The 235,962-nt window shown below is 41.5% G+C and overlaps 4 protein-coding genes and 1 long non-coding RNA gene across 19 annotated transcripts in view; 3 read left to right on the forward strand and 2 right to left on the reverse strand.

Moving 5' to 3' along the window:
* Positions 1-939, forward strand: part of OGFOD2 (2-oxoglutarate and iron dependent oxygenase domain containing 2) — an 18,582-nt gene extending 17,643 nt beyond the window's left edge. Inside the window, exon 7 of the mRNA XM_072144126.1 lies at positions 1-939. This exon is cut by the window's left edge and continues 288 nt beyond it. The gene's annotated coding sequence lies outside the window, so the exon portion shown is untranslated.
* Positions 940-2,573: 1,634 nt separating this feature from the next.
* On the forward strand, positions 2,574-7,272 carry ARL6IP4 (ARF like GTPase 6 interacting protein 4). 2 transcript variants are annotated; one of them, XM_072144133.1, is made up of 6 exons: positions 2,574-2,721; positions 4,113-4,292; positions 4,440-4,808; positions 4,918-5,035; positions 6,072-6,141; positions 7,047-7,272. In XM_072144133.1, the coding sequence occupies exons 2-6, from the start codon at positions 4,121-4,123 to the stop codon at positions 7,098-7,100; spliced, it is 783 nt and encodes a 260-aa protein (XP_072000234.1). In that variant the 5' UTR covers positions 2,574-2,721; positions 4,113-4,120; the 3' UTR covers positions 7,101-7,272. The 2 variants fall into 2 exon arrangements, with proteins under 2 accessions (XP_072000234.1, XP_072000239.1); XM_072144138.1 differs by lacking the exon at positions 2,574-2,721 and adding an exon at positions 3,083-3,220.
* A 6,968-nt stretch (positions 7,273-14,240) lies between these two features.
* Positions 14,241-217,042, reverse strand: PITPNM2 (phosphatidylinositol transfer protein membrane associated 2). 13 transcript variants are annotated; one of them, XM_072144167.1, is made up of 28 exons: positions 216,682-217,042; positions 184,150-184,223; positions 125,930-126,111; positions 100,847-101,061; positions 100,202-100,323; positions 86,105-86,338; positions 83,661-83,990; positions 80,842-80,937; positions 78,033-78,134; positions 73,422-73,489; positions 71,535-71,627; positions 66,935-67,179; positions 63,162-63,351; positions 62,542-62,661; positions 54,939-55,147; positions 53,676-53,851; positions 50,953-51,123; positions 48,691-48,840; positions 43,934-44,098; positions 41,904-42,107; positions 37,054-37,202; positions 35,135-35,251; positions 34,920-35,036; positions 32,478-32,626; positions 19,770-19,919; positions 19,502-19,685; positions 19,125-19,253; positions 14,241-15,862 (listed from the first exon to the last, which is right to left on the reverse strand). In XM_072144167.1, the coding sequence occupies exons 3-28, from the start codon at positions 126,005-126,007 to the stop codon at positions 15,524-15,526; spliced, it is 4,302 nt and encodes a 1,433-aa protein (XP_072000268.1). In that variant the 5' UTR covers positions 126,008-126,111; positions 184,150-184,223; positions 216,682-217,042; the 3' UTR covers positions 14,241-15,523. The 13 variants fall into 13 exon arrangements, with proteins under 13 accessions (XP_072000268.1, XP_072000275.1, XP_072000246.1 ...); XM_072144174.1 differs by having other exon boundaries at positions 48,715-48,840; positions 78,033-78,137; XM_072144145.1 differs by having other exon boundaries at positions 78,033-78,137.
* On the forward strand, positions 20,410-31,972 carry LOC140075458 (uncharacterized). Its single transcript, XR_011849427.1, has 3 exons — positions 20,410-20,644; positions 22,209-22,354; positions 31,720-31,972. It is a non-coding gene; the product is annotated as an uncharacterized lncRNA (long non-coding RNA).
* On the reverse strand, positions 117,074-119,846 carry LOC140122987 (uncharacterized). 2 transcript variants are annotated; one of them, XM_072144246.1, is made up of 3 exons: positions 117,607-119,846; positions 117,225-117,320; positions 117,074-117,146 (listed from the first exon to the last, which is right to left on the reverse strand). In XM_072144246.1, the coding sequence occupies exons 1-2, from the start codon at positions 119,718-119,720 to the stop codon at positions 117,227-117,229; spliced, it is 2,208 nt and encodes a 735-aa protein (XP_072000347.1). In that variant the 5' UTR covers positions 119,721-119,846; the 3' UTR covers positions 117,074-117,146; positions 117,225-117,226. The 2 variants fall into 2 exon arrangements, with proteins under 2 accessions (XP_072000347.1, XP_072000340.1); XM_072144239.1 differs by having other exon boundaries at positions 117,087-117,320.
* Positions 217,043-235,962: the final 18,920 nt, after the last annotated feature.

The following is a 235,962-nucleotide window of genomic DNA, read 5'->3' on the forward strand; positions in this document are numbered from 1 at the left end:
CGAAAAATAAAGCCCATCGCTTAGTCCAATTTATAGCTATAGCGACTAGAATTCACATAGCAACAAAATGGAAATCTCCGGACCTATCATTGACTGCCTCCTCACTGTTTGAAGGGTTCAGGAACCCTTGGATCGCTTCTCAAGGCTCCACCACCCTCAAGAGAGCTCTATCCCGGTCACACATTCAGATTTTCAGATGCAGTTTTCAAAGTCCAAACGAGAGTGGAGTGAAAAAAGAGGAGGAGCTTCCCTCAATGATACGTCCTCACCCATTCTGATCCACACCTGCTTCTGGCTTCGAAAACTGCATCTGAAAAACTGAACGTGTGAATGCACCCTAACCGTCCATTATGCATCAACATAGTCTTGGTCTATCCATATTCTACACTATACAGATCTTGTGATCTTGTTACCTGTATGCTTTTCTCCTTCCCCCTGTGTCCCCTATGTTTTCTTGTTTTGAATGATACAGAAGCTGGTTATGTATCAAGAAAATTTTGTTTTTATTACCGTTCCCCCTGTGTGTGGTAGACCTTGCACCATGACCTGTAGCTTGTAGATTTGCGATCCTCACGCTGCCGACAGGAAGTGTATGTGTGAGTGTGAGCTTGTCTTGGAATGCAGGGGGGAGGAGCTATGGCAAGTAGACTGGAGATTTTCATGAGAAGAATCTGTCCTGCCCGACCTTAGACAGAAGAAGATTTACGGTTGGATCCAAGGGCAAACAAAATTGCGTACACCAGGGCTGATAAGGACAGGTTGGACTTATATCTGTGAAATGCTGTCTTTTTGTTAATAATCGTGAATTAGAGAATGTGTTATTTTGCTATCCTGAGTATATTTAAGAATCTTGTCTTAGTGGGAATACCCCTTTAAAAACTTGCTGCCAAAATGGATTTTAAACATTTATATGTCTATTAATTAAAAAAAAAATGTAAATGCACTATTTTAAAATAAAATAATAGAAAATACACCTCTAAGTTTTTTTTTTGTTTGCTCGTATGTGTCTTAGTAAATGTTCACACTTCAGTATGTCAAATAATTGGGTTAGTTGATTAGATACTGCACACTAAAGTGCCATTGTGGCAATAGAAATATATGTGTGACATTCATTGATTACAAAGATTTGGTACATTTACTTTTTCTATACTTTCTTTAATAAATCTATTTTGAGCCCATAAAATATATTTCACTCTATATTGGGCAGATTAAGACAAGTCATACTTCTGGGAAGAAAACTGCACCACCACAGTTTTATTGCTGTTTTAGCTTCTATCACTCAGTAATAGTCAGTGAAAAAGCAGACACTTCATGATCTCTCTAGTGCTGTGTTCTGACAATGTGGTCATTTTGTTTCATTTCGCTTTTGAACATTTACTAGTACCTGACACACAGAAAGAGAGATGAAATGGATGAGAGATCATGAGATGCATATTACACATGACATTCTCCCCTCTGCTATTACAGCCATTACATACTGTCAGATCTGCTATATATTTATAAGTGTTCTGCATTTTTCACACAATTTTTATGCCATATTCAATGCCTCAAAATGCATGTGAAAAAGGTTTATGATTATGGTCAATTTTTTCCATGGCAATGGATCAGTTAAAAAAAAATACATCGCACTTGCATGTGTCTCATAGTGCAGTGCGTTTTTGATGCGTCTCCATAGACTTGTATGGTGCATTTTTCACATGTGTGAAAAGCAAAGCATGCCGAGATCTTCACACGCATGCGTGTGTGCATGAACAAAAATGAAAGTCTGACAAAACCCCTTAAATGGGACAGAGTGCAATGCGAGTTCTGCAAATCAAAAACACACGCAAAACTCACAGATGAAAAACGCAAGTGTGAAAGGGGCCTCCCGACCTCAGCGTTGAGGCCGGGCCTATAACCCTCAGGTTTTTTGTGGATGCTGAAACAAAATGGAAAGGACACTCCACACACCAGTGTGAATCTGCCCTTAGAGGTAATAATGCTTGGTGTATCTACTGGGAGTGAAATGAAGAAAAAAAAATTATTATATTTGTTGCATTTACTAAACTTCAATAGGTGATCTCAAGAAGAGTCCGAGCGTTGAGTTGGGAAACACAAAGCAAACACCACGTGTGAATGTGGCCTGGAGGTTTATATAGAAGCTGTGAATAAAAAAGTAGGATATTTTTTAATTACAACTATTTGGAACATTATTAAACCAATCCAAGACCAGGACATTTCCCCCACTTCATGGCCACTGACTATTTCAGGTTTTTAGTATTAAATAGCTTTTCCATTCTGTCACTAGCTTTTCTAATGACAGAAATGTATTGCTGTGGTTCAGGTCATTACCTTTCCTTTTGTTATACCTCTATGTTACTCATTATTGTGTTTCTTCCATAATGTGCATGTTTTTGTTTGCTCTTTTGATGGTATATAATACAAATGGTGTGGGAGCACCGCACTACTTCTGGTAATACGTTCAGCGCTTGATTTACATTGTCTGTTGAAATATTGAGTTTCTATTTTATTTGTGCGTTTCTGCCACAGTCCTTCTTCATCTCATCCCTCTCCCCTTGCCCCCTCTTCCTCCGGGTTTGCCCCTCATTATCCTCTGTCACTCGCGGCCTGCCCCGCGCAGTCACAGCTGCTGTGTAACTCCTCCCACACAAAAGCCAGGTCACGTTATCATGACGTCATCGGAGGTCCTGTAGCTCTGTAGGATATTGCAACTACCGTCAGGTAAATAGAGATACAACAAACCTCTGGTCCTCCCGCCATTATTATAATTATTAGCTGTTGTCCTCGGGCGAGGTGTTCGCATTTCTATATTCCCCTGCGTGGTAGAACAGTGCGGGTGTTTATACTGTTTGTGAATGTGTTAGTGCGCATGCGCGCTGTCCCTTCCTTCCTTCCTGTTGTGTTTGTTCCTACCTCTGTCCTATTCATGTTATGAGGAGGCCGCTGAGGCCAGGCGTGTGAAGCATCACTACTATATACTTGTCATCTCATCTAGTGGCTCCTTAGGGTGTTGTCACACGGTGTCTTCTTGGACCGTTTTTAAACGCACTGTAACAACATGAGTTTAAAACCGGTCATAGAACTCTCCAAGAAGCTACCGTGTGACTGCATCCTAATAAGCCTTCACAAGGTCTCTGATCTGTGTGACTGCTGGTTTACAGGCTGCCCAGTGTAATAAACTGTATTATGCTGCAAAAATGAATAAGAAGCTGCATATTTGGTGAATGGAATAGTCCAGAATTCTCAGGGCGTCCTTTACCACCTCCATTAATGGTTAGGGGTCATACCTAGAACGTTCCCAGGTGTAGGGAATAACAATCTGGTTGTTGGGGTCCGACTAATGGGACGGAACCTTCAGCGATCTAGAGAACAGGGGTCACATTCTCACTAATGGTCCTACTGCTCCATTCAAAAACATAGGGAGTCGCAGATTGCCAAGCTCAGCAGTATTGGGTGCACCCCTAGTAGTGAATGGAGCCAAGCTGTCAGACCCTCACCCCACCGCAGGAAGCATACTTAACTAGATTCATCAATGTTGAATCGTATCTCTATGGATAGGGCATAACTTAAATACTAGGAACAACACCTTTAAGTTATTTTTGAAGTCCCATAAATAAATGTGGGGATTTATAGTCCTTTTTCAGGCATTTTTCTTTATGGTCTAGAGGAGTATGGAAACTCCTACAAAAAGGATTTTCATAGGAAAGAGATTTATGGCATGTCCTCAGGATGTTAGAAATGTTTTATAGATTTGTGTGAAATGAGCCACCCTCAGACCACATTTCCCAGATCACCACACCTCTATGAAGGGAACCAAGCGTTCCCATACAGTACCCTCCATTTAAGTGAGTAGGAGCTATGGGATTGACATAGAATAGCGGACTGTGCTGTTTCTGCAAGTGGGAGTCATACTTAGACATTAAATAAGGATTGACTGTGCATTCCCAACACAGAAATCTTCATTGACTACAGAAAACAAAGTTTTGTTGCCAACTATGCCATAACCTAATAGAGTATACCTTGTATATAATGGGGGACAGATATTATTAACAGATTTATTATTGCTGTTGTTAACAATTTGCTTTTCAATAACTATATTTGGTTTACAATAGAAGCCATCATGGACAAAAGCCATACAAAAAGAAAACACCGTAGTAGAAGTCATTCAGAGTCTCATCACAAATCTGTGAAAAAGAAATCTACTTCTCGCCATAGGGACAGCAGTAGCAGTTCTTCACCTCAACGGAGGAGCTCCTCTCATTCTAAATATCATGCTGATATCTCTAGGAAAGGTTGGTGATGCTACCATTAACTTGGGTTCTACTTGGGTGACTATAGTGGCTGATTTGTGACTACAGGAACATTTTTATGTACATTTTTCTACAACTATTTAAAAAAAACAACATTTTTTTTCCACAAAATTACTTTTGCATTTTCAGAGAAAGGAAAGAGGAGAAAGAGGAAAGTTAGCACGTCATCCTCATCTTCATCATCCCCGCCATCAGAGAAGAAGAAAAGAAGAAAGCGGAAGGCTAGTACATCATCATCTTCCTCCAGCTGCTCCTTCTCTTCCTCAAGTTCTTCAGATGATTCAAGTGACAGCTCAGAGCACAAGAGTAAGAAGAGAAATAAAAGAGATAAACAAGCAAAAAAGAAGAAGAAAAAGGTGAAAAATGAAAGCAAAAAACAAAACAAGAAAGATGAAGTCAAACTGAAAAGCCAGGATCCCCCAAACAAGACTGAAGACTTCCATCCTGGACCCTCTCTAGATCTGTGGCAGAAGGAGTCTGTAGAAAACAGTGGCCCAGGTAAAGATGTTGTGTTGTACCTCTGCTTGACTTCATAGTAAATGTAAATCATAGGATGTTTATCTATTCATATGGTTACCAAATAAGCAATATTGTTTGTGTCCAAAAGTTTTGACTGATGAACAAAAAACACGTATACAAGCAATGAAACCAATGACCAAGGAGGAGTGGGATGCTCGGCAGAGTGTTATCCGCAGAGTGACGGATCCTGAAACGGGTAGAACGAGGTGAGTGCACTGCTTCATTTTTTCAAAGTAATGTTATTAATATTATTAAACCTTATACTTGTTTGAAACTACCGGTAGGAAAAATTTTGCTCCTCTGTCACCAGGATGTGAATGCTTAAAGGGTTTTCCCATGAAGAAAAGACACTTAATTGTACTTAGAATAACAAAATAACATATTCTCCAATTCACTATTATTAACAAAAATGCAGCATTTTACAGGGTGTCTCTATCAGTCCTCATGTACACAATTATGGTTGCCCCTGGACCCGACCCGGGATCTTCTGAGTTTAGGGTTTGCAGACATATTGTTCTCCTGTCTGACGCTGTGCTGAACTCCTCCTCCCCTCTACATTCCAGGATGAGCTCTCACACACAGACACAATGACTTCCTGCTGGCAAACAGCACAGCGTGAGGGGACTAAAGCTACAGGCAAATAAGATCTTTATCCAGGGCTAAGGGAGGGAGGTATTTAGCAGATCTTACAATATGTAATGGCTGTGATTGCAGAGGGGAGTACGTCATGTGTAATATGCATCTCATGATCTCTTGCATCTCTCTTTCTATGTGTAAGGTACTATAAATATTCAGAAGCTAAATGAAAGTGTATATAAACATTGTACCCTGATAATCTAACCACATTGTCATCTCACAGAACGAAAGGAAACATGAAGTGTCTGGTTAGAGAGTCCTCGCCCACACTCTGGAATCTTACACCAACCATCACTGAGTGTTAGGAGCTAAAACAGCAATTTAAAAAAAAACTGAGTAAAATTGTAAAGTAAGGGGTTAAAATTATCTTGATTGTGTAAACATCACTAGGGGATTGAAATTTGAAAATTTTCTTTCATGGACAAACTTTCTCCCTGGATGAATGACTTGTCTTCATGTGTTCAAAATAGATTTATTATAGAAAGTACAGAAGAAGTAAATGTACTGAATCTTTGTAATCAATGAACGTCACACACACAAAATATTTATTATTAAAACACATTTTGTTGTCCCATATATACAAAATAATATGAATTTCTTGTTCAGACTTATTAAAGGAGATGGTGAAGTACTTGAAGAAATTGTAAGCAAAGATCGGCACAAAGAAATCAATAAGGTATGTATGTGTGAACATTGTGGAGGCAGCTTATAGATAATCTGGTTGAAGGGAGTCTAGAAGCAAAGCTATATCAGTGTTAGGTAGCAGTTCTGGAGATCTGTACGTGCACGCTGGTACTAGCAGGAGGACTTTGCATTTATATTCCAGCATTGCAGCTTGATTTGTAGAACTGCTGTGTTCTTTGATATGTGCTGTAATATCCAACCAGAATCTGGTTACTGTTATGACTGGGGAGGGTCTGTGCTGCAAGATTTTACACAGGCGTGCAACCAGTCCAGCTGCAATCCTGGAAAATAAATGCATTTTTCACAGCCTGCTACTACACAGGACCCATTAAAGTATGGTTACACAGATGCTACCTTACATTGCCTAAAGTTTTCTGTAGAGAAAAAAAAAATAGTTGTAGACTTCCTTTAAGGCTATATTCACACTGCCGTTGCCCGCCCGTACCGTACCGTAGCGGGCAACGGCAGTGTACGGGGAGAGGAGGAGGAGGTGAGCGCAGCTCACCCCCGCCCCTCTCCATAGCAACCTATGGCGCACGGCGCCGTATTACGGGAAAAGATAGGACAGGTCCTATCTTTTTCCTGGGTACGGTGCCGCACGTATGCTGCACCGTACCGCTCCCGTAGGGTGCCGTGCGCCCATAGAAGTGTATGGGGGACGTATATCGGCCGTATATACGTCCCCCATACGTTAGTGTGAATGTAGCCTAAGTGTTTTGGAAAACCTCATAGTAGGCCAAAGCAGTCTAAACTCTGCCACACTTTGTAAAGTACTGTGCACATGAGTTTAGCCCTTACAGGAGGAAACATAAGGTGCGTTTTAATGTATTTATCAAAGAGAGAGAGATCTGCTGTTCTTTGCTTATGCTGTTCTTTGCTTTCCATTGTGTTTTGCAGCACGCTACAGCAAATGACGGCTTTACTTTTCAGAAGAGATCCGGGATGATGTAAGGGCCCCGTCCACCCACCTGCCACCTATGGTCATTCTACATCCTGGCAACACTTTTAAGGAACCTTTCCAGATATTAGACTGTTAGCCATAGTCCTTATTGATTTATTGATACCCTTGTCTGATAAGCCCTTTCTTTCTTATATGCTACAGAAAATAAAACTTGCATTCTCACTTTTTTTTTCTCCTTTACTAAAAGCTCTGTAGACTTTCTACCCCCTATCCTGTTATATATAAGCCTAGTAATATCTTATCTCCTTGCTGATCCGCTGCCATAGTAATCTAGACACAATAAATAAGACATTGGGGATCGCTTAGTGAAATGTCTTACACATAACATTTTGGTAAGTTTTGCGCATAGTTCCTGACTTTTGTACCCTGATTCTGTCCGTTTTCTTTTTTGTTGATCAATATTCTGACACATTTATTACTTATTTACTTTATAAAAATAGCACAATTTTTTTTATTATTGCACAAAAAAAACACTCAATTTTAAATAAGTATTATAATGTATTAAAGGGCTCTGCACCTTTTGGAAAATTCATAAAATCTGAAAATATCACTAGGCATGGGCATTTTTGATAACATAAGACATAGCAGCAGATGTCACATAATATTAAAATATAACTTACTAAATAACAATGACTGACACAGCATAAATACAAACCACCTGTTAGGCATGAATATCTATTCTACAGTTGAATTAGCTGGGTAGAGGGTGGTGACAGCAGGTGCCTTATCAGGGCATACTAATATCCTTTCTAAGACTCATTGCTTCTTGCCCTTACAAGGGCAATCTCATACAGACCCTAGTAACTAGTCAATGAGTCCTACTGGATTAATACACCACGCAATAGGCACCATGCATACTACAATTTCATGAAAACAGTAATTGTAATAGAAAAGCTGTATAGCAAAATGCTCTTTTTGTTGAGATAATTTGTTTAGACTATATTTTCCAGGGTGACTGAATATACAGACAATTAGCTATGACTTCACCAACATATACAGCTTAAAGGAAACCTGTTATCAGGATTTCACATCTTTGTCTAATGACATGGCCATTTTAATACTAGTTTCCAATTTGCTTTTGTAATAAACATTACTGGTTTCACGCTCTTTTAAAGGGAACCTGTCATCAGAGGGCTCTTTTAAAGGGAACCTGTCATCAGAGGGCTCTTTTTCACTGGTGATAGGTTTCAACAAAGACTGAAAAGTATATCCAAACATGCTATTATCTTTTCTGTTCAGTAGTTAGTTTTAGAATTATGCTACTTTGAACGTTACTGGCCTCCCTGGCAGCTCATGCTCACAAGTCCTAGGGCAGTGGTGGTGAACCTATAGCACGGGTGCCAGAGGTGGCACTCGGAGCGCTTTCTGTGGGCACCCAGGCCATCACCACAGAGGACTCCATGTATTTTCCTGCAGTCCCAGACAGCCCAGGATGTGCTATGCACAGAGCTATTTTAACGTGGCAGCGCTATCTGGGACTACTGGAGGGGGGCAGATCTGGATTATCATTGTAGCTCCTGCCCTGACAATGCCTAGCGTTTATGGGACCCTGGAGGAAAGCTACAATGATCATCCAAATGTCTTCTATTTTCGGCTTTATTGGTGTCCGCAGGGTGTTGATATGAATGAAAGCTGTGACAGAGCAGGGAGTATAATGAACAATTTAAATTTCTGTGTTGGCACTTTGCAATAAATAAGTGGGTCATGGTTGTAGTTTAGGCACTCGGCCACTAAAAGGTTCGCCATCACTGTGCTAGGGGGTTGCACTTTCAAAATGGTAACGGGTACCAGCTTGTTTGAATCCATGAGAGGCACGTGCCCCCCGCTCATTGCTATTCAGCCCAAACCCCTTCCACAGCACTAATGCCGTAGGCTCCCACTCACAACATAGACTTTGTAATCCTGACATGCGCAGAGAGCAGCTCGCTGTTCACTACACATGCGTCCCTTCACTACACTATCTTACAAAGCAGTGCGGAGGTACGCAAATTGTGTAATGGGTTTGTGTACCTCCGCACTGCCTAGTAAGACAGTGTAGTGAAGGCGCACGTGTGCAGTGAGCAGCGAGCTGCCGACTTACCCCTGACAGGTTCCCTTTAAAAGTTAATAACAAAAATACCTGTTTCCATGCTAGTGAGTCGTCATCATCATTATCTGCACACTACTCTCCTTCCTGCTCCCCTTACCCTCAAGCCAACATGAGCTGACCCTGTGCTGCAGATCTCAGTCAGCTCATATCTGCATGAGGGAAAGGAAGAAGGCAGCAGGAAGTAGAGTTGTAACAGCAGTGTGCAGATAATGATGACTTGCTTGCAGGGAGCCGTCTATACTTTTATCAACATTTAAAAGTGAGGGGAACCACTTACATTAATTAAAACAGTAAAATTGTGAAATCCTGATAACAGTTTCACTTTAAATTTTAAATGATTTTGCAACAAGACCCACTTGCACAACAAATAGCATCATCTTGTATTTTCAGTGTAGTTTTGTAAAGTCACTAGCTTGTCTGGATAGCTTGTTAAAGCAGATGAAAACATTAAAAAGAAACCTAAAAAAGCCTCCATACATCTTTTGTTTTTGCAATCCTGCTCTAGCAAAGATGAGGTGTAAAACTTTAAATATCCAGCAATTTATAACTTTGATGAAAATTTATTTTTGGAGAAGAGGCACCAGGTCTGTACAGACTGGGAACATTGTAATTGAAACAAGATGTCCACTCGCTTCCAGCGACACTGATGTTTGGATGATGTGTCCTCTGTCATAAACAATCAGCATGACACTTCAGCCAGCCGCTTGTCAGCTGGAAGAGCCTTTACACTCATATCTTGGCAGAATGGAGCGGTGTCTGTCAGCAACTCATTATGTGTGACACTGCCTGAAGAACTGCTGACTGTTTAGAAAGAGGGCAAGAAGATATTTGTCTACAGCACATTGCCTTCTCACAGCAGTTTATTAACGGTCACCTTGGCCGTCTTGTTTATCTCCTCGAATCTCCAGACACAAGTGATGACAGTAATATTTTAATAACTTGATGGTAAATAATTTGCTTAAAAATGCAATGAAAACTTTGAGAAATGCAAGAATAGATGCCATATTCTGGAGAACATAGGGGAATTTAGAGGAATAACCAACTTAAATTCAGAGAAACAAGAGGCCCTGCATCAAATTTAGATTTATGGCACGGGCACACATTTGTCTGTAACTCTCCGTTTAGCAGGGGCAAATACCAAACATGAAATAAATGCATAGAAATGTATAATGTGCTATGTACTATACTACTTGATTCTTTTCAGCAGTACAGAATGTTTGCCGCACCTAGGGGCTTGCAGCCACGTGGTCTGTCTTTATTGGAAGTACCTGCTCCTGATTATTACCGTAGATGAAATGATCAGTGCTTGTGGACCCACGGTGTCACCATCTCAACCTTATACAGGGATTTGGCCACTGCCTCCTCTAATGGTGCCAGTGTGGATAGCAGCTTGTTTTGGGCAGGTCAATTGTCAGCAGACAGCCACTTACTCAATTCAGTGTTTTGTTTTTTTTAAGCCTGTAGTGGAGTCTTTTTCTTACCTCATGTCTGTGTAAAATAACTGGGCAGTGATACTCTACAGGATTTTGTCACTAATAGAAATGCAATTTAACATAATAGATGCAATATAACAGCAGAATATAGTGCGGAACACAGGAGGACATTAAGCAGGGTCCCCCATCCTAAATGGGCCCCCCTGCCAGTGGACTCACAATTTGAGAAGCTGCTGCCGGGGACTTGCATCCGAATAAGATACAGCAGTTCCAAGGGGCTTCTCTTCTTTGGCTTCAACTAAACCTCCACTATCCCCTTGCTGTCTCTTCTTCCTGTACTATGTCCTCCTATGCTGCAGGGGGCAAGGTCATAGTGTGGATTCTTCCAGCTGCCATCTCCTTCCCTACATGTGATGATTTTGTGAGGTTTGCCAAAGGGTCCTTAAAACCTTTGGCTGATGTTTCCCATGGTGATTGGCTGTCGATGATGTTCAGGGTGTTTTCTTGGTGAGATCTCTGTCCTTATATGCACAGTGACATAATTGGGGAACCCCCCAATCATACACTCCAAGACCGGGGAATACTTCTGTATACTGACCCCATTGATTTTGCTGGCATCCGCTGAGTGAAGAGGGGGGAGGGTGTGAGGAAAACGTTAATGTTCTGGTTCATGGGGCCCTTTTTAAAAAAAATTCCATGAAACCCAGCCTTTTCTAGGTACCCTCTGGCGTCTATATCAGGACAGCTCTGTTAGGACAAGTCTGTCAGGACCGTAGGAAAGCCAAGGAAAAGAGACCAACCCAGTGATTGAAATTAAAAGTTGGGGTTCATATATAAATAATAAGTATAAAAAAACTTTGTAATAAGTATTATCAGAGGAAAGTGCATCTCTCACCTTTTATCGGTCCTCTCCTGCCTGTTTTGTCGCTTAGACCCGTCAGGTGCAGAACAGTTAGAAGCATACAGATAAAGACCTGAAGGTCTTAGAGCAAATAACAGTGATATATCTGCCACACCACGATAATAACCAGAGATTCTGTTTCCTATATTTTCCTGAACTATTAATTAGCAAAAAAAAAATAAAAAAATAGAGCTGTGTTTAAGCATAATGTTAACAAGACTTGAAGCTCACAATACCTTAATGTATTTCATATATTAATACATGATAATAGTAACAGGTGAGTAATGTTACTGATAAAATAAATGATACCTCTTCGTCATCATCTTAGTGGTCTTTACGGGAGAAAGGTAAACCTGAATACTTACTTGTGTAATGGAAATACTATGTACTGTTACACTGCTTTTCTTTACCCAGGGTTGATGTCTGACTGTGTGTGTGTGTGTGTGTATATATATATATAAGTGTGTAAGTATGTATGTATATATGTCTGCGTGTGTGCCAGTGGAAACTGACGAGACAAGATTGTCTTGCTGTAGAGTTCAACCTTTACATTTGTGCAGATATATTGAAGAAGTTACCACATATGTTCTGAACTGATATCTCGTTGTAGTATACATATTATACATTTTATTAAATCGACGCTGCAGAAAAGTAATACAATCCAAAAGCCTTCCCAAATCTTTAATCTGTGTAACGTACAATGGGTACTGCACAGAAAGCACAGAGGCCTAAAACAACACACTTACACACGTACAAGCAAAATAGTATTTGTACACACACCAAAGTAATACAAAAAATGAAAACCAGGGAGCAGCAGACAGACATTTGGAAGAGTTCATGTGCAAGTCTCTCTCGTATGTCTGCACACCAATTGTCACTGTTATCCCTAACAAATAACTCTTTATAAATAAAATATTATTACATAGAAAACCAACAGTTTATATGATTATAGTCCTGGAGATAATACGAGAAATGTAAGGCTACTGGAACTTCTAGGAAATGCAGCAAAGGTACAAAAACCTTTCTGTCCGGGCTTGAAAAAGTGCAGGATCCTATACATGGGAGGCAAATTGCTAGCAATCCATCAATGCTAGTGGTGTCTAGAACAGCCAGCTACCGGTGAAAGGGTTGCAATCTGGACGGTAAGATAAGCTCTGGTTTTCATTTATTGTATTTTCTAACATTTGTAAACTTATTTTTTATTTCTTTTTGGTTATTTGAGACTAAGATGTTGAATCAATGGATACAACTTTTTGTAGGAGAAACAGATGCAGGTTGTGGTTAGGCCATCTGAAGCAACAGAGACAAAAACGAGCAGTTTCAAACTGATAAAGAATTGGCATTATCACCAAGATACACACAAAGCTATTTCAGAGTCAGCAGGCCCGAACCCTATTTAAAAGCGGATTTTGACTATTGCTTTGGAAAATGAGTACAGACTAACATGGTTATCACATATAATCCAATGGATAATGATGAGCTGGACTTCTCTTGCCAAATTCTTTGCGGTGGAATCTCGTAAAACAAATCAACACCTTCTGATATTATTGCGGTCATAAATATATATATTTATATTCAGTTATATTATTTCCACGTGGCAAAGATCCAAAAAACAGATAGTCAGGAAAGGCAGAATGTTATGAGAAAGCTTCACAAAGAGCGAATGTATGAAGATATACAGAATATGATTGTCAATTCTACATGGGAGATATGGAGCAATGAGGATAAATCTAGAATATTGCACTTATGCAAATAACAATTACATTATACTTGGTCCTTTAATTTAATTGCTTTGTACATAATGCCTGAAAAACAAAAAAAAGCTACTTTTTTATTTTTTTTTATATTCATTAAAAACCCAGAGCCTTTTCCCCACCCTAGACATTTTCTACATAAATAAATAACTTTCACTTTTATATAACCACTTTTCTGAACATTTACATTTGTATGTTGTACAATATCTACACACAATAGTTTATCATCCCTTGCACATAACAATAAATTTACATACATGTTTCCCTTTGTGCATTTTTCTGGTTGCCCACATTGACTACTTTAAAAGGCCATATCTAATTCTTTATACCCATTGTATTGTCCCACTTTAGGGTGAATGTTCTAATCTATGGCAGCGACCTTCTGTAAGATGTATTCAGCCACAGCTTACAATACACAATGTTCATTGTGCTTATATTGTAAGTAATAAATTATCAAAATCTTGCTTCAAACTACTGCGGCAGCTCATTTGTAATCTTTAGCCGTTATCCAAAAATGGATTATTCAATTTCTTACCAATTTTAACAGTTATAGAAATATAAAGCTAAAGATTTGTAAAAATAAACCTTTTTTTGTGAGGGGTGGGTGGGATAATAGGTAAATAAATGTCTACTATTTAATGCGCTTCATATCTAATCTTTTTAACACTATACATGTATAGGTGAAATAAGCTTTCCTAAAGGGATTTGCATTATATGTTTGGAAAGGTGAAACACGTTGCTGTTGATACTTGCAAGCAAAAGGTACAACCCACTTTCTAGAGATAAACCCATCTCAAATTGTTATTTTGTTATAAAGGGGCATAAGCAACGCACGTAACAGTGTAAGCAGCGAAAGAATCCTTACAGTCATTGCACACACACGCATTCTTGGACTTTATATCATTAAGTTGAAAGCTTTTTCTTTTTTTTTTTGGCTTTTGTTCACCTTTGCAGGTGACAACCAGGAGAATTCACAGTGCTCAAGTATGTACAGTAACTAACTGTACTCTTCACTTCCAAATGACTGGTTAAAAAGTGGACGGTCAGACCAAATAAGTTGCAGGGATACAAATTTGCTATTTGGAGCAGTCAGCTTTCAGCTGAGATTACGAGGTTCAATAGACTGTCAATGCCTTTGCACATTGTAACCGCCAGGTTAAAGAGTAGAGCTGGGGAAATTGAGATATGGCCTTTTTGTTTCTACCTTCCATTATTTTTGGCACGCCTGCTTTTATCCTGCATACCGGGGTGAAACAACGGCACACAAAAAAAATAAAAGAATAAAATAATAATATCTATCCCCTGGTTTAGCAATATTTAAATTACCATGCACTACAGACAAGGATGTGTAGCTACATGAGATGGTAACAGATCTCCAATCTAAAAATTATCAGTGCAAAGAAAAAAAAATGAGGTTGTACAGTTGAGCAACTACACGCAAAAGCAGCAAACTGGACGAATACAGAATCTTAAGAACTTTAGATACAAAAGGATTTCGGTTACTGGATAGAGCTTATCCTCTGATGACCAATGTTACAGCAAAGGATACCTGCGCAGTGCATTGACACTTAGAAAGGTGTTCTTAACACAGGTCCAGAACATATTGAAATGAGCAAGGCAGACTTGTCAGAAGATCCTGGAATATTGTCATTGCATGAAAAGTATCTTCTTTTCCAGAAAAAGAAAAAAAAAAAGAAGAAAAATGATTCAGTTTATTATGTGTTGTGCCTTGACCGAAGTCAAAAAGGGCTTGACTAAAGTCTAATGATCTCTCCAGTTTCCAGCTTGTTGGAGGCTGCCTATCCTGAGTTTTCAGCAAACTCAAACTTGTAGGCGAATGTGACCAGTGTACTATCCCCTTTCACTACTTAATAAGACATGTGCTGTGTATTTTAGAGTAACATTTCAGAGATGGCTAAGGTATAGGAGGCACGTATTTACATCAAGACGTCACCGGACCGGCATAAAAATAAATAAAATAAAAACATTGGGCTACTTATGAATTTACTTTGCTCCCCCCCCCCTCTGTGGTTTCGGATAATTATCTCCTGGGCACGACTACCCTTTTAAGGCCTGCAGTTCATCCCTTATGATCACCAGCTCTGCTATTGTTGTTATATAGTAGCACCATTTTGTCAACCACCGTCTCCAACAAAGTTGTGCCTCTGTCACTCTTTGTCCCCACCCCCACCTTTACACTGCCAAGAGCATGAGAAAATGTCCAGACATTTGAGGCTCACTTCTGACTTAAAACGCCAGATTCCAGCTTGGTATTGCCCGCACTCCTGCCCCAGCATCCCGCTGCAATACTCATACTTCTTTGGCTGCGTTCCTTTTCACGATCCCGGTCACTCTCAGACTGACTTTGTGTTCTTTCCGGTTTGTGGTTGCTGCTACTAGTGGGTTGTGACGAGATAGTACGAAGCAAGTGATTCCTTTTTCTCAGAAAATCTGATTGACCAGGGAGGCAGAAGCTTCCCTTTCGCAATGCTATCCTGTTTGTGTTCTTGGCAGGCCGTGATCGGTGGCTGTATTCCAGTTGGGCAAGGTGAGAAGCATAACCCTCAGTGATAAACTGCAAAAATAACACAGGTTACAAATGACGACTTTAATTATTTGTTAATTATTTTTTTATGAGCAGTTCAGAATGTAAATGTTACCTAAATTTCTGATTAGAGGACGTCTACAATTTGCTTTTATGCATTATGAACCAAACATACCTTGAGAATGCTGTAGCTACTCTGAAGCAGAAACATATCTTGTTTAATCCCTGAATTTTGCTGAAAAAACAATTACAAAATTATGATAATAAGGCTCTGTCACTCTTGTGGCTGCTCCGGTGCTTCTCTTCTTACCCCAATTATGCACTGCGTCAGAGAATGCTGTACTCACTGTGTTGTCCCTGACAGACAGAAATAATCAATGGCTGCACCATCCCCCAGCTGCTATGTATAAGTCATCCAGCTCAGGTTGATTAGTCCTGTGTGTGGAATTTGGGAAGCTCTGTGTAATGTATTTATGTAGCCTGCATGCATGCAATCCAGCTTTTCCAAGGTCCTGAATTGCAAAACCACTCGGCTCAGGGATTAAATAACTACCGTATATACTCGAGTATAAGCCGACCCGAGTATAAGCCGAGACCCCTAATTTTACCATCAAAAACTGGGAAAACCTATTGACTCGAGTATAAGCCGAGGGTGGGAAATGCATTAGTCACGGACCCCCCCCAATATGTATACAGCCTGCCCCCAGTAGTATACAGCACTGCCCCCAGTAGTATACAGCACTGCCCCCAGTAGTATACAGCACTGCCCCCAGTAGTATACAGCCAGCCCAGCATTAAAAGAAAATAATAAACTTATATACTCACCCTCCGGTGGCCCCGACCTGCAGCGCTGCTCTCCCGATGTCCGCGCGGGTCCTCCTCTGGCTTCGGCGCCCGTCTTCTGTCTTCACTAACCCCGTGCCGGGCGCCTGAGGAAAAACATGGCGGCGCCGGCACGAAGTTAGTGAAGACAGAAGACGGGCGCCGAAGCCAGAAGAGGACCCGCGCGGACATCGGGGGAGCAGCGCTGCAGGTCGGGGCCACCGGAGGGCGAGTATATAAGTTTATTATTTTTTAAAGATTTTTTTATGACTGTATGACTCATGTATAAGCCGAGGGGGCGTTTTTCAACACATTTTTTGTGCTGAAAAACTCGGCTTATACACAAGTATATACGGTATATATTTCTTCATCAGTGTAGCTACAGCATTCTTAAGGTATGTTTGGTTCACAATGCATAAAAACAAATGGTAGTCCTTTAAAAAGAGATTCAGCATTGTTAGTTAAACTGTTAAAAGTTTTGGCTCCACTTTCAAAGTAATTTTTAATGCATATAAAAAACGCAAAGATACATTTTTATGGAAAGCTGACACGTGCGTGCAGGATAGATTGAAAATTCTCAGTTGTCTCCGAGCTGAGCTGAGTCTCCATTATTTATCTACACCCCTCTTCATAGAACTCTACAAGCACAGGAAGTCTGATACTTTTTCAGTCACTCTGTGGCTGATTTAACACTGATTTCAGAGTGAATGTACATATCTGTTTTTACTATTGATTAAGCAGGTATATGCATTTTTGTCCAGTTCCTCTTTAAGGGCAATAATTTATAAAATATCTATTATGGTCAGCAGGGAGGCCCAGTTATGGAGTATCTTGTTAGTTTACATGTTATCGTCTGTTTAAAGAAAAGTTATACAATTTTCCAATATACTCCCTGCATCAATTCCTCACTGATTTCTAGATCTCTGCTTGCTGTCATTCTATGGGAAGCTTCTATGTTGCCAGTGGATAGAAATCTGTCCATGGTCAAGTGATGTCACACAGGTACACTATTTGTTAGTATCATAGAGAATAGTCGTAACTGTGTGATATAACGAGCCATGCACCTGTGTGACCATGGTCAGACTTCTGTCCACAGGAAGTAATCATAGCAGCTCTCTATAGAATGACAGCAAGCAGAGATCTAGAAAAGTGCAAGGAATTGATACAGAAAGTATATTGGAAAATTGTATAACTTTTTATCATGAAAAAAATAACAATTTGCCAAAACGGGAATACCTCTTTAACCCCTTACCAACATGTGACATATCTATATTCACATCAGCTGCGGGTATATGGATTGGGCTCACAGGCTGAGCCCTCTCCAAATAAGGTGGACGACGATCTGTTGCCATGACAGCCAAGGCTGTCTGGTTTTACACCATGGTGTGTAAAATCCCCATATACTGCCTACTGTAGCATAGCAGTATATGGTAAGATCAATCAGACAACCTAGGGTTAAGTACCCTAGAGAGTCTGAAAAATAGTAAAAAATAAATAAATAAATGAAAAAACCCTAAAAATTGAAAAATCATAAACATGTTAGGTATTGCCGCATCCCAAAATATCCGATCAAAATATAATTTCTTCAAATATAATAACTTTTTTTCCCAGCGTTTAACCCTGTAACAGAAAATAGCACACAAGTTTGAAAATACCACTCTTTTGCCATTTTCAAAAATGTAAAAAAATTATTTAAAACGTGATCAAAAGACCGTACCGTCCTCAAAATGGTAGCATTGAAAATCTCATCAAAAGTTGCAAAAATTACACCACACACAGCTCAGTACACTGAAGTATGAAAACGTTATTAGCGCCAAAAGATGGAAAAATGAAGAATATTTTTTTGTACTGTGAAAGCTGTAAAATCCAAGCCCACAAGAAAATAGCACAAATTCATTACACTGCATTTGGAATTTTTTTCCTGTTTCCCACTACACTACGAAGTGCTGTCACTATAAAGTGCAATTTGTTATGCAGAAAACAAACCCTCACACAGCTCTTTACATGGAAAAATAAAAAAAATAATTTTTTTTTTTGAAGGTGGGGAGTGAAAAATGGAATTTCAAAAACAAAAAAGGGCCTGGTTGTTAAGGGGTTAATGCCCCTTTAGGACCAAATGTTCATTAATATATCTGATACATCCTTGCTCTACTGTCCACTACATACTTTTTGAGATATGATGGACCACTGCATTGAATGTTCCATGCACAGGATTAAGGATCATTAGTTTTCAGATGTTACAATTGCAATGCAAGTCTAGTAATGCAGTTTTACTGTAGGCAAAACTAATGCAGTTATGTTATTACTTTTGCAGGGCATGACAGAAAACCAAGAGAGAGAATCCCATGCACCAGTCCTGCAAGACCTACAAAAGTCATATGGTAGTTGTACTATATTTCAAGAAATTTTGATTTCACAGTCTGAGGTCTGCCACAATGTTATTACAGTTCAGTAATAAAACGCTTATTACCTGACACTGGTGTTGTAACTTCTTTGTGGGTCGGCCTACAATAAAAATCTGCATCGGTGACAACCCTATAGAGCTGTATACAGAAATGTCTTTTGTGGAGCCATAAGCTGCATGGATTTTCATGTGTACCTGTTAAAAAAAAAAACAAAAAAACAAAACAAATACATACAATTAAAACTATGTAGGTGAAATACATACACTTCTACACTCCATTCAATTTAAATCGAGTGATGGTGATAATGAATAACTTGCACAGTTATCTCTGCCAGTTCTATGTGTACTGAATGGAGCAGCAGCAGCATCACTGCTCTGCATAACAGGAAAATGCAGTATAAGTCCCCATTAGTAATGACCATTTTCTTCCTCTTGGATCTTACATCTTGTATCAGGCTCTTCAGAAAATTTGCTTTGTGCCGCAGAGGATCATGAACCAATCCATCACAAAAAGACACTACACCATGGGGGAAGTTGTGCTGTGCGAGCCATGCTACCACTCTTTGCTTCTGCATGTCAGGTCTGCCAGTCACATAAATAATGAGGTAGCCAAGATCCTGCCAGTGCCTAGAAGAACATGAAGAAGGTGTTAAAGATTCTGGCTATTCTTAATAGATAGACATGAATTCGACTTAAAGAACTGAGGCTGACCTTACTACATCTACTGCTCCTGCTCTGACTTTGGGGTCACTACCCATAATAGAAACGCTGGCAGCAAAAGATCCATCAATGCTGAACACTACAAATTCAGTTGTTCTTGGTAAAACATGGAGGTAGCTGTCAGCAAATGTATGGTCTCCCCTAAAATAAGAAAAAAAAATACATTTCAATTTAAGCCATAAGGTATCCATAAATGCTAGAATATGTTATAGCCATTTCATACATTGTAAAAGGGAGTCTATGAGCACCCAAATCACCTGACAAGTTAAACAGGCAAAATGTAGGGCACGTTATAAACTTCTAAGACATATCTATCTTACATTATTTTAGAGAAAATAATAATTTATATATTTTTATATATATTTACACAGTTTTTTGTGTAATCTGGTGTATGGACATGGTTGTGCCTAAATTTAGAGGTCTACGCATAAACTCACTCCAGGGCAGTCAATGATTATGATTAGCAGAGCCGGATCTCCATTGGCGCTCCTGGAGCACTTGCGCCGGGCCCCGGGTTCAGCCCTCTCTCTATGGGGCCCCGGCATCTGGCGCTGTAGATCCGGCCCTGTACACAAGAACATGCTACAGGGGCCCCCGCAAGTATCAGCTGCTAAGTATGGGGCTGCTAAACGCTATTAGCAGCCCCATACTGACACGCACACACTATATGGTACTGTGCCTTTAAGGCACAGATACCATAGAGTGGCAGAAGTGCAGGCAGAGCGACCTCTGCCTGCACTTTCAGTCCTCCACAGACGGCCGATCTATGACTCATAGATCGCGCCGTCTGTGTCTCCACACTGCAGGGAGATGAAGAGCCTGGGTGCAGATCATCCTGTCAGCGCTGCGAGGGATCGTCTGGAAAGGTGAGTGAACTTTTATTATTTTATTGTTTTACAGGGGCCCAGAAAGGAAGATAGAAGATAATTTATATATATTAAGGGGCAAATGTATAGTGGAGTGGGGTATTTATATATGGAAGAGGCACTGTATAGGAGACAGATGGGGGAAGCCACTGTATAGGAGACAGAGGGGGGTGTAATTTATATATAGAAGAATCACTGTATATGGGGGGTGTATTTTATATATGTTGAGGAGCAAATGTATAGTGGAGGGGGGTTATTTATATAGAGGAGCCACTGTATGGGGAGTGGGGGGTGTAATTTATATATAGAGGAGCCACTGTATAGGGGACGGGAGGAGGTGTCATTTATATATAGAGGAGACACTGTATAGGGGACCGGAGGAGGTGTCATTTATATATAGAGGAGCCACTGTATAGGGGACCGGAGGAGGGTGTCATTTATATATAGAGGAGCCACTGTATAGGGGACCGGAGGAGGGTGTCATTTATATATAGAGGAGCCACTGTATAGGGGAGGGGGATGTCATTTATATATAGAGGAGCCACTGTATAGGGGACGGGAGGAGGTGTCATTTATATATAGAAGAGCCACTGTATAGGGGACGGGAGGAGGTGTCATTTATATATAGAGGAGCCACTGTATAGGGGACCGGAGGAGGGTGTCATTTATATATAGAGGAGCCACTGTATAGGGGACCGGAGGAGGGTGTCATTTATATATAGAGGAGCCACTGTATAGGGGAGGGGGATGTCATTTATATATAGAGGAGCCACTGTATAGGGGACGGGAGGAGGTGTCATTTATATATAGAGGAGCCACTGTATAGGGCACGGGAGGAGGTGTCATTTATATATAGAGGAGCCACTGTATAGGGCACGGGAGGAGGTGTCATTTATATATAGAGGAGCCACTGTATAGGGGACGGGAGGAGGTGTCATTTATATATAGAGGAGCCACTGTATAGGGGACGGGAGGAGGTGTCATTTATATATAGAGGAGCCACTGTATAGGGGACCGGAGGAGGGTGTCATTTATATATAGAGGAGCCACTGTATAGGGGACCGGAGGAGGGTGTCATTTATATATAGAGGAGCCACTGTATAGGGGAGGGGGATGTCATTTATATATAGAGGAGCCACTGTATAGGGGACGGGAGGAGGTGTCATTTATATATAGAGGAGCCACTGTATAGGGGACGGGAGGAGGTGTCATTTATATATAGAGGAGCCACTGTATAGGGCACGGGAGGAGGTGTCATTTATATATAGAGGAGCCACTGTATAGGGGACGGGAGGAGGTGTCATTTATATATAGAGGAGCCACTGTATAGGGGACGGGAGGAGGTGTCATTTATATGTTTGGGTTTAGTTGTTAAGTGGCGGTTGCTGTATAGCAGGGGCAGCTTTATATAAATGAATGTAAATGGCAGTGTACAGTGAGTGGCCTATAGCAGGGGTACTGTTCATTCATAAATGGGGGTGCCATATATAGCTTTAGTAAGCAGGTGTTGTCTATATATATATCCAGGTGCCATGATATTGTCAGTAATTGAGGTATCTTTAAGGGCACAGATGTGCTGCCAAGAGCTGAAGACATCTAGGGGCGAATTCATCACAGCTGGAGGAGTTACACCGGATGAAGAAGAGATCCCAGTCTACAGGGGGCGCTATAGAGGCTGTAATGAGGTTGTAATGAAGAAGACCGTAAACAGTGAGTAATCAGATTATTTATAAAATTATAAATTATATTAAAATATTTTTGTTTATCTGCAGAGCATTTAAATTTTAAATTTGAATACATTTTTTGGTACTGGTTTTTTATTGAGTATGTGTTAGGTGGTATTATTTTGCAGTGGTAATGGTAGCGGTCTGGTGGTATTATTCAGTCATACCGCAGCGGTAATGGTAGTGGTGTGGTGGTATTATTCAGTCATGATGCAGTGGTAATGGTAGTGGTGTGGTGGTATTATTCAGTCATGATGCAGTGGTAATGGTAGTGGTGTGGTGGTATTATTCAGTCATGATGCAGTGGTAATGGTAGTGGTGTGATGGTATTATTCAGACATGATGCAGTGGTAATGGTAGTGGTGTGGTGGTATTATTCAGTCATGATGCAGTGGTAATGGTAGTGGTGTGGTGGTATTATTCAGTCATGATGCAGTGGTAATGGTAGTGGTGTGGTGGTATTATTCAGACATGATGCAGTGGTAATGGTAGTGGTGTGATGGTATTATTCAGACATGATGCAGTGGTAATGGTAGTGGTGTGGTAGTATTATTCAGACATGATGCAGTGGTAATGGTAGTGGTGTGGTAGTATTATTCAGACATGATGCAGTGGTAATGGTAGTGGTGTGGTAGTATTATTCAGACATGATGCAGTGGTAATGGTAATGGTGTGGTGGTATTATTCAGACATGATGCAGTGGTAATGGTAGTGGTGTGGTGGTATTATTCAGACATGATGCAGTGGTAATGGTAGTGGTGTGGTGGTATTATTCAGACATGATGCAGTGGTAATGGTAGTGGTGTGGTGGTATTATTCAGACATGATGCAGTGGTAATGGTAGTGGTGTGGTGGTATTATTCAGACATGATGCAGTGGTAATGGTAGTGGTGTGGTAGTATTATTCAGACATGATGCAGTGGTAATGGTAGTGGTGTGGTGGTATTATTCAGACATGATGCAGTGGTAATGGTAGTGGTGTGATGGTATTATTCAGTCATGATGCAGTGGTAATGGTAGTGGTGTGGTGGTATTATTCAGTCATGATGCAGTGGTAATGGTAGTGGTGTGGTGGTATTATTCAGTCATGATGCAGTGGTAATGGTAGTGGTGTGGTGGTATTATTCAGACATGATGCAGGGGTAATGGTAGTGGTGTGGTGGTATTATTCAGACATGATGCAGTGGTAATGGTAGTGGTGCGGTGGTATTATTCAGTCATGATGCAGTGGTAATGGTAGTGGTGTGGTGGTATTATTCAGACATGATGCAGGGGTAATGTTAGTGGTGCGGTAGTATTATTCAGACATGATGCAGTGGTAATGGTAGTGGTGTGGTGGTATTATTCAGACATGATGCAGTGGTAATGGTAGTGGTGTGGTGGTATTATTCAGACATGATGCAGTGGTAATGGTAGTGGTGTGGTGGTATTATTCAGACATGATGCAGTGGTGGGGGGGCGTGGCCTGATGCCGGACTGAGAGGACGTGCGCCGCGGAGCTCCCGGGACCCGACACCCCATCTCCCTCCTAAGGCAGCCATCCCTCACCTGTGCCCGTTCCCCTCCGCCCCGGGGTGCCCCACACACCTGCCGCTGTCCTCCGGTGCCGTTTTGGAGGCGGCTACGGACTCCGCGCCGCTCCTCCGTGCTTCCCCGCGGCCGACCACGTGACCCGCGCGGCGGCCCGCTCCTAGCCGCCCGGTGCAGCGGTAAACCGATCGCCGGGGAGATTCTCCTGCCTCTTGCTGCCTGGACATCGCTCCCACCGCCGAGGGCACTGTGGCAGCGCTCCAGCCAGCCCTTCATCCTGCTGGAGGCGCCATCCTGTGGACTCCCCTGCGCTGCCTGAGGCCTAGGCGCGCAGGGTTAACCCTGACACTGCTGGACTGATCCAGGACCAGGTAGGAAAGTAATTCCCCTGCTGCTGCCCACCTCTGCCCTGGGGACCCCAAGCTATACAGCCCAGCACTGAGTCCTCCATATTCCCAGAGATCCCCTGTTCCTGGGTTCTGTTTTATATTAACCCTTGCACTCCTGCTGCAATACTCCACGTGGGTTTGTACTGTATCTCTGCTAACTACTGGACGCTAGGCTTCCTGATTGTTTATCACTGGCCCCCCCTGCCCAGACGCCATGGGTAATCGGAGGAAGACGGCTAAAATGCTCAAAGCAGCGTCCGGGGTGTCTGCGCCTCCTTCGGATGATGAATCCGTCCATGAAGATCCTCCATTCCAGTCCCTGGAACCCCTGGATGCGCAGGAATGCTCCACATCCCAAGCGGTTCTGGAGCAGATACAGTCAAACGCTGCCAAAAAGTTAGGGAGATTCTCCCGCACACAGCCTTGCTCTCCTCAGGGGTCCCCAAACTCCTCTCCCTCCCTCTTTGAAGGCTCCCAGAGCCCGCCACAGCTTGTAAGCTATGAAGAGGGTGCCGATCCGTCTGACGCGGCCACGGAGTTGGATCGGAAATTTGCAGAGGTGCTGGCGGCCATTAACGGATGCCAATCCAAACTGGTCACCAAGGTGGATGAGCTGCGACAGGACTTTGTTCTATTACGACATGATGTCCACAAAGCTAAAGAGCGAATTACTGAAACTGAACGCAGAATATCTGAGGTGGAGGACGTCCAGAGGCCTATGCCGACACAGATCAGAGAGCTTCAGCGCCAAATGTCTGCATCCATCGACAGAGCGGACGACCTCGAAAACCGCCTGCGACGGAACAACGTCAGAGTGGTCGGCCTCCCTGAAAAAGTGGAAGGGTCTGACCCTGTATCCTTTTTTGAAAATTGGCTCAAAAATATGCTGCCTGCAGATACCTTCTCCCCGTTCTTCACAGTGGAAAGGGCCCATCGTGTGCCATCCCGCCCTGGCCCTCCAGGGGGCAATCCAAGACCCTTCCTGGCCCGGCTGCTGCACTTTAGGGACAGGGACTCTATCCTCAGGGCGGTCCGTACCAAGGGAGAAATTCTCTATGCCAACAGCAGAGTGTCCTTCTACCCTGATTTCTCTGCATCCGTCAGGAAACAGCGAGCACAATTCACCGAGGTCCGTGCCCGTCTCCGTGACAAGGGGTATAAATACTCCATGATGTACCCTTCCAAGCTCCGAATTGTGGACGGCCAGAAGACTCGTTTCTTCACCTGCCCAACCGAAGCACTTCACTGGGCTGATGCAGCCCCTCGGGCTCCTGCTGGAAGGCCCGCACCTCCTGAGTGACTGGACTCACATATCCTTTTATCTGATGTGCTATGACAATGCTGGACTTAGTCCTGAATAGTTATCTAGGGGTCCCAAATCACTGTTACAGTTTTCTAATATTTGTTTACACATTACGTGCCTCACAAATGTACCCTGTGATTGATTTGTGTTCTCTGTTTGGTCATATCGACCAGTGCGCCACATATGGCACTTCATTCTTTCCCTATTCCCCCCCTCCTCCTCTCCCCTCCCCCTCTCCCCTCCCCCTCTCCCCTCTCCCCTCCCCCTCTCCCTCTCCCCCTCCCCTCCCCCTGTTACCATTACCTCCCTGCGTCCCCCTCCTTTCCCCCCCCCATCCCCTATCTCCTCTTTGGTTCTCTCTAAATATGGCTGCCTAATAACCTCCTGATCACATATACATTAAGGGTTGAAGGTCCCGGGACAAATGGTGTAGGTTTGTCTTGAGTTAGGGACCACTGTTCTACTATTTGACTGTTAGTGGGTCTAGGTCTACACTACTGCTGTTAGGGTGTTAGACAGGGGGTTTGTATTCTTGGGATTGTTAGTACAGTTCTGTTATATTTGTTATGCTCACTGTTGTCTGTCTGTCTATGTCTCTGTGGTATGAAAGGATGAATGCTTGGTTGCTCACGTCTCCTTCCCCATACCCCTTTCCCTTCCGCTAAGATGTCTTCACTTAAGGTAATGAGCTGGAATGTGAGGGGACTTAATTCTAAATTCAAGAGAGCCCTGATGTTAGATGTCATTAAGCGTCAAGCCCCTCACATTGTATGTATCCAAGAGACACACCTTACGGGTCAGAAGGTCCTCTCTCTGAAGCGGGCCTGGGTGGCTAGAGGGTATCATTCCTCCTACTCTGTCTACGCTAGGGGAGTATCCATACTCATATCCAAAGCGCTTCCCATAGAGGTCATACAGGTAGCGCCGGATCACTTTGGCCGTTATGTGATCGTGCATTGCGCCTTGTGGGGATTTACCTTTACTATAGCGTCTATTTATGTCCCCCCTCCCTTTGATCCAGCTGTATTGCACTTAATCTCCAGTAAACTGGCTGCTATGCCTCCAAGCCCATTACTCTGCATTGGTGACTTCAATGCAGTCCCTAATCCCTCCTTAGATCGCACAAGCGGCCTAGACACAGGCTCGGTCCGTCTGAACGAGTGGCTCACTTCTCTAGACCTCGCCGATGTTTGGCGTAGTAAACACCCTCAAGAGAGAGAATATTCATTCTATTCCTCTGTGCACAAGAGCTTCTCTCGGATTGATCTGGCCTTTGTCTCCCCTGATATGTTGCCGCACGTTGACCAGGTATCCTATTGCCCACGCAGTGCATCAGACCACTCCGCATTGCTCATTAGTCTCCTTATAGGCCCCCCCAGCGACTCCCGCTTATGGCGCCTGCACCCGGCCTGGCTCCAATCCCCTGCGGTCCTGAGTACTGTTAGGGCTGCGCACAGCGAGTTCTGGGATGTACACTCAACCCATCCTGATCCTCTTCTAGTCTGGGACTCGTACAAGTCCTCGGTGCGGGGAGCATTCATGTCGGGGGTAGCTGGCCATAGAAAGTCTCTAAACGCGCAGGAGGAGAGGCTAACCGCTGCACTGGTAAATGCAGAAAAGGAGTATCTAGAGAAACCTACTCCGGGGAATAAAAAGACTTGGGCTCAGGCGCAGAGGAACCATCTAGCTGTAGTGAAGGAGCGCACCAGTAAGCGCCTGCTAGCCAGGGAAGCGTCCATCTTTGAATTCGGAGATAAAAATGGGAAGCTGCTTGCGTATTTATCGCGGGCTGAACGTCCTTGTGCTTCCGTTCCCTCTATCCTTAACAGTAGTGGAACCCTGATCACAGAACCCCGGGCCATAAACATGGTATTTCATGAATTCTATTCCTCTCTTTACAGCTCCAGATTGTCCGCCTCTTCCGTCGAGATTTCCAGATTCCTTGACAGTCTTCCACTTTGGAGGCTCACACAGGCGCAGTCATCGGAGCTTGATGCTCCACTCTCAGCGGAGGAGGTGGAACTGGCTATCCAATCGTTGCCCCTTGGTAAGACACCTGGACTTGATGGGCTGGGAGGTGAGTGGTATAGGGATAACTGTGAGACCCTGGTCCCTCATCTACTTAGCCTGTACTCCGATGCGCTCGACAGTGGTTCCCTCCCTGACTCCATGCGAGAGGCCCTTATTGTAGTTCTTCCTAAGCCTGGCAAGGATCCCCTGCTTCCCGACTCGTACCGCCCAATTTCCCTCCTAAACTCAGATGTTAAAATCCTAGCAAAAATTCTGGCAACAAGGCTTAATAAAGTAATATTATCCTTGGTTCACCCGGACCAGACAGGCTTTATGCCTGGGAGGGGAACTGACATAAATATACAAAGACTACACCTGAATATAGCAGAGGCAGAGCGGTCTCCAGACCCTGGGTTTATCTTATCCTTAGACAATTGTAAGGCGTTTGACTCTGTGGAATGGACATATCTGTGGACCCTTTTGCCTAGAATGGGTTTTGGCCCTCGATTTTCAGCATTAAACTACTGTATAATGATCCCAAGGCTAGGGTACGGACCAATCTTAATATCTCACCTACTCTCTCTATGGCCAGGGGCACTAGGCAGGGCTGCCCGCTATCTCCCCTCCTCTTCGCACTTGCCATTGAGCCCCTTGCTGTGGCGATCCGTCACTCTGATAGCATTAAGGGTATTACTAGAGGTCCTATCATTGAAAAGGTATCTCTCTATGCTGATGATACACTTGTATATCTTGGGGATGTGGGCCCCTCTCTAGAATCCCTCCTGTCCCTGATAGAACGCTACGGGGGGTTCTCAGGTCTCCGGGTTAACTGGGACAAATCGGTCCTTTTCCCCTTATCTGATGTAGGGGTACACTCCCTCCCCGTCCCAGTCCAGGTGGTGTCCACCTTTAAATATCTGGGAGTTCAGGTGTCACGCAGGGTCCAGGCATATACGGAGTTAAACATTACACCCTTGATAACTGCAACGGAATCGTGCCTAAAAGCCTGGTCCACTCTCCCCCTGTCTTTGTACGGGCGTATTAACATATTTAAAATGATTTTTCTCCCAAAATTTCTATACCTTTTCCATGCATGTCCTATACTACTCCCTAAGAGCCTGTTTAAACGCTTAGACGGCATTCTCAGGTCCTTCTACTGGCAGAGTAGTGCCCCGCGCTTCAGTTTAGCGCTGCTTCAGGCTCCCAAGTCTAGGGGTGGACTGGCTGCCCCGGATCTGTATCTTTATTACCTGGCTTCCCAGCTAGTATATGCCCAGTGGTGGATAGATATAGACATGGGTAATGCAGCTACTGCACTGGCTGGTGCCCTGGTAGGTTCCTACGAGGCCCTTACAAACCTGCTGTACAGGTATAAGTCCCCATCTGATACCCCACTTCCCCTACGTACGGTAGCGGTGTGCTGGCGTAGGGCACAATCCCTGGTAGAACCGAGCAGCTCTCCCCCTCTCTCGCCCAGGACTCCATTGTGGCTCAATCCGTGGCTCTCTCACTTCCTCTCCCTCCCAGGCTGGACAATGTGGGGGGCAGCGGGGGTGAAATTTGTAGGCCAGCTCTTATCCCCGGAAGCAGAATTACTCAGCTTTAACGAGATAAGGGAGAGACATACTGTACCCAATACGGCCAGCTTCCATTACACGCAACTGCGACACGCATTCAAAGCCCAATTCGGCTCCTTCAGCCTGACAGTGAAATTCTCCAAACTAGAGACTCTGATGAGTACCCCGGACCTCCCTAAGCCACTCACTCAGTGCTATGCTCTCCTACAAGAGCAAAAGTCCAGACCGTTTGATAGAGCCTGTGAACGCTGGAGACAGGATATCCCTGACCTGTCAGATGATGACTGGAGGGAGGTCGAACTGTCCTACTTCACATCTGTAGTGAGTGCGAGGGACTTCCTGATCCAATCTAAACTCCTCCATCGAGTATATTTCACCCCTGCTAGACTATTCCGCATGGGAGCAATGCCTAATGATCTTTGCTTTCGCTGTCAGGCTGAAGTCGGATCCTTCCTGCACTGTGTCTGGTCCTGCCCCAGGGTTCATGTCTTCTGGTCCGAAGTGCTGGAATTCCTAAATCTACACTTTGATTTCCCACGGTTACTGTCTCCCTCTGTGTGTCTCCTCGGCATCATAAACGAAGTTGTCAATGGCCACTATGACAAAATTTTCTTTAGGTTTGTATTATACTACGCCCGAAAAGTGGTGGTGATGACCTGGAAGGACCAGGAGCCCCCTCCATTAAAAAGATGGATACTACTTATTAACAGCGTCATTCCCCACTACCGGTCCCTGTACGCCAACAGGAAGTGTCCCCAGAAGTTTGATCGCATCTGGTCCAGATGGTGCGCGACTCCCCATACAGCCTTATAATCACGTGTGATATATACTCCTCTCCATAATGAAGGAGACTGAGCGTGCTGGTATGTGTGTGTGTGTGCGACTCCCCATACTGCCTTATAATCAGGTGTGATATACACTCCTTTCCATGATGAAGGAGACTGAGCGTGCTGGTATGTGTGGGTGTGTGTGTGACTGATTGTCTCTGTGTCAATAGTTATTTGTGTTGTATCGAGATGTCTGGCTGCAGTATCCTGCTGTTATCTACTGTGTAATATCCCTCAGGTAGTTTTGTAACACAGCAAGAACCTGACTGTTACCATGGCTGTTGTATAATAATCCTGTAATGGGGGGAAGGAAATATGTGACAGACAATCTTGTTTTCTGGTTTTGTTTATTGTAATTGTATAAAATTTCAAAAATTGCAAAAATAAATACTTTTAAAAAAAAAGACATGATGCAGTGGTAATGGTAATGGTGTGGTAGTATTATTCAGACATGATGCAGTGGTAATGGTAGTGGTGTGGTGGTATTATTCAGACATGATGCAGTGGTAATGGTAGTGGTGTGGAGGTATTATTCAGACATGATGCAGTGGTAATGGTAGTGGTGTGGTAGTATTATTCAGACATGATGCAGTGGTAATGGTAGTGGTGTGGGGGCACAGTGTGGTCATTTATGGTGTGAGGGGTATATATGATATATGTGGGGTACATTGTGGTCAGTTGTAGTGTGAGGGGTATATATGATATATGGGGGGCTCAGTGTGGTCATTTATGGTGTGAGGGGTATATATGAAATATGTGGGGGCACAGTGTGGTCAGTTGTAGTGTGAGGGGTGTGCATGATATATATGTGGGGGCACAGTGTGGTCAGTTGTAGTGTGAGGGGTATATATGATATATATGTGGGGGCACAGTGTGGTCAGTTGTAGTGTGAGGGGTATATATGATATATATGTGGGGGCACAGTGTGGTCAGTTGTAGTGCGAGGGGTATATATGATATATATGTGGGGGCACAGTGTGGTCAGTTGTAGTGTGAGGGGTATCTATGATATATATGTGGGGGTATAGTGTGGTCAGTTGTAGTGTGAGGGGTATATATGATATATATGTGGGGGTATAGTGTGGTCAGTTGTAGTGTGAGGGGTATATATGATATATATGTGGGGGTATAGTGTGGTCAGTTGTAGTGTGAGGGGTATATATGATATATATGTGGGGGTATAGTGTGGTCAGTTGTAGTGTGAGGGGTATATATGAAATATGTGGGGGCACAGTGTGGTCAGTTGTAGTGTGAGGGGTATCTATGATATATGGGGGGGCTCAGTGTGGTCATTTATGGTGTGAGGGGTTTATATGAAATATGTGGGGGCACAGTGTGGTCAGTTGTGGTGTGAGTGTTATATATGATATATGTGGGGGCACAGTGTGGTTAGTTGTAGTGTGAGGGGTATATATGATATATGTGGGGGCACAGTGTGGTCAGTTGTAGTGTGAGGGGTATATATGATATATGTGGGGGCACAGTGTGGTCAGTTGTAGTGTGAGGGGTTTATATGAAATATGTGGGGGCACAGTGTGGTCAGTTGTAGTGTGAGGGGTATATATGATATATGTGGGGGCACAGTGTGGTCAGTTGTAGTGTGAGGGGTATATATGATATATGTGGGGGTATAGTGTGGTCAGTTGTGTTGTAAGGGGTATTTAAATATATGTATATAGGATGATGCCAACCAGGTCTGTTTTATAAACCTGCAGAGATGAGTCTTGGCTGCAAGAAGTCTCCTTGAAGATTAGACAGGAGGGAAGAGACAACATCAGGGGCGTCACCTGAGGACTGGGATCTACTACTATATAATTACTATATGCTGGTACATACTGGTCTGTCTGTGTAGGTTATCATATAGTATTGCAGTATTATCCAGTCATTATGTAGTGGTGATAATCAGGATGTAATGTTATTATTTGGGCCTGAGGTGTCATTAGTGATATTGCCCTTTGCTCGTGGTGTTCATCAAGTTCATCAGTAAATGGAGTTTATATGTGGTAAATGATTGGTAATACTGGTCTGTGTACAGAGTCTTGTGTTCAGTATCAGGATGTTGGTATTTTCTTTATGTTGTGGTGATGCTGTGGGTTGCAGTTTCGAGGCATCTTTTGGAATAGTTTGGAATATTGGTTTTATGATAGTTTTAATTGGTAACAGTATTGTGGTATCATTATCTGGTAGTAGTATGGCGCTGATATTTGTAATAGGATAACTATGTGGTATCTTTTTTTCACATATATTGTTGTGGAAGGGGGCCCCGCGTTGGCTGCCGAGCTGGGGGGCCCCATCTTAAATGAGGTGCTCCGTACCGCTGGGACCCTTAATCTGGCCCTGATGATTAGTATAATATATTGCAGGTATTACAGTCATACAATATGAACTGTAAAAGCCATATTATCTATGTAATGTTTTCTCAAACATAATAAAGTATAAGTGATAATAATGTAATAGAATAATTTCACAATACCTGACAACCATTTTTAGAGGATATACCCCAACTCCAAGTTTTTTATGTTCTGGGATTACATATGAAATCCTACCACTGCTGTTAGTTATTTCAGTATCAAAGTAAACCCATTCTCCAGATGGTGGCTGAGTCATAATATGAATATCAACCTAGAGAGAAAAAAAGATCAGAAAGAATATTAGAATATTTGATCACAAGTGGGTTCCGTGTAACATACCAGTGGACCGTATCAGATTTTTACGGTGATCATTAAGGGTACTTCTTCATATATGACCCCTTTCTATGGTGCCACATCAGAAGATGACCTAGTAGATGCTAGTATCAAAATTAAGTATCTGTAAAGTGCATCCGATCCTTCAAAAAATAAACCCTACAGTACCAAAAAAAAAAAAAATCGCGATTCCATCCCTCAGAGAACCTAGCGACTGCTCTGCTAAATGGCAAAATAACTACCGTAATACTTCAAAGGCCTGTGGCAAATGGATACAATGGGCCATATTTACTTAGGACAGTGTAAACTGTCTGCAGTTTGGCTCCGTGTAGTGCTGAGGGTGCCAGATTCAGGATTTCTGGTGCCCCCGGCACAGCTCCGACAAAGCTTTTTTTATGGTGCACCTTTAACATGGGCTGTGCGACACGATTTCTGTTGAACTTTGCATGTTAAATCTGGCGCAAGGTTCGACTGAGCACTGGAATGCCCCCTTCATTTCAGAAATTTGTGTCGCATGAATAGGGCAGTTGTGACACAAAGGGGATGCGTACGACAGATATGTGGCGCGGACCCTTCTTAAATACCTGTGCAAGCAGTTTGCACTAGAAAGAAGTGCAAAGTCCAACAGAAAACTGGTGCAAAGTCCTAATATGTACTGTTGGCAGCCAAAATTGCTATAACTAGGGCATGGAAGTCACCCACAATTCAGTTTTCATATGTCACCACTAAACTTGCATGGATAATGCGTAACGACCATTTAAGCAGTCTGTTGATACCCTAGACAAATTTGATACAATTTGGAATCCTTGGATAGCTGAGAAGGATACCTAACCTGACTTGTTTTTTTACCCTTTTCCTTTTTGCCGGTGTTTTGTGTTTATTTGTTGTCCTGTCCTGTTCTATTGGTTACTTTCTTTGCCTGAGTATCACAATACTGTGCGAGTCTTACAATGTATGTCTATTGTAACTAATGCCTATGTTTGGCCTTCTGCAATCTACAGCTCCTCGATTAAACTTTTATAATATATGCCATGGGCTGAAACCAGATTGAAGTTGTATTTTATTCATACTATATACTGCTAATTGTCATGATATTCTCCTTGTCTTCAAGTGATTATAGCATGGTTTTGCAGACGCTTAATAAAAATTTTGTGGAAAAAAAAAATTCTTATAGCCTGTACAATTCTGCCCTCCATCCATTCTATGCCCTGCCATGTGCCCACATAACAGGTTACCACCAAATGCATGAGGTGCTTTTTGGCATTTTATTCTTTGTGAATGTATAATTTGAAAAAATCTAATTAATTCATTTAGCCCAAAAAGTGACATTTTCAAATTAACACCTCCATTTTGTTTTAACTCATGTGAAAGACTTCAAAGGTCAACACATTTTTTAAAAAGTAGTTTTATGTACATTTCTTTAATGGGGTAATTTACAGGATTTTACTATTATATAGGCTTGAATAGGTCCCTCAAAACGAGAGTCTTGGGCGGTGTGGCTTGGTCATGAGCATAAAGACTCAACTTCTCTGAGCTCTGGATTCATAGGCACCATTACGTCTCTCCTGCCCGTCATCTTCCTTCCTGGGTATGCCCAACAGATGGGGGGAGAAAACACTGCAAGGTCCATTATCACCCCTGGCCATGCTGGAAGCTCTGGTGCCGATCAGGAGTGCTTTCTCTACTCGTATGCTCCCCCCGTGGCTTCCTGATCCATTATGACGGGCATTTCCTCCTCACAAGCATTTACCGGTTCTTCCGCAAGAAGTAGTAAGTAGCGCTCCCCCAGCCTGCTCTGCAGGGCATAATCCTGGGATTGTCCCTCATGCCTTATGTCCTCCAGCTGACATGACCTGGATAAATTAGCTAGTCGCCAGAATCTATCACACAAACATGCAGAGTATCAGAGGCTAACTAGGGGACCTCACAGCACACACTGCGACAAATGAGGACACCAGTGTTACAGCCCTAGAGAGAGATGTCTCATTCCTTAACTTTCCTACAAAATTTAGCCCTTCTGACAATCATGAAAATCGAAGACAGAAAAATAATGTTTGAATGCACCCGCAGAAACGGATATAGTTATTGACAGACTACATAGGATCAATATGCTTTTCTTAGATGATCTTTTTTCCCTGTAATTATTTAGCATTGCTTATGATGTATGAAGTTATTTTGTTTGTACATTTATTGAGCATGAAACGGATGTGAAATAAGTCCATATAACCAACCTTTTCCCCAGTGAGTGTGACCATGTCAAGAGGGCCATACATAAATCTTCCAGTAAGAGTCTGAGGTCCATCTTCATTGGCTACAGCATCATTGATTCTGTGGTTAGCAGCAACATTCTGGAAGGTAAAAAAAATGGTAAAAATGCAAGTATATGGAATATATAAAAATAATCAAAGAGTACAAAGTATTATATGATAAAAAGATTTCTAGTTACCCTTAGTTTCACGTGTGTTCGCTTTCTTAGCCACTTCTCCCTTGGTTTTGAGGGGCTAAACACAGAAACTTCTTTTCCAACCAATTCCAAGACACTTGCAGTTTCATGTCTCATAACCTAAAAAGGACATACACATGACCATGTAAGCTGGCAATCTTCTATTTTCAGTCTGTTATATTTCCAATTTGTTACTATCCCCATCAAATCATCACTATTCAAATTTGTATCTTCAAAATATCTCCAAATATCTCGATCTCTTGTTTTCAACATTTCCCAAGTTGTAATGTATTACTGCATAAGTGCTTTTATATTAAGTCTATAATTATATATAGATATAGATATAATAAGCGTGTTAAATCACAAAATCAGCGACGTGGCTTTCATTTTTATTTTTACTATTAACTTTGAGAAGGTGTTATTTTCTACTTGCTGATTGGTTCTCCCACGTTAAGGCCTCATACAGATGAAAGTGTGCTTTGCCTGTGAGCCATCTCCACAAACAGAAGCTAACTAACAATGCTTTCTCTCGGGCAGCTTCACAGCACGGGGGATGCATTGTGATGTATTGTGCATCACCATGCAGGGAAATGCCAACTGCCCACAGTGCAAATGATAAGGCTGGTCCTATTCCTGCCCATCATTAATTTTATATGGGCATCATTGGTATGAGAGGTGCTCAGACACGCATGTGTGAAGGGCTGTAAGCAATTTCACACAGGCCATTGCTTACGCCTCTGGGCTTTTCAGAATTCATTGCTATACAAAAAGGTATTACCAAAACCTAAATCATGATTTTCAAGATAAAAAGATAACTTTACAGACATACCAGGTCATTGGCTATTAAGCCTTTCACTGCTGAAGACATACAAAATAACATCATGTCTAACACAGCAGTTAGACTATAAGAACACATTAAAACCCAGAATGAAACATTAAAACCCGGCCAACACCGTTTTCTGTGCCTAGTGACCAGATCGATAGGTCTAAGAAAAGACGAGTCACTGCTTGTTTCCTGAATATTGAATCACAGGCCAATCTCTACCTCAATAGAATTTAGTTTAACCCTTCACCACCAGTCAGGAGGTTAATCTTTAGACAAGTGCCGTGTTCCAACTTTTCATGTTTCTGCTGATGACTGAAGATAATGGTGCATGAAACACGTAGGGAATACTAACACATCTTTTAGAGATGGGCATAACAGCATCTAAAGGAACAGTTTTGGGACTGCCCTTGTAAGAGCTGGGAGCAACTAACCACAGGGGCAGGAGTAAGAGCATTAATAGGGATAAACAGGCACTCCGCCACTTGCAACCCCGGAACCAAGAGACTCTCGTTTGAAGATTGGGGAGATCTAACCTTTTTTCTATATGTCTCATCCATTATTAGTCTTACATAATGTATGTTTGACATGTAATTATGCCTATTGCACTAGGTAAAGTTTGACAAACTTGTGAAATATTTGTATTTTAAAGCTTTTTTAGATTGACATTTTATCAGATAACTATTAAAGGTTAAGTTTTATTTGAGGCAGCATCTTACTAATTGCTACTTTTTGTAACTTTTTGATGCTTCATATGTATGTGACCACACAGGGTGGTTATAAGTGACTAGCTCAATTGCTCTTTTGATAAAGTATTTTTTTTCTTGCTAAATTAGAAGATTAGCAATTGCTACGCTCACCTATTTAATACTAACTTGCTAAAGTCTGTATTGCAGGTATTGAATTATAGTGAATATTTATACATTACAGTATGCAAGATTACACAAGTCTCCTATGTCTTTTTGGTAACGAACACTCTAGCTGGGTCACACCTTGGTTGTTTGTACATAAAATTGCAAGTTACATGATGGCAGCAGCAAGTATAGATGTGAAAAACAATGTGCAGCAAAATAGAAATGTTTAATATACAAAGACTTACTTGTCTCAATAGAAATGAAACAACATCGGTGGATTCCCAATAACTGGCATGGAAAAGGTGGGGAAGAGCAACTGTTGGGAAAGCAGTGAGGGCATCCGGACAATAGAGGGCATAGTCAATCCTTTTTGTGCCCCACCACTTTGCTGCAACTAATGGAGAAGAAAACATCAACTCTTCATGCTATCAGGAATAAAACGTATACAATCATGGCAGTCATTTTAAGGGAGGTGCATTGCATTTTAAAACAATTGCCACCATTGTATAACTTAAGAGACACATTTATACATTAAAAAAAAAAAAAAAAAAAAAAAGTTCTGCCTTCAAGAAAAGCAGCAAATCCAGTTTCCGAACGTGCTTCACATGCATGCACATTTCCCACTACACTTCTACAAAGAGCATTTTTCCTATACATGCAAGATAAAGTTCTTAGTTATGTTAGTGAATATGATTAATTGTTTTTCCATGCAAACTTCTGACAAACCACTGATGCTAAAGTCTAATTTCAATAAAAACATTACACAAGAAAAATAATTATTTACACATCTGACAAGTCCATGCCCACAACTTTTACAAACACAGTTTGCTATGAACCCATTCAATTGATATACCACTGGATGGTGCACTAGTAGTAATAGAAAATATCATCAAAAAGTGTGTCTACACACAACACCCAAGTTATATTAATCACACAATATGCACAGTATGGTGTAAGCTGGATAGCAGATCATTGCTTGAGCTATCAGCTTCAGTTGGTTTTTTCAAAAGAAAGAATGCAAATCTAGAACAAACATGGACATTTTGGTAGAACAGACATGTGACTGGTGACCAAAGGAATGTTCTTCACCCAAAGAATATCTTCTGCTTATGTATGTGCATTGTAGATCCTGTAAACTCCTGCAATGCTTATGAATTACATTAGTTTATAACCAGACCTACATTCTGGTGAACAGGAGAAGTCCATCAAAACTGAAACTCAGTAAATGTCATTTTAATGATAACTACCCCACCTCCCATCGGCCATTGTAATCCTGTTTGAAGGTGCAAGTCCTGCGCTTGTGCATTCTGCTGGTCTCTTAAAGAGGATCTGTCAGAGCAATTTTGGACCAGTGGTTTACTGTTCTAAATTGACATTTTCCAAGTCCCTCCTTGGCGCAGGTGCACGGAGCAACGGACTGAGGCAAGTATAAAATTATTTTATTTTACAAGCAGCCACGGAGGGACTATCTGAAGAGCGATTTTGGACACTAAACACCGGTCCATAAGGACCTGTGGTTGATTTAGTGCCCTAAATCGCCATGATAGGTCTTCTTAAGTCACAATAAGCAGTAGAGCGGAGACACAGGCAGAGTGAACAAGCGTAGGACTTGTGCTATCAAACAAGATGACATCAGAAGAAAGGTGGGCGCGGGAGGGAGCTGCTGGAGACAGGGTCACTCAATGACTTGGCTGAAGACAGAAGACACCCACATCATCCAGGTGAGAATTCTGGCAGGGTGCCAGATATTAGTTAAAAGTTTATTTTTGGGGAAAATAATCCATAAATAAAAATAAAAACACAGCATGGGATTTGTCATTAAGTTTAAAAGTGAAAACCTGATGACAAGTTAACTAGGTTAACTCTCTACTGCACATAGAGACCAAACCCCAAAGAAAAGAAAATATTATTGTCCTTTGGCTAGTATATGTTAATTCTTTTTGTCCAGAAACAGAACACCTTTGCTGCTTTCTTCCAGGACCAGCACCACACCAGGTCATTGGTTGTGTGTTGTTTCACAGCATTCTTAATCATTTCAGTACTTTATACATGTCCTGCCAACAGTATGTGGTGAGTCCCTGGGGACAGGCAGTTGTAGCCTGTGTGCGCCTCTATCTTCTTCAAAACTTCTCAATTTTCTATATTCTTCTAAACTCCTCAATTTTCCAAACTTCGACTGCAGCTCCATCAAAATGGTCACCTACTTCGACTCAACAGTTCTGTTTTCCTGGTCACTCTAGCAGTGGTTGAGATAAATGCAGGCATTACTTTCCAGTGCCTTAATCCTCTAATCTATAGCAAAAGAGCTTCACTCCTAAGCATGCACATGCAGTGCAACCCCATTCATCTAAACTAAAAAGGGGCATCAGGTTTGCACAACTGATTATAACTGATGTAACATAACTGATGGAAGCGTTCATAGGTGCAGGAGGCCAGGTGGCTTGAGTGCAGCTGTGAACTTCGCTTTGCTCCAGGGTCCTGACTCCTGACACTGGTTGTATGCATTGAGGTCAGGACCCAGAGCAGAGCGGCCCCCATGAGCAGAAGAAGACCCGGGAGTGGAAAGCACTTCTCAACTGTACTGCTCCCAAGTCCTCTCCTGCTCTGGGTCCTGACAACGCCACATACAACCAGGACGGGGCACGGATCAGCGCATGGAGGAAAAAAGAAGCTGCAGTGTGGTGCAGGGGGAGGAGGAGAGCCAGGTAAGTAGAGGATTTTTATTTTTGTGCTCTGGGGAGTCTCCAGTATTTTAAGCCTGCTATGTGATCTCCAGTACTATTATTGTCTGCTTTGAATACTAGGGCAGCACGGTGGCTCCGTGGCTAGCACTACAACCATCCAGGTCTCAGTTTGTATGTTCTCTCTGTGTTTGCGTGGGTTTCCTCTGGGTCTTCCGGATTCCTCCCACACTCCAAAACTGGTAGGTTGATTTGGGGATATGGACTTTATTCCTGTACAGTGGTTGTTGGTAAATATAGGGTCCTGATCACTGATTGTTCCCTTAACATTGCACAGTATGATATTATGTCCCTTGGACCAATAAATGTTGCTCATTCTTGGCCTAAATCCTTAGATCAGGAATAAAAAAGACATTTAAAAGAAATAACAGTGTGGGAGGCAGCTTTGCCAAAAGATCTCACTCAGGAACAATGGCCTACTGCTTTCACATTGACTCATAAGTTGTCAATTTCGAAATACTCAGTTGCATTGCACTCTGCTACGACTACATCAGATGTATCATCGGGTTCCTACTGGAGATGAGGTGGTGAGGAGGGCACGATGATGCACATCCAGTGGAGCTGCCTGTTAATTTTGCCCTTGTGGCAAGACATTGCTAAGTTCTATCATTTCCTCACTCGCTCTTCTGTTACCCTACTACAAGAACAGGTCTTGCTCTCAATTCTTCCTAGTCCCATCTCCTAAATCAAAGAGTTTCTTGCAACATGGCCACTTGTCAGGCTAAACAAAGAAGAAGCGCTCTACTGAAATACCCTCTAGGGCGGACTGGGTTGTTGCCTCTCAGAATGGAAGAACTAAAAGCAATAGATGAATAAACGGTTGCCGCCTTTTTCACCCTTTGGAACCCATGGTTGTCCTTTGGGGACTCTGCCTTGTGTGCACACTGGGTGTCCATTGCTATTCTCCTGTGATGCTGTATGTGCTACCTGTCCTGCAGGGCAGCCCTTGGATATTGATGCTTGTACCTGTAGCCTGCGACCCTCTCCACCTGAGTGTAACATGGATGAACAAAGATTCTTCCTCATCTCTCTCCTACCTCGCTTCCCTTTTTGTTTCTGCCCTGTGTCTTACCCAGTCTTGTATTTTTCTATATGTCTTCTATGACTTATATGTCTCTCTATGAATCTGACTCTTTTTATGTAAAGTTTCTGTCAGACCTTGTCCCGGAGGCTAATTTCTTTTATTGCTTACTGTACTCATTTACAAGATGGAATTTATGTACATTCACAATAAGTCTGTTCTGAGTTCTTTTGTTTGAATCTCCCTATGTGAGTTATAGCTTAGTGACCCATAAAAAAAAAAAAAAAAATATATATATATATATATATATATATATTATTTTTTTATAGTTTAATAGGTGTTTGTGGAGTCAGAGTCTGTCCATTTAATCACGACCTGGTGAGGGAAGCTGCATGAGTGTGCAGGAGATGAGACTGGCACAGGTACGAACAGGCTGCAGCTGCCCCCCCCCCTCCACACGCTACAGGCAGGGAGCCATGTAATGTGAAATAAAAGTTTATAAAATATTGAAATTATTTAGAATGCTGACAGGCATTTTTACAATAATCATAAGCACAAGTTATTGGAACCTGTCACCAGCTAAAAATTACATTCCTGGTGACAGGTGTGCTTTAAAGTACTTTATATAAGTTTCATTCACACTACCTGGCTCCCTGCCAACAGCATGTAGTGAGTCCCCAAAGGTGAGGGGGCAGCTGCAGCCTGTGTGTGCCTGTGACAGTATCCTTTCCTCCACACTCATGCAGCTCCCTCACCCCTCCCAACGTCTTGTCATGTGCAGTGAGCAGGCAAAGGACACAGGCTACAGCTGCCCCTCCCCTGGTAATGGAGGGCCAGGTAATGGAAATAAATATAATATAAACTACTTAAATTATTCGAAATGCTTACAAAGGCATTTTTAAAATCAGCGTAGCATAAGTGATAAGTGAACCTGTCACCAGCTACAACTGACATTCCTTGGGACAGGGATTTAAGTCTGTATCTTTTCAATGGAGGTGTGCTGCGATAATAGAAATAAAATCTGGAAGACCAGTCTGTTTTGTTGTTTTGTGGTCGGGTGAAAAGAACAAAATGAGAGAGACACACATGTTAACAACCTATAATACATGTTTAAAGGAGGGCGACATAATAAAAAAAGAAATAAACATAACATACAAGAAAATGGTATGAAAATGTAAGTAGCATGTTAATCTTGTAAGATTTCAGGTGTGTAGCACCAATAGCCCTAGCAATATAGAAGGCCTCAGACTGAATGTGCCTGTAAGAGGGGTTACATCCTAGAAACTGGCCATTGGATGGGTTAATAGTACGACAGCCTCTCTATCTGGAATACCTTTGGAGATGTCCGAGCCATGGATGCCTGGGCTGATGCTGTGCTTCCAATCCCCCACCTCTAGCATTCTTCCTATGTGACTCTTTTCAGTATGGTATTGATTAAGTTTTGTGGGGGAACTTGTTTTTGTGTTAGGTTTATAAGGGAGGGCAAGCTGTGACAGAAGACTTAGCTTTTTGGAATGGTTAAGATGAGTTTTTGTTTCTAAAGGAACAAAGCAAACACACCAATTAACACCACAAAACATGCAAAATCACGTCACAATTATGCCTTCCAGCAAAAAGTGTATTTCTAATCAGTGAATGTGATCTGCTGTTATACTGGATGTATGAAATGTCAGTATCACTTGCTGGAAGACATGGGAACCAAATTACAGTCTGTATCATATTTTCATTTCACATATTAAAAGGTGCCAAAAGTGCATGTGTTCCTTATAAGTCCACAAGTGTTCTTTAAACAGAATTAAACTCAGCTGTCATTTTTGGTGAGACCAGCAGTGCCGAAATATGTGGGAGCATTTGAACAGAAAGAGGATCCCATAGCCTTATATAGCCAGAACAAAATTTGGAATTGCAAAATAAAACTTTCATACTTGGGAGTCATACAATAATCTTTTCTATCTATTATTTCAAAGCAAGCGAACTAGGACACTGCTGGAATTAGGAATGATTTGTGATAAGCGGCTTTTCTCTCATAATAAAGATTTGAGATTTATTGAGCATTAAATATGACCACAATAAGTCGAAGATTTTAGGGCAACTTCTTCTTGCTTCAAATCTACCACATATTCTATAAAGTATATAACAATGTTGCAGACTCCATTTATTTCTATGTAATATAACATTCTATATATAACCATGACTGTTTCATTAAATACATCGCTTATTGAAAGAACCATTATATTGGTGGATTTTGTTGGCAAATCAGATTTCTAGCATCGACCCATTTTCTATGTAGATACTTGGCATTGCTGGTCTCAGAAAATGATTTACAGCAGGGTCTAAGATTTGTGTTAAAGGTAATGAGCACCACTAGGACCGGCTGCTACTTTCAGGTCAGTGTATGAAGCATGCATGAAAAGATGTATGGCGTGAAAGGCAGAGAAGCAAATGCTTGATTTCTGCAGGTGGCTCTTCTACATCTTACATCATGCATTGTGATGATCTTTGAGAGCAGATGCATGCGGGGAGACAGGTTTAAAAACATGGTAGTCTATAGTAAAGCTATTTCAGTGTGGTCTCCAGCATATAATATGACTGGATGTGAGGATAGGTTCATGCAGGAGGAAAGGACCTCATTACAAGATGTAAAGTAATGTGCATTGGAGAATATCCCATAATTATATTATAATTATTAGAGACTCTTCAGGAAGCTAAGCATTTAGACACTTTACTACACACACACAATTTACTGTACATCGGTCTACATACAGGAGCATGGCCACAACTATATGGATGAGCATATGTCCCCAACAGAACATCTGCTGGGGAAAGAACTAGATGTTGATGAACTCTTTGGGCTTTGAGGCAAACACAAAGCTGCCTTTTCAACTGAACGGTATGGAAAGGATGCTGGTGTAAATGTAATATGAAGGCATTGCATGTTAAAGCAGAAGCATTAAAGAGCCAAGCAGTGAATAGAATGGTTCACCTGTAATTGTAAAACAATACATCGACCCAATGTGTTCAGCTTATTTGCAGCTTCATAAGCATTAAGTCAATGGAAACATGAAAATAGTAGCTGCAATGCTCTGACACGTCAAGCAATCAAATAATTACATTTTATAGGAGCGAATGGGTGGATTATTCCTAAATATAGTCCATAACTGTTTATAGTTCGCGTGTCACCGTGCTGAATATATTTCAGCTGTCTTATAATTATAGATGAACTAAAACTCTAAAATGGACAAGGCTGGTCTTGTAGTCTTATCACCACTACTGAAACAATAAGTAAAGTTATGGTTTATACTCTACAGGGCTACAAGTGCTACGGAAGCTTAGATCACACTTGCTAGGCAACAAGGCACTTACTGTTGGCTATGTTTGAAGCCGTGTAACTGTCAGCCATTCCAGAAACCTGACTTGCAATGCTGATTTCACTTGCTCTTCTGTACCCCCTGAAGTGGGGAGCTGTTATGGGGGAGGAAGGGGAGGCATTTTCCACGAAGACTGCACCATGAAACTGAACAACATCCGCTATGAAACCGAAAAAAAAAACAAAACAGGAGAACAGGGAGAAAAAAAACAAACAAAACAAAAAAACAAAAAGTAAAATTAAAAATTCAGACCCAAACAGGACAAGAAAACAAGAAGGCATTAGAGGTGGGGGGATGAAGATGCAACATCTCAGATGTAAACGTTGTAAAACATTTGGAAACATAAAAAGAGATGCATTCATTGTCAAACCTATACAAAGACAAGCAAATGAAATATCAACCTGGAGTTTATTTCATTCCATAATTTTGGGAGTATGGGGGATATGCAAATGTATATAGAAAAAAAAATAACATTTGCACCAGGCTAGCCTGAAAACTAAAACTAAATAAAAGAAAAATAATCTGATGCAATGCAAAACCCTTAAGCAAAATACATATATTTATATACATATATATGTACATTATATATATACATATATATGGACAAACACACATACATACTTGTCTATGTAGACATATATACATATATAAACATATGCATTTAGAAGGAACATGGGATCAGGTCACTAGCAGGACAGGAAAAAAAAAAACAAAGAAAAAGGGAAATTTGGTGGCAACTTACGGTACTTCCAACTGAAAAACAGGGAATTATATCGGTTTCACATGGGTTTCACATGGTCCATGATAAACATAAACTTAAAGGAAATCTACCATCACGGATTTACCTATTAAGGTAGATCTGGTGGCACGTTCATTTAATGCATACAATCCAAGGCTTTTTTTAGGGCTAAATCCTTCAGTCCCCCGTAACTTTGAAGCCGAGACTGCGCAGTCGCCAGCTCTGCATAGATAGTCTGCTAGTGATAGTAGAGTCAGCTTTGGCTACTCCACTCCCCAGTAGCCTCTTAAGTAAATTTGCATATTAGGGTCATAAAAGATTAAAAAAGTTATAGAGAACTGAACAATTAGCCCCAAAACGGGCTTAGATGCTATGCATTAGATGAACCTGCCACCAAATCTACCTTAATTGGTATGTGATAGTAGGTTTCCTAAAGGGGTTTTCCCACAAAGCAAGTGATGGGACCCCCACAGATCACAAGAACAGGGGTCTGATGTACCCGTCGCACCCCTTGTCAGCTCCCCGAGATGACCAGAGCTGACGAAGTTGATGCAGTGTTGAAAAAGAACTAGTACTGTGAAATGTCTTCTGCCTAGTTTGGGATAAAAATGTATATCCTAAGGCTAGAACGGCATATTATATGTACCCTATAAGCACAGAACATTTCTTCTATACCTTGATTAACCCCATTGAAATAACAGAATGCTCTAATTGTAGCCCACACACTGACAAGTGTTTCAATGGCAAAAATAGTAAAACTCTGTATGTCCTAGGACACATGTCCTAGAAGGGGTGGCCTTATTTATTCACTGCATAATACACTTACAATTTTAGGCTAGGCCATCTAAAGTGCTCCCTACGCCACTCATCCTCAGTGGAGTACATCACCTACAAGAGCTCACTTGATAAAAGGGTAATAGGACATTTTGATCTTAATCAGCTGAACTGAAGCCCCTGTATATGTTTGACATATTCAACAAGAGCTTTCCCAGTGCAATATCAAAAACACAATGTAATAATGCCCCTAACAATACACATATTCAATTAGTCTAATGAGAGTGGTGTCATGTATTATTCCTGCTTATTCCCATTAAAAAATGTATTTAATTTCACATCGAACTGTTATGCCACCCTTACCATAGTGACAGGAAAGTAGTACATAGTAAAAAGAAAAAAAAAACAAACTCATAACATTTCTGTTGATTAAAAAATAAAATTTGTATGCACAGTAAAATCCTTTGGAAAACCGCTAGCCAGTTATGGACTATGCAGTATCTCAGATACAGAATAATTTTTAAAATATTGTCATATAAAGACACACAGACAGGATGAGAACATACATAAGCAATGAGTGTCTACTTATTAAAAACACCGAGTACTGAATTACACGTAAAGTATTTGTGGTGGATTTTAAAGTCTAAACATGAAGTGGGTCATAAGATGACGAAAAATATACTTAATATCTCTTCTCTTGAATATCTACTCCTCTGTGTGACTTAAAACATTTATTAAAGAGTAAATGTCATTTCACAATTATTGGATAATGTGTAGAAGATGCATTGTAAACATGTTTCCTATAAACTTTCTTAAACAATTTTATATATTTTTTTTCTGTTCAATTACTTTTGTGGGCAGTTGTTTAGGTACAGCTCTCTTCAAGGGGTTGTACTAAGCTAGACTGTTATCCCCTATCCCTGTTCAACTGCAGGGAACCCCGAGATCTTGAGGATCTGCTCTCATTAATTAACGGAATAGCAAGTTAGGCATACAATACTATGGGAGTGTTGGAAATCGCAGAGAACAAAGCTTGGCAATCTCAACAAGCTCATGGACAAAGCATGGGAGTGCTGTAGATAGCCAAGCACTGTGCTCAGCAATTTCTGACGATCTCATAGTATTGAATGGTGCAGCTACACAAAAAACTGATCTGCTGTTTTGTGAATTAGGGAGAACGGACCGCAGTTGTCATTATTGGTGGGGGTTCCACCAAACATGTCTGAATTATCACTCCTCAACCACAATTGGTATAAGGCGTTTGTGTTTATATACATGGTTTGGTTTTCAACAAAAATTTAGATAGATGGTGCATTATGGTTAAATATCATCAGTTTGTGGTCATCTAGCAAAAACACACCCTTAGGAAAGACATGTCACCAGGGGAATCGCTATGAAAACCCAATAAGTACCTTGTATGGCCGGTTGCATGTGTGCTGGACATGTCTTTATAAATTGAGGCCGTTGCCTGCAACTGGTAAAATTAACTTATATTCATAGCCCGCTTCCAGTCAGGGGGGTGTGGTTCTGGGCACAGCAGTCGAGGAGGTACCGGCCCTCGTACCGCATCTTTACACAACCGCACCTCCCTATCTCCCTGTGATCTCTGTCACGTCTCAATTCTCACACATGCATTGGTCATCTCTGCTCTGACCCTCCATGTATGCAGAGGGAGAAGGGCACACTGCGTATGCGCAAGAATTGAGAGAAGATCGTAGCAGGCCAAGGAGAGGACAAGAAGCCAGGAGATAGGGCCTGCTGAAGGTATGAAGAGATAAGGAGACGCGATTATTTAGAGATGCGGCCGTGAGGGCCAGTGCCTCCTTAACTGCTGTGCCTGACCAAACCGCCCCCCCCCCCCCACTTGAAGTGGAGAATGAATAAAAGTAAATTTTTCTGTCTTGAGGTCCAGCAAACATGCAAACGGCCATAAAAGGTACTGTAGTTTTATATTGATTTGCCTGGTGACAGGTTCTCTTTAAGATGGAACTTTGTATTTTGAAATGTTTTTTTGAGGATGGGGAATACAAACACAATTTCCTTTACTTCGGCTTCCTGTCGTCAGGCCACTTTGTTGACAATCTTGACCAATCAGAGGCCTCAGTGATCATTGAACCAAGGTTCACATTGATACCAGTGTTCTTGATTCCACCAATTCAGTGGTCACATTACTGCCAAGGTTTTCCAATAAGAGAAATTCCTTTAGGCAAGGGCATTTCACTGGCAGCACCTTCATGTTATAAAAACAGTAAGGATATACTAAATGTCTCACTTTTGGATTTTTGTTAATTGAACAATGAAACGGTGGACTTTTTCACTTGGATCATCACAGGTTGTATTTAACTAATTTTATGATCTACAAACTGGATGATTTTTAACCTTGTCCTGATACATAAAACTTGTAAGGCGAGGAGAGGCTTAGAGTTTCCAATGAAAAGGACATATTTTTCTAAAATGAAGAATATTATAAATATCTCTACCATATAGTGCTCTACAGGCTTACGAATAAATGGTGAAATGACAGTTGCTCTTAATAGACCGGCACAAAAACAGTATGAATGATTTCCGACAAATAATAGTAGCATTCATTAAAGAGAAAATGGAAAGCTTGCAGGTGGAGAGCAGTGTAGATGAGACACAATGGGGCAAATTTATCAAGCTGTCTTAAAGTCAGAATATTTCTAGTTGCCCATGGCAACCAATCACAGCTCCCCTTTAAAATATCCATGAGCACTGGTAAAATGAAAGCCGAGCTGTGATTAGTTGCCATGGGCAACTAGAAATATTCTGACTTTCAGACAGCTTGATCTGCCCCAATGGCTTAAATGATTGCAATTTGTTATGCAATTTTTACTTATTAGATGCAACATAAAAAAACTGTATACATAAGTAAAAGAGCCAGTCATTTTAATGTAAACATCTACACGTGCCCCTTTGGCTTTATCTGAAAGCTTTTCTTACGTGTTATTTAATTCACTTCATAAACTGTATATATAGCAATCAGATTTACCTTTTTTTGTACCAAATCTTAAAATGTTCAGCACATTAATATAAATTTCAAGAATATGACCTAGTTACTAGATTTAGACTTTCCTAAAGTATTACTTACATAAATGAAAGCCTTTTTTTTAGGCACTTATGGTAGTAACAGGTAGTACAGAAAAGCTTTCAGCTTACACAGCACACAGTAGAGAATCATGGTGCAGAGGAGAAAAACAATAGGAAGGGAGGATACACACACTCAGCACAAGTGGCAGATTTACTGGAAGTGTCTTGGCAGCTTAGGACAGGAACAGGGATACTGGTTTCCATGATGCCATCTTGACGCTGGAGAGCAACCGCTGGGCTGCCTTCCATGAGAAGGATGGGATTGTTCTGTACAGCCTCGACTAGATGGAGATGAGAGGGAAACATAAAAAAACAAGACAAAACTCTACAAACGTGTAACCAGACAATGTGACAAAAACCATACATTCAGTCAACACACGTCCTATAAAAATATACACATACATTTTCTCATTAAAGAACAGAGAACTTGTCATTGGACCATGAACTAAACAACTTATTTACTTCTAGAGGCACCAACCATCAAAACCAAGCATGATAAACCAGGGACACTTACTTCGTTACCAGAACACCTCCATGCTGTAGATTAACAGGCTGTATTACCATGATAAGAAACAACACCCATGTGTATACTGATCTTTAAATATTAATTTTATACTTCTTGGGAACCTACTGAACTTAAAGAGAGTTGCAAAAAGGAGGATGATTTGTCTGTAAGGTGGGATTAGGTAGGGTCTCCTTTGTTTAACTTTTTAGACTGCAAAAATAATGCAAGACAGTGTACATAGCCTTTAACCCTCTTGACACTGCAACCCTTTTCAGTTTTTATGACTCCATTTTTTACTCCTCTTCTTACAGATGTCAATCCATTTTTACTTTTCCCTTTACAGAGACATACAAGGGCTCGTTTTTACGGAAGAAATTTAAATTTCTTAAATAAAAATGTTTTCACCAACTTTTCATTCTAACTACCATCATTGTTTTATACTTTTGCTTATGGAGTTCTGTAATGTGCTATTTCTTTTTTATTTTTTGCAGGTTCAGCTAATATTTTATTAAACCCTTAATGCGTGTTCTCCATAAATATACTGGTTTGGCTATAATTTTGCATCATGGAAAACATGATGTCATCAGGGACAGCAATCCATTGCTATAATAGCCTAACATCTCTCTAAGAGACCCAGCATTGTCATAAATCCTGCTGCAGGGTCTAATCAGATCCACTTCATTTACAATAAACTGCATTACAGTAGTAAAAAAAAGTTTGGTTTTGCAGCATTCAAAAATGCCTGATCAAAACATAAAAATGATAATTTTTTTTGCAATGAACCATGCAACAGAAAAAAAAAATGTTTTGCCATATTCACCGGAATTATATCCAAGTCTGTATCTATAACGAGTGGTAACCTTAGCTGCTTTTTCATTTTATGCCATAAAGGCACAGAGTTCTCTATTACTACAGCTTCTGTATATAGAGTCTACAAGAAGTCTAAAACACAGCCTTTATCTCAGCATTGGTTCAAGCTGTGACTCATCCATCTCCTTAAGTCTGTCACAGGCATTTAGTAAGATTTTCAATGACTCAGTAATAAAAGCAAGTAAGAAGCCCCTACAGCCCCCCCCCCCCCCCCGGTCCTTTTGATTTAGACCAAGTGAGTCAAGTTTGGCAGCGGCCTCCCATTGTGCAGTGGTAGGATTCTCCAGATTCTCATTGGATAACGGAGCACTTTAATAGTCCGGCACCGTGCTTGTAAAAAAAAAAAAAAAAACTTATTTCAATCCATTAAAAAGTAAATGCTCCTGGTGGAAAAACTGATTTTAATCCGACGCATTTCGATGCATCCACGCAGCCAGAGAAACTGCTTTATGGATCCCTAAATGGTACATACAACTGTCCCAACTGGAGAAAAAAAAAGTCTCAAATAGTAGGGCAAGAAACGGGAGGATGTAGTGATAAAACCCCTCTTTATTATTTTATGCTAAAAGGGGTTTTCCCACAAAACAAGTTAGGCCCTATCTACAGGATAGGGCCTAACTTGCTGATCAATGGATCACGAGAACGAGGGGTTTGATGGGGTTGCGCTCTGCAGTTTCCATCAGCTCCATAGAGATGAATGGAGCTGAATGGTCATGCGCAGCAGTATGCTCCATTACCTGGGACCCCATCAGAGCCTTAGGTTCTAGACAAGTGGTTCAAAAATGTATCTTGGTGTTTAACATGAGTAAGAATACCTTTCTAATCCACAGACCACACAAATCTACTAGAAAGCTCAAAACCCCAGGAGTACAGAGCTTTGCAAATGTATATAATAGGATTGTCATACATACCATGTGCTAGAGTTTGGCATAATGAAAATCCTGACTCTAGATCACACTCTAAACTTTGTGTACAAGAAGAAGTTCTAGTAAGTAAGAAATGTGCAGTGATCACTTACCCAGGAGGGCAGAGTTACCATCCCCTAATGGAAACCTCTGATATCGAGGGACATTGAAAGGAGGCAGCAGATGAAACTTCTTCTCCAGGAGTGGTTCAATGCGAGATGCAGACGGATCAGCTGGATGGAACAGGTTGTAAACTTGTTGGCAGCCAGGTCTAAGCTGGAAAACTATAAAAAACAGAAAAAAAATTAGTAACTGTAATAACAATAAAATTATACGGAGATGGTCAAGGTTAATGAGGTTCCACACTATCTAGGGTCTGTTCTTGGATTCTGGGGGTATTGATTCCACTGTTGGGATCTTCAAATGCTTACTAATTATATATTTGTTTGTATATATTACATACCAGTTTTTAAACTTTCTAATTTTGTTTTACCAGAAAATGTATTCAAATGTATCTAGAACATCAAGAGGTCAATTTATCATGCCTTACAAGGCATACAAAAAGTTGCAATTTTAGTTTTTTTGCACAGTAGCACAGAATGCTAATACTTTTTTTTTAGCTGAATGGCAACTTATACAATTGTTCTCCATTGGGATCATTAGGCGCATTTGAGGCCAACTAAAGAAAATAAAAAGCTGTATACACAATCCTTATTTATGAGTGACAGCATCTACAGATTGAATGACACTATACCTAAAATCTATCAGTAGCACATTACAACATTGTATGATCAAAGATACTCTGTAATCTATGCCAAGAAAAATAAATATTTCTTTATATATGAAGATTTTACAGTTCCCTATTTGCAAGCAGCATGTTATGTAGTAGGAGCAGTAGAAAAGATTTTTTATATAAATCAGAAGATTTATAACTTGTCATTTATATATCTGCTTTTTCTATGCTTAGTGATCAACAACAACTATCTTTGTATACAAAGTCATAAACAGAGGCTATCACAGGTTATGGATAGGACCAACCCCTAGACTAGATGACTGCTTTGAAAAAGAAAAATGTAGATAAAAACATTACAGGTTATACTGCATAATTTAAAAGTTTGTCACTTTGCTTAGTTCCTCCTGCTCTAAAATATGTTGCCTGTAGATTATATTATTTATTTTAGATCATTATTCTGCATTTTCATGTGACAGATTCAAGTGAAAAAAACCCTAAAAAAAATCTTCCATCAAAATCAGGCATGATAAACCAAGGGAACTCACTTGTGGCTACACGTACTGTGTAATTCTTCTTAGAGATTTGTTATTCTTGGATTCCTTCTGAAATCAACTTTTTAAATTATGCTAATGTGTTACATAGCCCTCTGTGCTCTGGCTTAAAAGCCTGACTTAAAAGATAAATTTTCCCTACCCAATGCTTCCCAGTTGAGATATCTACATATTAAAGTCTTACATACTTGCCCTTTATAATACCTCTTTACTTTCAACCTACTACCTCTGAAAGACTATGCAAGGAAGGTTTGGGACAGCAGATCTCACCTCGGCCATATCCGCATTGCTGATCAAGCCTACGGGTCCCAAACCTGGGCATGACTACATGTTTAAATGGGAAATTTTTCTAGCCAATGTGAACAGTATAAAGAAAAACTATATAAATTGCTAATGTGTTGGAACCTTACCCCGACTTTACCCTGCGGAGAGAGTTGCTTACTGAAGGTGTGGCTCTTGAGGGGCAATTGTACCTCATATGTTTTGGTCCTATCCACGTATCAATATTTATTGGAAGATAGTGGAGAAAGTGATAGAGGTAGTGTTAGACCAGCCAGTTCCTTTAGAACCTAGTATTTATTTTTTGAATGTCCTTTCAGGTAATATTGGTAAAACCCTTCAAGACTACTCCAACATCTCCTTACACCTGCCAAATGTCTAATATCAGCTAAATGGAAGCAAATGGCCCTACCTTCTCACACAGACTTGTGCTCTAGAATAGAATAGAAGTCTGCATTTGACAAATGACAGCTCTCTTACTTAACTCTGCTGAGCAGTCCAATCTTATTTGGGCACCCAAGGATGACTTTTATAAGCGTAAAAAATGAATTGAGGCAGTGTAATAAAAAAAAGCTCTGTAATTAGTTTTTTACATCCACCTGAGTGGCTGGTACCCCCCACTTTTCCTTTTAGTGTCTTTCCCTTGTATCTGGTCTGTTAGATATATAGACTTATTTGTTGATTCCCAAGATAACTGGGGTTTCTCAATATGAATGTTTTACTTATATTGTACTTCTTGTTTATTAATTATAATTCGAGTTTACCTTGTGATATTAATCGATCTTGCTCATTTTGAAAAAAAATCTATAATAATACAGGTATATAGGGTAAAAATATATCATTCTTCAAGTATATATAATGAGGCTGAAATATTTTTCTACTATCTCACTGTAGTATACCTAAATTTATTAGTTCCCAGAAACATAGACATGAGACTTGAATTCATAACTTAAAAGGGAGTCTACCATCTCTACCAATTTGTTGGCAGCATGTTATAGAGAAGTACACTGTGCTTTCCAACATCCCATTATTATTATTTCTGTCCATTATGCCATTTCCAATATATTCCCATTTGTATCTCAATGCTAATGAGATAGTTGGTTATGTCCTCTGCACCCAGTGCACTGTTATTCCCACCTAAATCCCTTACCTTTAATTCCAGTGTCAACCCAAGACAAATATTCTGCTTATCTGATGCAGAGGGGAGTGATCAAGGAAGGTTTAGCAGTGATCTGAGTGCTAAGAGCATATATATGAAAAGTCTAATGCTTACTGTCAAGCGAAGGAATCACAGTCTTTCTTAACGCCAGTACCAGTCCAAGAGGAGACCCAAACAAGAAGAAATCTGAGATCTCAAATTCAAACTTCCCGATGTTGCCTCCATCCAGCATTGTTGAGCTGCTCGATCTTCGTGACCCAGGATCATTTCTCAGGACACTTGAGTGTAAACTGTTAAGGCAATGTGTGTTTATTTAACAAACATTCTCGAAACCAGTTCAAAAAATGATGGGGCACTAAACTAAAACAGGAAATGTTGTAGTCATCACTGTTCTTCAGATTGTTAGACAAATGTCATATTCGCTCATTTCTATATACTGCTGTATATTGAGCAGCACCTGTAGAGATCTCATCTACTTTACTTTCAGTTTATCATCACATTTCATTACTTCACTGATTAGCTGCATACAGGTGCAGATATGTGGGGGATGTAAGGTGTAGATATGTGATATATGGTAAGCAATGCAGTCTCTGTTTAAAGTGGACAATATACATGGCAATGGTAAGGAAGAACAGAATGTCCATCACTTTTATGTGACACGGTGTCTAACATTACACATAAATACCTTGCACTTTTAGGGCCTGTTCACATAATCATAATAAGCAATATATCTTTTTTGGACACATTCAGCGTAAACTCTCGTAAAGCTCCCAGTGTATACAGTGAACGCATCCATAGACTTATACTCCCTGAGGGAGGCATGCTTTTTTCCTCAGTCTGCCCTATAAACATTGCATTTGGAAGGAAACACTGCATAAAAAAGTGCATCTTGGAGAGCACCGTATATGCTCAGAGGAAGCCATTAGAGGTTATGGGGGATGGATGCAGGGCTTATACTGTGGCCATTTCCTCAGTGATGTAACAATGGAGGAATAAAATGAGATATGAATGTAGCCTAATAGAACACTTCTGGTTGTAGCAGAAGTTAAAATTCAACATGCTTTGCCACTTTATCAGGCCAATTGGAAGCTTTTTCCCATATCCCCAGTGAAAAATTGTGGTTATGTTAATGATAGGTCAGCTGACAGCCATAGCTATAGCAAGTGCATTGCCAGCTGTAGGCGAAGATGTGTCTTCGGGATAAAGCATAAGCACAATCAATAAAAGAGAAATAAATAAATAAATAAAAAAAATATATATACACCCCAGAACTATATATACCCCAGTAGTACGCAAAGTAATTTTTGTTTTGTGTGTTGTAGGTGAAATATATATGAAGTGACACATCAATGCTTTAAGCTATTTATATTTACATACCTAGAAAGAAAAGCTTGGTGCTGTTTGATGGTGTCCAGCTCATATGTGGAGGAATCACTTCTCTTACGTGGAAGCTGTCTCTTTGGATCTTCACCATTGCTCCGAGGTATGTCAATGTTACTTCGGCTTAAGTGCCTACTAGTTTCTAGGTTTGAACTACTGCAGTAGCTGCTGTTGACGCTGATGCCTGGAGACAGGAGGTCTGTGTCCTGGAATAAATAGCGAACGTCAAAGCATCTACAAAGAAATGTTTGTATTAGCTGTGCATAAACTTGTTGGATAATAAGAGGGAAGTTAAGCCAAACAATGTCTTTCAAAAACAACGAGGAGGTCTGTCTATGGTAACAGTCAGCACTACAGACATGGAAAATTGCAGGTACCCATACTTTAGAAACATTTTTTTTTTCACAATGGTCACAACATAACATAAAGTTGACAAATGTAATGAAAAAAAACTAAATGTAAATCAACAACTGGCCTGGATATCAATGATGATAAGTCTAGAAAAGATATTAACCAAAGGCACATGTTATGCTGAGGTGTGTCCCATAAATAGCAGCATGGGGGTCTTCACACTTCATCAGCAAGTCTAGCAACTTACAGAGTGAGAAGTAGTCACTGTGCTGTGGAATATCATGGTGTGTACCCCAATGAACATGGACCAAAGAAAGCCAAGAGGAGACTTATCTCAGGAGATTACAAACCGCTTGATATTCCTGTACAAATATTATCCAGAAGTGCAACATCTGTTGCCTGCCTCCCTGGATGTGGTTGCACAATGAAAATGAGTGATACATTGAAGAGACAGATAACATAGACCAGTGATGGCGAACCTTGTTGAGACCGAGTGCCCAAACTACTTCAAAGACGCACTTATTTATCACAAAGTGCCAACACAGAAATGTAATGTGTGATTTATACTCCCTTCTCTGTCACAGCTTTCATTGATACCAGCCCCCGAGGACACCAATAAAGCAGAAAATAGTCCCAGGTACAGCTGTCACTTTAAAATAGCTCTGTGCACAGCAAGTCCTGGGCTGTCTGGGACTGCAAGAAGATACCTGGAGTCATCTCTGGTGATGGCCTGAGTGCCCACAGAAAGAGCTCCGAGTGCCACCTCCGGCACCCGTGCTATAGGTTCGCCATCACTGACATAGACCATGTCTATTTAACATAGACTATAACAGATCAATAATTACTGATGCAAGTTCTCTCAGTTTGTGAAATAGTGTTGTGTTATTACTCATTTATTTCAGCCATGAGCCGTCATCCTTCGGGTGCCGAGAGCCGTGACGTCACCAAGCTCTCGGCACCTATCGCTGTCCGGCTGTGTGAGAGTTAGTATCTGCGCATGCGCGATAGGTGGCGAGAGCTTGGTGACGTCACGGCTCTCGGCACCCGAAGGAGGACGGCTACAATGAAGGAGGCGGGAATAATTAAAGATCGGAAGGCATCTCCCTTCCAAAGATGACGTAGGGGTAGCACCGGAGGGATATTTTCATATGTAAGTAAAACATTTTTTTATCTAAACTAACGATCGCCGTGCCTAACTAAAGTATGTGCCGGCATTAGTATTAAATAGCCTAACAGATGGTCTGCTCGCATTATTTTATCATGTGAGCAGTGGTAGGTTTCCTTTAAACTCTGCCCAAGAGGAGGAAACTGCCCTGGTGGAGTGTGCCTTCAACCATTCTGGTACAGGTAGCATTGCTGCCTCGTAAGCTGAACTAATGGCAAGCTTAATCCATCTAGAAATAGTTTTAGCTAAGGCCTTCTTCCCCTTGTTCCTTCCTCCAAAAAGAACAAATAGGCTATCTGCTTTCCTCCATTCTTCAGCCCTGGCTAAGTAAATCTCGATAGCTCTTCTGACATCTAATTTACTAAACTCTCTTTCCTTATCCGTAGAGGGATTATTACAAAAGGAAGGAAGCCTGATTTCTTGTCACCTGTGAAATCTTGAAGCTACCTTAGGCAAAAAGGCCGGGTCTGTTGTAAGAACAACCCTATCCTCCAAAAACCTTGTAAAAGGAGCTCTACAGGATAGTGCAGAAATTTCTCCTACCCTACGGGCTGAAGTAATTACCACTAGGTAAACTACCTTCAATGTTAACCATTTCGGTGGGCAGGATTCGAATGGCTCAAAAGGTTCCTTAAGCAAATAATTCAGGACCAAAGTGAGGTCCCAAGGAGGAACTGTAGTATGCTTAAAGAGAATCATCCGAGATGCAGCTTTTATAAATCTGGCTATCCAAGGATGAAAAGCTAAGGAAGAGCCAAACAGGGCGCTAAGGGCTGACACCTGGACTTTAACCCCTTCCCGACGCGCATGGGCGCCGCCATCTTGCCGCGGATCGCCGCTCCCCCATGACGTCACGGGGAGCGGTGATCCGTTGCCATGACAGCTTCGGGTCTCATGAAGGCCCGAAGCTGTCTCGTTTTAACCCATTCATTACAATGTGCTATCAGCACATTGTAATGAATGAGGAGTAAAATCCCCATATACTGCCATATTGCAGTATGGCAGTATATGGTAGGATCGATCAGACAGACAATCTAGGGTTAAAGTACCCTAGGGAGTCTGAAAAATAGTAAAAGTAAAAAAAAGTAAAAAAAAAAAAAAGATTATAATAAAAAAAACTAAAAATTCAAATCACCCCCCATTCCCTAGAACTGATATTAATATTAATAAACAGTAAAAATCATGAACACATTTGGTATCGCCGCGTCCGAAAATGTCCGATCTATCAAAATATAATAACGGTTTTTCACTGTGTTTAACCCCGTAACGGAAAATAGCGTCCGGAAAATATAAAAAAATGAATAAAAAGTGATCAAAAGGTCGCACAGTCCTAAAAATGATAGCAATGAAAACGCCATCAAAAGTCGCAAAAAATGACACCACCCAAAGCTCCGTACACCAAAGTATGAAAAAGTTATTGCCGCCAGAAGATGGCAAAATTAAAAAAATAATAATTTGTACAGGTTTTAATTTTTTTAAATGTATGAAAACATTATAAAACCTATACAAATTTGGTATCCCCTTAATCGTACCGACCCAAAGAATAAAGTAGACATGTCATTTGGGGCGCACAGTGAAAGCTGTTAAATCCAAGCCCACAAGAAAACGTTGCAAATGTGTTTTTTCACCATTTTCACTGCATTTGGAATTTTTTTCCCGCTTCCCAGTACGCGCCATGGAATATTGAGTCACTACGAAGTGCAATTTGTTACGCAGAAAATAAGCCATAACAGAGCTCTTTATGTGGAAAAATAAAAAAGTTATAGATTTTTAAAGGTGGGAAGTGAAAAATGGAAGTGAAAAAACTAAAAAAGGCCAAGTCGTTAAGGGGTTAAGGGTAGCTGGCTTCAACCCCTTGTCTAACCCAGCCTGTAAAAAATCTAGAATTCTGGCTATGTTCGGGCGATCTAAATTTATCTCATTCGGACTACAGAAATCCAAAAAGACCCTCTAAATCTTAAAATAAATCCTAAAGGTAACTACTTTCCTGCTTCCCTGTAGGGTTGTAATTACCTTATCAGATAGGCCTTTTTTCCTCAGGATGCACCTTTCAAATTCCAGGCCGTCAGATGGAGGTTTGCCATCTGTGGGTGGAATACTGGACCCTGGGAGAGAAGATCCTGCCTCTCCAGGAGGATCCAAGGATCTGACACTGAGAGTTCCCTCAGTATTGAGAACCATGCTCTCCTGGGCCAGAAGGGTGCTATCAGGATAACCCTGGCCTGATCTTCCCTTATCTTCTTCAGGACTTTCGGAAGAATAGCGAGGGGAGGAAAGGCATAAGAGAGGTTGAAATTCCATGTTGTTGGAAAGGCGTCCAGGGTCACTGGATAATCTTTCGGGTTTAGAGAACAGAAACGATTGACCCGCTTGTTCTTCCTGGTGGCAAATAGGTCTATCTGTGGCCGCCCCCACAGTCTCGATATCATGTGGAAGACATCCTGGTGGAGGGACCATTCTCCTTGTCTCAGGGGATGACGGCTCAGAAAATCTGCTTCTAGATTTTCTTTCCCCTTTATGTGTACTGCCCAGAGTGATCTTAAGTTGATCTCTGCTAAGCTGAAGATCTGGCTCGCCACATCTATCAGAAATTTGCTTCTGGTTCCTCCCTGGCGATTTAAAAAAGCTACTGCTGTCATGTTGTCTGACATGATCTTCAAGTCCTTCCCCTGAATCTCCGGCAAGGATTGCTTCATCGCCTCTAGGACAGCTCTCAACTATCTGTAGTTTGAGGACATTCCCTGAGCCTCTTTTGCCAAGGTTCCCTGGAACAGGAGGTCTTTACTTGGGCACCCCATCCCCAGGTACTTGCGTCCGTTATCAAGGACAGTGGTCTTTCCTACTTCCAAGATCTTCCTCTCTGGAAGGTTTCCCCCTTTGTCCACCACTCCAAGGAATTCAATACCTCCTGTGAAAGAGGAATTTTCTGGTCTAAGGTGGCCTGATCCCCATCCCAGGCATTCAGCATGTATAGCTGCAGAGGTCTTGCATGAAACATTGCCCAAGGCACCGCCGGTATGGCTGCTGTGAGGAGACCCAGAACCTTCATTACTTCCCTTACTGAAGGAGAACTGTTCCTGCATAAGCTCTCTACTGAAGCTGTTAATTTCTGAATCCTTTCGGGGGGAAGAAAAGATCTTTGGATCATGGAATCTAACCGAATCCCCAGGAATATTTTTACTCTGGAAGGTGTAAGGGAAGATTTCTTCCATTTCACCAACCATCCCAGACGGTGAAGGGTCTCCAGAACCATCTTTATCTGATCTTCTAGATCCTCTGATGATCTTCCTACCAGTAGGAAATCGTCGAGATATGGTACAAAAATCCTGTTTCCTGATGTACGCTGCCACCTATGATATCAACTTTGTGAATACCCTTGGAGCTATAGCTATTCCAAAGGGCATGGCCGTGAACTGGAGGTGAGAGAGGATGCCATCCAGTACCACTGCCACTCTCAGATATTTTTCGTAATGCGGATGAATGGGGACGTGGAAATTTTTACGAAGGATAGGGTTGAGTAGAACCCTTCCCCTCGTTCCTGAAGTGGAACTCTACTGAGTACTTTCTTCTGTAGTAAGGACTTTACTTCTGATACTAAAGCTTGTTGGGTCTTCAGACCCGCCACTGATGTTATCCTGAAGTGCTGTGAGGGAAAAGACAGAAAAGGTCATTTTAGGCCGTCCTGGATGATTCCCAGGATCCAGCGACTCCCTGAGATCTTCTCTCATTCCTCCCTGACTTTTTGATGACAAGTCTCATGACCAGTTCTTGAGCCACAGGCTGAATTAGACAATGCTGCTGACCTTGCTGATAATCTAAGAGCATCTACCGATGCATCCGTTAGGAAGGCTGAGGCCTTTTGTGCCGTAGTGACCTCCGTAACTAGCTGTGATCTTGGAACACCCGACTTGATCTTCTCTTCTAGCTGGGTAAGCCACATAAACAGTGATCTAGACACACAAGTAGCCACGATGTTTGGCTTGAATGTTCCTACTGACGCTTCCCCGGAACGTCTCAGAAAAGTTTCAGCTTTCTTATCCATAGGGTCTTTTAAAACCCCGGAATCCTCCACTGGAAGAGCCACTTTCCTAGAGACTTTGGATATAGCCACATCCACCTTGGGCACTCTGTCCCATGTCTCCGTATAGCTGTCCTTATTGGACGATTTCTTGTGGTGTGGAATACACACAGGACTCCTGTGTGGGACCAGAATTTCAAATCTCCCGCCTGGTGATGTCATCAGGTGCGCACTATCATTCTCCTTGCCCCACTTCCTGTCTCCACAGGAAGTGGGGCGGACGCCATCTTGTTTTTTTCGGCCTGCACCAAACGAAGCGCGCGATCCCCCGGCCTCGATCCCGGATGTTCCCTCCACACCTGCAGACTGTCGCTGCGACCCGCAGCTTCCATCGCACCACCCCGCCGAGTCTTCTACACCCTCCGGTAAGCGCTTGGCCGGGGACAGGCAAGGCCACCGTGGGGTACCTGGGACTCCCATTCCCCCTCTCGCCACGCAACGGAGCCTCACTGAGGCTCCCTGGATCCCCGTCAGGGACAGGAAAACCACTGAATGAGGAAGGACGGGCCGCGCTTAAAAAGATTTGGTTTTCCTGTCCCTGGGGGCGGATCCCTCTCTCTGGTTGGGTGCTGTCGTGGTGAGAGGGGGAAATAAGGATATAAAAAAAGATTTTGCATGAAAAATACCCCCTGATTGCCCGTGCAAAGTGGGAGGGAGACTCCTAACGGGCGAAGAATGGTCCACAGCTCTATCTATAGTTCCCTCTTTGTCCCTTTGTGAAGCGGTTATCTCTACTGTACTTCTTACACAGTGTATATCACATCCCTTGCTGGTTACATAAGGTTGGTCTAAGGGAAGGGATTTGTGCCCAAGATGCGGCATGGCTGGTGCTCATCTGATGCACATGCTGTGGAAATGTAGGAATTTAGGGAGATTTTGTAAAAATCATAAATTTGATAATTAGAGTTTTTGGAGTAACTGTTCTGGGTACACCGGTGGTCTGCCTCCTGGATTTGCTAGGCCAGAATAACTGGGAGGATGTGGTGACACTTGGGGTGAGCAGAATTCTTTAGCAGGCCAGGAAGCTCACTGTACTAGCTCCTCCCTCTGCACCGGGACTGGAGACATATGCAAATAAAATGAGTAATATCATAAGGCTGGAAAAAACGTGTTTATCGCAAACAAAAAGCAAACATGAAATTTTGAACAAATATGGGGTCCCTGGCTGGACTCTGAGACTTTTGGCATTGGTGCATTTGCGGCGTAACCCCTTCTCCGCCTAAATGTAAATGTTTGTGATTGATTGTTAAAGTCTTATTTGCTGTGAATAACAGTACAAAAACTCATTAACTGTACACCCATGTACCATTAAGATCCCCATGTAAATAAAATATTGTAATAAGCTTCTTCATCTGGATTGTTAAGTGGATTGTCTGTGGAAAAGGGTGGTTGGGGAGGGATTGGGAGTATTTGTGTATATATAAAAATTGTTGAAAGATCAATTTAAAAAATTTGAAAAAAAAAAATAATATTTAGAAAAACCTAAAAAGCATGATAATGAACAAGACTTTAGAACAATGCCAGACAGGATGTCCTACTTCTTGTAACTTAGTGTGCATGTCTTTCTACATGCTGCAGATTTTCCTAACGTCATCTGATCCCAAGTAGTTTGGCAAAAAGATATTAAGGAGCTGATGTTTATTTTCCAAAGTGCTATAATGGTGTAATTTAATCATCTTAACCTTATGTAACACTCTGGAGAGTAGGAAAGTATAAGAGAAGTCTAAAGATTTTAGCCTCTACATATAACAAGCAAAAGGATTTATGTCTTATGTATTAAGTAAAGCTAAAAATCAGTATAAAGTGCTGGAAATATTGATGCAATAGCATTTGTACAGAGATGTACAAAATTTGAGGAACAAAAAAAAAAAAGAAAAATCAGCCCATAAAAGTCAACCAAATCCATCAATCTTGATGGTAGGTTAAGCATTGGTTTGTCACATAAAGGTATCTGCCAAAGACAAATAAATAGACAGAAAAGGGAAACATGATTCAATGTGTTTTACCTGGACACTGACAACGCTTCCTCTGCGGCTGCTGTTCTGGCTTTCTGACACCGTTTGATTGCTGTAACATAAGGCATCAAATCCCAAAATCCCACCAACACAGTCACCAACTAAGCAAACCTTTGAGGAAAAAAAAAATGACAATTGAAATTGAATAAGGAATTTAAGACATTTGAGACAAGATGAGCAGCTTCTATTAGTTTCCAGATTTTAGGTGTCCATTTTTTTGTGGAAATTTAAAGTTATCCCAATTTAAATTAAAAATTAAAATTGGGATATATAAATGACACAATAGACATTTTACCTTTGTAAAATGTCCTTCTGTATCAATCTCAGCTTCTCTGCCTACTCATGACTCTAAGCAGACTCCATTCTCCGAATGAACGTGAACAATTTCTGGCAATGACTTTCGCCAGCTAAAACAATTGCTGTTAAACTTCCCTGCTCATATTCACTACACTCATCGTTCATTTTCGACAACTTTAATGTCATGTTTAGAGGCATCTTTTCTACCTTATAGATGGCCAGCATAAATACATGCATTCCTATCACGAAATTATGTCATAGAAGGTGATTGGCTTTTGAACTTGGCCCCGTGAAAATGCTCTGCTTTATCTCACCTGCCCAGAAAAGGACATGCCCTCTTGCGATTTAGTGAAATCCAAATAAACCTGGTTGGCCCGATGAATGACCATTGCAACAGCTTCCAAGTACTGCGGAGAGGATGTGGCCAGGAGTGGAAGGGCTGCAAGGGGGATGTGGTCCTGACTGTTTGATAAACATCCTTCATCATAGCTGTATGGACTCAAGCTGCAAACACACAAGAAGGGAATCTGCATTAATACCATTTTCAATATGTAACTTGTGAAATCATAGCTTTTATAAAATATACCGTATATACTCGAGTATAAGCCGACCCGAGTATAAGCCGAGACCCCTAATTTTACCACAAAAAAAAAAAATGGGAAAACCTATTGACTCGAGTATAAGCCGAGGGTGTAGTATACAGCCTGTCCCAAGTAGTATACAATCAGCCTGCCCCCATGAAGTATACAGCCTGCCCCCATGAAGTATATAGCCTGCCCCCATGAAGTATACAGCCTGCCCCCATGAAGTATACAGCCTGCCCCCATGAAGTATACAGCCTGCCCCCATGAAGTATACAGCCTGCCCCAATGAAGTATACAGCCTGCCCCAATGAAGTATACAGCCTGCCCCCATGAAGTATACAGCCTGCCCCCATGAAGTATACAGCCTGCCCCCATGAAGTATACAGCCTGCCCCCATGAAGTATACAGCCTGCCCCCATGAAGTATACAGCCTGCCCCCAAAAAGTATACAGCCTGCCCCCAAAAAGTATACAGCCTGCCCCCAAAAAGTATACAGCCTGCCCCCAAAAAGTATACAGCCTGCCCTCAGTATAATAAAAAAAAATAAACTTAATACTCACCCTCCGACGATACTCACCTTTGATTTGAAGCGGCGGCTCCCGGTCCTCGGCGGCGGCTCCCGGTCCTCGGCGGCGGCTCCCGGTCCATTGTGGTGGCTTCTCTCTTCGATCTTCACGCGTCCATGCGACTTGCCGGCGGGCGCACAGTGCGATGCGGCGGTGTCGCCGCTGATGACGTCGTCAGCGGCGACACCGCTACATCATATTATGCGCCCGCCGGCAAGTCGCATAGACGCGACTGCCGGCACGTGAAGATCGAAGGGAGAAGCCGCCGCAGAGGATCGGGAACTGCCGCCGAGGACCAGGAGCCGCCGCCGAGGACTGGGAGCCGGAGGGTGAGAATTAATTTTTTTTTTTTTTTATTAACTCATGTTTTTTTTTTTATTAACTCGTGTATAAGCCGAGATTAGGTTTTTCAGCACATTTTTTGTGCTGAAAAACTCGGCTTATACACGAGTATATACGGTAATGGTTTGGTTGATGGTTATGTTATATAGAATTTTTTTCCCATAAATCTCTTCCTCATCCAATCCCTTCTTTTCCTTGGTGGACATGTGTCTTTTTGCAACCGTATAAACTATGATACCATTATAATTGTGAGAACTTTATAAATAAACCTATTTTAACAAGTGACCATCCATCTGGTCTCTGTAATGCTAAGGGATTTTAACCATTTACAGTCTACAACTGCACGGGGGTACTCCTCTTCTGCTGCAAGTTTTTGTACAAATCCCATCCACTATGATGCTAATGTTCTTTACTGCAGGTAAGCAGCAGAAGATTCTGCTGCAGCCAATGCCCAGCAATTCTATGCCCTTGTATGCCCTTTAGTTATCTTTAATGACAATCTTTTTTGTTAGATTTGCATTGCATTTCAATGTCTTGCATCATGTAATCTGCATTACTGCTCTACCTGTGTAGACACCAAACAAACCATTCACGGAGATACTTTAGCATTTTCATTTTAACCGGCTAAAAACAGATCACTCAAAATTAATTTGTGAACTGAACTCTTGAAATCAGTGTGAACCCAAAATTGAAATTAATTTTACCCCAGAAAAAAAAAGACAAAGGAACATTTAGTGTGTATCTATGCAATGATACTATGATCACACATTATAGAGTAACACCTCCTATAATGTGCTATCACAAGGTGTCACATTATGATCTGCTACAGATGTCAGTGACTGGAAAGAGAGCAGCCCTGTACAGCGAGAAGAGCAGCTTAAAGCACATACAGCAGGAGAGTGATAAGTACTTGTCCAGGTTTAAGCAGTGTTTGCTTTTCCCTGCACATTTTTTGTGTTGAAAAACTCGGGTTATACTCGAGTATATATGATAAGTTGGCTGAATGACTAAAAAGCAATGATTTTACAAAGATTTTAAAAATTCTGCATTTTCTACACTCAATTTGATACAAATTCACTCATTGAGAGTTTATTACTCAGGCACATGTATATGATCCAAAGACCACACACACACATACATATATATATATATATATATATATATATATATACATACAGTACACACCAAATGTTTGGACACACCTTCGCATTCAAAGAGTTTGAAGGCTGCTGCACACAGTCTCCTCTTAACAGTTGCTGTAGAGATGTGTCTGCAGCTAGATCTCTGTGCGGCATTGACCTGGTCTCTAATCTGAGCTGCTGTTAACCTGTGATTGCTGACACTGGTGACTTATCCTACGCAGCAGAAGTGACTTCTACGCTTGATGGTTTTTGCAACTGCACTTTGGGACGCTTTCAAAGCTTTACAATTTTTTGGACTGACTGGCATGCATTTCTTAAAGTAATGATGGCCACACATTATTCTTTACTTAGCTGCTTTTTTTCTAGTCATAATACACATTCTAACTATTCAGTAGGACTATCAGCTGTGTATGCACCTGGCTTCTGCACAACACGACTGGTCCAACCCCATTTATAAGGCAAGAAATCCTACTTTTAAACCTGATAGGGCACCTGTGATGTGATAAGCTTTTCTGGTAACTACCTCTTGGAGCTGATCAAGAGAATGCCAAGAGTGTGCAAAGCAGTAATCAAAGCAAAAGGTGGCTACTTTGAAGAACCTCCAATACAAGACATATTTCCAGCTGTTTCACCTTTTTTTGTTTTTTGTATATACAGTAATTCCACATGTGATAGTTTTGATGCCTTCCGTGTAAATCTACAATTTTTATGGCCATGAAAATACAACTCTTTGAATAAGAAAGTGCGTCCTAACTTTTGGTATACACACACAGACGGTCCATTATTAAGGACACCCGACTTACAGACTACCCCTAGTTACAGACAGACCTCTCTGACCTCTGATGATGCTCTCTGGATTGCTTTACCCTAGTCCCAGGCTGCAATGATCAGCTGTAAGGTGTGTGTAATGAAGCTTTATCGATAATCCTTGGTCCCATTACAGCAAAAAATTTAGAAAATCTAATTGTCACTGGGACAAAAAAAATTTTTGTCTGGAGCTACAACTATAAAATATATAGTTCCAACTTACATACAAATTCAAGTACAAACCCAAGGAACCTATCTTGTATGTAACCCGGGGACTGCCCGTTTTGTTTTAGGTTTCATTCTGAGGAGACCTGAGGAGGACGGCTATTTGTGTTCATGTACATTAGTGTATGTTTCATCATCAATGCACGGACATGTTTTTTGCAGGTAAACAGAATACCCTATTCAAATGAATAAATATGGTCACCCATGCTATATCATTCCTGTGTCACTAGTTGCATTTTCATGACTAGTGGGGGATCTAAATCAGTGCAAAGTGAAAAATAAAAAATAATCCAGCAGGCTGAAAATATCACCCATTGATATGCTCTAATCGTTATTCTTTTCCTACATCGAGCTTTGCTTTTTTGTGCCCTCCCGGACAACAAGGTTCAAGATTACAATGGGAAAAAAAATAAAGACTCACTTGGATACAAGTGAAAACGCTTCCGAGCAGATGGCTGGGCAGGGTACAAGCCTGACTGCAATGTGTCCTAATGCCGCTGGGTAATGCACCCTCATTACCGTGTCAAACACAGACTTGATGGTATTGACGTCACCCTGCTTGGAATTCTGATCTCCACTGCCGGTATCCAGGATATTACCTCCATGAAGTACCAGGATTAGCACATGGACTTTGCATGGCTGCATGGAGGCTTGTGCTGATTCATCCTTAATGGAACACAAAAATAATTAGATCCCATTTAATTCATTATTAATAATTTATAATTTTAAAAAATTGGGCAGTAACCCTTCATTAATAATACTGTACATGGCAAGCAACATATTTAACAACCCAACTCAAATGATTATTCCTTCAATAAAGGGGGATAATCCAGTGCGATGCACAGAATATGCAGGATAGATAAGATTTCAGCAAAGCTCTTCAACATGGAAAAACTGCAGTGCAAATTAATATAATGTAATAATGACTGTTTAACTGTACTTTGCACCATTTGCAAAGAAAAATGTGAAAGCGACACCTGACTCGTAGAAATAATATTGTGAATTCATTTGAAAAACACATGGCTTTTCTTTGCATAATTCTGAAAAAAATCCACGTCTAATTCCCTCTGCAGGTCCTGGGTGGATCCAGCCTATACTCATATTAACATGTTGTAACATTAGACGCCAGCTGTTACTGAAGGTCAGCTCTGATTTTCTGAAGCTGAGAGATAAGGCAAGTCAAAACAGTTAAAAGTTTTCTATGAACAACCCAAATTCTGTGTTTATAGGGAACAGTCTGTCATTTACACAAAGAGAATGTGTTAAGCAACAGATAAGAAATTTGCTGTCTTGAAAAAACACATCTGCTGCTCAAAAGGAAAAAAGGCTCAGACAGTGAATATGAGTTTCATGGTCAGTAGTACAGCTGGTAATAGAGAGTGACTGCAGAATACAATCAAAGCTTATGGTCAATCTTTTAATATTCTTAATAACCTAATGGTATAATGATTCTTTCAGCCGTTATGAAAACTGGTTACGGTAAAGACAGATCATGTTTCCAACGTATACCATTAAACACTCAGGCATTTATTACTTCATACATTTTACTTGCCACTTGAGAGTAAACTTGTAAAACTGTGCGGCTGACAGGAAGGCAAGGCGTAATAAAGGGTAATGGAAAGGCCTGGTGACACAGATGGCGGTGAGGAGGGTGCTGCACTGTGTCTCTCCACTTTAATTGCATTGCTGATTTTTATGTTCGATTGACTACCAGTATTTTGTAGTAGATCCACAACAAATTTTTAACAGCCCAAGTTGACATACCCTACCCAAAAAAAGCCAAAGGAAAAAAACTGCATTTAAAAAAAAAAAAAAAAAAAAAAAAGGAAGAATGCCTATGCTCGGGGCAATGGGGCACATTTACTTACCAGGTCACTGGAGATCACTGAAAGTGTCATTTTCGTATAAATTGCTGCGTGCGGCGATTCACTATGATCGTGCAGAAATCATGAATCTGCCACTTCCCCACTTAGATCTGACAGAGTTCACCATCTTTTTTGTGGTGCACCTTTAACACAGGGCGCGCAGCACAATTTGAAAGTTAAATACGACGCTCAGTCCAAATAAGTCGGACTGTCCGACGGCACGCAGCCTAATTAGTGTGGCATGTAAGCAGCGCATCTGCGTCACAAAATGGTAGTGTGTGACACAATGACAGAGCAGACACTTCTTAAATACCATGTCATGAAGAACGTGTATAGTATGACTAAAGTGCATCGCAAAATCCTTCATAAATTTGCTCCAATGTGCCAAAACATGATGAGATGAAAATTCTAAATATAACAACACAAAATAAAATCAATAAATATAGCTCATCTCTTCACAAGATGCCGTCTTGAAAAAAACACAATGGCACACTCCAGCAGTTCAGCAATGGCACACTGCTCCCAAAATCTGTGGTCCTTTCTGGACATTTTACTCATCTTCACATGACCATTGCAGTATCATCCAGACCACAGCGTCATAGCCTATTCAACTTCTTAGTTATAAATAGTCTTTACAACAATGAAATGCAACAAGATAAGTGAAAATAGATAACATCACAGTTCTTCACTTGAATGCAAAAAAAAAAAAAAAAAAAAAAGGCCATGCATAAGGTTATAGTCCACTCTGCATCCTTGTGGCTTGTGACATTTGAGAAGTCCTCCTTTTTCAGGCAAGGACTTTGGGGGGCTTCACAGGCTGTGGCTGTAATATCACAGCAGCAGCACAGCAATATTCCGGCAGACGGAGGGGGGAGCCGGTGAAGCAGGGGGCTTGTGGCGTGTAACAGCCAAAGCCCACAGTCCAGAAGGGCTATTGTAATGCCTCCCAGAGCCCTTGTGGTCATTTTCATAAAGTTAAAGGTACAGAAGCTCCTAATAAACATATTGCTGCTGTTTTCAGCATCCATGATAGAGTCATGAAGACTACCAGAGACCAGCATTTTGCTCCTCACACCAGAAACACCAGCTGCTAAAGGCTTAGAAGTCCTCCCCATATCACCTAAAATGATCTGCCAGTGAGGCACTGTATCTTAATTACAACCATTTTTCTGATATGCAAATAAGTACTCAACTTCTGAAGAGATAAGTCAAGCTTTCTCCCCGGCTGCCAGTGAACCACACCTCCTTCCTTGACTGACAGCTCTGTCGCTCTTAAAATCACAACCTGAGCAGACAGGAAATCCTCTCCCTGCCCTTTCCAAAAAGCTGTCCCTCTCAGTTGCATGGTGAATTTAACAGTGTGTACGGAGTGGGAAACTGAACGCACACCCCACACCAATGTGGCACTTTTCAACAAAGGCACAGTGAGGAAGGGGGGGGAGTGAGTAATATTTTTTGTGCATGTTTTTATTGACAGGTTCCCTTTAAAGGAGTAATACAGCCCCTTTAATAACAACCTGCAAGTGGAAGGAGAAGACATTTTTCTTATTGTCTTTAATTGAGTATTTGGCATTTGTTGACAATACACCCCTTACTGATGCACATAAAAATGATACATAATTTGTAATTACTTTTTCAGCAGTAATTTATAGAACAAGTGACTACTAGGTTCATAGGGAGTTAATGTCTCTTGCAGGTAGCCCTTGAAGCAATATCACTAGCTTATGATGACATGCCAGGTCATTCTACATGACTTCTGTTTCTCCATTCAATCCATGGGTCATATCTCTGGACAATGTCTGCTATACAGTCTGCCAGACAGGCTCTGGCTAGATCACTGCTGGAGACATAAAATGAATGAAGACATCTCAGGTTAAAAGGCGAGACTGCTGCCTGGTTGGCTTACTTTTGAAAGACAAATATAGCCTCATAAAAATACTAGTTCTTAATGATTACTGGAAGCAAGGATAGCTTTGAGACAATACACACTGTTCCATTATTTCCTTGTATTGCCTGGAGTCTTGCATTATTTGCGGGTAGCTTTACATTCATTGAAGAGAAACCTAAACGTTAAATAAACATGGAGCTCATCTGCATGCAAAATGAAGGTTCACCGTATGTTTTCTTGGTGTTGACATCCAAAAGATGAAAGAGAACATCACACAGAACCTAAGCAAAGAGTACCCATGCCATGAGCTAGGCCCGGAGACCAACAGGCCCAGTTTTGAAAAATTGACAGGTAATACACCAAAAGTTGCATTCTTTTTATGTTTTTACACTGAAATTTTTTTTTTCATTAATTGGATACCAGATTCTGAGGCAAAAGGCAAAATTAAATTGCCCCAGTGTGCATAGAGTATAGTGCGGGACTGGGGTATAATGGGCTACAAGAGTTGGTTATCTTGCTGTACCACCCTCAATCTACAAAATCCCAATGTAGGATGTATCATCAATAAATTGTAATAATCCATCCAGTATTTTGATTCAACCTGTAAGAAATGGACCATAATCTCCAGTGATTTCTCCATTCACTTCCAATCTGGTTATTCTTCTTCTATTTTATGGTGTTAGAATCTGGAACCAAAGGATTTTCTGGTACCCTGGTGGTACCCATTCTACAGAAACGAAGATGGAGACTAGGAATAGGAGAAACTACACCTGACTTATGAGACTTATGCCAATATTTCAATTTAATTTTTTTATTAATTCTGCTTTATCCCACCAATGCAACAGCCACTGGGCCTGGCTCTGTACAATATAGATCTTCAAAATACACCTTACAGGCAACTAGTTTTGTCCAGATAGATTTTATGGTTCAATCAAGTTTATTGAACAGGACAAATGAAAAAAAAACAACAAATAAACAACAACAAAAAAGGACAATTATAGAGTGTGTTAACTCCAAATGGATTTTAGTAATAAATTATTTATCAAAGCATGCAATTTACAAAATGAGGTTAAGGCTTAGCATAATAAACTCCCATTTATTACTCAAACACAAAACCCCAAACTAAAACATGCAGAATAGAGTGAGTATGTGTTATATTTATGATGTTAGAGCTGTTATTGCCCTGGCTTTGTTTAGTAAGTACATGACGTCTTGCAAACAGAAAACAATTGCGTCTGACTAGAGCAGCTAGATTTTACTGTACTTACTGAAGCCAAAGCTGGGTAACTTGTAATGACATTTGTGAGAGTGACAGCTGGAATGCTGGGAATGACTTGTGCATGGAGAACAGCAGTGTGCCTCTGCACAGAAAAGCACAAACACAACTCAGTTTCCTTATTGGTTTGGAAACAAGAAACTGCAGATACAAAGCAAAAGAGTGAAAAGTAAAAGAGCCAAATTGAAAGGTCTATGTTACGGTTAATAGAGTGTTATGAATCTGTCTTCTTCACTTTACTTGGAAGTCTAAGAATGTATATTGGTAATAGTTTGCTTATTCTCTGAACTGAAGGAAACCCACATTGACAGAAGAATCCTGCAAGCATTCTCTACTTACTTCCCTCAGCAAACGATTAAAAAGTCAGATTAGATAGATGCGAATGTGTGAGAGCTACATTATTTCTCTATGAAGTCATACCACCGAGACATTTATGATGGATGTCTCTCTGGCTGTATCAGTATAGCATTATAAATAATCTTATATTTAAGTGTGCTACTGTGCCCTCCGAGAGAATTTATATCCAGAAACCATTAGGGGGAGAGAAATAAAATACCGAGGCGTCAGTAAGTCAAGATATTTCAACACATTCCAGATGATAGCATGTGACAACTGTTAGAGAGTGGGGATGAGCCTAACTATTTCCAATGCCTGAGGCATTAGTAAAATATTGCCAATTGTTATTAGATGTATGTATAAATTTGACACCATACAGGCAGATGATACCAAACAACTTCTCCTAAACCTAGCAAAATATATCCAGGTAATTCCCTTGCAGCTCTTTTAATATGCGAGTTTTAGTAAATAATTATACTGTAATTTCCCTCTGGGATTAAATTATCTCATTAATTATTTCTCCATGCTATAAATATTGTACATCAGTTATTCCTATAAATCTATATTAGTCAAATACGTAGCCAAGTGACCATACTATCGCAGATGACCGCTGATGACTAGATGCTGTAGACACAATCTTCTGGTCAAGTAAGGACTGTAAACAAATGGATCAGGGACTACACACCAGGGACCGGAGCCAGAGAAATGCAAGTATCCGTTACTCTTTATGTATGTTTGGATTTACAAGATAGGATGAATTCTATGATTTATTTGAGAAAGTAATACAACCTTTGGGATAAGTGACAAATATTTATGTTAGCCAAGACTATGGATAACCAACCATATGTTCTGTGCACTACCAACCAATCTACATGTGTGCACTACTCCTGCTCTATTGTATATCTGCAAGTTATGTATAAAGTTTGAGATCTGATGGACTAAATAGATTACCTTAACCTTTCCTCCTCCACAATGATCTTAAAAGTAATAGGGCGGCTGCTCTGCTTTTCTAATTTGTCTGTACATTGATTGTAACAGTGCTTTACAGTATAATCAGATACAAGTCATTTACTTTCTAGTTAATGCGATTGCTAAAATGGTTTTTATTGTCTTGTGTTTTCCAGATGAGTGGCGGGGTGGCGTATATGTACAATGTTTCCTCAAATACAAATTTAATGCAGTGGGTTACAAAGCCAATAAGGAGAAATTGTATATTTTGTCAATAAAACTCTCTGGTTTAACATTCATTTTTTTATTTAATAAATTTAAATAAAATGCACTTGAAGGTTACAAAAGTTTTCCATGACAGTGCCTAAAGATTTTTATCATATAGCTTTCTACAGAAACACAGTTTTTTTTTGTTTGTAAAAACAGTGGTGAAGTTTTGATTAGGGATGGATTGATCTGAAATTGGATGTCTAAAGGAAGACCTCCAAAACACTTAATAATAGTGGATCCATTTACAGTTTTGGCCTTAACTGCACAAGCCACACCAGTTTATATAAAGCACTTGCAAAAAATAATTCAATCATTGATCACCTACCTCCATTATACTCAATCCCTCCACACTGGAGCTGACCGTGTATTCTGCAGTTTCATGGTAGGAATCATCTATATGAGGACAAAATGGAAGTAAAACAGTTTTAAATATGATTAAAAACAGTTACCTGCTCATGTTTTATAAATATATCTAATTTATTAAATGCCAATATTCCTATTCATTTTACTTAACATGAATATATGATGAAGATGCATCATAAAGACACAGGAATCAACCGATCCAGTAGTCCTGGAACAAGATAATTTAGAGCCTTATGGTGATTTGGGTGAAGTAGTGGGACAACCAAACAGCCACGGGCTGAGCCTTTGAAGAACTGCTTTACCCCAGTGTATAATAAAAGGCTTAGTGTCTTCCATACTTTATGGAGTATATACCATATTATTTCAAAGTTTCACTGCAAATAGATCCCGGCACTGTAACTTTGGTAATCTTCTTATATTGTTATCCATGGCCTCCTCCCTTCTAAAATCAACATTTTTTTTCATTCCTAAATTATTTCAATATATAAGGGGCTCTTGGGGTTGTTAGCAGAGCCCCTCCGTGCTAAAGCTTCACATGTTGTTACACTGTGCAGGAGCACTTCCCCTTCCCAATGCATGTCAAAACTTCCTCTGCTGTTGTGGACCCACTTTGTCTCAAATACCTGCTTCAATAGGTAACGGCAAGAAATCCCACAGTGATTCATGAAAGACAAAGTTACAAGTATTGCCCTATTGTTTCCCCAAGACACCAAGCCTTTTAAGTGCAGCAACTGGGATGTTGTGTTACAGCAGCTCCATTTTGCTAAATATTTCAGAATAAAAAGTAAATAAGCACAAATAAAACATTTTCATTCTGTATTTATGTTTTGCCACTTTTTTTCTTTCATTACTATTGTGCATATCCTAATATTCATAATGAATACTATTGTATAATATCGTCATCTTGAAAAAATAGCAGCTTTTGTTGTCATTTCCAATGTTAGATTTTTTTCCTGACCTCATCCACTTCTTTAAAATGAGCATAGTAATGAACAGCTGTAACACTCCCACCTTTCTCACCTTATTATGTAATCTCAACACTACAATCACATTACACTAAAAACCTTCAGTGAAGCAAAGTGTGAAAATAAGTTATCACAGTATCAAGTACAACCATGACTCATTCTGTCCTAGTAAAGACTCTAAAATCCTCCCGTTGATGGGTACTATCTTTAGATAATGTGCAATTACTGCGCCAATGGATTGTTATTCTTTGCCCTCAAAAGTTTCAATAGAACTATTTTGGAGTAAATAAAAATGTATTAAGGTATTAAGATTAATTCTGAGGGTGCATGTACAAATTGCAATTGTTTTTGGCTTTTGTTTCTGGAATAACCTCAAGCCACAAGTAAATTAGTAGAGTAACTTTTAGGAAATGTTATGATAAATAGTTCATGTTCTAAAAAAACCAACAAAACTAAAGAAGCTATTGAAATGTTTTACCACTATTTGTGGCATTCGCCAGGGTGAGGGGTGATAGGGCTCTAACTAAAACGTGCCGTTTGTTGGGTTATTACAACAGTGAGGTTAGAGCTGAGTTCGGCCGGCAATATATTGAGTAATAACAGAGGAAATTTCAGACAGAGCAAGTCTGAGAGAGACAAATTAATAGTGAGCTATCAGAGATCTGTAATTTTAAAACACTTTTGTATATAGTGCACTAGACCAATAGGAACTAACTCTTAAGCTACATTCACACGATATATGCCCGCCGCATACATCGGCGCCGGGGAGAGGAGGAGGGGGAGAATGCCACTCAGCCCCGTCCCTCTCCATAGCTTAACTAAAACCCCGGCGCCTTACTCCGTCGAAAGATAGGACATGTCCTATCTTTCTACGGGCTATGGAACAGTAGAGTGCCGCACGTGTGCGGCACCGTGAGGCCATTGCGATGTATGGGGGTCGTATATACGCGGTATATATGTCGGCAGTATATACATCCCCCATACGTTCGTGTGAATGTAGCCTTAATTTAATAAAGGTAAAGTTTTATTCAGTAGAAATGGGCTGAAAGGTGCTGCTAGTCGGCATATATAGGGATTGAATTCTGATTATTATAACAGATACACTATATGTCATACATGCGTGAAAATGTAATGGCTAGCATCAATGGGACATGATAGGGGTCAGATTTTCATGGATTTTAGTATTAAAAACAAGGCAATTATAAATGCAGTTGTAGGTTACTTTATTTTTTTATGAAGAAAATGTCTTAACTGGTGAACAATGCACAGATTTCTGCTTCATGTATTCTATGGTATGAAATGAAAAAATACAGTTATAATGTAATCACTTCAGATTTGTACTTTATCATGTACAGAAAAGTGGCACTGAATATGGGCATGTAAATGGGGGCCCTAACCTATTTTTGAATATGACTTTTAACCTCTTAACCTCTTAACGCTCAGCGTCCGATATATCGGACGCTGAGCAGATGCCGGTTCAGCTCAAGATTTGAGCCGAACCGGCATCGGGAAACACGGGGTGCCGGCTCTGACTGATAGCCGGCACCCCAGTGTAACACCCGCGATCAGAGTTGTCTCTGATCGCGGGTGATTAACCCGTTAAATGCCGCGGTCATCGCGACCGCGGCATCTAACTTGCATCTGGGGGGTCTTTCCCCCACGATCGGCCCCCCCGAATCATTTTCGGGGGGCACCGATCGTTGCTATGGTAACACTGGGGTCCGATCTGGACCCCAGTGTTACCTGCAGGAACTGCCGGTAAGATGGCGTCTGTGACGTCATCTTACTGGCAGAGTGCCACCCTATGCAAGTGCATAGGCTGACACTGATAATGCCCTGCAATACATAATTATTGCAGGGTATTATTATGAACAAGCAATCAGATGATTGCTTGTTCATTTCCCATGGTGGAAAAAGTGAAAAAGTAAAAAAAAAAATTATTCAATAAAAAAATAAAGTAATAAATCACCAAAAATGCCCAAAAGCCCCAAAACATATAAAAAGACATATAACTAAAAAAAAAAGTCTAAATCATAACACAAACCCCACATATATAGTATCACCGCGTCCGTAACAACCCGTAGAATAAAAATAAATAATTATTGAACCCGCACGATGAACGCCGTAAAAGAAATCTGTTATAAACCCTCCAAAAATTATGATTTTTACCTATTCAATCCCACAAAAAATGCTATAAAAAGTGATCAAAAAAACATATGTACTCTAGAATGATACTGGTGCAAAGTACAACATGTCCCGCAAAAAACAAGCCATCAACCAGCTCTGTAGCCAAAAACGTAACAAAGTTATGCCACTTGGAAGATGGCAATACAAAAATGATAGATTTTTCCCCACAATAGGGTTTTATTTTACAAATTTAGTAAAACGCAAGAAAATATATTCGTGTCTGGTATCCCCGTTATCGTATCGACCCATAGAATGAAGATAATATGATTATTAGTCTATACGGTGAACACCACAAAAAAAAAAGTAAAAAAACCAGTAGAGAATTGATGCTTTTCTACTCCTGCCCTCAAAAAGAAGTTCCTAAATTTTCAACAATAGGTGATACCAACCCCAAAATGGTAACAATGGAAAAAGCATCTCATCCCGCAAAAAAAATGCCGTCACATGACCCTAATAGCGCAAAAGCGAAAATTTTACAGCCTTCAAAAGAGGCCAATGAGGAAAGTAAAATCCTGGCAGCTGCAGGGTGCTCCTTCCCTTCTGCGCCTCACTGTGTGCCCATAACACAAGTCACGGCCACATGTGGGGGGTCGCTGCACTCGGGAGAAATTGTAGAACAAATTGTATGGTGGGTTTTGTATTTTTATCTTTTGGAAATGTGTAAATTTTAGGGCTAAATGAACGTATAACCGGCACAATTTGACTATTCTAAATTTCGCCTCCATTTTGATGTAATTACTATGAAGATCTCAAGGGGTTAACATTCTTCGTAAAATCTGTTTCTGATAGCTTGAGGGGTGCAGATTTGAAATTGGGTTGGTTATATGGGGGGTTTTGATGTTAATATGTAAATTTTCATTCAAAACTGTATTTATCCCCAAAATAGTCAATTCTGAAAATCCGGAAAAGCGCTATTCGATTTGTAAGCCGCGTGACATCAAAATAAATTATCCAGACATTTCAAAAATGGTGAAAATGTAAAGTAGACATATGGGAAATGTTATTCAGCTATTTATTTAGGTGGTAAATCTATCTGCCTGAAAACGCAATGATTTCAAATTTCAAAAATGGCAAATTTTTCAGAAAATTCATCATATTTTCTTTTTTTTGTAAATAAACGCAAAACTTATCAGCCAAAATTTACCACTAAAATGAAGTACAACATGTGGGGAAAAAACAATCTCAGAATCGTTTTGATAAGTAACAGTGTTCAAAAGTTATAACCATATAAAGCGACGCAAGTCAGAATCCAAAAAATCGGGCTGAGCCTTAAGCTGTAAAATGGCTGCGTCCTTAAGGGGTTAAACAAATATTTTATCTACAAAATGTAGAAAAAATTACAAAACTCAATACAGCTATTATTTTGGATTTAGGCTTGAAAGTTCAGAAGAAATTCAACCATTCATTCATTCTTTCTTTACCTTGTAATTCGTCTGTCTCTGCTGTTTCAATCTTGTCCATGAAGTCATTTGAGCTCCATTTTGTGATTTCTTTAGGCAGAACATCCTCATTATCTGACAAATCTTCTAAACACAAGGACAATAAAGAAATCCAAAAATAAAGTTAAATCATGTGCAAACTTCATATATGTATCAGAGAGAGAGAGAGAGAGAGAGAGAGAGAGAGAGAGAGTTGTAGCCTAGTGCTTAGCCCCTTTACAAAGCGGGGAAAATAAATCTATAGTCACCAATCACACTATGTGATGTTACAGGAACTGAATGGAGCCTTGTTGATCTGCACTTTCTGATTCAATGCTTAAATCCCAGGGACTTGTCATGATTGCAGAGAACCCACCCATTAGGTCAATGTTACAGTAAGTGTTTGACCCAACATTTAAAAGCCTCTGTGTTTTTTATTTATTTTTCCCCATTTATTGGAATACCCCTTTAGAAGATAAAGATTTCGTAATAATGAATTACCTTACTTAATACACAATGTCATCCTACACTGAACAATTTTTTTTTGAAGCATTAATTTGTTTGAAATATCAGGCCCCAGTAGTTACTATGCCCTTTTATGCCTCTAAGAATGTTAGGTAATGTTATAATATATTGGTGCTAGATATTAACCCTGGACTGAACCACAAGCTTACCGCTTGCTAAAGGAAAGATTTTGCTAATCCTGGAAAACATCAAATGCAAGGTTCTAGTATCAAAAGCACAGAGCACTGAAGTATAAAAAGTATCTACATATACCAGTGCCTTGCAAGCAAATCACAAGTGAAAGCAACACATACAATGCATTCGGTAAGTCTTGTTGGAACCTATGGTGATTTAGACTCAGTATTCCATAATAAAAATGTGGATGAGAAATTTCTGGAAATTTTGTTTAAAAAGAGAAAATAAAATGTCCCAAAATTTAGCTCTCACATTTAAAAAAAACTTCTTTGACATTTTTATACACCGTTATTGGAGTCTACTTATTGTAAATTCAGTTAACTGGACATTATTTGGAAATACACAACCTGTCTATATTAGGTCTCACTACAGCTAAAACTAAACCACATGGAAGAATTGCCTGTAGAGCGCATTGGATTTTATAGAGGCATAGATCTGGACAAGAGTACAACATTTTTGCTCCACCAAAGTGGGCAAAAAGTGGGCAAAGTGGCCTCCATAATTCCTAAATTAAAGAAATTGGGAAAACCAAAACCCCTTCAGGAGCTGGCCACCCCACCAAAACTAACTAATCAGAGAAGTAAGACCTTAGAAAAAGAATGTGACCAAGACCCCAATGATCACCGGTTTTGAGCTACAAAGATCCTGTGTGGCACTGGGGTAAAATTCACATTTATGATGAAACTAAGACTGAACTTTATATCTTCCATTCTATAAGCGTGATTTCTAGAGAAAACCAAACACTGCGCATCACCTACTATCTTCAGGGTAGCTCACTGGTGGCAGTACCACGCTGTAGGATTGTTTCTTAGAAAGTTGCAACAGAGAGACTGGTCAGGAATGAGGGAAAGTGGAAAGAAAACTTGATCCAAAGTACTCTTGACCTCGCATTGAGCCAAAGGTATATGCTCTTCCAACAAGACACTGACCCCACAGAGCCAATACACAGCATCGCCTTAGGGACAAGGAATAAGGAAAGGAGTACTGATAAGAGATTACAGCTGGAATTGGAAATTGGTGGCACTATTTAGACACCGCCCATCTGCATCTCACTAGATATTGATCTTTAGGGAGTCTATTTCTCAGGAAAAGGTAAATAAAGAGCCCTAAACAACAATCTTTTAGTTTTTTAATGTACTGTTAAAGCTTAATTGTTTAACATGCTTACTGAAGCCTGTAGAGTTTTTAATGTAGCAATTACTCTACCCAATGCATGGTCAGACCTTCTGGTCAATTTGCTGGGATGTCCACTTCTGGACATAAATATTTTCCTGTTTTTTTTCACAGCTTCTATGTCACACAATCATGAAAAACAGTGGTGTTAATAGAGCATAATAAAGGGCGACTTATTTCCCTTGTTGTTGTTGCTGATTGCTGCCGTTGAGACAAATTTTAAAAATTGCCTAAAATATTAGGGGGGATTTCTGGAAATAATATGAGTGCCAAAAGGCGATTTTCTCTTGACACAAAGGGACACATTGGGGCAGATTTACTTACCCGGTCCGTTCACGATCCAGCGGCGCGTTCTCTGCGCTGGATTCTGGTCCGGCCGGGATTCATCAAGGTAGTTCCTCCGCCGTCCACCAGGTGGCGCTGCTGTGCTGAAAAGCATCTGAACGCACTGGAGTTCACCGACCCGGACCAAGTGAAGGTGAGCGCATCCCAAGCGACACATTTCTTTTTTTAAATGCGGCGGTTTTTCCGAATCCGTCGGGTTTTCGCTCGGCCACGCCCCCTGATTTCCGTCGCATGCATGCCGGTGCCGATGCACCACAATCCGATCGCGTGCGCCAAAATCCCGGGGCAATACAGGGAAAATCGGCGCAAATCGGAAATATTCGGGTAACACGTCGGGAAAACCCGAATCGGGCCCTTAGTAAATGACCCCCATTTTCTCCTTTGCTGAAAGAAGTGATCCCTGTCATAACCAAATGAAGGTAAACTGTATTTAAGATGTGAAATTGTAATGAAGCCCTAAAATTTTATTTAACTTTTTTCCACTGGAGAATTCTTTGGGCACTTTTCCAATGTGAACCAACCAAGTACATCAATAATATATAGTGTAACCCAAGGACAGGAACCAAAATACAGAATCAGATTCTTGAGCACTTACCATGAGCATCAAAAAACTCATCATCTGAGCTTTCATCCGAGTCCCTGGCTATGCTCTGCATCCTCCATTCTGATATACTGTGCCTCGATGGACTAGCTGTGAGTGACATAAAATGTGTCAGAATCGTTATAACATGCAGGATGAAATAAACAAGCATTCATTTATTGATAATCATTACAACAATTCTATTTTACAATATATGCCTAATTATTATGCTGAGTTTTACGTGCCAGGCCATGAAAATTAATACTTTACTCCAGAATCTCCGCACAGTATAAATTTGTTAAGTCTAAAGAAGCATAGCTGAATTTACTATAGGGTCTGCCTCCTAATTTAAACCATGTGCCCTACATCTCAGTTCCCAAGGGCTTTATGACACACTAGGCCCCATGATTTGTGTGGTGGACAGATACATGTGCATATTTGTACAAAACAGTCTTCATAAATAAAACATACTGTATATGTATTATGTAAAATATAGCAAGAAGGGTAAGGTGTAACCTACAGAACATACCTAATCAGATCTCTTTCTTTGCGCACATACTGCATAATAGCTATATATGGCTACTAGAAATAATGCAACAGCAAAGTACCAATTTCAACAAATGGAAATCCCATTACCTGGTTGAGGCTCATATAGTAAAATGGCACTAAAACAATCCAGCAGTGAACTAGTTATTCTTGGGCTGTCCTTGCTATCTACATAAGCCTCATGCTGCTATGCGCCTGCATTCTTACCATCTATTCTCTGGAAGAAAGGCAGCAGGGAGCAAGTGATGTGCTCTACTTCTCCGCTCATGCATATCAATTCTGAATCATAATTCACCTTTCAAATGCAGCCTGTACAATACAAGTCACGAGCGGCTGAATTAGACTCTACAAGTAGGCTGTTCAGTCCAAGGTAAATTGGAGTTCTACTCTGCATAGGTTCATGTACCACAAAATTTAGCACAAATGGTCCGTTTTATACATGTCAGGCCTTTAAAGAAATGCAATTTACTGAGTACACACAGTTGATTTGGATGCTTTATGATTGATAGAACTGATATAATGAAGGGGTCAATGTGTGAACAAAGTGAATAAAATAACAATGGGTCCTGTATTTTCACTGTATTAAAATGGATGGTCAATTAAACGTTAACAAGGTAAGTATAAAGTCCTAATAGGGTTACCTATGTTATGCTTACCTTGTTAAAGGTCAAGCGCATCCACACACCCCAATGACATGTCAGCAGTTATGATGTAGGGGGTGTGCATAGAGTAATGAATACACAGACCCCTCCATCAGCCGGAATCTGGCAGGACACAGGATGTCACAGGAGGTACAGAGTCCCTTAAGTTTAAGGGGTTGGACACTAGTTTCAAACTTTAACAGGGCAAGTACATCATGGGTGAATCTGTTAGGCTCCTGTACTCACCCTGTTAAAGTTTGAAACTAGTGGCCAACCCCTTAAACTTAGGATGAGATAAGGAAGATATACAGCTGCTTCAATGTTACAATGTGGGGGGGGGGGGGTCATGCCGTTTTTTATGTTAAAAACTACTTAATAATATTTATTTATCAAGTGGCATGTATAATATTACATTACAGAGTACAAAGAGTCATATATGGAGCAATAGGAGTGAAGGCCCTGTCGTCTATTAACTACTTGGCTTAAAACAACCTTATTAGGACATAGGGTCACAGATTACAAAATTTGCACTTAAAAAGAAATGATGAAAATATGTTGCCTCTGGAGTAATCGGACATTGAGTTAATATCTGCTTTTGACACAAATTTGTAACCACTTGCAAACACCCCATCCCCCCTCCCCCCTAAGTAGAAAACCACATATTTCTACATGGTATGCAGAAAAGTATTCTACGCTCTCTATTCCTCCATTTTCCATTAATCATGCATAGAAAAGAATCCAAGATTCTCTGCAGCTTTGTACAACGTTCATGTATCAAAGTTCATCTTAACTGCAATGAAGTGGCAGTCATGTGGCTATCTTGTCCCCAACTACAAACTACAATGTTAATAACGGAGTCATAAGAAATGTCTCTAGTTACTGATGAGGACATGGTGCTTGAGGTGTGGCTGTGGGGGCTGTTACTATTTTCCATGACATTTGTAAACAATTTGTTGCTTACTGCTGGTGACAAGTTAAAAGCCTTGGAGATTTAAAGGGATTACACTCAAAATTGCATGGCTGGTGATGGGCAATAAACAAATTGTTAACATGGTAATAAAAGAACAGAAGGCATCCATGGGTGCGCAATGTGCTCCATATCACTGTTTCTACAAATGCCACACAAGGTAGAAGCTTGAAAACTTGCCAACACATGGTTGCCCAAAAGCATTTTATTAACATTCCCCTGCTGATCCCATGTCAGCGCTTCCTTGGTACCTTGCAGAGTCCATCTAGCTCCAACAATGTTCAAATAAACATGAACATCCCAGCAAATCACTAACCATAGCAGTGACCTCAGTGGTGTCAAAACATTATTCTACAGTTGAATGATTGAATGCAGTGGTCAAATGTTGACCCAATATGTCATCTCATTGCTGGAGCTGAAAGAATAGACCGGGAGGGAACCAAAAGATCACCAATACAAACGAGGCAAAGGATTGGTAAATTCAGCATAGCACCTTTATACATAGATTATATACAAGTTGTAAAATAACTTTAAGTTTAATGGGTTTTTTTCAAGCCACTAAATTTTAAGTCATATCATTTTTCATTTAGACCGTTCAGAACAGGTAAAGTTCTTACTGAGGTTTGCATACAAAAAAAATTATTTAAAATATTATTGCTATGAAAAACTGATCATCGTACCTCCTCTCTTTGATGATCTGGATGATCTAGAAGAAGTGGACCACTGCTTGGTTAGTCCTCTTCCAGACAGTGACTCAGTCATGCCGCTTGGTTCATCAACTGTCTCTATAGATGTAATGACCTTAGTCTCTGTATCCTTCTCACCAGGGGATTCTTTGGCTCCATGCTGTTCCGTCTCATTTTCACTTAAACTAAACTGGGCCATTTTCTGGGCCAACATCAGTTGAGTTTCTTTCTCCAATTGCCTGATATCTTCAATGGTTAATCCCCACCATTCATCTTGCCAACACCAGGCTTGCCTATGTGCTCTGACCATAACTTTCCGTAGACCTATTAATTAAAAAAAGATAAGGCCAGTTACCACATCTGTGTTACCATTTTTAACAAGTAGTTATCACCTTTCTTCTCTACCCTCTATCGACTCTCTCCTCTCCCTTCTGGTTTCTGGAGAGGACATGTAACACCATGTGCAATAAGGGAGCTAGCTGACAACTGCAAATGACAGCATTTGAGAGGGGGAGAAACTATCAGAGCTGTGGCCCCTTACATTAATAATCCTGGCTGCATGGAAAAAGTTGAGCAATATAGTAAAAAAAAAGAGTATATCAATAGTTCTGACCATACAACACAACACATGTTACTAGATGCCCTGGAGATGAAGGACAGTGAAAAATAGATTTATGTTCCAGAATTGTAGTCTGACTTGGAGCAATGGGGGCCTGTCCTTAAATTACTTGATTGTGAGATATCAGCATTGAACTGCTCAACATCTCACTCCCCCACTGACTGTTCGGAGTATAATCTGTACCAAGATAACATTTGAATACCACAGTCATTTAGAGCAGAGAGAAGCAGTGGAGTAACTAAATGCAGAGAACTGCAGTTTGAGATTATTAGGGTAATTTGTCCCCCTAAGAGGCTCCAGCTCCTGGAGTACAATTCTGCCATAACCTTGCACAGGCTATAATTAATTTGCAAACCAAGGGGCATCCCTGTCCTGTACACTTGGCATGAAGGTGGAATGGAGGGGAAAACTTACTATTGTCCAAAAAGTTCAAAGGTTCAAAATGAGCTTGTGGATCTGCCATTAGAAATAGGAATCTCTCCTTAAAAGGAATCTTTCATTTTACAAATATCAAAAATTCAATGATGGAAATGACTGAGTGTGAAATTATGAATTCTCCCTTTGCTTGCTTTTTCCCCCATTTTATCCACTAATGTAGCATGGTTAACTTTACTGGCACGTGATAAATAATAGTTTCCAACACTACAAAACCCTCAATGTTCCTTGAGCAAAAGATGAAATAAATTAGGTTGGGTGTGTATTCACATATCCCTAAACAGAAAAGCTGTTTCCAAAATACAAGGAGCAGAATAATTTCCTACAACTAGTTTATAACTGCTGACAGACAATAACTGGGTCTCCTCTACATTGATATAAACTTCCCAGGGCAAAGTCCGCAGCTTGAATGATACTTATAAAAATATTTTATCATTTACATATAAGCCTTTTAAAGTGAACCGGTCACGAGAAATGTCATTTTTAGATTCAGACAGGTTCCAATAACCTTTGCTATGCTGATTTTATGAAAATGCCTTTGTCCTCATTCTGAATCATTTCATAGGCAGCTTGTGGTACGTCCCAGGGGAGAAGGCAGCTGCAGGCTGTGTGTGCCTGTCTCCTCTCCTCCACACTCATTGAGGTCTCACACCCCTCCCCACTCCCGCTCATGTGCATCGAGCAGGCAGGGGAGGTGAGGTTGCTCCTGGCAGGGAGCCAGGCAATATGAATGAAACTTACATAAACTACAGTACTGAAATAATTCAGAATGCTGACAAAGTATAGGATATTTGAACCTGTCAGGTAACAATCAAATTCCTAGTGACATGTGTATTCTCATGCTGCTCTGTTAGGAATTTATCACTGTAGCTACAATCATAAAGTGATAGATTGATGTAATTTTGCCCATTTTGTATTATTTTATTCTCCCATCAATACAAAGATGGGTTAGATAAGAGAATAATGCAGAAAGGAAACAGCCAGTTGAAGTGAAGACCAGATACTCTTGAGCCTGCAGTGAAGCATCTCTTACAACTAGTAGAAACTGTGAAGTCTTTCAGCCTTGAATTACAGCGTGGTGTCACCACCAGACCATTGTAAAACAGTTCTGCTTGCATGTACAGACAGTAATATCTCCACCCTGGAAGTGTGACACACCTGAGAATTCCACTAGTTCATCAAGAATGTCAGAGACTTCTATGTAGTCTGAAATACAACTATGTGATCCATATGTTAACCAAATTTAAATGACATATTCTAATCTTTCATGATCAATTATTGGACAGTATCATGTACTAGTTAGGAACAGAATCCACTTGCATGTGGGAGGAAAGGTTACAAATTACATTATTGTTATCGTAAATAAATCACCAAAAACACTCACCAACGTCATGGATGAACCTCTCAATTTTAGACTGCATGCCCCAGTAACGAAATTCCACTTTACACAGCTTGTAGGCACACATGATAGGGCATCTCCCAAGGTTATTCCTATGCTCCTCAATCCAGTCATCAGACAGTGGGCCTCTTTTAGTCTTCACAGATTTGTAAACTTTAGGGTCCTCTTCGGGTTTATATTCATGTGGTGGTATTGGATCTTTAACAATATCAATAGGATCTGTATATAAAACAAAATAGTAGACAACAATATGTAGTGAAAAACTGAAATTGAAGGAAACAACATTTGTGTTGCAAATTGCAATACATAGTAAGCAAATTGGGGAGAAGAAAATAAATACAATAAAGACTTATTCACACAGCCAAAAATAATTCATGGCTGTATGTCATGTGTGCAAATATAAAGCCTAAAACAAAAGACGATATACTAATATTATAACTTATAGATGACAGCACAATACCAAACTCAGAAGCAACCATTCATGAAAGAAATAACAAAAGTATTAAAAAATAGGAAAAAAACTAAAGCAGTTACAAAGTCATCACCTGTCATCAGGTCTGTGTTACTTGTCCTTTCACTACTACCTTTTGGAGCAGCTCACAAGGATTCCATCCCAGCCTTAAAGAGAACCCATCAGGCAAAATAACCCCCTAAACTAAATATATTTTTATAAACTGCCATTAGAGAGCATTGCCTCTATCCCTTCATTGTCCCTCTACATGCCTGTAAACCTAAGCAATGAGGTCCTATAGCTGTATGCAAATGACCTGTGAAATGTCCAATGAGTCATTAGCATATTCAAGCTGTCCAGCTTATTCATGAGTGGGAGGTACAGCCACACCCCCAGTGCATGACTGGCAGCCTGTATAATGATGTGATGGCTGCTCCATGTACTTCCTGGTGCTGGCGCCCCCTGCAGCCTTTGTGTGTATAGGAGAGATACAACAGCTCCAGGCAGCCATGTTATAGGAGAACATGTCAGGTACTTGTGTAGCTGATGTCTGTATCTCACACATGTGTATTAGGAGGGAGAGCATGTCAGCAGATGCAGCACACACACCAGCAATGCTTTACTATACATTAATTTTATTACAAAAAATGGACCAATTGTCGCGGCAGGGGGTTTATTGCTCAAAAAGACACAAAGCTGCCACTGACAGAAAAAAATTTACCCATATCCGGACAAAGAAGTATATCATAATATGTTATAAAACATCACTTTTATTATTCACAAGACTAAAAAATGTGTCTCTGTTTTGTCTTGTGTCGGAATGAGTGATGCATGTATGAGGTAATTGGAATAATTAAGCTGATATCCTGCAATCCATGAAGACGGATATACAAGAACATGAACAAAATTACCTACGGGGCAGAAGGCCAAGTTATGGACTCTTATGGAATTGTATCGGGATTGGGTTTAGGGGGGGTTTGGTTTGTTGGGTATTGTCTTCATTGTTGTTAACGGAAAAAGGTGATGGAGATGTTTCAATAAAAAAGATCTGATTTAAAAAAAAATGTGTGTGGTAGCATTGCTACAAAGTGCTCTAGGGAATTGATATTAAAAGCACAGTGGGGTAGGTTCAATAAGTCAAGGACAAGTGTTCACTCGTTACTAGTATGTCACATTGTAGTCATAAGGTGATGTGTACGATCTAAGATCTCTGGGACATAAATGTTGTGTGACTAAATAGATAGCAGACTCCGCTGGGTCACCAGTATAGAGGGTCACTTTGGGGTAGCTAGGTCTAATGTGTTGTGGCAGATATTTGCCTGTTCACACAGCCTGCACTAAATCATGCTTCATAGAATCAAGTGGACGTCTCATTTGTATTCATATATAAAGATTATAGACCAGTTGATGCTAACCCTCTGTTGTATGTGTATGTGGGTTAGTCATATGGCATGACCAGAGCCCTACACTACAAGGAGTCTGTGACCAGTTGATGCTAACCCTCTGTTGTATGTGTATGTGGGTTAGTCATATGGCATGACCAGAGCCCTACACTACAAGGAGTCTGTCACTAGATAAAGTATTATTGTTCACACCATGCTGTCCCTAAGAGATCTAAGCTGGCTAGCTGTATATTGTAAATTGACTCAGAACCTAACCACACTGCTGATTAAAAAGAACATGCACTGTAGCCCCCTGACATGTTTCGCCAGCAAGCTGGCTTCATCAGGGGTAGGGTTATTAGTGTCAGCGGCGAGTTAACGCCGAACATATAAAGATAAGACTCCTCCCTTCTTAGAGCCAATGGGGATGAGGCGATAGGGAAATCCTCCCCAAGAGAAATGGCTGATAGGTCCGATTCATCGTATCTCCCGGTGGGGGTGGCAACTATGGGCTTGGTGATTACGTCCCGGTCAGTGTATGAAGTCAGCTGATTGCCCAGATCAGCTGACAATGTCAGCTGACGGTCTGTTATTGCCGAAGGAGTAGCGCAGTATGCGCATGCTCCTGGACTTAGTGTGATTGTCAGGAGTGAAGCCAGACAGGCGCATGCTCCTAGACTTAGTATGATTATCGAAGGACTTGCTGCTGGTTATTATCAGGAAAGGTATTGATGCCCATGTACGCGCGCTGCTGTCTAAAAGTATAGCATATGGTACAGAAGAAAACAGCTGGGCTAATGCATAGAATTAAGAGAATATTAAATATGCAGATGGCAAAGTACATATTCAATATGCAATTACACATAAAGGCAAGTCCTATGTGTCACTGTCTCCATATATGGGCTAGGACAGTGATGGCGAACCTATGGCACTTTCTATGGGCACTCAGGCCATCACCCCAGGACAGAGTTCACCAAACACTTCCAATCTTCCTGCAGTCCCAGGCAAATTAAGGGATGCTGCTCTCTCAGTGCTATTCGACACTTCGTTGGCTGCTTGGAACTGCGGCAAAAGTTTTGACAGAACTGCATTATCTTTGGAGGTCATCATGTTGGACCCGACCATTGTTCCTTTACAGAGAGACCCTGGAGAGAAGCTACAACGATAATCTGAATTTGCCCTCCTTTTAACTGGTGGCCTCAGACCGCCAATACAATTGAAAGATGTGAAAGAACAGGTAGCAATAAGTTACTGCTTAAAATTTAATGTTGGCACTTCACGGTAAATACGTGGATTTCGGTTTAGTTTGGGCACTCTGTCTCTAAAAGGTTCGCCATCACTGGGCTAGGAGATAAGAGAAGCTTGAATTGACCCGTAAGTGCCATATAGGCTGAACTTTGGGGTATGTAAAGTAATTCATAACGATGCATAGACCGGGATGTAGCATTATTACCATACTTTATGACTGGATTATAGTCGGATTACCAGCCTCCAATTATGTGTGTGCGGACACACTAACAAAGTAAATGGCAAAAAATGAACATAAGTGAGCTAGATCGTAAATATCCGAAGGAGGATGGTAAGTATATGTCAAAAATATGGAAGGGGAGAGGAGGAAATAATGTTTCCCATAGACAGAGCATTGCAGTAAAAAGCTATACTATACATTGCACACAGACATGAGCAGGGGGAGGAGAGGGGAGGGGTAACAGGGGTGACATCACTGCCTCTGACCATGTGACCAGCCTCATTTACATAATAAAGAAAAGATGATTTTGCAATGATTAATGTATGAATTGATTAGATAAAGGCTGAGATGGGATCCTTGAGAGCTGCTCCAACAGGGAGAGGTGACAGGACAAGTGACACAGACCTGATGACAGGTGTCCTTTAATCTAGTCAATTCATACTTTAATCATTGCAAAATCATCTATTCTTTATTATGTAAATGAGGCTGGTCACATGGTCAGCATGTCACCCCTGTTCCCCCTCCCCTCTCCTCCCCCTGTTAAGGTCTTTGTGTAATGCATAGTAAAGCATGGCTAGTGTGTGTGCTGCATCTGCTGACATGCTCTATCTCCTAATGCACATGTGTGCGAGACACAGACATCAGCTACACAAGTACCTGACATGTTCTGCTATAACATGGCTGCAGCCTGGAGCTGTTGTATCTCTCCTTTACACACACAGGCTGCAGGCGGCGTGGCCACCAGCAGCAGGAAGCACATCATAATACAGCCTCACATCATTATACAGGCTGTCAGTCATGCACTGGGGGTGTGGCTGTGCCTCCCACTCATGAATAAGCTGGACAGCTTGAATATGCTAATGACTCATTGGACATTTCGCAGGTCATTTGCATACAGCTTTAGGACCTCACTGCTTAGGTTTACAGACATGTAGAGGGACAATGAAGGGATAGAGGCAATGCTCTCTAATGAGTTTATGAAAATATATTTAGTTTGGCGGGTTATTTTGCCTGACAGATTCTCTTTAAACCTCTCATTCAAGTGTGTAAGTAGGAAGGTTTAACCCAACATCCATATTAATATTTTTAGGCTATAAAAATCCCATTCAGTCACCCAATCTCGTTTAAGTCTATTCCTACTGAGACTTAAAATATGTGAAGAAAGCGTAATGAACTGACAATTTCTTTTTTTTTTTAGCTAAAAATGTTGTACTTCTCTGATATTAGCATCTCATCTGCATATACATTTGGGCATATCCACTTTCACTTTTCAGTAGTAACTACACCATTGATTATTCTGCCCTGTAGGGTTTAGACCATTCTATAGTCGGTCTGGTCACTTTACTGTAAATAAGACACAAACAAAGTCACAGTGCAGTGATGGCAAACCTTTTAGAGACCGAGTGCCCAAACTACAACAAAGACCCGCTTATTTATCGCAAAGTGCCAACACAGAAATTTAATTTGTGATTTATACTCCCTTCTCTGTCACAGTTTTCATTGATACCAGCGCCTAAGGACACCGATAAAGCAGAAAATAGTCCCAGGTTGAGCTGTCACTTTAATGTAGCTCTGTGCACAGCAAGTCCTGGGCTGTCTGGGATTGCAGGAAGATACCTGGAGTCATCTCTGGTGATGGCCTGAGTGCCCACAGAAAGGGCTCTGAGTGCCACCTCTGGCACTAGTGCCATAGGTTAGCCATCACTGCTTTAGTGCATAAAAGTTATTAAAAAAAAAAAGCAGCCTGTCAGGATAACAATTGTACAATATCTTAAACCAGAGCAGATAAGTGGTGGTGAGACTGTCACACTGCGGGGTTATTGTTTGTATATCAAAAAGTTATACAATTTTCCAATATACTTTCTGTATCAATTCTTTACTGTTTTCTAGATCTCTGCTTGCTGTCAGTCCATAGACAGCTTTCTTATGTTACTTTCAGTGGACAGAAATCTGACCATGGTCACACAGGCTCATTAGTATCATCGTAATCAGAGCAGAAAGGAAATGGAAATTGTGTATCTATTCATCATACAAACAATAACATTTATTTGACGAAATAGGAATATCCCTTTAAATATTAGATGTACAACGTTTTGGAAAATGTTTTTTCCCTAATTTTAATGGATATTTGACGTTACACAGTCTAGTGTAAAAAGTTTAAAAACAAAAGAAAAAAAATAACTCATAACTGAAATGTATTTTGAAGTCAATCATAAGGCCTCTGCACATCAAGTCTGTGAAACAGCCAAGCTATTTTAATGTATTTTTATTTATTTTTGCTGTAGCAACTGATATAAATATTACTTGAGGTTCATAGCTTTTTATTTAGTTTGAGCAACTGATATTTAAACTGTTTACAACAGAATGACATTTACTATGGAAGAGGAATCTGCATGAAATCTTCCACAATGCAGCACAGGCCCGGCTGGCGCTGTAAGCCTGACTCCTCGCACTGTGCTCTTGTAAAGGATTCAGGGACTTGTATTTTTAACATGCTATGGGAATTTTTCAGGTCCCTTTTTTTGTAAGGCTCATTTTCTCTTTCCCCTTTTTCATCTTCTGCCTGTTCTTCACCTGCCCACCCACTACAAATGCAGCATAGGCTAAATTTAGCCAGCTAAAGTACAGCAGTGCTTTTCTACTGTCACCTAGAGAGAGACTAATTCGGAACGCTCCTATCAGACTGTGCTGCTGGGTTCAGCCAACTGCGTCACATTCCTTTTTTATGTCAGCGTGCATCTATCTCCTGCCATGGCAACCAGCTTTGGGGAAGGAGAATAATGTTTCTTCTTATGGCTGCCTTCATGGGTGCTAATTAGCGTCTATCTGAATGGTGTTATCACGGACGAAGACATCTAGCCAATAAAAATGGGCATAACAAAGGCGATAAAAGGGTCGATGTGTAGTTGATCCTACAAGCCTTGATCAAAAAAAATCAAAAAACCAATACACAATCAATATACTGTTAATATTTACATACACAACAAGACGTTATTATCAATTCATGATCATTGCTTCGTCATTATTATCTACTGTAAATAGAAATATAAATCCTTTGGGTCTACATTTTAAAATATTAAAGAACCCTTCAGGTGTTTTTCCACAACAGGCACCAGTATGTGCACATCAAGTAATAAACTCTCCTATAGTAACCTTCAAATTCTGTCAAGAACCATAAGAATTTAAAGGGATTGGCCACTTCTACCAAACTTTAACAAGGTAAGTATAAGATCCCAAAAGGGTTACCCATATTATACTTACGCGGTTAAAATTTCACATTCATAGACAGAAGTCACAGGTCACATGACTTTCTTTGATGTTTCTAGTCCTGTTGGCTTCCAGTGGATGGAAGTTGCTGTGTAGTCATTATGGTCTCCAAGCCCCATACATCATAACCATGCCCATAACATTGACATCCGCATTCCCCTCAAACCACTGATATGGGGGTGGTTGTGATGGAGAGGGCTTGCAGGAAGCTCAGAGTTCTATTTCCCAGCGGTCATGTGACCTGTGTTGAACGGCAAACTTTTAGCTGAGCTCTGCTACTACACAAAAAAAGTGTAGTAATATATGCAATGGAGTTCTTCCTGCTCACCTCTGTCCATAACATCCACCATAAAGATTACAAGCACCTGGGTCCCATTGCTGGTTACAATGTCCTTAAATATTGAGAATCAATTCCTAAAATCCTGCTTACCCCCTCACCAAGACAGCACCACAGGAGATAGGGGTCCGCCCCCTGGGACAGGAAACCCAGCCTTTAAAAGACCTTAGTGTGGCTCCCTGAAGTTTTCCTCCGGTGGGCTATGCGTAGCTCAGGGGGGGAACAGGAGTTTCCTGGTTTCCCTATCCAGCTGGGAGCCATTGTGGAGCAGGGGGCAGGGTGGCAACAAGTTGATGTGCGGGTCTGGGAGCTGGGAAGGTCCTTTGTTAGGCGGTGCCGAGCTCTGCCTATAGTTTTTTATGTGGAGGCGGCAGTCCGATCCGTGCGGAGACAGAAAGTGGGGCAGCCTTGCGGCGTACAACGTGACTGGGGTGGGAAATTTGAATTTAAAAGAGTTTCCTGCACACAGGTTTGTGTGCTGTCCACGCTCCCAGCTGACCTCAGGCCTATATTGCTACTCCTGCTGCGTCAATGTGTATGTATCGTTTTCATGTATGCTCACATGCATATAATATATATATATATATATATATATATATATATATATATATATATATATATATATATATATATATATATATATATATATTAGTGTGCTTTTACGTCTTCTGTGTATTGGACTGCACCCCGGCTGTTTTTCATGTTACCTTTTCACTGGTCTATTCCTTACTTTTGAAAACTGAGTTCAGAATAGGCAGATAAGAGAAATCCAACAGAATCTGGCGACGAGCATATGGTATGAGTTACAGGGCGATTGATGGTGGTGAGTACAGCCTTTCCCGGCCTTTAGAACAAGTCTTTTTAATTGAGCTTCTCTTATGTTTTATGTACTTTCAGAGAGAGGAAGCTATTATTAGGAAAGGCACTTGAAATTTGAAAAACAAAGCCTGTAGGATTTGTGGAGTTCGTTTGCCATCATTGTATGAGAAAACTACCTGTGAGACATGTATTCAGAATATAGTTGCACAGGAATCTTGAGTCATGATCGAATCAATGTGTACCTTCATATGGGAAGAGGTATAATATTTCTAGTGGCAGCTCTCTATCAGATTTAGAACAAGAGGAGGCATGTAGACCCTTGTTCGCTGTGGAAGCAGCGGACCATCTAGTAAAGCTGGTGAGGTCCACCATGAAAATTGAAGAACAGAAAGAACATCGTTCAGTACAGGACGTGATGTTTCAAGGCTTTGGTGAGAGACAGAAATGTGTTTTTCCCTTGCATAAAAATATTTCATCTTTAATTAGAGCTGAGTGGAAGAAACCTGAAAAAAATAATCAATCCACGGGCTGTCAAAAGAAAATACCCCTATTAAGAGGAAGAAACCGAGCCCTGGGATAAGCCACCAAAGATTGATGTAGTCCTCTCTAAGATCTCAAAAAAATCCTCCCTACCTTTTGATGATGACGATTTTTTTTAAAGAGCCTGTGCAGCTTTTAAGCCAAATATTGCGGCTACCTATGTGGCTAGGTAACTCCTTATGTGGCTAACCCAGATGGAAGAAAAACTGAAAGAAGGTTCCCCTAAAGAGACCCTGATATTAGATGTCATAGCAGCCCAAAAGGCTTAGGCCTTTCTAGTGGACGCATCGTAGATGCCTTAAGACTTTCTGCAAGATCCTCGGCCTTATCCAAGTCAGCTAGACGCGCTATATGGCTGAAAAGCTGGAATGGGGACGTGGCTTCTAAAATTCGTGCTATCCTCTGTGAAGGGGAAAATTTGTTTGGTAGCACAATAAAATCCTGGATAAAACTTCTGACAAGAAGACAGGGTTTCAAACTAGCCAGGAGTTAAAAATAGATTATTTCATCCCCAAAGAAGATTTCCCATGTCTCAAAAAAAGGAGGGAGGCTAGAAGTTCTTAAGGAAACATAGAGCATTAATGTTCATCCCCCGACCTAAAAATACAGTCAGCAATGATGCCAGAAGTCCTGTGCGGGGCAAGCCATTACACTTTTTTTCTGGAAGGGGAAAGGATTACAAACAACAAGTGGTTTTTATGTATCATCCGAGAAGGTCTGAAACTACCCTTTCTGCCCCCCCCCCCCCCTCATCGTTTCATCGATAATGACAAATTACAGTGCTCAGATAGCGCTGGAAGCAGAAGTAAAAAATTTTATTCAAAAAGCAGTGTTGGTGGAGGTTCCAGACCAAGAAAGAGGCCTAGGTTTATACTCCACTGTGTTCCATGTCAAGAAACGGGATGGTTCTTTATGGACGATATTCAATTTGAAACCATTAAACAGCTGCTGGTAGAAATATTCTGAATGGAAACTTTAAAGTTCACAGTAAATCTGCCTTTCCAGGATTGTTTTATGGCATTGGTCCATTTGTCCAATGCCTACCGTGTTTCCCCGATAGTAAGACACCCCCGATAGTAAGACATAGTGGGTGTTTTAGGGGGTAGGCTAATGTAAGACGTACCCCGAAAGTAAGACATAGTTAGAGCTGAGGGGAGCCGGGTGCTTCATGTCACTGCTGTAGCTCCTGGCCGATAGAAGACTGTGACCGGAGCTCAGCTACTCCGTGCAGGCTCCGATCACATGGCAGAGGAGACAGGGCTGCACAGTGTGGAGTCTGCAGCATGGAGCCGAGGGAGAAGCTTCCTGCTGTGTGCTGCTTCCGTCTGTGTTACTGGAGCAGCTCCTCCCCCCTCCTGTGTAGCTGCTAAACTCTGCTACATCAGTCGGACCTGGAGGGGGAGGGGAGCACATGTCAGCCTGGACCAGCCTCTACTCAGCCCTGCAGTCAGTGACACTGAAAAGTATGTATGTGCAATGTGTAATGTGTATGTAGATGTGATGTCTGATCTATATGTGAACACTGTGTGCATGTTTATTTACATGTATAATGTATGCATGTAGTGTGTGTCAGTGTGTTTGCTTGCACAGTTCTATGGTTTGTGTTAAAACACCCATCCCCCCTGCACTGTATAATGCCCCTGCTCTGTATAACCCATCCACACTGTATAATGCCCCTACTCACAATGTATAACCTCCCACACTGTATAATGCCCCCCCCTACACTGTATAACCTCCCACACTGTATAATGCCCCTACTCACAATGTATAACCTCCCTGCACTGTATGATGCTCCCCTTACACTGTATAACCATCCCCCACACTGTATAATGCCCCCCTTACACTGTATAACTTCCCACACTGTATAATGCCCCCCCTTACACTGTATAATGCCCCCCCTTACACTGTATAACCTCCCACACTGTATAATGCCCCCCTTACACTGTATAATGCCCCCCTTACACTGTATAATGCCCCCCTTACACTGTATAATGCCCCCCTTACACTGTATAACCTCCCACACTGTATAATGCCCCCCTTACACTGTATAATGCCCCCCTTACACTGTATAACCTCCCACACTGTATAATGCCCCCCTTACACTGTATAATGCCCCCTTACACTGTATAACCTCCCACACTATATAATGCCCCCCTTACACTGTATAACCTCCCACACTATATAATGCCCCCCTTACACTGTATAACCACCCCCTACACTGTGTAATTCTTGGCACTTGCTTTTATAAAACTGTTTTGTGGTGAATACCATACTGTTCAGGTTGTTAATAAATGTTAATTTTATGGTTAAAACAAAAATCGAAATTTTTTCGCCAATATAAGACATACCCCGAAAGTAAGACATAGTGGGACTTTTGGGGGTAAAAAGAATGTAAGACACTGTCTTACTTTCGGGGAAACACGGTACTATCATCACGTCCCAATTCAGCCATCATACAAAACATTTCTGAGGGTAGCTGTGTCACTAGAAGGTACTCATTTACAGTTCAGGGCAATGTCCTTCGGGGTTGCAATTGCCCCAAGAGACTTTACAAAAATGATCGCTGAGCTGGCATCATACATTCGTCTATGGCCTATTTGTCCCCTCCCTAGACAATTTTCTACTGGTAGAGAATTCAATAGAAGCAGTGGAAGCTCAATTGTCAAGTGTAAAGATTAGGATGGATCATATATAAAAAAAAACCCAAAACAATCCTCCCTCACTCCATCCACGTCCAAAGTATTTTTTGAGGAATCTGTCAGAAATCTTTTCATTCCCAAAGTGAAAGTACAGAAAACAGCGGTTTGGGGTTTATTAAAGAATCCCTCTCCATCGATAAGGGCAGTCATGTCCGTCCTAGGCCTCTTCACTGCAGCCTCGCCAGCAGTTCCCTGGGCCAATATTCACGGTCGCCATCTTGTTGAGAAAGTGGGATGGAAAGGACTCCTCGTTAGACCAGAGAATATTTCTTCCTCCAGAAGTCATAGATGGGGAGGTCATCAAATTTCAGGGAACTAGCTGTAGTCAGGGAAGCATTAAAAGTGGCCCTTCCAACTATCATCAGGATGTGAGAATAGTGTCGAACAATACCACAGGAAGGCTGTAACCTTTAAGATATATTTCCATCCTCCTGAGCTCTGTGAAGGAGCAGGAAGAAGGAGCTGCACAGGAGCACATGGGTGGGGTCCAAGAGCTGAGCAGTCTGCAGCATAGAAAGGTCACATGTTGTTTTTTGAAATGCATCTAAACGAAAGCCCAACATAGAATCCAATGGGATTCTGTCAGGGTGCCAGGTCAGTTATAACACACAAATATATTGTAATGCATATATTTGCAATGCAGCTGTAATGGGCATCCGTAACCTGTATTTAGTGAAAATAAGGTCCCTGGTGACAGGTTCCCTTTGAGACAAACCTTTTCCAGTGGGCAAACATTCAGATTAAGCTTTTTCAGTCTAATCTTTGGAAAACCAGATATTTTCTTGTAAGCTATAACCTAATCAGGTAATGCCGCTATAGTTGGAATTGATAAAAAATGGCAAAGGGTTTCTACAATTGAATAAAAATATGTTATGTAGCTGTATTAGTAGCATTAGCATCATTGTAGAATGAAGTATGTGTTTAAAAGTTGAGATGGTGGGAAGGAGTCTGATGTGCTGAGTAACCAAGTTTCTGAGTATGAAGGATGTCCTTGAGACATCTTTGAGATTTTGTAAGCAAGCAGTGTGAGTAGTCCAAGCAAATATAATGGATTAATATAAATGTGTGTAACTGGGCGCATAAATGTAAGGTTGGTCTAAAAATGGTAATATATATGTATCACAAATTGGAATAGAAGGGTATCCTGAGATAATGACTTTTAAGACTTAGAAAAATGTGAAGCAATTAATTTTGATGGACAAATCTGGTGCAGGAGGTAGAACATGATAGAGGAAGGAGGTGTGTTTGTGTTTGTGGGGGTAATATCAGTCCCCTGAAGCTCTAAAACCTAGTGGAGTCAACCTGGTACACATAAAAGGGAGCGCAATGTCTGCTATGGTTCATAAGCTACATATAAATATGTGTAAGAGGGTTATGTTTATTCTTCACACTTTTTGCTAAGGAGCTAAAGTGCTCTTATGTAAATGTAAGAAAGAGTACGGATAACTATGTAAAGTTACAATGGGGGAAGGTACCTGGATTTAACAGTAGATGTAAAACACCTTAAGTTCCACTATAATAATATCAATCCAGGGAAATTCTCAGATTTTAGCTTTTCACTTAAACACTTTTCACTTTAAAACATTTGAAACCTCAACTTAAATTTATAACAAAAATAACTGGTAAAATATTAGATTAAAACTAAAGTCTGATACAGCAATCAGCCATATACCAAGTACTTTCCAACATGTCACATTCACCACCATGAGAGAGGACTTTAAAGGGCACCTACCACCACAAATCTACCTAAAAAGGTAGATCGGGTGGTAGTTGAATCAATGGGACGTGAGGATAGCCCTTTTAAGGCCTAATCCTCACGTCCCCGCAATTTTTTGGTAACTTACATCAAACATTGATGCTAATTTTATTATGCGGCTTCCGGGGGCGTGGAGTAGCCGCATCTGAGGTTACACAAGGCGGCTACTCCACGCCCTGGTAGCCTCTTTTCTCCTCCTACTCACCATCTTCGGCGCGCAGCTGCTCGTAGCTGCGCACCCTCGTCCGACGATCCGGCAGTCTGCACATGAGCAGAACAGCAGGCCCGCGCCTGTGCAGCCCCGGCTTCGGAGCAGTGACTGTGCAGGCGCGGGCCTGCTGTTCTGCGCATGCACAGACTGCCGTATCGTCAGACGAGCAGCTGCGTGCCGAAGATGGTGAGTAGGAGGAGAAAAGAGGCTACGGGGCGTGGAGTAGCCACCTCGTGTAATCTCAGATGCGGCTACTCCACGTCCCAGTAGCCGAATAATAAAATTAGCATAAACGTTTGATAAAAGTTACCAAAAAAGTGCGGGGATGTGAGGATTAGCCCTTAAAAGGTCTATCCTCACATTCCATTGATCCACCTACCACTCGATCTACCTTTATAGGTAGATTTGTGGTGGTAGGTGCCCTTTAATGAAAAAGTGTTTCGAGAAATGTTGCCGGGCCCATATCCAGTACATGGCAACTGAAGGTTAGGACAGAATACTGGAGCTATTTGATTTAGCGGAATTGTATTCATGGGAAAGTGACCTCTTCACTAGTGTTCCGATTCCTGGATTGGTCACAAAATGGCGAGGAAATAAAAAATCCTGCCCAAATGTGTGTAAATCATGTTTATGCTCGCAGGAAGGTCAGCATTATGATGTAACAATGATAAATTTAGGTGGACAGGATAGTGACTAATACAAGCAGTTATGCACAACATGTCAAAATATGAGAATGTCAAACATAATTTGCAAATAAAAATTGCCTATTTCAGGAATATTATAATTGCCTACCCAAAAGCATAGTAAATGCTGAGCTCAGGAATATTCATTTTCTGTAATTTGCTAAATAATTTTAATGTAAAGAGCTCTGTGGATGAAGTTTGAGTCAGGCTTGCTCCTCCTACACACATTGATTGACAGAACATCATGTATGCAAGCTCACAGGAAAAGTTGAAAATCTCTGTTTTAGAAGTCACCCATGGAAGCAAGGAGGACTGACGTGCTTACTGCCCTGCTACTTGAAGATAAAGAAGCATGGAAAAACTGAAAGATCCACTGAGACAGTGAGAGACAGACAGACAGGCGGTGCCAGACAGAGGGAGAGTAAGTTGGATACAGTCTGCGCCTCACATCAATAATGTAACATCTTACCGAGTACTGTCTGTCTTTTTTCAGCAGGAGAAAGGTTGAACACGTTGGCAAGCTCTCCCGAGTCAGATTTGTAAAAAGTTTCTATATCTATGGAAAACTTCTCCACAAAGGGACAGGTGTACCTAGGGAGGAAGTGCAAGTCAGTTAAAGCCAAAAACAACAATTATGTTTATGTGCGCACCACCAGACTTGCATCTCTGGCAGCTTAAGTCGTTTCAAAAGAAGTCATTGCCCTTATTCAAAGAAATAATAATAATAAAACACAGGGATTCAAATGTCAGAGACACTAATGTTTTATGATATATTTTTGAAAAAAAGGAGTCTTCTATTTTTTGACTTTAAATAATACAATTTCTACAAAAAACACCAAGATTTATAGCGCTTAGAAGGGCTCTCATAGCCCTCAAGGATGTCAATCATTTTGTAAAGGGGAGGTGCTTTATAGACACCAACATAGAAAGATGAAATGTGTGCACTAGCAGACATGTCTTCATTCCTAGTGCACCAAGAAGCTTGTTTACATAAAACTCAAAATATTTCCTAAAATAATCAGTTGGAAACAGAAAGCTTATAAAGTACCCAACAAAATGGTGTTTCCTCAGGAGAGGTACTTAAATATGACAAAGACATTTTTTTAATATGTACCTGGTCCTTGTATAAGGATATGCATTCCACGACTCTTCTTCGACTCGAAGGGCAGCTTTGGGTAAGATTGATCGAAACCAACTGGGGATGTGCATGCCAATGTGATAGACCTTATGTGTGTACTGACCCGTGCCCCCAGGACCATCTGTGTATGGTCTGTTCTCCAAGATTTCCACACCACTGCCTTCCCCACAAGTCTCTTCTCTGCTCTTTTTCTGCAAAACATAAGAACCCAACAAACATCAGTAATGACCATTATGGAAAAGGATAACATGACATGTAAGAGCAATTGTTGGGTACATGTGACACAGGCAAGAAACTATGCAACCAAAACAGCTCAAGACTCTTACAACATCTTTGATGAAATATAGCTTCCTATATCATCTCTTGGATGGTCTTGTTCCAACAAGTTCTTATGAATGTCTGACAGGATGCTGATAACAAGATCATTGCACTCACCCTTAACTTAAGCAGTTACATTTTCCAAAGATTCTATTATTTTAGTACCTTTATTCGCATAGAGATAAGTAATGGAAGGGTAGATAGTTTTCCAGTGTGTTTAAAAATCTGGAAAATCTGACCACATATAAAACTTCCAAACTGGATGTGAAGTATCCCTCTACTTACATTCCTCCCCTTGATCTTCTATCTAATGAGAAAGGACACAGACAGCAGTTAAACATCAGAAACCTATGTTCGCCTTTAGAAATCTATGCTTGATTTGAAAAACAGTAAAGCTGATGACCATTTCTGCGCCCCTCATTTCATTGTTCTGCTCCATTATAGAATAACAAAAAAAAAAAAAAAGAGAAGAGTTGGATATTTTTGGATTGCAATGAGATCAAAATAGCCCAAAAAAACCTACCGTAAATATTAAATTATAAAGTAATTTTTAGTTCTCATTTCAAAGCAGATTTTACAGATGATACAACCATACTGATCCATGAAATAAACATGATCTGGAAATTAAGCTCCTTGACAACATGATTGTAGTAGTTTCTGCTGACAGGTTTCCTTTTATTCACTGTAAGGCTACATGCACACCAACATATGCCTGCCCCGTCCAGCGCCATGGAGAGGAGGAGGGGTGACCCCTCCCCTCTGCATAGAAATGCACAGGGTATGTACCGTAACATAGGGAAAGATAGGACATTTTTTATCTTTTCCACCGGTGTACATAGCGGTACGGTGCCGCACGTGTGTGGCACCGTAACGTTTTATGTGGCCATTGCCGTCTGTGTGGGAGTTTGTACAGCCGCAAGCTTGAGGCTGTACATTCGTCCCCCATACAGTTGCGTGAATGTAGCACAATTCTCAGTATTCCCAAAATTCAAATATATAAGTAGTTTAGAAGAAGATAAGAAAAGGATGACCCATCCTTTAAACTTAAGATATATTTTAGCAGAAACAACAGCAATGAACCTGTAGCTCAATAAAATCTATGAAATTTTCCATCCATCTGGCATATACAACCACTGCATTGGGACAGCTGTATAGTATTTGCAAAATTAACAGGTGACATCAAAACCCAACTGTGTTTTTTGAACATTTAACGTAGTTGCCAAATATTAATGAACCAGTTTTTATGTAAATGGGTGAGTTTGTTGCTATGGATTCCAATATTATTTCTACTTTCAAGTTATTAATAACCTGAATTTAGATCTCAATACTCTACCAATGTGTTATACCATATGCAACACTCGTTGTAGCATTCCCATAGCAACCCAAACTAAAAGCAGACAGGGACAACTGAAGTTGTTTAAAAAAAACACAAAAACTGTAGTCTGTTTTCCAATAACCTGTAAGAAGTCACAGGAAAGAAAAGTCACACACTGGCAGATCTCACCGTATTAGAACATGGTTCTTACTTTTGCATCACCCTGGACCTAATGGTTTATATTCCAAGGTTGTGTGATGTGAAGATTAAAAAGTTTAATTATGGTATAAATGAAGTCCCATAGGACTAGTACATCATCCTGAGCCTTCTTCAGCAGCTGCCATCCAGACTTGTGACAATGAAGTCAGGAGGGGAGATCCAAGTGTGACTCTTATCCGCCCCTGTGACTATTTACACATTATTCTGCCTAGTATTTAATATAAAACGTGTATAAGAAAAGGTTGGTGTATTTTTGTCTTCCTAAATACTCATGAGAAGTAGTATTTTCTTTTTTTTAAATAAAAGTCTTTATTAACCCAAAACATTTCCCCATATCTACTACAGTGTCTCAAAGGGAACCTGTCACCAGGGACCTCATTTTCACTAAAGACAGATTATAAAAGCCCATGACACCTGCAGTGCAAAAAAAGCCTCTATGCCAGTGATGGCAAACCTTTTAGAGACTGAGTACCCAAACTTCAACAAAGACCCGCTTATTTATCGCAAAGTGCCAACACAGAAATGTAATTTGTGATTTATACTCCCTTCTCTGTCACAGTTTTCATTGATACCAGCCCCTGAGGACACCAATAAATCATAAAATAGTCCCAGGTAGCACTGTCACTTTAAAATACCTCTGTGCACAGCACATCCTGGGCTGTCTGGGACTGCAGGAAGATACCTGGAGTCATCTCTGGTGATGGCCTGGATGCCCTCAGAAAGGGCTCCGAGTGCCACCTCTGGCACCAGTGCCATAGGTTAGCCATCACTGCTCTATTTGCATTACAATATAATTGTGTTTTATAACTTACTCTTGCATCCTGACAAAATCCTGGGGTAGTCACTGGGGCTGGACTTTGGTTTGCATGCATTTAAAAAAACAACATGTGACTTGTCTGAGCTGCAGGCTGCCTCCATCTTTGTGCTCCTGTACAGCCAGTCCCTCCCCCACTGATGTCATCTCACCAGGCTGTGACCTCTGAGAAGCAGCAGGAGGAGGAGCTGTACAGGAGCACAAAAGTGGGGGCCAAGCTCTGAGGAGTGAGTAACAGACAAGTCACATATTGTTTTTTGAAATGCATCCAAACCAAAAGTCCAGCCCCTGGGAATACCCCAGGATTTTGTCAGGGAGCAGGTAAGTTATAACACAAATATATTGTAATGCAAATGCTTAGAAAAAGCATAGAGAAAGGCAGATTTGCACTGCAGGTGTAATAAGCTTCTGCAACCTGTCTTTAGTGAAAATGAGGTCCCTGGTGACAGGTTCCCTTTAAATAAAGCTTACTGTAAGGCAAGACCAGATAAGTTTTTTGGATGGCTGCATCTCAAGTTGTTGAAAGTAGGTGAAACACATGTTGGGGTCCAGGATCCCCCCTAAACCCTCCCCAGTCTGTATTTACTTGTATAAATCTTTACTGTTACAGTCTGTAGACCTTTTTACTTTCCTTGTATCTTTCTCTATTTCTGGTAAGTAATTGTATATTGGGTATAGTTCTTTTGGGTTGGTTGGTCTCCTAAAGAAGAATTTACCATTAAAAGATCACCTTTGCAAATGTAGGGAAAATTAAAAAGGATCTGTAAGGGCAATTAAAACACTGAACTACTCGCAGGTCTTTATGGACCAGTGGTTTAGTGTCCCAAAACGCCTTTAATAAGCCTCTTCATGCTTGCTATTAAAATTTTTGTAAAAACTTTATATATACCTTGGTCCGGTGCTCCTGTACAGTTCTTTAATGAAGCCGGTGTACAACAGCGCGGCTTCACTGCACATGTGCCATAGTTACAGCGCATCGAAGCCAGGGTGTAGCGCTCCAGCTTTATTTCAAAACAGCAACGGTGCTGGGCGTAAAAGAGATGAGTATGATGATCCTTATCTCTAGGTAACATTTTTTTTTTTTTTTTTATCGTGGCCACAGAGGGATTTGGTAATTTGGATTTGGTGCTTTGGGATACTAAACCACCAATCCATAAGGATCAATGGGTGGTTAAGTGTCCCAAATCGCCCTGACAGGTCCTTTTAAAACGCCATGAATTCTCCACTGGGAATGAAAGATGAAAAAACCAGGATGGGAGAAGAAAGTCTTTTTCTCAGTGCACCCTTGTAGGGCAGACACATCAGCATCAAGCATGACTTTCAGAAAGCTTATTGACACAATGTGGACTGATAGCCAAAACAATACATCTATTTCAAAAAAAGAAGACTGACTAATTTATGAAAGTCAGTTGTAAGTTGCAAGTGTTTGTGCATTTCTGTTTCTTGTCAATCTATGTCTTTGGAATTTTAGGTTTATTTTATCTGAGCATGCACACAGCCCAAATGAAAATATCAAATTAAATCTGCATACTATATTCAGTCCATGACATATTAGATCACTTGTTTATAGAGAAATAACAGGCTAGATCCTCTCCCAGCCAACTGTCTCATCTGTTTATCACCAATAGGTACTTTAATATTCACCTGGCAGGAAGCCTTTAGAATCCATTAATCAAAAGAAATAGATGGAAAACCAAGCCAAAAATGGCAGGTGCACCTACAGTACATGGTGGAATATAAACGGAATATCTTATTATTTTATACTGGAGTCATGCAAATGTAGACATCCATGAGAAGAAATAATTGCATAAAAATGCAAGAGAGTGTCCATATTTTTTTTAGATCTTAGTATTTGTTGATATTTTGTAAAGGAAATATAATTTATAAAATGGTCTAAAAAAGATTGTCAATTAAAGGAAATCTTATATTTGTTATCCATGGCCTACTTCATTCTTAAATGAACATTTAAAATTATGCTAATAAGCCAGAAAGGCTACTGGGCCAGTTCCCAGAACCCCTCTGTGGTGTAGATTCATAAGCTGTTACAGTGTGCAAGGAGAAATTCCACCTTCTACTGTGTTGAAATTTACTGTGCTGCAGCGAGATTACATCATGCAGAGAAAGGGGGAAGTGTTGAGGGAGGAGGGGGAGCCTGTGAACCTGTAGTATGGAGGGACTCTGGGAACCATTACAGAGCATAAAATTTTAAAAGTTGATGTTAGACGGAAGGAGTCCATGGATAACAAATATAAGATTACCACAGTCACAGTGCCTAGATCTACAAGTAAGTGTCCCAGGTTTATCATGGTTGATATTAATATTAGATTTCCTTTAAGGCTGCATTCACATGTGGCATTTACATTGTGTCTTGAAAAGCAATACAATAACTGGGGAGAGAAGATTTAACCAATTGCATTGTTGTTAACATTTGCATTTACAAAATGCAACAATTAACGCAATGTTAAAGCATGCATTAACAACATATTAACATTGCGCTTTGTAAACATAAAACGGAAATGAGAATTAGGCAAATCTCCTCTTCTCAGCTTTTGTTTTGCTTTTCAAGGCACAGTGTTAACAGCTCGTGTGAAGGCAGCCCCTGCACTTTGCTGGGAACACTTTCCTGCTTGTGTGGCGGATCGCCTTGTATTCCTGTTGCACTGCTGTTCATTGGCCATCAAATTTTTTACTAAGGCAGATATCAAAACAATGCTCGACTTTGAAGATCGCATGGTGGGATACTTTGTTAGCTTGGAATAGACTTCGACTTGAGTGTTTTACATACTTCTGGGTAAGCATTTGGTACTGTCACAAGACAAAAATTCTCAGCTTCTTCAATTGTACTCTGCCATAGAGCATAACTATGTAACAGCAGGATGCTTCCACCGTAAAAATAGCCTCACATCAAACAGTAGATTGACCATGTGCTGCTAGAGTAAGTGACTTATGTTTGCAACTGAAGATTGTTGGAAAAACAAAACTTTTCAAAAGTCAAAAATCAAAACGAAGGTCATAGAACGCGAGCCAGTTAATAGACAACGGGAGAAACTCTTTAAAAATTAGAAACTTAAAGGGGTATTCCGGGAATATGAACGTCTGATTCTTTCAAAAACCCATAATGCTATAAATAAAAGAATATAACAAAACTCAATGTCATTAGTCACAAAATTGAGCTTTAAAAAAAAAAAAGGTTTTTGATTGACAAAATGTTATGGGATTTCTAAAGTAGGCGGAGCTATCTCCAAGATGGCCACCAGTGGAAAATACAAGTCCCGTGACCCTTTAGTTCTCAGTAACAGCTCTTCCTTCTTATTCTCTGCTCCCAGAGAGGAAGTGACAGACTGTCCTGCTCTGTTACCATAGTAATGATGTGTAACTGCCATCACTGCAATTCCCTCACTGAGATGAAGTCTCACCACAACACTGGCCATGCTAGATACACTGCAACCAACCCACTACAGCCAAACTTAGTGGTGATCATATGACCTGCACAGGCAGGTGCAGGACATGTGATGTGGACATGTGACCAGCAGCATCTTATGTCCAGTGCATTTCAACAGCATTTTTCTACTAAAGGGAGCTAAATTTTAAATAACAACTAATTAGATGGTAGCTTACATTTTAATGACCCATTTGTATGTGAATTACGCTTATTTCTGGAATACCCCATGGAAAGAGATATACAACAAGGCAGCAATGAATAGAGAAGCTTCCACTTAGTCTAAAGATAAGGAGTTCAAAGCACCTTTCATATGGAGTCCTAAAAGGTAAAAAAGCCATAAGCTCATTGCTCTGTATGGGGTAACAGACTGACATGGCAGAATGGTTTCATAAAGTCACTTTTGGGCAAGAAATCCTATGTTCACTGTGATCTGTCATTGATCACTACTAGGCAGAAATTCAATTGCAGTCCATTACTTATTGCTGCTTTGATATTTTTTTCTAGTTATCTGCCACACTCGTCTATCAATCTATGTTGTAAGGTTGCAAGCACCCAAAGAGAAGGAAGTGTGACAAAATACAGAGATCTTTTCAATCCCATTAATTATTAACCTAAAATCAAACAATAAAACCGATATTTTGCGCTAATTGTTTTGATAAGCCAGACACAGAAGCAACTTGCCATTTGAATATGCAATAATGTCCCTACTGTTCAAGATGAAAGATAATTTGACAGGATAAAAAAAAAAAAAAAAAATCAGGCTGCTTTCTTTTTCCAAAAACAGAGAGAGGCATTGAAGGTCAGCTCAATTTAAATGAATAAAGCTTGGACTGGTGTGGCACAGTTTCGGGAAGAAAGCAGACATGGGAGTAAAAACCACTGTAGCTGCTATGGGGCCAAGGAGTCAATGGGGCCTGGAAGTCCAGAGATTTGCATTTACCCTAGCCAAAAGGTATTCCCTGGGGGTACCTCTAGGTGACAGATATGCAACATTGTGCATTTCATCGTGTGATATAATTCAGTCCCTAGTTATGCCCCTGAAAGCACCCAATGTTTTGGAGTAATTACCAGCCCGTTTAACAAATACTACATATAAGCACATAATACTGTATATACCTCACATAAAATCTTGGAAAGAACCAAAATGCAATCATGGGCTTTATTTAAAAACAACTCCGAAAAGAATAAGGAGAATAATTTAATTAAGATACGTTATGCTTTTAGACATGCTAGATGGCATCCTGTATGTAACAGCCCTGAATTGAGATGAAATTGCATTTCTATGCTATATAAAATCATATTTATGTGGCTGCTCTCACACCTTTTAGCCTTTTACCATATCAATTTCTGCTGCCACTTCATTCAAATAGATATAATCCTTGTCCACATTCCCAATAGTTGGGCATATGAACACTGCCAAAACACCAAAATTTGAAAAGAGGTTGCCTCTGGTGACAAAACCCCCTTTAATACACAAACATTTTCATCATGCTATGGTGTGATCTAGTTAAAACTACAAGCAACAAAACTTTCTTAAGGCTTCCATAAATAGGCAACTTTTGTAAATGTCAAAACTTGCACTGCTGCAGATTCCGGATTTAATTCAGTTGAGTAGGGATTTGACAAGTTATCATAACACAGAGGAAAACATACACTTCCAAACTGACAGCATCTATAAAAAGACATCTCTTTGGCTTGCATCAATGAGGATGTGGGAGACGAATGAAGGAAGGAAGGGAAAAAAAATGACGGGAGGGAAACAGATAGAAAGGATGTATTAAGGCATTCATTATATGTAAGAAAGCAAGTCCTTAACACTTACATTGATAAGCAGTCAAGTGGGGAGCCCACTCCCTGGCACTAGTGCCACATAAGGCCTATAACCCATGTGCTTGGAGTGAACATTTGATTACTGTCTACAGATCCGGCTGATATTAATACATGATTATACTCTTTTGTGAACATAGACCCAAGGCTCCGCAGCGTCTGCTGTTGCGGGAAACAAAGTTTGGTATGTTGGACTCTAACAAGCCTGTTATGTTCAGCAAGGAGGTAGACAATGCCAGAGGCTTCTGGCAGTCTTCTCCATTTCTCCCGATGTCAACAGGCATACATGGCTGTTTATGCATGCTAGCAGATTTCTTGTAAAAGCAATAAAGGCAGAAGAATAAATTAGTAAAAATACATACCACTTTGGCCAGGTATGAAAACCTTTATAACATTAGAGATGCATGTTATTAGAGAGGAATGTTTAGAAAAAACTGGACAGGGAATGTTCCTCATGATCCCCCTTTAACCTGACTCTCAGCTGACACTTAAATGAACATATAGAAGGAGAAGTTAAGTTTGGGAAACCTGAAAGTGACTGAATAAAACCAGATGGTAGGAGGGAGGATGATAATAGCCAAAGCAATTCATTGGAAGCACTTTACAATGTTTCTTGTAGTGACTTGTACTACTGATCTATGCAAAAATTATATTGTAAACCTCATGACTATTAAAGTATTCAAGAAGTTTTAAAATGTTAAAATATAATCAGGAAGGGATAGACACCACTTTGTAGTAACTCAAGACAATTTATAGACATTATTTGACATCACCCGATGAATGCCTATGCTCTGCTTTGCCCTCTGTTTTTTGTCTAAATTGACCATAGGGACTCCAATCATCAATTGCAAGCACCACACTATGCTGCCGCCTCAATGTAGCTACGTAGACAGTGAGGCGACGGAATCCAAGCAAACTATGTAGCTACTCCATGTCGGCAGTGTAGTGTGGCGCATGCACAAATGAATGCTGGGACCTTGCGGTCGGCACCGCATCATCTGCGCATGGATGGGTGACGTCTTTGAAATTTACATACAGAGGTTTCCAGGGTGTGTGTGTGTGGGGGGGGGATTTGGTGAGACCATCCTCTTTAGCTTCACCCAGGGGACGACTTGACTAGTCACAGAGCACATGTCATTCTAAGGTAATATATAACTTATCTTTTGTTCTGTAAAACCAATTTAACATACAAAAAATGTTTAGTAATGTATGTACAATGCTCTATGGGGACAGGGGGGAGGGTTGCAAAAAAGGGGTCTCCTGGAGACAGGTTCCCTTTAAGGATTGTGCTCCATGGCCCAGTTTACAGGGATATCACTCAACAAAAGCTACTCATGCCAAAAGAGGAAAATCAGCCAAAGAGCAATGACCAGCTCATTGTTACCTCTGATAAGCACTGCTATTAATAGACGCAGCACAATACTTTATACTGTACTGCAGGTACAGATTACGTTTCCATTAAGTGATCCTATGGAAAATAAATCAATAACTCAAACAAGCTTGTATCATCAAGCTTAGATCACTCTATTGTTTTATCTGGGGAATACACAGTCCATAGCATAGAGTTTAGGCAGAGTCACAAATTTCACTTTAACAGAATTTTAACACATTTTACTGCTGGACGTTATGTTCAGTTTTCTGCCTTCGTTTATTCATGCATTTTGTCTTATTGTAGGAAAGTGTATACATAGGTGAGGTACGACAAGCATACGACAAGGAGATAAAGAACTCCAAAGAAACATCTCATGCTCAATCTTGTATCAGATACAATATTGTGGACCCCAAATCTACCTTTGAATGGGATTTTAGGCTTTAGTAAAAACAACAACATGACCCTGGCAGTTGGTCAGTGCACGTAGCAAGGAAACAACTCTGAGAACGTCATGTATAGGTTTCTATAATTAGAAGTAACCTAAACCTAAATGGCCCAAGGTCTGTGTGTGTTTTTGATGTGCAGAACTCGCATTGGACTCTGATCCATTGTATTCACTTGCATTCTTTTTTAATGCGCATGAAACTCTCAGAATTCTCTACTTTTTCAAGTCATGGAAAATGCCCCATACAAATCTATGCAGACACATCAATAACATATTGCACTTTGAGACACTTGCAATTGCAATGTCTTTTTCACTCATCAATTTCACCACAGTCATGAGTCCTTTTCATGTGCTTTTTATGTGCATTGCCTACGTGTGAAAAACCCAGTATAAACTGCACGTGAACAAACTCTTACTGAGAACTCATTGAATTCTGAGAAAAAATGTCAAATTATCACTGACCAAACCCTGATTGCACCCTAATGAAACCCTAGTGTTAAAGGGGCCTAACAGGACTCCAAGTAGAGACCCAATAGGCCTGCTTACCCCACTGCATGTTTCCAGTTTTTACCGCATTAGTGTATGTACACAGAAAGCTGGGAATCAAAGAGTGTAGCCCAAAAAACAATCTTATTTGTGGATATGATACAGCGAGTTACATCAAACTAAAAACTATTTAAAAACACTGCTCATAATGTGATCTCTGGAGTAATGAAGTTGCAGTATTGGCATACAATACAGACACTTCTAAGTAGTAGACAAGCATTTCCTGGAACAAGTACAGGATTGTAAGGAGATCTGCCTACAAGCTAAAGCTGAATACGGCCTATCAACATAACTCCCAGTATAGTCTATGAATGACAGACTTAACTAGATAATGTACTGAAACTCTGCTTTTCAGATTCCAGAGCACATATGAGGCCCTGAAGCTGGGAAATATGTTCAAAGAGGAAACAATACATGCATATCTGTGTATAAAAATGTAAGACAGTCCAACCCATAAAATCCTGTAAATTGCCACTACAGATAACACAGTTTTGGATAGGCCCCTATTTCCAGCATAGTCTCTTTTATTTGTGCTCTTAAGCCTTAACATTTTAGCCAACTTAATTGCATCCAAAGTTTTACCTTCAGTTTGGGTTATGCCTCGTTTGGTGCAGCGCAACGGCGGACAGGGTTAAACATGCGAAGTTTGATGTGGAGGAGCCTGCAAAGCCGACCCAAAACACCACAAAGCACCTTGGGGATCAACTGAAGTTACAATTGTAATCCAGACCTCCACATCAAACATGATGGGGCCTAACCCAACAAATATTATTACGCCCACATGGAATTTTTTTCCATAAGAGTTTTACAGTGAGTACAGAAATGATATAGACTCCTTTAAATTTTTCACTTGGTTTCATTGCAGCCAATTATCAAGATCAAAAAAGTTATTTTTTTCCTCATTAATGTACACCCTGCTCCCTGTCTTGACAGAAAACCCCCCAGAAAAGTAGGTATTTTCGCTAATTTATTAAACAAGAAAAACTGAAATGTCACACTCAGTACCTCCAAAATCCTGGTGTGGAAAAAGTGTTACATCATTCCCAAGAAGACTTAGTAGATTTGGGAATTCTGCAACAGTTTCTCTCATGTGGATTTGGGGATCCTCTGCCATTCTTCCTTGCATATCCTCTCCAGTTCCCTCAGGCTGGATGGTGAACATTGGTGGAGGCCATTTTCAAGTCTCCCTAGAGAAGTTCAATTGGGTTTAGGTCTCTCTTACTTGGCTCTTCCTATCTCTATAGAAAAAAATAATTTAATGTCTGTATTCATTTAATACAGAACTAAGCAGTTTAGTAGACAGGCGAGGGCTGATAATAGAAGATAGCAGTATTTACTTTGATACAATATACAGGCAGTCCCCAGGTTACGTACAAGATAGGTTTTATAGGTTTGTTCTTAAGTTCAATTTGTATGTTGAAACAGTATATTTTATCATTGTAGATCCATACAAAAAAAATGTTTGCCCCAGGGATACTCGGAATTTCAATTTTTTTTTGCTATAATGAGATCAAGGATTATTACAATTTCTTTTTTAAATACAGATTATATAGGATATGTGAATAAATACTCAAGTTTTCCCCCTATTCCTCCTTGCAACAGATTCACAGAAAAAATATATATAAAACATATAGAACTACTTTTTAAAACTGCTAAGGCAGCAAATAAAATGGTTAACCAATAATTAATCTGTGCAATAATAAAATGTCTTAATTTTTCCAGAATTACGTCTTAACATATGTCAGCACCGGTATCTTTCTAATTCCAATTTGCTAACTTGAAACACAGAGTCCAGGGGATGTACTCAACACCCTTGTGCCAATATGTGGGCTAACATCCAACTCATTTTCTAAAACCACTGCTGCTTGAGACGCTAAATACAGACACAAACTGTTTCAAACCATGAAATCTGTTTCAAGCGCACGCATGTATATAAATATAGAATCTCTCCCACTTCTGTGACTCGGGCTCAGCTGCCAATATGAAGAATAAAAATAATAATAATTGGGGAAAATAAAGAGCCACGCTACAAGCAGCCCACTCTTTCAGCAACCAGAATCAGCCTGGGATCCATTAATGACTCTTTTGTGTTCATTAAATCTGACGTCAAATATATTGCATTCACTAAGCTTTCCGCATCCTCGGGAGCGCACAGATAAAGATCAGGAAAAGGTTCCACATTAAGGTGGTTATAATGATTTAGTTAATGGCCACTGCTGAACTATCCAAGTGAGAGGAGAAAAATGCTTGTTAGGAACACATATTTATAGTGCTGCGCCCTCCTGGTGATGATTCACATGACATAATCTTGGCATTTTTTCACAATTTTGCGCTTGGTCATTCCTAGATTTTTGGATCATGGATGGCAGCAATGCTGAACTGAAGATTTAGACTGCTTTGTTACCTTTCCTAAGTAAAATTTTCAGCCATTTTCTCTTTTTTGGGTGCATTGTTAGATTTGATCAAAAATATGAAACTTTATCACCCGCTCATGTTTTACAGTAATGCGCCCAATTTATCTTTGTAATGCAGATGTTGACACTTTAAAAAAAAAAAAAAAGCCTCAATTTTTTTTTGGCAACGAGTAAAAAAAGACGCTATTTTTAGCGAAAGAGAAACTCTACTCCCCAGACAGCTAGGTAAAAAAATCAGAAGGGGCAGCTCTAATTTGTGACAAGTTCAATGGCTATGTAGAATATCAGATAGCAAGCAGAATTCGGTAGGGTGAGTTTATTGCTTGACCTGTCAAAGGTAAAGCCTTCTTTGGAGGTTAAAAAAAGCTATAAACAGCTATAAACAGCTTTCCAGGACAGTTCCAGGACAGTTTTACTGAGGGTCTCTCCCATACCGACACAGACATCTGAAGTTTCTAATGATTTAAAAGGGTTGTCCACTTCAAGCACAATAATTTATATTGTTTGTGTAATAAAAAAAAGTTATAAAACTTTCTAATACACTTTCTGTATCTATTCTTCATGGTTTCCAAGATCTTTGCTTGGTGCCATACAACAGGAAGCTTCATTGTTTACTTCCTGTTGATAAACACTGGTCCATGACCATGTGATGTCACACAGGTGCATGGCTCCTTTTAACACAAACCAGCCATACACCTGTGTGACATCACATGACCATGGACTAGGGTTGCATGATGTATCGAAACCTCAATACTAATATAGTTGTATGAGGGACCACGTCACCAGGGAAATATCATCATCTGTTCATATATGGTGTTTCTACATCTCCCAGGGCTTCCCCTGACACAAGGTCTCCAAATTATTTTAGGTTATTAAATTACATATTTTTTTTAACCCACAAAGGGATTTGAACCCATTACCTCCACTCTCCACCTGCCAAAGAGATACAGGATTTTTTTTTTTTTACTAGAACATCCCCAGAGTTACACAAGCTCAATTCACTGGTATATAGAGATCTATCTTCTCAGAGATCTCTATACATCACTACATTTTTTCCTTCTCTCTGCTGTTTAAGCCGGCCGAGGCACACATAATTGACGTAATCAGTGCGACACCCGCGAATGGCGGGTAGAGCAGAGAGAAGACAGAAGAGGAGCCGCAGGGACAGGAGCATTGGGGAGTCGCACCGAGTACAGGCGGTCCCCTACTTAAGGACACCCGACTTACAGACGACTCATAGTTACAGACGGACCCCTCTGCCCACTGTGACCTCTGGTAAAGCTCTCTGGATGCTTTAATATAGTCCCAGACTGCAATGTCCAGCTGTAAGGTGTCTGTAATGAAGCTTTATTGATAATCCTTGGTCCAAATACATCAAAAAAATTTTAACTCCAATTGTCACTTGGGCAAAAAAAAAAATTTGTCTGGAGCTACAATGATAAAATATACAATTCCGACTTACATACAAACCTACAGAACCTATCTTGTACGTAACCCGGGGACTGCCTGTATTGGGAGCTTTTCATTTTTTTATAGGCTTGTGTATAAGCCAAGGTGGGGTTTTTCAGCACATTTTTTTGTGATGAAAAAAACTTGCCTTATACATGAGTATATAGGGTAAATATTCTTTAGATGTGTAAAGAAGAAAGCTTCAGCTTTTCCTCAATAAAAGTATATTGGAAAGTTTACTTTTAATCACCTATTAATTTAAAGGAAATCTAGCATCAGAATAAAGCATAATAAACCAGGGACACAAACTCATAGATCAAGCAACCATGACTGTGGTAATCGTCTTATGTATCCATGGCATTCTTCCTTCTAAAAGCAACTTTTAAAATTATGCTAGCGAGTCATAAGGGCTCTAGGGGCTGTTACCGTGGTGTAGCTTTACAGGCTGTTACACTGTGCAAGGAGCACTTCCCCCTTCCACTGAGTGCTGCAACTTCCTTTGCTGCAGTGATATTACGTCACGTGCAGGGTGAAGTGCTGAGGGTGCGACATTGTAATAGCCTGTGAAGCTACACCACAAAGGGACCCTTTGACTCATTAGCATAATTTAAAAAATTGTTTTTAGAAGGAAATAACAAATATAAGAAGATTACCACATCTGGATCTTTGTGTAAGTGCCCCTGGTTTATCATGAACGATTTTGATGTTAGATTTCCTTTAATAAAATGCTTTTTTTTAATAAAGTACTGCAAGTTTACAGAGTTTCTAGCATTGCAAAATGTAGTTTTAATGTGTCCCCTGCAATGCTACTGTTGGGGGTTGCAGCCAACTTTTATTTTTTCCATAACGCAGGGAGTCTTCTCAACTAGACTGCCATCCTACTAAAGGGGCTTGTGCCCTCATCCGACGAGAATGGTAGAAAGTTATTTCTACTGGCTACTCTGCAGTGAACAGGAAAACAAATCACTACAAAAGAGAGCAGGTCTTGGAGGCAGTAACTGAGCAAGTGTGTCCTCCAGCACTCAGCTTATCAAGTTGTCCACAACCTGAAAATCATGACGGCTACCTCATGGTAACCTTATTATGAGGGATATGATACTGCTACATTTTGCAATTCCCTCCTGTATGAAATGGTCTCACATAAAGGGGTGTTCTCTTTTCAGCAAACAAATATTTGTATAATGAAAAGTTATACATTTTTACATCTGTATCAATGCATCATCATGGTTTTCTAAATCTCTGCTTGCTGTCATTCTATAGGAAGCTTCATGGTTTACTTCAAGCGTACAAAAATTTGTCCATGGTCATGTGATCTGTCCATGTGATGTCACACGGCTCATTAAAGATTAATCAGAGCTGTCCACCTGGATGACGTCACATGACCACAGGAAGTAAACATTAAAGATTCTTAAAGAATGATAGCAAGCAGAGATCAATAGTATATTGAAAAAGAATGAATTAGTTACTCACCGGTAATTCTATTTCCATTAGTCCACCATGACGGCCCACCTGGAGGATGCCCCTTGACCTCTGTAGGGACAGGAAGAAGAGAGGTTAAATTCCCCTCCCCGCATCCTCCCGCCAGTGACTTCAAAATAACCACACTGAGGAAGATGCAACAATGATTTATTTATATGTTTTCATCACATACAGTTTCATCATTGTGAATACCACATAACCTATAACAAGCAAGGGAGGGAAACTATAGGCCGTCATGGTGGACTAATGGAAATAGAATTACCGGTGAGTAACTAATTCATTCTTTCCACTTCGTCCCCCATGACGGCCCACCTGGAGACTTACAATATGAGTAGTCTTTTAGGGAGGGATCACTGCTTGAAGCACTTTTCTCCCGAAGGACAGATCCTTCGAGGAGGGCAAGTCAAGTCTATAGTGTTTAGAGAAGGTAGAAGAGGAAGTCCAAGTTGCTGCTTTGCAGATCTGTTCTAAGGAGGCCCCTCTTTTCTCTGCCCAGGAGGTGGATACGGCTCTTGTGGAATGTGCTCTTATTCCTGATGGTATTGGAATCTCTTGGATGTCGTAACAAGAAGATATCGCCATCCTTAGCCATCTAGCGATGGTTGCCTTGGACGCCTTCCTCCCCTTATTTTTCCCCTGGAATTGGAGAAATAGGTTAGAATCAACTCGCCAGGATTCAGTTATTTCCAAGTATTTAACGACAGAACGTCTTACATCTAGAGTGTGCCATTCGCGTTCTCTCTCTGAGGACGGATTCTTGCAGAAGGAAGGTAATATGATCTCTTGACCTCTATGGAACTCCGAGACCACCTTTGGGATGAAATTTGGGTCCAGTGTGAGAATAATTCTATCATCAAGAAGCCTCATATAGGGTTCCTTAATAGAGATTGCCTGGAGTTCACCTAGTCTCCTTGCTGAGGTGATTGCTACCAGGAAAACTGTCTTTAGTGTCAGATTTTTTACACTAGCAGAAGAAATTGGTTCAAAAGGCTCCTTAATTAAAGCATTTAAGACCAGAGAAAGATCCCATGAAGAAGTCCTTTTAAGGACCTGGGGTTTTAATCTAGAGGCTGCTAGAATGAATCTTTTCACCCACCTGTGCTCGATGAGGGGTTGATCGAAGAAAGCACTTAGGGCTGATACCTGGACCTTTAGAGTACTTGTGGAAAGTCCCAACTCCAAACCCTTTTGAAGGAAGTCAAGAACCTGCAAGATATTGGGGTTAGATTGACATGGTGGATTATCTGCACAGAAAGAACAAAATTTTTTCCAAATCTTGTGATAAATGGCAAAAGTGACAGGTTTCCTACTTGCCTTCAGGGTGTTTATAACAGCAGAGGATAGTCCTTGGGACTTCATATAGTCCGATTCAGGATCCATGCTGATAACTGGAGTCTTCCTGGATCTGGATGGGATATTGGACCCTGTACCAGGAGATCTTCTGACACTGGTAGTATGACTGGATCCTGAGTGGACATCCGCTTCAGAATCGGGTACCAGCTCTTTTTGGGCCAGTTTGGGCACACAAATATGGTCTGCGTCTTCTCTAGATAAATTTTTTCCAACACTCTGGCGATCAGGGGAATAGGGGGGAAGGCGTAGGCGAGAGTGGTGTTCCAAGAGTGGGAGAATGCATCCAGACGATTTCTTGTCTCCCCTTTTTCCAAGGAAAAAAAGTGTCGACACTTGGAGTTTCTTTTTGTCGCAAACAAATCTATTTGAGGTTCTCCCCAAAGGGAGGATAGATACTGGAATATCTCCTCTTTTATGCACCACTCGTTGGGAAGTATTTTCCTTCGGCTGAGGAAATCCGCCGTGGTGTTCTCTGTTCCCTTTAGATGGGTAGCCGAGATTGATAGGACATGGTCCTCTGCCCACAAAAATATTTGCCGTGTTAAGGACATCAGTAATGGGGATCTGGTCCCCCCTTGCCTCTTCAGGTATGATACTGTCGTGGTGTTGTCGGACAGTATCAACAGGTGATGTCCTGCTAGTTGAGCAGTGTTTGAGCTGAGTACTTCCCAAACCGCCCTTAGTTCTCGATAGTTGGACGACCTTCTGGAGATCTCCTCTGTCCAGGAACCCTGCGTCAACTTTTGAGGAAGCACTGCTCCCCAACCGCTCTTGCTGGCATCTGTCTGTATGGTGATATACGGACTGTTCCTCCAGAAGATTCCCCTGTCTAGATTTGTGTCCATCAGCCACCACTTGAGATCTTCCTTGACTGACGCGGGGATTGATACCTTTTTGTCCAGTCCCTCCGAACTCCTGTTCCAGGACCTTAGGACCCATTTCTGGAGAACTCGAGTATGGGCTTGGCACCAGGCCACTGAGGAGATGCATGCTGTTAATAGTCCTAGGACCTTCATAGCGCCCCTGATGGAGATAAGGGATCTTCTCCGGAACCTTCTTAACTCCTCCTTGATATGAGCCCTCTTTTCCTGTGGAAGGAATGACATTTGTAAGCAAGAATTTAAATTCACTCCCAGGAATTTCTTTACTGTGGCTGGTGATAAATCTGATTTTGGGTAATTTATGATCCAGCCTAGTCTTTCTAAAGTTCCTATTGTGATGTCCCTTGAGGAAATTAGGTTCTGTTTGTTTTGTCCAATAACCAGTAGGTCGTCTAGATATGGGATAATCAGTATGTCCTGCTGTCTTAGGAACGCCACCACCTCTATCATCACCTTGGTGAAGGTTCTGGGGGCTGAAGATATGCCAAAGGGGAGTGCACGAAATTGAAAATGTAACGTGGAACCCCCCGGAGAAAAAACAGAGAACCTTAGGAACTTTTGTGAAGACGGGTGAATGGGGACGTGATAATATGCGTCCTTTAGGTCTATAGTGCACATTACAGCATTTTTGTGGATAATGTGGGTGGCAGACCTTACCGACTCCATCCTGAACTTGTTGTAGACGATGAAGTCGTTGAGTCGCTTCAGGTTGATTATCAGCCTGTTCGATCCGTTCGGCTTCTTTACAAGAAAAAGAGAAGAATAAAATCCTTGCTTTTCTTGTTCCTGAGGAACCTGGGTAATAACTCCAGAAGACAATAAAGATGATATTTCTTGCCAGATTAGATAGTGGGACATTTCTGATGTATGGGGAGAGGGTGGTAGGTAACTTGTAGGAGGAAGCTTCTTGAAGTCTATCTTGTATCCTTGAAGAAGGATGTCTAGAACCCAAGGATTTGAGGTGATTTTTAACCATTCCTCTCTGAACTTCAATAATCTTCCTCCTACTATGGCGTCACTGTTTCTTGTTTCTGTTGGGATCGGATGATGTTGAAAAGAGAAACCCTTTACCTTTTCCTCCTTTCGGGTAGCTCCAGCGACCCCTTTTCCCCTTATCTTTGTATTCCTCTCTTTGGCCTTTAAAGTCCCGAAAGGGCTGCTTCCTGGGTATTGGCTTATTGTCCGGGAAACCCTTTCTCTTATCTGATGCCCTTTCCAAGATGGTATCAAGTTCAGGGCCAAAGACAAATTCGCCTGAAAAGGGAAGACCACATAGCTTTGTTTTTGAGCGGATATCCCCATTCCACTGCTTCAGCCACAGCGCCCTTCTTGAAGCATTTGTCAGGGCTCCTTCTTTTGAAGAGAACCGTACACCTTCGGCTGCCGCGTCTGCTAAGAAGGACGTTGCTGATTTTAATAGGGGGAAATTCTCTAAAATTGTAGTTCTGGGAGTTCCTTCTTTAATATGGGATTCGAGCTCGTTCAGCCAATACAGGAGATTCCTCGCGACTGAGGTGGCCGTTAAATTTGATTTCAGACCCCACATGGATGTTTCCCAAGCTTTTTTCAGCAGAGAGTCAGATTTCCTGTCCATGGGGTCTCTAAGCTGCGCTGCGTCCTCAAACGGCAGGTCTGTCTTCCTTACTATTTTAGTAACCTGCACGTCCACTTTGGGACAGGAATCCCATAGTTTAGAGTCTTCAGGCTCAAAAACCAATCTCTTCCTAAAGTTTTTTGATATAAGGATCCTCTTCTCAGGTTCCTTCCATTCTTCATACACTAACTCTTTGAGGGTGTCATTTAAGGGAAACACCCTCTGGCGCTTTGCTTTTAACCCACCAAACAGCTCGTCTTCTTTAGATTGGGGTACGACCACATCCTCAATTTCTAATGTCTGTCTGATGGCCTTCAATAAATCATCCAATTCATCTATTGGGAAAAGATGTCTGGATTCAGCAGATTTTATAGAATCCTGGGGGTTTAAGGAGTCTTCCGTCTCTATTATAGAACAAGAAGGAGTCTCTGAGTCACTTCCTGCCTCGGATGGTGACGACCCCAGTTCCAATCTGGGCTTTTTACACGGGGGAGCCCTAGATGTAGCAGCGGCAATAGATGAGACCACCTTCTCTTCTATGAACCCTTTGAGCTCGTCTAGGAAGGATGATTTCTCCTCTCTCATGAAGTTATCAATACACACTTTACAGATTGGTTTCTTATATGAATCTGGCATAGAGTGGTTACACATGTTACATTTCCTGGTCCTGGTTTTATCCGATTTCTCGGGTCTTTCAGGCCTGCTAGCCTTATCCCCCTTCTCCTCCTTGCCTTTCCCCTTAGACCCCAGGTCTTTTTCCTAAAAGGCAAATATAGGAGACTAATAACCCACAAACATTGCATACACAGTGGCAATATCCCCTGCAATTAGCCCCACTTACGGATACTGGAGGGTGCAGGAAGATTGGGTTAACTTCGTCAGTCATAGTAGACAGCGGAAGATTTAGATGCAGATACTGGAGCCGTAGTCACTTGATCAACTAGACCTCAGATCATAGTGATCTACCTGCTTTAAATACCTTAATGGGGAGCCCATCCCCCTTAGAAGCGGCTGCTGGTCCGCGTCCCACGGCTCCCAGTGATGCTGCGCGGTTTCCCCCCGTCACTTCCGGTCGCGGCCGGAAGTCGTCACCAGACTACGGGCTGCTGGGAAATGTAGTTTTCTTCGGCCGCGCGCGCGTGTAATCAGAATTGCGGCGCGGCGGCCAGTCAACGGACCCCTGGACGGCTACAAGGAGGACCCTGGATCGACCGAGAGCCGGGGCCGCCGGGATTTCGCCGTGGACGGCATCACCCGTGAGTAAATCTTCGTCCCCCCCCCCCCCCACCTGGAGGAGAGAGGGCACCTCTCTATGACCTGCCTCGGTAGGGACAGGAAGAACACTGGCGGGAGGATGCGGGGAGGGGAATATAACCTCTCTTCTTCCTGTCCCTACAGAGGTCAAGGGGCATCCTCCAGGTGGGCCGTCATGGGGGACGAAGTGGAAATATAAGTTTTGATCACACAAAGAATAACATTTATATGCAGAAACGGTAACAACCCTTTAAAACTGAATCAGCATAAACATTTCCTTACAATATACCAAATGACAAACACAAAACCGACAGTCTAATGATTTCTCTTAATCTGCTTCTAACGGCAAAGAAATGCTACTTAGGTTCAGCTAAGCAAGATGTAAGCTTCTGACTAGCACATTATTTCTTCTCTTCCTCACACAGCTGTCTGACACTACAAGTGTACACAAACTCCCCCTCCTTTCCTCCCTCCAGATCTATTCTGGGAGAGATCATGACACCCACTATCTGGACCACGGCTGATAACTCTTCCCTTTCCCTTTCCTCACCACCACCATAGTTGTACAAACTACATCACAATTAGTGTTCAGCATCTGTTCCCTTGGAAACCTGGCTACATGAGTGATCCTCCGGGTTTAGCCCAGGACAATACTTGCCGCACACCCTGAACTGCATAGTTGTGCACTCTGATGTCAACCGTAACCATGGAGCCTGCAGCTGAGGCCCATTCCTGCTCACTGTAATCTGCACCCTTCACGCATGACACAATATGATTTTCATCTAATTTATGCTGTGAGAAGAAGCAAAACACATTGTGCTTATGCGAGTGACAAGTACCTAATCTTACAGAAACATCACAAATTCCATGTTATACCAGTCTGGTGTAGAAACCCCATTAAGGAGTTCTAGGTCAGTGAAAAAGGCCTCTCTCTCAAAGGCTGTAGGAAGGGGTTTGACCAAATCGAAGATGCGTTGCCAATTAAACACTTGTGTTCAACAACTGATCCCGATCAGAAGCATTTCGGTGTGTGCTGAAACTTCCTGTGCTGCAGTGAGTGAGGGGGAAGTGCTGAAGGAGCATAAGGGGAGGCCAGTCTAACAGCCTGTGTAGTGTCAGCATGGAGGCGCTCTGGTAACACTTCCCAGAGCCCTTCTTGCTCATTAGCATCATATTAAACACTGATTTTAGGACAACAAAGGCCATGGATAAAAAATACAAGACGATTACCACAGTCACGGTGACTGGATCTATGAGTAGGTGTACCTGGTTTAACGCAATTTATTTCGATTTGCGTTCGATTTGCCCCTACCACTATTTCTTTAAAGATCCCCATGCAAAAACAAATGATAAACCTGATGCAGATGGCTGTGGCCAGTGACTCGTTGAGGGAGTATTTTTGGGATGTTGGGAGATACGAGATTTTAGAGTTTGTAAGGTGTCTAACAGTACCTCTCTTGGTCTTCTATTCTTAATATGGTTCTCCAATTTTGATAACCAGAAAAATATGGTGCGGGAGACAAATGTTGTTGCAAGATCACAATTTAAGTTTAGCATACTTGATTCCTAAGTCTACTTTAGAAGGCTGTCTAACAAATCTTTCAGTTGTATGGCATCTTCAAATGGAAGATCTGTCTTCTTCACAATCTTGATCACCTAAATATCCATCTTAGAGGGTTGTTCCATAATCGAATTCTTGCCTATTTTTGAATTCACAAGATAATGTAATTCTATTTTCTTGCTTGTAAATAGGAAAGACTCTTCTTTGTTTTTAAATGCCAAATAGTTACTCTTGAACTGAATTAAGAAGTGGCTCTAAATCATCCAATGGATCCTGCCAAGGAAAATGCTACAATATTCTATCTATATACATATGTAAAATGGTGAAGAAGGTGGGATAAACTCTGACCACCCCAGATCCCCGAAGCCACTCACAGAAGTCATAGGTGGGTGCTTTTATGTCTGAATAAAAGCATACCCAAACTACACAATAATGGAAAGATAGAACGTAACATTATTATGATCAAAAGCCCTTAGTAAGGCAAGTTTTATTCATATACAGCACCTGTTAAGTACAGACACATGACTAGAATTAGGCATGATCCCCAAACCATAAGGGTAAAAACCCTTATTAAACCTGTATTTTAACCCAAAACACACAGCGCTGATGGGTCCTCACAGCAGTGTACGTTTGCTTCAAAACGTTCAGATCTGGCTCCCACTAATCGAATCCTCAGTGCAGAGTATGATTAACAAGTTTGGCTGACAGCTATCTATACGTGTCGCTCACTCAGTCGTCTACCTCACTCTGCCAGCCGGAAGTTGCCATTTCGTTAGGACGCGGCTGTGGAGAAAGTGTGGAGCCGGCAACATGGCAGTGCCAGGTGTCTTAAACACCCAGGGCCACAGACCCAGATAGAGGCCTGGAGAGGAATTAGGTAAGGGGTCCTATAATGATTCCACATACTGCCCCACTTGGAGGAGTTAGGAAGAGAACTCTCCACTCTCTGCCCTGTATAGGGACAGGAAGCCATTGGTGTGTGGATGCAGGGCTATTTAATCTCTTTGCTTCCGGTCCCTACAGAGGTCAATCGCTCAAGGGGAAACGCTATGGGAAAATTATATATAAATATATATATATATTGAAAAAGGATCCTGAACAGGGTCTGAAACGTTGCACTTGGGCTAATAAAGCTCTCATCTGCTTTTTTTCACATTTACCTTGGAGTGCAGTCTCATTTTTTTCTTGGATATATTTGTCTGGTGTGTCAAGACCAGGATTTTGGGGTTTGCACCCACAAAGTTATTTGGAAATCTATATATATTATATATATATATACACTCACCGGCCACTTTATTAGGTACACCTGTCCAACTGCTCGTTAACACTTAATTTCTAATCAGCCAATCACATGGCGGCAACTCAGTGCATTTAGGCATGTAGACATGGTCAAGACAATCTCCTGCAGGTCAAACCGAGCATCAGTATGGGGAAGAAAGGTGATTTGAGTGCCTTTGAACGTGGCATGGTTGTTGGTGCCAGAAGGGCTGGTCTGAGTATTTCAGAAACTGCTGATCTACTGGGATTTTCACGCACAACCATCTCTAAGGTTTACAGAGAATGGTCCGAAAAAGAAAAAACATCCAGTGAGCGGCAGTTCTGTGGGCGGAAATGCCTTGTTGATGCCAGAGGTCAGAGGAGAATGGGCAGACTGGTTCGAGCTGATAGAAAGGCAACAGTGACTCAAATCGCCACCCGTTACAACCAAGGTAGGCAGAAGAGCATCTATGAACGCACAGTACGTCGAACTTTGAGGCACATGGGCTACAGCAGCAGAAGACCACACTGGGTGCTACTCCTTTCAGCTAAGAAAAGGAAACTGAGGCTACAATTTGCACAAGCTCATCGAAATTGCACAGTAGAAGATTGGAAAAACATTGCCTGGTCTGATGAGTCTCGATTTCTGCTGCGACAATCGGATGGTAGGGTCAGAATTTGGCGTCAACAACATGAAAGCATGGATCCATCCTGCCTTGTATCAATGGTTTAGGCTGGTGGTGGTGGTGTCATGGTGTGGGGAATATTTTCTTGGCACTCTTTGGGCCCCCTGGTACCAATTGAGCATCGTTGCAACGCCACAGCCTACCTGAGTATTGTTGCTGACCATGTCCATCCCTTTATGACCACAATGTACCCAACATCTAATGGTTACTTTAAGCAGGATAATGCGCCATGTCATAAAGCTGGAATCATCTCAGACTGGTTTCTTGAACATGACAATGAGTTCACTGTACTCAAATGGCCTCCACAGTCACCAGATCTCAATCCAATAGAGCATCTTTGGGATGTGGTGGAACGGGAGATTCGCATCATGGATGTGCAGCCGACAAATCTGCGGCAACTATGTGATGCCATCATGTCAATATGGACCAAAATCTCTGAGGAATGCTTCCAGCACCTTGTTGAAACTATGCCACGAAGAATTGAGGCAGTTCTGAAGGCAAAAGGGGGTCCAACCCGTTACTAGCATGGTGTACCTAATAAAGTGGCCGGTGAGTATAATGAAAAGAATAAAGGGTCCAGGTTGGCGTTTCATTAATATATTACTCAAAACATGGCAATGAAACTCCTAGAAAATTGCTAAAAACGGAAACAATACACATTATCATTATTAATTATTATTACAATAATTACAATTATTATTATTAATGTACATGAAAGGTAACTCCACTGCTGAATAATATGCACAAATACATTCCAGAAAAATATTAATAGTAGTAGTATTTCTGCCTGGAAAATTAGCACTATATTGAATGGAAACAGAAAAATGTAAAACCTGGATCATATAGAGCTGGGCAATCCGGTATTCCTCCACTGTCATGGGAAGTGGGATGCGATATTCCTTAATCAGCATCTTGAAGAAAGAATCTGCCCCTCCAAAACTGCCAGAATCAGTGACCCGAGAAACTCCGCTTAGAGGTTTTTAAATGACTGCCAGGGAAGTCATTTGGGGGAAACCTGAAACAACAAAGCAGACATATGACACAGTTAATTTTCCATCTTCTGAACAGAACACATCACTCTCTGGTCTTAATATTCCACTCATTCTTTCCTTTTGGGAAACATGTAAACTTGTCAATGATGTATTTAACCTTTTTTGATACTACCTGAGAAACCAATATCTTTGCAATGTTGAAAGCAAAAAAAACTCCATTCAATGAGCTAGCTGGTGGCCACCCAGTTGGCTTGAAATGAATACATCAGTAACAATCCAGAGTACTTAAAGGGAACCTGTCATCAGAAAGACAGGTTCCAATAGTCTATGGCATGTTGATTTAAAAAATGCCTGTGTCATGCTTCCGAATAAATCCACTGCTTTTTAATTGCATCATCAACATTATCCGGCTCCCTGCCATAATTGTGTGGTGAGCCCCGAGGGGAGGGGAGGATGGTGGCATTTCAAATGAGAATTGCTTGCAGTAAGGATCTGGCATAAGAGGGGGTAGGCAGGCAATTAAGTGAGGAGGAGGGGAGGAGAGATTGCAGAGAACGAGGCTTGTGCTGTTTGAACTGCACCGCCCTAGGACTAACCAAACACTGGAGCCAGGGCACTAGGTTTTATTAAAGAAATGATTAAAAAAGGTGGAATTATTCAGATGCACAACAAAGGCCTTTTTAACTCAACATGTCAGAGGTTATTGAAACAGGTCATCAGGTAAAATGACCTTCCAGATGACAGGTTCCTTTTAAATTGGTGTCCATAGTGAATAAATGTTACTGCTGGTATAATGAATTTTCAATTAGACTTTCTGTATCATTTCCTCACTATTTTCTAGATCTTCACTTTCTTTATTATTCGTTATTCTATAGGAAGCTTCATTGTTTCTTTCAAAGTGAATAAAACACTCTCCATGGTCATATGATATGACAGAGGCACTCAGCACTTTAGTATTGCAGAGAGTAATCACAGCTGTGCATTATAACAAGAAAACCATGAATTACACAAAAAGAATATTGAAAAATTGCATAGAAAAATTTACTTAATTTATTTGCTGACACTGAACAACCCCTTTAAGTGGTATCAAATTTGCAGAAGTTCATTAGGTCCCATGGCTTTCAAACTACTATGCTGATGACACTCAGATTTATATCTCTGACTCAGACATCACCTCTCAGCTATCCAGAGCTCCAAAGTGTTTATCAGCAATATAATCCTTCTTCTCTTCCTGCTTTTTAAAATTTAGCATGGACAAAAAACTGAACTCATAATTTATCCTGCATTTAACACATCTCACCCACAAGACCTATCCATCACAGTAAATGACTGCACACTCTCCAGTTCCAAATCTGCAGACTTGAAGAAGCCAAATATAGGCCCTTACTGCAACCTGCAGTTTCTATCTAATGGACATCCCCCACATCCTATCATTTCTCAACCCATAAAGTCTACAAGACTGTTAGTCTAGGCCCTCTTAATCCCCCTCTTGGACTACTGCAACTTTCTCCTCTGTGGTCTCCCAGTAAACAATCTAAACACCCTCTAATCTGCAACACCCCAGCCAATGCAGGGTTACCACAGTGTTGAAAAACCATATCCCTCTCCATTCGTGTTTTCTGTAGATCCTGATCAACTCAAAGAGGACCTCATGTGTTTGGAAGTGGCATATCTGCCTAAGAAGGAATATTCAATAGTGTGACCAATCAGATGTACTGTTATTGTTACAATGCAAAGAGAATGCTGGTTGGATGACAGGCTAACCACCTCACAAGTTGAGGTTATAAAACCCTTTGTGCCTGGGAAGCTCTCGCTCTTAATGCCCAGGTCTTCTTCTACTGAGCTTCATAGAAGAACATGTGTCTGTGGCAAGCTGCCCTGACAACCTTGGCCTGTGTATGGACCAGGCCCCAAGCAGATTCCAACTTCAGGAGTCTGTCCCATTTTGCTGCCGAAGCAGCCAACTATCCTCTCCAGCTTGAAGCTACCTTTACTAGGCTGTGAGCACCTATTGTGGAATGATACCCACCAGCCATATTGACCCAGTTGATGTAACCGCTTTTGTGGCCATTGCCGAGTTCCAAATAAACAAACTGTAAATTGAATTCTTTACAAACTCTGCCTCTGAGTTATCCCTGTTTAAGTCTATTACCACCAGGGGTTCCCCACCACCAAGGATCTCTATATCTACATCAAGGTTGCACCAGGGAGAAACCCTCAAAAATTGCAGCCTCTAGCTCCATTTCTTGTACTTCCGCCTGCCTGAGACCTGCCAAGTTGAGGACAAGACCTCTGTTCCTTGGTACCCAGCAACACGGCCGAAGACGAGCGCTAGGCCTCTCAGGCCACGAAAAAGGCTAAGCTCCGGTGGGGGATGTTAAAATACATCCAAACCCCTTCTGCCAAACTTATCATTCTCCAGCTTGTTTCCCATTGTCAAGGAAATATTATTCTTGAATGTGTAAGATCTGTTGAACTATTGGGCAATTACAAACTTGGTTGAAATATCTGGCATCCATTAAAGCGTCCAGGCCTCTTTTACAACATCCTGGAGATCCTTACAACCTGATAAACTCTGACCTGCAGAATGTTCTGTGGTGACCTCAAAAGCCATTTGGTCACCTCTCCTCTGCACCTACCCCCACCCCCTGCATCTAGGAATTTGGAAACAAAGAACTGTTTAAATATTCCTGGACTCCCCCCTCCCCCCCCTCATTAACTCTTTGCCCAATCGTGAATGACCCTCTGGACTAATTAATGAATGGGAGGTTCTGAAATCTGAACCAAACTGAAGTTATAAAACAATATGAAATCCAAGAATTGGTGTTCACATTTTGGGGGCTGCTTGACAAGCTGAGTGTGTTCCTTATTTCTCCCACCTCCAGGGATCAGGATTTACTTTAAGTTTGTAAGTTTCTGTTATTTTTCTCCCTTTTTATTTTATAACCGTTTTGCCGTGTTGTGTGTCATTTTATTTTGTAATTCTTTTGTTTTTAATATCTTTTTATGCACTGATCAACTTTTCACTTTAATTTTGGTCCCTGTCTGCTCTGCGAGCTCATAGCCTTGTGAAGTGTGGTTAGCTGTGTAACTGCTGGAGTGCTGAGTGTGCATGTCTAGTGGTGTGACAAAGTGACTGCTTGAGAGCAAGAATTGATGTAGAGTGGGATACTTATTGGTCCCAGTATAAATGCAATAAGTGGTGGCAGCGGGTCTGGTGCTGGAGCTGTATGCGGTGTGATTTATGCTCAATTTGTGTCCTGAGTGAAAGGTGAGCGCAAGTTTGAGTCGGCTAAATTAACCCGTACAGTTGCACCCCAAGTCACGTGACGAGGCGGCGGCGTCCTCGCTGTGACACCCATCAGACTCAATTCTTTGCCAGTATCTCCACTGGTTACCAACTGCACACCCAATTCAGTTCAAAATACTAACAATGACTCCCAAAGCTGTCCACAACTTGTGCCCTCCCTACCTCTCTACCATAATACATAGAGGTTGCATATATGAATGAAAAGGGTATAAGGTAACGTCAACACAAACATATAGTAAACATCAGCATGTAGGAACATATAAAAATATCTTGCATGGAAGTCTGCAACAAGTATCACAGTTTGCTGAGGACATCTGACTGCAGTTATCAAACAGTTAACTGGTTCAAGTTTTGTGACCTTTTTGCTCTAGTGCGGTCCTATTTTTAGTATGGGAAAAGATGTTCCCTCCTGTGACAGATCCTTTTCCTAAGCATCTTTCCAGACAAAGAAATCCCACCCTCATACTCATTGTCTTGTCAACAGAAGGTAAAACTATCAATAGATAACAGAATTTTAGACTAAGTCACATTAAAAGTCACAGGATGGATTACCAAATTCTAGTCGATCGTCATCAGCAAAAAGGATTCTGTAGCCAGATTTTACCCCACAAAACTACAAGGGTAGGGTATGAAATGCCCTTTCTACAATTCCTATATATATTTATAGGGCCGCAGGCCAGTTATTTACCAGGACATGGATAACTGGATTGAATGTTCAGGTAGTGTTTGAAGAGAAGAGATGCAATGACTCAGCACTCTATGTCGGCCATGAAAAGGAAAATGTTGTTTAGCAAACTGCGCTCAAAGCTGAAGCTGCATTTAGTTTGTAAAATGTGAACATTCTGTCCATCAAATCATGAGCTCAGAAAATAATTAGAAAGTAAATATCCACAAGAGATAATTGAGGGCTTTTTTATTGTTATCAGATCATGCTCCAATGCTTTGTGGATGAGACTTATTATAGTTCAACTTCATTATCTAGAGGGAGATTTTAAGGTAGTCTGCAACACCCCCCTCTTTCATCATTGATTTAGACTGCGGACTCCCTCCTCCCCACAATTCTGCATATAATAGTGAAGTCAGGAGGGTCAGAAGCAACAATTTTCAGCTGTTTTGTATTTCCATTTTTTTAACTCCACTTTTTCCACAAGCCATAACTTGATTTGAATTTTTAAAGGGTTATTTTTCCATATTTTGTAAAAAAAATGTTTTGGTTTTTTGACTTGAACCCTAGGGTGGCTGCTTCTATTTTACATTCTGACAGACTGCTATATAGAAATCCTAATGTGTGCCTTAACAGGGCCCTCCGATGACATGACAGCATTTAAAGATGGCAGCACCCAGGAGCAGATCTGTTAGGTGCCATGACTGGGTTCAACTGTGGCACCTAACAGGTTAACTGCCTCAATCATTGCCTGCACCGATCGGCGCAGTTACCAGAAGAAGTCAGCTCTGTAATAAAGCTGATACCTGAGAAAGATGCCATCAAACAAGTTCACACAACTGGCAGAGACCAAAAATTAGGAAAATTTTGTATATGTTTTCTAATGCAACTACCGGCAAATTTGACCATAAAAAGCTCCATAAAGTTTTAGGCATCAGCCCTGGATATCTGTGTAACCATACCTGTTGGTAATAGTAGCAGGACTAAAAAAAATGGATTTGTATATCAGAATTGTAGCCAGATCTGTGGAATGTGGTTACACTGTTGTGTAGCGAGATATTTGCATTGTTGTACTGCTCAATAGTCCCTTCTCCCTGCATTGAAGCTAGCTACAGATTGCACTTGGAATAGGAATTTAAGGACAGTGCTCCAAGTCCAGCTAGAATCATGGAAAATTAAGACATTTTTTCAAAGTCGTGCTGCACATACAGGTATGATTACACAGATCTACAGTACTGCATGGTCAATACTACTGTACATTAGGGCTGTTTCACATTATCCATGATCAGCCCATTATCACAAACTGTAGAGTCCTGTGACATGGGCTGACCACACTGATGGGTTCTGGATTCCTTGCATCATATCATTATTTGATGCAAGGAGTCCCTGCTTTCCTGCCAAGAAGCAGTGCTCACACTGTATACTGTACATTATCTGAAATGCTGTTTAGCTGGGAATCGTTGCATCACAGGACTCTGCGTAGCCCGTGATCAAGGGGTGAACATGGATAATGTGAAACCAGCCTTAATTCCATGAAACAGGTTGAAGGGAAAAAAGCAGTCCATGCATGAAAACCTTCCATGAAAATTTCACAGCTGTGGAACGCAGGAGTCACAGAGACATAAGAGAATAGTCTGTAAGTCAATATTTTAAGACCAACGCATTTCATCTGTAGCAATTAGGTGAGGGCACTGTACTGTGAACTCCAGCTTTTCTCTCCGTAATCAATATCTTTACTGGAGTCTTTGTAGAGTCCAGGAGTTGCATCTCTGCCCACGCTATTCTCATCTCACAAAATGCTTTCTTTTGATCAATAAGCAAGCGAGAGATGCTTATCACCACTGCACTGGCCATGTAGCTGAGGCTTTACAGCCTGGCAGAATAAACTTTCAATATACAATAACATGATAGTATGCATACATGTAAACCTGTATGTTTATATAGTACTACAGTACATAAATGCAAATAGTGGCCTTTATGCATTAAAATAAAAAAATTAAATGCCCAAAGCAACCAATTACAATACTGCTTTCTATTAAATTTTTTATAGCACTTATGAAAGATAAGCTCAGATCAGTTGCTTGGGGCAATGTTCAGTGTTACTTCTAGACAGTACATATTATTTTTACATAGCAATTTGACTATTTATTTTACACAAACCATAGATGTTTAACAACAATATATACACAATACACAGGGGGCATAAAATATGCCACTGTGCGGGTTGCCGATTTGTCAGTTTTGCACTCTGCACACAGTTTTATCAGTGATAAAGGGAAATGTGTTAATTGTTTAATTACCCGTAAATTAGAGCAATCATCCCACAGCTATTTGCACCAGTGATATAAACACATAATAAATTATCAGAGAAAGAGCATATGTTCCCTGCCTTTATTTCCTATGTGGTTCTTCAATGCAATCCTTTATTAATACAAAGGACGTCATAACCATTCATATCTTTTAATCCAAGACCAAACTAGGACCCATTTACAATTATTAATTAAACAAAAGAACATTCTAAACAAAAATCTGTGTTGCTGACGACAAATTAACTCCTCTACAAATAGCACATAGCACACAAGGCTATGGAAAGCGATGGAAAGAAATACAGCAGAAACAAAAAAGGAAAAAAAAAATAGGTCTTTCCCCCACATTTGCAGATGAACAGGAACCTTATTTACATAATCCATTTCACAAAGGACTCACAATTAGCAAAAACCCAATATATAAGTAATGAAAATAATAATGAGAAAAGCTATTAAAGAAACCAAGGAAAAAAACTGCCCTCAGTCAGGGGCCAAAGTGGCCACAAATAACATCTGTCAGGGAAGCGCTTGTTTTAAGTTTTCTGAGAAGAATCACTGTTTCCAGGCACCCAAAATACTGTCATGGAGATAAATAATAAAAAAGGGCAGAGATTATACAACTTAATCTTTTTTCCATTAATAGATACGATTTGACGTCACTTGTGCAATTCAGAAGCTAAGCGGTGCAGAGAGTGGAATGAAAGTGGAAACTGCGGAATCTACAAACTAGTGGAAATCTTAATGTTATTTTCTGGGCAGTTAGGAGACCCCTTCCCCCCCCCCCCCCCCCCAAAAAAAAATGAAGAGATTTATAAACTTTTCACACACTTAAGACAGTGGCATCTATGCTTTATCGGCTCAATGCCAAAATGGGTCCATAAACAGTATCCTAACAAACATCTCATTGGGTTTTTAACTCTTTACACTACAGAACAGTTCTATTGATAGCATACACTAAAAAAGTATAAACCAGTGCAAGGTCAAGAGGCCACAGCATTAATGGGTGTATGTCATTCATTGCCAACTTTCAAGTAACATTATAAACACTGGAATATATTAAATTTAAAAAAAAAACATACTTCAAAAATGGGAAAATATGAATCGTGGAGAACAACTATGAGAAGCCAACTAACTAAATAAAATGAATACATAGTTTACCATAATATTAACAAAGCATCGGTATAAGGCCACTTTAAAGCTATTGACACGGCCACAGCGACCTATTTGTGGCGACTGTAAACTGATGCTTAATAACCAGATAGTTATGCATCTGCAGTAGGTGTCAACAACACCTTGGGGTACAATGGTAACAAACAAAGTGTTTTTACAGTTTCCTTTGGAACAAACGTTAATGTATTTATTTAAAGAAGTCATTTTCAATCAGCCAATCAAAACTGAGCTTTCATATTATAAGCTCCTGAGGGAAAATGAAAACGGTTTTACTTTCAGAAATACTTGTGAGAAATCTCCCCCAATGTGTGAATCTTGGCTTGGCTTCACTGCCAGACAGCATCAGATTCCAGAGGCGGGGCAACTCTCATGCTGACAGCCCGATTCTAATGGCGCCCATCTTACTGCCAGTTAGACAGTGAAGCCAGAGCACCCAGCTGTCTTTAGTAGATCTAAAACTAGAACTCTGCCCCAAAGTTTCCTGGTCAGCAGCAAACAAAAGGACCAAGGTCCATTCCAGTGACTACAGGGGGATAGGGGAGTCATAGCAGCCATGTGTGTGCCTTTAACCCTGCCTATTATTTTAAAGCAGCTATAAAAATTTCACCCTGCTGCAAGTGTAAGCATCACAGTTACTGCTCAGCAATACAGGGGGAAGAGAACATTTTGGTTTTTTGCTACAAATATAACAAAGTTATTTTCTAAAAGTGACAACACTAGACTTCGGCTTGTTTTTTTCATTAATTTTGACATACTCAAAAAGGTTGGCCACACCTGATAAGGTCTGTTAACAAATGTGGATACGGGGCCAACCTCACATGCAGAAATATTACCAGGCTGTTGCAATTGACATATGCAATTTGGTGGATGAGGGCAGACTCTAATAATCCAGCTGCCCTAGTGGGTTCTTATGAGGCCCTGACCAATGTTAAATATAGGGCCAGGAAGGTATGTGGGTTACATTACACTTCCAACATGGTGGCGATACTGACAATACGGAACAAGGTGGTGGACTGTCGAGGGAATGACTCAAGGAGCTGGTCTCCCATTACGCCCTTGCAGCGCAACACTTTCTTGCCCAAGTTATACTCATTGCCAGAGTTTAAATTCTGGGCGCGCAAGGGAGTCAAATATATTACCCAAGTGTACCAAACCAGGATTCTCAGGATGTTTGCATCTTTTAGTCAGGAATTTATTCTGGCACCTAATGCCTTTTGTAGATTTTTCATGCACAACAACAAATTTACCATCCAGCATTAGTCACTATGATAAATATGGTGGAGTTTAAGACTGTCTAGTCTAACTTTGGACATTTCTGATAAATTTGCCCCAATTCTCCTTTTACAAGGACCCAGGTAAACTGCAATGTGCTGGACTTCATACATCCATAGAGATGATGCATTGAATCGCTGAATTTAATGATTCAAGAGCTGTTCTCTAAATAGTGCATAGATGGATGGATAGATGGATAATGAGAAAAAGTAATCTTTGAAAATGTCCAATATCTATTGCCAAACAAAGAGATGTATTTTAGTCAAGTGTCAGGTGAAATACAAGTATAAATGAACAACAGCCATCAGAGCAGACAATGAAAAGTAGAAAAATATGGTATAGGTAGAACTTTTTTCCAGCGGCATTTGCCAGTTATTTGGATTGTAAGCAAGTGGAAAGATCAGTAGCAAGACTGAGGACACATAAAGCATTGCAAGCTTTTGTTGCAGATTTGGTGCAGCATCCATTTAAACAGTACCCATAAAAGTATGGAAGAAAAGTCAGGAAGAATCACCTGAATATGACAAATATTTTTGTCATATTAAGTTCATTATGGGCTGATCTACAAATCAGCTAACAGCTCCGTTGTGCAACATAGCGCTAAATAAACATTTCCAAAAGCACAATACCTTCAAAAGGATTAGCCTAAAAGGACTATTAATTATTCTAATGGAAATAGCTATAAAAGCACAGTTATTGTAATTATAAGCGCTCAGCACAAAATCTGTCTTGTGTAATGCAGTTAGCGACTGTGCCTGCTGAAAGCTCCATCTGTACTTTGCAGGCAGCGATACCTTTCCCTTAGTTAGTACTGCCAAAACAGAGAGGGTTAATGGGAAAACTGTTCATAAAACAATACCTGTAACAAAACGGTTGCTGGACTAGACACATGCCCAAGTAAATATCATAAAACTCAAGGGGGTTATTAATGGCAACTCCTATTTGCTTCTTCAAGCCACTCAGAGGCATCATAAAAATAAAAAGTAACAAAAGATGCAGCAGTCAGGTGGTATAGTTACGCATCGACCCACAATAGCAATAGAAGAACTAAAAGGGGAAGTGACATTTTGTCACAGTCTATGGGGATTAGTCCCTTGGGACTAAGTAAGTGGACTCCCTGGACCACCGCGGGAGATAACAACCTTAGCCGCACCCGGGAGCGGAGTCTAAGTGAACTCCTGGTCTTCGCCAGAGCCCGCCGCAAAGCGGGATGGTCTTGCTGCGGCGGGAGTCACCAGGTCGCTCCACGGGTGCGACTAGGCCCACGGTGGCAGCCAAGGTAGGGACACGAGGACCACGGGAAGGCAGGCAGGCAGGACCACGGGAAGGCAGGCAGGCAGGACCACGGGAAGGCAGGCAGGCAGGACCACGGGAAGGCAGGCAGGCAGGACCACGGGAAGGCAGGCAGGCAGGACCACGGGAAGGCAGGCAGGCAGGACCACGGGAAGGCAGGCAGGCAGGACCACGGGAAGGACAGCTGGCAGGAGCGCCACAGGATTGCAGGACCGCCACAGGATTGCAGGACCGCCACAGGATTGCAGGACCGCCACAGGAATAACACAGGAAACCGGGAACACGGAAACACCACGGAACACGGAAATCACAGAGGCGTCTGGAAACGCTCGGGAACACAGAGGGCTTTCTCTTCAGTAATAGGACATGAAGATCCGGCAGGGGATGCTGGGAGTCGCCAGGCTATATAGCCGAGCCTGGAATGCCAGAGCCAATAAGGAGGACGCTGGCCCTTTAAGGCTGGGAGAAGTCCGCGCGCTCCCTCTAGTGGCAGGAGCACGCGACTGCATGGAAGCAGCATGCGGCCTACACGCTGGGAGCAAGAGTGCAGGCCGGAGCCTGGAGAGGTAAGTGAGAGCTGGGGGAGCGGGGACCGCGGCAGCAGGCACGGGTACACCCTCAATCCGTACCGAGGATCGCGGGTGTAACCGTGACAGTACCCCTCCCCTTAGGGCCCCTCTTCTCTTCTTCAGCCCGCTGTCCTTCTTTCTTCGCCTCCTCCAATTCTTCTTGGTGGTGAGACACCTTAGGAGGAGAGAAGGCACCGGGAAGACTTGGGAAGCAGGCTGGGTCGGCTCTATGCACACCGGAGCAGCCTCAGGGGTGGCCAGAGCAGCCGTGGCAAGCTGCGGAGTCTCTGGAGCAGCCGTGGCAAGCTGCGGAGTCTGGGGCGCCACTGGAGCAGCCGTGGCAAGCTGCGGAGGCTGGAGAGTCTCTGGAGCAGCATTGGCAAGCTGCGGAGGCTGGAGAGTGTCTGGAGCAGCATTGGCAAGCTGCGGAGGCTGGAGAGTCTCTGGAGCAGCATTGGCAAGCTGCGGGGGCTGGAGAGTCTCTGGAGCAGCATTGGCAAGCTGCGGAGGCTGGAGAGTCTCTGGAGCAGCATTGGCAAGCTGCGGAGGCTGAAGAGTCTCTGGAGCAGCATTGGCAAGCTGCGGAGGCTGGAGAGTCTCTGGAGCAGCATTGGCAAGTTGCGGAGGCTGGAGAGTCTCTGGAGCAGCTGCGGGGAGCTGCGGAGGCTGGAGAGCCACTGGAGCAGCTGCGGGGAGCTGCGGAGCCACTGGAGCAGCTGCGGAGAGCTGCGGAGGCTGGAGAGCCACTGGAGCAGCTGCGGGGAGCTGCGGAGGCTGGAGAGCCACTGGAGCAGCTGCGGGGAGCTGCGGAGGCTGGAGAGCCACTGGAGCAGCTGCGGGGAGCTGCGGAGGCTGGAGAGCCACTGGAGCAGCTGCGGGGAGCTGCGGAGGCTGGAGAGCCACTGGAGCAGCTGCGGGGAGCTGCGGAGGCTGGAGAGCCACTGGAGCAGCTGCGGGGAGCTGCGGAGGCTGGAGAGCCACTGGAGCAGCTGCGGGGAGCTGCGGAGGCTGGAGAGCCACTGGAGCAGCTGCGGGGAGCTGCGGAGGCTGGAGAGCCACTGGAGCAGCTGCGGGGAGCTGCGGAGGCTGGAGAGCCACTGGAGCAGCTGCGGGGAGCTGCGGAGGCTGGAGAGCCACTGGAGCAGCTGCGGGGAGCTGCGGAGGCTGGAGAGCCACTGGAGCAGCTGCGGGGAGCTGCGGAGGCTGGAGAGCCACTGGAGCAGCTGCGGGGAGCTGCGGAGCCACTGGAGCAGCTGCGGGGAGCTGCGGAGCCACTGGAGCAGCTGCGGGGAGCTGCGGAGCCACTGGAGCAGCTGCGGGGAGCTGCGGAGCCACTGGAGCAGCTGCGGGGAGCTGCGGAGCCACTGGAGCAGCTGCGGGGAGCTGCGGAGCCACTGGAGCAGCTGCGGGGAGCTGCGGAGCCACTGGAGCAGCTGCGGGGAGCTGCGGAGCCACTGGAGCAGCTGCGGGGAGCTGCGGAGCCACTGGAGCAGCTGCGGGGAGCTGCGGAGCCACTGGAGCAGCTGCGGGGAGCTGCGGAGCCACTGGAGCAGCTGCGGGGAGCTGCGGAGCCACTGGAGCAGCTGCGGGGAGCTGCGGAGCCACTGGAGCAGCTGCGGGGAGCTGCGGAGCCACTGGAGCAGCTGCGGGGAGCTGCGGAGCCACTGGAGCAGCTGCGGGGAGCTGCGGAGCCACTGGAGCAGCTGCGGGGAGCTGCGGAGCCACTGGAGCAGCTGCGGGGAGCTGCGGAGCCACTGGAGCAGCTGCGGGGAGCTGCGGAGCCACTGGAGCAGCTGCGGGGAGCTGCGGAGCCACTGGAGCAGCTGCGGGGAGCTGCGGAGCCACTGGAGCAGCTGCGGGGAGCTGCGGAGCCACTGGAGCAGCTGCGGGGAGCTGCGGAGCCACTGGAGCAGCTGCGGGGAGCTGCGGAGCCACTGGAGCAGCTGCGGGGAGCTGCGGAGCCACTGGAGCAGCTGCGGGGAGCTGCGGAGCCACTGGAGCAGCTGCGGGGAGCTGCGGAGCCACTGGAGCAGCTGCGGGGAGCTGCGGAGCCACTGGAGCAGCTGCGGGGAGCTGCGGAGCCACTGGAGCAGCTGCGGGGAGCTGCGGAGCCACTGGAGCAGCTGCGGGGAGCTGCGGAGCCACTGGAGCAGCTGCGGGGAGCTGCGGAGCCACTGGAGCAGCTGCGGGGAGCTGCGGAGCCACTGGAGCAGCTGCGGGGAGCTGCGGAGCCACTGGAGCAGCTGCGGGGAGCTGCGGAGCCACTGGAGCAGCTGCGGGGAGCTGCGGAGCCACTGGAGCAGCTGCGGGGAGCTGCGGAGCCACGGGAGCAGCTATGGGAAGCTGCGGAGCCACGGGAGCAGCTATGGGAAGCTGCGGAGCCACGGGAGCAGCTATGGGAAGCTGCGGAGCCACGGGAGCAGCTCTGGGAAGCTGCGGAGCCACTGGGGCCACCGGAACCACGCAGGACAGATGAGGTGGTAGAACTTGAGGTGGTTCAAACTTGGACTTGATTTTTGCCAGGAACTTGGTATGGGTAACCATGTCTGGGTCACCACTATCCCATAGAGGAGTAGCCCAGTTCAGCGCCTCACCAGTGAGCAAAGAAAAAACACATGCCAACTTAGTGCGTTCGGGGGTGGACTGGGAGGACGTCAGCTTGATGTACATCGAGCACTGGACGACAAAACTCCTGCAAAAATTGGGGTTGCCATCAAATTTGTTTGGCATCAAAAAATCTGATCCAGAGTTCGCTGCCGAAAAACATGGCTGTGGGACAGAAACAACAGGAGGAGTCACATGAGCCTGCTGCTGGGAGGTAATAAACCGCAGGGTGGCAGCGAGGTTATCCAAGAGTTCTTTTTGCGTAGCAATCTCTTGGGCCTGCTGGGCAAAAGTGCTGGGAAGGTCACCCAGAAGTAGGTATGGATCCTTGACACTGTCCATGGCTTTGGCAGAGATCATGACCTTGGCGGAGTCCATGGCCGGATCTTACTGTCACAGTCTATGGGGATTAGTCCCTTGGGACTAAGTAAGTGGACTCCCTGGACCACCGCGGGAGATAACAACCTTAGCCGCACCCGGGAGCGGAGTCTAAGTGAACTCCTGGTCTTCGCCAGAGCCCGCCGCAAAGCGGGATGGTCTTGCTGCGGCGGGAGTCACCAGGTCGCTCCACGGGTGCGACTAGGCCCACGGTGGCAGCCAAGGTAGGGACACGAGGACCACGGGAAGGCAGGCAGGCAGGACCACGGGAAGGCAGGCAGGCAGGACCACGGGAAGGCAGGCAGGCAGGACCACGGGAAGGCAGGCAGGCAGGACCACGGGAAGGCAGGCAGGCAGGACCACGGGAAGGCAGGCAGGCAGGACCACGGGAAGGCAGGCAGGCAGGACCACGGGAAGGCAGGCAGGCAGGACCACGGGAAGGCAGGCAGGCAGGACCACGGGAAGGCAGGCAGGCAGGACCACGGGAAGGCAGGCAGGCAGGACCACGGGAAGGACAGCTGGCAGGAGTGCCACAGGATTGCAGGACCGCCACAGGATTGCAGGACCGCCACAGGATTGCAGGACCGCCACAGGAATAACACAGGAAACCGGGAACACGGAAACACCACGGAACACGGAAATCACAGAGGCGTCTGGAAACGCTCGGGAACACAGAGGGCTTTCTCTTCAGTAATAGGACATGAAGATCCGGCAGGGGATGCTGGGAGTCGCCAGGCTATATAGCCGAGCCTGGAATGCCAGAGCCAATAAGGAGGACGCTGGCCCTTTAAGGCTGGGAGAAGTCCGCGCGCTCCCTCTAGTGGCAGGAGCACGCGACTGCATGGAAGCAGCATGCGGCCTACACGCTGGGAGCAAGAGTGCAGGCCGGAGCCTGGAGAGGTAAGTGAGAGCTGGGGGAGCGGGGACCGCGGCAGCAGGCACGGGTACACCCTCAATCCGTACCGAGGATCGCGGGTGTAACCGTGACACATTTAAAAAGAACAAAACCTTTTTATGCTTGGATATAGGTCTAAGTTTGCCCGAGAATTTAAGTAGACCATGCCCTGCAGGGGTAGAAACTCGTACACAGTTCTGTACACACAAGTCTTCAAGAAGACTGAAGCAATTATCCATTGATCTAATCTTAATAAAACATATTTTTAGAACTCACTGCATTTCACTTCAACAAAAAGTAAAGTTCTATTCAAATCAAACCCACAATATTCAATTAATATTTAATAGATGCACACTGAAGCTGGCAATGAACATTAGGCATATGTTGGTCGAAGCTTCAGTTTTCCAACAGACTGGCAAACCATCTAATATTCCCCCTAGATTTTAACATGTTGGACCCTTTTGTCAGGGGAAGATAACCTACCACCAGGGCCGGCATTAGGGGGCAGCAAACTGGGCATTTGCCCAGGGTCCCCTGTCCTTGGTTGAATGCCCAGGTGAATATGCTGATCATCTATCTCCTGTCTATATATTATCTGTCTAGCAATCTCCTACAGTTTGTCTATTTCCCATCTATATTTGTGTCTATCTATAAATCTATATCATCCTTCAAGTGTATCCTCTATTATCAATTTACCTGTCTGGCTCTTATAAAATTCTCCTACAGTTCCATAATACAGATTGCCTTACCATATTAGGCTATATTCACACTGCCGTTGCCCACCCGTACCGTACCGTAGCGGGCAACGGCAGTGTACGGGGAGAGGAGGAGGAGGTGAGCGCAGCTCACCCCCGCCCCTCTCCATAGCAACCTATGGCGCACGGCCCCGTATTAGGGGAAAAGATAGGACATGTCCTATCTTTTTCCCGGGTACGGAACGGTGCGGTGCCGCACGTGTGCTGCACCGTACCGCTCCCGTAGGGTGCCGTGCGCCCATAGGAGTGTATGGGGGACGTATATTGGCCGTATATACGTCCTCCATACGTTCGTGTGAATGTAGCCTTACTGTTTGTAAACTACAAAGTGTTACTATTGTGCAGAACTAAATGGACCCTCTTACTAAATGTGACTCTTCATAAAAAAGTTTTATATTGGGGTTCCCTGCCTACCACTCAAGCTTTATACCCTCTACCCTGCCGGTCAGGTATAAATGTCTATAGAGGGGCATGCGTGAAAGCTGGCAACAACTGAGAATTTGGCCAACAAATATGCCATGTGTCTGTCCAGCAATAGAATTACATACAATTTGTATTTCAATGTTCCGGGTAGAGGTCTCAGTAGAAGCATTTGAAAATGACCCTGGTGCCCTTTATCCCTTCTAAGGAATTTGTAAAATGCCTTCAAGTGAGGTCTCTTGAAATAACCAAGCATTTGGCATTCTACAGTTCTAATACTATGATCAATATACTCCTCATAATGAAAGTGGCATATTTGTTTCAGAAAAGACTACATAGCTGACTCACAGCACTAGTCTGCTATGCTCAGCGGCTTTCATAGGTTTTTCTATTGCTGGCCTCTATTCCTCCTGATGCACAGATTGAACAAACAAGCTCAGCCATAAATGGCTTTCCTTTTAAAATGCAAGTTGTTATTTTTCCATCATGGCTGAAGCAGATGCAATTTGCGGGGAAGTAATGAAATGGTTAAGCGTATTCGCCCAGCCTCTGGTGGTAACAGTAATTATTATGTGGAATAATTACAAACTCCACAACACTCTAACCTTCCACTGCCAAGAAGCACTAGGTAATGCCTTCCAATGTCTCTGCAAATGACAAGAGGTTAAAAGGAGTTTGGTGGTTGTTAAATGAGAAAGAGTGAGGAAATTAGGGATGAAACTGCTTTTTGGGGCTGTCTGATGGGATCCTCTTCAGATGAAATTCCTTCCCATCAGTATTTCCCTACTTAATGGGGTTTGCCCATGAAAGACAATTCTCACATTTTAATCCCCTAGTGATGTTTACTCAATACAGATCATTTTAACCCCTTACTTTACAATTCTACGTAGTTTTATTGCCATTTTAGCTGCTATTACTCAGTGACGGTCAGTGTAAAATTCCAGAGTGTGGGCGGGGACTCTCTACCAAGACACTTCATGATTTCTCTAGTGCTGTGTGCTGACAATGTGGTTAGATTATCAGGGTACAGGTTTATATACACTTTCATTTAGCTTCTGAACATTGTACTAGTATCTGACACATAGAAAGAGACATGAGACAGATCAGATAAGATAGATGAGGAGATCCATGTTATTTTGTTATCCCTGATACATTTATACCCCTTTAAATACTGGGGCATGCTTGCCGAGCAGGGAAGATGTATGCACACAAAGATAGAATCCCGCTTTTAGGAGGAAAGAATAAAACCACCTTATAGAAAGGAATTTCAGCAATATAATTACATGCAGCCTTCCTGAAAAGGTACTAAATTAGCATTATAGTATCTTTTTTTAGCTACAGAACACTCACACCTAGCTTTCTAAGGCCATTGCTCTCCAGTGATACGTATACAAAGAAAAAGCATAACCTATTTGCTATATTTAGAATTTCTTTTCATATTATCCAAGCAAATCACAATGCCTGGAGATCAAAGATCTAATACAACGTAGGCTTCTGTCAGAAGAAATCCCTGCAAGGTCACTTCGATGAGTCATCCACTGTAATACAGTCAGGGATTGTAGCTTGCTACTGGATCAAGATTGCCACGAAGCATGCTTCAGCCAGTTCTCTTATTTCCTAAACCTGAGCAATGTAAGACATAGCAACGTAATGGCGTTAAACAGACATTTAACAATTTCTATGAGAACATATCAAATTAATAATGTTTTTGGTTATCCAACACATTGGGCAAGATTTTTTTATTTTTGATTACAGAACACAGGTACTCAGCCCTTGAGTTCGTTGACCAGGGTGGACTTGTGATCCACAGACCTCCTATTGCTTACTTTCAATGTTGGGCATAAAATAATGTGACAAAAACCTAAATTACAAAAGGACTTAATAGTGAATGTAAAAAAAAAAATGAAGCTTGGCAAGAAGACAAGAAGAGCATAGACACAACTGGTAAAGGCACTAGGACTGAGTCTGTGTTTACACGTTCCTTCTGGATTGCGTTCTGTTGAAACACATATGCGATGTGGGCCCTGCCCATTCTATTGGATTTTATTTTGAAACGCAATCCAGATGGAACGTGTGAACACAGCCTAAAGCACAATACACTAATAAGCACTTAAATCTTAAATGTTCACATCTGGTGTATGGTCCTGCTAAGTGGTTAATATTGAAAACAGGGTTCTAAGAACATTAAAGGAACGTGGAAAAAGTAAAGAAAATACCTCTTAGGGTGCATTCACAGGGCCAAATTGGGGGCATGATATGCCACCAGATCACGACCCCCATAGACCTCTATGGCTCTCGGTCACGGCAAGCATGTGGTGTATCACCGCATTGCGAGTCGTTGTCCCAAAGTATAGAACTTATCCTATACTTCGGCAGATTTGTGAAGCTGCTGCTCGTCTGCTTATGGAGGGAGGAGGGGCAAAGAGCCTCACCCCTCCCACCTCCTCCACCTCACCCTGTGCTCACCAGGGATCCGCTCCAGCCGAGCACACAGCCATGTGAATGAGTCCTTATACGTATGTACTGCAATTTGTTACTGTTCACATAAAACAGTTATTTATCTTCTCCTCTATCGTTTTCATGTGGCCTTTCAGATGGTGGCCAAAGTAGACTCCAATGATGCCCTACATATTCAATGGTTACTGCAGTGCCCTGCCTCTTTGTTCCTGAATGTCAGGTCACAATGCTGAAGAACATGCTGCTATGTGGAACATTGAGAGAGAGATCTGTTCGTGGCCAATTCATGTCATGTAACCAGGGTGATGTCGTGTTACATTTGCACAGTCTACCCCACGTATGTATCTGATCACATGAAATCACAGCATGCCCGATGGAGAATGTGGAGGAGAAGAAATCCATACAGGCTGATGTTAACACGCCATGATGCTTGTAGGTGATCAGATACATACATGGGGCAGACATTGCAAATGTAACTGGGCAAAGGACCTTAGACTACATAACCCTGGTCACATTTAGATAAGCATGTGAAATACTGAGAGATAGTTTTGTCAGATGAGAACAAAATTGAACTCCTTGGTTTCCATAATAGATGCCAAGGGGGAGATGCATCAATCAGTCAATTCCAAAATACTGGAGCCATTTGCACCTGAAAGGCTGTGCACAACATTTATTAAAGGTTTTCAACTATTTTCCAGAGAAGGGGCATGCTCTTGTGTCCTCGCAGGAAATGGCCCATGCACAAGAAAAGTCAGTCTATGCGCCAGAATATCAAATATTCTTGCGCAGCAAACTAGATCAACTAATAGGCTAGTCTAGTTCTGCTTGGTTCCACTCTGCACTGGTCTAAAGAATGACACCAAAATGAATCTCCTCCCATGTTTAAAGTCTGCATATCACCACATAAAGCTCAAATGTACCACGTCACTTTTAATTAAAATCAGCTACCATCTACCAAGATGACGAAGATCAAACTAGGATAGATTTTTCGGCGAGACATAGGGAGAGATCTTTCAAATCGGTCTATAATCGCCACAATACTGGAGTAATTTGCACACAACATGCCATGCCCCACATTTTAGATCAGGTTTTAGATGATTTTTCAAACCCTTTGAAAAAGGGCGTGTCATCAGCTAAAGAGGGTGTGGTCAGAAAAAGACACGTGCAGCAGAAAATTGAATATTGTTGATCTGCAAACTAGACCAACTACTAGCAGGTGCAAAGTACGACTTGCCAATTTTTTAACTGAACCGTATTAATTATCCAGCATCAGACACAATGATTAATCTGGTGCAGCAGAGAACCGTTCTACTCTGTACAAAAAGTTTGTATGGATAAATGGGTCAAAATCACACTTGAGCAATAATGCAAAACACATGTTGCTATGATTGGTCAAAATGCATATGTGCTCAGTGTAATCACACAATGCAATCATATTAGACTGGAACCTCGGGCGTAAGTAAGCACAAAACAATATAACAAAATGTTGTTGAGCAAAAACTTAGAGAATCCAAAAACTATTGCACAACCAGTACCCAATTTTAGACAATTGTAAAGCAGGCTGCTGTTGAAAAAGAACAACAAATACACATTAAAAAAAAAACTATGAATCTCTAAAAACAGAAAGATTACTCATATTTTTAAAATTAACCCCAAAGCACATTGTTCTGGTATTGAGCCTTCGAGATGCTCATACCTTGTTTATTACATGTCAGCATCACATTTGCATGTTTAAACTACTGCTTTTCACAGCTTTCTTTGCGTTATGATAAAAAGCTTCTATTTTTGGAGACTGATGAAAATTAATTAATGTAACAACTTCATTAATTATCCTCATAATTTGCAGTTTTGCTGAGGGATGTGTATTCCCTCATCTCATGGGTGATTAACTGGAATAACCGTCAATAAAAAGTTGGTATTTATTTGCCGATGTTGGACGCAAAATATTTCCTGTCAAAAACATAAATATGGAGGGGTTAACAAAAGAAAAAAAAAATTCTATAGATTTCATTTTGCCACAAACATTTACTCTATGTGGAGAATTTTATTGTGTGTCGACATCATAATTTCTTGCAGTACCCAAAAAAATGTGATTATTTCAGAGTTTCAGGTGTAGAAACACTGATAAATTTCATCCTATATGTGTGTGTTTTCTTGTTCCCCCATATTTACATTCTATCTCATTCCATACTACTAAAACATGATTATTGTAATTGATCATTAGGGTTTTCATTTGGGGACTAAAACTTCAGTAAAATACAATAACAAGACTCTACAAACTTCCATTTTCTTTCCATTTCCTCCCGTAAAATATTAAGTATACAGTGATATACAACTTGTCAATAAACTGAGAAACATTAAAAAATATGAAATGCAGGAAATACCATTAGATAGCCAAGAAAAAGCTTCCATTTCACTTGGCAGAGCTATTCTGCATTTATCACATAAATAATTACAGTTTTGTGAAAAGAAAATTCAAACGATTAATTTTGAAACGAGTTCAACAAATACATTTTATTATATAAAATATTTATACTACCCAGTATATTAGTAATACAATTGTAGTACCATGTAAAGTACAGGCGGTCCCCTAATTAAGAACACCCGACTTACAGACGACCTCTAGTTACAAACGGACCTCCGGATATTTACTGTACTTTAGCCATAGGGCTACAATAAACAGCTGTAAGTTATCAAAATGTGTCTGCAATTAAGATTTATTGTTTATCCTGGTTCTTATGACAATCCAACAATTTTAAAATCCAATTGTCACAGAGAACAAAAACATTTGCACTGGGGTTACAATATTAAAGTATACGGTTTTGACTTGCATACAAATTCAACTTAAGAACAAACCTATCTTGTACGTAACCGGAGGACTTCCGTGCATAGAGAAGAATAAGGACCCAGCTTTAATAATTTTTAGTTATCCCAGCATTATTGAAAAGTTTTCAATAGCTCTTGGTGTCTTACATCTAGATTAAAGTTTTAAGGGGTATTCTGGGAATATGAACGTCTGAAACAAAAACCTGTGTAAATAAGTAATTGAATATAACAAAATTCAATGCCATTAATCACAAAATGGAGCTTAAACGGCCGCCATGATCCCATGATCCCTTTAGTTCTCAGTAACTCCTCCTTCCTCTTATGCTCTGGTCCCAGTCATGATGTAACAGACTTTTTTGCTCTGTTACCATAGTAATGATGTGTAACTGACATATCACCACAACACTGTCCATACTGGATGCCCTGCAACAAACGGACTACAGCCAAACCTAGTGGTGATCACATGACCCGCACAGGCAGGTGCAGGACATGTGATGTGGACATGTGACAAGCGGCCATCTTCTGTCCTGTGTCTGCTCCGTGCAGTGAAAATCAACGGAATTATTTAAGGGCCAGTAGCATTCTTAATTACAATGTATGTCCACAGCATTTTCTGCTAAGGGGAGCAAAGTTTTAAATAACAACTAATTACATATTAGCTTACCGTATTTTCCGGGCCATTAGGCGCACCGGAATATAAGGCGCATTAGTCCGATGCGCCTTATATATGTAATAATTCCATGTATAAGACGCATCGGACTATAAGGCGCAGGGTCGGGGGCGTGGCGGAGGTCCGGGGGCGGAGCGGAGACCCGACGGGACGCGACGCCGAGAAGAGAGGGGAAGGTGAGTGGGGAAGGTGAGGGGGAGGTGGAGGAGGGCAGCGGACCATACTTACATAGGTCCCCGCTACCGGAGACAGCAGATCTCCAGCGGGAACTGCAGACCACGCGGCAGAAGTTGTTCGTGCCGCGTGGTCTGCAGTTCCCGCTGGAGATCTGCTGTCTCCGGTAGCGGGGACCTATGTAAGTATGGTCCGCTGCCCTGTGCCATACATAGGGCGCACCGGACTATAAGGCGCACTTTGGATTTCCAAGGAAATCCAAGGCTTTTAAGTGCGCCTTATAGTCCGGAAAATACGGTATATTTTTTATGACTTTTTGGTATACAAATTACACTTATTCCTGGAATACCACTTTATCATGCATAGTAAGAGGTAACATGTGCAGCATTTGGCAAAACAAGGTGACTGAACAGACACTGTTCATAGCATAACAGCAATTATGTAACCCTGTCTTAGATTTATTTTTACTTTACTAGCGCTCACTAATATGAGCATGTTCTAGCCGTAAGGAGAGTTATAAAGGGCAAACCATTTCCAACAAATATGAGCAGTAATGACTTTCCAAAATCGGCTTGACAGAACCAGTGGCTTTGGGAACTTGAAATCCTAAATTAATTCCCTTAACAGAATCACTTTGCTCGTCACAATTTAGCCACAGTTACATAAAGCATCAAGCAAGTCTTTTTGTTTTTACATTCTCCTTTCATCGTCCTTGCTGGGTGAACTATAGAACATACTATGGATGCAAATAAAATTGGATAACACAAAGTAGCAATAGTTAAAAGAGATATGAAATTGCAAATATTGGTATATAATAAATATATACACACACGTACTGTAGACCGTGGCTCAAATTTGGATAAGGTGGAAGAGAGAAGATCCTGCTCTCAACTTTAGAGATGGGATGGGCCTCGGCTTTGAACGACACTTGCCTCTTAGATCAATAAATGCTACGTCCAATGGCCCCTACTATACTTATACGCTTTGCTATTTTTCATGCCTCAGGCTACATGAAGACAAAATAGCCCCCTGCATTTCAATGGGTTAATACACAAGGTCTTGGTTTCCAGGACCTTGTTTATTAGTCAATTTCCTGAGCTGCAAATTATATAGGAGGTATATTATATATAATATAGGAGGTAATTATATGATTCCTTACCATATTTTCAACCTGGGCTTACTTTTTCTATTGTCGATAACACAAGGGCTACAAACAATGGAGTGTGGAGTTACTTTCATGTGCTCTTAAGGTGGGGGTGCTGCTGCTAATCTGCAAGGCATTTGGTGAATGATAATATTTTCCCTATTTCCTTCACATAGTACAGCAGTCTTCTCAGTATACTTCTTCTATACAACTACAGAGGCTCTGCATCTTCAATGGTAAGCAGAGTAGAATGCATTTATATCACTCTACAAAGAACGTTACCTACCAATGCATAGAATGACTGAGTGCCCAGCTCATAATGTCAACATATACTATGATATAAATATATATATTTATTTATTAAGCACTGGGACCAGAAGTGGTGAGGCGCTAAGGACCACTGTGGTAAGTCAGTGATTTTGGCTGCCATTATAGTCATGTCACTGCTAATACATCACTTCTTCTGCATGCATGATTACTGATAGCAGTGGCTGGTCACAAAAGCCACACATACTTTTAACAGCCGGGACCAGACATATAGAAAATAAGGATGGCACTGCTGGGCTTATGCAAATATGCCTTATGACTTCATTATTACCAATTGGGTTTCAGCTATTAAATTAAGAAACAAAACAAAATACATTTACCGATAAATGGACCATTCTGCCAATACCCTTCACTGATATGGTATATGAAACATGATCTGTTGCAGTACGTTTTCTTTTTCTGCTATCTGTATGGATCATGTAAAGCAGGAGGGCAATCGTGTGCTATAAATGCTCTCTGTTTGCCAAAATCAAATCAGGTTATGTTTGCAGCAATCATCTAGCTATAAAACATCTACTAATCTAAAATGTAAAACAATTGTCATAGCAGGTTTAAAAAAAATGGCAAAGCATAAGCCTCCACTAAAAGGGAATGGTGTCCAATTTTTCATAAATGATACTTCCGCCGGAGAGGACCCTCTCTTGTGTAACAAGATGTGCCTAAACCTTGACTCATTATGGATTCCTTTACAGATAATAAAAACCATATAACCATTTGTTCTTTATCTTGTTTCGAATTTATATATACACTTAAAAAAAAAAAAATAGCACTTCATAGATGTAAGTTCAACCTGTCTCTATCAGTCCTGGTGTACACAATTTCAGTTGCCCCCAGACAGAACCCTGTAACTTCTGACTTGGGGTCGGGGCAGCCATCTTGGGGAACAGGGGAAACGTTCCTTACAAACATCGAAATGATTACCACTTAGGGTAGGAAATCCCACTGAGCTACTGAAATCATATCTTCTCTACCACTACATTTTAAGTTGGGGAAGATATGGTAGGACTACACTCAAATTATAAATGGATGGCTGATCCCAAAGGAACGGGCAAATTCGGCTTAAAAACACATCTAAATTTGCATGACCAGTTTAAGTTAATTTTTGAAATGAATGCCAAAGGAACTCAACAAGGTGGTCTGTTTCTTCGAACTTACTAAAAATGTTCATTTTCTATTTTATGGCATCAGCACTTCTACCGACAAAGTTTTTGGAAGAACAATGCTTTTCCTAAATGCTTTATCTGGGTTTGAGAGCATGTCACCTTTGTAGAAGCAAAACGGGTTAAAAAAAAAATTCTCCACAGGAATTCATTTGCATGACGTGCTTATCTTTTTGTGAGACTCCCTTAAAACTAATGCAAAACATACAAGACTTGACAGGTTTGACAAGTATGAATGCAAAAGCCCAAAGAAGGCACATAAACTGTGCCCAGATATTGAATTTTACAAATAATACACTGCATGGGAAATAATATTTCTATACATTTTTAAATGCTTTGGTTTTTGTTTCAATATAACATGTAAAAGGCGCTTTGTTTTAAAATGGAAAATTGACAGCTTCTGACATATAGCTGCATTGTTCCTATACGTGGGTACACCAGAGGTAAAGTGGCTTTAAGTTTCCATGGCTTTCTATTTTCTTTTGCTCGGCTGGTGTGTTGTTCCCTAAGAATTCCAGGGTTAAAAAAAAAAAAAAAAAGATAATCAAGTCCTTCAAATTGCTGCAAACTTGGCATAACTTGTTCATTAGAGATATACTTAGAGCTGGAAAGCATGGGGATTATTGTTGTAAACCAGAAAAAGAACCCTCAGATTTTTCCATATTTAAGAAGTCCCTCGAATTGTTATTATAGAGCAACACTTTACTTTTAGTTTCACAAATATATGGTATTTAAAGAGAACCCGTCATGCAAAATAACCCCCCTAAACTAAATATATTTTCATAAACTGCCATTAGAGAGCATTGCCTCTATCCCTTTATTGTCCCTCTACATGCCTGTAAACCTAAGCAATGAGGTCCTAAAGCTGTATGCAAATGACCTGTGAAATGTCCAATGAAGCATTAGCATATTCAAGCTGTCCACTCTATTCATGAGTGGGAGGTACAGCCACACCCCCAGTGCATGACTGACAGCCTGTATAATGGAGTGAGGCTGTATAATGATGTGCTTCCTGGTGCTGGTGGCCACGCCCCCTGCAGCCTGTGTGTGTGTATAGGAGAGATACAACAGCTCCAGGCAGCCATGTTATAGCAGAACATGTCAGATTCATGTGTAGCTGATGTCTGTGTCTCTCACCTGTATATTAGGAGGATGCAGCATGTCAGCAGATGCAGCACACACACTAGCCATGCTTTACTATACATTACACACAGACATGAGCAGGGGGAGGAGAGGGGAGGGGTAACAGGGGTGACATCACTGCCTCTGACCATGTGACCAGCCTCATTTATATGATAAAGAATAGATGATTTTACAATGATTAATGTATGAAATAACTAGATAAAGGCTGGGATGGATCCTTGTGAGCTGCTCCAACAAGTAGAGGTGACAGGACTAGTGACACAGACCTGATGACAGGTGTCCTTTAAGCAATGGTGTCACAGGATGCATCAGGGGCCTCCACTGCAGAATCTAATTATATCACAAGAAAAAAACAGTGTAGCATGCGGCGCTATTTTGTCTGGAAAGCGACAGACACCATAACAAAAGCACCCATTATAAGTCCATGCCATCTGTAAAGCACTGCTGGGGTCTATCATGCAATTGATCTGACTGTCATTTTGAGTGTTCTTCTTCTGTGAGGAAGTACAACAAGGGAAATGAACAATGCAAATGTGAACAGGGCCCAAAGCGCAAAGGAGTCTGGAAGGTAGGAGGATGAATAAAGTTTCTAAGCTGAGCAATAGCTCTTGAGACTATCACTAAAAACAGTACAATGAAGCGTGGCGTCGCAAATTCAAGTCCCATCAAAAGTAAAATTAAGAATATTAATCCTGGCCAGGTAGATATTTACTAACATGTTGCAAAGTTCCGATACTTTAGATGACATTATACCAATGACTCAGACCCCTATTTTTAAGAAGTTGCTCAATAGTGTCCACAAGTTGTGTGTTTTAGCGCAGATGACTTTTACCTCACATGCTGCAATACTAGACAAAACCTATTGAAGACAATAAAGCGCAAAATTATTATTATATATTATTTTTAACCCTGGACAACCCTTTCAATAGTTTGATCCAGCCAATGCTAGCACAAAAAAAAAAAATTATTTAATTGATGTTTGGTACAAAGTTTCAAATAGGGAACTCATAAAGCGCACTGTTACGCTGTACCCCTTTGTTTGCATTTGGGGCATTTCGAAAGGAGACTCTGTGAAACAGTTTTCTATGGCTTTAAAAAAAAAAACACACACACACACACACACACACCAACGTTGCTAAAAGAATCAGTATTTATCATCCCGATGATAAACAACAATCCATTCTAAAATTGGTTATTTTATTTTGGTACTAAAAGGGGCAGTTTGGAAGTCACAAAGAAGGTACACACTAAGGCCCCATGCACACACCCCTATATTGAAAACATGTGGTAGATGTTGCCCATGGGCCACAGCCTTGGTTTTCACTGTGCTATGTGCCAGCCGACTGCCTGTGCCACAAAATATAAGGCCAGTCCTTTCCTTGCCTGCGATTGCGGCTCAGGCGGTCTTTTTCTATTGTCATCAGCAGGCATGTCTCATGTAATGTTTCAGTTGATGAGGCCTAAAGGTAATTTACAGCAACATGAAAATACCCCCCAGAACATTACCACTAATTGTGATTATTTACATGCCACGGGTATGAATTCTGCATGCATTCCTCTTTAAGGGAGACATTTCAAATACTTTACATGAGCAGAACGTTAGATTCCATAGAGCGGTAAGAAAGATAAAACTGCGGCCACAAAGTTGGCCCCATCAAGTAATTAAGCAGCAAAAATTAGACAAAATCAATGAGAATCACAGGAAGAGACAGAAAATGGAACCTTAATTGAGAGGCGTGTTGTCCAGATCAATACATGGTGAAAAGTTTTGTACAAAGACACCATGACATGGACTATGTGTACAGTCAGATGCAAGCTCAAAAATACAGGTTACAAAAAACAAACAAGCATCGTCCCTTATGTGCTCAGTGTGATGGGCTTTAACACACCCTGGAGCTGGTGCACAGGCCTGGAGCTCATTGCTCTGGTAGCACAGAAGGTTTCAGTCTGCAGTTTCGAAGCAATGAAGCACGTATAACTTAATAATTATTCACTGCATTGGCTACAGTGGCCCGAAGAAATTAAACAATCAGATAGGGTGTTTCTGCAAGCAAAGGGTTAAGACTCTATATAAATGAGCTACAATAAAACCAAACACATATTGATGCATGTATGTACATAGAACATAACATAACATATTGTCATGCAGGCCAACCCTGGCCGCCCAAGAATTAACATACTGGGATGAGGAACAATCAGGGGCATGGCTAATGTTACTAATGCATTACCTTGTGTCTGTCAGGCTAATGCACCTCATGTGGAGCACCCACTCCTCTGCTGCAGGCTTTCCCGTCATCACTTGTCATTCCTGACTTCGCTGCCCATCAGGCGTGAGGAGCATAACGAACCGTGCATGCCACCGAGGATGCAAGAGCCATGGTCAAAAATAGATGGAGAAGGACGGGAGGAAGGAAGGAAGGAGGAAAAAAAATTGATTCCCTTTTTTTCATCTCCTGAAAACCATAGAGCTAAGTTGCCATGGAGAAAAGAGATGAGGCTGAAGAAGATGCAGGGATATGGCAGAGTTACACAGCAGCCATCAGACATATCCTGTACCGTGATGCAAATGTAGAGCTTGTGGACACAGTGACTAATAGCAGATGGACGTAGATGAATGCTGCTTCTTAGCCGCTCTGCTGAACACAAGAGGCCGAGAAAACATTACACCAAAAAGGAAAGGCGGCTACAGCAGTGCTATGTGCAGTACGCAGTATGTCAGTGTACACAAAGATCCTCTACACGAGGAGTGCACGAAAATACATATAAAATAACAATAAATCCGAAGATAAACATCTGAGCACATGCAATAGGATGGAAAAACTAAGCTGCAATGTATCTGATATTATTGTAGAAAGATATATGTCTTATGTTTCTATGTAGAAAATTCCATCCAAGCACCAAACAACATTTCAACTCAAAACTTTCAGTTCAAATTAGCTGTTTCCCCAAGCTGTGCTGCAGATTCACAGGCTGTTACACTGTGCACTGTAAACTTGCCCCTCCCACTGAGTGCTGAAACTTTCCCTGCTGCAGTGAAATTACATCAGGCCGAGGGAGGGGGTGAAACCGTCTAACAACCTGTGAAGCTGCAGCACCAAGGGGCTCTGGTAACACCCCCAGGAGCTCTTCAGAATTAATTTAAAAAGTAGATTTCAGAATATAGAAGGTCATGGATAACAAATATAAGAAGATTACCTGGATCTATAAGCAAGTCTCACTGGTTTATCCAGGCTTCATCTCCTTTATATAGAATTTTATGCAATTGGGACAGTTATATTTTGTAAGTGTACGGTAACTCTAAACAAAATTGTTTTGGTCTTTGTGACAATTAGATTTTCTAGGTTTTGGGTAATCAGAAGAACAAGGATTAACAATAAAAAGCTTCGTTGCACACGCCTTTGATAATTCTTATAGCAGATCATTGCATCCTGGGACTAAAGTGCAGTAAAGTACGAGTACTCCAGCACCGGATGTCCAGAGGTGCGTCTGTAACTAGGAGTGGTGAAGTGTGAAGTCTGGGACTGCCTGTACTGTACATTACATTGATAGATCGATAGATAATCCAAGAAATAGGCAGCACTTCAGATTGTAGTATAAAGCAGGGTGTCGTTATTCCATAGTGAGACGTTTCAGTGGATAAACCACCTTTTTCAAGCACAGTATGGGTGACTAGCAATAAAACATATAAATGTCACATTGTAGTAGATTGTGTTCACTAAGAAATAGGCAACAGGTAAGACTCCTGATGTGAATTTCTCTATCTTATGTTCTCGGTCCAAACTTAGTTCTATGGATCCCATTTCTCTAAACTACAGTATCTACATTACCTACATTATTAAACTACCATATATACTCGAGCATAAGCCTAGTTTTTCATCACAAAAAAAATGTGCTGAAAACCCAAACTCGGTTTATACTCGAGTAACAAAATTTCTCAAAAATCACCTTTCCGGGTTCCCCCGCTGCTGGCTATATATTGGGGCAGGGGGCTGGCTATATACTGGGGAAATGGGCTGGCAGGCTATATACTGTGGGGCAAGTGCTGGCTATATACTATGGGGCAGGGTCTGGCAGGCTATATAATGGGGAGGCTGTGACCAACGCATTTACCACCCTTGGCTTATTGCGAGTCAATAGGTTTTCCTAGGTTTTTGTGGTAAAATTAGGGGCCTCGGCTTATACTTGGGTTGGCTTATACTCGAGTGTATATGGTAAATCCTTCTAGTCAGAGAGGTACTGTAACCTTCCACTTCTACTTACATTGTCACTTACTAATGGTCTCTCTCGTTGCCAAAGAATGACAAAACTAAAAGACATGGGCAATTATACCTCAAAGTAAATAGTAAGGATAAACAGTAAAGCCATCATTTATCAAATACTGGCATTGTTTATACCACCATAAAAATCAACATTATTGATCCTGTGAGCAGTAAATATTGTTTGTAGTGACATTTAAAAAGAGACATTGGTAAGAAATGCATGGATCTGGAAAAAGCTGCCCTAATATAACAATGACGCAGCTCATTTACCGGAGAAAATCATCCTAATGGAAACATCGATCAGATCCGTTTTTGAAACCCACTAATTGTCGGTGGGTAGAAGCCTCCGGTCACAGTTAAGCACTTATGAATGGAGGATTTGACCATATGTATTTGCACAGAGCAATTGGGCCCATACATATTAGATTTATATGGGCAGAACACAGTTATAACCCAATATTTATAATTAATATATTGGATTTCATGTGTGATCCAACTTGGGGTTTATTCAGACGGCTGTTATGGGGGCCGTGAACTGAAGACTTCTGACCAGATCACGGCCCCCTAGACTTCTATGGCTTTCGGTGACTGTGACTAGGCAGATGAGCAATAACTGTACCATATGTCACGGTACAGTTATTGCTCATCTGCCAATGGAGGTAGGAGGGTTAAAGAATGTTTCCCCCCCCCCCTCCCCTCCTCCTCTGGATCCAGACGAGCCCCCTGATGTCTGAATGTACAGTTAAAGGGGTATTCCAGGAATCAGTATAATTGATATGCAAGTGGGTCTTAAAATATAAGCTTATATGTAATTACCCCATATATACTCAAGAATAAGCCGACCCAAGTATAAGCCGAGACCCCTAATTTCAACACAAAAATCTGGGAAAACCTATTGACTCAAGTATAAGCCAAGGGTGGGAAATGTATTGGTCACAGCCTCCCAGTATATAGTCTGCCAGCCCCTGCAGCATACAGCCTGCCCAGCCCCTGCAGCATACAGCCTGCCCAGCCCCTGCAGCATACAGCCTGCCCAGCCCCTGCAGCATACAGCCTGCCCAGCCCCTGCAGCATACAGCCTGCCCAGCCCCTGCAGCATACAGCCTGCCCAGCCCCTGCAGCATACAGCCTGCCCAGCCCCTGCAGCATACAGCCTGCCCAGCCCCTGCAGCATACAGCCTGCCCAGCCCCTGTAGCATACAGCCTGCCCAGCCCCTGTAGCATACAGCCTGCCCAGCCCCTGTAGCATACAGCCTGCCCAGCCCTTGTAGCATACAGACTGCCCAGCCCCTGTAGCATACAGACTGCCCAGCCCCTGTAGCATACAGACTGCCCAGCCTCTGTAGCATACAGACTGCCCAGCCCCTGTAGTATACAGCCTGCCAGAAGAGGAGTGGAAGAATCCGAAGAGGATCCGAAGGACCCGAGGTGGCACCAGAGCATCGGAGACAGAAGAGGACCTAAGGGTGACGTCAGAAAGGTGAGTTTTGACAAATTTTTTTGTTGACTCGAGTATAAGCCGAGTTAGGGTTTTCAAGCACAATTTATGTGCTGAAAAACTAGGCTTATACTCGAGTATATATGGTAGTTGTTATTTAAAATGTTGTTCCCCTTAGCAAAAAAATGCGGCTGACCCTTTAATCAGTCCGTTAATATCCTCCACACAGTGAAGACACAGGACAGAAGATGGCCGCTGCTCACATGTCCACATTGCAGGTCATGTGATCACCACTATGTTTGGCTGTAGATCATCACTGGAAACAGAGCATAAAAGAGGGAGGAGGAGGAGATATGCCAGTTTCCAGTGGCGGCCATCTTGGTGATAACTCCTCATACTTTAGGGAGGCCATAAAATTTTGTAAATCATAAAATCAAACTAATTAAGCTCCATTTTGTGTCTAACGATATTGAGTTTTGTTACAATCATTTATTTATAGCATCATGGGTTTTTGTATCAGACGTTCATATTCCCAAAATACCCCTTTAAGCTACGTTCACACTACCATTCAAACCTCCGTTCCTTACTTCCATTAAAAAGTAAGGAACAGAGGTTTAATCGATGTTTAATGTATTAAAAATCCCATTAACATCAATGTAAATTTGATGTCATCCATTACGTTCCCTTTAGGCAGGTATCCGTTATGCGAGTGTTTTCTGGATGGGAAAAAAAGACGGAGGCTACAGTACTTATCCATGCATTTTTTTCCAAACGGAAGAAAACGGATGCTTGCCTAACTGACTACAATGGATGGCATGGCGATGGGAGTTTTAACTCGTACTTTAAAACTCTGCTTCAGCTTCACTTTTATTTAACAGAGGTTTGAGTGGTAGCGTGTTCTACAGGTTTCCCCACAACAAGTATTTTTATGATGTAAGGAACATTCTCTACAGGGCCATTGCTTTACTTTACATGCTGGCACGGAGGGGACCCATTGAAAACCCACAGCATGTCAAAACTTTTTGTCATTTTTTAATGGGAAGGTTGAAATTAGTAACACAAACCAAAACAAATCCACTACAAAATATAAGGGTAGATTTGTTGTTGACAGTTTGTGTAGTTACAGCACAGAGGGGCTTTAGTAACACCCCCTAGAGCCTTCTGACTCATTAGCCGAATAGTTAATAGTTATAACAGAATTAAAAGTTTATTTTAAAAGGAAGGAGGCCATGGTTGACAAATATAAGAAGATTACCAAAGTTACAGTGCCTGGATCTATGATTAAGTGTCCCTAGTTTATAATGCTGGATTCTGATGGTAGATTTCCTTTAAGAGTAACAGACACAACCAAAGACCTTAGCCGGTCAATGTAAAAAAATATAATACAGGTAGTATCATTGTAGCCTGGGGCTAAAGTACAGTAAATTGCCAACATCCATAGGTCCGGTTGTAACTAGGGGTCATCTGTAAGTCGGCTGTTCTGAAGTCGGGGACCGTCTGTCGTCAATCTAAAACACTGCTCAGACTGCCACCTCCTTCAGTACATTGTGACCGCAAGACAAGATGACCAGTATTGCAGTGTGGTTTTTAATGAATGTATACAGTTTACAACAACCATAAAAGTAAGGGGAGGGGTAAACTTACTTCTGGCTTAAAACATGCAATACAACCAGACAAGCAGGATTACAGTCACACACTGAAGTTTCTGGTTGAAAAACAGCCTTTCAATCAATAACTTTACAATGTAATGATGAGTCTCTGCTATGTATTTAGATGTAAAGGTCGAGTTCATACTTGTATTTCTTAAGATGGTTAAACAATCTTCAATCATAAGACACAGTCTTTAGACATCTTCTGTACCTAAAGGGGCTTTTAAAAGTGTTTATTTTTTTAAATTATAATAAAAACCTAAAAATTCAAATCACCCCCATTTCCCTAGAACTGATAAACATATTAATGAACTGTAAAAATCATAAACACATTAGGCATCTCCGTGTTCGAAAATGCCCGATCAAAATATAATAACCGTTTTTCACTGGGTTTAACCCCGTAACGGAAAATAGCGCCCAAAGTCGAAAGTGGCACTTTTTGGACATTTTGAAAAATATTCAAAAAAAAAAAAATCATCAATAAAAAAGTTATCAAAAGGACGCAGTCATAAAAATGATCGCAATGAAACCGTCATCAAAAGTTGCAAAAAAAAAAAAAATTACACCATCCACAGCTCCGTACAGCAAAGTATGAAAAAGTTATTGGCACCAAAAGATGACAAAATAAGAAATATATATTTTTGTACAGGAGGTTTTAATTTTTGCAAATGTATGAAAGCATTATAGAACCTATACAAATTTGTTATCCCCATAATCGCAACTACCCAAAGAATAAAGTAGACATGTCATTTGTGGCACACAGTGAAAGCTGTAAAATCCAAGCCCACAAGAAAATGTTGCAAATGCGTTTTTTTTTCACCATTTTCACTGCATTTGGAATTTTTTACCCGCTTCCCAGTAAAAGGCATGGAATATTAAATACCATCACTATGAAGTGCAATTTGTTATGCAGAAAATAAGCCGTCACATAGCTCTGTACATTGAAAAGAAAAGTTCGATTTTTGAAGGTGGGGAGTGAAAAATAGAAATGAAAGGAAAAAAAAAAAAAAAAAGGCCAGGTCATTAAAGCGGTTAAAAATAAAAAGTGCTAAACAAAATTATGTGAGCTACACAATAGAAGAGAGCAATGTACGCCACAAGCAGTTGTGTGGACTTCTAGTGCACCAGATTATCAAAGTGTTTAATTCTTTCTCCCCATATACAGGATTCCTATGTGCAGTTTAACGTAATAAGCAATGGGCAGAATATCATAAAGCTCACAGACCACATAAACAAAATATGTATTATAAAGCACATACAGCAGATAAACAGATTATTAAGAGCACAGAGCGAATAGACTGTATATAACGTGACATTATGCCATTAAGCATTATGTCTTGTTGATTAGTAACACACAAGCAGGCTCTATGCACAGGACACTGGAAATATTAAGAGACAGAAAGGAAATGAAATCATAAAATGCACGTGAAATGTGATCATGTGCACAACTTGTGGCACTTCACATGGAACAAACATCTTTATTATAAAACATGAAATCAATGAGTTACCCATCACACTGTGGCAAAGTATTGTACTACAGGTATCATTAGACTAAATCATATTTACCACTATGTCACCTCATAATAATGGTGGCACACGTGAATGCGGCGGTGGGGTAAATACTCTGCCACCACTTTAATTTGAGGGGTTGTCCAAGAATACACATTATTTTATGGTTAACTCAAGTTTTATTATCACACACACACAAACAATAATGGATAATGATAATCCACAATAAAATGGTAATAGATAAACGAAAACGGGAACAACGGTCTCACAGGAACGCCGGATTTACATATATCATAATCGACACAGTCAGAACCCACTATATAGGACACAGGAAATAATAACAGTGACCCTGTAAGGTTACCCAGCGTTCTCTGTACAGGGATTACAGGGATAATTGCTAAATAACAGAACTGCTTTAATCAGGGACAGCAAATAGTAGACAGTAGAGAGAGATTGATCATGTGTCATCATAGAGGCAAAGTACTTATATTTTAATTTATGGTTGGGAAGGGAGGGGGTCTTTAACCATTTTGTTATCTCTGTGTTTTCCCCCTTACTTACAAGGCCATTATTTTAGTTTTAGCAATGGGCCTGTCAGTTCAGTTCCGGTTTGCAGCATTCGGGCCGGGAGATCCGGGCAGCACACGTTGAACTCGCATCACACTCGCAAGTGTGGAACGGGCCTTATACATAGCATGCGTTGATGCAGCAAGCCTACAACTGCGCTCAAACTACTGAACTGAAAATCATGCAGTAGTAAGAGCGCCGTTTTACACGGGCATCACCACCAACCTCCAAAACAGAAGTCGGCAGTGACAGGGAGAGGGGAGAAAGTTAAATATACATTATTTTTTTATGTTAAAGTCCCCCAGCCATATATTAAAAAAAAACCTCTGTTGATGCCAGAGGTCAGAGGAGAATGGGCAGACTGGTTCGAGCTGATAGAAAGGCAACAGTGACTCAAATCGCCACCCGTTACAACCAAGGTAGGCAGAAGAGCATCTCTGAACGCACAGTACGTCGAATTTTGAGGCACAGCAGAAGACCACACCGGGTGCCACTCCTTTCAGCTAAGAACAGGAAACTGAGGCTACAATTTGCACAAGCTCATCGAAATTGGACAGTAGAAGATTGGAAAAACGTTGCCTGGTCTGATGAGTCTCGATTTCTGCTGCGACATTCGGATGGTAGGGTCAGAATTTGGCGTCAACAACATGAAAGCATGGATCCATCCTGCCTTGTATCAACGGTTCAGGCTGGTGGTGGTGGTGTCATGGTGTTGGGAATATTTTCTTGGCACTCTTTGGGCCCCTTGGTACCAATTGAGTATCGTTGCAACGCCACAGCCTACCTGAGTATTGTTGCTGACCATGTCCATCCCTTTATGACCACAATGTACCCAACATCTGATGGCTACTTTCAGCAGGATAATGCGCCATGTCATAAAGCTGGAATCATCTCAGACTGGTTTCTTGAACATGACAATGAGGTCACTGTACTCAAATGGCCTCCACAGTCACCAGATCTCAATCCAATAGAGCATCTTTGGGATGTGGTGGAACGGGAGATTCGCATCATGGATGTGCAGCCGACGAATCTGCGGCAACTGTGTGATGTCATCATGTCAATATGGACCAAAATCTCTGAGGAATGCTTCCAGCACCTTGTTGAATCTATGCCACGAAGAATTGAGGCAGTTCTGAAGGCAAAAGGGGGTCCAACCCGTTACTAGCATGGTGTACCTAATAAAGTGGCCGGTGAGTGTATATATATTTTATAGACTAATATAATATATAATATAGACTTGGTTGAAAAAGAAAAGGGCAAAATAATTAATGCCCTCTTCCATCGCGCGCAACAGCTAGAAGCCCTACACAAGCACACATTGCAGCTTGCTACCCTTAGGGATTTAACAACTCAACAGGAGCTGAGGAGCCTATCGGACCAGAGTCAGAAGCGTTTGTTCCAACAGTGCTCTCAGTCTCTGTATGAATGGTGAAATAAACCTGGGGCCTGGCTGGGTAAAATACTCCGTGATGGACGTGCTGCACTTTATATCCCCTCTATCAAAGCCCAGACTGGTACGGTAGTCCACAAAAATGAGGAGATTGCCCAGGAATTCCATACTTTCTATTCCAAGCTATTATAGCCTTCCTCATTCCTCATTGAAAGCTTCCTCCCCTACACCCATTATGACCTTGGACGCTTTTCTAATAGGTAACCACCTTCCAAGCCTCTCTGAGGGGGCGAGGGAGAAGATGGAGTCCCACTTTTCCCTCTTCATTGGATGCTAAGAAGGCATTTGATCGAGTGGACTGGGATTTCCTTGTGGGGGCATTGTGGACTAATGGCATTGGCAACACTATGTTAATGCACATATAGGTGCTGTACCGTGATCCGTGGGCCAGGATTAGAGTTAATGGGACCCTCTCTCCTTCCTTCCCAATCAAGAACAGCACAAGACAGAGCTGCCAATTTCCGCCCCTACTCTATGCCCTTGGCATGGAACACCTCCTTGCTTAGATCCGTAGTGACCCGGCTGTACATGGGGTCCGGGATCGACCCCCATCAATACAAATGCTTTCGGCCTTGATATGCTCCTCACGTTTCCTTGCCGGCTCTTACACACATACAGCTACTTTAGAAACATTGACCTTGTAATTACTAAGAGAGTGTTGCAATGGGGTTTCCTCCCCACCCTTTTGTCCTCTCTTCGAACGTGTTTCCCCTTCACATGGGAAGTGCGCTCAGTAAAGTACTTAGGCATACATGTCCTGGCTGATCTAAAAGAGGTTTGCAATAAACTATGCCCCCTTGAAACAAGATTTGGCATTGTGGAGTAAGTTACAGGTGTCTTGCATGGGGCGCATTAATAGTATCAAAATTAATGCTTTGCCACGGCTATTATACCTGTATCAAACCATTCCTATAAGTCTGCCAGGATCTTTCTTTCGTGAAATATCCTCTGTTTGGGAAATTTGTGTGGGCATCTCCTCCAACTACAATTGTGTCCATCTTGGTCCGCAGGAAACAGGCTGGTGGGTTAATAGCATCTGCAGCAACAAGGATCCTGGATTGCTTTCACCATTCCAAAATCAAACTGTGGGTACAACTTGAAGTGGACTTGTCTCTGCTTCCACTCACGGCTCTCCCCTGGCTTACACCAGGTGCACACAGGCCCTCGGACTTGCCATTTGTCATATCCCATTCACTCTTAACACTTCGTACACGATCTAGCTGACTTACATTCTTCTCCCCTGATGGTCCTCTGGTCCCAATCACAGGCAACCCAGACTTTTCCCTCCAGGCAAAGTGGGGTCTTTTCTAAGTAGGACGTGGGAAGATCCCCCACCGACATTTAGAGCAGTGTTATCTGATTACAATATCAATTCTCTTTCCATCTTGCTTGCTAATCGTCCGTCCTACCATAGATTTTCTGGGATTATCAGCAGCTGGTCCACTTCTACCACACATGTAAAACAGAGCTAGGACTGCATCGATATCTTTGTGTCTCAGAACCCCTACCGAGGGGACAGGCGTAGGCAATTTACAACATACTCCTATCCACACAGTCTACTGCCCTTCCATCTTTTGACCAGAGTTGGAAGCATGAATTAGGGAAAAACCTACCCGGTTGCTACATGGCTTAGTTCCTTTGAGCTGAGTCATAAGTTTTCAATATCTTGTAAGGCTCAGGAAACAAACTACAAAATAACGTCTCGCTGCTACAGAGTACCACTCACACTGCATTCCATTTTCCAGACGATCTCAGACTGCCGTTGTGCACAGGCAAGGGGTACGATACCCATATCTGGTGGGAATGCCCCTCTATCAAAGCATTTTGGGGAAAGGTCTTTTTATTAATATATAAGCTGCTGGGGGTCTCATTAGAAATTCACCCATCAATAGTTTTGCTCTCCTTGCTCCCAATCCAGATTCAAAAACACCAACGCTGCCTGCTCAGTCACCTCTTAGACGTCAACACTGTGATCCCTAGACTCTGGAAAACAGCCATAGCTCCATCCATGATGGACTGGTTTGAGGAAATTACACACATCCAGAGAATTGAGGAGTTCACTGCGGCCTGCCTCATTTGTCTTCTCAGTACTCGGTCTTCCGTTTTCAGTCTTGCCCTTTCCCATTGTTGCCCTCGATTCTTTTTCTTTTCCTCTATTGTTTATTTGCTAGTCTATAGAACTGTTCCTTTTTTCTACATTTTGTGTTTTGTACAGTATGTCATATACTGTTTGCTGCGCCACACTCACGTTTGTGTAATCTGAATACTATTAAGAAATGCTCACTTCGTTATATTTCTATGTGAATGGGTTCATGCATATGTGTATTCTGTAAAACAATGAGTGAAGTGAAATCAAAAATAAAGGAATTATTATTATTGTTTGGCCAAGCTTTAAACATTAAAACATAAAGAGTTGGAGATCCACAAGTAAATAGTGAATTACATACCGCCGTGCAGTTGTTCAGTCATGGTTCACATATTTAAGTACAGGCCAAGAGTGACTAAGGAAAATAAAATGCAATAAATATTTCAGAACAGTTTTTAAAATGTCCCTGGATTATTTTATTGTGCTTACAGAAGAAGGGATTTGGGATTTTTATCTTGTTTTGTCCAGATCAGTGATAATATGTAATCAGATTTACGCATCCACCCTTCATTTTAGAGGATAAACCGTGAAAGAGCAAACTTCAAATTAAAGGTCCAGAATACCCTTGCTGCTTCTATTAAAAACACCACCAAGTAAGGAATGAGGACAACACGTACATAAAAGCTCTGGAAGTATATGTACTCCAAGTTAAGATTTGTTATAGAGTTGTTGTTTTTTTAATGTACACTAGATAGTTACTATAAAAGGAGGTGCATAAATATTTATTCTGCTCTTGCATCAAGACAAAACCCTGCTGGGCTGCCCAGGACCAGATCTGCTCATAGAGCAACTCCCAATTTCAACAACAAATAATTTATGGCATAGACGGTGACAGCCTTGCAGCTCACATTTTTCTGACTACTATGCTCTAAAAGGCTATTCCAGGAGTAAGCATAACTCATATACAAATGGGTCATTAAAATATAAGCTGATATGTAATTAGTTGTTATTTAAAATTTTGCCCACTCAACAGAAAAATGCTGTTGGCATACACTGTTTGTACTGGCCCTTTAATCAATGTGGAGCAGACACAGGACAGAAGATGGCCACTGGTCACATGTCCTCATCACATGTCCTGCACCCTCCATGGGCAGGTCAGGTGATCACCACTAAGTTTGGCTGCATTCAGAAATCTCTCCATTGCCAGAGATCATCATATAGTTGAAAAGGAAACAATCCCGTCCTCTTGCTTTAGTCTCATTAATTCTCTTTAATTAAAAAAATCATATATGCACGATATACAAGATTAAAAAAGCGTGTTTCTTCCGCGATCCCTTGACCTTAGGCATGGTTACGCTAAGTCTAAACATAGCTCAACTAAATAGAGGTTAATAGCTAGATAACAAGTGCATTAAAAATAAATAAACCATGCATGTCCCAAATGCTCATGGGTCCTGTTAGTATCACATCTATGGGAAGTCCCGTCCCCATTTACATGACAGGATGTCACATGATGTATCAATTAACCATGGCAAGAGGTTGTAGTGGTAATCATACCAACCAAACAAAATTTGGGGAGTATGGAAGGATTTTTACAGAAACAGATTACAGTATTGTATGTTATGTTGTATGTTGTGACAATATAGTATATATTAAAAAATAGCAAATGTAAAACTATCATAAATGCTGGATATGCACACATTGGGGCACATTTACTTACCCGGTCCAGTTGCGATCCAGCGGCGCGTTCTCCGACAAGGATTCGGGTCTGCCGGGATTCACTAAGGTCCGTGTGCGTAAATTTTTTTTTTTTAAATTCCGCTTTTTTTTCCGGAATTCGTTGGGTTGTCCGACGGCCATTCCCCCCGATTTCTGACGCATGAAACCCGACAAAAGTGCATGATTCGGACCCTTCGTAAATATTGTATCAATAAAATATGTCATAATAAAATTATATACCAACCATCAGCTACATAAAAGAATTACAAAACATGTTGACCATAGAAAAATGTTTTGTGTACTATTTATAGATCTCATATGGTACTTATAGTCATTAATGATACATGATCTAATTCCTTTTTGTCTATAAAATTAGAAAGATCATATTATGCTAGTCAATAATGATACATAATCATTTATTTTTTGATACCCTGCGGCATTCAAGAATTTAAAGTGAAAATCCAAAATACCTCCCTGTTTAGCAGTCTACCTACTAGGTCACCCCCTCTAAGAGATCCTTCATTTTGTTCTAAAGCATAGGCTACTAGGAAGGCGCGAGTCCTTCTTTCATTGATAGGAACATCTATCAATCAATCTTTTTAAGGATTCGTATTTTAATTTTACGGCTGGTGTAACCAACAAGTCACACTCTGTACATTCAATAACGTAGACCACGTATGAAGAATTGCAGGTTATATGCAGAGAAATCCATGAATAATCTGGTTGGAGATACAGAGTTACATGATTTACAATGTGAAGCACTACATCTATAGAAACCACAACGTGAAATTCTTTTTAGGTTCAAAGAAATATGGTGACAATTGGTTACCCAATGATGCACGCTTTCTAGGGACAATTCTGCAACCATCTTTTAATATCTGTAAGTGCATCAGAGAAATACCTTTAATTACTTCAAATTGGGGACTAATTGTTGCGCCACTTTGATTGAATTAACTCACGGCCTAGTAAAGCCTCAAACAGCTTTAAATATTAAATGCACGCAATTTTTGTATACGTTTATATGTAGGCATTCCCATTATGCCTATCCATATTTATCCCACTGTTCAACCTACCACACAAAAGAGAAAATCCTGCAAATTTACTTAGCGATACATCTGAGGTTTGTTCTGCTTAATATGATCCCGATACTTCATGTACCATGTTGTAATAAGAATGGTCTGCCGCCACAGGATAAAAGCTTCCAATTAATCCTTAACATTAGACCTTCCTTTCCAATGTTGGACTGTATTAGTATCTGTATTTACAAAGCAGAGGTCCATAGGATATGAATAATGACGGCAGCAGAACACAGAGTTCTGTGGCAGTAATAAGGATTTCTCTACCTTAATTCCAACAGAAATGGAAAAAGATTCTATTGATCGGCATTGGGGCTTGTCATGGGAACGCAGATTTATCCAGCTTTGCTTCAGATCTCTGCAGAAGGAGGGGGTTTGTGGGATGTTGAAATATTAATTTCAACTTTAAAAGCTAGGAACTCATCACCAGACATACTGCAGAATGAAAGATTGAATGTTACAGCACCAAATATAGATCATTTTGCATGAAATTTGCAACGGTGACACATTTTCAGTACAAGAATATTTAAAACAGTCTGTGGGCTAGCTTAGAAAAAGAAATTAACCAGCGCTTTACCAAACAATATAAAACACAAACAAGTGCTAGGGTAAAAACCGCTAACATGAAAGATGTGCAGACAATGCATTTACTAATACTACTATAAACCTGTATTCAAATTACTCCAAAAGGAAAGGTAATATATAACTACACATGTACGCTTTTGTGCTTTATGCAATTGTATCGATTTTATTAAGAAATTAACCATACGACAGAAGACAATCCAGCTACCTATAATGTACAGGCAGTCCCCGGGTTACATACAAGATAGGGACTGTAGGTTTGTTCTTAAGTTGAATTTGTATGTAAGTCGAAACTGTATATTTTATCATTGTAGTTCCCGACAATTTTTTTTTTTGCCCCAGTGACAATTGGAGTTTCAAATTTTTTTTCTGTAATAGGACCAAGAATTATCAATAAAGCTTCATTACAGGCAATTTTAAGCTGATTATTGCAATCTGGGACTATTTTAAAGCATCCAGAGAGCTTCACCAGAGGTCACAGTGGGCAGAGGGGTCCGTCTGTAACTATGGGTTGTCTGTAAGTCGGGTGTCCTTAAGTAGGGGACCGCCTGTATATAGCATTATTATTTAGGGAACGCAGCAAGCGGTTTCCAGACAATGGGTAAATGACTCATGCTGTCAAACTTCGCCTCGCAGCATAGTCACGATCATGATGTAACAGATGGTCATTATATTTAGCAGGTATCTTACATACCACTTCCTTCCTCTAGCCATGGTTAAACTCTGGGGAAATGTTTTCTTTTAAGATTAGTAGAACAGAATGCTCCAAGATAGCAATATATAAATAGAAAATACAAGTTTTGAGTGATCTCTGAAATGCTGCAATTTTGGATATGTTTGTATTGCTGTACACATCTCCAAACTAAGGTTTAGGTTAAAGTCATACGAAATTCACCAATGCAGATTCAATGAGCAATCATGGAGATTAAGTCAGATGCAGATGATGGGGTTTATTTGGCATTCAGTGGTTATTAGGTTATTTCCTCTCTATAGATGCTGTGTTCTGAGCAGGGCAGTAGCGTGTCCCATTACGTAATCAGCCAGTACATACAGATAGATTCTTGGAATCTCTCTGCACATGTAGAACCATTATTGTAAGCCTGAGAGACAGCCCATGTGCTTCTGTTGCTGTGCAGAGGTCTCATCTGAATCACTGAGATACAACAAAAGGAGTCTCATGTAACAAGATCATCTAATGGTAAAATGAATGTGCTCTGCATTCAACCAGAAGCCTAGTTGCATCACTCTGGAAAAAGGACAAGCGTTCAGGATTTTTGCTGAAACCAAAACCAGCAATCATCTGCCCTTCATAGGATCACTCACATTAACATTATCCCGACTTTGGTTTTAAAAGCGCCATTACAAAAATGTAATTATTTTACTTTCATTTGTTTATTATTTTAATACAAACAAAACCTGAAGAGGGATAACAGTCTGTGATATGTAATTTTGGGCAGCACTAAAGCAAAGTAACAACAACATAGACAAACAGTTTGATGTACTTTCTGTAGCCGAGATGCCTCTTAATGGCCATATAAACATCTTCTTCTTGGGGCTTCAGATATTTTGCTCTGTAATAGGAGCCGAACAATGGAAAAAAAATGGAAAAAAACTTGGACATTAACATAAGGGGAGAGTTTTCAGTGAATTTAAACCAGTTTTCTGGCATAGAACCACTGCAATAAAAGCAATTTCTTGCACACTGCAAGAAATTGTGATTATTCTAGTGACTTGTCCACCTCCATGCCATGTGGACGTGAAGGGTGCGGCCACTGGCAGAGTGGGCTGGAACAGGACATTCCTGGCCCATGCCTGCCCACTTTCTAAATACCTCCAAAAATTTGCAGCTGAATATTCACAGGTTTTTACACTAAACTATGAAAGGCCTGGCAGACTTGGCATAGTTTTGTCTACAGCGCAGTACAGGTGGCAGATACATCGTGAGGTCTAAGCTGACAATTCCGAGTATTGAATTTAATTACCTTCCTAATGCACCAGTACTGTACTGGTGAGATGCAATAACTTTGAAACAGAGTTGCCAACAGTTAGACCTGTTTGGCTATTATTCCACATCGACCAAGACTTCCTGAAAGCTGGACGTGAAATAGAGGGCAATGCAGACAACTATAAATACAAAGAATGGGCAGATTTATCAAAAAGTCTGCTGTTGGCGTATAAATCTGGAGCAGTACAAGATTTTTTTTAAGTCATACTTTGCACCTCCTATAGTGTAGGTTGGCTTAGTTTATTGCAGAAAAAGGGGCACTTTGGATCATCCAGCAGTGTTTTAGAATGTTTCTGCAAATGTATACACTGTATACAATAAAGAATTCGGATACAAGGCAACAAAAAACAATACATAGATATCTAAAACTATAGGACCCATTATTACTGTAAGGGAGCAGAGTGTCAAATGCAAGTTCTCTTTTAAAAGCGTTTAACTGAGATCAGAAATAATGTGTTTTTATTGCTTTATCCTGGCTCCTGAATAATTAATACATTAATTATCAGATACTGCCAATGCAAAGAGCATGCGATTTTAAGAAACAATGTGGTTAAGTCAATTATGGCCAAGAATGCTTCTTACTATCCAATGCTATAAAACAAAGATAACAGTCACCCTTACAAAGTCAAGCCTGTGAGACCTGACAATAAACTACCCAACCTCACATCCAAGTTCAAGGGATACATGCATTTATAAATAAAATGGGTTTGCAATTGGATATTGATGACCTATGCATACAAGAGTTCATCAATGTCAGATCATTGAGGTAGTAGGGTACGATTGCCTGTTCTCGTTGTTCTACATGGTGTATTGAGCTACAAGCTTCCTACGATGTGTAGTGATCGCTGGTTTACTGCTGGGATTTTGAGAGTAGTCCCACAACCCAAAGTTGTTGTCCATGAGCAGTTAGCTACAATATATGCCCATACCCTTAGACTAGGTGCAAATCTTACTAACATTTAAACCATAAAGTACTAGTAGGCACCACGACAGATTACTTTGTGCTTAGCTGCTGCTCTAGAAAGGACGGAACATTAGTGTAATCAAATTGGGTAAATTAATTGATTGCAAGACATTTGGGGTGGTTAATTGTTGCAGTCTCAGAAGAAGCTGTGATGTAATTATATAAGGAGTATTTGCTGCAAACTTGCTAGATAGAGAAGCTGCTGTGCAGGACGTAGCCAGGGATCAATATACTAATTTACTGGCCTAGAATCTGCTCCTAATCAGGTATTGCACTTCAACGACCACAGTCTCTCAATCAGCAGTTGTCAGTAGATCCAGAAGAATCACAGGGGTATGATACAGCTCATACGATGCACTAATATAATATGCTACATGCCTAATGCAATGCAAAAAAACCCCAACACATTTGTACTGTAACTAGCACACAAAATACTTCTCGTCAGCCCTGAAGGTTAAGCAGAATGCAAACATGAAAACATGTTAAGTAAAAGGGCAGCTATTTCCGGTGATGGAAACTAATGCATTTATATAACAAAATGGGAATATCTGACTGGGAGATGCCAAGAAGCTAAAAATTCAGTATTCATTTAAGGGCTCTTTCACATTGGTGTTGTATTTCTATGTCCGTGGTTCTGCGATTTCTACGATTGCCTCACAAAGCCATTTATTTCTATGGGTATTTTCACATTGGATAGTATTTTCACTGATGTGTTGTCCATAGAAAAAAATTATGATAAAAAAATTAAAGGATGCGGATCACGGAAGGCAATAGAAGTCTATGGGTCCGTAAAAATACTGATGTAATATTGGGGGGTTTTTTTACTGATAAGGCTGAAAACCAGGTTTGATGTTTTCAAAGCAATGTAATACCTTCAGTTTTTTGCGGACATGGAGACAAAATTGATGCATCACTGAGACAAAACTGAAGAAAATCAGAGACAACAGATGTGCAACTGAAGATGAACATTAACACCAAAGTCAAAGAACCCATACTTGCATTTATCCTTCATGTTTATATACAAATCTATGGTGTTTTTTTCCCCAATATGGATTCCTGGTTATGTTATATAGATTATGTTATGGATAACAAATTATTTTGAATCTAAAGAAGGAGTCCAAAGTGTATTTTGATCTGGGGACCAAACTATCAGATGGTACCAGTTATTAGGGTTGCAATAACATTTTAAAAGGTTTCCCTATCTTAGACATTTATGAAATACCGTATATACTCGAGTATAAGCCGACCCAAGTATAAGCCGAGACCCCTAATTTTACCACCAAAAACTGGGAAAACCTATTGACTCAAGTATAAGCCGAGGGTGGGAAATGCATTGGTCACAGACCCCCCCCCCCAGTATATAGCCAGCCCCCTATAATATACAGCCTGCCCCCTGTAGTATACAGCCAGCCCAGCCTGCCCCCAGTAGTATACAGCCAGCCCAGCCTGCCCCCAGTAGTATACAGCCAGCCCAGCCTGCCCCCAGTAGTATACAGCCAGCCCAGCCTGCCCCCAGTAGTATACAGCCAGCCCAGCTTGCCCCCAGTAGTATACAGCCAGCCCAGCTTGCCCCCAGTAGTATACAGCCAGCCCAGCTTGCCCCCAGTAGTATACAGCCAGCCCAGCTTGCCCCCAGTAGTATACAGCCAGCCCAGCTTGCCCCCAGTAGTATACAGCCAGCCCAGCTTGCCCCCAGTAGTATACAGCCAGCCCAGCTTGCCCCCAGTAGTATACAGCCAGCCCAGCTTGCCCCCAGTAGTATACAGCCAGCCCAGCTTGCCCCCAGTAGTATACAGCCAGCCCAGCTTGCCCCCAGTAGTATACAGCCAGCCCAGCTTGCCCCCAGTAGTATACAGCCAGCCCAGCTTGCCCCCAGTAGTATACAGCCAGCCCAGCTTGCCCCCAGTAGTATACAGCCAGCCCAGCTTGCCCCCAGTAGTATACAGCCAGCCCAGCCTGCCCCCAGTAGTATACAGCCAGCCCAGCCTGCCCCCAGTAGTATACAGCCAGCCCAGCCTGCCCCCAGTAGTATACAGCCTGCCCCCAGTAGTATACAGCCTGCCCCCAGTAGTATACAACCACCCTAGCCTGCCCCCAGTAGTATACAACCACCCCAGCCTGCCCCCAGTAGTATACAACCACCCCAGCCTGCCCCCAGTAGTATACAACCACCCCAGCCTGCCCCCAGTAGTAGACAACCACCCCAGCCTGCCCCCAGTAGTAGACAACCACCCCAGCCTGCCCCCAGTAGTAGACAACCACCCCAGCCTGCCCCCAGGAGTAGACAACCACCCCAGCCTGCCCCCAGTAGTAGACAACCACCCCAGCCTGCCCCCAGTAGTATACAGCACAGCCCAGCCTGCCCCCAGTAGTATACAGCCAGCCCAGCTTGCCCCCAGTAGTATACAGCCTGCCCCCAGTAGTATACAGCCTGCCCCCAGTAGTATACAACCACCCTAGCCTGCCCCCAGTAGTAGACAACCACCCCAGCCTGCCCCCAGTAGTAGACAACCACCCCAGCCTGCCCCCAGTAGTAGACAACCACCCCAGCCTGCCCCCAGTAGTAGACAACCACCCCAGCCTGCCCCCAGTAGTAGACAACCACCCCAGCCTGCCCCCAGTAGTAGACAACCACCCCAGCCTGCCCCCAGTAGTAGACAACCACCCCAGCCTGCCCCCAGTAGTAGACAACCACCCCAGCCTGCCCCCAGTAGTATACAGCACAGCCCAGCCTGCCCCCAGTAGTATACAGCACAGCCCAGCCTGCCCCCAGTAGTATACAGCCTGCCCCCAGTAGTATACAGCCTGCCCCCAGTAGTATACAGCCTGCCCCCAGTAGTATACAACCACCCTAGCCTGCCCCCAGTAGTATACAACCACCCCAGCCTGCCCCCAGTAGTAGACAACCACCCCAGCCTGCCCCCAGTAGTAGACAACCACCCCAGCCTGCCCCCAGTAGTAGACAACCACCCCAGCCTGCCCCCAGTAGTAGACAACCACCCCAGCCTGCCCCCAGTAGTAGACAACCACCCCAGCCTGCCCCCAGTAGTAGACAACCACCCCAGCCTGCCCCCAGTAGTAGACAACCACCCCAGCCTGCCCCCAGTAGTAGACAACCACCCCAGCCTGCCCCCAGTAGTAGACAACCACCCCAGCCTGCCCCCAGTAGTAGACAACCACCCCAGCCTGCCCCCAGTACTAGACAACCACCCCAGCCTGCCCCCAGTAGTAGACAACCACCCCAGCCTGCCCCCAGTAGTAGACAACCACCCCAGCCTGCCCCCAGTAGTAGACAACCACCCCAGCCTGCCCCCAGTAGTATACAGCACAGCCCAGCCTGCCCCCAGTAGTATACAGCACAGCCCAGCCTGCCCCCAGTAGTATACAGCACAGCCCAGCCTGCCCCCAGTAGTATACAGCACAGCCCAGCCTGCCCCCAGTAGTATACAGCACAGCCCAGCCTGCCCCCAGTAGTATACAGCACAGCCCAGCCTGCCCCCAGTAGTATACAGCACAGCCCAGCCTGCCCCCAGTAGTATACAGCACAGCCCAGCCTGCCCCCAGTAGTATACAGCACAGCCCAGCCTGCCCCCAGTAGTATACAGCACAGCCCAGCCTGCCCCCAGTAGTATACAGCACAGCCCAGCCTGCCCCCAGTAGTATACAGCACAGCCCAGCCTGCCCCCAGTAGTATACAGCACAGCCCAGCCTGCCCCCAGTAGTATACAGCACAGCCCAGCCTGCCCCCAGTAGTATACAGCACAGCCCAGCCTGCCCCCAGTAGTATACAGCACAGCCCAGCCTGCCCCCAGTAGTATACAGCACAGCCCAGCCTGCCCCCAGTAGTATACAGCACAGCCCAGCCTGCCCCCAGTAGTATACAGCACAGCCCAGCCTGCCCCCAGTAGTATACAGCACAGCCCAGCCTGCCCCCAGTAGTATACAGCACAGCCCAGCCTGCCCCCAGTAGTATACAGCACAGCCCAGCCTGCCCCCAGTAGTATACAGCACAGCCCAGCCTGCCCCCAGTAGTATACAGCACAGCCCAGCCTGCCCCCAGTAGTATACAGCACAGCCCAGCCTGCCCCCAGTAGTATACAGCACAGCCCAGCCTGCCCCCAGTAGCATACAGCACAGCCCAGCCTGCCCCCAGTAGCATACAGCACAGCCCAGCCTGCCCCCAGTAGCACACAGCACAGCCCAGCCTGCCCCCAGTAGCATACAGCACAGCCCAGCCTGCCGCCAGTAGCATACAGGCCAGCCCAGCCTGCCGGCAGGCGCATATTATGACGCGGGAGAGAGAAATGGCGGCGCCCAGCACGATCTTACAGAAGACAGAAGACGGGCGCAGAAGCCAGAAGAGGACCTGCGCGGACATCGGGGGAGCAGCGCTGCACATCGGAGGGTGAGTATATAAGTTTATTATTTTTTTACGTTTTTTCAGCACATATTGACTCGTGTATAAGCCATTTTTTGTGCTGAAAAACTCGACACGAGTATATATGATACCAAAAGTATGCATGAAGAGTGAAGGTTCAATTTTGGGGACAACTATTTATCTGAATGAGAAACGTCTGCTCTGCCATTTAACACTCAGAGAGAGGAGTTGTGTTTAGAAAAGCAATATGAAGGCTATGGGGAGGAGTGTGGCCTCACTGCGTTGCATTTTCATAGTCTTAACATTGCATTTACGTTAACACTGTATTTAGATCATGTTTTCCGCCCCACAGCCTGTGAATTGTGATTCAAAACGCAACTCAAACGCTGATTTGACTTTGTTTACACGTGGTGTATAATCTGCTTTTAAAAATGCCTTACAACCACAAAGGAGGTACTCCCAATTGCATATGCATTATAAACACATGCAATTGGGAACAAACACCAGGGGAAGATGTATTAATGTGTCGGTCTTTAGACCAGTAGAGAGTATTACTAGACAGATCTCTGCTGCTCCAGATTTATGGTGAGTTGTACTTTGCACCTCTTGTTAGTTGGTGTAGTATGGGTATGGTTCTGCGCCATATTATTGAATTTTCTGACGCACAGATTATTGTCTGTCCTGTCACGCCCCCTAGTTACTGAGGACATGCCCTATTTTCATTAAGTTGGAAAACTGCCTAAAAATGGTCCAAAACCTGCAATAAATGTGATGCATGGCAATTCACTTGCAATAATGGGTCTATCCTAGAAAACCAGAGTAATTTGCATCTTTCCCATTGATTAATCTGGCGCAGTAGAGAATTGTTTGGTTCTCCCCTGCACTGGTCTGAAGACCAACACATGAATACATCTCCCCCAAGATGCTCATTCTGAATTGCACAGCCTTAATATGGGGAACAATGGAAATCGTTAGACACTTATAACTTTAGTGCAGAATAAGACTGTCTAGTCTAACTCTGCACTGTGTAACCTTAGGACACATTTTATAAATCTTCTCCTCTGTATTTTGCATTGTTGACATGCAGAACATACCCATAACGTATGTAATCAGGTCAAGCCCCCACCCCCCCAGGCGTTTGCATTGCATTTCTAAATGCCTATGTTACCACAGCCAAAGTTTGCATTAACACTAACGTGTGCCCGCCGTACCGCGGGAGAGGAGGAGGTGGTGAGCACTGCTCACCCCTCTCCATAGAGATGTATGGCTCACTGCGCCGTAATACGGGAAAAGACAGAACATGTCCTATCATTTACCTGGCATGGAACACTACGGTGCTGAAACGTATCGCGCTGTGTGCTTATTGTCGGCCTACGGGGCCAAATATACATCCGCCAACGGTCGTGTTTGTGCATTCACACATTCCGCTTTTCATATGCAGTTTTTGATGTTCAAACCAGGAGTGGAATAAATAAAATTGGAGGAGTACCTCTTCTCAGTAACATGTTGTTTCCCATCATCATCCACACCTGCTTTTCGCTTCAAAAACTGCATCTGAAAAAATTAACATGTGAACGCACCATAAGCAGAATAAAATTTATACAGACACTCAAAATCACTTACAACAGCCAGCAAGACAAGTGCTCATGTAGCATCTAACATTCCCTTCTGCACGAACCACACTCCCCTTTTTCTTGTAAATACATACCAACAGTCCATAACATGAGCCATGACTGACACAGGTTTACACTGAAAACCTAGAAAAGGGGTTGTGGGGCCTCAGGGTGTCCTGTGGTAGTTTTCTCTACCAACAAGTTATCAGTATCAGATCTTTTGGGGCCTGTTTCCAGGGATGCCATTTCTTTTTTGCACATCTTTTTAAGATCTGTGAAATATGGAAGCTTTATGAACATTTTTTTCCTTGCATTGCATATTATCAGGATGAAAGTGCCCATGCCTTTAGGTAAAGGCAATGAAAAGGAACATTGCAACATTAAGTAATTCTTTTATTTTACATTTTTTACAATTAGTCATGTTGATGTAGACATTTAAGCATCAATATCCTTGGTTACAAAAGGGTTAAAAAATGTACAAAATTAAAAAGGAGATAAAGCATGAAGCTGTAAACTGATGCAGTCCAATTCCCAGCAAATTAATTATGCCCCACACAACCAAATTAAAAGAAGTCGCTACTGATGACAGATGTTTGTAGCTTTTATAGGACCATTATTAAGATACTCTGCCATAGGTGGGGCATATTACTAAAATGTTGCAAGCATAATCTATGGGAATTGGACAGTAAATCAAAACAAAAAATATCCGTATTTAGGGCTTAAAAATTAATAATAATAGATATAACTGAATATTGATTACGGTAGTAGCAAATGACTAACCAACTATCTCCTCTGTTTTCATATCTCGGAAGAAAACATTGTTTGGGATGAGAAAATGCATCTACTTTCCAGCAAAAATATAATGCAATGTGTACTAATCTATTTAGGACAGAACACTTCAATCCGTATTAACACAAGCAATTCGTTGGGAATGATCTGTAGAATCCACACTTGGGATACTCAGTGTTCCAGCTGTTTATGCACTATATTTCATGTTACAAGCAGCTGTAGCTAAAGAAATACTGGAGCTTTTCTTTCAAACCAAATATACTTGCACTGATATCTTGCTAGCATCGTATTCTATTTAAAATAAAGGGCATCACATGAATAATAGGGAAGACACCATACTTACAGGAGAACGCTGCAAGCAAGCAGAACAGCGGCTGTCGTACAGCAGGAGGTGTATATGCCTGCTGCTGTGTGACAGGCTACACCTCCGTCATCTAACAACCTGGGCACCTGTGTCAACAGCAGAGCCTCTGCTTTCTCCGGTCCAGCACAACAATATGATGTGCACAGAGCCACGGCTTTATAGATAATTTACAGCTGGGATACAAAGGTACATGTGAATAATTCAGCAGGCAATTAGAGCAAACACATCAACAAAACCCTTTAAAAGCCAATCAAAAGTATAATTAGAGGTTTTAGCTTTAAAATCAGCTCTGTACTTTCCTGATGTGAGCATGTGATTATCACTGCTGAGAACCCACCCAACACACTTCTTACAGAATAGAAAATGAAACACTAAGAGAATTAAACAATACAGTAAAATGGAAATGCAACCAGGAGCACACAAAGCAAATCAAAATCTGAGCATATAACCAAGGCAGTAATCACTTGTAGCAGCTTTGTTTTATGTTCAGTGCTGTAACGTCAGTGGTAGGAAAGGACAGTAGAAAGGACCATAGACACCATTCATTATATGTAGTGACAGACTTTAAAGGGGTTTTCCCACAAAGCAAGTTAAGTTCTAGCCACAGGATTGGGCATAACTTGCTGATCGGTGGTCGTCTCAGTGATAGTAACCACACACAAGAACAGGGGTCCCATAACACCCCTCAAAGCTCCACTGAGAGGGCCGGGGCAGGCAGTCGCACATGTGTGGGATTGCCCGTTCATCTCTATGGTGCTGCCCTTGTTATATTACAAAAGGACTTTAAGCCGACAACATATATTTAAACCAAATAGGACCAAATAGCATGCAATTTCAAAGGGTAAAGGGAACCCATCATCACAAATTAGACTAATTGACCACTGTCAATATGTTTCCTTTTGTGGCCCAGCGTGGTGGCATCATCCAGAGAATCAACTTTAAAGTGAGTAATTTAATGTTTGTATAAAGTCAAAAGTCAAGCTTTCCCTGCCTTAGAACAGCCACTTCACTGTAAGGGATGGTCCTGCATCCAGAGACATTACTAACCACATCTCCTGAAAGCCGATGCATGTTCTCAATCAGGCTTTAGAGGTGAGGAGAGCTTTACGTCCGTGTTGAACTCTTTGCTTATCTGACTTTATGCAAACAAATTACATTTCACTTTAATTCTGCGATTCTCTGGAAGATGCCACCATGCTGGGCCATGAAAGAAACATGACGTGGAAGCTGTTCAGCTGCATGACAACATACTGATAATAGTTTATTATGCCAATTTCTGATGACAGGTTCCATTTAATCCATAGCTTGATATACTGCATGATGTATCCAGATTACATTGTAATTGTCAATAGAACCAACCTCTTCCAGTATCCATGAACAATATGTGGAGTAAGGACTGTCTATAGCACGGGTCAGGAACATTTTTTGGCTGAAAGAGCCACAAGCACCACATATTTTAAAATATAATTCTGCGAGAGCCGTACAATATGTTTATAGGGCCAGTGGCAGAACAAATGCTCCAGCAGTCATTAGTACAGCAAGGAGTGTTCCTCCAACCAAAACAATGGTAATTTGCTGTAAAATAAAAAAATAAATCATTTACATTACTTGCGATGCATCTCATCAAGCACTCAGGCTTCTTTTTAATGTGCATGACTGGAAGTTGGCATTCTTCCCACCTGATGATGAGAGAGTGCCAGCTTTCAGGCATGCGCAGAAGAAAGAAGAAGCCAGAGTGATCTAACAGCAGATAAAATCTGCTGTACAGGACGAACGTAGCCTTACCTTACCTTTTTTTCCGTAAATCAGGCCTCAACCAGGGCTCCCCTGGAATAAAGGCCTTGCTTTTGGGGCAGGTTTTATATTATGTTTTTTTAAGGGGAGGGGACACTGTATAAATTATAATCTGCTGCTGAGGTGATTTCACAACTCTATGTATAATGACACATCCTGAGGTGAACGGTGGGTCCAGGATTCATGCCTGCCATTGTAATCACCTTTATATCTGCAGTCGCGGATAGATGCAGGTGCAGAGGCAGTGACGCAGGCGGCAGGACTACAGAGGGAGTGATGGGAAATGTAATCTGAGCACCGTGCCACTCATCACTGCCGCCAATGGGGACCAGATCAGCTGAAAACTACCAATACCAGCCTGCACCGCATGCAGCCCGTTGGAGTGAGGCGCATGCATCCTTCCTATTGACAAATAGGAGCCTTTTCTGCGAGGCAGATGCGGCCATCAAAAGAGCCACATCTGGCTCACAAGCCATAGGTTCCCGACCCCTGGTCTACAGTATGCAGCCCCTACAACAAGGGATAGCAAGAGTAGGCTCCACCACACATCGCTCACTGGACATCATCACAGATCCTTCCGCCCACAGAAAAAAAGCATCTACATGAAGTAGATATTTACCAAGTAAATTACATCTATATGCAGTTGGAGAACTGAAAGAGGGAGTTATACGATGCAATACAACCTTATTTATTTGTTCATTACAGCCATGGCATTTACAGACAAATTACGAGAGGGGAAAACGGACCAATTTCAACTTTACAGAATGAACATATAGTAATATACCCGTTTCCACAGCCCTTCATATACCGTTTTTGCGTTACATACGAACAACTTAGTAAAGTCCTAAGAACCAAGATTGGTGATCCATCATCTAATGTTTATAAGCTCTCAACATTATCCCATTGTTACATTTTTGTGTGTACATGTGACTACTGTTATATGTTTCAGGTGACAGTAAGGAGCATTTTTATATTCACTTCGATTTTATACTGTTTCTTGTAATAGCTAGATTACCTGTAATAGTATGATGTTTCTTCCCATCATGTGATTTGGAGGGGGGGGGGGGGTGTGCAATCCCTCCCGCAGTCCTCCGGGTCAAGTGACTCGGAGACCGGGGTTTTGAGGCTCCTCCCACGGCCTTCCTGGCCACATGACCGGGAGGCGGGGAATGAGATCCCTCCCCAGATTCGCTCAGCTGTTCCAGTTATAAGGTGAGCGTGTAGTAAGAGTGTGCATTTTATGATTAAGACATTTATCGTCAAACCGCGTTAACCGACTATTCCTAGTGTCTGTTTTTAGCATTGTCACGTAATAAAGAAGGCATTGTTTGGCAACAGCACAGCCGTGGACCCCCTTTTGTTGTGCTGGTTCGCTTTTTTCCTTTTTCATATACCGTTTGTTACATATGTTGTATGTTTGTCACATATTTATTCACATACGTTATGGCTAAAGAAAGACATAACGTACAGTCCGGCTCCTGATCTGTTGGTATTGGTCACTTTTGCTACTTTTCTGATCAGGTGGTTCATGGGGTGAGCAGGTTTCTCTGTTATTGTTTTGAACTTGACAAGGCACATCGCTCGCCAGACATGGTATGCTGATTATGCCTTGATTATCTGTAGGCCATGTGAAGCAAAACAAGGCAGGTGTCTGCTTTACTATACAGCTCAATTCAACTTCTACGCCATATTGTCTGAGGCGCATGGGCTATACCATATTGCTGCCCCAACGAGCCTCAATAGGGGGTCAGAAAATCCATTGCCAAGATAATTGTGAGCTTATGATGACCTATTATTCTGTGTGTAAAAGTATTGAGGTTTGTTGTATAAGAGAAATAATAAAAAAAAAAAAAAAAAACACTGATCCCCCAGAAGACAGTTTTTAGGTGTGAATAAGACAAACTTTTGGAGTTGAAACGTGTTGCAAACCATATTTTGGCATTAGAAAAAAAAATACATTAAGTAAAATAGTTTCCGACCAAGATTGTATCTATTTCTACGCCATTGCAAAATCTTTCCAAAATTCCAAACTACGTATTCCGCAGTATATATTAATGGTAGCTCTGTCCTACAAAGGCAAGGGTAATAACCTATAGTATTCATTTCCCATTGGTAACTTATACACACACATTTATATTTTTACGTTTGTAAAAAAGAAATACGTTACGTTTATACAAAGTTATATTATTAAAACTGCCCTCACTATGTGTTCACTGGTCATTCACTTACCCGAAGACCATAGTCAACAAAAAGAATGTAAGATAAAAGTCAACCAGAGCGTGCATATACAACTACAATACTAATGAGAATACCCCTTGCCATTTGGCAAATCTACTGCACTAACATTGTGGTTGATAGAGATGCCTGCAGGTCACCATAAATACAACTTACACAAGTGATTCACCCATATTTATGTATATATCTATAGATATAAAGGCCACATACAGCTGCGTCAACTAAAAAATTAAAAGTTCTGTTTTTGTGTCCAAAAACACAATTAGGTCCTGGTGCTTAAGGAGCTAAAATAGATAACACAGTCAAACATATTACATTTTTAATACAATAGAAAAACATTTATCAAATTATATCCTGTATCTCTGATAGCTTACAAACTACACTCACCGGCCACTTTATTAGGTACACCTGTCCAACTGCTCGTAAACACTTAATTTCTAATCGGCCAATCACATGGCGGCAACTCAATGCATTTAGGCAATAGACATGGTCAAGACAATCTCCTGCAGTTCAAACCGAGCATCAGTATGGGGAAGAAAGGTGATTTGAGTGCCTTTGAACGTGGCATGGTTGTTGGTGCCAGAAGGGCTGGTCTGAGTATTTCAGAAACTGCTGATCTACTGGGATTTTCACGCACAACCATCTCTAGGGTTTACAGAGAATGGTCTGAAAAAGAAAAAACATCCAGTGAGCGGCAGTTCTGTGGGCGGAAATGCCTTGTTGATGCCAGAGGTCAGAGGAGAATGGGCAGACTGGTTCGAGCTGATAGAAAGGCAACAGTGACTCAAATCGCCATCCGTTACAACCAAGGTAGGCAGAAGAGCATCTCTGAAAGCACAGTACGTTGAACTTTGAGGCAGATGGGCTACAGCAGCAGAAGACCACACCAAGTGCCACTCCTTTCAGCTAAGAACAGGAAACTGAGGCTACAATTTGCACAAGCTCATCGAAATTGGACAGTAGAAGATTGGAAAAACGTTGCCTGGTCTGATGAGTCTCGATTTCTGCTGCGACATTCGGATGGTAGGGTCAGAATTTGGCGTCAACAACATGAAAGCATGGATCCATCCTGCCTTGTATCAACGGTTCAGGCTGGTGGTGGTGGTGTCATGGTGTGGGGAATATTTTCTTGGAACTTTTTGGGCCCCTTGGTACCAATTGAGCATTGTTGCAACGCCACAGCCTACCTGAGTATTGTTGCTGACCATGTCCATCCCTTTATGACCACAATGTACCCAACATCTGATGGCTACTTTCAGCAGGATAATGCGCCATGTCATAAAGCTGGAATCATCTCAGACTGGTTTCTTGAACATGACAATGAGTTCACTGTACTCAAATGGACTCCACAGTCACCAGATCTCAATCCAATAGAGCATCTTTGGGATGTGGTGGAACGGGAGATTCGCATCATGGATGTGCAGCCGACAAATCTGCAGCAACTGTGTGATGCCATCATGTCAATATGGACCAAAATCTCTGAGGAATGCTTCCAGCACCTTGTTGAATCTATGCCACCGAGAATTAAGGCAGTTCTGAAGGCAAAAGGGGGTCCAGCCCGTTACTTGCATGGTGTACCTAATAAAGTGGCCGGTGAGTGTATATGACAGCAAGAACTATCAATGTTGCTAGCTGTCACTATAATATAAAGCAGCTTCTGCAGCTTCGGCACTTTGTTGTCCTTTAACGTGATGTTCCAGTACAAGTTCCAGCAGATGATACACAAATAACTATACAGCACTAGCTGTCCACAGTGACCTTACTATCAAAAATAGAATTTAACACAAGGGAAATTAAATTAAGGATAATTATCGTGAAACTGAAAATAAATAGCACATGAATGACATATAACAGGCTCTGCAGGAGGCAGAAAGAAAATATCTGGAAATAACATGCCAAATGGATGTAATCTGGTTACAGAAGATGTCCAGCTGCACAGGCAAGATAGAGAAAAGAGACAAAGAAAACAGGAAAAGATTGGCACATGCACATGCCCAACCTGCCCAACCTGCAGCACACAGATATGTGCCTACACAGCAAACATTACCTGAGTGGTTTCTAGTCTTTAGGAATAGTGGACATGTGAAAAACCAAGGAGAATGTCTTCATTTTGTTGTGACACTGAAAGAAAAAAAACTGTGTAAAACAGCCTTAAATGCAAGATTGTCATTTAAACATGCACACATATATACAGGTAGATATATGCACACTAAAAAAATGCCACCTATGTTATTAGTTAGAGAACCAGCAGATCCCCCCATGTTGCCCTTTCTCTCATTACGTAGTGAAGTACATGCAGATGGGTGGTGTGGTCCTCCTATAACAGATTGTATTGGAATCCTAAAAAGTGCTAGGAGGTCCCGAAGGTGATCCTATCAATGATAAACAAGCCTCCATGCATCAGAGCAAAAAGGGAATAGGAGCTATGGTTGTACTTACAGCTTGCGGATGCGAATGCAAGAAGGAGCCAACTGCTTTTGAGTCCATATCATGTGTTTACATAGTCACATATAGATTGACTCCATCTGATCAACTATTGATGGTCTATCCACAGGATAACCAGCCAAACAATTTAATTGTAGATGATAAGTTATATAATATCACTGCATTTTTATGGTAACAGGTTAAAGCCTCCTCATTCTTCTAGTGTTCTGGGGAATGTGATACTTCTCCACAAGGTTTCCCAAAAAGTAGGGCAAAAGTCTGGGGTCTTTCCAAAATGCAAGCCCAACACATACAGCATATCACAGTTTTGGAAAAAAAAAATTCATAACAAAAAAATTAAATAAAAATCACTGTAAATGAGCACTACCCCCCTCCCACCTTTATCTGAAACTTCTTCTGCTGTGTGAGGTTACATCGTAGTAAGAGTTCTCCTTACTGAGACTGCCAATTATGGCTACCACGCAGTTGTATGGAGTCTTATAGCCATGGATGCTCCACTAGGGGATTCTGGGAAAATATGCCAAGTTTTCCAGGATGGGATAAGGAAAACCATGCCTCTTTTAGCTACCTTGTAGGGCAGCTCCCTTGACATCAAGCATGACCTACAATAGGCCTTATGACATGGTGCGGGATTAAAACCAAACCAGTATATCTATTCCAAAAGGTAAAACCCCCCCGCATCATGTCATAAGGCCTCTTGTAGGTCATGCTTGATGTCAAGGGAGCTGCGCTACAAGGTAGCTAAAAGAGGTGTGGTTTTCCTTATCCCATCCTGGAAAACTTTGCATATTTTCCCTGAGGTTACATCAGGCAGAGAGAGGGTAGGGGAGAAGTGCTGAGGCAGGGGGAGGGTTAGAGAGTGTAACAGTCCGTTAAACTGCAGAACCAAGGGACTCTGGGGGGGACCTTCTTAGCATAATTTTGAAAGTTGGTTTAAGAAGGAAGAAGGCCACGGATAACACATAAAAGATAACTTCAGTCACAGAGCCCAAGACTGTGGAGTCGGTAAGCCAAACTTCGATTCCAACTTAGCCTCCACAATTACCCTAATTCTCACTCCACCAAAATGGTCACCGACTCCAACCATGTTTTCCAGATCTCTCTAGCAGTGCTGACTGAGTGCAGGTGATCCTTAACAGCACCTTTTTCTTTCTGATCTGTATCGGAGCAGATTCACTACTGAGCATGTACATGAAGTGTAGTGCACATTCATCTAAAATAAAAGCCTAGAAGAGGGGTGCACAACCCACAAGTGGCCTGCCAAGTCTTGAGGTGCAACGCTCACCCTGTTGACTGATAAAAGCGGAAATACTGTAGGTGCAGCTGAGAGGTTCTCACTGCTCCCTGGGCCTCTCCTGCATCTCCATAAATATTATTATTTAACCTTAACCAGGTTAAAAATTTTCAGCCGGGTGGGGCCCAAGCACTGCTGCAAAAAAAAAAAAAAAAAAAGGAGGGGAGAAAAAGGAGACACAGGTAGTAATTAGTTTTTTGTTTTTTTTTTAATGGCAGCGTCCTGGGTCCACCTACCTATACACTGGGGACGTGTGCTGGGTCCACCTACCTATACACTGGAGACGTGTGCTGGGTCCACCTACCTATACACTGGGGACGTGTGCTGGGTCCACCTACCTATACACTGGGGACGTGTGCTGGGTCCACCTACCTATACACTGGGGACGTGTGCTGGGTCCACCTACCTATACACTGGGGACGTGTGCTGGGTCCACCTACCTATACACTGGGGACGTGTGCTGGGTCCACCTACCTATAATAATAATAATAATTCTTTATTTATATAGCGCACACAGATTACGCAGCGCTGCACAAGCATGTCAAATTGGTCCCTGTCCCCAATGGGGCTCATAATCTAAACAACCTAACAGTATGTTTTTTTGAAGTGTGGGAGGAAACCGGAGTACCCGGAGGAAACCCACGCAAACACGGAGAGAACATACAAACTCTTTGCAGATGTTGACCTGGGTGGGATTCGAACCCAGGACCCCAGTGCTGCAAGGCAGATGTGCTACTCACTCAGCCACCGTGCCGCCCTACCTATACACTGGGGACGTGTGCTGGGTCCACCTACCTATACACTGGGGACGTGTGCTGGGTCCACCTACCTATACACTGGGGACGTGTGCTGGGTCCACCTACCTATACACTGGGGACGTGTGCTGGGTCCACCTACCTATACACTGGGGACGTGTGCTGGGTCCACCTACCTATACACTGGGGACGTGTGCTGGGTCCACCTACCTATACACTGGGAATATCTACTTACATAAACATATATACTGGGGGCAGTGTGCACTGGGGGATACAGAAAATATGTAGTAAGTATCTATTAAAGGAAGCATAGTACATAACATATTGGCACAGTACATCTAATAGCACATTTGTACTTCTTTCAGGAACACAGAATAGTAATTATACTGTATATTATGTTGCCATTCTGAATAGCCATTGTTTGGATTCTTTAGTTTTCTCCCTGTGGTTACCAGCGCAGCACTCCTGTCCTGCATGGTTGATGCCTTAGTGCGGTGGTCCCCGGGCATGACCAAAAGAAATTAAAATAAAAAATTTTGTACTCACCTCGGATGGATGATACTCTTCTCCTCGCGGCTTCCCGTCAGACTGCACGAGGCACGTCTATGTGCTCGCCCAGTGTACACACAGTATAACACGCTGGAGAACGTCATAGTGTGTGCACTGGCAGCACACATAGATGCACCCCTGGTGTCTGCCGGGAAGCCATGGGGCAAGGATGTACATGGAGCCATGTGGATAAGAGGAGCGTTGCAGGCGAGTATACAGTTTTTGTTTTTAAGGGGGCTGGGCAGGAGAAATTAGTATTAGGGGGAAGAAAGAGGACATTTGTATTGGGGGCCGGGGAGGGGACATTTCTAATGGAGGCTGTGCTTTTTTTTTGAGGGAGCCATGCTTTGGACATTTTATTAATGATGAGAGGCAGCTGGACATTTTGTTAATGATTAGAAGCTGTATTTCCCACCCTAGGCTTATACTAAAGTCAATAAATTTCCCAGTTTATTTTGTGGTAATATTAGGTGCCTCTGCTTATACTTGGGTCAACCTATACTCAAGTGTATGTGGTATAAAAAGGAGGCTACAGAAAAAGGAGCACCATTAGGAGGGGGTTACAAAAATGGGACCTATAAATGGACCTACAGTGACGAGAGAGGGTGACATAAAAGAGAGCACTATAGATCGGAGGCTGCAGGAAATTACACTTTATATGGGTTGGGTTAGATATGGGGTATTTGCTGGGCACGCTAATTTTTTTTTCCAGGGACCACGGGTGCAGCTGGTCCCCGAATACAAAGTGGTATACAGAATGTGATCAATGAGATGTATTAAGATGCATCTTCACATATATTACCGTATATTATAATATAGATAAATACTTTGCCGCCACTATTAAATATCATCCTTCTTTCTATATAGATATACACACAAATATATTATATATATATATATTTATTTATTTATTAGGGGGACACAGTATGTCAATTAAAAATAAAGAAAGGATGGTATTTAAAAGTGGGGGCAAAGAATTTATCTACATTACAGGGTGCACAGTATGAATATTAAAATGGGGGATTGCACAAATTAATTTATTATGGGAGTATAGTATACATGCAAATTAGTGGGCTCTGTACATATGTAAAATCATTTGGGATACTGTATGTGTGTATATAGGGACTAAGAATTGGCCCTGGTCTGTATGAAGCTCAGTTCTAGCTTCCATACTGGTGCTGTATTTATATATAAAGCTTTGTTCTGGTTAAATATAAAGTGTGAATTGGTATTATAATAATTCATGACAGGCAAAATAATATAATTTGAAAGACACTACATTTTAATTAAAGATGGGGCACTGTATACATTAGAATGAGGGGTTAGTAATGCATAAACTAAACTAGTAGGATAGTGCTGCATACACTATAAAATTATAATCCATACATAAATGCATTCAGGGAGAGCTGTTAATGCTAAAATCAGGACACATTGGGGCACATTTACTTACCCGTCCCTGGCGCGATCCCCGATCCAGTAAAGTCTGCCGCGATTCACTTCGCTTACGCACCCAATTTCTTGAATGTGTTGTTTCCCCAATCAGTTCCGCCGGAGTTCACCTTCTTCCGGTGTATCTAAGCGCATGCCTTGTGGCACAATTTTGAAGTTAAATCGCGCTCAGTCCGAATCCGTTGGATCGTCCAACGGCCTGCCCCCCAATTTCTGTCGCATGAAAGCCGGCGAGATTGCGCCAAAATCCGATCACGTGCGACACAATCCCCTTTTAAATACTTGTCCCAGCCGTGCGAAAAGTTGGAATATGGACGAAAGTAAATAAGCCCCATTGTCTATATTTTAACCCCTTAATGTATCGGCTTTTTTTTACGGCGGTCATTAAGGGTACTTCTTCTGACACGTACGCCTTTCTACGGCGGCGCTTCAGAAGAAGATTTCGGGACACTGGTGCCGGTGTCGGGCTGTGATATCACAGCCCAGACCCGGCACTAACACCCGGGATCGGAAAAACTCAGATCCCGGGTGTTTAACCCCTTACACGCATGACCGCGGCGTGCAAGTGTGTCCCCCGTGGATCGGACCCCCCCGGTGTGCTTACCGCTCCCGACGAGAGACCCGAGGCTTCCAGCTTCTCTCCCCGCTGGGTTCTGCCTTCCTGGCATGCTCAGTTACTTACACTATACTCTGCAATACAAGTGTATTGCAGTGTAAAGGCTTGAATAAGCGATCGGATGATCGCTTATTCAAGCCAAGAAGTAGAAAATGTAAAAAAGTAAAAAAAAAAAAATTCAATCTTTTTATAATATAATTAAATAAATAAATAAAATAAAAGTCCCATAATCTCCCCAGTAACACATAAAATGCAAATAAAGTAAATAAAACACAAAAACACGTACATATTTGGTATCACCGCGTCCGTATTAATCTGTACAATAAATCTAAATCAATATTGAACCCGCTCGGTGAACTACGTAAAAAAAAAAAACCTCGAAAAACTTCCCATAATATACAATTTTTCATCAAACACCATCGCAAAAAATGTTCTAAAAAGTGATCAAAAAAAGTTACATTCCCTAATATGATACGAAAAGAACAACTGTTTTCGCAAAAAATAAGCCCTCAACCAGATCTGACAACAGAAAAATACAGAAGTTATGGCCCTGAAAAGTTGTCAATAGTAAAAACAATGTGATTTTCTCCAATATTGGTTTTGCTCCGGAAAATTGAGCAAAAATAAGAAAAACTATATAAATGAGGTAACACCGCAATCGTAGTGAACCAGAGAATAAAGATAAAATATTATTTTTACGTTACAGTGAGCGGGGGGGGGGATGCTAACAATCCAAAATAAAAATTGATGATTTTGTTTGTGTCCCCCTTGAAATAGTTAATAAAATCTCATGAATAAGCTTTAGACTTCAAAAATAATCTATACATTGTATCTCATCCCATAAAAAAAAAAATAATAATATCAAACTTTTTGGGTAGTTTTACATCTTGTCTGGAAACCAGGACATTTCAAACTTGGAAAATGAAGAATTTTTACAAACTTTTGCCAAATTTTCACTTTTTTTCAAAACGAAACACAAAACTTATCACTTAAATTTTATAACTAACATGAAGTACAATGTGTCACGAGAAAACATTCTCAAAATCACCCGGATATGTTAAAGCGTTCTGAAGTTATAACCAATTATCGTGAGACATGTCAGATTTGAAAATCGAGTCTGGTCATTGAGCTGAAAACTAGTGTCGGTGATAAGGGGTTAATAACTGGGGGGGGGGGGGGGATTTTGAGATTTGCCCTTTACAACATACAACCTAGAAACAGCAGTGAGTAGACAATACCTCAAGATGCATGTGAGAATCTGAAAAAACCTGAAGGGCCACATGTCAGACTCTACGGTTAAGTTCAGGAAAAGTACCATGACAAAAAGAAAATATAAGAATGGTTGGTTTGTCAAGGTTGCCAGGAGAAAGCTTCTTTCCAAATTTTTTAACGCTCCATGTGAACACAAAACTTGTAGAAAAATGTCCTATGGATGACCAAAATGAAGATGCCTGGCCTTCATGCTTACTGGTGCATTTATGGAAAACCAAACAGAGAAGATGACCTCATACTAAGTGTCATGGGGGTAGAGGGGGTGAAGATTTGGGCTCGTTTTGCAGACACCTTGCAGTCGTTGAGATGGACAAAATTGGGTCAAGCAATAATAATTCTGAGTACACCAGCAAATCTACAACAGCATAACATGATAGGATCATAAATCACTTTGTTACAATTGCCTAGTTAACATGCAGACCCTAAAAGGAGTAGTCCAGGAATATGAACGTCTGATACAAAAACACATGATGCTATAAGTCAGTGGTGGCGAACCTTTTAGAGACAGAGTGCCCAAACTACAACCAAAACCCACTTATATGTCGCACAGTGCCGACATGACAATTTAAGCAGTAACTTATTGATCCTTGCTGTATTACAGGTTTCAATCGTATTTGCATCCTGAGTACATCAATACAATAATAAGAAGATGGAGAAATTGGGATTGTAGCTTCCTTTCAGGGTCTCCTGAAGAGGCAAAATAAGGGGACCCAGAGCAGGAGCTCCAATGACAATCCATCTCTATCCACACCTTCTCACTTCTGCTGTAGTACTGGCAGCCAAGGATTTCACTTTAAAATGGTGCTGAGCATGGCACGTCCTGGGCCGTCTTGGACCACAGGAGCCTTGAGTCCTGTCTGGCAAACTCTGTGCTTGGGTAAAGACCTGGGTGCCCACAGAAAGGGCTTTGAGTGCCACCTCTGGCACCCATGCCATAGGTTCGCCACCACTGCTATAAGTAAATAGATTTAACAAAACTCAATGTCTTTAGTCACAAAATGAAGCTCAAATAGTTTGATTTTATGATTCACAAAATGTTATGGGCTTTCTAAAGTAGGCAGAGTTATCTCCAAGATGACCGCCACTGGAAACTACAAGTCCCATGATCCTTTAGTTCACAATAACAGCTCTTTCTTCTTATGCTCTGCTCCCAGTGATGATGTGACAGACATTCTTGCTCTGTTACCATAGTAATGATGTGTAACTGCCATCACTGCACATTACCTCACTGAGATGACGTCTCAACACAACACGGGCCATACTGGATACCCTGCAACCAACCGACTACAGCCAAACATAGTGGTGATCACATGACCTGTCCAGGCAGGTGCAAGACATGTGATGTGGACATGTGACCAGTGGGTATCTTATGTCCTGTGTCTTCTCCATGCTGAGAAAATCAATGGACTCATTAAAGGGTCAGTAGTATTTTAATTCTTCATTACATTGTATGTCAACAGCATTTTTCTGCTAAGGGGAGCACAATTTTAAATAACAACCAATTACAAATTAACTTCTATTTTAAGGCCCCATTTGTAAATGAATAATGCTTATTCCTGAAATGCTGTGGCAGAACCTTAACAGAACTCCACAAAAATGGATCATCACAAACTTCAATGAACTGAAGCAACATGGCAAAGAAAAGTAGTACAGAAAATGATCAAAGAGGTTGTTCAAGAACCATAAATTTGTATTATTGGCCTCAATAAGAGTAACCAAGAGGGAACTACTTCTTAAATAAAGTGCAGTGACAGCACTTATCCACTACAGCCAAATACATGCAGCTGCTGCTATAGGTCTTTATACAAGTTATTCATTCATGAAATTTACTTCGTTTTTCACACTTGGGTTTTTCATTTCATGACTCGATGCTATCTATTGTCTTGCTGTTTATCTGAGGCAGTGATTACCAGATTTTAAGACACTTTTTGTTAAATTTTATGGTTAAATATGTGAATTTGAATCGGAAATGCCCTAACAAGTTTTAGTTACTATGGGGAAGGAGGTTAGATACCCCAAGTCTACCTAGTTGAGCATGGATTGATTTACGTACAAGTCTCCAATATAGGCTCTTTGCAAGTGGAGATTAAGCTACTACTTACTATCACGGCCTATGTTCATTTGCCTTTCAGAACATGTATGCGTTCCTCTATCTAAATGCTTCGTGGCGTTCACATTGCGTTTTGAAACACAATTCAACCGATGAGAAGAGATATGCCCAATTACATTGGTGTTAACATTTGCATTTATATAAAGTAATGTTAATGCGCTATTCACACACACACGCATTGCGTTAAAGAGAACCCGTCAGGCAAAATAACCCCCCTAATCTAAATAGATTTTCATAAACTGCCATTAGAGAGCATTGCCTCTATCCCTTCATTGTCCCTCCACATGCCTGTAAACCTAAGCAATGAGGTCCTAACGCTGTATGCAAATGTCCAATGAGTCATTAGCATATTCATACTGTCCAGCTTATTCATGAGTGGGAGGTACAGCCACACCCCCAGTGCTTGACTGACACCCTGTATAATCAGCTAATTTGTGTGGCCGAGCTGGGATAATGGCGATTCATATTGTAGATCAGCACCTATATTACGTTCTTTTTACTTATTCTTCCACTAACCGTATCTGCTGCTGAATTTCAACCGGTTAGCAGAAATAAACATTTTTTTCCCTCTTGACCCTCATTTGAAAGAACATCTGTTCAGGCAGCCCACAAACTGATTTGACTGAGCTCGCATCTCATCTCTTTTAGCTGTGTTAAAGCCAAAACTCTGAGCCATCTGGCTGCTTGCTCTAAAGGAAGAAAACTAAACTTTAGTTTATATTTAAAAAAGGGAAGAAAAAGAAGAAAAAAATCCTTTTCCTGCTCATCCATTTTGCATAAATATTGATGAGGGGAAAAAAAACTGAAAAGAAAAGGCCAGTGTTCTAATATTAGATTGTGTTTCTTTGCAAGGACAGCAAGAAGCTAAGAAGAACACTAGGTTAAAGAGAGCAGAGAATGTATTTCTAAGCAGAGGCCCTGTGAATTATTCCACAGAGCTCCACTAACCCAATGGGACCAATAACATCACAGAGCAAACTAGAGAATGTTTTTGTCCCATCTTTCCAGCTCCAGATATAGTAGTCTAAATATATCCAGACACCAATATTTTCAACGTGACTTTTGCATTTGTCCTGGAACAAAGACTCACACGTGGGAATAGAATGTATTTATAATGGAAACTAACCTTTTAATACATCCAGTTAAAAATAATATTACTGCAGCAAGTCACGAGGCGTACACAACATGTGATGAATATAATGGAGAAACCCCCCAGGAGACAGGACTGGGGTAACCAAAAAATAGGGCTACGTTCCCTGCTTTGTGCTAGTCCCTATGTCACTAGAGACAGTTACTGGCTAAAGCAGGTCCTGTGAAGTGATTAAAGAGCTTGTCTCAAGTTTTGCTTTTATTACCGTACCCATCTGAAAGATAGGCGATACCAATCTGACCAGTAACCCTTTAACGACCGGGCCCTTTTTTGTTTTTTTATTTCCATTTTTCACTCCCCACCTTCAAAAATCTATAACTTTATTATTTTTACAAGTAAAGAGCTCTGTGATGGCTTGTTTTCTGCGGAACAAATTGCACTTCATAGTGACGGTATTTAATATTCCATGCCGTGCATTGGGAAGTGGGGAAAAAACTCCAAATGCAGTGAAAATGGCAAAAAACGCATTTTGTATAGGTTTTCTAATGTTTTCATATATTTACAAAAATGAAAACCTCATGTACAAAAATGTGTTTTTTTTTGGGGGGGGGGGATTTTGCCATCTTTTGGCGATAACTTTTTCATACTTCAGTGTACGGAGCCGTGGGTGGTGTAATTTTTTGCGACTTTTGATAACGTTTTCAATGCTATCATTTTTAGAACTATACGACCATTTGATCACTTTTTATAGAATTTTATAGACTTTGGGCCATTTTCCGTTACAGGGTTAAACGCAGTAAATTAGCGGGATAACACCCACGTGGGTGTTACCGGTAAGTCTTTGGTGAATATGCAGTAAAGACTTACCGGCTATGGAGAGGGCTCGTGAGCCCGTGAGCCCTCTCCATGTACCCGCACCGTACTATTATGGCGCGTGTCGTTAAGGGGGTAGCGGTTAGCTAGCACCGACTCCATTAGAGTGCTAGAGATAGCCAAGTGCTGTGTTCTACAATTTCCAATCTTCCCATAGCAACGCCCCTTAATTTTAATGTTGATTTCATGCTTTAACACTAAGAAAAAAAAAAAACTTTTCTAGTCCTAGGGGATCCTCAACAGTGACTTGAATGAAATTATTTGTAGTCGGCCTAGTATGAGCAGCGAAATAATGATAAATTACAAGTTTCAAGGAGGGGACTTGTAGGCAGCACGGTGGCTTGTAGTTTGTATGTTCTCTCTATGTTTGCGTGGGTTTCCTCTGGGTCCTCCAGTTTCCTCCCACACTCCAAAACATACTGGTAGGTTGATTAGATTGTGAGCCCCATTGGGGACAATTTGGCAAGTTCTGTGTAGCACTGCGTGGTCTGTGTGCCCTATATAAATAAAGGTATTATTATTATGACTACAAATGGGTGTGGTCAACCAACATTCACATCAGGAAGCTCCTAAAGGCGTCAGTAACAGAGAGCTTTTAAATTATATACTCAAACACCTGCTGGATGCGCCTCCTTCTCAAGTTTGGGCTTATAGGGTCTTGTACTGCAAAGGGCCAAAGGAACATGCCCGGGGAACATGTATCATACAGTGCACAATGAAGTCCCTGCCCCTTAGATACATCAGACCCCGGGTTTACTTATTTATCTAGTGTTTGGTTTGCGCCCGTGTACAATCCTACACTAGGCAGAATTGGAGCATAATAAAGTTTGCAGGCAAGTGCGCAGTCTGTCACCCACTTGGCGTAGAGGTGGAGTAAAAGGGGAGATAAGCACAATTACTCGTGGTTTGCAAGTAATTGCGACCATTTCAGGGCTTTGATAAATGTCCTCCATAACCTTGTCTCCAAGATTTTAAGCCGTTTTTTATGCACTTTTCGTTATAGTAAAGGAGGAAGAAAAAAACATGTACTGCATAATACAATACAGTATATTGCTGACATTTTCTGAAATATACAGTATACCTCTTGTGGTCACATGCCATAAAAAAAAATAAAGGATTTTTGTTTACACATTTACGAATCTGAAAGATCTGGTCAGAGACAGAGACTTCTTATAACAAAATAAACAAATTCCACCCTCTCCAGAAATAAGCTCTGGACTGACTATTTCTGGAAACACATGCTTTGTAGTGACATAAAATAGCACTTGCTTATCTTTACCAGTCCTATGTTATCGTTACTTCATAAAGCCATGCAGACACAGGGACTGTATAGCAGCAACTGTACAAGATATCCCTATAGCAACATCAACAATGTGTACATATAACTCACGTCAAATAACTAAATCCTAAACAATCTAAATACTTCAAAGCAAGGAAATATCCTGAAGATAAGGGAATTTATAGATAACTAAAAGCCACGGGTTTGAGAATGTTCTTCCTATGTTCAGACACTGTCTCGGGAGGATACCGCAGATACGTCTGCTAGTAAGGATTTTTCTTCATAAGTGATCATATTTCTTTTACAAGTATCCTTATTCAGAATCGCTTAAATAGTTTCTGAAGAGTATCTTGTGATTGTCAGACTTCCAGGATCCTTTTTTGGCAGTGACTGAGCTTCAATCTTGGCATGTTTGTCTTCTCTGTGTGTGGGCCTCAAGTAAAAATGTGACTTTTGCTGTGGGTAGACAGACAGAAACATTGCCTGGAATATCATTCACATCTGGGATAAAATTGTCACCTCTGACGTCCATGCTTTCAGGTCGCCATTCTCACAAAACCCAATGGAAATTCACATTGAACAGCTATACTAAAATATATTCAGATATCTTCCACGGACATTTTATATTATATTAATTTCTGCGCCCTTGCATTACCAATGTTAAAATATATCTGCTTGGCTTGTGCTAAAAGAGTATCAGACATGGAAGGGGATAAACCGACTTGTTTCTGATGACAAGGAATTGGATTATCCTATCAGGAGCTTTCATATTATTGGTAAAATCCTGCTAGTAATGGGAGTAAGGGGATGCCATGATCCATTTTTAAGCATGCTTTTTCAGTCCGTTTAAAATGACATGAGTTTTTCAAAACGCGTCCATTTTTTACCATTTACAATGTGTTTGGCTGCTTTGAACCTATTATAAACTGTTCAAAGCAGCCAATAAATGGTAAAAAATGGATACATTTAAAAAACCGTATGCATTTTTAAATGGACTGAAAACGCAAGCTTAAAAATGGACCAAAAAGTCACAAGGGGGGTTCCAGATCTGCTGGTAGGAAACAGTGTTCCAGCACGACTGACAGGATTCAGAGTTCCAGCACAGTAACACAGGGTCCCAGGGCTACTTGCATAGACCCAAGGCGGGTTTCCAGATTTGCTGGTACTGGCAGGATTCAGAGTTCCAGCAAACAAAGGTAAAGCCGACATCAGCACAATCTGATCCAAACACAGGTGTAATGATCCGCCCGAGACAGCTGAGGGGCTTCCTTATACGCAGCCCCAGGATACCACCTACAGCAGCTGACGGGCCACTACTTGAGTCACTCATCCCCAGCAGTGCAGCCCTGAGCACAAACAAAAGCCACCCAGCTTTCCAGAGATACTGAAGGAAAGCTGGGTGTGGCTCACCAGTGTGCCAATAGAGGGTTGCGACACTCTACTTTTAAAATGAATAGCAAATCCTAAATCGTCAAAATAAGACATGCTGGTCCAACTCCTGGCAGCCCCAATGAACAGCTATTTGAAGGGGCAGTGCCCTTGCTACAGCCTCTATATATTCTTTGTAGATGGTACGCAGAGCAGCTCTGAGTATAGGATAGCTTATCAATTATAGAAAAATTAGATTACTACTCTTAATAAACATTGGCATTCATTAGAGTGTGTTTCCATTGGTTATGATAAAGGGGACACGTTTCCAAAAGAATTTATAAATTCTGGGAGGTCCTTTGACATTCTGGCGTTAACAGTTTGAGGTTGTGTTTCTACAACTCCAATGAGTACAGTCAGTGATAGGTTGTTTTGGAGCCATCAATTTTTTCAATAGACCCATGTACATTAACATGTTTTTATCCGAATAAGCAGAAACATTACATTAGATGATATATAGCAATAACTCTTTGAAATATATATACCTCTGTAAATGCATTGTCAAACAATCTTTAATTGTAATATCTTAATGTTTGCATTTGCAATCCTTTATATTTGAAAAACTCAATAAAAATGAATATTAAAAAAAAAAAAACATGTTTTTAATGGTCCCAATTACAGATGCCACACAGGTGTCATTCATGTGCTGTCTGTATAACCAGTTTATAGGTAACGCAATTATGTCAGTTATGTGACCCTTTAAGAGGTTTGGACATGCTAGCAACATAAGTTGTGAGCTCTTTTTTTGCTGATCTTCAAAAAAAAAAAAAAAAAAGGGAAAAAAAGGAAAAAAAAAACAAACACTTGACAAGTCAGACCAGGCTCGGCAACAGATTGCATATGGAGGAAATATGGACCACAGATCCTTGTTTGTGACCTGAAAACATCACACAGGTGCCCTTGTGTAAGCACCCCTTCCACAAAGGAGATAGTAGGATAAATATTTCAATATATCAATATATGTATTCATTTGCAGGAGAGAGAATTACATTCACAATAATTATTCACTGTGAAAATAGTAATATTACCAAAAATAGGCGTGTGAGGTAGGGGGACAGGTCCTCTTTAAAACCAAATCTTTTCTATGCAGAAATATATTCTGGAAAGCAAGAGGTTAATGATCACTTTCTCAAGGAATCTGCTCTAATTGTTCTAATTCTGTTCTAATTTAAATTGGGACAGCAAAATGTCTGACTAAACAGGAAACATGGTATAGAATTTCCTTCCTGAGAGAGGAAAGTAATGGCCATTACTGAAATGGAGCCGTGTGATTACAGCCGACTGTGAGATGACATTTTGTGTGCAGCATAGTGATCAGTCTTTACAAACGTATAAGCTGGCACCAAGACACTAGTAAAAGGGATGCAGATTTGTTTACCATAAAAAAAAACATGTAACAGTATATATTACAGAAAAGAACAATGATGTTTTCAGACAAAGCCTTACAGAGACTAATGTACCCAAGTGATTTTCAGCACCAAAACAGTTGGAATGGTCTATGCAAACCGAGGGATTTACAGTAGCTTTATGTAACGGAATATTTAGCAATTTTGGTTATTTGGTTTAAAATGAAGAATCAACAGCCAAAGCTGTTCACCGAAAGTGCATTGTCCGACAATAATGCAATGTGCAGCAATTCACAAAGATCTTGCATCCGATATCATGAATACATCGCTTCACCGCTCAGGTCTGACAGAGCATATAAGTGCTAGTTAAAGGGGTTGTCCGAGTTTTGATAAAAAAATACATGTGGCCGGGAGTGGGCTGCCTAAAATAATAAAGCTGTACTTACCTCCCGGTGCCCTCCCGTATCCAGCGCTGCTGTCGCTCCGGGCGTCATGTAAACAAACATGGCCGCCGGAGCAGCGCTGCATTCAGCTTCCGGCCGGACAAAACAACCTTCCGGCCCCCATACACAATGCTGTGTATAGGGACGGATAGGCGTACCCGGCCACGGCCGGCCGGAAGCTGAATGTAGCGCTGCTCCGGCGGCCATGTTTGTTTACATGGCGCCCGGACCGGAGCGACAGCAGCGCTGGATACGGGAGGGCACCGGAAGGTAAGTACAGCTTTATTATTTTAGTCAGCCTGCTCCCGGCCACATATATATATTTTTTTTTTTAAAAAACCTCGGACAACCCCTTTAAATCCTGCGCTCAGTCCGAATCAGTTGGATAATCCAAAGGCAAGCCCCCTAATTTGTGTCGCAGGGAAGCCAGCGCAGCTGCGCCAAAAAAACGATTGTGTGCGACACAATCCCAGCGCAGACACCAGTAAAATACCTGTGCAAGCCGTGTAAGCCCCAAAAAAGGCGAACAAATGTGCGCTCCCTTGGTAAATGAGCCCATTTAATCTAGAAAAGTAATACAAGAAACTTTGTGGCGATCAATCCCCTTTAGATAGTTGCAATTAGGTTACAAAAAAAATTATTAAAAGTGCCATACTCAACTCTCCAGTCCCCAGTAGGTCCCTTCCGATCTTGCAGAGCTTCCTAATGGACTTCCCTTATAGCAGGGAATGGCTGGGAATCACTGCTCAGCCAATCACTGACTGAAGTGGGTCACATTTAGTCTTATTTAATAAAAATTTTAAATGTTGTAAAAGTTTTTTTCTTTCAGATATTACTAAGGCTGAGTTCACATCACGCCATTTTATACGCTAATATATACTCTTATCGGAGGCTATAGACAGCTATGGGGAGCACATGCAGCGTATTGCATCTCTCCTCAAAGCCTTGCCGAGCATATATGTCACTGTGCAGGAGGGAGGACCTGGTAATGTCACTGTCCTTATTAGGACAATGACATCACTGGAGGAGTACCCCGTTCTTCAAAAGCAGCCAATCGCCTTCTGCTGCCAAAGTACGCTCCTCCCCCGCATATAGACACACATGTCCGTGCCATACCTTGTTAAGAAACATCAGAATTCTTGACGTGTCCTTACAACATATGTCAAATAACATGATGTGAACCCAGCCTAATTTGAGAGTCTGAAAAAAAACTTCAGTTTCCATTTAGCACACACTGCAGTGTTATAAGCTCTGAAAACCACTTGCACGGGGCTCATTTGGCATCAGCATATACTATTAGGGTTAAAACTATTTTTCTAGCAGCCACATCAATAGGTCACATTTTTAGCAAGCTTTTCTCCTTTCAAACATGCTATATGCATTTTGCTGTAGAATTTCACAGAATCCTCAATGATGTTAAGTGTACTGTACACCTTGTTACAACAAATCCACAAAAACATGAGAACATGCATGGTTATACGAAAACCATGGAATAAAGTAGTGTAGTGACTCAAGCTTTTAAAATGCAAACATTGTGAAAAAATTTACCATATATACTAGAGTATAAGCCGACAAGAGTATAAGCCAAGGTGCCGCATTTTTCAGACTATAAGGCACCCAAAAAAATCCTTTGATTTTCTCAGAAATCAAAGGTGCGCCTTATAGTCCAGTGCGCCTTATATATGAACCATACTTACAGACAACAGCTGCCTTGAACTGTGCACAGGTCTGCCACCTGCTGGTCATTCATACTTATAATTAGGTGCGCCTTATAATCCAGTGCGCCTTATATATGAAGCTAGATGTTTTAGCAGGCATTTATTGATGGTGCGCCTTATACTCCAATGCGCCTTATAGTCCAAAAAATACTGTACCCATTTTTTTGGTGGGAAAAATAGGAAAACTTATTGACTCGAGTATAAGCTGTGGGTGCATGCAGGCAGTGAGCAAGGATGTGAGTATAAGCCGAGTGGGGCTTTTTCAGCAGAAAACTATGCAGAAAAACTCGGCTTATACCAGAGCAGTGATGGCGAACCTATGGCACGGGTTCCAGAGGCGGCACTCAGAGCCCTTTTTGAGGGCACCCGGGACATCGCCCCAGCACACCAGATAAGACTCAAAGAATCTTCCTGCAGTTCCAAGGAATTTAAAAGATGCTGCTTTCAGTCATATTTTGATACTTACTTCGCTACTTGGGACTGTAGGAAGAGGGAGAATTAGACAAGGTTGGATTATTTTTGGAGGACCTCCTGCTGTGCCCACGATTCTCTGTGTACAGAGGGAAACTGGAAAGAACCTAAAATGATGAAAATTTTCCATCTTTCTACTGTGTTGCTGTCCTCAGGAGGCCAATATGATTGAAAGTTGTTGAACAGGGAGCAATAAGTTACTGCTTTAATTTTAGGTTGGCATCTCGCGATAAATAAGCGGGGTTTGGGGATGCAGTTTGGGCACTCGGCTGCAAAAAGGTTCGCCATCACTGTACTAGAGTATTTACTATATTTAAATTTGCCTTATTTCTAAATAAGGATTTGGACTAATGATTTGAAAAGTAAGTCATCAAGATATAAACAGCGCATACAGAAAGATATTTCACACTACAATCAAAATATTAGTTATCAGGTTTTTGTCAATATCTAATGGTTCAAACATAAGGTTATGTAGCAAATATCAATTTCAATTGATATCAATACCAGTCACAACTAATGTAATAGTTCATATTGAAATTTTTAAAACATGGTTTTCCTTTAAAATGGATATAATATTTAAAAAATGACAATTGATTAATGGAACTTCATTGTACTCTGCCAATTGTGAACATTCCCAATTAAAATAAATAGGCTACACTATCAGTGCATTAAGGAAAAATCAAGTTAAGATTTACCCAAGTGAATATTAATTCAGATTAATACCCCATCTGAGTATGTGTATGACCAATAGTAACACCCAGCTAATGATTTAGTAAAAAGTTCTTAGCTGGGTATAAGAAACAATGCTACCAACTCTTCATTTAACAAGGAATAATTTGCCGAAACAGAAGTGTTAGGAGAGGTGACAGATACTCTTGATGCAGATTCTCCTTATTATATGGTTGTGAGATTCTGTGTTAGAGAGTCACACATAAAAATGCCAAAACACAAAAATACCCATACAAAAAAAACATAGCAAACCAGGGTTACTTAACCACTACCTAGCGCTGTATGTCTAAAAAGGCTTAAAGTCAATTATCCCTCTTGAATCACGATAGCAGGGATACAGTTAGGAGCACCAAGAGATGAGCGTTTCCTGCTCCGGCAACCCAAAGAGCAGTCACAAGCTGCTGTTTTCATGACAGGCCAAGAAATCTCACCAGGTTGGTCCTTGCATTTGTTTTCTAGACCCAGCAACAACCGTTACAAAACGGTGAAAAAAAATGCTGAATTGTTTCTAAAAACATTAATAAAAATTATCAAAATAAAAACAACACTAGGATAAAGTGAAGTAAAAAAACTTTTAAAAAATTAATAAAGTCACACATTTGGGGTCTTCAGATTTGTACTGACCTAGAGAACTAATTCATGAATAAATAAAAAGTTATCGTAACATTTATACTGCATAGTGAAATCTGAAAACTGTATGGAAAAAAAAAACCAGAAGGTCAGAAATCCCCAACTCCCCCCCCCTAAATATCCATTAAAAAAAAAATCATGGTACCATAATCAACATCTAACTCAACCACAAAAAACAAGCCCTTACAATAGCGACGATTAAACTTGAACTAGCTATCAAGAATATGTCTCTTAAAAAATATATATATTTAACCCCTTCCCGACATTTGACGTAATAGTACTGCATGGCGGGAGGTGCGTTCCCGCAAAATGCAGTATTATTACGTCAAGCTTTTATAGCCGACACCTGCCTCTAACACCCGCGATCGGAGATTTCTCCGATCGCGGGTGTTAACCCCTAACACGCCGCGGTCGCGCTGACCGCGGCGTGTCAGAGGCATTTAAATGTAATGTGAGGGGAATCGGACCCCCCCGCGGCGCTTACCGGGGGGGTCCGCTGCTCCGATCGCAGCCCCGGGACTGCCGGTGCCCGGGGCTGCGAGATCTTCATCCGGAAGCCGGGTCCTGCCTTCTGGCAGGACCCGGCTGTAAGACACTGGGCATGCGCAGCATGCTCAGTGTCTTACATTACACAGTGCAATACATCTGTATTGCACTGTGTAACCTGTAAAATAGCTTGAACAAGTGATCAGAAGATCACTTGTTCAAGCTTAGATGTCATTAACTGTAAAAAAAAGTTAAAACAATAAATAAAGGTTTTTTAAAATAAAAATAAATAATAAAAGAAAGTGAAAGTCCCCCCAAACACCACATTTCCCTTTACACAAGTAATAAAGTATAAAATACACTAAATCACAAAAAAAACCCACTTATTTGGTATCGCCGCGTCCGTAACAATCTGTACAATAAATCCTAATCATAATTGGACCCTCTAGGTGAACGTGGTAAAAAAAAAACCCCAAAAATTAAAACTTTTTATCAAATTGCTTTACAAAAAATGTTCTAAAAAGTGATCCAAAAAAGTTACAAGCGCCAAAATGATACCAATGAAAAGAACAACTTGTCACGCAAAAAATAAGCTCACAACCAGCTCCGTCAACCAAAAAATACTATAGTTATGCCACTATAAAGATGGCAATACTAAAACAAATGCAATTTTTTCTATTCTAGTTTTCCTTCAATAAAATTGGACAAATATGAAATAAACTATATAAATGAGGTATCACCGTAATCGTAGTGATCCGTAGAATAAAGATAATATATTATTTTTATGCTACAGCGAACATCCCCCCAAAAAATGCTAAAAATCCAAAACAAGAATTGATGATTTTATTTTCCTCCACACGAAAAAAGTGAATAAAATTGCTTCGATAAGCTAAACACCCTCTAAAATAAAGTTTTTTTTACAGTGCATCGCGTCTCGCAAAAAATAAGCCCTTATTTGTCTAAATTGCTTAAAAAATAAAGATTGTACAGTCTATTCCCAACGTGCGTTGTAATAGAACGGTGCGGCGGGTAGTGACTTGCCAACACCGGTCAGACACAGTGATCGGGGTAAGACTGCGGCTGTTCCTGACAGCCATCCATCCTGCCCCATGGACCAGAAGGGTTACGTCCCCCCCACACACCCCCAGTTTATTATCGCTGCTATTGGCTCATCAATTCAGACGAGCCAATAGCAGCGAATTTACTTATGACGTCAGTAATACCGATCACCATGTCTGTAGACACGGTGATCGGGGCAGGGTGGCGGCTGTTCCTTTCAGCCACCGATTTTGCCTTGTGGTTCAGAGGGGTTTTGTTGCCCCCCTCTGTCCATGTTTGCCGCTATTGGCTGGTCGATTTGGTCCAGCTAAAAGCAGCAATATTCGTCACAATGGGCATCGCTAGGGTGAATAAGAGCAACACTTGGCGATAATTTCCCTATGAAAAACGAAGATATGGTACAAAAGCGCTGGCCGTGCACATTGTACAGATTACGCTGTACAACTCTTATGTGCTGTTCCAATGTGCACGCCCTGCCGTATCATTTCTCCGTTTTCAAGAGGAAGAAATTAGGAAACTAATATTGGGACAAGAAGGACGGGGCCCCAGTACCTCTGGTTTAGATGTTCCTGTGTTTTGTCAGGGCAGCCTTTTCACGGTAAATTCTGCTGCTTCTAAAGGAAGGACTCAGAAAAGAGTTTGTTCCAAAAGAGGAGTTAGGATGGACACTACATACTAAGGATGGACACTATATACCAAGGATGGACACTATATACTAAGGATGGACACTATATACTAAGGATGGACACTATATACTAAGGATGGACACTATATACTAAGGATGGACACTATATACTACTAAGAGACCTGCGACAACTCCAAGTGTGACAAAAGTTTAGTTGGTCCCCTGGTATATTCTACCTCCTTATACGCAACACATTCACAATTCACGCCCAACCTGTTGTGAATTCAGTAAAATGAATAATTTAACAACTGGTAGGTCACGTTGCTCCCTATACCCCTCCATTATTTCATAAGGGGCGCCACATAACGGGCACTGAACGTTCCAGAAATAATTGCAATTTCCATCTTGGACTCCATCGCACATTGTATTTGGAAACCACCTGTATGTTCAAATGCTCATTTCACGACGTGTATTACACTACACCACATATTACACCTTGCTAAATTCCCCAAGGGGTGTACATTCAACAATTAGGGTCACTTTTCGGGTTTTCCTCCGCTTTGGTACCACTACGGCTCTCCAAATGTATCCTGACACATGTGAAGGATTTCTTGCAAATTTGGCCTCTAAAAGACAAACACCCCTCTTTTCCTCTACTGTGCGCCCATAAAGCATTTTATATGCACATGTGGGGGACTTCTACACTCGGGAGAAATAGTTTTACACCTTTTTCGGGGTTATTTAATATATTATCCCTTGTGGCTTACAAAAATTAGGAGTAAAGTGACATTTATAGGAAAATTTTCACCTTTTTAATGTTTAGGGCCTAATTGGATCATTCACCTGTAGGGTCAAATACATATATTACACATTGCAAAATTCTCTAAGGGGTGTGTGTTCAAAAATTAGGGTCACTTTTCGGATTCTTATCTGTTTTATACCACTAGGGTTCTCCAAATGCATGTCAGACATTTCTGTCAAATTTGGCTTCTAAAAGGCAAACATCCCCCTTCCCTTTTACTGTGCGCCCATACAACATTTTATATACACATGTGGGGTACTTCTACACTCGAGAGAAATAGGTTTACACATTTTGGGGGGTTATTACATTTTTTTTATCCCTTGTGGCTATAAAAAATTAGGAGTAAAATGACCTTTATAAGAAAATGTTCACCTTTGTCCTATTTAAGCCCTAATTAAATCAAACACCTATATGGACAAATACTCATATTACACCTTACTAAATTCTCTAAGGGGTGTGCTTTCCAAAATGGTGACACTTGTTGGGGTTCCCCTCTGTTTTGGTACCACTACGGCTCTCTAAATGCATCCTGACATATGTAAAGGATGTCTGTCAAATTTGGCTTCTAAAAGGCCAACGCCCCTCTTTCCCTTCTGAGCTTCACTGCGTACCCATACAATATTTTATTTGCATGTGTGGGGCAATTTTATACTCGGGAGAAATGCTAGTACACATTTTTTGGGGTTGTTTTATCTTTAATGCCTTATGGGATACAAAAATTAGCCGTAAAAGTGACTTTTTTGGGAAAATGTTCATCTTTTTCCTTTTAGGGACCTAATTGAAGCAAACACCTGTGGGGGAAAATACACATATTACACCTTGCTAAATTCTCCAAAGGGTGCACTTTCCAAAATGGTGACATTTGTTGGGGTTCCCCTCTGTTTTGGTACCACTAGGGCTCTCCAAATGCATCCTGACACATGTAATGGATGATTGTCAAATCTGGCTTCTAAAAGGCCAAAGCCCCTCCTTCCCTTCTGAGCCCTACTGTGTACCCATACAACACTTTATATGCAAAAGTGGTGCAGTTCTGTGCTTAGGAGAAATAGTTTTACACATATATGGGAGTTGTTTCATCTTTTATACCTTGTGGCTTACAAAAATTTGGGGTAAAAGTGACTTTTTTGAGAACATTTTCACCTTTTTTCCCTTTTGGGGCCTAATTGAATCAAACACCTGTTTGGGCAAATACACAAATTACACGTTGCTAAACTCTCCAAGGGGTGTACTTTCCAGAATGGTGTCTCTTGTTGGGGCTTTCCTCTGTTTTGGTATCATTAGGGCTCTCCAAATTCATCCTGACACATGAAAACTTTTTCAGCCATATTTGCCCTGCAAAAACGAAACAACGCTCTTTCCATTCCAAGTGCCCCCCTGTGCCCGTACAGCGGGGTACAGTGACAAAATGGGCATTGGCATGCTCAGGAGGAATTGCCCTAAACATGGTAAAATGCATTTTCCTTTTTAACCCATTGTGAAGGTGCAAATTTTAGTGTTCAATGAATCTATTGTAAGATAAAATTACATTTCTCTAATTTCACTTTCATTTATCTTTCACCCTCATGAAACGCTCAAAGGGTTAACAAAATTCCCAAAGGTTGTTATGAATATTTTGAGGGGTGTAGTTTCTAAAATGGTGTCATTTGTGGGGGTTTTCTATCATGTAGGCCTTATAAAGTCACTTCTAATTAAACTGACCCTCCAAAAGTAGGTTTTGATGATTTTCGTGAAAATCTGAAAAATTGCACCTAAAGTTATAAGCCTCCTAGCATCCTAAAAAAAGGAAAAGATGTTTGAAAAATGATGCCAAGTTAAAGCAGACATATGGAAAATGTTAGTTATCAAGTTATTTTAGTGATATGACTAACTTTCCAAAAAGTAGAAAATTTTGAATTTGGAAAACATTGTTTTTTTCAAAATTTTTGGCAAATTTCCATTTATTTCATAAATAAATACTTAACATATTGATTAAATTTCTCGACCAACATGAAGTACAATGTGTCACGAAAAAACAATCTCAAAATCAACTGGATATGTTAAAGCGTTCCAAAGTTATAACCACTTAAATAGACACGTCAGATTTTAAAAAATGGGCCGTGTCAGGAAGGTGAAAAGTGGCTTCAGCGTTAAGGGGTTAAATACTGTCCGTCAGAACTGGTACTCCAATTAGCCATAATAACTGTGGCCGTCATACAGGCGGCTAATGACAATGAGAAGCAAGCCAGGGCCAATTAAACGCTGATAAGATATGGTTCTAGCCGCTATCTTATCAATTTAGAACATAAAACTTTATGGAGCAGCACGGTGAACTGAAAATCTATCCTATTTTTCTTGCTATATGTCAGGTAAAACCAACCATGTGTAGGAAAAAAAATTGTCACTGTAAACTTACACTTTTATGTTAACCTATATACAGGGAGGGCCCCATAATCAATATGGTAGTTACCAGGTTTCTTACCATTTTATTATCCCCAAATTCAGCATACAAACATACATAGAATAGGTTCTAGACTTTATTTAATGGATAAGAGAGAGAACTTGTACAGTAATGGAGTAGAAGATTGCGGACATGATTGGAAGGTGACCATCCCATTTACAACCTAGCCGCCATCAGCTTAAATGTTGATGCAGCACAAGACTACCTGAAGCAATACATTATATAAAAAGGATTAGTGGTAAATATATATTCCTGGGGTATGCTTGAAAAGCAAAGTAGACCATTAAGTGGAAATTAATTTTAATTAAACAATTACTTTTCTGTTCTGAGCACACAGGCAGCATTCCTTTCTAGTCCAAATACCGCCCCAATTACGGAAGTGCTGTAGGGGTCTATAAAACCTCTTCATAAATAAAAGCTTAAAACAGCTACACACCGCCTATGTTCGATACTGTAAGTATTCATTGTCCTACTTTATCCTGCATGTATTTTGTATGGCCCCATTTTTACAGTGGTGAATTATCAAGCACTACTAGTGGATATCGAAGGTGAGAATATCCCTTTAAAGTTTAATTTATCTTAACACACAACCCTCTGAACAATGAAAAAGTGACCTTGATGAAGCCCAACGCATTCAATGCCTCCAGCTAGAGTCATGTCAATATGTTCTACTAAATCGGCTGGATATATTGTCCACTTCTGCTTTAGTAAACACAATGAATTATTAGTACTGGCAGAAGGAAAAGCTTTGGCAACACGTAAAAACAATAATAAAGTGCAATATGCTACCTATAATTTAAAGATGTGACAGGAATCAAGAACAAGTATCAAATACTAAAGACTAGAAGTATTTTCCTGGTTTATGGTAACTTAACACATTAGGCTCCTTTCACACTTGCCGTGTGGGGACGTATATATATATATATATATATATATATATATATATATACATACACACATTCCCATAGGTGGCTATAGGCGCCCTGTGGCAATACTGTACCGTGCATGAGGAAAGATAAAGCACTCCAAAAGAAAATCTTTAATAATTAACAACAGAAAAAAATAAGTAATAGATAGCAGCACTAGTGAGCTGTTTAAACATACATCAATGTGTCTTGTTAGTAGAAGCAGGACTGTTTGCTGGACTTGGTACACTGGTGATGTGTCCTCATACTGCTGTGCTGAGAGATCACCATCAAAATGCTTCACAGCCCCTCCCATCTGCTCTGAGTGACTGCAGCAGTATTTAACATAAGGCTTGCATTTACTCATAGCAGAAGGAAGAAGCTGAGGAGCAACATTCCAACATTTACTGTCCAGTTACAATCCTGGAATATAAATGCATTTTTCACAGTACTGCTGCTATTGCAACTTGAAAACCAATAAAAATACTGAAGACTTGAGAACAAGGCCTAAAAATGTATTTGAAACTCTGCAGTTATGAGGAGAGATACATTAAAGCTGTCTATATATTAGACAGATTTGCTCCCCCCTAAACTGCTTATAATGGACGTCTGATATCACGTTTCATTCAATCTCATTTTCTCAATGAATAGCAGGAACCCTCCCTGCACCAACTACAAATCTTTTCTTACATTATTAGGTACCGATTTACTAATTCCCAGAATTTTGTCTCAAGCCAACACTCACACCCACCATTTTTGAGCAATTAGTGCCATAAGTTTCAGCATCCAGGATGCTAAATAGCCTTTCCAATGAGAACCTGGCAGCACCCGCCTAACAGTCCTGATATCGAAATAGGAATTGGTTTTGGTGAAGGTGGGGGAAAAGGGCATTTTAATAGGAGCTTTCCTTATTTATATCCATATTGCATATATTTCTTAATGGATTAACACTGGGTTCAGATCTACCCCTTATGTGAAATCACAGTCCTGCGCTTGGATTTAGACATTGGGGGACATTAATCCTACATAAAATAAAAATTATAATTTAATTTGCAAATAAATTGGGCAGGGTAAATTATGACCCTAAACTTTCTAATTTTGAGGCATCTGCGGCTGCATGCCACTTGTTCAAAAATTTCTCATACATTTAGTAAGTAGGAACTTGTGTTTTGCATTCATAATAATAAAAAAAATGGTTAACAATGAAATACACATGCCATTGGTTATGCGTTTTTCCCCCAATACAATGTCTTATTGTATGGCGTTTGTATGGTTTCTGAAACTTAGTCTGGCCAATGACTTCTGTTTTGTAACATATATTGCAATAGCTGCCAGTGTATGCAGATACTTGCCAAATTGCCCAGATACATTTGCTAATCGCACAGTGACAAATGTTTGCCAGAGTAGTCTTGGCTGAGCAAATACCATCAAGAATAATAATCAAAAATCCTATTGATGAGACGTTATCCAGGGTTTATTAGGAAAGCCATACTCTAGATGAGTAAACATTGAAAAAAAAGAATTTAAGTATTTGCACTGTAACATTTAAAATAAATATGCATTGCTTTCAGTGTAATCCATCTTAGGTCTCATGCATACGAACGTCTGGGCGAGCGTACAGTCGCGTCCAGGAGGGAAGAGGGTTGGGCAGCACCCCTCCCCTCTCCATTGAAAGCCAAGCGGGTGCAAAACGGCAAAATAAAGGACATGCTTGGTTATGGTGCGGGGAGTCACCATGTGCTCATATGCATGAACCACCAGCTGTTTGGCCCCAGCGTAACACATAGGTAGAAGGCAGTTCTCTTCTCCTTGCAATAGCCATGAGCCATAAATGCAGGTCAGCTTCCATTGAATATACATAGGATCAGGGAGTAAGAGGATTTCTCATTATGGAGAGTTTGCCAATTAAGGCTGCCTTGCAGGCGTGTGGAGACTTATAGCTATTGATGCTCCACTAGGGGATTCTGGGAAATATGCAAATAGGTTTTCCTAGCTAATACAATGAAAACGTATTTGCATATTTCCCAGTTAATATACATGGAATTTGCTGCTGGCTGTTTTGCCTCCCCTCCACTCAAATTGAGCAACCACTGAATGGAAATCTTTTGGATTAGTTCTAGATCTTTGGTAATCAAAGCATTTACACAATATTTTCACCTGTGCTGAACACCAACCTAAAGCCACTTTCACACTGTCAGTATTTCACATCAGTATATGAAAACAAAAACCTGAAGTTTAACTTAAAGGGAAAAAGGGTTTAATGGAAAGATCTACATCTCTTCCATGTTTTGGACCATTTCTGGATTTGGTTGACAATTACTAATGCAAAATACTGAATACTAATTGGATTGCAGTAAGAAAAAAATCATCCACTGCCAACAGCAAAGAAATGCTATGGTTCACCAACCCATTTATATACAAATATTAATTACGGTGAAGGGCATCTAACATATAGCAACAAATAACAACAAGACAATACAAAAGATCATAATATAATTATCCCTCATCACCTTATTCAAGGTGCAACCTGAATAATAGATGGGGACCAAGCCAAACAATAGAAAATGGTTAGGTCTTCCGCCAAGTTTAAGGTGGGTGGGGGTTGGGGAGGACTGGCAATGGTGTATAAAGGGTCCATACAGGTCAGGATATTGGTGTCAGCACTGCCCGTGTTATACCCTATACAGCACTCGCCCTCACGCCCCACTGTTACCAGTCCCCCCCCCCCTTTACTGCGCGCAAGATGGGCAAGATCAAACCATTTTTCTATAAGCTACATTGATTGTTTGGCTTAGTCACCATCTATCGCTCAGGTTGCACCTTGTCATTCTTTTATGCTGTGCTGGAAGGATGATATATTAGGAGCTTTTATATTGTCTTGTTATTAATATATTTTAGATGCCTTTCACCGTAATTAATATTTGCAAAATACTGAACAAATACAGACTGTGTAAAAGTGGTCTTAGAACCACCTATACCAATTAGTTTTTAGGCATTATATAACAGTGTTTACATAGTACGTTATAAAGTCTTTTAAGGGCTATTTGCTTTTGTGGTTTTGGGCAAGATTTTTAGCAATTTTGTCTGATCTACAACTATCTGTAGCCCCAAATGACCTATACAGTAGATTCTTAAATTGACTTACATAAGGATGCTATTTTAGTATAAGAATATAAGCAGCTGAGCTCCTCGAGCATCATTGTTTCTAAGCCTGTTTAGGGATATAGAAATCAATACAGCCTACCTGTGGTAGAAATTCTAATCTCCTAATATGGCTGCATGGTATACCAATGTTGGATTCAAAAGTGTCCGATCCCCATCCAAGCATTTGGGATTTCTAAAAAAATGTGACCGTGTTATTGCATTTTCCAAATATGAAATAGAACAAGATCTTCCTCTCCACTATTATTCACTGCATATTTGTTTTTCTTCAAGTGATGCTCGGCAGATAGGCAATAGTCTAGATTCTGTAAGATCTCGGCACTTTTTAATATGCAGTGTGTTCTGTGAAAGAACACTACTTCACAGCTGAGATTTTGGCAGTTTAACAATCACAACAGTTCTCAAATATTTAAACAAAATATTTTCTTATTTATAAAAAAAATATACAAAAAAAATGCAAATATTGAGTCATAGAATAAAGAACAGATATGATGCAAAGCAACTTTATATTTCATTTCTCTTCTGTTTGTAATCTAAAAGAATAGCAGCGCTTTTAAACAAACAACCACAAGAGGTGGGATAACTAGCTGATCGGTGAGGATCCAACTGCTGGGACCCTCCACCGAACACAAGAAAGGATCCTGTCCTAAATAATTGGTGAAGTATCAGAGCAAGCATGAGCCCTGCTGCTCCATTCATTGTCTATAGGAGTAGTTGTAGCACAGCACTAGGCTATTATTGTCATTCCCAAAGCTGGGTGTACTGTACTTGTGATCGGTAGCTAGTTATCCCTTGCTGGTTAGTGGCATCCCCTCTGTCCATCACAGTCGCGGGGCAGACAGAGGTGGACAGGTAAGCACTGCCACCTTGACCTCATACGACTAATTTGCATATCCAGTTCTTTTCATATTGGATGATGCCACTAGGATGGAACGTAAAAAGAACATGATGTGCAATGTGTTTTTTATGCTACTGGTCAATTGTCAACAGGTTCATTGTGAACTTTTTAAAAGTTTTGAAACACAAAGCAGTTTTCCATGCCAAAGCTAAATATTTATGAAGAGGTTTTCCCACCAAACAAGCCAAAGGGTATTCTCATTTCAGCAAATCAATGTTAATGTTTTACGATAAAAAGTTTTCTAGACCTCTGCTTGCTGTCATTCTATAGAAGCTTCTATGTTTACTTTCTGTGTACAGAAATATGACCATGGTCACACAGGTGCACAGCGCATTATAACACATAACTCTGATGACTCTGTGATACTACCGAGCAATCCGGCAGTGCCCATCAGATCCCCCAAGCTTGTCATCTGTGGGGGTCTCATCACTGATGGATAGGGCCTAACTTATTTGGTGGGAAAATCCCTTTAAGGACCTTGTCATATATCCTATTCCTTATAAATGTACTCCTAGCTTTAAGTCCTGGCTAAAAACATGTAACAAATACTGCAACTGTGCTTTGAGAGCAAGGTAACTGACAATTTACTTTTTTGTTTTTTGTAGGAAAAGTCTGCATAAGTATGAGAAGAATAGACAAAATGGTTGAAGACATCTGAAATGGCGTCATAGGAGTAGCAGTGCCCACTGGACACGTGAGGAGGCTAGGTAGAATAGGATAGGAGGTACATGGCAACAGGGGGGTTTTATCCCCTTAACAGTTGTATCCTTGATTTAATATTCTATTTTAGGTACCAGAACATGTCTTTACGTAAGCCAGCTTTTTATTTTATGCTTGCACTGTCAGACTGTTTTATTTATTGTTCCTCTGTTTTCTTCCATTGAAAAACAAAACAAAAAAATCATTACAAATATTGAGATTGTCATTGTGGTGGAAAATACCAGGCAGCAGCCAACGAGTGCAAGAACATTACCAAGTATTGAATTCTCTTGTAGAGGTTTTCGTTTTTTAATCCTCTTGACAAGCCGTAATGAAACTGAGTAATAATAAGAAAATGTATAACAACAGAGGAGCTGTCACCAAGTATGGGATTTCATTGCTGGTTTGTCCCTGCTTTGTCTCAGTTTTTTTTTATGTTAAAATCCAACCAATTGTTCAGATATTTATATGGGAAGTGGCTTGTGCTAACTGATGAGGTGGTAACCTTCTCTGGGGTTCATAAATAAAGGCACATTTGTTGAGATGTAAAATGTTCATCACATGTACAATAAAAAAAAAGTGCAAAGCAATAAGTTTCTTCTAAGGCAACAGGAAACAGTTAAATGATAAAAATCTTCTAAAACTATGAGAACTCCTTGCTGGTAGGAGAACAAAGTAATGCAAAGGACAAACACCTCCCATCTAAACTTTATGTTATACATCTTAAAAACAGACAGCCTGACCAACAAGAATCTGACCCAAGTGGGTTTATCGGGGCAAGGTGGGGTTTGGCATTTGGCTCTGTCTTCCAAGATCAATTATAGGCAAGATGGTAATGTGAACAACGCCCGAGACTAGACAGGTTGAATCTGCATCAAAGTTGTCAGAATGTTTAGGTCACTTTACATCTACTTCACGGCACTCCTTAGCCTTAACCAATGTTCGGCACCAATTGTTTTTGTTTACGGTTAAAAAAAATTAGATTAACGTCATAACAGCTGTAACCCACAAGCTTTTTCTAGACAATTTTAAAGCTATCAAAGAAGATGCAAATAAATAACAAGTTTACAAAAACAAACCGTATATGTCTAATGCGCATAATATACATATTACATTTTTTTTCGATGTTGCATTATTCAACTGAACAAAAACCAATACATCCCAGAGACCTTTAACATTAGAATATCAGTCTATTAAGCTTGTAGTCAACAATTCTGTCACATCCAAATCCTTAGATACAAGAACATACTCAATTCTGGTGGTTAGAAACTTCCGAGAATCCAACAGAAGAAGTCAAGGATCTATTTCAATGACAAATAAAATCCCAGCCTACAGCAGGACAGTCTGTTTTTGTTTTTTAGAATTCTCATTGAGAAAATAATAAAGATAACAAAACATACTGGTAGGTGGATTAGATTGTGAGCCCCATGGGGACAGGGACTGATTTGGCAAGCTCTGTGTAGTGCTGCGTAATCTGTGTGTGCTATACAGGCAGTCCCCGGGTTACATACAAGATAGGGACTGTAGGTTTGTTCTTAAGTTGAATTTGTATGCAAGTCGAAACTGTATATTTTATCATTGTAGTTCCCGACAATTTTTTTTTTTTGCCCCAGTGACAATTGGAGTTTCAAATTTTTTTGCTGTAATAGGACCAAGAATTATCAATAAAGCTTCATTGCAGACAATTTTAAGCTGATTATTGCAATCTGGGACTATTTTAAAGCATCCAGAGAGCTTCACCAGAGGTCACAGTGGGCAGAGGGGTCCGTCTGTAACTATGGGTTGTCTGTAAGTCGGGTGTCCTTAAGTAGGGGACCGCCTGTATAAATAAAGGAATTATTTTTATTATTATTATAAAGATAGTTATAAATACATCCATAAATAAAAATAGTCTCTACCAAGTTGGTAAAATGGTAACTTAACATAAAAGGGAAGTGACAGATGGCCACAGATAAGTTTGGACAGCGAGTGGATGCAATGGGCTGTGATGGTCTCTACACCACCATAGTGTCAAAACAGTGATGGTCCCCTGTGTCACACTCCAGCTGATCACTTTGCCAGAGGATAGGTCAATAATAGTATTTACCTGGAAACTCGCTTGTAGTGCTATGTATCTACCATTTCCCATTAAACCAATCTATTTTAAATACTTGCATTCCTCATATATCTGGGGCACATCTGAAGCATCCTCAGTTATTCCACCGTAAAGGGTCGGTCCTTTGATGGCTGATCATCAGAACCGAGTAGCTGGTCAAAACAAAACACATCCCCTATACACTTTCACTTGCGGTACAAACCCTTAATATCCCGGAACATAAAATTCCCAATTCACTTGCATTAGTTGTTGAATATTAGCAGATTATTAGGATTACATGAGTAAATCATGGATATACTAGAATTTGTCATAATGTTCTGCCTATTACCAGATTCATTTACAAAAAATCCGAAACATTCTAGCTACGACAGAAGCCGTAAATCCAAGAAAAATTCCTGGATGAAAAGCCGCCTGATTATGAAGTAGCAGAGGATGGGGAATTCAGGTCATTATTCCCACAGGCAGTCTCATTTACCTCCATTTGTGTTTGTGTATGAACATGTTAAAACCATAAAAGGAAAACTGGAACAGTGAAAACAGGAGAGTTTGGAGACTTTACTGCCTGGCAACACCACGTAGCGGTAAATACCAAGGCGGAATAGCACACGAGAAACATGGATTATTAATCCACAGCTGCAGCAGGGAAACGTCACTTATATAACATGTAGACTGCGCGCACAACGCAGCGGAATATGTCAGCGATATAGAAAATGGGGGATGGAGGCGATGCTACAATGTACACAATAGTCATATATAATCATATAAAGACTAGATGATATGACTAGATGTGGTGTAGGCAGTATATGACATCCAGGTATAATGGAGGTATGTAGGCAGTGGATGGCATCTTACAGGAAGGCACAGAGATGGCAGAGGACGTGATGCCCATGCTGCAGACATAGGGATGCACCTACCTCAGGGGATGATGGATCAGGGGCCGCCCGTCTGGCCCGGTCTATGCGGTGTCGCACAGGCCTACACCGTGAAGGTCTCTCAGTGCACACACGGTGTGAACACCCCCGGGAAATCCGTGCACCCCATCCTGTAGCACCGGCTACATAGAGCCGGCCTCCCGCAATGTCCGCTCCTTCCTGCCGCCTCTCATTGCAGGTCACTGACAGTGCTCGGGATACCGGACCCCCGCCGCTGTGTTTTGGGAGAGGAAGCGCGGTTTATTCGGACACGGGGGACTGGTTTGACAGCTTCGGTATGAATAGGAAGCCTGGCCCACTGTGCTGACACGGAGGCTGCATCACATTCCCTCACTGAGGCTGGGGAGGGGTGCTCGGCACCGGGGCACAGCTGGCCTATAGAGCCCCCTGCTGGACAAGGAGCGGCACTGCAAACTGTATTCCTTTCTGCGCCAACTACAGGCGATACCTAAAAATAACAGTGAAAATACAGGTGGCCCCCTACTTAAAGGGAACCTGTCACCAGGGACCTCATTTTCACTAAAGGCGGGTAGCAAAAGCTAATTACAGCTGCAGTGTAAATATGTATTTCTGCCTTTTCTAAGCATTTGCATTACAATATAATTGTGTGTTATAACTCACCCTGACAGAATCCTTTGTGTGTAGTCCCAGGAGTTGGGCTTTTATTTAGATGCATTTCAAAAAAACATGTGACTTGTCTATGCTGCAGACTGCTCAGCCCTTGTCCCCCACCTTTGTGCTCCTGTACAGCTCCTCCCTCCTGCTCCTTCACAAAGGCCACAGCCTGGGGAGCTGACAGCAATGGGGGAGGGAGGAGCTGTACAGAAGCACAAAGGTGGTGGCTAAGACGTGAGGAGTGAGCAGCACACACAAGTCATGTATTGTTTTTTTGAAATGCATCCAAAGCCCATCCCCTAGGACTACACAGAGGATCCTTGTCAGGATACAAGGTAAGTTATAACACACAATTATATTGTAGTGCAAATGCTTAGAGAAAGCAGAAAGACATATTTACAATGCAGCTGTAATGGGCTTCTGCAACCGGTCATTAGTGACAATTAGGTCCCTGGTGACAGGTTCCCTTTAAGAACACCCGACTTACAGACAACCCCAAGTTACAAACGGACCTCTGGATATTGGTAATTACTGTACTGCAGCCCTAGCCTACAATAAACAGCTGTAACAGTTATCAAAGGATTTTTATATATACTGGGTGTGGGCACTAACGATGAACTGTCTCAGACTTTGTTGCAATTTAAACGATAAAATTTTAACATTAAAAAATTCAAAAAATAAAATAAAAATCATTAGATGACATACAATAAATATTATGCACTTATATCTAATTGTACAATATTATTCTAGATGGTTTCTGAGAAAATGTCCAACAGTGTTTCTTCTTAGTTTGAAGTTAAATAGTGTAGCATTAGTCCTTTTATCAGAAAAGATGACAAAATATGTAAAAAAGCTGAAAAAAATAAATAAATAAAAATTGAGACACGAAAAAATGTATTTTGTATTTGTATATGAGGTTTTCATTAGTATTAAAAAATGCCGGCTATACAACTTTATCGTATAGATATCTTTAAAAATACCACTATATCATATAGCTTTTTAGTGGAAAAAGTATCCAGGAGGCTTGTGCTCACAGATTATAGGGCCCTATATCTGTGGTACTAATACGAACAGAACAGTGTTAATTTGTATGTAGTTTGCACAGTTCGCACTTAGTGCCCACATCCAGTATATATAAAAATTCTTGTTTACAAATTTTTTCTTCTTTGGAGTAGAAGATTATGTGGTAGCACATGGGACTGATAAATAAAGGTTGGTAAGTGCCACTCTCAAATACTTTTTCTGCTTTGAATATAGTTATCAAAGGAGTCTGCAATTAAGCTTTATTATTAATCCTGGTTCTTATGACAATACAACATTTTTAAAATCCAATTGTCACAGAGACGAAACAAAATGTGTCTGGGGTTACAATTATTGAAAATATACAGTTCCAACTTACATACAAATTCAACTTAACCCTTTCAGGACCTGGCCCTTTTTTGTTTTTTCATTTTCATTTTTTCATTTTCAAAAATCCATAACTTTTTTTATTTTTCCATGTACAGAGCTGTGTGACAGCTTATTTTCTGCGTAACAAATTGCACTTCATAGTGATGGTATTGAATATTCCATGCCGTGTACTAGGAAGCGGGAAAAAAATTCCAAATGCAGTGAAATTGGTAAAAAAACGCATTTGTGCCGTCTTCTTGTGGGCTTGGATCTTACGGATTTCACCCCAAATGTCTACTTTATTCTTTGGGTCTGTGCGATTACGGGGATACCAAATTTATATAGGTTTTATAATGTTTTCATACATTTAAAAAAATTAAAACCTCCTGTACAAAAATTTTTGGGGGGATTTTGCCATCTTCTGGCGCTAATAACTTTTTTATACTTTGGTGTACTGAGCTGTGGGTGGTGTAGTTTTTTTGTGGATTTTGATGACGTTTACAATGTTATCAATTTTAGGACTGTTCGACCTTGTGATCACTTTTTATAGAATTTTGTAATTTTTTTAAATGACAAAAAAAGTGCCATTTTCGACTTTGGGCGCGATTTTCCGTTACGGGATTAAACGCAGTGAAAAACCGTTATCATATTTTGATAGATCGGGCATTTTCGGACGCGGCGATACCTAATGTGTTTATGATTTTTACTGTTTATTTATATTTATATCAGTTCTAGGGAAAGGGGGGTGATTTGAGTTTTTAGGGTTTTTTATTATAATTTTTTTTTTAACTTTTTTTTATTTTTATTTTTAGTACTTTTCAGACTCCCTAGGGTACTTTAACCCTAGGGTGTCTGCACGATCCTACTCATACATTACAATGTGCACATTGTAATGCATGGGTTAACCCGAAGTAGCCTCGGGTCTTCGTGAGAGAGGTTACCATGGCGACGGATCGCCGCTCCCCGATGACGTCACGGGGAGCAGCGATCCCCGAAAAGATGGCGGCGCCCACGGGTTTCGGAGCCCTTTGTGTGGGCACCCAGGGCTTTACCCCAACACAGAGTTTGCCAGCTAGGACTCAAGGCTTTCTCCTGTGATCTAACACAGCCAAGAACGCACCATGCTCAGCGCTATTTTAAAGCAACATCCTTGGCTGCCATGACTACAGGAGGAGCGGGAAGGGCTGAATAGAGAGGGATTGTCATTTGAGCTCCTGCTCTGGGTCCCCTGATTCTTCCTCTTCAGGGGACCCTGAAAAGAAGCTACAATCCAAATTTCTCCATCTTTCTATTGTATTGGTGAACTCAGGACACCAATACGATTAAAGCGCAGGATTTAAAATTTAAATTGTGTCGCAAGACAATGCACTTACATGCACCAGGAAGAAGAAGGTGAACTCTGTCAGATCTGAGCAGGGAAGCGACACATGCAGGATAACGGGTGCAAGATCTTAGTGAATATCGGCAGATGTGCATTACCATCAGACAATGCACTTTCGTGAACTCCACGGGAACGGGTAAGGATATGTGGCACAGTATGTGTTAGGCAAAAGGGCCAACTATGGTGATGTTACTTTATAGTGTAGTGGGGGATTTTTAAATTTATTGGGAAATATCAATGTTTATTTTTAAATATTTATTAATATTTTGCGATTATTTTTTTTATACATCCCCCATGAGGTCATAAAAGAACTTTGAGGGACATTTACACAATTTTTCCAACCTTTTTTAATTTTCATCTGTAACTGAGGCAGTTACAGTGGGGAACAACCCCCTATTGGGGGAAGTGTCTGATCAGACCCAGGAGCTCTGATTAACCCATCACATAGTGCTATGCAGTAAAGAAAGGGGAAGGCAGAAACACTAATAAACTGTTTCTGCCTTCTCCATAGAGTCTCTGGCTGTGTCTGCCCGCCAAAGACCCAGTCCTGGAGAAGAAAAAACTGCTGCAATATTGCCGCAGACTCAAGACCTGTGCCTCCGGTGGAGTAACTAGGAGAGGCAGGGTCGTACAGGGCCGGCTCCAGGTTCTAGTAGGCCCCTGGGCGCCAGTGCCTCAGTGGGCCCCTTTACTATGCCTCCCAAATTCGAGTTAGAGAAAGTGACCCACGGCCCGCTTTTGCCCCCTCCTGTTGCCCCACCATACATTTTTTATGTTACCATGTGTTTGACTGCTTTTAAAGCCATTATCTTCATTGATGGAAGCGTAAGCTAATGTGTTTACATTTCATTTTCACACCTGCTCACATTTCTAACAATGAAAGAAAACTCTTTCTAAGCAGCCAAACACATGCATACGTACAAATGTGTGCAGAAAACACTGTGGGCCACATTTATCAAAAGTAGTGCAATAAGTGCAGTTTGCCTGTGGAGTGTGCAGGATGCGGCACATTACAGAATACTGCCGCACGGTTTTCATTAATCTGGTACCTCCTGCACTTTTTGGGAAGGGTCACCAACCTTTTTTTTGTGCACTGTTAAAATAGTGTGCAACGCAATCCTGTCGAGTTGCAGTAATAAATGTGGACCGAACGCCCCTTTATGTGCAGAATTTTGTGGTGCGGCGGCTACAGAGCAGCTGCCACACAAAACTGGTACAGACACTTTATAAATACAAGTGCAAGCATTTTAGACAATCAGACAGAAAACTGGCACAAGAGCTTTAATAAATGTGGCCCATGTGTGAACGTATCTTCAGGGTTATTGTTTTAAAGGAGGGAGGGAGTCAACAGAAAGGGAGACATTGGAAAAGAGGTAGATCAAGTGGCACAGGGGTAAAATAGCAGGGGGCAGAAAGTGGACAATAATTTACAATGTAGGAGGGAGAAAATGAATGGCAGACATCAGCAGGTGTAATGATACAAACCCTTTTAGACTACTATGCATAGATGGACTATAAAAGTAAGAGTTAGGCAGTGGCATGAGAACCTGACTGTCAGGGGCAAGACAGCAAAGGGTTAACTGAAAAGACAGCGGCATGACACCTACCATGCTGTACTCTGGAGCCTCCTCACACAGGGTCACGGGGGTCACCATACATCAGTAGACGGAGGTGACAAGTTCAGCACATGTTGCCTCTGTCAGCGTCCAGCCTGTCTTCCTCCGTGCACTTGCTTATACAACTGCCGGCCGACCCCTGAAGAGCACTGGTGCCTGGGAGGTTTTCACAGCCCATACAGGAACCCGGGCAAATGCTGCACAGGCACTGATGATGCAGAGAGTGACTGCTCTCTGCATCATTATTATATCATCGGGGAACACCTCCCCTGCCTCCAGTGGGCCCTGCCAGCTCCAGTGGGCACCGGCACTTGCCCAGGTATGCCGGGTGCTGCCGCCGGCCCTGGGGTCGTATAAATACATATTACACTCATATATATACACACACATTTATATACCAATATACACAAACACATATAGAGCATGTACACATAATATATACACACACATACAGTGCCATATACAGACTTACAGCATATAAACACAAATACAGTATATACACACCATATAAACATACAGCATATACAGCATAGATACATTACATATATGTTATGTACATGTTATGGTGTACAATGTGCAGCATAATATGTATATAATGGTGCACATTCTCCATTATTTAGTGTCAAGTTAGACAACTGCTACCGCAGTAGTTACACCTCTGCGCACCTACTGACGTTTTTGGACAAGATCATACTAAAGGAAATCTACCATCAAAATCAAGCACGATAAACCAGGGACCTGTACTGGATCCGGGCACTGTGACTCTGGTAATTTTCATATATTTGTAATCCATTGCCCCCTTCCTACTTTAGCAAAAAAAATTACTTTTCTTTTTAAGAACTCATTTGCCAGAGTATGAGCTGCACATTTTTATACTTCAATCCAAAAAGCATTATTAGGGCCTCTTGCTTTAATAATAATAATTAAAATAATTCTTAATTAATATAGTATACACAGATTACAGAGCACTGCACAGAGCTTGCCAAATCAGTCCCTGTCCCCATGGGGCTCACAATCTAATCAACCTACCAGTATGTTTTGGAGTGTGGGAGGAAACTGGAGGACCCGGAGGAAACCCACGCAAACACTTTAACTAATAGGCTTATGTAGTTGGTTGACCTGGAGGACATGATCAGAAATCACATAAGATTTGGGGGGCAGATTATGTACCTCTGCATTTTGTAAACCAACAGCAACCAATTCCCTATTACACTTTGAGAGTTTTCATCCCAAACACACAAAAAAGAGTCTTCCTTATGGCCAATTTTTGTGGATTAGGAGAATTAAAAGTGACGTAAAAAATTCTCATTCAAGCAGAGATAGTTAGGGTAATGCTTAAAAAATTATAACTTTATAACTTACTTTGTTACAGTTATGGTTTGTATGAAGGTTTTGTAATGTCCGTGCCTAAACTTCGCACTATCTGCAGTTTGCGGCATAGATGGCGTTTATTTGTGTGTGAACTGTGGCTTAATGCTTGTGTTTGGATTAACTGAGCCACTCCCTGCTCCTTGCATTTTAGTCCTGCCCAGCAAGGGTTACTAGCCTGATGGACAGTTCCCCCAGTGTGCTGCTGGAGGCGTCTCCGGGAACGGCCTTATATACCTGCCTACTCCCATCAGTCTGTGCTGGTTATTCTTCAAGTCTTACCTGTGTATCTAGTGCTCTTGCTATCTTGTTTGGTGTTCTGTGTTTTGTATCTCATTCTGTACCTTTGCAGCCATCTTGGTTTTGACCTGGTTTGTTTGCCTCCGCTTGTCTGCCTGTATCTGGACCTGACCTGTATATAACCCGCTTGATCTTGACCTGACCTGTGTATAACCCGCCTGAAGATCTGTATATCTGTTGTTTGTCCCTCAATGTTGTATCTCATGGTGTGACCTGTCTTATACCTGCATTAGAATTCTGTGTGCCAGTGTGAACACTGGTCTATTCCTGGATTCCCGTTACCTGTCCGCTCTACCATCCAGCAGCTACCAGATGAAGTAAGACTTCCCTGTCATCTTGTAGGGTCGCTCAGGGACCGTCAGTTAGGTTCCTGATAGTGTTTTTGTCCTTACCAGGGTGGTTTATCTGCTTTAGGCAGGGCCTTAGCCTGCAGGGACTTCGCAGGGTGAGTTCACCACCACTTACCTAGTCTGACAAGCCTGGTTGTGGTTGCGCATTTGCATGACAGGTACTGACAGGTTTATTGTTTGCAGGACAAGTTAAAGTCCTTTGGCTCCTGTATGGGATAAACATTGGCGGCCTGTTGACCATGGGATTGTAATAGGGAGAACCTTTGCCACTAGAAAAGGCAGAACAGGCCACTCCAGTACAGTGGTTTGGAAAGTATTCGGCTTTTATATCTTTTGCCACATATCAAGGCTTCAAACATAAAGATATAAAATTGTAATTTTTGGAGAAGAATCAACAGCAAGTGGGACACAATTGTGAAGTGGAACGAAATTTATTGGATATTTTAAACTTTTGTAAAAAAATAATAAACTGAAAAGTGGGGCGTACAATATTATTTGGCCCCTTTTACTTTCAGTGCAGCAAACTAACTCCAGAAGTTTGGTGAGGATCTCTGAATGTTGTCCTAAATGACTGATGATGAGAAAAATTATCCACTTGTGTGTAATCAAGTCTCCATATATATACACCTGCTCTGTGATAGTCTCACGGTTCTGCATCATGAAGACCAAGGAACACTCTAGGCAGCTCCATGATGCTGTTGTGGAGAAATTTAAAGCTGGATTTGGATACAAAATGATTTCACAAACTTTATACATCCCAAGGAGCACTGTTCAAGCGATCATACTGAAGTGAAAAGAGTACCAGACAACTGCAAACCTACCAAGATCCGGCCGTCCATCTAAACTTTCATCTCAAACAAGGAGAAGACTGATCAGAGATGCAGCCAAGAGGCCCATGATCACTCTGGATGAACTGCAGACATCTACAGCTGAGGTGGGGGAGTCTGTCCAAAGGACACTTTGTCCAAAGGACACTGCACAAATCTGGCCTGTATGGAAGAGTGACAAAAAGAAAGCTTTTTCTCAGATATCCATTAAAAGTCTTCTTTAAAGTTTGCCACAAGCCACCTGGGAGACACCAAACATGTGGAAGAAGCTGCTCTGGTCTGATGAACCAAAATCAAACTTTTTGGCCACAATGCCAAATCATAGTATCACAGTATATAAGGCCGGAAAAAGGCACAAGTCCATCAAGTCCAACCTTTAAGAATTAAATAAATGTTTTATCCCCCTAACCCGTGATATTTTTCCTCTCCAGAAAGGCATCCAGGCCTCTCTTGAACATGTACATAGAGCCTGCCATAACAACCTACTGCGGCAGAGAGTTCCACAGTCTCACTGCTCTTACAGTAAAGAACCTTTGTCTATGGTGATGGTAAAATCACCTCTCCTCTAGGCGTAGAGGATGCCCCCTTGTCCTGGTCACAGGCCTAGGTATAAAAAGATCTTTGGACAGATCCTTGTACTGACCATTAAGGTATTTGTACATTGTAATGAGGTCTTTCCTCAGTCGTCTTTTTTCTAAACTGACTAATCCCAAATTTTGTTATGTGTGGCGTTAAAGCAACGCAGCTCATCAACCTGAACACACCATTCCCACTGTCAAACATGGTGGTGGCAGTATCATGGTTTGGACCTGCTTTTCTTCAGCACTGACAGGGAAGATGGATGGAGCCAAATACAGGACCATTCTGGAAGAAAACAAGTTGGAGTCTGCAGAAGACCTGAGACTGGAACGGAGATTTACCATATACTCTTGTGTATAAGCAGAGGTTTTCAGTGAAAAAAATGTGCTGAAAAACCTCACCTCGGCTTATACACAAGTCAATAAAAAAAATAAACTTACATAATCACCCTATGGCGTCCCGATCCTCGTCATGGCTCCTCTTTGGTCTTCTCTCTGCTCTATTAGCCAGCAGAGACGCTTCCTTGCGATCTGCTGGCCAGCGCACACTGTGATGCGTCAGTGTCGCGGCAGATTGCAATAGAGCAGAGAGAAGACTGAAGAGGAGCCGCCAAGAGCTGCAACGAGCATCGGGCGCCGGAGGGTGTGTATGTAAGTTTTTTTTTAAATGTGCAGGTCGGGCTGGCTGTACACTACATGGGGCTGGCTGTATACTACAGGGGGGCTGGCAGGCTATATACTACATGAGGGCTGGCTGTATACTACTTGGAGCTAGCTATATACTACTGGGGGCTGGCTATATACCGCTGGGTGCAGGCTATATACTAGAGGGGGCTGGCTGGCTATATACTCAGAGACTATGACCAATGCATTTCCCACCTTCAGCTTATAAGCAAGTCAATAGGTTTTCCTAGTTTTTAGTGGTAAAATTAGGGGTCTTGGCTTATACTCGGGTCGGCTTATACTCAAGCACATACGGTATAATTTTTTATAGAAAACACCAAAAAAAAATTTTATTTTCCAAAATTCAAACAAAGATATGAAAAACACTCAAAGGTATGTAAATCTACAGTAAACTAGCTGCTTTTCTTTACTAACATTTTATTGGTCTTCCAAACAATTTTCACATGTTATCTTTTCTGAAGAATGCTCTTTACAGACATTTTCTCCAGTTTTCCTCTCTGTTTCTTGGACAATTGAAACAACACTTTTGTTTTCTTTCTCCTGGCTCTGGAATATCCTGAAACTGTACGCCATACTGTATCATTGCTTCTTTACTTTGCTTTGGCAAGCATTTCATGCTGCTTCTCTCCATCATGTGAGGCATTACAAGTTCATGGCAAAGGTTCCTCACAAATAGGCATGTCCTGCCCTTCCTACTTGCATGGAATTCTGGATGAGTTTCTGTATAAATAATGAATGAATTCATGGATGCTACATCAAGCATACGGTATATGTTATATGTACCAAGACAAAGGGACGTGTTATAGGTACTGATACTATACACAAAATGAGTGACAATAAGGTATCTTTATTAATATTTACATAAACCAATTGTGTATGCCAAACCAGTTAAAAACAATTAAAAAGCACTATCCAGTGCTGGGTCTCAATATAGCAGCAAAGACATATAATGTGCAAAGAGATAAGCACTAGTTGCTATAAGCAACCATATAATCATGTGCAAGAAATAAGCAAAAAGGTTGCTGTCCCACCTACCCTAATGTCTAATCAAAGTGACCAATGCCTAACAGATGAAGATAAAACTATAATATGACAATGTGAGTATTGCACAAAGTAAATACATCATGCGTATGTGAGGCAAAGACAATGAAAAAATATCACTGAGTATAGGGTAGATGGGAGCTGACTCCCCACGCGTTCCACCACCGAGCCTGGTGGCTTCCTCAGGGGTATGTGGCTCTAGACCAAATGTCGTCTTATTATATACAAAAAGGGTGCTGCTCGTTCACCTGTGTGGAACTAGTCAGGATTAGGTCGGCGTCCAAACGCGGGGTCAGCGCATGCGGCCGCCCCAAGGTCACAAGACCGGCCCAATCCTCCTGCCTCCAACTTGGGCCGGCCATGCAACGTCACGGCCAAGCACACGCCCAGCCACCACACTCGCGCCGTGCATCTGAAACGGGGCAGGAAAACTGTGACAGGTACGTCTGGTACATAAATAAGCTTGGTCTTAAGCTAAATATTGAATGGATTACAAAAGATACATAATAATTAGTTAACGTGTTACAGCAGAGGGTATTGAAGGTACATGATAGTCCAAAATATTTAGATCGCTACATACACCTAGCAATTGGTAATTGCTGGTGAAGAATAAAAATCAGTTCTTTGTTTAGAGAAAGTGCATCATAGGCCCAATTTCACGGTGACCATATTACATATTCAAATATAAACCGGGCTTAATTCTTCTTATTTAGACGTTGATATTCCATGTGACATTGGTGTTAGAGACTGACAGGGATCGCCTGTCTTTGGTGAATGTGGATGTCCTTGAGCTTTTAATATCTATCTTTGATATCCGTGCTTCTGGAGTGTCTTGTGATAAATAAGTGCTAAGACTCCTATGGTCTATCCTGATGTGTTGCTTGAAATGGTAGGTGATTCGTGATATTGCGTCCAAATGTTATGGCAGGAAATCCTGTGAAAAAACGCATAAGAAAAACACAAAATCAGTGACAAAAAAATGTGTAAAAAAAATGAAACAAGTGGGTGAGTAATCCCAAAAGGTGAATCATATAAATAGAATATACCCTTCTGTAATGAATGGAAATGGAGGGTAAAATATACATAGAAGGAAGGGAATTGATGGAAAAATAGATATGAGGGAACCATACTGTAGAAACCGGTAAATAGTAATTCTTCAATAATCCCCTGCGGGGACATGGAATGTAATTCAAAAATCCATTTTGATTGTTTTTTTAATAATTTGGGTACTATGTCGCCCCCTCTCATGCTAAGGCTTACTTTTTCCAGAGCTGCTACTTGAAGGCCTCTATGATTGCCGGCGTGGTGTTGAAGGAAGTGCATTGCCACTGATGATAATGTTTTATCTTGCTTAAAATTTTGGCGTGCTGTCCCGATTGTGGATATATGTTGTTGAATGCTCTTCTTTAACTGTTGAGTTGTTCGCCCAACGTATATATTTTAGAACAGAGGCATCGGATGGCATATACCACATTTTGAGTTTTGCAATTGGTGAATTCTTTTAGTTTGTACTGCTTGTTGTTCAAGGGATTGGTAAAGGTGTCTTCGTTAATCATGAATTGGCATACATCGTACTCTCCACAGGAGTATGTGCCCTTAATACGGTGTCCTCCTGTTCCTGGGCTGGGCCGTACAAAATGACTTGAGGTGAGTTGGTCTTTGAGGTTCTTTGCTTTCCTTGCTATCAATGTGGGGCGATTTTTTATGAATCTCTCCAATTTCAGCTAACTTAACAGTATATTCCAATTTCTATTTAAAATTCCATATAGGTCAGACCATTGGTCATTGTAGGTGGTTATTATTCTTACCTGATTATCAGGTTTTGTTTTGCTCCTTGGGGCCAAAATTTCTTCTCAATTTTGCCTTTTAGCTTGCATAAAGGCTCTGGAAATTACTTTTTTAGGGTATCCTCGTGCCTTAAGTCGCGCTGTAAGATCAGCTGCATGTATCCTGAAATCACGGTTGTCACTGCAATTTCTTTTCAATCTTAGAAATTGTCCACAAGCTATTGCCATCTTAAGATGTCTGGGATGGAAACTATCATAATGTAGGATGCTGTTTGTGGCTGTTGGTTTTCGGTATAAAGATGTTTTGATTTTGTTTTCATCCATGTTGAGTCTTAGGTCCAAAAATTCGACTGTGTTCTCAGAAATTTGAGTCATTTAGTTCTGAAATAAACTCCATACATTCCTGTTCCGTACCCTGCCAGAGGAACACAATATCGTCTATATAGCGATACCATTTGATGACATGCATGCGGAAACGGGGCATGAGACGCACGTGTGTCTCCTCCCACCAACCTAAAAAAAGGTTTGCGTAGGAGGGGGCACAACGCGCGCCCATGGCCGTTTCAGATATTTGCCTATAATATACCTTGTTGAAGAGAAAATAGTTGTGACCCAAGGCAAAATTCAGGAGTTCTAGGATGAAGGAGTCATGGAGTCGATTTGGATTAGATTGTCTGTCCAGAAAGTATGCCACCGCTGTTAGGCCAATGTCATGTGCTATTATGGTATAGAGAGACTCTACGTCCATAGTTACCAAGAGGAGACCTGGATTGACTTCCAAATGTTTCAACTGCTCAATGAGGTGCATGGAGTTTCTATGAATAGTGCCCTATAAATCAACCATTTGAAACCATTTTTTTGTTTCATCAAGTTTTACTTCTTTCAAATATATACATGTATTTACATCAATTCATTTTCATTTTCTTAAATCTTCTTATATATTATAACATTTTTTCGGCTAGTGTACGTACGTCCTAGTGAGTGTGCTATCACATGAATTTTAAAGATATAAAGAAATTCACCTCATTTGGCGTTCTAGTAGTTTTTTTCTTCGCAACACTCACATGTTTGGAGGCCCCAGGGCTGAGACTGCCTTGTCTCTGACTGTTGGACAGAGTGATATCGTCCACCTGCTGTGACGTTTCGAGGGACACGCCCCCGCCTCCAAACATGTGAGTGTTGCGAAGAAAAAAACTACTAGAACGCCAAATGAGGTGAATTTCTTTATATCTTTAAAATTCATGTGATAGCACACTCACTAGGACGTAAAACTTGATGAAACAAAAAAATGGTTTCAAATGGTTGATTTATAGGGCACTATTCATAGATGCGTTTATTTGGTGGACCAGGAGATCCCCGAAGCCCTAGACCTAAGATTCACTAAAATACCTCTGTATCTTATTATCAAATACGTCTGTCCAGGTGCATGGAGTTTCTGACATAGGAATCTAGATTGGTAACGATGGGCTGCAAGCAAAAAATCCAAATAAATGCATATTCTCTCACACAGTCCCCCTATGCCTGCCACTATGGGCCTACCTGGTGGTGATTCCAGGGACTTCTGGATCTTAGGGACGAGATAAAAGGTTGGTGTGACCGGTTTGTCCACCTATAGATACTTGGCCTCTTTTTTTGTAATGATTCCATGTTCAACTGCTGTAGAGATTAGACGGTCTATTTTTCTTTTAAATGTATCTGTTGGTAATGCATAATAAAATTGTCTATTGTTAATTTGTCTTTTGGCTTCTCTCATATATTCTTCTATAGACCACAACACATTACCTCCTTTGTCCACCTCTCTTATAATAAATGTCTTGTTGTTGCTGAGGTTTCTCATTGCATCTTGTTCCTGTAGAGCAGTGATGGCAAACCTTTTAGAGACCGAGTGCCCAAACTACAACAAAGACCCGCTTATTTATCGCAAAGTGCCAACACAGAAATTTAATTTGTGATTTATATTCCCTTCTTTGTCACAGTTTTCAGCACCCTGAGGACACCAATAAAGCAGAAAATAGTCCCAAGTAGAGCTGTCACTTTAAAATAGCTCTGCACAGCAAGTCCTGGGCTGTCTGGGACTGCAGGAAATAACTGGAGTCATCTCTGGTGATGGCCTGGGTGCCCACAGAAAGGGCTCTGAGTGCCACCTCTGGCACCAGTGCCATAGGTTAGCCATCACTGCTGTAGAGTGATGTTCCTACCTCGGTTATTATCAATTTTGAGGTCTTGTATTTCCTTGATCACTGTATGGAAAAAGACATTTATTGCTGGACATATATTGAGGGAGGGAGTCGATAGGGATGGTAACCGAATTTAGTTGGGAATTTAGTAGGATCAGGCTCACCTGTCGGTCCTTCATTTTCCTGTAAAAGATCTAACAAGTCATTGAAGATTCTTCGGTCATTTTCGGTAAGAGTTCCAATCAGCATAGGTTGTTGGTAGAGAATTCTGAAAGTTAATTGTCTGCAGAACAAATATAAATCCTTTATTATTTCAAACTTGTTTATTTTGTGCATTGGAGAAAAGGTTAGACCCTTCTGCAGTACAGACCTTTCTGCATCAGTAAGCTGGTGTGAAGATAAATTAACAATTTGGAAGGTTTGTAAATTCTGTAAGCCCTCATCTGTTTGTTCCTTCGATATTGGAGTGGCTACTGTTTGCGATGATATTTTTTCATTTGTATTTGTGCTGGAGGGGATTCCCTGTGTTTGGGACCTCTTTTTCTGTTTGGGACCTGTTTGGGCCTGTATCCACATCGCTCGCATCGGTAGATAAAAAAATCACTCGATGCAGATTCTGATGGTATAGTGGTGGCCCCTTGTCTATTGTTATTGATAGGTGATTTGTTGTAGGCATATCTTTTAGTCCCTCTCCTATTGCCTTTATGTTGCCACTTAGATTCTCTTTTTAGAAGATAATCTTCTCTGTCCTTGTTGAACTTTTTTCGTTTTCCTTCCCATACTTGTCCACTATATCTTTCAATTTATTTTGAAATGGTAGAACCAGACTTTGTAAATCAAACTGTGTGAGTTTTAGTTCAGCTTCCTTTATTTTCTCTCTAGTCAATCCTAAAAGGTTTTTATCATGTGACAATAACATTTGTATAAGGATGACAGAGCATTGTGCCAGACCCTTTTCCCAGGTGTTTTTGAAATCAGTTTCCACCTCCCATGCTGGAAAGATCTGCACTCTCAAGCCCCGTGGTATAATCCCCTGTTTGAGGTATTCCTCTAAGCTTTTAATGTTCCACCATCTGCGGATGTAGGTCTTTTGTAAATCTATGAGTTTTTCTGTAAGATATTTGAAATTGCTATCGGGTATTCCCCAGAAAAAACTGATGCTACCCGACTATTCCATAACTGTTCCCTAGCACCAAAGTCTAGTGCCATGATGAGTTCTATGTTGTACTAAGCAGCAATAGCTTAGCTCACATGAAAAAGGAGACAATATTAATGAACATGTTTGGCTAATATGAAATAATACAATGGCCCGGAAACAAAATCTCATATGTAAAGTACCTGAAGATCTTATACGGTATATACTACAAAAAATGTGCTGAAAAACCTCGCCTCGGCTTATACACGAGTCAAAAAAACAAACTTACATACTCCCCATACGGCACCCCCGATGCTTCTCTGACAGCTTTAACAGCAGAGAGAAGAAAGAAGAGGATCCACAGGGACAGGTGCATCGGGAACCGCCGGAAGGTGAGTATGTTAGTTTATTTTTATATGCTGGGCAAACTGGGCTCTGAGTGTATACTAAAGGGGGCTGGCTGGCTGTACACTACAGGGGACTGGCTGGCTGTATACTGCAGGGGGCTAGTTGGCTATATGCTGGGAGGCTGTGACCAAAGCATTTACCCCCCTCAGCTTACACTCAAGTCAATAGGTTTTCCCCATTTTTGGTGGTAAAATTAGGGTCCTCGGCTTATACTCGGGTTGGCTTGTATACAGTAATTACAGGCCAATGTTCAATCCGCAGTACAGGCGGTCCCCTACTTAAGAACACTCGACTTACATATGACCCCTAGTTACAAACGAAGCACTGGATATTGGTAATTTATTGTACTTTAGTCCTAGGCTATGATAAGCAGCTATAACAGTTATCACAGGTGTCTGTAATGAAGCTTTATTGTTAATCCTGATTCTTATGACAACCCAACATTTTTAAAATCCAATTGTCACAGAGACCAAAAAAGTTCTGGCTGGGATTACAATGATAAAATATACAGTTCCGACTTACATACAAATTCAACTTAAGAACAAACCTACAGACCCTATCTTGTATGCAACCCGGGGACTGCCTGCATAGTGATCAGTTTATGGCACAGCACTCGTCATGGTGGTGATCACAAACCTGATACTTAATTATGTGAAATGGGCCTAAGGCTGTACATATTTTCATATTTTGCTTTGAAAGCATAGAAATCTTAAAAATGGTGGGGAACTGAAACATCAAGTAAACTGGGATAATGTGTAATTTTTAATTGTAAACATTGCCGTGTTAACCCAATGTATTAATATGTAAACACAATGCAATTAGGCAAATTTCATCTCCATCTTTGTTAAATTGCATTTCCAAATGCTTTATAAAAGCCACATGTTACCACACCCTGTGGTACCTTGTACCACAACCTAATAAAGGCCACTACAGTTATGCCAACAGCCATACTACACTGGAATAGTACCGCAACTTCTAATCACCTCCTGAAAACAATAAAAGCATGTTTAGTCTCGGGGTGGCTGTAATGAACTATAAGATTGCTGATGTCTCAGTGAATTACCCCATGCAGAAGAATGTGGATGATAAATGTTGGTGGTATACGATGTTGTAATGTAATGAACTATAAGGGATTACTTATCCTGCTTTATAAATCACATAAAAATGATATATTAGTCAGCTAGGTTAGTGTCCCCGGCAGCTAATAACAAATTAATACAGGTTTTTTTTCTTCACCAATGTTATCTGACCCCCGCTAGATTATATAGAATGGGTAGGAAACAGAATCCGGGTTGTTTACGATGTTCTGCGGGTTATGCAGACTTCTGGCATATGGTGTGGATGTGTCCGACTATTCAGATATATTGGCAAGAGGTGACCTCATTACTAACTAATGTACTTAACGCTCCTGTACAACCCACACCAGAGCTTTGTTTACTGGGAGTGGTAGATGAAGAAGTATGGCAACATCATAAGCGCATATTCCTTAGAGAGGTACCGTATATTCCGGCGTATAAGACGACCTGGTGTATAAGACGACCCCCCTACTTTCCTGTTTAAAATATAGAGTTTAAGATATATTCGCCGTATAAGACTACCCCTTTTCCAACGCATACAAAACACCGGTAAAAATTTAAATTATGCCCCCCTCCCAGAAGCCATAATTAATGTCCTGCCCCACCTCTGTAGTTATAATTAATGTCCTGCCCCCCAGTAGCTATAATTACTGTCCTGCCCCCCAGTAGCCATAAATAATGTCCTGCCCCCAGTAGCTATAATTAATGTCCTGCCCCCCCCAGTAGCTATAATTAATGTCCTGCCCCCCCCAGTAGCTATAATTAATGTCCTGCCCCCCAGTAGCTATAATTACTGTCCTGCCCCCCCCGACCATAAATAATGTCCCCCACCACCAAACAGGGCCCTATATATTTAAGCTAAATAAAAAACATAATTCTTACCTTATCTTCCACTTCGTGCTGCCTCTCATCAGGGGATCCGGCGCAGGCGACGGCTGATGACGCGTCTGCCAGGTCAGGTGCCGGGTCATAGACCTCAGCAGACCCGGCGCAGGCAGACGCGTCACATAACCTGCGTCAGCGATGGCGGGTAAGTAGTGTGAGGTGGGTGGGACGGGGGCGGATCGGGGGCCCGTTCTAATTTTGAATTACGACAGCTCCGGGCCCTCCTGATCCAGCGCACGGACCAGATGCAGAACAGTCCGTGCGCTGTAACAGGCAGGCCCGCGGCTGTCACAATTCAAAACATCTGCCCGCTGTGCTGCGCCGAGTTATCAGCGCAGCGCAGGGGTCAGGTGCGGACTCTGACTGACCGGCAGCGGAGCTTCGGTGGATCGTGGGAAAGGTGAGAAACATTACCGGCGTATAAGACGACCCCAGACTGGACAGAAGATTTTTAAGTCTTCAAAAGTCGTCTTATACGCCGGTATATACGGTACTATTTTTGGCTAGGAAGGTCATAGCTTTAAAATGGATGGCAACACAACCACCAACTTTATCATCATGGAGGAAATTGGTGAACTCGGTCCTCCCTTTTCATGACCTAATATATAGAGGGAGAGGTTGCCCGGATAAGTTTAATAAGGTATGGGGGCAATGGTGTGACTCTTCGGCTACGCTTTACTCTGTAAATACATACACGTCACAATTAAGAGCACTACAGGCTAATTAATTCTGAAGATGCTTAAGACAAGATAGATGACGTAGTAAAATTCTGGGAGAAAGTCTTTCCTTGGAAACATTAATCTGACCCCATATTTAAGGGAAATTATGGACGTGGTCTAGCGGCAGCACTGTAGAGTTTTGTTTAAATGTTTTTGTTTTTAATGCTAATTTTTTTGCTGTGATATTTTGTGTACACATGACATATGAAGACATAACAGTATGTATTGTAGTATATCTTTTTTTATTGTGATTGTTGTACACTTTCAATAAAACGAGTTAAAAAAAAAAAAATGATATATTAAAAACCAAATCAAAAATGTGGCATAAAATAGTACCAATAAAAAGTAAAGGTTGTTACAAAAAAAACAAAAAAAAAACAAGCCTTAACTGGCTCCTCCAATTTAGAAGATGGTGATGCAAATCAATTTTTTTTTGCAAGGTTGAAATCCATTTCAAACAGCAATTTAACCCCATAGGGCAATAAGACGAACCCTTACTTCTTGATGCGCATGGGGGAGTATGAAGAGGGCTCACGGGCTAAGCCCTCTTCATACTCACCAGACGTTTGCTTCACAATGAAAACCGCAATCGGTGCTAGCGTGGCTATCATGTTTTAGGTTATTACAATGTGCGATTTGCACATTATAATAGATGGTGTGCTGAATCTCCATATAACTGTAGTACAGTTAAAGTACCCTAGGGAGTCTTAAAAATAATAAAAAATAAAAAAAAATATTATATTGAAAACACCTAAACATTAAAATCACCCCCTTTCCCTAGAAGTCATGAATAAAAATAAACAATAAAAATCATTTTGAAAAATATTAAAAATTCAATAAAAAGTGATCAAAAGGTTATACAGTCCTAAAAATAGAAGCATTGAAAACGTCATTGAAAGTCGCAAAAAATGACACTACCCACAGCCC

Source organism: Engystomops pustulosus, chromosome 1 (genome assembly GCF_040894005.1).
Source record: "Engystomops pustulosus chromosome 1, aEngPut4.maternal, whole genome shotgun sequence".
NCBI lineage: Eukaryota > Metazoa > Chordata > Amphibia > Anura > Leptodactylidae > Engystomops > Engystomops pustulosus.

What these genes read in the sequence shown, in the direction of transcription:
- ARL6IP4 (XM_072144133.1), top strand. Translation starts at nt 4,121, where the DNA reads ATGGACAAAAGCCATACAAAAAGAAAACACCGTAGTAGAAGTCATTCA. An exon ending in TGCTGATATCTCTAGGAAAG is followed by an intron (nt 4,293 to 4,439) that starts GTTGGTGATGCT and finishes TTGCATTTTCAG; the next exon opens with AGAAAGGAAAGAGGAGAAAG. An exon ending in GGCACAAAGAAATCAATAAG is followed by an intron (nt 6,142 to 7,046) that starts GTATGTATGTGT and finishes TGTGTTTTGCAG; the next exon opens with CACGCTACAGCAAATGACGG.
- LOC140122987 (XM_072144246.1), bottom strand. Translation starts at nt 119,720, where the DNA reads ATGGTTAAAAATCACCTCAAATCCTTGGGTTCTAGACATCCTTCTTCA. An exon ending in CAACCCCTCATCGAGCACAG is followed by an intron (nt 117,321 to 117,606) that starts GTGGGTGAAAAG and finishes TTCATCCCAAAG; the next exon opens with GTGGTCTCGGAGTTCCATAG.
- PITPNM2 (XM_072144160.1), bottom strand. Translation starts at nt 126,007, where the DNA reads ATGCTGATTAAGGAATATCGCATCCCACTTCCCATGACAGTGGAGGAA. An exon ending in CCCAGCTCTATATGATCCAG is followed by an intron (nt 101,062 to 125,929) that starts GTTTTACATTTT and finishes TATGTTTTGCAG; the next exon opens with AAAAAGAGCAGAGAAGAGAC. An exon ending in AGAGACAGACGAATTACAAG is followed by an intron (nt 73,490 to 78,032) that starts GTAAAGAAAGAA and finishes GTCCTCATATAG; the next exon opens with ATGATTCCTACCATGAAACT.